This window comes from Lutra lutra, chromosome 9, assembly GCF_902655055.1.
Source record: "Lutra lutra chromosome 9, mLutLut1.2, whole genome shotgun sequence".
Taxonomy (NCBI): domain Eukaryota; kingdom Metazoa; phylum Chordata; class Mammalia; order Carnivora; family Mustelidae; genus Lutra; species Lutra lutra.
Window position 1 is genome coordinate 132,308,952 of NC_062286.1, and position 225,952 is coordinate 132,534,903.

A 225,952-nucleotide genomic window follows, 5' to 3' on the forward strand; every position below is an offset into this window, starting at 1 on the left:
AAATGGGTCAGAGGGCAGCCGGGAACCCAGGGATGAGGTGACTGTAGGGGAGCAAGCGAGGGAGGATGGTGGCTAGACTAGGGTGATGGAAGAGGGAATGACGGAAATCCTTCTCTTTTTCCCTTGCCACCACATCTGACCTTGCCTGGCTCATTTCCTGCGGACGTCAGTTTTCCGGAAGACCTTCCCGACTGCCCCTACTGGGTTCCAGCCACTTTGCCACATTCCTTGACTCTGTGAGGCCAATGTTATTATTCCCATTTTACAGAACGGGAACCCAAAACTCAAGAAGGCACAAAACTTGCCCAAGAGGGATGGCTGGTTGTAAATCACCTTATTTAGCTCTGACCATAACTGTATGGACACGTTCTAATACTATCCGGAGGCTGAGGCTCAGAAAGGTGTAGTGACTTGACCAGGACCAATCAGCTGTAAGAGGGAGAGCTGGAACCTGGGGTTTTCTGGACTCTCCTCACTGTAGGCTGCACCAAAAGAAGCACTATGCATGCTGGAAGAGAGGAGGGAAGGGAAATTGTGTATTAAGTGTGCTATGACAAAGACCAAACACAGTCACTGTGGCAACAGCAGGGAGGAGGGGGCTGGGATGCCCTGGTGTGGCCCTCATCTAGGTCACAAGCATTAATTCAATAGCAAATCTCTGATTCAGCTCCATCACTTGGGGAATGGGGAGAGGTAGGGATGTCCTTTGGCTTCTTTATTTTTCCGAGGAATCTCTGTTCTCTTCTGGACCGACTTCTTGTTCTTGTTCTCCTCTTCTTTGTTCTCTTGGAACAAGAGACTTGGAAGTTGGCCCAACAAAATGTTAATTATTTTATTAGTTATTAATTCATTTATTAATTCATTTATCCATTCATCCCTCTGTACCTCCTTGCTTCCATCTGTCCACACGTCTGTCCACCTTTTGGTCCATCTATTTCTTTTATCTGTTCATCCCTCCAACCACCTGTCAGCTCTCCGTCCATCCTTCTTTCCACTCATCAGCTCTTCCACCAATCATTTCTCTCTCTCTGCTTTTCTCAATCCTCCCCATCTCCCCATCTTTCTTTCTTTCTTTCTTTCTTTCTTTCTTTCTTTCTTTCTTTCTTTCTTTCTTTCTTTCTTCTTTCTTCTTCCTCAATTCACTCAGCTATGAAGTTTTATCCACTCTTTTTACTCACTTATTCATTCATCAAAATCATTCATTTGAGGGACACCTGGATGGCTCAGTTGGTTGAGCGTTTGACTTCTGATTTCAGTCCAGGTCATGATCTCTGGTAGTAAGACTGAGACCTGAGTTGGGTTTAACACTAATCAGGGAGTCTGCTTGAGGATTCTCTCCATTTCCCTCTGCCTGTCCCCTACTCACATGCTTGTGTTCTCTTTCTCTCAAACAAATAAATAAATAAAATCTTTATTTAAAAAAATTTTTTTTCAAAGATTTTATTTATTCATTTGACAGACAGAGATCACAAGCAGAGAGGCAGGCAGAGAGAAAGGAAAGGAAGCAGGCTCCCGGCTGAGCATAGAGCCCAATGCGGGGCTCGATCCCAGGACCCTGGGATCATGACCTGAGCTGAAGGCAGAGGCTTTAACCCACAGAGTCACCCAGGCACCCCAATAAATAAAATCTTTTAAAAAATAAATTATTCTGTTGAAAAACTTTTTTTGAGACCCACTGTGCAACCTCTGTGCTAGGCCCTGAGTGGCAGAGCTCGGTCTCACCCTGCCTTCCAGCATCACATAAAGGAGACTAGTGAGGACCCCTAGGGCAAGATCCCCATTCTCCTTTGGGCTGCCATATGAAGAGCTCGAACACCAGCAAGACCTAACCCTGTTTCCTGTGGTGTCATAGTCTAGAGGGTGCTGGGTCACCTAACTCTCTTTCCTCTTTGGTCCGCAGTCCCTGCTCTGATAACCACTGACAGCTATGGGAAGGAGCGGAAAAAGCGAGGTGTCCCCAAGAAGCAGGAGACAGCAGGGTAAGTTGATGCAAATGAACCTAAAGTCAAGCTAAAATTGGTGAACGTTTCTCCTTGGATTAAATTGCTGTCATGTGGGCGCCTGGGTGGCTCAGTGGGTTAAGCCGCTGCCTTCGGCTCAGGTCATGATCTCAGGGTCCTGGGATCGAGCCCTGCATCGGGCTCTCTGCTCAGCAGGGAGCCTGCTTCCTCCTCTCTCTCTCTGCCTGCCTCTCTGCCTGCTTGTGATCTCTGTCAAATAAATGAATAAAATCTTTAAAAAAAAATTTAAAAAAAATTGCTGTCATGTCTCTCTGTCTCTTACTTTGGTGGCATCAGTGTCTCCCACTTCTCGTCCTGTGACATTTGTAAGCTCATTAACGTGGAACTTGAAGCCCTTAATATTTGGTCTCTGTTCAACTCCATTCCTTCCTTCATTCATTCACTCATTCCTTCACTGCACGTTTATTGGACACCTGTTATATGTCAGGTACTGGGCTAGGCCTTGAGGCTGCGGCGAAGAACAGGAAAGGACAGAAATACCTGTAGGGTCCTAGGGTGAGGGCAGGAATTGCAGCTCAGAGAGGAAGGGGCTGGGGGCAGCTCAGGCTTGCCCTGGCAAGGGGTCGGCTCCGCGGGCCTCCCCGAGGCCGCAGCCACCAGGGGGCAGCAGCCCCACGCCGAGTCTCCCCGGAGTCCTTGACCGGCTGCGTCTCTTCCGGCAGGATGGGGGCGGGGGTGGCGTCGACTGCTAATTGTAGAAAAAGTTGGGTAGAAGTAAAATTGCAATTGGCTCTTATTTCAGATCCTCCCGAATGGGGAACTGCCCTTTTAAATACTTCTCACGACACATCTTTTCTGTAAAATCGGATCTGTTCTAGAATGCCGTGGCGCGCTTCGGAGTGTCACTTGGGGCTTTTTTGGGTTTAGGTGGTTCCATTTTAGGCACCGCCACTTAGTAGCTGTGTGACTCCAGGCGAGTTCTCTCTCTCTGATGCTTAGTTTCCTAATCTGTAAAGTGGGGCAACACCTACCTCTCCAGGTTTCTGTATTAAATGGTTCATTCAGTGCATTTTTATGAGCGGGAGACTATTCTAGGAGCTGGATGTGACCGTGACCAGAACAAACAGGAGTTCCTGCCCTTCTGGGGCTGGCATGAGACTGGGACACAGACTGAGAAATAAACCACCCAGTCTTTTGGATGGGATGCTTAGACGAGACTTGACGCAGGGAAGTTCTCAATGATGTTAGTTTTAAAGATTTGAGCCAAGTCTCTTGTCCTATGTGACCCGTTGATGAAGAGTGCCGCGCAAAAGGTTTCTATTCTCAGGCAGAAATTGTGCCAAGCTGGGCTTACAGAAGGCTAGGTATGCAGTAGGTGCTCCATAAATGCTCACAGTTGCTTCGGGTGGTGTCTCTCTGTGTGGCTGCAGGTACTATGTTCAGTTCCAGCTGGGACCCGTTCCAGGGAGCTGCCGACAGGTGAAGGCGCCTCACGCCCAGTGGACAAGGTGCCTGACCCAGGGCCACATGATCTGTGTGAGGTGTGAGTGGCCTGCCCAGGAGGCCAGGAGCCGGCGCTGCTACGGAGATGGCGCCGGGACAGGAGGGTAAGCCCTAGACCTTGGGCCTGCGGAAGTGGGATTGTAGAGCCCTGGGCTTCTCTGCTATCTGAGGGACAAAGGTGCCGTAGCAGTCAGATGTTGACTTCTGGCAGGAGTGGGGCCCACGAGGGTCCGGGCCCCAGTGTCCCAGAAGGAGCAGCTCCTGCCTCTCCTGCTGTGTGACCCTGGGCAATCTCATAGCTTCTCTGAACTCCAGTTGCTTCAACTGAAAATGCAGCTAACAAGAGGGCCTCCCGCTGGGGCAAGGGTGAAGGTTAGGGGAAATGGTGCAGATTGAAGAGATAGCATCGTTGTTGACATCCAGAAAGAACACATAGAAAAGGGAGCTGGTATTATTACTGAATCCTTAAAAGCCAGCTTTGGCTACCGTCACTTTATAGGTGGGGAAACCAAGGCTCAGGTAGGCAGTGTGATTTAGTCAAGATCACACAGCAGGATTTGACCCACATTTGCCTTATATCAGCTTCTTAGACCGCTTGCCTCAAGGGCAGGTGTCTCAGAAAATATACTGACGATCATGGTAGCCAGCATTTACTGAGTGCTTATGATGTGCTGAGCTTGGTTCTAAGTTCCTTTTTAAAAAAATCCATTCATTCAATAACTATTTGTCGAGCACTTACTATTGAGCACGTGCTAGGCAATGTTCTGGGCACTGGGGAGACGCAACGAACAAAGCAGATGTGGTCCCTCCTCTTATGGAAACAGCATCCTGCTGTATGGAGACAGACATTAGGCAAATAAATCTGTAATTTGTCAGAGGCGAGGAAAGTGTTAGGGAAAGAAGGCAAGATCGGGGGTGGGATTTTGTTTTTTGTTTTCAAGGAAAGTGACACGAAGAAGGTGACATTTGAACAGGAATCTGAAGGAAATGAGGGAGGTAGCCATGTGGATAACTGGGGGGAAGGCCTTTCAGGCAGAAGGAACGGCAAGTGCAAAGGCCCTGAGGTGGGAGTGGTCACCATTGTGACCAGAGTGGAGTGAGCAAGGGGGCATGCAGAAGCAAGTGGAGTGGCATCGTTAACACACATGATGCCATTGAAACATTCTAAGAACGCAAAGGGAATACTGTTAGGATCCTTTCTCTCCAGAGGCGGGGATGGAGAAGCAAAAAAGAGATGTCCAGGGTCACACACCCAGCAGGTGGCAGAAATGGGATTTTTCTTTCTTTTTAAATTACTCTTATTAACATATAATGTATTATTTGCCCCAGGGGTACAGGTCTGTGAATCTTCAGGCTTACACACTCCACAGCACTCACTATAGCCCATACCCTCCCCAATGTCCATAACCCAACCTCCCTATTCTTACCCCCTCAACCCCCAGCAACCCTCAGTTTGTTTTGTGAGATTAAGAGTCTCTTATGGTTTGTCTCCCTCCTGATCCCATCTTGTTTCATTTTTTCCTTCCCTACCCCCACAACCCCACACCCTCCCTCTCAAATTCCTCATATCAGAGAGATCATATGATAATTGTCTTTCTCTGATTGACTTATTTCGCTCAGCATAATACCCTCTAGTTCCATCCACATCGTTGCAAATGGCAAGATTTCACAGAAATGGGATTTGAACCTGAACTGACCAGACCCCCAAGCCAAGCTCTAGAGACTAGACTGTTCCCCACTGACAGTGCTTTCCCAGGGCAGGGATTATTACATGAGAGCTCTCTTCTGGGGTCTGTCCAGGGAGTTATTCTCACATTTACAAGGTTAGTAATTTCTTTCCACTTAAAAGGGAGCAGCCCTGCTCACTGCAAACCTAGAGCAGGGAATCCCAGTGCCAGATGGGGTTCTCGGGACAGACGTATCTGAACAAGAGGCATTGGGCCTGCACAGATCTGGGTTCAAACCCTGTCTTTGGCCCATAGAGCTGCTGGCTCTGGGGGAGCCTGCCTCCTGACCCTGATAGGCTCTGCCACTCAGACTGCTGGAAGGATCTGGAGACCTTTGCACAGCCCCTGACCCCTCATAGATGCTTAGTCGTGGAAGCTGCTATCGTCACATCTAACCTATGACATGGGTATAATGCTAAGTACTTTGTGAAAATGAGGTGTCATGGATTTGAGGACCCTGGCACACAGTAGGTATGCAAAAAGTAGATGGCAGTCAGTATTAGTACTCTCTAGGTAGGCCCTCTCTGTCCGCCCCCTCCAGCTTCTCTCCCACCTACCTGTCTCAGACCCCAAATTTTCCCATTACAGATTTATTTTTTATTATTTTATTAAGCTCACCAGCTAGAGCCTCCATCTTTGGCTAAGCCTTTCTGGCCTTAAAACTCTGCTGAATGTCCAGTTTCTCTTTTGGATGCAAATAGTCCACGATGAGAAGCATGGCGCTTTGTTGAAGCTGAGAGGAGGGTCACGGGAACCCCTGCCCCCCACCAGGGGCAGGTGGCATGGACGGCAAAGGCAAGACTGTTCCAGACAGAGGCATCTCTCCCCACCCCCACCCCGCCCGGGACCAGGCTCACAGAACAGGTGATGGAAGGCCTGACTGGGGCATGAGCTCACCAGGCAGGACTGGGCAGGAGGGGGATCAAAGCGAGGACGGAGACAAGCTGTCAGCCGGATTCTTTCCGTGGGCAGCTGGCGAGGGCGGGCATGCAAAGGGCACGGGCCTGGGGAAGGGTTAGCTTGTCAGTTGGGGATTTCAGGAGGGTTTATTTAGCCGGAGAAGTGTCTGTGAGTCTGGGACAAGCAGAAGGAACACCTGCCAACAGTCACACACCTACTGTGTGCTGGGTGCAAGGAGGTGGTTTACACGGGGGCGCGCGTTCAGACCTCACAAGCCCTTTGGAGACCAGGGGCGTTGACGCCATCGTATGTGATGAGGATGACAAAAATAGCGGTAGCTTTAAATACTCTCCTTTGTGAAGTGCCTACTGTGTGCCAAGCTCTGTGCTTAGACTCGGAGAATGTAACAGGCATGTAATAGGCATTAAATCAGTGTTTGCTATTATTGTTAGTTATTATGTTGCATTTTAAAAATTGTGCTATATTTTTTAGAGATTTGAATTATACCTATAGAGAACTGTCTAAAATATCTACAAACAGGTTAACAAATGTTTGGAGAAGAGACACCCCGAAATAGTCACCACCCAGGCAGGGAACAGAGCCCGGGCAGCGCCCCCAGGGCCCCCACACCCCTCCTAGCCACAACCCCTCCCTTCCCCAGAAAGGAAGCCACCTTCCTGACTTTTGTGGTAATCCATTCTAGAGCTTTACTCACCTCGGAGCCTATCTCTAAACCCTAGTTTAATTTGTTTTGTTTTGTTTTTTCAAACTGTACATCACTAAAATGATTCAGGATATGCCTTTTGGGATCCAACTTCTTTGGTTCTGCACGAGCAAAGGAATGCTCCTTGTAGCATTCGATCGTTCATTCCTGTTGCTGAAATGGTTCGCTCTTATGTCCTGATCGTTTTCATTTTCTCTGCACAAAGCAGCTCCTAGAGCCCTCCCAGTTCTTCAGAGAAGGGAAGAATATGGGTACCTCTGTTTTCCACTGTAGAAATGGAGGCTCCTCGGAGCTGGGTCACGCACATCCTTGGTTCTACAGTCTGTGTTCTTAATCACATCCACTGTGTTACCTTCCAGCAGGAGGAGAAGGGGACGCAGGGGATAAGCAACTTGCCCAGTTTGCCCAGCAAGGATGTGACGGCGGCACCTCCCCCGACATTAAGAGCTGGATCTGGGTCGCCCTTTGTTGGCCTCTGGAATCATGCTCGGCTGCCAGCTCAGGGTCAACTTCTCTATCAGGCTGCAGTGCCCACACACTTTTGGGTCCATGAAAATGATTTAATTTTAATTTCTTTTAAAATCAGGAGAAAAAAGATTGGTGATCATAATCATGATAATGAAGATCTAATTCTAAATCCAGTGTGGGTTATAGTCAACTTTATACAATACAGCCATGAACTGGGACTTGACAGCTTTTTCTGCACGGTGGAAGGGGCACACAGAGGCACACATCCCGGGAGCCCAAGAGAGTCCCAATGCCATTGAGCCAGCCCCATGTCTTTGCAGGAACCAGCGGCTGCAGTGGCAAGCGGCCGGCCACCCCCGGTGCCGAGGGACCTGGGAGAGGCTCAGGCAGCTCCGGGACTGTTCCTGCCCAGAGGTCCACAGCCTCGTCTTCATCTAGCTCCCGTGACCCTCTACCTGTCCAGATCCCCTCTTTCCAAAGCCTCCCTGGCAGGCAGGGAAACCCCCAGGGTTTGGGATCCCATAGGATGAGGCAGTGGGGAGAAGTATGCAAATGTCAGACTGGAGGAAGAAGCCTTGTTCTTCTGTTGACACTGAAGATAGCGCTATGCTTCCCCTCAGTGCCTGCCTGACATCTCCCGCTGGTTCAGGACTTCCCAAAGTTCATCTCCTAAACATACTCACATGGCTTTTACCCTATTCTCCTTACCTGCAGACTCCACCCACTTTTTTTTTTTTTTAACTCTCCATGCCTACTTTTTTTTTTTTTTAACATTTTATTTTTAAACAATCTCTACACCCAACATAGGGCTCGAACTCACAACCCCAAGATCAAGAGCCACATGCTCCTCTGACTGAGTCAGCCAGGAACCCCCACATCTACCTTTTTTTGCTTAAATAATTTACCTTAAAAGGAAGCTTGTACTTAAATACGTATGTTTAGGGAGGAATGTTCTATCACAACTAGAAATAAAGATAAATAATACTAGCCAGTTTTTATTAAGTACTTAACCATGTGCCAAGCCCTGTCCTGACCCTTTATACCCATTGACTCCCTGGATCCTGACTTAGGTGCAATGATTATCCCCATTTTACACGTGAGAACGTTGAGGCCCAGAGAGGTTAAGCCACTTGTCCAAGGTCACACAGTGGCAGAACCCAAGGGCAACATTCTGGGCTAAGATTCCCGGCAGGAGAAATACATCAGCTGCAGAAGGCAGGGTTTTTTTCTAGTTCCCTGCTTGTGACCCCCGTGTTTAGAACATGCAGTCATGCTTAGTATGTATTTGTTGAATAAATACTGACTGAATGAAAAGATGAATGATCGGTTGCCGTACTTCGAAGGCAATCAGAAAAATAAATATAACAGAAACCCAATAAGTCTGGGTAGATCTTTCCTGCCCAAGAAGCTGAACATGAAGCCTGCTCTCTTCTCCTTCAAACAAGGAATTAGCCTGTGTCTGAGAGACAGTAAGGCAGCATCTGAGTCTAATGGAGACTTGTTCTATGACAAATTGAAAGAATTATAAGGGACTTGAAAGAGGACTGATTTTCTCCATTTGGGAGTCGACTGTTATTAATTTATTTTTAAACACCTTCATTGAGGGGCGCCTGGGTGGCTCAGTGGGTTAGGCCGCTGCCTTCGGCTCAGGTCATGATCTCGGAGTCCTGGGATTGAGCCCCGCATCAGGCTCTCTGCCCTCTCGGGGAGCCTGCTTCCTCCTCTCTCTCTGCCTGCCTCTCTGCCTGCTTGTGATCTCTCTGTCAAAACAAAACAAAACAAAAAAAATCTTAAACACCTTCATTGAGATAAAATTCGCATACCAAACCAATCCCTCATTTAAAGTGTACCATTCACGGGGCACCTGGGTGGCTCAGTGGGTTAAAGCCTCTGCCTTGGGCTCAGGTCATGATCCCAGGGTCATGGGATCGAGCCCCGCATCGGGCTCTCTGCTCGGTGGGGAGCCTGCTTCCCCCCTTCTCTCTGCCTACTTGTGACCTCTCTCTGTCAAATAAATGAACAAAATCTAAAAAAAAAAAAAAAAAAGAGAGAGAAAAAAGAAGAAAGAAAAAGGAAAAAAAAAAGAATAAAGTGTACCTTTCAGTACATTCATAAGGACTGTATAAACATCCAACGGTCTGATTTTAGAGTATTTTTTTGTCCCTCCCTAAAACGGATCTCCTTCCAGGTGCAGGTGCCCCTCACTCATCAGACCCCTCCAGCCCTAAGCAACCGCTAATCTAATTTTGTTTCCATGACTTTGCCTATTCTGGACATTTCATATGAATAGAATTGTACAAACCGTCTTCTGTGTCTGATTTCTCTCACTTAGTATCCTGTTTTCAAGGTTCGTGCATTTTGGAGCACGTATCCATACTAGAACCAATCATTTAGTGCCCCACCCTGGGTTCGTGTAAAATCATTTCGACGATACTGCCACTTTGGGAAGCTGTCCTGCTATGGATAGTGAATTTGTGGGAGTTGGTGGCTTGTGGTCCCCCTCTCCCCGCCACACCAGCTTACTCTGTGCTTGGAGTGGTGCTGGTCCACAGTTCCAAGGATGGAGTTGGGGGAGGGGGTGTGTCTTTCAGCTGGCCTTGGGGCCGGCCAGGAACTGGCCCACATAATGCTGCTGCTGAGTCCTCCTTCCTAAATCAGGACTCTGGGCACTCCTGGGAATTACTGTCTGTTGCCCTCTCTGGGAGTGTGACTGAGTCACTGGGCAAGCTTTTGAGCAGCACCTGTGTGTGCCGGTCTGGGGCAGGAGCTAGGGCAGCAGAGGGGAGAGAGGTGCGGACTGGCCAGCAGGTGAGGAGGACACGGCTTGACTCACAACAAGGCCGGGCTCCCCAGAAGCAGGCTTTCGCTGCCTCTGCCCCTACACTTGTTTTGACTACAGGAGGCCGGGTTTTTTTTTTTTTTCTTTTCAGAAATCTTTTTATGAGTTTAGCTGCTATCTTCCCAGGCCAGCTCTAAGTGCCTGAATTGCCAGAGCTCTGAAGTCTGTACCTTTTGGAGTTCCCAATAGGTACCATTTTTGCAGCACCCTAAGAGTGATGCCTGTTTTAATCCCCTCAAAGGCGCTGTAAGTTAAGTGACCTTTTCCCCATTTTCAGAAGAGGAAACTGAGGCTCAGGAGAGTCAAGTGACAAGGTCTCATCAGAACAAGGTCTCATGATTAGGAAATGCTGGAGCTGGGATTCAAACTGGACTCAGAGCCTGTGCTCTTGACCAAATAGGGAGGCAGAAGCCCTCGTGGTGGGCAGCTTGCTTATGGGTACCCAGAAGGCAAAGCCATCTCTTGGGGGTCGTAAAATTGGACATTTGCCTACACCTCCCTCTGGAGTGTTGCAGGAGCTTCTGCAGAGTGAGGGAATCTGCTAGGGAGGGAGAGGGAATTTCCACCAGCCAATACTTTAAAAAGATCAGAAATGTGTTGAGGATGGAGGTGGGGGTCAAGCATGTGGTGCTCCTGGAACCTTGCCCCACAGCTAAGGACCTCAAGACAACAGCCTTTGGAGGACGAATGACCAAACTCACTGCAACCAACTTTAGCAAAAAAGGAAAATTATTGACTCATGCCATTAAAATATTGAGAATAGGGCTGCCTTCAGGTTTGGCTGGATCTAGGTTTTTTTTTTTTTTTTTTAAAGATTTTATTTATTTATTTGACAGAGAGAGATCACAAGCAGGCAGAGAGGCAGGCAGAGAGAGAGGAGGAAGCAGGCTCCCTGCCGAGCAGAGAGCCCGATGCGGGGCTCGATCCCAGGACCCTGAGATCATGACCTGAGCCGAAGGCAGCGGCTTAACCCACTGAGCCACGCAGGCGCCCCTGGATCTAGGGTTTTCAAGGTTGAAGCTCTCATATCATTTTCTTTTGGCCCTGCTCTTCTCTGTGTTGGGTTTATTCTTAGGCAGTCCTCTTGTGGGGTATGGATGACTACCAGGAGCTCTAGACTTTCTTCCTCCCAGTTTAGCATCACCAAGAGGACAAGCACTTCTCATTTCCAATGGCTTTATACTTAGCTCCTTAGCTAAAGTCCTGGGGTTGCTACTTATTTGCCTGGTTCATCTCACCTGCTCATCCCTGAACCAGTCAGGCAGTAGGGAATGGACTGCTCTGGGTCTGTGCCAGGGGCACATCCCTGGAACTAGGGGAGGGGCCAGTCCTTCTTGAACCATTTAGACCAAGAATGGGGAACGGATGAATGGCTCCCCCAAAGGAAATGCAGGGTGCTGGTAGCAGGAATGGGAGCTGGGCAGGTCCCAAGACAACAGATACCATTCTCACGGGAAGTACTGGCTATCTGGCTTTGTCACCAGCTCGCTGTGTGACCCTTTCTCCTCCTGGACCCCAATTTCCCCATCTATATAGTGATTATCTTCATGGATTCATCCGGCTCTGAACTTATAAAGCCCATAGGCTTCATTTAGCCAACGGCCCCGCATCCTAGCTTAACAGACGCAAGCTGTGGCTTAGGAATGCATGGCCTTCACAAACCCTGAGATTGAACTTGGGACAAGACACCCAGCCTCCTGTTCCTGCCCATCGCGGCAGGGTACAGCCTGTGATGGTGGGAGGGAAGGGCTCCAAGGAGTTTTCTTTGCACATCTCCAGTGTTCTCCGTCTATAATTGGCTCCGAATGAAATGATCTCATCCCTAAACAGTGAGGAAGAAGGGTGGTGGTTGGGGGGGGTGGGAACAGCTATCTGGCAGCATCTGACATAATTTGTGACTAACCCGTTTCCCTCCGGAAAGAGCGATGGTCCGCTCGCTTGAAGAAGTAGAAGTTTGAGAAAAATGTCTTGGTAATCCATTGAGGAGCCTCCAGCTTTTGGGGGCTTTTGAGAGGGCTGAGATATTTCTCCTCTCCATCTAAACCTGGTATCTTCTGACCGTTGCCCACAAGTCAGCTTGACCACCTGTCACGTCAGCCACTAGCCGGGGAGGAGGTGAGCGTGGCCAACCCATCAGGCAATTTGTCTTGTATGGATTCTCGATGGGGTTCTGTGGCCAGCTGAAACTCGTTTACATGCCCATACATTAATTTTGAAAGATGGGCTCCTAATCAACTCTGAGAAAGCTTGTCACAGCACCATCTGCTTGGCGCTTGTCACTATCGCATTACATAAGAGGAAAGACATTTTTAAAGAATGCGGCTGCATTTAGTAATTGGATCGCCGGAGAGGAGCCAAGCCGGGGCGGATGGCACCGTGATTCAGAAATGCCACAGGCCCTTCTCCAGGGCGGGGCGGCCTCCCCAGATTCCATGGGATGTCATCAGAGCCCCGAGTGCAGCCCAGCTTGGGGGACAGGCCCGAGATGGCGTCTGTTCTTCTTGTCTTTCTGTTCCTCTCTTATTCTTTCCTTCCTCCCGTTGGTTCTCCCTCACCTGCCATCTCAAATCAGTTCTACCACATAATAGCAATAACCAAATGACTTTGCTTCCTGAGCCCTGATTTCCTCATCCGGAAAACGGGGATGATGAGAGAGGGTGGCTGTGCCATTTAAATGCGGTAATACATCTGAGTTCACACCTTGGGACTAGACCCTCAGAGTTATCAACATCATTTTGAGGGAAGAGTCTTCTGTTTCTTCAATAGGCCAACATACCTCTGCCTCTGCCTCAGGGCCTTTGCATATGCTACTCTTTCTTTCCGGAATACTCTTTTCCTGTATCTTTGCATGGCTGTCTTCTGATTCTGGCCCAGCTCCAACGTCACCTGCTCAGATGGGCCCCCCCTAACCACCTTAAGCAGAGTATTCCCTGCCCTATTCCCTCCAGACATACACATTCATCTCTACTATTTTCTTCTCAGAACTTGTCATCTGTCTCCCAGAGGACCTGGTCTGTCTTGGTTGCTCTGTATCCCTAGCACCTAGACCATGGCCCGGCACGTGGTAGGTGCTCCATAATTATTTGTTGAATGAATGACTAAACTTGTTAACTCCTCATGACATTTCCCATAAAGCAGGGGCAGGTGGGGAAGTGACTGCCCAGGGTCACATAGCCCAGGGAAGGGAGGGAGGGGAAGGAGGGATGCAGGTGTCCTGCTTCCAAGTTTCCTGTGGCCCCCAGGTGGCAACAGGGCAGACATTTGGACCTTTGGGCCCGCCCCACCACCCAGAAGGATTCAAGCAAGGAGGAAGCCCAGGGAATGGTTAAGAGTGAGCCAGCCAGGCAGCTAGGAGGCAAGACTGTTTACAGGAGCTGGGGCCATCTCCATGACAACTGGTCAGCCTACAGCTTCCTGCCTCACCAGGGAGGAGGTTTATACTTGGCTGGGATGCAGTGAGACAATGGGCATGGGGACTGGCAGCGGAGAGGGGACCCTAAATCCCCAGTATGGGGGAAGTCTTGTTTTTGAGAGCTGTCTAAAGGCTGGAAGAGCCTGGTGATACTACATAAGTTTCATGTCTGTGTGCGTGTGCATGTGTGTGCGTGTGTATGTGTGTGTGTGTGCGTGTGTGTGTGTGTGGTGTGTGTGTCGGGGAGAGTCTGGGCTGTATGCAGCCAAGGTGCCTGCATTTGAAACCTTCTGCACTGTGACATTTTGTGCAAGAGAATTAACCTCTTGGTGTCTCAGTTCCATCCAGTGTAAAGTGAACAAGGACAGTAGTGCCTTCTAGGGTCATTACGATGATTAAATGAGAAGGGGCACCTGGCAGGCCCAGTCAGAAGAGCATGTGACCTTTGATCTCAGAGTTGTGAGTTTGAGCCCCATGTTGGGGGTAGAGATGACTTAATTTTTTTTTTTTTTTTTTTTTTTAAAGAGAATACTCTTAGAATGTACCTGGTATTTCTGGAAATCAACTTATATGTGGCTTTGGTTGCGTTCCTCCTATGGCTGTGGGGGGGTGTGGTCTTAGTCGTTCTCAGGAATCTCCACTTCCCTGGTTTTTTTCATTCATTTAACAAATATAGACCATCCCTTAGGGTACCAGGCAATGTTCTAGAGGCTGGGAACACAGCAGGGAACAAAGCAGGTGACAATCTCTGCTTGCGTAGAGCTGATATTCTAGCAGGGTAGATAGACATTAAATACTGTAAAAAGGAAGCCTACTATGTTAGATGGTTTTAAGTGTTAAGGAGAAAAATAAAGCAAGGTCAGGGGATGTGGACTGTAAAGTGGGGGTTGCAATTTCAGACAGTGGTACCCCTCACGGCACAAGCTGAAGGAGGCAAAAGATTAACTAGGACAAGAGCATCCTAAGCTCAGGGGAATAGCCAGTGCAAAGGCCCTGAGGCAGGAAAGTGAGCATGTATGAGAATGTATTGTGTCATTGTATCTCTTGGTAGGTCTGCATGTGTGTGGTGTTATGTGGTACCCATTTAGTGTATATGGGTCGTTATGGATGGAGATGTTTGTACATGTTTTTCGTACATGGGACTGCTGAGTTCAGCCACAGAGATTGTGCCTGAATAATTCAGGGGATGCCATCCCTGCAGATTGCAATGGAATGGGGCATCCTGGAGGTGTGCCGTGCAGTGGCCCTGTGCATATTTATAAGTAAATATTATACGAACATGCCTGTGAAAATGTCTGTATGTTCATGAGTCTGGACATTTGGGTATAAGTGATATGTAAATGTGTGTATATGGATATATCTTTATCTAAAATGCTAGTATTTTGTTTATCATGGACTTTTGTCTTAATATTGATTTTTTAAAATAAGATTTATCTTAATTGAGAGGGAGGCAAATCATACGAGATGCTAAACTCTAGGAAACAAACAAGGTTGCTGGAGGGGAGGTGGGGAGTGAGGAGAGATAATTGGGTGATGGGCATTAAGGAGGGCATTTGAGGGGCACCTGGGTGGCTCAGTCTGTTGAATGTCTGCCTTCAGCTTCGGTCATGATCTCAGGGTCCTGGGATCGAGTCCCGCATCAGGCTCCCTACTCAGCAGGGGGTCTGCCTCTTCCTCTGCCTCTGCTCCTTCCCTTGCCCATTCTCTCTTTCTCAAATAAATAAATAAAATCTTAAAAAAAAAAAAAAAGAAGGGCACTGGGTGTTATATGCAACTGATGAATTCTACCTCTGAAACTAACAAAAAATAGGATTTTTCTTGATTACTGAGTGTTTTGGGTGCACCCCTCCCCCCATTTTATGCCATGATGAGTGCCTCCCTCTCCTTACCCTGGTCCTGGACCTTCTCTGCCCCGGGGATGGAAAATGAATGTGAGGGAGGCCTAGCTGAGGCAACGGAAGCCTTTCCTTCCAGTTTCTTCCAATGTCTGTGCTTATCAGTACATAACCAGAATCCAAACCCAGTTCGGGCACCTCTTGTTCCTTGGAGATAAGATCTGCTGAGTCCTGACTGCATGAGAGGGACTTGCATAAATTATTTCATTTTATCCTTACAACCACCCTTTGGTGGAGATATTTGTTCATTTGATGGAATGTATCTTTATTTAGGGTCTACTATGTGGTAGGAGTCCCATCTGGCATTCCTGCTGGTCCAGCATTTATTCCTTGTCTTTCCAGTAACGGCACCCCCGGTTTTCTTTTAGGGTACCTCGCCTGTCCCCCTCATGGTCTGGTTGGTTCAACCTGGGCTTTCTGTACCCCTCCCCCTAGCTCAGAGGTGGCCCAATCAGCATAGTCCATCCATCTGGCCATAGTGATTGATTATGGGATGTGCACGTGACCACATTGTTCCAGAGTGAATTATGGTTCTTTGGCTGCCTTTTTGGGAAAAAAGAGCTCTCTCTCCACCAAAATGTTTAGCTGTAAGGAAGCTATAACCCTGGAGCTCCTAGTGAGGATCCACTACATGGAGAGAGATAAAAAACTGAGTCCTTGTGGCATTTTTAGGGCCCCTAGATCCAGCCATACCTGAAGCCATTACCCTAAGACTTTCTAGTTCTAAGGGTTTACTTTTTAAGAATTTTTAACTAAGCCAGTTTGGGAGGGCGTCTGAAATCCTGTGCTAGCATCTTTATATATTATCTCCTTTCATTCAGAGATGAACTCCCCGGGGAAGGGGCTATGCTGATAAAGAAACAGTCTCAGCCAGGTAAGTGGCTTGTCCAGAGTCACACAGCAGTTTGGTAGGTGGAGCTTGGACTTGAACCCAGGTCTTCCTGACTCCTGAGCCTTTCTTCCATTCCACATTTTCTGAGCCCTGGATGAGGGTCTATGGGGATAATAGACAAAAGGCCTGAGTCCCAAATTAGCTACCATTTTGCTCTGTGACCTTGATCAAGTCATTTCTTCAATATGAGCCTGTCTACCCAACTGTAAAATGGGGAAAATAGTAGTGCCCATCCCATTAGGTCGTCGGGAGGGTAAATGTGATGACCAGTGTGCGTAAAGTGCCTAGAACAGGGCTGGGCATGAAGCATTGAACGTGAGCTCTTACTCCTGTGGCTTTTTTTTTTTGAGGGAAGGAGGTGGGTCTGGGGGCTTCACCCCTTGCCTGCAGCCAACACGCGCCCTGCCCCCTGGCTGGTCAGAGACTCCCAGCAGCCCCCGGTGGTGCCTTCATCCACCTCCTGCCAGATGCGCAGACCTGGCTCGCTTAGCCGGGAAGTAGGCACTTAAGAAGCTACTTCCCCAGTTTCTCTTTTAATTTTCGTTACATAAATTTCGCATTTCCTGGAATAGAGATCTTGAACGGCTGGACTCGTTTGAAAATCGAGTCTGCAAAGGACCTCATTTAATATTAATGGCGCCTCGAGTCTAGCTTGCAGGGAGTCAGAAACAAGGATGGATGGTGGGGACTCCCGCGGGCTGAGCGGCTCCAGGCTGAACCCAGGCGCTGCCTTGGGTGAGCAGATGTCTGTAGATTCTGGCTGGGACCACTCCTATTACGTGGGGGGGCTCCTGGAGGCAAGGATTGTGTTGCTGCCGGGTTTAACCACCCCCCGGTGGCTGCCCACTGCTCAAAGTGACCCTGCTTGACAAGGTGCTGTGTGATGGGCCCCAGATGACCTCTTCCGCCTCCTTCCCACCCACCCTTCTTCTTGTATATCCCTCTCCAGCCAAGCTGACCTCCTGAGACTATTTCTGCCTCAGGAACTTTGTCCCTGCTGTGCCCTCTGCCTAAAACGCTGTTCTCCCAGCTCTTTGTGTGATTGGCTCTTTACTGTCAATCAGATCTTGCCTCACAGTCACCACCTCCCGGAGGCTTTCCCTGATTGCCCATCCCTCTAGAATAACAATCCTCAGTCACTCTGCATCTCACAGTCTACACTCTGGTGCAGAGAGGTCACAAACAGTAACAAACACGCAGTGCCAGACAGACAGGATTGACTCTGACAAGGCTTTCCAAGCTACAACACGTTAATTCACACCACAGTCCTCAGAACTAGCTCTTGTTAGTACCAGTTCATGAAGCGCGGAGAGTTGAAATACCTTACCCAGGGCTACACGGCCAGAAGGTAGAGGAGTCAGGATTTGAACCCAGGCCATCTTGCTCCCACATTTGCTGGGTTAAGCAGCTCACTGAAGTCACAGGAAGTTAGAGCTTCCTGTCACAAGGACTCCAAAGGTGTAGGCTCAGGAGGCTGTGGGAGGCCAGGAAAAAAAAAAAACCCACCTGATCCTGCCTTTGAAGGATCAACAAAACTCCCTAAAAGATGTAGTGCCTCAGCTGCGTCTAGAATTTATTTATATTTAACTTTACGTTATAGCTTAAGAATTTTTAACATTTCCACGCTGTCTGCAGTTACGTTTTTAAGTAATGGGTTTTATTCCAGGGACAAACAGTGCTATTCATCATTTTTGGGTAGTTGTGTGCTTGCATTTTTTATATTTTTCCAAATGCTGCAAAGGATCTGAACTTTGGAAGGTAATGAAGGGCTTAAGAGCTTGGGCTCTGGACCTGGGTTCAAACCGCAGCTCCTCTCCTTGGCTCCAAGGATTCTACATGCCTGGGGCAGGGGACACCTCCAAAGTGGTTAGACCAGTGATAACTGGAAGGCCCCGCCTCCTCACCACCATCTATGCCTTGGTGACAGGTGAGACCCAGGCTCCCCAGACCCAAAAGGGGCTGAACTGATCTTCTCTCCTGCTTAGCAGATCCTTGGAAATTAGGTTGGTTTAAGAAAATAAAGTAATGTGGGGTGCCTGGGTGGCTCAGTGGGTTAAAGCTTCTGCCTTCAGCTTGGGTCATGATCCTGGGGTCCTGGGATCGAGCCCCGTGTCGGGGGGTTGGGGGGGTCCTCTGCTCAGCAGGGAACCTGCTTCCCCCTCTCTCTCTCTGCCTGCCTCTCTGCCTACTTATGATTTCTGTCAGATAAACAAATAAAATCTTAAAAAAAAAAAAAAGAAAAGAAAGTAATGTGGGGTGCCTGGGTGGCTCAGTGGGTTAAAGCCTCTGCCTTCGGCTCAGGTCATGATCTCAGGGTCCTGGGATCGAACCCCGCGTTGGGCTCTCTGCTCAGCGGAGAGCCTGCTTCCCTCTCTCTCTCTGCCTGCTTCTCTGCCTACTTGTGATCTCTGTCAGTCAGATAAATAAATAAACTCTTAAAAAAAAAAAAAAAGGAAGGGAATTCTGCACACAGGCGAGACAACCTTGGGGACATGATGGTGAGTAAAATAAGTAAGTCGGCCACACAAAAAACCCAAATGCTCTATCATTCTACCTATAGGAGGTACCTAGAGGAGTCAAAGTCGTAAAGACAGAAATCGCACTGGTGGTTGCCAGGGGCTGGGGGAAGGAGAGTGGACAGTTACCGTCTAATGGGTTTAGAGCTTCAGTTCTGCGTGGAGGGACGGTGGTGATGGTTGCGCAAGAGTGGGAGTGGACTTAATGCCACAGAACTGTGCGCTTAAAATGGCTGGGAGGGCACCTGGCGGGCTCAGTTGGAGGAGCATGTGGCTCTCGATCTCAGGGTCATGAGTTTGAGCCCCACGTTGGGCATAGAGATCACTTAAAAATAAAGTCTTTTAAAAAAGTGGCTGGGGATGGTAAAATTTATGGGATGTGTGTTTTGTCACAATAAAACAGTTGGGGGGAAACACACCATAGCTTCTGTCTTTCTGTTGGATCGTTCACCCTGAGGAAGCCCTCAAGAGGGATGTGAAGACACTCAAGGAACCCTATGGACAAATTCAGGTGGGGAAGAACTGAGGCTTCCTGCCAACAGCTCTGCATCGACCTGCCAACCATGTGAGGGCGCCATCTTGGAAGTCAGCCTTTGGGCCCAGTCAAGCCTTCAGACAACGGTCCTGGCCGGGTCCTTCACGGCAACCTCATCAGAGAGTCCCTTCCAGAGCCACGCAGCTAAGCCACTCTCAAACCCCTGAACCACGGAAGCTGTGTGAGATAATAAATATTTATGGTTGTTTGGAGCCCCTAAGCATTGGGATAATTTGTTACTTTAGCAATAGAAAATTGACATAGTTCCTCGTCTGTAAAATAAGGATAATGATCATCTCGCGGGGTTGTTGGTGATGATAATTTTATGATGATACCCATGATGATAATTTCATAGGTTGTGTTTCATAGGGTTGTTGCTGAGAATTAATTAGCAAATCACGTAAAGGGCTTGGAACAGGGCCTGACGCGCAGTAAATGCTCGGTGAGTGTTAATGAGCGTGATTTCATGTTCTCTGTGATTTCTGGCATTGGTAGGAGCTCAGCTAGACAATAGCTCTCCATTAAAGAACGCATGTAGGCTGTAGGTTGCAGTGGCAGTAAAAATTGTAAGAACAGTGAGAGCTACCATTATGGAGTGCCCACTGGATGCCAAGCTTTGGGCTAAGCAATTTACTTCTTTTCCTCAAAGCCCTCCAGCAGCCCCTTGAAGTGGACATTATTATTTTCCCGTCTTACAGACTAGAAAACCAGGATCCAGAGAAGGAAAAGGACTGGCCCTAGGTCACAAAGCAAAGCAGTGCTGTAGTTAGAATTTGAGCTCAGATGCTTCAGACCCCAAGTTTTCTCTTTGCCATCACTTAGACTGAGCTGCGGCTTGATGAATCCCTGCCCCCCAAAGCCCATCTTTCTCCTCCAGCCAGTTCCTGCTCATTAGCACAGAAGGGAAATTGCCAACCCATTTGACAAGCGGGTCCTTTGTTCCTGAAACTTCCCTTCTGCCAGTGTCAGTCTCCCTTCCGCTCGGGAGACCAGAGAGTAGGTTCCCTTAGAAATTTTTCTTTTTCTGATTGCAGTGTCCTCTCCCAAACTCTCTCCTTCCAGATTCAGGATTGGCAATAGGAAGGACACACGCATCCAGAAAAAGCACAAAATGACCTGCCCAGCCTTCGTCCCCTGTAGTGTCTCCTCTCGGGCAGTTTATTCAGGCCCGAACCTTTGCAGCCTGGCACCTTCAGACATGCTACCAGCTGGCTTTTCACAAAAGCTCTCCTAATATTTGCTCCGGGGACATGTGGCCATCAGGAGGGGCATGTCCCCAGACAGGCGATGAGCTCAGGACATGGGCATCACCACACCTGCTCCTCTCCCCGAGGAGTGGGGGAAACAGTTGGGCGACTCCTGACAACGCAGCGTTTTTGGAGCCCGTGTGTGTTCTTGTGTGTGGGCAGGAGGGCAGATGGGGCCTGGCAGGAGGGGCAAGGATGTTTGCACCTGCAGTGTGGTAGTGGCTGTGCTGGGCCTGCTTTCTCCCATGTCATTGCTTCTCGGCTATTTCTGAATTGCAGGAAGAAGTACATTTTGCATCATGACCTGTAACACACACAATTGAAATGGAAATTGCATGAATCTGTACTTATATTATGAGCAATGCATTCTATTCTGTTCTGTTCTAGTCTATTTCTATTCCAGCCAAGTTGTTCTTTCATTAAAAAAGTAACAGTCATGACCCGTGAAATAAATTGCGAAGTCCCGTAACACAGGTTTGTAATCTGGGTCTGTGAGCTTGCAGGAGACAAAACTCCCTCTATTTATTTTCACTGACCTCCAGCTGACCTGTAACACTTTCCTCAGTTGCCAACGCAGGCAACAAATCATCTTAGTATTTGCAGTACTTCTGATGTTGTTACTGATACAAATCGTAGATGATTTTGTGTTCCATTTTAGTTGTTGCAGATGACTTAAAACAGTATTGACGTTCTTCCCCCTCTCAAGGGTTTTGGTCATTAGTAGACCCACTACGAGATCTGCTTGTTTGTTAATAAAGAAACACATGTATTACTGTATCACATCGTTAAAATATTTTAATAATTGCATTTCAGTAGAGTAGGTTTCTTTTGTAAACCTATGTGTCATATTTCATGCACTTAAAATTACTTTTCTGAGAGGGTGTGCATGGGGCTTATCAGACCGCCTGGGGTTCCTGGGCACGCAAAGTTTAAGAACCCCTGCAGGAGTGGTCCCGGCTGTTTATAAAATGCTGTCCCAAGCTGTAAACTTCAGGGGAGCAGTGCCCTATGGTCTCTAACACATGTGCGCCCCCTGAGCCAACACTGAAAACACACCAGTGGCCAACATTTGTGTAACACTTACCTGTGCCCACCTCTATACAAGGAACCTTATGGATCATTTGACTTAATCTTTATGCCAGCCTTATTAAGTGTGTGCTATTTTTTTTTTGCCCCATCTCTCTCTCTTTACCCAATTTCACTTTTCTTCACACCAGTGCATCAGACGTCTTAATCTGTTAATTGGTAGCCTTCCTCTTGAGGATGTGTTGTTCTTGTCACATTTCTTGTAAGACAGGTCAACTGGCAACAAATTCCTTCCATTTCTGTTCGAGAAAGTCCTTATTTCTCTTGCACTCTTGTGGGGTAATTTTGTAGGGTATAGAATTCTAGGTTGCTGGGTTTTTTCCTTTCTTTTCTCTCAACACTTGCCATCTCTCATTCCATTCTTTTCCTGCTTTCATGGTTTCTGAGACATCAGGTGTAATTCTTATCGTTGGTCTTTTACAGGTGAGGTGTTTTTTCCTCTGGATTCTTTCAGGATTTTTTTTTTTTTTTAAATCCTTGATTTTTCTCTAGTTTGAAAATGACATGCCTGGTGGAGTTATTTTGGGGAAATTTATGCTTCTTGGTGCTTCCTGGATCTGTGGTTTAGTCTGACATTAAGTTTTGGAAATTCTCAGTCATTTTCATTTCAAATATTTCTTCTGCTCCTTTTTCTCTTCTCTTTCTGGATTCCCGTTATGCAGATGTCACACCTTTTATAGTTGTCCCACAGTCCTTGGATCTTCTGTTTTTTTAGTCTTTGTTCTCAACGCTTATAAGTTTTTGAATTTATGCTCTACTGGAGGGAGGAATTTATCATCTATTAGAGGGAGGAAAACAATAAAATATAGTGTGTCAGAGATGGTGTTATGGAGAACAATAAAGCAGAAGGGGACAGACTATGAGAGGTATGTGTGTGTGGGTAGGGGATGTTGCCATTATAACCAGGATTGTCAGATCAAGGGGATGCCAAGAAGGTGACACCTGAAGGTGGTGAGGGAATGAGCCATGAGGCTAGCCTGGAAAAGATGTTCCAGGCATAGGGGACAGCCAGTGCAAAGGTCCTGTGGTGGAAGTATGCTTGGTGTATTGGAAAATTGAATGGTGGCCAATGTGTCTGAAGAGGACTGAGGGAAGGGAAGAGTAATCAGACAGGAGATCCAAGAGGATTGAGGGTTCAGGGGTGGGGACTGGAAAGGGGCAGGATCATCAGGTGAGTCCACTCTGGGCATGTCTGAGGAACAGTGAGGAGGCCAGTGATAATGGAGCCACACAGCCTCAGGAGAAAGCAGGGGGTAGTAAAATCAAAGAGACAGTGGGGCTAGGGGATGTATGGCCTTGCAGACAGCACCAAGGACTTTGGATATTATTCAGAATGCGATGAGAAGCCTCTGGAATGTTCTGACAACGAAGTGACATAATCATACTGACAGTTTGACAGGATCCCTCTGGCCACTGTGCTGAGAGGAGCTTGAACGTGATCAAAGGTAGAAGCAGGGAGCCTGGTCTGGAGGCCATCACAATCATGAGGCGGTAGACAGTGATGGGGTGGCCCCACATGGCGGCGATGCAGGGGTGAGCAGCACAGATTCCAAATCTATTTTGGAGGCAGAGCCCACAGGAACCGCTGACAGGCCATTCATTTCAGCACTGTTTGTTATCACAAAAGTTTGGAAGCAACCTTAATGCTCAGCTGTAGGAGACTAGCAATTACTGGGTACAACAGAACACAACACAGGCTCTCAAGAGAATGAGGAAGCTCTTCATGCATTAATACAGAAATACAGAATGATCTTCAAGATCTACGAAATGACAAAAGCAATCTGCAGAGCCGTGTTTATGGTATATTACTATTTGGGTGGGTAAAATAAAATAAAACACACACACACACACACACACACAGATACACACATGGTCCTTGGATATGCTGTTCTGGGTTTTTTTTTTTTTTTTTTCCCTAGTCTTTATTCTCTTTGCTTTCCAGTTTTTGAATTTATGTTCTGTTGAAGGGAGGTCAACAATAAACAAAATGTGTAAATAAAATACAGTGTGTCCGAGGCAGTGTTACAGAGAACAATAAAGAAGAGAAGGGGGATGGAGCGCCAGAGTCGGGTGTGTGACTCTTGTAGGCACCTGAGGCGTGTTGATAAGAGGTGGTGGGGCCAAGAATCCCCAGGTACAGTTAACACGAGAGCCAAATAACCAGAGTTTAGACTTTGGTCCATGCACATGGCACCCGGCGGTGGGGGGAACGTTGCCACTGCTTGCATATCGGGGTGACAAGCCTATTACATTTTCAGACCATCTCTATTTCAGGTGAAGAAGCTAGTGCTGCCCCCCGGGTCCCCGATTCAGCCTCTCCCACAGATCTCACATCCCCATCTCCCTATGCCCTCCCGAAAATAATACAAACTCCACCAAGCTTGTTTTCTCCATACCTTTTTATTGAACTGTGCATACTTCGTTAAAGGACCATTTGCCTAGAAATTCTTGAACATTTGGACATATTTTACAAGACAGGACAGCAGCTGGAGGTCACAATTTCATCTCATCACATGCATAAAAAGACACAAGTTTTTTGTTGTTTGGTTTCTGTGTGTGTCTGTGTATGTGTGCGTGTGTGTGCGTGTGCACAGGCACACACACACACAATGTTCATTTTCACTTTTACAGGAAGGACTAGAGACATCAACGGACCAGAGATGAACAGGACCCACAAATGTGACCCCAAGAAAAGAGTGGCTAAGGACATTGGTCATTTATGGCTAATGTGATTGGCTTGGCCCCCATCATGGGTGGGGTGATCAGAATGGCTTTGCTGGCAGAAAAGCCTCAACCTCACACCATGGTTCCTGGGAGGGACAGAGGGTCTTAGAGCTGATGGAATTGGGGCACATGCTACCTTTGGGGGCACTGGGGTTAGAAGAAAGGAAGACCCATTAGCTCTCATAGGTGGAGGGCAGGTTTGCCCTCCTTTCCAGCTGGACTCCCATGGCTCAGGGAATGCAATCCAGTTTCCAGATGTCAGCTCCCAAATTCCTGCCCCCAGCAAATCCCTTCCTTGTGAACTAGAATAGAACATGAGGCTGAAAATGCAAGATAGGGGAGTAGGAAGGAACATGGGGATGCCCTGTGGGGCCCCAGGAAGTGCTGCTCTGAGAAGACTGTGGACCTTAGGGCAGACAAATGTCAAATTTGGATAGCATCATGGCCCCCAGTTGAGTCAAAGGCCAAATGGCATTGGTGGGGCTTACAGGCTTTAATGGAAGGGGCCCCCCATTTCTCCTTCCTTCCCAGTTAGCAATACCCCAAGCCTGGCAGGAACTGATGAAATTCTGTATTCACTCACTCAGAAGTCAATCGTTTACACATTCACTCACTCCAAAGAACACCAGCTGGATGCCTGTATGTGTCACGGGCATACACTGGGGGGTAACCCCGAGTTTCTGGCACATAAAATGATGTTCCCAGCCCTTGGCCTTGGACTGAAGCTGGGATAGGTCTGGAGAGCAAACAGGTTGGCTGCCCCCCAGCCCAGCAGCTGCTGATCTTCCTCTTCCCCACCGTTAGGCACAGGGGGCTTTGATGTCAAGCTTATCTAAGGGAGAGCCCCAAACCCCAGTGAAGACCAGGGGGCCACAAGCCAAAGCCTCGGAGAAGTCTGAATCTCTTGGGCATCTTCTCCTGTGCTTCCCTCCTTGTTTTCCAAACCTGGATTAGCTCAGGGAGACAAGAAGTGTGGGATGATCCACGCAGGACCCCTGAGAGCATCTTAATGAGACAGAATTGGGAGTTTCCTTCATTTTCCAGAATTGTCATGCCATTGTAGCCACTGACTTGAGATATTTCTGCAGGACAGAGCTTCAAAGGGGGATCTTGGGAACTGGATTTTTGTTTCATTGTGTTTCCGGGGAAAGTGCAAGCTCAGTCTGTCCTTGCAATCCTACCGTCCAGTCTCACTTCATAATAAAACCGCCCACAGGTGCCTATACTTGGGGTCGCCTTGAGGATGAAGGCTCACCTCCTCCAAACCCACCATACACAATTGGGGGAGGGGGATTTTAAAACCTCTTGTGTCAAATGCTCTCCTTGGAGAATGCAGTTTCCAGACTGACTGGGGAAGGGGCTACGGATGTGGGAGCCTGGGCAGCGAAAGCCTTGTCTGGCTGCAAAATCAGATTACAGTGGCCTCTCTCTTTTGGTCCTTCTGGACTTACTTCATTGGGTGGAGATCTTCAGATGTCTTGAATGCGATTTTTCTGTTTTATTTGCCAGAACTAAAAAAAAAAGCCCTTTTGGAATGGTGCCATTAGCTGTTGCCTGGGCAGTTTGACGGCTGGCTAGTGGATAAAAGATAATTGCATCTTGTGTACAGAAAGCCTCAGGCCTAAGTGGGCACAGGGTCTGGGCAGAAGAGCCGAAGCACCATGAGACGGCCAGCCAGAGATGGGACTGCTCCTTGGCTGGTTTGAGGAGGGTAGCATAAGCCTCATCCCACCCAGTGTGGGGCCTGTTAGGGCACTGGGGACGGGTTAGATGAGTGATTGGTGAGGTCATTAAAATTGCCCAAGATAGGAAGCAGAAGGGAAGGAGGGTATCCTGCTGCCACTTCCCTCCCTGGCACCCCTCACGGAAAACTCCAAATCCTAGAATCTGAATTCCTGCTAATTATGCTCCCTGCTTTTGCCTCAATGCCTCGAGCCTGTGCCCAGATGTTCAAACCACATATACACCTCCCCTGGGGGAAAGGGGTGCAGATTTCCCCCGTTGTTCAATCCAGTGGCCGTGCAATGTGAGGGTCCCTCAGCAACATCCATTTTGTGCGTCATCTAGCCTCTTTCGAAGCAGCTCATTCCCCAACATGGCACCGAATTCCATGGTAAGGCAGCCCTGCCCATGAGAATCACTTTCTTAATCTGAGCTGAAATTGACCACTTCCTTCATTACAGGAAAGAGACTTTCAGAGACTCACTCACAGTCATCCTGCAGGCATATCTTTCCCTTTCAGGAGAACAGCCCCTTCCCCCATCCTGGCCAGGCTTTAGATCTTTTTAGGGTCTTTGGAGAGAGGAACGGAGAGTTAGAACCGGAGGGGAAGAAAAAGATGAGGGACTGCTGGATTCACCAGAGCCCCTTGCAAATCCATTTCTTGAAGTCGGCATTTGGGGACATTCAGGAGAAATTCCAGGTTAAGACAAAAGCAGGGGCAGTAGATAGAAACCCAAACCTCCCAATCTCTCTTTAGATGAAACCAGCCACGGGATAGAGTTATTTGCTCATCTGGGCATCAAAACTGGCAAACTACTGGGAGACAATTTGTTTTGTTCTTGTGCAAAAGTCTGTAAAAATCTAATCTGTTTTATTTGGCTCTGGTTCAAATCAGAGTACCAGGAATTTTGGGGGGGGGGGGTGGGAAAACTCTGATGAGGGGCAGAGTCCAAAGTAATACATTCGTCCTTGGTTTCCTCTTGGGGTTTATCCAAGGGGATGGTTCACTGCCATGGGGGTCCAGATTCGGCTCAGAACTCTCATCTGGGCGGAGGCCAGAGTCCTGAAGTTGATAGTGAGGCAGGTGGGGTATGAACATCTAGAAATGAATGCAAGTTGGAGATCATCTGGCCTTTCTTCATCTTCCTGAATGAGTTGAGGAGTGGAGAATCACTTTCTGCTGAAGATCCTGCTTTGTGAGATGTCCTCGGCCTGCCCAAGGCTGGAAGCTGCCTGGTGGAATTCATCAGGACAGTCCAGAAACTCCCCGGGGCCTGGATAGGTGGAAACTGGAAAAACACCACTGCCCTTGCCATAAGTCTCTGGTGGTATGGAGCCAGGCAGCTGGGAAGGGATGGGGAGATGAGACGGCAGGTTCTTGGGAACGCATCTTCTCATGGTTTGGCTGCAAGCTTGTTTACTGTGTTTGTTTGTTTTTTTGTTTTGTGTCTTGTGATTTTTTTTTTTTTTTTTTTTTGGTGAGGATGTTGCAAATGGATTAAAATGAGGAACCAGTAAGAAGTTGATGAGATCTGAGGCCCAGCATGTTCTCTGAGGTTTGCAAGAACCTGAAAATGCTCTGGCCTTCGGATCCAATTGATGTTACAGGGGAGTGGGTCGTTGAACATGGCAACAGGCCAGCCAAGAGGGGCTTGGGTGCGTTCTGGACCTCAGTGGGAAGTTTGCTTGAGTGAGATTTGTAGTCCTCAGATCTCCAGGGATGAGAAAATTCGGTCTTCAAAACGCCAGCTGGGTTGGGGAGGAGGAGCTGAGCCAGCCAACATGCCATCCCGATTTTGAGGGCCATCGGTAGCCTTGCTTCCCCTTGGTCTCCCTCCTGCTTCCATGCCCTGGAATCTTAAGAACAATAAATAGGAGAAACACACAGACAGAACGAGGAAAGTTACAGTGTCCACAGACTCTAGGCCTAGTGTCAGGAAACGCCTGCACGAGGAAGTCAGAGCCTGAAGTCTATCCCCCCTGCCAGAAAGGCAGGTCCAAAAGGAAGAAAGAGAGCCTGAGGGGCAATGGGAGGAGATGGAAAAAACAAACAAAAAAACCCGGAAAATACCAGCTATGATAATGACCAACCATAAAAATTCCTAAGATGTTACTCTATATTACAAAAGAAGCAATGGGACTGAATAGCCCTATTACAAATTTGCTAACCACACACATATGCGTACATACTTTTTATCTGAACCAAAAAATAGACTACTCTGGATATCCTACAATGTAGGCCCGCATCAGATACTTCTAGAGCCAGAAACGTGGCAACAGAAAATGCAGAGGTAAATTTCATTTTGGGGGCGTAGCCAGGCTGGTTTGGGTCTCCCTGGCTGAGTGAAAGGATTTGCATGTTGTCATATAAGCGGTGATAAACCAGAAGTGTATGTGTGGGGGCGGGGGGGCTTGAGCTCAGGGCTGGAGGCTCTCTCTTGTTCCCCTGGGGGGCCGCAGAGGTGACCCCTTCTTCCTCCAGCCACTGGAAAAGCCCTCTCACAAAGGATCATGCCCTAGAGGCATTTCACTACAATCTCACTGCATTCGAAATTACCTAATGGATGCTGAAGCCTGGGGTTATGTTACGAGTTCGTGGAACTCGTTGGCAGAGAAATAAGGAAAGGGTGGGGGGCAGGAGGAGACAGAGAGAAATAGAGGGGGAGAGAGAGAGAGACCTGGCTCTTGTGAACCCCTGTCCGTGGTGAAATTTCCATTTCCCCTTGTCCGTGGACTAGACACTCCAGCCGTGACTTGGAGCAAGACAGAAATGTACAATAGTAACACACATCAATACATCACAGTTTTACAGAAGAGAATACTGTTGTTGTTGCTGTTTTTCTCCTCAGCAGAGTGGGTCTCATTAGGAGAAAGGGCAGGGGCGAAGCTACAGTCACCAAGACGTGGAGGAGGAGAGCTGGGAATCAGTTTGGCAGTTTGTCGCCACCAGCCCTACTCGGGGGCAAGCCGGGTGAGTTGAAAGGGAGGGCCTCCTCGGGATTTGGCTGTTCCCCAGTCTTCTTCCTTCTTGATCCCCAGTGCTTTTAGAGAAAGGGACTTCACGGAGACAAATGTTCTGTCCTCTTTTTTTCTTTCCCCATTAAATGTGCTTAAGAGAAAATTCCTAAAGAAGGCACTGAGAAATCTACTGTAGCCAAGTCCTGTTGTTTTTCTTCCCAAAGATTAAAAAAAAAAAAGTGGAAAAGCCGACTCCTCCAGAGCTCGCCCTCCTCTCTCCGCGGGTCGCAGACGCCCCCGATCACACGGGGACCTGGTCCCTAGCCCTTACTGATAATGGTGGAAGTTGGAAGCCATGGTCCGCTGGGTTCTTGGTGAGTTTCACTGAATTCACCAAAGGGACCAGACATTCACCCGCTAGAGCCCCTAGTTTGGTTTCTTTGGGTTGACTTGGTTTTTTGTTTCCTTTTGTTTTGTCTTTTTCCCATTTTCATTGGTTCAGGAATGGCTGGGACACGGATCACTGAATGAAAGTGGTATTTGCCTCCAATCCATGCTTTCCTCTCCTCTATGAGGACCTGTCTGTCAAGGTCAGCTTCTCAGTGGAGACTCTCGGGTAGATTTCCCAGTGCATGGACACAGGTACAGGCAGGGGTAGACACATATTAAAAATCGGGGTTTGTTCCTTTTTTGGCAGGTGGGGCCTGGGAAAACTTACAATACTCTTATTTTGAGTTGGGCACAGGATAAAAGCTATATTCCCACAATACGTACACAAGAAAAGAAAAAAACCAAAACAAAATGCGATACTTTCTAAGCATAGTATATGCTGAGTTTCAGTTATTCTGTTTCTATAAGAACTCTATAGGACTCTGGCTTGTAAGCCTGAAAAGGTAGGTTCTTAATGATACTTCTGAAATCGTCCTTCAAAAGTGACTCAATAAAATGCTACTTTAAGGTCAGACAAACTACACGGGGAAGGGAGGGCCAGGTCCTGTGTGACCGCACAAGGCAGAAAGGGCCTTTGGTTACAAGGAGAGTTGCACCAATTGGTTATTAGTTTAGAAGAAAGAAACAAGAAGTCATATCCAATCTGTACACTTCTCATCTGCTTCAACCAACAAATGAAATGCCTCGATTTGAAGAAGGGGTGGTAAGTTCCTTCTCGCTATATATGGCTATATTTAAACATGTTCACTTTCCTGATATGTAAAATAGACTCTATTATTATTATTGTTATCGATTTTTACAGATAGCATCAGCTCTAAAAATATCTGAATCGGAAATCACAACTATTTACTTTTATCAAAAAGCATTTGTTTGTTTTCCCTGAATTTTCACGTTTGTGCTGACGGCCGACGGAAATGGTGATAAAAACAAGGAAGAGACGCATGAGCTGACATGGCTCGGGGACGACTGTCAGGCGGCCGCTCCTCAGGAGGCCCCCAGCCCCCAGTGTGCCCCGCAAAGCGCTCAGGCCGCTGCTGCCTCCTCTCCCGGGCGTGTCGCCAGCACAGGGCGCCCTCACCCTTTCCCTGCCCCTTTGCCGTTGCTGCCAGGGTGCTCTGAAGATTTCTCGGAGCGTCAAGATACTGCGGCATCGTTTTGTTGGGTAACACAGCAAAGAACAGGACTGCACCCTTCTGGAGGGATCCCTAGTCCTCGGAGACACTGCGAAGCAGTATGAACCAGGTACGGATTCAGCAGAGAACAGGTGTTTGTAAGGGCGGTGGAATGACTCCGTGTCATCATACCTGTGACAGGTGGTCCAACCTCATGCCACTGTACGGAGGGCAGGCGAAACGACTCCGTGACATTTGTGAACGGACAGACGGATCGTGCCATTATACTAACAGGCAGACCGGTAACACCTCGTGTGAAGGACAGGCGAACCCTGCCGTATTTGTTCCATCAGGAAGACGTACTCCTGTCACCAGATGGTGGATTGGCAGATCTACACTACTGTACTTGGGACATCGTCCATCAGTGCTGTATTAAGAGAACGACATCAGTACACTGTACCAAAGCCAGGCAGATCAAAGACATGTCATCTTTCCCAACAGCATGACATCATGCTACCCGGTGGCTCAACCCGATGTTTCTGAACCGAGGAATGGCCAACACCAGCATCCTGTGGGACCCCACTCAGGCAGGCCAATGCCAGGTCGTCAAAAGGGGACAGGAAGACCAACACCAAGAAATATGCCAGAACCGTTCACAACGCACACGAATACTTATTGCTTTTGTCTGTACTGGCCGCGATGACGGCTGCAGGAAGGAGAGCTGAGTTGGAGCACAGACAGGGAGACCGAAAACACACCAACAGCTGGTTGACAAGAAAGAGGACAGAGTAAACACCCAGTGCCCACCGTCCACTGTATTCTTCGGAGATGTGCCTGCTTCTGGTACACGTGACTCTGCGGGAGGCCCCACTCGAGGGGTCAGTACCCTTCCTTGCAAGGGGACTAACGGGAAGCGTCAGAGGGGCAGGGGAGGAGGCCACAGACTTTGACACAGCAGACAGCAGGACCAGCACAACACCCCCCCCACCCCAACCCTGTGGCTGGACACGGGCATGTACCAACAACCCAGCTATAGTCCCAGAAAGTGGCCCATGGGAAATAGTGCTTGTTTTAAAGTGCAAGACGTTGACACTGTCCCTGGTAAAACCTATTTTTGAAAAACATAAAGTGCTTTTTATTTTAACTTTTTTTTTTTTTTAAACTTGAATACCACAGGAAACAAAAAAGAATTTCTATTATAGTAGATGCTTTCCCTGCTGCCGCAGGAAGTATTCAAAAGTCTGAATTGGGCATTTCAATTGGGGATTTTGTTTTTTTCCCTTCATTTTTGCAGGTTAAAAAAAAAATCAGATTTTATTCTGTTCTTCAGTAACATACAGTCTCTTTGAATAAGCTATTTCTTTTGCATATTTGACACTTGCATATCTTTTGAGTCTATACTAGTGATGCACAGAAAGTGTTTTCCTTATGACAACCCTACAGCACTGCTCACAGTTCATACTGCCGGCTGAGTGCCTGCCGTCTGAACCCTTCCCGGATTGCCAGGGGGCAATTAGAATCAAGGACAAGTGGTGCAACTCACCCTGACGAAATCTCAGAATAAAATCTCAGGTACTATGGAACACTGAAGTCAATGAAGACATTTCAGTAAGGGTTTCGCGCTGGGATCGTGGCTGATGGCGCGGAAATTTCCCCATGACATGAGTATCCTCTGTAGCCTTCTTAACAGCGGGATCCATCCAGGAGGTGATGGACAGGAGTTCCTAGAGGTGGCCAGGGAACATCCAAAACCAAATTGGTCAGCCCAGCTGCTTGTTCCGGCGTCCTTCTCCAGCTGAAGCCAGGAGGGCTGGAGAGGCTGCGCGCCCCCCTCCCCACGAGGCTGTGATGGACAGCCATGACAGACAAGTGGGGAGTAGGTGGCCTTCGTTAGGTCCAGCATGTGGTAGTGGTGGCTGTGAGTTCTGCCCACGTCATCTCCCAAAGAGGGCAGTGGACTTGGTATAAAGAGATGCCACATCCTGTGGCTTGGCCGACTGCATTCTGTTGTACCTGTCGTGGCTCTCTAGGACCTAGGGAGCCTCCCCTAGAGTTTTGCTTCTGTCTGGAGGCTCTGCAGAGCCTTTCTGAGTTCGTGCGGAAAGGCTCTGCGGCAGGGAAGCTGGACGGCACGCCTCTCGGGTCTCGCCACGAGTCTCTGTTGCAGGGAGGCAGCTCAGATGCTCTGATCCCGTGTGCTCGCGTGGGCTCCTCCTCCCGGCAACACGCGGACGTCGGGGGAGATGTGGTTCTCGAGTTTGCACTTTTCCTGGCCACTGGGGCCTTTTCCAGTCAATGCTTCTGTTGAGTAAATGCAGTTCTGCCTTAAGAACTTAGGGGAGGTGGGTAAGGGGGAGCTTTCGAAGTGGTTCTTCTCTGATCTTGTCCCGACGCTGAACTTGGGACTGGTGCTCGCCTGGACGCTCTTGGGAGGGCTGGAATCTACACTGTAGAGCACCTGCCCCTCATCATCTGTGTCCGCGTCGATGTACTGGTGGACACCTGCTTCGAAGTTGAATGCTATTGCTGTGTGTTTCTCAGGTGATCGGGGGGGCGTCCTAGCACTTGCTGTGGTATAGACGGATGACTCCGGACTCAGTACAGGCCTGTCCAAGAGTGTGGCACACTCCAGTCCGGCGACAGCAGCAGCAGCGCCCCCCCGGTTCCTAAGAGGGTCATGGTACATCCCCAGAACGGGGACTAGTGGACTGGGGTCCCCCTCCATGAAGTTGACTTTAAGTGCTCGGAGCTTCAGGGGGTTGTTCGTCTTCAGAGAACTCTTGGGGCTCTCAATGAAGAAGGTAGAGCGATGGCTGGCATCAGGGGTGGGGTTGGCCTCCACAAATCTACCACCACTGGCAGCCAGAGCTCCCCGCCAGCCCACCTCTGGGGCCATATTGCCCCCAGTCTTGCTGGGAAGTGAGGCCAGAGGGCTGTGGGAGAATCTGGTGGCTTCCGGGAAGTCTGTGGCACAGCTAATGAAGCTATCAATGCTCGACATGCTTCGCATGTCGATGACCCCTTCTGTACGTGTGGGCAGAGGGGCTACAGGGCTGGGGACACTCTCCATTTCAAGTTCTTCCTTTGGTTTGCTCTGTGTTGTTGACTCCTTTGTATTGAGGATGGGTTGAGATTGGGTCTTGGCCATCTTATTGTACATGTCTTCCAACTGCTGGACGTTCAGGTGCTGAGGACTAGAAGATGATCTGGCCTTCTCAGGGGATCCCTGCTCCTTGGTTTCAAAGGACTTACTTGAGCTAGTTTCAGACAGTGTCCTCTTTGTCCATTTCCATTTGTTGGGAGACAAGTGATTATCTTGCACTTTGTCCTTCTTACCCATATTGTCTCCATTTTTCTCAACCACAATGTCCATCATCTCGATGCTCCGGGCAAAAGCATCTTTCATGTTCATGGAGACGATGCTGCCATTCCTCTTGGCTCTCTCCAGAGCCTCTCTCCGCTTGATCGCTTTCTCCTGCCTCTTCTGCTCCTTGTAGAACTCAGAGAAGTTATTGACAATGATGGGGATGGGAAGAGCAATCACCAGGACCCCTGCAATGCAGCAGAGCCCCCCGACAATCTTCCCCAGGAGAGTCTTGGGGTAGATGTCTCCATACCCAACGGTCGTCATGGTGATGGTGGCCCACCAGAAGGAGGCTGGGATGCTTTTGAACTTGGTGTCATCCTCATCCTTCTCAGCAAAGAAGACAAGGCTGGAGAAAATCATGATGCCCATGGCGAGGAAGAGGATGAGCAAGCCCAGCTCATTGTAGCTCCTCCGCAGGGTGAAGCCCAAGGACTGGAGCCCAGTGGAGTGGCGTGCGAGCTTAAGGATACGGAGGATACGCATGATGCGGAAGATCTGGACCACGCGGCGGACGTTCTGGAACTGCAGCACACTCTTGTTGGATTCGGTGAGGAAGATGGTGACATAGTATGGCAAGATGGCCAACAAGTCAATGGCATTGAGCGGGCCCTTGAAGAACTTCCATTTCTTAGGGGAGGAGAGGAACCGCAGCAGGTACTCCATGGTGAACCACGCAATGCACACGGCCTCCACGTGGGCCAGCTGGGGGTTGTCTGTGGTCTGGCCGAACTCGTCGAGGCTCTGCAGCTCAGGCAGCGTGTTGAGTGACAGGGCAATGGTGGAGAGGACGATGAACATGATGGAAATTATGGCAAGGATCTGCAAGGAGAACAGAGTGGAATTTTGTTACCAACTGCCAGAAGGATGACCATCTCAACACCCTGCATCTGCAGTTGCTCTCAACATGCCCGGATGTCTGAGCAAAAAGACCCCTTATTCGAATCCATTTATTCCAGATGTACAAACCAAGGCCCAGAGACGGCAATGATCTAAAGCTAATTATTCCAGCCAGGGGGCGGGGTCACCAGTGAGAACGCAGGAGATCTGAAAGAGGGTGTAGGATTGGCAATTGAGAGCTTGGGCTCTGGTGTCAGGCTGTTTTGGGTTCGAATCCCAGCTCTGCCACGTCCTTACCCTGGGCCAGTTGTTTACTTTAAGCCTCATTTTCCTCTCTGCAAAATGGGATGGTAAATAATGTCTACCTCGGAGAGCTACTGTGAGGTGTAAACGTGCTCACACGGGCAAGGCATCAGGACAGCTTCCAGCCGCGCGCAGAGTGTCTGATACACGCCAGCTATCCTCACAGGGGAGGTCTCTCAACCCATAGCACCCCATCAGCATATCCCACCCAGCCTCCGAGGGGTCCAGCTGGTTTTCGCTTCCTGCCCTGTCCCGAAATGGCCAGCTCTATCCCCTGTGGCTGGGGTAAGTATGAAAGGCTTCCGTTTTCTGCAGTGAATCCCCGCTCACCACACTGGGTCGCCAAGCCTGCGTTTTCACCCCAACCCCTCTCTTCGGGCCTCTCCTGACACAGGTTCCCAAATGTCACACTTCTCTGGCCACACGCTATTGGTCAATCCTGCACAGCTGTGTCTCTTTTTCTCTGTTCAGTGAAGGCCAGGCCATCTTTTAAAACCCCGCCCATGCGGCGCCTCCCTGCAGAGGTCATCCTTGGCGGGGCTGGCTGCTCCCTCCTTCAGGCTCCCTCGTCATCCTGTGGGTACTTTTAGACACGTCCCATTACAGAGGGGGCTCTGTGTGTGTGTGTTTATCGCTGCCCAGAATCTATGAGCTTTTGGGGACAGGGATGGGTTCTGAGCCTTATCTCTGCACCCACAACACCTAACCCGGGGCAGGGGCTCCCAAAGTGTTTGTTCACTGTTGCTCAAGTTCACAGAGCAACAAGTGGAAGGGATAGGACCAGAAATCAGTTTTAAAATATTTGGCTACTTTTTATTGATCATGTACTATTGGTGAGGCACTTTGTTAGGCAGTAGGGATGCCATTTGCAGCAGGAAAGCTCTGGTGTCTTTCTCGGCCAGCTCAGATGATGAAAGTGGGTGTCAAGTGGTTCCCCAACCTCAGCTGCTCTACCAACTTCCCAGGTTTGTTCGTTTTGTTTTTTTTGCTATGCTTGTATCCAACGTATTCTCTGTCTTTTAAGCAAAAGCTTTTGGGTTTTAATTCTTCATGTTCACTTATTGCAAAAGTAAAATTCCGTAACCACTTTATAAAAAGAAGTATCTGATACATACAAAAGTAGATCAAATTTATGTACATTTACAAACCATAATCAAGTGAACACTTGTGAACCTATGACCCAGGTGAAGAAACAGTATGTGACAGTAATGCTGACATCACCCTTCTCCACCCTGGGGGGAACCACAATTTCTTCTCATCCCTCTTCATTTCTGGAGAGTTTCTAATAGAGAGATCTATGTCCCTAACAAACTGCTATTTTGTTTCGCTCAGGACCAACATCCTATTGTATGTGTTCTTTTGTTGCTTGTACTACTCTTCCCTCAGTAGCAAAACAATACACACTGCTCACCTTTTCCGTTCTATTTTAGCCTTGTCCGAAGAAACGACATTAGCAAAGATGCTGGTTTTGTGTGCTAGGGAAAGGTGTGTTAAATCTTCATTAAAATAAATACATGTTTATTGGAATAAAGCATTCCGGCGGCATACTTTGGGAACTCCTGCACTGAGTTAGGAGTGTGGGTTCTTGAGGTAGAATCCAACTCTGTCATTTACTGGCCAGGTGGCCTTGGCATTGAAACTTTCCTTGCCTCAGTTTCCCTACTTCTGAAATGGCGGATATTCCAGTCATTCATAATTGGGGATGATTTGTCAAAATTTGACAAATGCCACAGGAATTTTTGGTATCAAAAATTTGATAACCAAATTTTATTTGGTTAAAATAAACCAAGAGCGGGGCGCCTGGGTGGCTCAGTGGGTTAACCCTGCCTTTGGCTCAGGTCATGATCCCAGGGTCCTGGGATTGAGCCCTGCATTGGGCTCTCTGCTCAGCAGGGAGCCTGCTTCCCCCTCTCTCTCTGCCTGCCTCTCTACCTACTTGTGATCTGTCAAATAAATAAGTAAAATCTTAAAAAAGTAAAATCTTAAAAATAAATAAGTAAAATCTTAAAAAACAACAACAACAACCACAACCAATAGGGGAGGGCTACTCCTGGCGGCCAGTGGGTGGAGGTCAGGGCTGCTACGGAATCCTACCGTGCACAGGAACAGTCCCTCAACAAGGAATGATCTGTCTCAAAATGCCAACAGTCCCAAGGTTGAGAAACCCTAGAGTATACCAGTAGTCAGCCCCTCATAAATTATAGAGTGGGGGACGAGGAGATTATGCACATGGGATTACCAGCACAGGGCTAGACAGACAGGGGGTCAGATTTTCTGAGGCAGCCAGCCAGGGCCTTAGGCTGAGCCCGGCAGCTTCCTGCTGTAGGTCGGCACTAATGCCCTCCCACCTGCCCAAGGGAAGCTGGCAGAAGAGCAGATTCCCTGGGAGCCTGTTCCTTTAAGAGCTGGGAGGTCCCACTTCCCCCAGAGGCTGGCCAGGGAAGCCTGCTCTAGTTTCTAACCCCTAGACAACTCCCGGGAAGGCCCACATAATTGATGTTCTGCTGACAGACGCATGAATTATGCACCGGGCATATTATGTGCATATTACATGCAGTCCTTAGGGCCTGTTATTCTAAGGCCTGAGTCAGCTTTGTACCTGAGCATGTGCCCTGCCCTCCCCTCCTTTCAGCCCCAGGATGCCTAGAAAAGAAGTAAAAGGGGCAGAAGCCTCATGGCTCCTGGGGGAAGGCTGTCAGCTGCTCAGGGTTGTGTTGGGAAGGTCAGAGCACCTCAGGTCTCCTTCCCAGCATGCAGGCACCCCTCTTCACCCGTCCTGGCCCTGCCCACAGACTGTTTTCTTTCCTAGGTCCACTGAAGCCTGACTTTAGAGTCAGGGCCTTACCTCCTGGCTGGGGAACTTCCAAATGGGTGTTAAACCCTCTGTGCCTCAGTTTCCTTATCTCTAAGATCTGATGGGGGTTGGGGGGTGGGTGTGGGTGGGGGGTGTCCAATGCAAGGGTGCAATGAGAGTCCAATGAATTCATAAGGCTCTTAGATCAGCTTTTATGGCTGTCACTACTCTAGCAGCCTTCTACTTATTTATGAGCTGGTTTGGGATCTAGGTTTGAGTCCTGACACTATTATCCCTGGCTGTGTGGCTTTGGACAAATCGTTACCCCTCTCTGAGCCTCCATGTCTCCGTTTGTATCTCTAGAATGGAGATGGAAGTAACTGAGCACTTACCACATAACAGCTACTTAATATATGCTACGATATGAAATTATGATCCGGGTAATTTATCTTCACTCCTGCTCCCAGCCCCTGGACTGGCTGCTGACGTCTGTGGGCCTGCTAAGGCCAGTGCCTGCTAAGGCAGCAGATATCCCGCAAATGGCCCGAAACCCAAATGAACAGTATCAACCTGGTCTCTGGGATGGACTGCAGGGGACCAGCCAGCACCGGAGTCCTCCCAGCCCTTCTTCAAATCCCTGTCTGGGCCTCTGCATTTCCAGCTTTGCTTTCCTGGGATCTGAGCCCAATCAGATTTGGGCAGGACTCCAGGAACCCAGCAGCAAAGGCAAAAGCCAGGACAGGGGACTTAGAGGCAGTTCTCAAATTCCCTCCCTATGAGGAGATTCCGGATCCTGGAACCCACCTGTCTGCACCAAATGGGGGCAGAAGCTTTGGTCCTCTGGGGGAAGTGAGCAGCAGGTGGGAGTCCCCAGGGTAGGGGTGCTAAAGCCAGGCCCTCCTCCTAAGTGTTGGCTCTGGTAGTTGATCACGGGGATGCCCACCTTTGGCTCTAGCAGCTATAAATACAAACTATTTATTATTGCCTCCACACACTCCCCTGCTCTTCCAGGAATGTGAACGAGGCACAGAATATCTGTGCATAAAAGGGCACAGGCTCCTGTCTGGAAAGATGGGGAGACATAAGCAGAGAAGGGAAGGGACTCATTCATGGGTACACAGCTCATTGGAGTCAAACCCCTTACATGGATGTTGGAAGCTCCAGCAAGCGGAGAGACATTCAGGGCTTGGAAACTGATTTTTTTTTTTAAGTGTCATAAATCATTTTTTAATTTTAATTCCAATAGAGTTAATCTACAGTGTTATGCTAGTTTCAGTGTACGGTATAGTAATTCAACAATTCTATGCATTATTGGGGGCTCATTGTGATACGTGTACTTTTATTTGGAAACCGCTCTTCATGCACAAGCATGTGTGTAGCAGCATTATCCATAAATGAAAAAGCGGAATCAACCCAAATGCGCATCAACTGATGACTGGGTAAACTGGTATATCCGTAGAATGGAATGTTAATTATCCATAAAAAGGGATGGAGGACAGAGCCAGGCTCTAACAACAGGGATGAACTTTGAAAACACGATGTGAAGTGAAAGAAGCCAGACGCCAAAGGCCGCCTACCGCAGGATCACATTTACATCGTGTCCAGATAAGGCAAATCTTTAGAGATAAAAAGCAGATTATGGCTGCCAGGATGGGAATATGGATTAACAGTTGTGTATGGTTATGCGGGATCTCTTTGGGGGTGAGCAAAGTGTTCTAAGACTGATATAAGGTGATGGTGGCACAACTGGGCAAATTTACTAAAAAATCAGCGAGCTGCACACCAGAAATGGGTGAATTAGATGGTATGTAAAATAAGCCTTAATAAAGTTGTAACATTTTTGCTTTCCATAATGAGTATCCCATTGCTTTTAATCCTCACAACTGTATTGCTAGGTCATAGGAGAGAAGCAAAAATCCAAGCAAGCCATAGATAGCCCTGCTGTGAACTCTGCGATGGCTCCATAAGCTCTTGGATAAAGTTCCAATCCTTGGCATTTATTTTTATTTTTATTTTTTTTAAAGATTTTATTTATTTATTTGACAGACAGAGATCACAAGTAGGCAGAGAGACAGGCGGGAGAGAGGAGGAAGCAGGCTCGCTGGCTGAGCAGAGAGCCCAACGTGGGGCTCGATCCCAGGACCCTGGGATCATGACCTGAGCCGAAGGCAGAGGCTTAACCCACTGAGCCACCCAGGCGCCCCTAATCCTTGGCATTTAGTTGGCATGTATTCCTTACCAAGTGCTGTGCTAGTTGCTGGGGATGCAGCATGGAGAAGACCATTTTTGTGGCCTCAAGGTGCTGGGAGAGAGAGGTGGACAAAATAACACAAAAACCCATAAAAGAGCAAGATGATGCCAGATAGTGTTAAGTTCTTTACGTTACTGAGAACAAACCAGTGGGATTGGTAGGGTAGTGGCGGGGGTGGGGGTGGGGTGTCCATATGAGACTGGGTAGTTAGGGCAGACCTATTTCAGGAGGTGCCCTGGTTGTTGAGACTTAAGGATGAGGAGTACATTGCTCAAAGATCTGAGCATTCTAGGCAGAAGGCATAGCATATGCAAAGGCCCTGAGGTGGGGATGAGTTTGGCTTAATCAAGCAACAGAAAGCAGCTCAGGGTAGGTGGGGCTGAGTAAGAGTGAGAACTGGAGGGGATGGAGGGAGTGGCAGGAGGAACTGATGAAGAATGATAAGGAGATTTGGATTTTTATATTAAGACTACCTTTCTTCTCTCTCTCCAGACTCTTTCCTGAATTTCCCACTGCATATTCCATCCTGAATCCTGGTAAAAACGCTTATAGTTCCCAAGCCGCACTGCCATGGTGGCTCACACCTCAAGATCCTCAGCATGCTGTTCCCTCTGCCTTTTAGTACCCCTCCTTCTCCACGTCTCCTGGCTGACTCCTACTGTGTCCCATCAGCCCCCAACTCAGAGGTCATTGCTCCAGTGAGCCTGCTCTGACCCTCCGGTCTGAGTCTTTTGGACTACCACTGCTCCTAAGCTTCTCCCATCAAAGCACGGATCTCGCTGAGCTGGAATGTGCTCCTCTGTGTCCTGCAAAGGAATGTCTGCTCGTGAGGACCCAGGCTGAGTCTGTTTAGGACTGCTCTGTCCTTAGCTCCTGAAAGAGTGCCTGGCACAGAGGAGGTATTCCCTAAATAGTTGATAAATCAGTGAACAGGCAAATGCATGAAAGGGAGGTTCAGAGAATGAAGTGAGTTTTCCAGGGCTACACAACTCAGAAGAGGTAGAGCTGGGACTTGATCTCAGGTCTGCAGGTGTCCACAAGACATTTTCAAGGACGTAGAAGGAGGCAGCTTCCGGACTGGTAACCCTTTCTCTCCTTTTATGGCCCTTCCGCTTCCCTGGCTTTAAACGGAGATTATAGCCGGGGAGTTTTAATTAGAAGGGTCACTGGCGCAGATCCGATTAAGGGGATTGGGAACAGGCTGATGGGAAGCAGGTGGGGGGTGGGCATCCATGGGGGATTGGTGATAAATTGGAGTCAGGAGCCTGCAGGTGGCGCTCCTGGGCACAAAGGGACAGGAATCCAGGGATAAGTACATTTGGACAACAAAGGATAAAGGCAGAGGCCTTGGGGTGAGCCAGCAACGGCCGCCTTCACCAACAGAGGGCAACCGAGTCACAAAGGTGGAAAGGGGGTGCCGTGGCATTGCTGGGGGTATCCTAGGCATTATATTTCAGAAGCCTTTGGGCTGAGAAATTTATTTTTACTTATTTGCCCAAGTTTCAAAATTGCAAGATTTCACATAAAAATCCAGATTTTCCCATTCATTTGGAAAATCGGATGATGTCTACATGCAACCTGGATTCCCAAGGGCAACCACTGCCTGGAGCTAAGGACAGCTGTCCCTTTAGACAGGCCCCTTTGCTCCTTTCGTTATCTGTCAGGTCGCTGTAGGTGCTGGGTTTGCAATGGACTCACTGACAGAATACTGAAGACTTCAACTGCTTACTGACTTGCTCCTGTATATGAAGAACTTTCTAGATGAGATCTGTATCTAATTGCACAAGCCAGAAACCTAGGGGTCATCCTTGTCCCCATATCCAACCCATCACCGAGTCTTGACAATTTTGGCTCACAAACATCTTTGGGTCTGTTCCATTCGCTCTCTGCAAGCTACCACCCTGCCCCCAAGCCACCATCACCTCCCATCCACCACTGCAAACAAACTTCTTCCTGGCTTCCCCAAAGACACTCTAGCCCCATGTGGCAAAGACCACTAGATGTCCCCAATACCTGTTCTTCTCTTCTTCCATTATAATAGAAATTTAGCTGGACATGGGATCACCCAGAATAAGGACTACATTTCCCAGCTTCCCTTGCAATTAGATGAGGCCATGTGATTAGGTCTGGCCAGATGAAATGTGAGCAGAAATGATGCTTTCCCATTGTTTCCTCTTTCTTGCTAGCTGGGAAGCGGATGTGATGGGTAGAGCTGAAGTAACTATCTTGGTTCTGAGATGGAAGTTAATCGCAGCCTTAGACTGGCCCTTTAGTGAAAAAGTTTGCCAACTCCTGGTCTGTCTTGTTTAAGCCACTGGATTTTGGGGTCTCATTGTTACAATCACTCGGTCTACACTTTGCTGAACTCTCCAGCCTCATCCTGTACCATGCTCCCCTTTGATCTTTCACTTCACGTGAATTAGTCTTCCTTTGGTCCCTCACAGTTCTCATGACCCTACTTGCCACAGGGCCTTTGCCCATGCTGTTCCTTCTGCCTGGAATGCCTTTTCCTCCACTCTGCCTGGTCAGTTTCTTCTCATCCTTCTTAGCTCAGCAGAGGTATCACCTCCTCAGGGAAACCAATCCTGACCCTGAGTTGATCAGGTCAAATCTGTAATTGCAGGCTTTCCGAGTACATGTCTTTCACTTCAGAATGCTGCCCAAGTTGCAATCTTGCAATAATGTCCACCTCTGTAGAATGTAAGCAACTTGAGGACAGAGGTTTGTGTCTGCTTTTTCTCAATCTTGAGTCCTCAGAGTGTATTTATGGAATGAAGAGTCAAATTTCATCCTGAAAACCACCTGCATGTTGTGCTGTACCCCTTGCCCTCACTTTGTAATCAGGGAAACTGAGGCTTAGAAAAACAATAACCAACGTGACAACAACAGAAGTGGCCAAGGCAGAGTTTGATCCTGTGTCTAGCAGGTGCTGAAGCCCTTCTTTGTTTTAACACCTGAGCACCATTTTTTATCCCAGGACTCTGGGGTCTGAACTATGGTTTTTAACATATGTCTTCACTTGAACCATCTCCCCCAGATGATCTGACTCTTTCCCACACAATCTGGGCTGGGCATCCTTCTCCTACTAGGTGAATTCAGTTCCCATGAGCTCTGTCAAAGCAGGGATTCTGAGAGCTGGTGAGATTACAACCTCCTGCCCATCTGAGGACAATGCCTCTGGTGGTGCTGATGGAGGCTTGACTCTGGTCCCTGCAGAGGGAGGAGGAACTAGAGGGAAACTTGATCAGAGCAGTGTTCTTCTTGCCTGAGTGACAGCCAATTCCCTGGATTTGCTGAGGGCATGTGGAACTGAGGCAGGGACTGTGGGTCTCAACAGTGATGAATGCTATCGGTCCATCCCTGCTCAGGGAGCAGTGTATTGAATAGAAACAAGGAGCACAGGAAATGTTAGGTAAGGACAGTGTCTATGGGTTCTACGGATCCACAAATCTGTCCATGTGCCCCTGAATCTGGTGGGATGGGGAGTGGGGAGGGTAGTATTTGAGAGCCCAGCCAGGGCAGCTGGAGGTGCTAAAGGAAGCTAACTATGTTGGTCTGGATGCTGGGGTTGGACGCCACTCTGGCTAATATCAAAATGATGGCTCCATGATTGGTCATTCTCGACAACAGCCAGATTTGCTGGCTAATGTCCAATATACATTTAGAAGAAGACATCTGGGGGACTTAACAATAGATCTTTTCCATGTAACATCTTAGTCTCACTAGAGATTCACGTTGAGGTGAAACGGATGCATGGGTTATCAAGAGACCTACCTTCCAATTCTGGCTGAGGATCTCTAGGACAGTGTCTTTCTCATGAACGGCCACTGAGAATCTGCTGGGTCTCCAGCGTAGTTCCTTTCCAAGCCATGACTCAGGGAACCAGTGGCTCTATCGTCTCAATGTGTGACTTGCATTCTTGCCAAGGCAGGGGCAGGAAGAGCGTTGGAGAAGTCACGCTTGCCTGTGCCCAGAAGTGATATGCGTCATTGCCTCCCCTGACAGTGAGGTCTGAGATCTACGCCCTCGTAGATCTCAGACCTCCCTCGTGGGGATGCAGTAAGTGCTCTGAAACCTAGAAAATGCTCACGGAGGCTGAGGAGATGGTCTCCAATGCGGGTGTATGCGAAGTGTGACGCACTGGGAAGAGCAGAAAGAAGTGACGGGCATTTGATGGGTCAGTCCTAGAGACCGGTCATCCAACGCTGTGCCCAGAATCAGTAATACGATAGAGCGCACCGAAAATGTGAACAGGGTCGGGGGCGCCTCCATGGCTCAGTCGGTTAAGCATCTGCCTTCCGCCAGGACCCTGGGATCAAACCCTGCATCGGGCTCCCTGCTCAGCAGGGAGGCTGCTTCTCCCTCTCCCACTGCTCATGCTGTCTCTCGTGAACGCGCGCTCTCTCTCAAATAAATAAATAAAATCTTTAAAAAAATGTGAAGAGGGTAGATATGTTAAGTGGTCTTACCATAATACAAAAATAAAAATAACTGCGATAGATAGAATAAAAAATAATAGCATTTGGGGCAGATCTTTAAAAAGAGAGAAATTACCGGCAAAAAAAAAAAAAAAAGGAAGAAGAAGAAGAAATCTTCTTTTCCTTTCATTTAAAAGTAGAAATCCAGTTTTACCGACACTGAGTCCATGAATCCACACTGGCATTCTGTTTGCCATGTGCATCAGACAGCCATGGGGGAAACGGAAGTGCCCCGAAGGAGGAGAGGGCCCCTCAGCTCAGTGGGTTGGCAAAGAAACCCTCACATCTTTGACCACAGCCCTGCAGTGTGTGTATGCCTGGCATGGAAGGGGTTTCTAGCACTCACTCCTCTCTGGTTCTTGTCTTCTTCCTGGGCACACTGGAGGCCTCTATATCCTTTGTGCACAACTGTGTGACTCTCTATGCCGTGGGAGGATGTAGATGGCTTCCAGGCGGAGGGTGAATGTGTATGAGCTCCCTTCTTCTCCTCAGCAACAATGGGGGTCTCGTGTTGAGAGGACAGTGGACCCTGAGTCACTGCGACTTGGATGAGGGCGTGCTGCACTCTTGCTGGGTCCTTAGTGGGAATCACACAAGTGAGAAATAAAACTTGGATGTGTCAAGTCACGAGATCGTGTGTTTCCTCACGACTGCAGCGAAATCTAGTGTATCCTGACTAATTCATCTAGTTGAGCTGGAGCGCAGGTTCTGTTCTCTGTTCTGAGCAAACTAGTCCTCGCAGATAAAGACAAAAGGCTTACAAAGATCTTTGTAAAGAAACAACAGCTTGGAGGTCGGGTTAGTAATGTCAGCCCAGGTGAGCTCCAAGATAACCGCTAAATGGATACTTCTCCTGGTGTGAGCCCCAAAGCCCAAGGCCCCGAGGTTCAAAACAACGATGAGCTCATCAGATCTGACTAAAATTAACTAAAAAGGTCCAAGTTATCAGGAAGACTCTGTTATATGAATTTTCACCCTTTTACAGTGAACCGTCTTTATTCATTCAAACACAGGAAGAAACATAATCGATGAACAGAAAAAATGAATGAATAAACTAGGTCCAGTGGGGGGGGGGGACCAGAATGTACTGGTTAAGAACCTAGGCCTGCATTTTATTTTATTTTAAAGATTTTATTTACTGGGATGCCTGGGTGCCTGGGTGTCTCAGTTGGGTAAGCATCTCTCTTTGGCTCAGGTCATGATCTCAGGGTTCTGGGATCGAATCCTATATCAAGGAGAGGCAGAGAGAGAGAGAGAGAGGGAGAGAGGGAATGATCTCAGGACTCTGAGATAAGGATGTGAGCTGAAATCAAGAGTTGTACGCTTCACTGACTGAGCCACCCAGGCGCCCCACAGACCTGCATTTTAATCCCAGCTTCCTGATTTTTCAGCTATGAGCCCTTGGAAAAGTTACTTAATTTCTCTGAGCCTCAGTTTCTTCACCTGTGCAATGGGGATCACCACAGTTCCTACTTCGTTGATGATTCCATGTGATCACACATATGGTGCCCAGCATACAGTCACGGCCCAGGGAATGTTTGTTGCTCATTTGTTTTCAACTGGAAGGAAGACGCGAGCTTCATATAAGACCATTTTAATGTGGAATCTGTTATCATGAGCTATTATTACTATTCACTGGCAGGGGACTGAAGAAAAGAGCAGAGTCTGTGAGACCTGGGTTCAAATCCTACCCCTAGACAATGAATGTTCCCTGTGTGGAACATCACCTCTCTGAGTCTCAGTTTCCTCATCTGTAAAATGGGAATAGTAATACATACACAGGCACTTTTTTTTGGATTAACCTCAGTCATTCATCCATCTGTCTGTCCATCCACCCGTCCATTCATCCATCCATTCAATGATGTACCAGGTGCCATCTTAGGCAGTGAACAAATCAGGCAGAACTCCCAGCTTGTGTGGAGCTGACCATCTTGTAGAGGGAAGGGGTATGCAGTGAACAAAAAATAGGTCAACAGGATAATTTCGGGTGATGGTGACTGCTTGGAAAAAATTAAGCCGGTTGGTAGGAAAGGGGACCAAGAGATGTGTTTACCTGAGATGGTCAGGCAGGGCCTCTCGGTGGAGGTGACCTTTGAGCTGAAACCTGAAGGATAAGGAGGAGCTGGCCATACAACCATCAGTGGGAAAAGCATTCCAGGTGGAGGAAACAGTAAGTGCAAAGGACCTGAGGTGGGAACATGTCGCCAGCATGGCTGAAGTAGGGAGACTGAAGGGAATAAGAGGGGATGAAGCAGGAGAGGGAACGGGGCGGAAGTTTATGGGTTTTCAAGCCACACATGCCAAGCGCAGAACCCGCTACAGTTCTTATGAATACTCTTAGCGGCCGTCTTCCACTGACTCCCTTCTTCGTGCCCCACTAAGGGCCTGCTCTGGAAAATAAGGGCAATCATTCTTGGGTCCCAGAAGAGTCCCTCAGATAGCCAGCCAGAATCCCCCAACCCACTGTTTCCTCTCAGTGGTTTTCCAACCCTGGAAGCCATGCTGCTCCTCAGTGGCAAATTCCCACTCGTCCAGGCCGTCCTGGGAGTCGAGCCCAGCCTCTCCCCGACTGTAAAACCCCACGGCAGCAGTCTCCACAATATCCTGAACGGAGTCCCCTTACCATCTATGACAAGGGTCATTACACACCTTTTCTTCAACACGCTCCTTCTCGGGACCCTCAAGAGCCTCCCGTCTTCCTGTTCTAAAAGGGAAGTCAGCAGAGCGCTCAGCACCTCTCCTTGGCTGACCCTTGGGCCTGGAGGGTCCCTTTCCCACCCCCTCCCGCACGGTTGGCTTTTTCACTTCTTTCAGGACTTGGCAGAAATGTCACCTCGGAGAGGCCTTTTCAACTTCTCCCAGACGGAAGCATGAGCCCTTCTATAAGGTAGGAACTACGTCTTGTCACCCCCCCCCCCTTCTTGAAGCCCTCCAGTGGCTTCCTACAGCCTTCAAAACAAGGTCCGCACTCTCACAGGGCTTACAAGGCCTTGCCTGATCTGGCCCCCATGTTGGCCTCTTAGATCTCCTTTCCTCCGCTCTTTCCTGGGGTGCCTGGCTGGCTCAGTCAGTAGAGCATTTGACTCTTGATCTTGGAGTTGTAAGTTCAAGCCCTATGTTGGGTGTAGAGATTACTTAAAAATAAATAAATCTTGTGAAAACCCCACAAAACTCCTCCTCATTCATTCCTTCCCCACTGTTCTACCTCCTTGGTGACTTGCCACAATCTGCAGTCATCTTGTTTGTTTATTTATTCACTCACTCATTTTCTGCTTCCCTGCCTACCCAATCAGCACTGTGAGGGCAGGGACTATGCCTGACTTGCAAAGCTGAACCCCATTCTCCAGCACAGCGCTGGATTGGTGTTGGCCCTCCACAAATTCTGGTACCTTAAATGAAAAGTGAATGGGTGGATGGATGGACGGTTGATTCGGGTTGGTTTGGGTTGGTTTGGGTTGGTGGGATAGTTGGGTTTAGAAGCCATGGCCCCAACTGGACCACCCAAAATGCAATGTTCATTGAGTTCTCACCCTGTGTCAGACACTACAGGGAAATACAACCTTAAATTAGCAGCTGAACTTCTAATAACAATGACATAATACTAACAGCCAAAATGTACTGATTACTCACCATGCCAAGCACTGTGTTAGCTGCTCTGCCTGCCTAGTCTCATTTACTCCTTATATCAACCCAAAGAGGTAGATACTCTCATAATCCCCATTTGTAGTTGGGAAAACCAAGGTTCACAGAAGTGAGGCTTCATGAAGGAGGAGTCATTTGGGCTGGGCCCCTGGTAAGCACAGGTGCAGAGGCTAGAAGTGGGGAATGACAGGCAGCCCCGTGTGGCTGGCGCAGGTGTGCACAGGCAGAGAAGGCTGGCAAGAGTAGACACCACCACTTATGGAGCACCTACTGTATGCCATGTCCAAGGCATTTATCACAACCATCCCGGAAGACAGGACCTTTCACCACTGCCGTCTTTAAGAGGAGAAATCTGAGGCCTGGAGCAACTAAATAACTTGCCCTGAGTCACACATCAGAATCAGGCTTGAACTCAGGCCCACCTGACCCTGGGGTGGGCACGCTGGGTCAGAGGGGTATTCAGGGGTCTAAGAGGGAGAAGACGAAGGCAAGCTGTTAATTGAGCAAGTACTAAGAACCAGGCACAGCGTATCATCTCGCTCAAGCCTCCCAAGCACTCAGGAGGTATGGTTGTGGAGGATATGATTTTGGACTGTTTGGTATTATTTTTTGAGAATCAACCCTCCTCCTCTCTCATGTACTCAGTGAAGCTGCCTCTGTTCTCCAGTCTCAGTGGGTAAGAACGACACCCACATTTACCATTAGAATAACCCATCCCCCTGGCCGCAGTGATCAGTTTAGTAGTGTGGACATGACTCACACTCACCAATCAAGTTTCATCTTGGGCTTTTTTCCCCTGGAATTATTGGAAAAGAAGTGTACTTTTTCATCAGGGGCTACAGAGTTATCATGATGTCAACTTGGAGAGGCCAGAGAGTCCTCTTTGGACCTTTGGAAAGAGTCTTCCCAAGAATATAGTCAGTACGGGGGGATTCTATGCCAACAGACATATAGGCAGGTTAAGCTCCTAGATACAGCCATTCCTGAAGCCAATATCCCTGGACTTTCCATTAATGTGAACTGATCAAAACCCTTTTTTGAATAGGCCACTTTGGGTTGGCTTTCTGACCCTTGCAAATCAAAAGTGACCTGGCCAACAAAATTCTCACCTTCATTTAGCAGGTGAGACAACAGATTCATACAGGTAAATTGACTTGCCCAGGATCACACAGCCAGGAAGTGGCTGAATCACACAGAGGTATCACACAGAAGGTACCTGGCATCTGACAGATCTTCAACAAACATTGATTTTTTTCCCTCTCCACTGATCAAGAAATGGTGGAGGAAAGGACCAGAAGAGATATACCACATGGAACTCCCTGTGCTCTAAGCTGCTGGGCTGATTCTGGTTTCCTTTTAAAATCCTTTAAACTGCCCTGGGGTCTGGCAGGAGTGGGAACCAAGTCTCAGGAATTGGCGAGTAAAGTGAACCAGCTGTCAGGATGTCTGCATTTGAATAAAATTCCTGAGGTTCCCCTTCCCTCCAGAAAATGCCCTCTGAGGGTCCTGGCTATAACTCAGGGCTTCCAGGGAAGGACCTGAAGTCTTAGCACTTACATATTTACTTATTTACTGATTTAAAATACAGTTGACCTTCCTCGTTTTTTTCTTAATTGACCTAATACTTCTTAGTGACTTATGCTTAGTAGGCTCTTGCACAGGTAACAGATTTGGTACCACTAAAGATTCTGAGGTCATTTGAACTTTTCAAAGCTCCTTCACACTGGGGCTGAACGGACAGTAGAGGGTTAGCCTGCCAACTCTAGTGTTGGACTTGCAGTTGGGCTGCAATCCCAGCCCTTGCCAGCCTGGTGACCTCTGGCACATTTCATAACCCCTCTGAGCCTTAGTTTCCCCTTGTGGGAGAGAGAGCAGATTTGGAAGAAGTAAGACATGGAAGATAAGACACCCTTAGTACAGAGGTTAGAACCTCTTTAGGTTTGGGCCATGCGAGGGTGTTCTGCATAGAGGCTGGGCCCTGGCATGGGTCGTTAAGTCAGTGCTTGGGCCTCAGCTTTCCCAACTGTAAACTGGCCACAGCACTGCAAACCGTGGGTGGAAAATGCACACCCCCTCTGTGCCAGGGCAGGGCGAGGGGCCCGAAGAGAGGCCGCTCTGTCAGCTGGAGGGCTCCACCTACCGGTGTGCAGGTGGCTTTGGCCCATTCACTGAATTCCTTGCCAACCTTTATCTCTTCTATGAATCCAGATTTCTAGCTTCTCAAAAAAAAAAGGAAAGAAAAGAAAAGAAAAAACCTAAAATCTGAGGCTCTGGCTATGCTGGACATGTCCTCCTCTGTGGCAATCAGGCTGGATCTGAGCGTCAGCTAGTCCAGGCCTGTGTTTTTAAAATCTTCTGCACAACCCGCGTAAATTGTTTATGAGGCCTGCTTGGCCTCTGCCGTGATCTCGGCTTGCGAGCCTAGGAGTAAATCATTGCAAGCGTGGCCGGCGATGAGGGGAAGGACTCAGCAGTGCCAGAGAAACAGTCATGGCCTCCTCAGAGTGCTGGGCCTGCAGCTGGGTGCACGCAGTGCTCTGACTCAGGGAGGGGTGGATGGGACACCTGTCTCCTTTAGCCTCTCACCCAACCGTACTGTGGCCTGACTGTCCTGGTCTGTAAGAAAGCCACACTGTTGCTTCCTTTTAGTCCCTGGCTACATTTTCTCCTGTTCCTCCTGCTTCCAGACTCCTTGAAGCTCCTTCCCATTCTCCATCACTTGCTTTGCCAAAAAAACAAAATGATGGGATAACAAACAATAGGGTGCCCCAGGAGGGCCTCTCTGAGGAGGTGACATTCGTGTGGCAATCTGAAGGATGCAGAGGAGCCAGACATGGCACCATCTGAGGACAGGGTGTTCCAGGAAGAGGCAGCAGCAAGTGCAAAGGCCCTGAGGCAGAGAAGAGACTGACACATATGAAAAAGAGAAAGGAGAACAGTGTACTGGACCGTGGAAGGAAGGCAGTGAGTGTCAGAGATGAGATCACAGAAAGAAGTGAGGAAGGCCTTAAAGACCAGATGAGCCATTTTATTCTGAGAACCACGGGAGCCACAGAGGGCTTCTTAGCAGGCCAGTGACATGGCCAAATGTGGGTTTAAAGAGCTTCCAGCTGTGTTTAGTAATGGCCTGTAGCTGGATTGGAACAGATTCAGGAATCTAAGTGAAGAGGATGGGCAGGTGTGCAGGTGAGGGATGGTGGCGGTTGAGAATAGAGAAAACTGATTCAAGGCATATTTTGGAGGTGGAACTATCCAATTTGCTGATGGCTCAGATGTGTGGGGTGAGGTAAAGAAAAGTCAAGGAAGAGTCCCTGGTGTGGTCCTGAGCAACCAGGAGGATGACAGTGGCTGTTCCTGAGCTAGGAGGACAGGGTGGGGCATCCTGGAGAGGCTGGAGGAGCACTGGGGTCAGATCACGATGGGCTGTGCACGCAGGCTGAGGGATCCAGATAAGACCCCATAGGTAATGGGGAGCTACGGAAGGCTTCAGAAAAATAGCAGAATATTCATTTGGTCATTCAGTCATTCGGTCATATTTTTGGAGATAGGTGGTCCACATTCTGCTCTCTTCCAGACAGCAACGCTCCCCCAACCAGCTGTGGGTTAGAGGGCACAAGCCACCTCCCTGGAGCCCGGGTGTGGATCAGGGATCTCACCTGCTGATCCCTGGGTTCTCTTCCTCTGCTCTTCCATCCCGATTAAGGAGCTGAAGTGCATTTTAAAAATCTTTAATTACTGACAGCCTGTCTCCCCTCTAAAAGCTCCACCAAGGCAGGGGCTGACTTCATCACTTCTGTATCCCCAGTAGTTGACCTGGGCCTGGCACATTGTTGGTGCTTGATTAACTGTTTACTGAGGAACTGAATTAAGAAGAAAAAGCCCCAGTCTGCCACCTTTAAGGATCAACTGAGATAACTATGAAGTGCCAGGCTCAGGGCCTGGTATACAGATGGCATCCAATAAATGGTAATGAAACTGCACAAAAAATATGGTCACACCGTCTGCAGTCCTGGCCCAGTTTCTGGTGTGTCTGGAGGCTTTTCCAGGCCAACATGGGCCTGAGGGGTGGGAGGGAGAGGAGGCCTGTGACCCACACTCCAGGGCCCCTGTCTTGGGCCTGGACAGGATAGGCGTGGTATCTGTACTAATCGGGCTAAGCAGCCGGATGTGTAAAGATGTGTAATCCAAGGCCTCAGCATCCTGTCCTGCTGGCTTCAGCCTGACCTTGGCTGGGGATGACCCAAGTCAAGGTGGATGTCCTGACCTCCCAAGGGTCTCCAGAGTTGAGATCTTTTACACAGCCAGGGACAGAGACCAAAGGGAGCCCTTCTCAGAGGGCAGAAGGGGGCAGGCTCACCCAGTGCTCTGTCACCCTCCACCCCTGCCAATCTGGGAAGTTCTATCTCTGTGCCCCTCTCCTATTCCTGCATCTCTGTCCTACAGTCCTCCCTGTTGGGGGTTAATGCTGTACAAAGACACTGTCTCACAGAAGAAAAGAGGAATCCATTCATTCATTCATTCATTCAGCAAATATTTATAGTGCCCAAACCATGTGCCAGGCCCTGTTCCAGATTCTCAGGACATAGCAGTGACCGAAGTGGATCTTGTCTTCACAGGACTGACATGGGGGTAGAGGCAGCAGATATTAAATGAGGAAACATGAATTAGCAAGATCACTTTAGGTGCTACAAAGATAGGCTACTGGGATAGAGAGTGACTGGGTGTAGGAGGACATCATTAGCTATGGTGGTCAGGGAGGGCTTTTTTGAGGAGGTGACATTTGAACTGAGACCTGAAGAAGAAGGATCCAGCTGTATGAAGATCCAGGAGAGGAACACCCAGGTAGAGGAAAGAGATTTTAATCCTCACAAATCCTAAGATTTGGCACTATTACCTCCATTTATTGGGCACTTACTATGTGCCAGGATCTGTTCTCAGAACACGCAATACATTGTCTGACATTTAAAAAATTGGCTGTAATTTTATAGCAGAGGAAACTGATCCACAGGAAAGTTAACCACTTTGTCCACGGCCACACAGATAGCAAGGAGCACAGCTGGGATTTGAACCCAGGCCTGCTCCATCCTCCAGCTGATATAGGTTATTCCCTCTCCTCACAGCACAGGGAGGAGAAAAATGCATTGTTGAGCACCTAGCAAGCACCAGGCTGTTCGACTTCTATCATCTTTTCCTGCCCCTACCTCTGAAGACCACCCACTGATCCCCAGCCACGTGACCCATTCTGATCCCACCCATGTGGTCCAACCCTCCTAGCCATAGTGATTCGCTGTGGGGTGGACATGTGATCACGATGGGCCAATGAGAGCGAATCCTGGGACTCTGGATGACCGGCTGGGGAGGAGCCGTTCTTTTTTTGAGGGGAACTGTCTTACTTGGAGATTTGGAAGCCGCAGAGACCAGAGACCTTGTCTGAGAGTGAAGCTCGCCCCGGGACAGGCGGAGACAAAAGATAGGGAGAGACTACTGCAGGACAAGTCCTGACGGTATGGCCCCAGGGCTGTGTATCTGGGGCCAGAAACCGGAGCTACTTCTGGACTTACCAGTTACTTGAGGCAATTACTCAGCTCTCTAGTTCCTAGCTGAAGCTATTAGAATTGGATTTCTGTTGTTTGCAACTGAAATTAGAACATTTCCCCCCTCCTGGAATGTCCTCCTTTGTCTTCTCCTGTGCCACCAGTAGTAGTATTCTTACTGCCACCAGGAAATAACCACCGCCGTCACTGAGACCGTTCCCCCTGGCATTCACACTGGCATTACCCATACCAGTATCGGCGCCACCACTGCCACTGGGAATGGGTTTTGTGCTGAGGCTATTCCCGCTCCCAAGGTCGACGCTGGCACCTCTTCCATTACCTCTGCTCAGGTCACACTCTCTGCCCGCAAAGCTCTCCCCTGCTCACGCGGCACTTTCACAATTTGCGCTGAGTTCCACTGCGGTTCCATCGCAGGAGCAAGAAAACCCAAGTTGGCAAAGAGGATGGAATCTGCCTCCAGCTACAGGCAATACTGCTCCGGCTGCTCAGACTCTCTCCTTCATCCACTCCCTCACCCGCTCATTCATTTATTACAGAAACGTCACTGATGGCCTTCCAGCAGGGAGCCACGCTCTGTAGGAAGCTAGGATGCAGTGGACACAGACCTGGCTCCTGCCCTTACTGAGCTGCCTGTAAGGTGGGCTCTAGGACATTCCAAGGAGCCTCCCTCCCAGGCCCCACAGAAAGCCTCCCCAGAATCATTCTCTCCTTCTCCAGGTGCTGAGACAACTATGGAGGAGCCCAGTTTGTAGGCAGAAAGGAAAGACTGCTGTGATTTTTACCTCTTACCCCAGCAGCCCTGGGCAATGGCCATTCTGAGTCTACCTTGCCGACGCCTGTGGGATTGGCCCACCTGTGGGGTCTCTACCGACTTCACTTGTCTTTGCACAGTGCTGGGCACACTAGACACTTGGTAACTGCTTATTCACGGATTGTTTCTCAGGGGAAGAGCCAGGCCTCCTTCCTTCCATCCATCCGCGCGCATCCTTCCACCTGCCAGCCCTTTCTTCCCCTTTCCTGCTCTCCTCTCCCTCCCTTCCTTCTGTCCTCCTGCTATTTCTTCATCTTTGGTTCGTCCACCTTCCATTTACTTAGCCAGCATCCAACATCCTTTAGTCTTCTACCATCCATTCACCCCTTCCCCCCTCCCTTCCTTTCCTGTGTTTGTCTTTTAAATAATCCATTATTTGAATCAATTCTTCATCCATCCCTCAAGAGCGTCAGGCCCTGCGTCAGCTGCCCCAGGGAAAATGGCCATCCCTCCATCCCTTCCTCAGAGACAGCATACGTGAACCATACCCTGTCCCTATAGTCTCTCTCCTGAGCTCTTCGAGGGGCCCCAGCTCTCATCCTGGCACACATAGCTCTTCAGCCACTTTTTTTTCTCTTGCCTGTGTTTGGAATCTTCCCTAGAGTTCCAGCTCGAAGACTGGGCAGAGGCTATAAACATAACCACTTTCTTTGGCTGTTCCAGGAGCTGATCTCAACCTTTGCCTTTGGAAAACGCGACCCTGGGCAGGGCCAAGTTGCTGCACTACTCTGCATACGAACAGTACAGGACTGCTTAAGTGCCTACGGTGTACTGGCATCATGAGGAGTGTAATGAAGAAGACAACCTTCAAAATTTCTAAGCCTAAGGGCCCCTTCCCAGATAACCTTTCCCTTTACTTTCATCCATTCTAGGCCTGGAGCCTCAGAAAGGGGTGACTAAGCAGGCTGGTCTGTGGCAGAACCAGGACTGGAGTAAGGGGCTCCTGACTTGGTGTTCTGTCCCTCACCTGACTGCCTCCCAGACCCCTGCCCATTCTCCTTGCGCAATGAAGGAGGATTCCAGCCTCCAGGTTTTTGTTCCCGCTAGGCTTCTTCCCAGCCTCCTTTCCTAGAATGTTAACATTTTCCTCACTCTTAGCAATTTTCGAGGAGGAGCTTGTGAGATAGAATAAACAAACAAAAACCCTGATTCTCTCAGCCACTTTCTGAGGCACTCTGAATTCCTACTGGACTTCTTATCTTTTGTGACAACTCAGCCCCAAGTCCATGCTTCCTTTTCAAAATCTTCCTTCCGGTTTCCTGAGTGGTGCTCTTCCCCTCGCCCTTGCAGCCAGCCCCGGGGGTCGAACACGCAGCCACCAGGAGCGGCCAGGCAGGAAGTACAAACAGCTGAAGTTGGCTGGATGTCAAATACCAGGAGGGGTGAGGGGCGCTGGGGCCACCTCTCAGCAGCTCCAGGAGGGGATAGAGATTGCGCCAAGGTGGCCTGATTTTCCAGCTTCTTAAGAGAAACAAAAAAACCCTGAGTTTTTCCCCATGTAATCTTCCAAATTGTTAATGCTGGCGACTAATTAAAATACGTAAATGCGGTTCAGTTCAAACAATACACATTAACAGGCTAGATCTGCTCCTTTCCCCTTGACAAGTCATCTGTGAGCTGCTTCCTCCTCCCCCACAAATTGCCACCAGAGAGCCTCCGCTCCAAGAGGAGCTTATCGCTTTGAATACAAACGACATAATAACCACAGTAGCAGCTACCACAAATTGGATATCCAAACACTTAAATCACCCCTAGGAGATACTGCTCTTGTAATTTTACAAATGAAGAAATCAAGAGGCTCAGAGGGGTTAAGGAACTTGCCCAAGGTCACACAGCTAAGTGATGACTTGGATTTGAGCCCCAGGCTGTGTTGACTCTAAGACAGTGACCCAGCCCAGCAGTGGTGGCACTGCCCCAGGTATTTTGGAAACATGGGGGTGGGGGCAGGCATTTCTGATTGTCACTGTGAGGGGACGGGGTGCTGGTTGTCAGTGCAGGGGAGGGGGGCAGGGAAGGGAGGTGCCCAAACAGCCCAGCGTCAGGAGGTCTTGTCCTGAACCTGTCCCCACACCAACAGCAAGCACTCTCAGCTTTCTCTTCTCTGATGATGGTGGCAGCCATTACTGAGCGCCAGCTGTATTGCAGAGATTTTTCGATCCAATAGCCTGATGAAGTAGGTACTCTTGGTATCCCAGCTTAAAAGAGAGGAAAACTGCAGTTTGAGGTGGGGTGACTGGACAGAACAGAGAGATTCCGTGGAAGGGGCAGCAGGGCTGAGACGAAGGTGAAGAAAGTTAAGGGAGTCGCCAAAACTCAGTCATCAAGGTGAGTCACCTTTTCATGCATTATTTTAGAAAATCAAACTTGATGAAAGGAGGCCCTAATGAACAAAATATCTAAATCTTCCATAAAGGCAGGCTCTGCCGTGTTGAGCTGTCCTGGAGTCTTGAGAGAAAAGGACAAATCCATCAAGGTGACCCTGGGTTTTTGTGCCCAAGGTGAGTGCCTCATCCTAGTTCCCACCCTGGGCAACAGAAGGAGGGTGGGAGCCCAGGGCCATAGGTACTAATGCTACCCAGGGGGCCTTTCTGTCACTAGCCTCAGGAAGATGGGGAGTGGGGAACCAACCAGTCTTCCACCCTCGACTCGACCAGCCTTGATTGCAACTGATTAAATTATAGGCCCCCAAAAGCCGTGATTTGTAAAGTAGAAGACAGACATGCCTTTAATTAGAGCCAGGCGGGTGGGTGGCTGGTTAATACTAAGGTCCGTAATAAGTGCTGTATTTTTGAATTTGTTGGCTTGATCACACACGTTCTGGAGGCCTCTCTGGAAACCTGTTCATAGAAAATAGGGTAAACAGCTATTTCCACCCTGAGAGATGGAAAATGACTGTGCAGCAGGATGACTGTCGCTGGGGGCAGCAGCTTGGGGACAAACCTCAGCCCAGCAGGTGACTGGCCTGGGGCAGGGGGCATTGGGCAGGCCCTCTCTGAGCTCCTGCCTCCTCCTGGGCAGCCTCAGAAGGGGAAGACCTTCCTTGAAGGTGGGAGGAGGATTAGAAAGGATGCCCAGTAGGGGCCCATGGCTCAGGGGCTTGGCCCCAAGGATAACCACTTAGGAGGAATATTTGCCGTTTACTCTTGAAATTCCCTTTCGGTTGTGAGGACCCCAAAACCTGGAAGTTCAAAAGGCAAGAAGTAAAATGAGCTTTATTTCAGATGTGGCCTTCTGAGGTGGAATGTTCGAGTCTGAGGTGGGGTCAGTTGGGGGAAGGGGAAGGAGGACATAAGGAATTTCTCAGTCTCACTTCCTTCCCTCTCAAATGAGAAAAACTCTGTCTCGTGCTGGGATAAGACACTGGGTTCTAGTTGAAAGTCTGGCATGTACAAAAGCTCACTATGGTTCCAGTTCTAAGAAATAATCGGCAGGGGTTCTGGACCCCGTAGCCCCGTTTCTGGCTATAAGCACAGATGGGAGCTGGCTAACGAGCAGAGTTCATCTAGTGCGGCCGAGAACGCATAGCGGATCCCGCGGGGGCGCTGCGGACTTCCCAGCGATCTTCAGCAGGAGAAGCAGCAAGGCGGGTGTGGACTGGTCAGGAAATAATGTGCGCTGGTTTGGCCTCCTGGACTTTCAAGGGTAATTACCAAGGATGTGCACAAATTGGATAAAACGGATAAGCCACTCTCAGTGTGCAAAAACTCAAATGCAGTGTAAATAAACAAACCATTAGGTTGAGAAAGGCTGGAACCACAGATAACAAACAGGGCCTGTACTCGGAGGTTGGCTGTTGGTGGGAGGTTGGCTCCAGCATACCGCCCACAGGGCATGTTCTGGAAATTTGGGAGGATGTCCCAAGGATGGGAGAGGCCGCCTCAGGAACTGAGTGTCGGGGGAGGCTGGCCTGCCGGGCGACCAGAGAGACAACAACCCTGCTTACAATTTCCTGAACTTAGACTCTGACTCCATTTTACATATAAACACTTCAAATATCCTTTGCCAAGGTTTTCATACACCCTGAATTTTCCAGAAACACAACCGCTGGATAAAGCAGGTGAAGAACTGTACTTTCTTCTGTTCAGAACTTGGCCAAGAGTTAGTCACCACCTCAGAAAAATCACGTGGCGGATGGCACCCCCAGTTGTGGTGTGTGAGCTGCCAACACACCTGGGTCTCTCTGTTTCTGTCACGGTCACACTCACAGTGCTGCTATGTATAGTGAAGGCACCTGACACTTTTGTGGTGCTTTCTGGTGTCTTTGTCGTGATCAGGCTCTGGTTTAATATAAATTATTTCCCTCATAGTTCTCCTTTCTGTTAAAGGCAGTGCGTCCCCTCGAGAAAGTTCTGGTTGTCACCCTGGGCGTGGAGTGGGGTTGGGGGTGGGTGATGGCTGCTGGCGTCTAGTGGGTAGAAGTCAGGGAGGCTGCTGAGCAAACCAGGACAAAGCACAGGACAGCCCCACAGCAAAGAATTTTCCTGACCTAAACATCAACAGTACTAAGGTTGAGGTGTCCTGCCTTAAAATCAAGTCCTTTTTCTGGGCCACATTGGCTCCTGGGAAGGTTCCATAGGATCTTACTATCGTTCCACTTAGCGCTTAATTGCCAGCCTTTCCTAGTGTAATCTGGAACTGCCCTCCACTGTTCTGTCACCCCGTTTGCTCCCTACTAGGCCTGGGCTCCCGAGCCCTGAGCTGGCCAGCTCATACTCTGACTTCTCTGGTTCAAATCTCAAAGCAGCTGGGACATAGGTGCCTGGCTGGTAAGACCCCTCTAGACATGGGCAGACAGAAACACAGAGAATGTCACTAGCCTGACCAAAGTCACACAGAGAAGGAAGTGCTGGGGCTGGGATTTGAACTCAGGTACCCTGATTGCCAGCCCATTCTCTGAAACTTTGAGAAGTGACCTCCTTTGGGGTTCAGGTTTTCCATGACCTCTCCGCTTACCACTTTCCATGCCTTTCTGGTTAGAAATGAGCCCTCAAGTTACAGTGGAAACACGAAGAGAAGCTGTCTCTGAATCCTCTCCCTTGGTGATGGGCTGAGGCTCCGAGCTAGATATTGGAAAGACTTCCTGATGATGACAGGTTCCCTGTGGTGGGATGGGAGAGTGGGATGGAGGTATGACATGGACGGCGGGGCCCAATGTGGCAGCACAACACGGGTGCCGAGAAAACAGGCTTTGGGTCCCAATTGGGGTCTAGTTTCTGGCTTCCACTCCAGACCTCGGACAAATTCCTTCACCTTCCTGAATCTCAGTCTCTCCATCTGGGAAATGGGGCCGTGATACTTCCTCAGTCATTGAATTGTGAGGATTCCATGAGAATATTTATGAGAAAGGCTGGCTCAGGGCTTGCTCAATGAGGGGAGCCAGGTGGCCATTAGCTCCAGGATCTGTGGAGGCAGGGGATACTCTGGAGAATTCTAGAAGGTGACAGTGTGTCCTCATCTCCAGTGGGTAGAGGAAGGAAAAGGAAAACAACTGCTTGGTTTTCTCCTTTAAGAATACTCTCCAGCACATCACTCTGCACACTTCCTGCACAAAGTTATCACTCCAGACCCTCAACCAGCAGCCCCCTGGGCACTGAGTGCTTAACCTAAAGAGGAGAGTCCAGAAGCTTGCCTTGTTTCTCCCATTTTTACATCCATTCAGTCACCATATACTGAGTACTTTCCGGGTGCCAGGCACTGTGCTAGGGTCTGGAGGCAGAGCAGGGAATGAGGCAGGAAGTCACTGTCCTAAGGAAGAATAAGAGACAACACACACACACACACACACACACACTCGCACACACACAAATAGCAGAGAGGGAGTTAATGGAGATGGGGGAAAAGTGGAAGGGAGGCAGCTGGTCAAGAAAGGGCCCCCTGAGGATGTCTGCTAAGCTGAAATCTAAGGATGAGCACAGTAAGATAGAGGAACAGCAAGTGCAAAGGCCCTGAGGCAGGAACAAGGTGTGTTTGAGGGCCAGAAAGAAGGCCAGTGTGGAAGCAGCAAGGGAAAGAGGACTCAAAGACAATGACGAAGAGGCAGGCAGGGGCCAGATCATGCAGGGCTTTGGAGGCTGGAATGCGGAACTTCCCATCTATTAAGCAGCCAGAGGAAGAGGAGATTCTGGGCCTGGAGTGGAAGAGCTGCCTTATCTCTCGGGAGTGCCAGGGCTCATAGGGGAACCTGTCACTCCCACCCCAGAAATCTGGCTTGCTCGTGTGCAGCCTGCCCCAGGGTACGGCCCCTCACTGCACATGCCGACCTCATTCCTGCCTCCTCACCTGTGCTCAGGCAGGCGCCCCTACTTGCAGTGCCCTTGCCTTTCCCCTAACTGGTCCAATTCCTCAGCCCACCCTTCCTGAAGAGGCCCTCCCTGACAGCTATAGCTCATGGGGACCTCTTCCTCCCCTCATCACCCCTCTGACACTGAAGTCCCTTGGAGGATTTTGCTAAATTCCTGGTCCTCCTGAGACTGATTCAGGAGGTTGTGGTAGGTCCCAGGAATCTGCACTTTAAACAGACTCTTCAATGTGACCCTATTTCGGGGCCTTGCAGAGACCCAGCTGTTGGCATGTCCCCAGAGCCCCCTCAGGCAGTAGGGTATGAAGTGTGTGAATAGACTTAGAAGAACCAAAAAGATCATGGGTTCAGATCTCAGTTCTGCCTCTTACCCAACTGGGTGACCTTGGACCAATGCCATCAGCTCTTGGAGCCTCAGTGTCCTCCTCTGTAAAATGGGGATAGTCATGTCTAAGTTGAAGTGCCGTGAGAAGATGACAGATGTGACACCCCCCACCCAGAGGGTGGTCCACTGGCTTAATGAACACAGTGTGGTCCCCACCCCATGGCTGCTTCCCAAGGACCTGAGTAAGAAGAGGTACCACACACTGAGGCTTGTTGTGTTCCCGGCAATGTTCTCTAGCCCAGGGGTCAGCGCGTTTTTCCTATAAAGGTCCAGGCGATGAATATTTCAGGCTGTGGGCCATGTGTCTGTCACAACCAGAGCACAAAGGCAGCCAGAGACAAACAGAAGCAAACGGGCGTGGCTGTGTTCCAGGAAACCTTTACGGACACTGAAATTTAAATTTCATGTCATTTTCGCTTGTCACGAAGCGGTATTCTTCTTTAGATAGTTTTCAATGCCTCGGAAATGTAAAAGCTGTTTTTTTTTTGCTTGCCAGCCAGACATACACAGGGAGTGGGCTAGATTTGGCCCCGCTGTAGACACTTTGCAAGTGTTTGATCCTGGGACCCTCAAGGGAGAACGTTCGTTCTGGATGGGGAAACAGGCTCGGAGAGACTGAGATCCACATGTGAGCTCCAGCTATGCTGCGAGAGACAGCCGTGAGGTCTGAAATTAGGCACAGCTGGCTGCAGAGCCCATGCTGTTCTCCACTTGCTGAGGTCCCAGGAGCCTCACATGTAGACCCCCTGTTTCAAGAACCAGTGACTTCTCCTTATTGAGAACGAACTTTGATATCATTTTAGCCGCTGCTATTTGAGTGTCTATCACAATAGCCAAATCTGTATCCTACGTGATTCTGAGAATGCCTGGGGGGCATACTAAGTGGGGTGGCCAACAGCCTTTCTGAAAGGAGAGGTTTGTACTAAGACCTGACTGTGAGGAGCTGATTATGAGAAGTGCCTGAGGCAAAGAGTCCCAGGCAGAAACCAGTAACTGCAAAGGCCCCGGGGTGGGAAGACCCCCTCTCCCAGGGCTACCATAGGTTCCAATGCACATCCCACCAACAGGCTGTATTATGATCATCCGTGGGGTTCTTCCTCCTGTGGCAGGTGGTTTGATTTCCCTGAGCCATAGTGTTCTCATCTAAGAACTGGGATAAACAGTACTCTCTTCATAGGACTTTTGTGAGGACTGACTGAGTTAATGCATATAAAGTTTATAATGGGTACATAGTGTCTGGTACATAATGCGTGCTCCATAAACAGTGGATCCCTTCCCTGTTTGAACAGAGATGAGTCCTAACAACATGCTTCCCAAGGTCGGAGAAGCCTCACTGATGACTTAATGTATAAGAACAGCTTTCCCAGATGGAAATGATCTCTCATACCTCTTTTATCTCTTTTTCTATTCCATCCATCCAACCATCCATCCATTTATCTACTTATCCACCATCTATCATTCATCTGTCCACCCATCCACATATCCAGCCACCCACCCATCCTGCCACCAGCCAGCCATCCAACAATCCATCCATCCATGAATCCACCCACCCACACATCCATCCACCCACCTATTCTTCCATCCATCCAGGAAACATTTATGGAGAGCCTGTGCCAGGTTCTGAGGATGCAGAAACCAAATAAACTCAGTCGGAGCCCAAAGGCCCTGAGGCACGATAAGCAGCTAAGTTGCCTTATAGAACATGAAAGAAAGTGTAGAGTTTGAACCCCACTCTGCCACTTCTCTCAACTGACCTCAAGATAGCGATTTCACCTCCCTCAACCTTAATTTTGACCAGTAAAACAGAGGTGATAATCTCTACCTCCAAAGACTAGGTGAGGTCAGCAAGAGTGTGGCACATAGTAGGCATTCAAAATATGGTTCCCGTTATTCGTGGCAACCAGGAAAGGTTTCTTGGGAGACTTCTAGGCATAAAAGGATGGAAAGAATTTGGATATGTGAGAGTAACAGAGGGAAAGGGGAAATCCGGGCAGAGGGCACAGAAGAGCAAAGACAAAAAGGCAGAGAAATTCAGGGTTCATAGAGGGGCCAGTGGAAGAGGAATGTTCTGGTTTCCCTCCTTCAGGGTTCTCAGGGGCAGCAGAGCCCCAGTACTGAAAAGGACAGGAGTGGGGTAGGATAAGCTCTGAGGGGTGAGGACCTGTAGTCCAGGTGACCCAGATAGCCACAGGCAGACAAAACTGGGTCATGGGAATTCATCTCTGCACAAGGCAGGCTCCCCTGCACTCACCATTTAGGCTCGTGGGGCCGGCCTGGGTGGGAGGGGATTTGTTTGGACACTTGGATGTCCCATGGGCTTGTCAAACTTAACAAGGTCAAGTGGAAGGGCACCTGGCTGGCACAGTGGGAGAAGCATGTGACTCTTGATCTCAGGGTCTTGAATTCGAGCCCCACACCGGGTGCGGAGCCTACTTAGAAAAAGACAAAACAAAACAAAAAGAACAAGGTCGAGTGGAGTTCTTGATCCCCTAATCACCCGCTCCTTACTGGGTCTTTCCTGTTTTGGCAAATGGCAGCTCCCTCCTCCCAGATCCTCAGGCCACAAACCCGAGAGCCTCCCCGACTGCTCCCTGTCCACCAGCACATCCTGTGAATTCCACCTTCAAAACAAATCCGGAGTCTGACAGCTTCTCGTCTCACCACCACGGGTCCAGGCCACGGACAGAGCCCACAAGGACTGCTGCACTGGCCTCCTCACTGGCATCCCTGCGTCCTGCCCCCGCCACCGTCCCGTCTCAGAATGATCTTTGTAAAAGTACGTGGACCTTGTCACTGCCCTGCTCAAAGTTCCTGATGGCATCCCCTGCACCTGGAAGAGCAGTCCAGGGGCCTCACCATGACCTCAAGGCCCTACCTGAGGTGGGCCTGACCACCTCTCCCACCCCACCCTGACCCCATCACTCACACCATTTTAGCCACACCAGCCTCCATGTTGATCCTCTCACTCCCCAAACTCGTTCCAGCCTCAGGGCCTTTGGACCTGTAGTTCTCATTGCCAGGACTGCTCCTCCCCTGGATCTCTGCGGGGCTCATGCCTTCTCTTCCTTCATGTATCAGCTCGGATGTCATCTCCCCAGAGAGGCCTTGGTGAAGTAACTCTCTCACTTGCTATCCTGAGACCATCTTTCGGGGTTTCATAGCACTTCGTCATGTAGGTTCCATGAGGGGGCAGGGACTATGTCTCTCTTGATCCCTTATGTATCCCCAGCTCTCTGGTATACAGTAAGTGCTCAATGAATGTTTGTTGGATGAATGAATACGTAAGGCTTTCCCCAGTGGGGAAGTTGAGGAGACTTCTCAGAACGAGAATCACGGATTCAGGGAACATTTTTGAGACATCTGAGTGTGAGGCTCCTAAAGACAGTCATAGCCAGCATGCCCATTGTACAGATGCAGAATCTGAAGCCCAGGAGGGGAGGGAACTGGCCCTCAGTCACACACCCCTGTTGGCAACAGAACACACCAGGTCTCCTGCCTCTCAGCCCTCAGCTAAGGGCTTGGTCTCAGTCATGGCCTTATAGAATCCTCCTGATAGTCCCTGCCGTCTACGGACCTGGCCACACTGGCTGCCCCTCCTCCCAGCCCTGCACCAGTCTTGCCATCTTTCCCTGCCCCTTATGGGGAACTCTTCCAGACCTGCTGGCTTCTGGAAAGCCCAGCAGGAAGCCGAAAAGCCACAGCCTTTTTCCCTCTGGGATTTTCCTCAGTAATTGTAGAGGCAAGATCACTGGGCAAGGGGTCTGTGCTACCTCTGGGGTTCAGCCAAGGGTGGCCTGGGGCCCAGAGGCATCTCCTCACCAGCCTCTGTTCTGAGTCCTGCCTCCAGAAGATTCTAGAGGAGAGGCTTGAGGATGGGGTCAGGCCAAGGGTCGCAGCTCAGCATGGTGGGGTGGCCTTGGGACAGCCTCTTCTTTCTCTGAGCCTCAGTTTCCCCACATAAAAAAGGGACAAAATCACCAACAGTGCAGTGAAATAAATGGAAAATCTTTCCTTGCTTCTGCAAGAAAATACTAGCTACCACAGTTTGAGCACCTACTATATGAACGTCTCTACGTAGTTTAATTGCAGCTTTCAAGCCTTCCAGAAGAGAAGCCACAGTAAGATACGCTCACAAAAGAACCCTGAGAGTACCCCTCCTTGACATAAACACTCCGTCCACAACGTGGATTCTTACTATGATAATGTACTTGGGCATTTCTTGTTCTTGTTTTTTCAATGGTGGTTGTGACTCACTAAATTGCTTCTTTGACCTTTGGTTTGAAAAGCACTACGTTAACCTTACACTTAAACCTCACAAAACCCTAATAGAGAAGGACCATTAATACCATTTTCTGGATTAGGAAAGGGCTTCAGAGGGTGGCAGCTGGTTCAAGAAAGTGACAGGTCTTAGTCGCCAAGCCAGACCCCAAACCAGGGATAGGACCCTATAAACCTTTCTGCCAACCTGGGCAACTTCTCTTCCTTGGCCCCAGCTACTCCTCTCTTGGTTTCTGTAAGCAAGATGTCAGGTTAGTAGAACAGATCCCAGGGATGAATTAAAATAACAAGCTGTGCCAGAGGAAGGGCGCCAGGGCCAGTAGGAGCAGGGAAGAGGTCGGGGGGGGGGGGGGGCGGAGAGAAGACAAAAAGGAAGGAGTGGGGAGAGAGAAAGAAGTTGGAGAGGGGAAGGGAAAAAGGGAGGGAGAGAGAGAGAGTCTGTCTGATTTGAGAAAGGCAACGATATTTTGACTGGCTCAGTTCCCACCGGGACCTCCTCTAACCCTGCCTGCCAGAGAATCCCAAGTGTCTTTCTATAAGATCTGATCCTGTCCCTCCTCTGCTTTAGAGTTCTCTATGGCTCCCCAATGCCTTCAGGATAAATCCATACTCCTGACTGTGGCTCTCCAGACCCTGCAGGATCTGGCTCCTATCTTCTTCCCCACCTTCCTAGCCCCCGACCTGTGTTCTGTTTTCCCCATCTCAGACGAGGCTGTTCCGAGGGGCCATGCATGGGCTCTGCTCTCTCCCTACTCCTCTTGCCCACGATAACTTCAGCTCCTCCTTCAAGGTCTCTTTAAAAATTAAAATTGGGGCACAGGGCCGAACCTGGCTGGCAATACCCACTTCCCCCGCGCTAACAATTGGGAGGGAAAGACTGACAAAGGTTTTTTTTGTTTTGTTTTTAAAGGATTGTATTTTTTTATGGGCACCTGGGTGGCTCAGTCAGTTAAGTGTATGCCTTTGGCTCAGGTCATGATCCCAGGGTCCTGGGATCAAGCTCTGCTTTGGACTCTGAACAGTAAGGACATGGGTGGGGTGGGTAGGTAGGCGAGAGCTAAGAGGGGAAGGTAACTTCATATTCAGTGGCTTGAGAAGGTGATCTTTGAGCTGAAACTGACAGGGGGCTGGTCACCAAAAGATGGAGCAAAGAGCGTTCTAGGGTGGCTAGAGCAGTGGGATATGCCCAGCTCCACTCCAGCCCCCAACAAGTTCTCATCCGTCTTAAAGTGTGTGTGGTCCAGGCCAGGGTGGGCAGTGGGTTAGACCAGAGCAAAGTCTACTAAGGCCTCCTTATCAGTTTATCAGTGGCAGAACACTGGGCTCTATCCTTTCTGTGGGTGACCTTGGGGAAAGGTGTAAGAGACCCAAGATGAAAGGACCAGCAGTCTCTCCAGTAACCAGATGTCAGGAGAGGGCCATGCCTATCACCTTGAACATGATGTCTTTTCCCTTGTCATAGATGTGGCTGCATTTACTCACTGACTCCCACCTCACCATGGCCCACTGGTATGCCCCTAAGACCCCTGTGGCTTCCTTAACTTCATCTCATGCTTCACCCCTCACCTGCTCCACTCCAGCCACAGTGGCTTTCTTGGTGATCTCCTACTGTATTGAGCTCATTTCTGCCCCAGGGCCTTTGCACTGCAGTCCCTCTTCCTGGGATGTTCTTCCCCCATTTTGTGATGCTATCCTTAATCAGACCTCAGCTTCTTGGAAGGAACTGGGATTGCAGAGTAGAGGGGCCATTCCCTAAGGGTCTTAAACAAGAGTTTTCATGATACGGACATAAGGTTGCTCACTGCACCACAGTTTTATCAGATCAGAAAGTTTGGAAACAACCTCAGTGTCCATCAACAGGGGGAACAGTTAAAACAACAGTGGGCCATCCATACAAAGGAATATGAAGCAGCTGTGAAAGAGAGCAAGGTGGGCCAATACGCAGAAATAGGGCATAATTCTCGAGGTACGTGGTTAGCAAACAAAGCGAGATGAGAACATTATGTATACTCAGCTCCCATTTCAATAAAACAAGGAAAAAAGTCTATACCTATAGAGGGATTCGGATTTGCTTATGTATGGATAAATTATTTCTGGAAGGGGTCAGAAGAAATTTGGAACAGTGGCTGCCTCTGAGGGGAGGACCGGGGACAGGGGCAGGAAAAGGAATTTTCCCTGTGTGCTCTTTTGAACTCTGTGCCTTTTATACTAGGAAAATATATCACCTATTCAAAAAACTGACATTCCAATATTTTTAGGATTTTGACCTTATCTCTAAATGGGTTACACACACAAACAGCAGGGACACGGTGACGGGCACGAAGTCTATCAAACCACGCCATCCTGACATCCTCCTACTGGCTTGCTCTGAGAGAACACCATGAATCTCAGATATCAATACACAGATAAGGGGCGCCTGGGTGGCTCGGTGGGTGAAGCATCTGCTTTCCGCTCGGGTTGTGATCCCAGGGTCATAGGATTGGGCCCCGTGTCAGGCTCCCTGCTCAGTGGGGAGCCTGCTTCTCCCTCTTCCTCTGCCCCTCCCCCTGTCCTTCTCTCGGTCTCTTTCTCACTCTCTCTTTCTCAAATAAATAAATAAAATCTTAAAAATTATACATACAGATAAAGAACACAAATCCTGTGGTAATCTTATGCACCTCATGCTTACACTGCATTGTAACGGTGGGTCAGAAGTATGTGTTTACTCAATTTAATATTTTAAGTGTACCATGATTTTAGGGATGTCTTCTTTTTTGGTTTTTGTTTGTTTTTAAACAAATTAATATTCCAGGAACCTCAGAAAACAGCAGTGTCCCAGGCTTCTCTTGGCCTGAGTGGAGCCTGTCGCAGTTCTCTTCAGGGAGGGAGCAGGGAGGCTCGGAGGAGAGGACGGTAAATCTACAGTTCCACATTTAGCTTCTCCTAGGGGACCATGGGGACTTCACCAGGGTGCAGGGGCAGGGCCAGGCCTGCCACTGGGAACATGGGTCCTGCTGAATGTGGGCAAGAGGGAATTCCCAGCTGCTAAGGCTGGTCTTGCTACAGACCGGGGCGGGTTGGGGGGGGGGACCACGTGTTGGTTTTTTAGCTGCCTCTTCTGGAAACAGCCCCTCACAGTATGGAGCCAGAAGCTCCACCCAGTTCTGTCCAAATCCAAGGCCCAGACTTTTGAGTCACGACATCAAAGTGAGAGAGGCTGATTTAGCCGTGGCCGTGGCCTGAACTGAACCCAGGTCCAAGTTTCCCAGTGGAAATGATCAAATGGCCCTACGAATCATGTAGAAGACTTTGACTCGACGTGAAGCTCACCCTCTGCTGCCTTCGAAGCTCATGTCCAATCTGCATTGCACTTGATTCTCACGACTATTCTAGAAGGCGGCACAGCCGGCTTCATTCTCCCATTTTCCAGAGAGGAAAGCTGAGATCCAGAGTGGGGAAGGGACTTGGCTAAGGTCACATGGGGGGGCAATGTCATATACGGTAGGGTTTTCAGTCCAGAGCTCTCTCGGAGACACTACCTGGAGGAAACCAGGGTAGGCCTTGCTTGGGGCCCTGGGCCCAGGGCATGGAGAGGTTCCTTCTCGCCAGGTGGGCAGAGGCCAGATGGTTTAGCCGGCTGTCCTGCTGAGCCTGGTGACGGGGGAAGCGTGACGAGCCACCAGCAACAAGGAATCACAGGATATCTACAGGCTCAGGGAGACCCATCAGATCCGCCTCCAGGCAGTATCTGACACACACATGCCCACATCTCACCTCAGATAGCCCGTGGGCCAGGCCACCACCCTTTCCTTCTGGAGGAATGTAATTACCTCCTTACTGTCTTCCTGCTTCTGTCCTGCACAGTAAACACACTCCACTTTCCACATTCCTCCAGAGGGGTCCTCTAGAACCTAAACCATATCATTTACTCTTCTTTGTTCAAAACACCCCCATGTTTCCCAATACACTCAGAACCAAAGCCGAAGCCATAACAATGGCTCACGAGGCCCTGTGTGCCCGGGCCCCTCATCTCTTTGACCTACTTCTCTGCACTTTTCCTTTCCCTCCCTCCATTCCAGCCACACTGGCATTCTTGCTGCTCCTGAAACATACCAGGCACTCGCCTGCCTCAGGGCCTTTGTACTTGCTATTCTCCTATGCCTCTCTCTTTTCTTTGCCTCTTTCAGGTCTCTGCTCAATGTCACATCCCCCAAACAGCTTTCTTTGACCCTTCTATTTTTTTTTTTTTAAGATTTTATTTACTTATTTGACTGAGAGATAGAGATCACAAGTAGGCAGAGAGGCAGGTGGAGGGGGGCAAGCAGGCTCCCCACTGAGCAGAGAGCCCAATGCAGGGCTTGATCCCAGGACCCTAAGATCATGACCTGAGCCGAAGGCAGAGGCTTAACCCACTGAGCCACCCAGGTGCCCCAGACCTGTCTATTTCAAATGGCACCGCCCCGATTAATACCTGTCCCCGTACTTCTGACATATTACATCTTTGGGTAGATATTATACATTTAATCATATCTTATTGTTTATTGTTCTTCCCTCCCTTCTAGATTGCAAGCTCAATCAACTGTGGGGTTCTTGGTCCTTTTCTCAACAGCTATAACTTCAGTGCCTAGCAAGGGGCTGGTGTACAGTAGATACTAAATACAGATTTGTCAGAAGAACAAATGTGTGGATTCCAGGTCTCCAGATGAACTCCACAGGGCTCTGAGTGGGCCAACAGGCTCTGAAATGCCTAATAGATCTTTCTCTCCAAGAAATGCAAACCCAGCTCCCCACTGGGGTTGGGCAGTTTACTTGCTGGGCACATGTCCGTGTCAGTACAGCAGTACTGGTCACTGTGTTTTTGTGATTGGAGGCAAAAATACACTCTGCTTTCTTACGACAGTCCAACAAACACAATGAGAACTTTCTGGAGCTCAGGGTAAAGTTTGTAGAGTGAAATCTACTTCCAAATGCGTGGTTTACAAGGAAGCAAAGAGGAACCAGGGATTATTTCTTTGTAAAAAGCCACCTTATGTAAAGGTGGTTTCCCTTGGGATGGCTCCCATTTCCAAAAACTCATTATTATGCAGAAAATAAGTCATTTGTGATGATAGTTACCATTAACTGAGCAGTTATTATGGGGTGAGGCAATGTGGACTGCATTAGGTACACTGTCTATTCAATCCTCAAGACATCCTTGAATACTATCCCTGCCGGCGAGAAAAGGAATCCAAGGCTCAGAAGGTGAGATGCCGGGGCACCTGGGTGGCTCAGTGGGTTAAAGCCTTTGCCTTCGGCTCGGGTCATGATCCCAGGGTCCTGGGATTGAGCCCCGCATCAGGCTCTCTGCTCCGCAGGGCGCCTGCTTCCCTTCCTCTCTCTCTGCCTGCCTCTCTGCCTACTTGTGATCTCTCTCTCTCTGTGTGTCAAATAAATAAATAAATAATCTTAAAAAGAAAGAAAGAAAGAAAGAAAGAAAGAAAGAAAGAAAGAAAGAGAGATGTCTTGCTCGATGTCCCGCAGCCACTAAAAGGAGACGTCGGGACTCAAACCCTGCTCTTCTTGCCCCAAATCCAAGACCAGATCTTCAAGGACCCTGGCACAGGCAACCTGCTGCTAAGATAGAGCCCATGCAGATGAGGACAGGCCTGCTCACCAAGCCTGAAAAAAATAAATCTAGGTCATCCAAATGGCAAACCCAGCCGGTCGTGCAGCACTCTGAGGTCGGGCTGGGGTTACGACTCACTGTTGGTGTGTTCCTGGAAGATATCCAGAGAGCTCTGGCCATTTTCTCCTAAAAGCTTTGGTGAAAGGCAAGAGAAATTGTGTTTGGAAAGCCTTCTCTGGATTCCCTTAAAGTAGGTGCTTGGGGGCCTAGAGCAGCTGCATGTGCAAGGTCCCAACTCATGTATGGGTCTGCCCTGTCTGAGAAGACATTGTGACTCACAGCTGGGCAAAAAAGCCTGGATTTCCAAGGGGTGTAGAACTGACAGGGTAGGGACTTGCTTCAGGCTTGTCCTCTGAGACAAAATGAAATTTGGCCCAAACCAACTTTGTTCCATATGAAATGGTAAGGAATGTCTTGTTCTGGGATGGGCCCTGATGGTTTAACAGTCCTGTGAAGCATTTTCTGCCAAAACCTCTTGACCCACTGATAGACCTTTCCAACCACGTGGGTCTTTTTTTTTTTTTTTTTGACAGACAGAGATCACAAGTAGGCAGAGGGACAAGCAGAGAGACAAAGGGAGAAGCAGGCTCCCCGCCGAGCAGAGAGCCCCACGTGGGGCTCCATCCCAGGACCCCAAGATCACCACCCAAGCTGAAGGCAGAGGCTTTAACCCACTGAGCCACCCCAGCTCCCCCAGCCACATGGGTCTTAAAGCACATTGCTCACCAATCCTCCATCAAGAAGCAAGCTCTATGTCCCTTCCTCTTGAATTTGGGCTCTGTAGTTGCCTGTTCAGTAGACTACGGCAGAAACAATGTGGTGCCAGTTTCAGGACCCAAACTTTGAGAATCTGGCATCTTTCACTTCCTGTACCCTTGGAACCCAGTCGCCATGCAGTGAGGAAGCTCAAGCTACTCCACGGAGAGGAACAGACAGCCAGGAATTACTCCATGTTGTGTGGGGGAACCCCGGGTGAGCCACCCCAGCGGACTTCCTGTGTGGAGCGGAAATGCACCAGACCCCGCCCCCTGCCCCCTGCCTTGCACATGCTGTATAAATGAATGCCTTTGTTTCAAGCCATTACATTTTGGGAGTGGCTTGTTACACAGTAATAAGTAACCAGGACACCTTCCCAAATATGAAGGACTTCCTGGGTCTTACAGGAACCCCAAATCCAGATGAAGGACTTTAGTTCCGGAGAAGCATGTCATTTGAAGGCAGGCTAATAAATCAGGCTGCAAAACTTCATCTGCTGACTGCGCGCCCCTCTGCCCCACGACTCCCCGGTCTCATCCACTGGAATAGTTAAGAGCAGTCTTGGGTAATCTTCCCTATTTGAGATAGAGTCCTCCGTCAAACACACCTTTAGATCCTCTGTGGTCGGGGTGAAGGGGACAAAGGTGGAGACTAGATGATTTCCCTCAATTCAGGATTTTGGATATTTTTCATGGAATTATCTGGTAGCTATAGTCCTGTTTGGAATATCAAAGGAAACAAGGCCACTATATAGGAAAGCACCAGAAACCTTTCCTTCTGCTCTTTTAATGATTGTGTGGGGCTGCCATGGAGATGAAACTGGGAAGAGGTGGAGGAAGGCAGCCTGTAAAATCTCAGTGAAGGCCTCTTTTTCTAGGGCCTGGCCTGGCTCCATGGAAGTGGGTTTGTCATGTGATTCAAAAAGTCTCTAAAACTCTGTCTGCCAAACTGTCCCTCTCTCTGACTTTAAGTTAGCTAGAACTCCCGAAAGGCCCATGACAAAAGGACAGTGCTCAGGAAGCATGAAGAGAGGGGTCTGAGGACAACAGGCATTGCCTGCCTCATACCTGACAGTGCCCCAGAAGCTTTCATCAACATTAGCTTGAAAAATTCTTTCAGGAACCCAATGAAGGTGACTGGATATAAACCGTGGTCTACACGGACAATACTACTTCATAATAAGAAGGAATGAACTACTGGCACATGCTATATAGCAAGGATGAACTTCCAGAACATGAAGAAACCAGACACAAAGGGCCGCATATTGTAGGACTCCACTTCTGTGAGATGTCCAGAAGAGTCAAATCCCTAGAGACAGAACATAGATTGGCGGGTGCTAGGGAGTGGGAATAGGGAGTGAATGGATACGGGCATGAGGTTTCTTTGGGAGGTGTTCTGAAATTGCATTATAGTGATGGCTCCATGACTATGTAAATTTACTAAAAAATATTGAATTGCATGCTTAAAAGGAATAGATTTTATGGTATATAAATTATTTCCCAATAAAGCCATGATAAAAAAGAAGAACCCAGGGAAGTCAGAGGTAGGATACAGGGGTGGGGGCTGGGGGGTGGGTAAGGCATCGTGGAGCATAGGAGATGAATGGTTACATACTGGTCAGAAGGGATAGAAACTGTGACCATCTTGTCACTAACTGGGGAAATCACAGAGCAGAAGACTTCTGACTTCCTACTAGTCAGAAAGAGATTATACCATGAGTGGGATAAAAGCTGAGAATACAAATGATAATGGCTAACACTTATTAAATCTGATTCTACATCAGACTATATAAAGCATTTTACACATGTGGACCCTTTTGCTCCTCCCACCAATCCTATACAGAGGTGTTGGGAGACAATTTTCCACGGGCCTCTCGAAGTTTGCATGTCTTCTGAGCAAGAGATATGGAGAGCTTTATTCTGGACTGTTTTCTCAAGACTGTCGTATAGCAAACAGCCTTAGAAGAGAAAAGCTGCATCTCACTCTGGAGCAGAGGGCAGGGTTGTTTCCTAACCAGTATAATAAAGAATGTCTCTCTCCAGGGCAAAGCCTGGGCAGGTCTGCCTGGAGCCTCCTTATAAGACTGGGGGTTCCCTAAGCTTGAGGATCCCCAGTTGTGGCAAATCCAGGTGGTATGGCATCTCTTTGGGCTGTTTTGCAGTGTCCCCATGGAATTTATTGGCAAAGAGAACTCATGGGAATGTGAACTCAGGCCACCTGACCCGCTGTGAGTAATAAAGCCCTTTGTCTCTGACCCAAGAGTCTCGTGTTTTCTCCCAGCACCCAAGAAACTGGTAGGCTCACCTGTTAGCTTGTAGGCAAAATAAAATCTCAGATCCTTTGCTTTTCTTGACAGTGGGCACTCACATCACCCCCATTTTACAGATGAGGACTCTGAGGCCTAGAGAACGGAATGTTCTTGTTCAAGGTCACAGAGCTAGGAAGTGACAGAGCTGGGATGGAAACCCAGACAGACTGGGAAAAGCAGGAGACCTGAGGAGGGGATTGGTGAAGGCATCAGCTGAGAGTGATGAGAGCTGAAAGCTCCAAAGATACACAGAAGGTCGCACCTCTCAGCCTCCCAACCCCACACCCCCCCAGATGCTGCCTGTCCCCACATCCGGCTGCTGGGGCTGAGCAGCCAATTTGGGACGGCCGCGATATATTTAACGGTGAGTCACGCTCTCCCCCAGCAATCAGCAGTGGCAGGCTTGGAGGATGCAGGGAGCATCTCTGGGAATCCATGCCCGAGGGTCGCCATGGCAACCCCACCCGACTTGCTTGCTGGCAGCTGGGATGCCAGCGCTTGAATTGAGGCAGAAAATAGTCTCATGGCCAAGTGTGGCCAAGGACAGTGGCAGGCCTGCCACACGCTATCACCGGTGGGTTCCCCAGCAGTTGCTGCGGGGGTCGTGAGGACTTGGTGATAAGGAAGTCTCATGGGCATGCTGGTGAACTCGGAGTCTGCCCGTGGAGGCCTGATGTCCCTGGGTTCCTGGGATGAGGTACTTGACTTGAGAATTATTTTAGTGAATGCCATCTCTTTTTGCCTTGCTTGGTTCCTCTTGGTTTGTCTGTTCTCTCTCCTACCCATCCACTCTCACAAAGACCCTCCTCCATCTGAGGCTTCTGACTGAGCTCCATTACAACACCTAAAGACTACAGGCAGCTTGGGTTGTTAACCACAGATCTATCTTCCAGAATGATTCTGAAAACTTCAGAACATGGCCAATCAGCCACTCTCACATCCCCACAGCAAATATGAATATTCCAGGGAAAACAGTCTGGAATTCATTCATTCATTCATTCATTCATTCATCAATTTGTCCTCTCAATTGTTCAATCTGAATTAAATTCAGGGTCCTCTGGGTCCTCTGGAGGAAGTGAACTTGGTTATCTCTCTATCCTCATCTCCTTCCACTCTCCCCTCTCTCACTCCATTCTAGCTCACCAGCCTTGCTGCTGTACCTTGAATGTACCAGGTACTTCCTGCCCCAGGGCTTCTGCACTTGTTGTATATGCCGGGTCAATTCCTCCCCCAGATAGCCGCAGCCTGGCTGCTTCACTCCCTTTAGGACTCCGCACACGTCTCAGAGAGATACCATCAGGACCAGCCTGGGAGAAAGCACCCAATCCAGCCCCAAGGATATGGCCAAATATATACACCTATATATACACACAGATCGTGACTTACTTTCTTCCGTTGGTAACAAGGAGAGGGAAATTGAAAGCTAGTGACTTGTAAACTGAATATGGCCCACAGATAGGTTTTGTTTTGTCCAAACAATGTTTTGAAAACTTTGAACTAATTGCTAACATTTATAAAATTTGGGAGACTGCATTTTAAAATCCCACTTTTCCACTTCTCTTGGAAAACCGGAAGATCAAACTCCCCATTCGTGCCTGTGTAACAGCGACTGGGTGGGGCCGAGGAGTGGTGGCCTCTTCCCACCAGGCCTGAGCGCTCCAGCCTGCCACAGGCCAACCTGGCCCTCTGCATTCATTCATGCGGCCACATACAGGCTCCAGGAGTTTGTGCTCGGAACCCGGGCCTCCAGCCTGACGTCTCTCAGGTCTTTCATTTGGGATGGAAGGAGCAGAGCATAGCAACTATTTTGCTTCAATCAGAAGAACTGCATTTCTGGACTAATCCAAGCATCCTAGGTGAAGGCAGTGGAGAAACAAAGGCCCACAGGGGTGAAAATGTTGGTAAGCTGAAGGACTGCCAGTAAGTAGTCTGGCGTGGGAGGAAGCCAACAAAGTCCTGAAGGGCCCTGATACCTTGATAAATCACTTCAGCTTCTGAGGGTAATGGGGAGCCACAGAAGATTCTGGAGCAAGGAAAAGAGACACGATCACAGTTAGCAGTGAGGAGGGGATGGGGGAGTGAGAATCACCCTTGATATCAAGTCTGGCTCAGGGCTCTCTCAGGACCTAACCCAGTGTGGAATGCATACAGGGATGAGAGGGCTGCTGTCTCCCCGCAGCACCCTCAGCTCCCAGCTCCCTCCTGGCTGTCTTATAATAACAGTGTTTTCAATACGGACGTTCTGGGTCCCCTGTGGTGGATCTCTCAGTCATCCTTCCAGAGAGAAAACAAAAAGCCCTGTTTTTTCCCGTCTATTTTAGGCTGCTGCCTACATCTTTGTTCTTCGGAAGGAACACACGTTCCTGGGGGCCCCTTTCTCTGCTGTGGCCCGGCAGCCAGGTCTGGATCACCAGGCTGGGTTCTGTATTGGGAAAGGACCAGCAGATGTAATCATGGAAGCATGCCAGTGAAGCTGGTGGCTGCGCGGGGATGGTGGTGTCGGAGTCGGTGTCATTGTCAATGCCGGTATCATTAAGGCTTGGAGATGTGGAGGTGAGGGGGAAGGTAGCTCACTCCCATCCAAGTGCTCACCCTAGATAGACTATCTTTGACTGTTCTGAGCAGCTAGGGAAAGCCCACCCTCATTGTCCCCCGAAGATACTGCCTGGAGTCAGGAAGTCTACCCTGTATGGTATGTTCATGCCCATTTTACTGAAAGGAGAAGCAGAGACTCGACAGTACCTGGACGGTTCCAGCTGACTTATTTTACAGAGGGTAAACTGAGGCCTAAAAAAGCAGCATTGTTTGCTTAAGACTGTAGAGCAGTTGGCCACAAGCTGAGACTAAAAAGACCAGAATGTAACATCTCGCAGAGCAGGTACTTTGTCTTGGTCATACCTCCATCCCCGTCACATAACATTAACATAACGTTTGCCAAAGAGTAGGCCCTCGATACATAACCTGTTGAATGAATAAACAACATTTCTGCAGCTCTATTCAGCTTTTACAAATAATCCTCACACCCATTCCCTGATTTTGACTGTCGTGATTATCTTCCAAGCCAGGAATAGCATTTGTCTTCACTTGGCAGGTGAGGTTCAGAGAGGTTTAGCTGCCTACCTGAGATCACACAGCCTGGAAGTGGCAATGGTGGGATCTGCATCCACAACATTTTACTGTGGGCTGGGCATCCCTTAGAATCTTTGGGGCAAGGAAGAGACCTTGGAAATCCCACCCAGGTGGTAAAAGCCTGGTCCCCAAGGATAACTCTGGCCTGAACTCTACTACACAATCTCAGGGCGGGGATGGGGGAGAGACTAAGAGAGCTATTTCTCAAAATGATTAACAGAGTTGTCCTCTGACCCAGCAGTTCCATTCCTGAGCATGTACCCAAGACAGCCACACAAAACTGTGTATCCACACAAAAACTTGTACATGACTGTTTGTAAGACCATACTCATTATCTCTGAGAAGGGGGACAATCCAAACATCCAACCACAGAAGAAGAGTAGACGAAGTGTGGTCTGCTCATACCACGGAGTGGGATCCTGGCATGAAAAGGGAGAGAGTGCTGACACCCGCCACAACATGGAGGAACCCTGATAACACGATGCAGAGGAAAAGCAGCCAGACCCAAGAGGCCACACAGTGCACAATTTCATTGATAGTAAATATCTGGAAAAAGCTAATCTATAGAGACAGAAAGGAAAACAGTGGTTGCCAGGGGCTGAGGCAAAGTGGAAATGGGGAATGACTGCTAATGGGTATGGGGTTTCTTTTTGGGGTGATAAAAATGTTCTAAAATTAGATTGTGGTAATGGCTGCACAACACTGTGACTACACTAAAAACAAATGAATTATACATTTTAAATGGGGGAATTCTATAACATGTGAATTATATCCCAACCAAACCAGTTTTTAAAGAGACCAAGAGGTGCATTTATTTCCATGATGACGGAGTTTTAGAAGGGGGAACGCGCAAACGAGCAAACGTCCCCAGCATGGGCGGTCCTGTGCTGTTGTCCTGCATGTCTCGGGAAGGATTCCAACCCCAAGCCCCAAGGATTCACCTGAGGGCTTCTTCCTAGAGAAATGATAATCTGCAGAGCACCTCTTCCAGGCAACCCTCCCAGATATCCAAACCAGGGATAAGAAAAGGAACCCAGTATGATGACTGGGCATTATTCCGTGTCTGGGTGCTCTGTTTGTGATATTTCACTAAAGCCATGCAACAGCCGTGCTGTGTGCAACGGAACATCATCACCCCTGTTAACCAGGCAAAGAAATGGAGGCTTAGAGAGGGGGAAATGACTTGTCCGAGATCTCCCTTGCTGTGACCTTCACTGTTCCGGTGACGGCTTCAGCCAGAGCATCCCCAACCACTGCTGACAGAATGATTCTCCACCTTTCATCAGATTTCATTTGAATGAAGCCAAACATCTTTCTCAGGGACCCACCTGTCAGGGATTCTAGGCTAGATCGGGGCTGTTTTTCTAGACTCCATCCTGCTAATGCCTCGTTTGCTGCTGTATACTGTGGACTCAGTAACCGCTTCTCAAATAACCCTGATGTTGGGGTTCAAAGAAGAAGACAAGGTTGCTGCCTTGTGAAGCATTCACATAAAGCAATTTCACAGACTTGCCCTCCTCAGCACTAAATGAAATGAAAGGCTCTCTCTTCTTCTGAAGCTTTAGGTTCAGTTTATAGGTCAGTGGAGAATTTCCCACCAAAGTGCACAGGCAGAGCTGCAAAGACACATCCTTTCATGTCTCCATCTGTCTGTCTGCCATCTGTCCATCCCTCCATCCTCTTCCCATATATTCCATTCACCATTAATTCAACAACTATCTATTGAGGGCCTACTATATGCCAGGCACTGGGTTTGTTGCTGGGTACAGTGGAAGAAAAGCTAAAACAAGCTCCTTGTCCTCATGGAGCTCACAGTCTGGTGGAGGAAGAGAGGTCTTAGTAGACACATAAAATGTCAACATATATTGGGATGAAATGTCACCAAAGAAAAGTTCAGAATAATAAGGGGAACCTAATTTCTTTTGGGGAACAGGAGAGGACTCTATGAGAAACTGGATAATGTGGGATAAGTATGATTTATGATGTATCAGTGAGGGATGCTCTTGGTTTAAGCAGAAAATGCTTACTAAAAGAGGTTCAAAGAAGCAGAGGATTTATTATCCCACATAACAAAAAGTCCTGAAATAGGGTTACCCCATCATCAAGGCACTCAACAATACCCTCAAGGGTCCAAGTTCTCTACCATCTATCTGCTCTCCCATACTCAGAGAACTGGTTCCATTCCCAGGCTGGTCACCTCATGGACTCAAGGTGGCTGTCATTGCTCTAACCATCACATGAAGACATGACCATACCCAAGAGGAGGAAAAAAGATCCACTCATTCTATCATTTCCTGAGATAGAGAAAACCTTCCCAGAAACTTCCTAGCAGACTTAGTGAGGTCAGATATCCATGCATAAACCATCACTGATAAAAGGGATGGGGCCACCATGATTATCTCAAACAAGAAATTCTTACCCAGGGGTAATTTTTCCCTCCAGGGGACACTGGGAGATATTTTTGGTTGTAATAAGTGTGAATTGTGTGTGTGTGTGTGTGTGTGTGTGTGTACGGTGTGGGGGGGGTGTTATTGGCATCTACCGGGTAGAGGTCAGGAATGCTGCTAAACATCTTATAATGCACAGGACAGCCCCCACAACACAGAACGATCCAGATGGTAACAGTGCCAAGGTTGAGAAAACCTGCCTTAGATCAATCAGAATGAAATTTGAGTCATGAAGGCACCGGGTGGAAGCTGGTGGAGGATTTGGTTGGGAAAGGCTTCCTTAGAGGGTATAATAGTTCAGCTGAGTCTAGAAAGATGGACGTTGGCTAAAGCGATCCAGGGAATGAGTCAAGCCTACCATCTGGCCATATGGATGAGCAGAAATGGAGACGACCTCCTCCATCTTGTCTGCCTCTTACAGTGGAATATTAGCCCACATGGCAGGGATCTTGCCTGCCCTACCCACTTTTTTATCCCCAGTCCCAGTTCAGTATCTGCCACAGTACCTGTTCAACACTCTAATGTTCAAGAATAAGTGAATGGGATGAAGGAGATCCACTCTCGACAGTGAAATCCCAACTCGGGAAATATCCTGGCTGTCACACAGAGTGGACACTGTGGACACATTCTGGGATAAGCATGGGGAGCAGTCGGTCAGCACCAGCAAGACCCCACCATTACAGAGAAGGAGAGACCAAGGCACACGGAAGGGGAGATCCTCGTCCAAGGTCACTCAGCAAGTTGGAGGCAGATGCAGGCCAGAATCCATGTGCCCCTTTCCTAAACCTGGATTAACACCAACTGGCAGATCCAGAATGATCATTTGGAGACACATGATTTGGCGGATCAGTTTCTAGTTGCTAAACCTATTTTGGGTCCCACATCCTTACAAAGCTGTCTTTCTGGACTGCCTCCCCTCATGACCCCGAAAGGATGTTGAGTGGGCCGCCACTTTGTCAGTGACATGCTACACTCAGATTGCAAAATGGCAGCCAAAATGGCCGGCCCATGAACATGTTTTGTTTGGCCCACTCAGTTCTTAAAAAAAAAGTATTATTTGCCTTCCTTGCCAACAATAAAAAAATTGGGACACGGTGCCTATTATCCAAATTTCCCACATCTCTTGGATAATCAGTAGGTTTGGCGACACTGTGCGCATTTTTCTGCATGGCAGCCATTCACCAGAGCTGGGTGGCGGCTGCCCCTTCAGTAGGGACACCACTGCTCCATTCCACCCCAGGGCCCTCCTGGCACATCACTCACTCACACACAGGCCTGCCTTACCCCAAAGGCATTCTGAGACTGTAACCCCAGCCCCAGATGATAGGGCATGAGGTGAGCAGGCAAGGACACATAGGAACCCAGGCAGGACACCCTCCCCCTCTCTCAGAAGGAAGCCCTTGGTGGCCATGGCAACACACTGCCATTTGTAAACAGATCTTCCACCTGAAATGCAGACATGACAAGTATATCTCCTTTCTCAGCTCAGGCAGCATCGGCTCCTGGCACCCCCAAAACCTAAGGCAAGAAGGGGGAGGAGTGTGATCTGCCTTCTCCAATCTGGCCCCCAAATGCAGATGCCCCAAACACCCCCATGTGTTCAACCAAACCAGAGATGGGGGCGTTGGGGGCGGGGGCTTGGTTTAGATTCCATCTTATGTAAAAAGACCAGAAAATGTTTGATTAGAGACAGAGGAAGGCGTGGGTGTCTGAGCGGGGCTCTGATTCTGGGCAAATGTACACATTCCCTAGCACCCGCCCTCCCCTTCACTTCCTCTGGGCAAAAGCAGCCTCTCGGTGCAGCTCACCGCCGCCAGCCTCCCCTCAGCCCTGACCCAGCCCTTTGTTGGCATCCTGGAGTCCCCAGCACAGCTGCAGGTTTCTAGGCTGCTTACACAATCCGGAGGAAATAAAGCAATGAAATGAGAATCAGCCAGAATAAGGAAATGCCCCACGCAGTATTTCCCTTTGAAACTGAGAGGCTAAAACCCAGAACAGCAGCAGAAACTGGAAGCCTCATTGAGAAAAGACACACAGAGAGGAGTGCCAATTAGCACCCAGGTCCCCTTCTGGGAGTGTCAACTATAAATGTTAATGGCCATAATCATCTGGTATTAGTCATAATGCCTTGTAAATTAAGGTCACTTTGCTGGGGGTAAACAGCCGCATTAATGGCAGTAGAAGGTAATCATGCTGCTGGCTGCTGGCCAGGTGTGGTCCTCTGAGGCAATGGCATAAATCAGAAGAGACAGGCTCAATCTGTGAAGTGGTGCAGGTTTGGGGTGGGGGGGGGGCACACTATCGGTGTCCGTAGCCCCCACAATGGGGCCCTGGGGCGGATCTGATCTGAGAGGGTGCAGCTTCACACAGGTGATGTTGGGAGAGATTGAGCTTCCAGGGAGGGGTGAGGCCGGGTGGGCAGGGAGAGGGGGCCCCAAGGGAGCAAAGGTTTGGACTAAGGGCAGAGGGTGGGAGTTGGAGCTGCAGCCCATCATTTTTCATGACAGCCCTGATGGCTTTGATATGTGATACAGCCCCTTGCCTTCCTCCTCTCCCTTCTTCCTCCCTCCCTGCCTCTGCCCTGCCAGCGCTGGAGACTCTGGAGTCTTCATTAGGCCCAGGAGACACTGAACTTAGAACTCAGATACCTGGGGTCCCCCTCCCCAATGTTTTCATTTCTTTTATAATTAGAAGGGGGAAAATGAACTTGTAGACTGCAGAAAATGTTTTAATAGATAGTATTAAAATATTTGTCTTTATACCAATGCAGCTATAAAATGTAAGCCTGGATATTTTTTATGGAGAAAGGCAAAAGTGCCCCAGGGCCCGGGAAACTCATCCCGTGGTCCTGCTTTCCAGGGCCCCCTCCTCTCCCATGACTCCATCCCTTCTCTCTTTCTCTCTCTCCTCCCCCTCCTCCCCTAACCATGGGATCGGAAGCAATCAGCCCTGCTTTGTGGAGTCTGTTTTATCCTGCGCAAGACAGGTGAACAATAATAATTAATAATACTGACAGTTAAGTGAAATAACATCAGTGGAACATTTGACACAAAGTGGTATTCAGGGGTGTTACTTCCCTTCCTTTCCAGGAGTTTCTGGGATCCTGGGAGTCAGAACATGCAGGGGAGACAGAGTAACACAACCCCCTCAGCTCCCCCTGCCAAATGCACCAACAGCCACCACCCCACTTGCTGGGCTCTCTCATTCCTCTAAAGGATAAATGCTTTTCTTGACCGGAGAAAACTCACGAGGCACATGATGAGGCTAATTAGATCAAATAATGTCCCTGAATTCCATCAGAAAGAAAGCATCCATCAGGGCTGGCTCCAGCCAGGGAGGGGGGCTGCCCAGCTTCTATCAGCCAGGACTGGATACATCGTTGGCAGAACCCCGTACAAAATGAAAATGCGGGGCTCCGTGCTCAGCAATTATGGAGTTTCAAGACAGTGACAGCAGGGTATTAAACAAAGCGTGGGGCCCTTCTGAGCAGGGAGCCTGGTTCTACTGCAGGAGTTGAACATCCTTGGCCAAGCCTGACAGTGGCTGTGGCAGTGGGAGGGGGAGGGGAACCACCCTGATCTGTGACCCTCTGGTCTACTATAGTCTGGCACGTAACAGGTGCCCATCAAGCCCACCCACGCATGGTTCACTCGCTCATTGCTCTAGTGTCTGGCTTGCAATGTCAGAGGACTCCTGGCCCTCCCACTGGACATCTGGGCCAGGCTAGGCCCCTGGGGGGTGGGCTAAGACTCCCTCCCCAGCAGGTGTGCCTTGGACCCTTTCCCTGCTCCCTCCTCCAACTTCCCCCAGACACAGTGGACCCTGTCTCCAAGTTATGCTAACCATCATCTTCCCCACCCCACAATTGCAAACATCCCAGGCCAAGAGTAAAAATAAAATGGAATCCTAACAGTCAAAATAATAAAACCCCAAACTTCTTAAGCACCTGCTAGGTGCTGGCCTAAGCATTTGATATATCCTGGCCTATTTTAATGCTCACACCAACCTTCTGAGGTGGGTCCCAGGATTATCTCCTCAGGCAGAGGAGGAGACTGAGGCACAGAAAGGTAAAGTCACTTGCTTAAGGCCACACGTAAGGCCACACAGCCAGGAAGTGGCAGCATGGGGCTTCAGTGAAGGCTGATATTGGACCAGAGTGGGGAAGAGAAAGGTGGATCCTATTGCCTCTTCCCAGCCTCTAGGCAGGAAGCCCAGAGACCCCTAGGATGTCTCCTCCTGGGAGTGGAGTAGAAACCATGGGTGACAGAAGAGGAGAGCATAGGCAAAGTAGAGTGCTAGGCTGAGTCCCGAGGCTTGTGTTAGAACCTGGGTACTGTCACTATTCGGCCTGGAAGGATCCACCCTGATCTGTGTTTCCTCCAACTTTGCTGACTTCACCTCCTACACCCTCCCTTCACTCACTCCAGGCCAACAGATTGGTTTCCCTAGTGTTCCTAGAATCTACCAAAGGCATTCCCACCTCAGGGCCTTTGCATGTGCTGCTTCTATTTCCAGAGCACCCTCATGCAGCTATTTACGTGGCTACTTACTTTTCTGGTTTAAATTCAAGGACCACAAAGCCTGTGTGCGTTGAGGGCATGATGTGTCTTCCCTGTAATGGAGAGGCCTTTCCTGACTGCCTCACCTGGGAAGATTTGGAAAGTGCTTTGAACAATGCCCAACACTCAGTAAATACTGCAGAAGTGACCAGCACTGTTACTACCTTCTAAATTTGTAGCCACTCCACATGTCACTTGGATCCCCTTTCCTTCTCTGTTTTCTTCATTGCATTCACCCCTTCCTGAAATTATCTTGCATTTTTGTCTGCTTGGTGCCTTCCATCTCTCCCACTAGAGGGTGAGCTACACTGTGCGGGCCCTTTGTCTCAGTCACTTTGGATCCAAGAGTTAGCACAGGGCTCAGCAGGGGTGCGGGGGCCAGGAGAGCACCTCTCCGAGCCTTGCTTTCCTCATTTGTGCAAAGGAAGAATGGCAGCCTCCTCAGAAGCAGGGGAACAGAAGGAAGGAGGGGAGACCCTGCCGAGGTTCCGTGATGCTGGTGAGGGAACCGCAGCGATGTTACAATTCCTAGGGCTTTACCCTGAAACGCAGGGCACAGCTGCCGGTCGTTGGCCTAGACCTGCCCAGGCTGTCAGGCTTGGTGCGCACCAGGGCTCTTCCCACCCAACTGGCCACCGGCCACCTGTGTCAGCACAGAGGGCTGACCTGGCCTGACCTAGGAGGCTGCCCAGCCTCAGACAACGGCCTGAGGGTCACCTGGGCTCCAGGTTTCAGGCCTCCCTTGGCCTGGAGGACAGCTGAGGGGGCAGACCCCTGTACGGAGTCCTCACCTTGCAGAACGTCATGGGATTCACAGGGAAATGCACATCAGAAGCACCAGGAACTACGGCTTCACACCCAGTAGGATGGCCAGAGTTAGAAACCGGACAACAGCAAGTGCTGGCCAGGATACCAAACTCCAAGATGGTGCAGCCGCTTTGGAAGAGTCTGGCAGTCCCTTAAAACGTCAGCACAGAGTTACAGTATGACCCAGCAATTCCACTCTGAGGGAGATACCCAAGAGAAATGAAAGCCTAGGTCTACACAAAAACTGGACACAAGTGTTCACAGCTACATTATAATGACCCAAAGTGGAAACCACCCAGATACCCACCAAGTGATGAAGGAGGAGTGAAAGGTGTGGAGCCATGCAGTGGAATATTATTCAGCCACAAAAAAGAAGCAAAGTACTGACACACGATGAACCCTGAGAACGTTATGCTAAGTGAAAGAAGCCAGACACACAAGGCTGTGTATTATATGACTCCTTTATATGAAATGTCCAGAAGAGGGAAATCCAAGAGACAGAAAATAGATTAGTGGTTGCCTAGGGCAGGGATATGTGGGGAAATGTGGAGTGATTACTACTGGGTATGGGGTTCCTTTTGGGGGGTGATAAAAATGTCCTAAACTCGATTATGGTGATGGCTGCACACTCTGTACATACTCAAAAGCATTGAATTATACATGTTAAATAGGTGAATTATACACCCTCCCCAGTAGTATCTCAACAAAGCTGTTGTATGTACTTATAGAGAAAATATGTTTGTGAAGTATCTATTATGAGCCAAGTGAGTCAAACAAAATAAAGCCTCCGCTTTGTCAGGAAGGAGGAGACAAGAGAACGTGTAAAAGTATAATTTGACTCGTGATGGCAAGAAAACTAAAGCAGGAAGGGAACAGTGTAAGTGGCTGGGGATGGAGCTGCTTTAGACGGCAGGGGAGAGACACTGTGGCCCAGGAAGGCCACTCTGAGGTGGCGACATCCGAACAGAGATCTGAACAGAGATAGAGGGAGCCACAGATTCTCAGTGGAAGAGCATCAAGAGAAGCAGCAAGTGCAAAGGCCCTGAGGTGAGGGCAGCAGGCCCATGGAGCTGGAGTGTAAGGAGCCTGAGGGAAGGTGGTAAGAGATAAGGTCAGTGAACTGTCAGGGGCTGGATCATGGAAGGCCTGGTAGAATGTGGTAGGAACTTTTACTCAATTCTGAGCAAGGTGGGAGCCACGGGAGGGTTTTAAGCAGAAGAGAGACATGTTCTCACTATAGTGTTCATGGGATCCCTCTGGCTGTAAATGGAGAATGGACTTTGGGGAGGATGGAAGACAGGAGACCAGGGAAAAGCTAACAGACCAGCTGAGAGACAATGGGGGCTTGGCCTAGGGGACAGAGGTAGAGATGGAGGTGTGGAGAAGCGGTCAGTAGACAATCCCATCTGTGGTCTAGCCTCCACCACCCCAAAGCCCTGATATTTGCAGGGACACTGACTGTCATGTAACATGAACTAGCTGTCAGATGGGAGCAGGGCTTCCTTGAACAGTCTGAACTCCTTACACTCTCCAAGGTCAATCCTGCAACCACCCGCCTAGAACTTTGAAAAGCCCCATAGCCTTATAGACTCTAGATCCTTGCTGCTTCGATCCCTTGCGGCCAACTGTCCTGACCCCATCTGGGCCCCGGTTCAGCCCCCCGCTATCAATTTCCATAAGAAACCCCACCCAACTCTTCATCGTTCTGGCAGACTTTAAGACTCAGTTTCTACATCTAGAAGATGGGGATAATAATAGGAGATGTGCCTCCAATGACTGTTGCCAGGATTAAATGAATTAATGTATGTAAAAGCACTTAAAAGAGTGCCTGGCACTCCGCACATGTTGGCTGTTACTATTACTGTGTGGCTGTATTCCAGTCAGTGGTGAGGGGTATTCGGTGGGTCCCTGGGGAGGGGTGTCACATCGGAAAGGACACCCACCCAGAGCTAACTCTCTTCCCTCACCCTACTCCCACCAATAAATTCCCCTCCTTGTCTCCTGTAGCACAATCTGACCCTCTTTCTAGGAAGCCCCGGCCCCAGCCCTCCACACTGCACAGGGGCTCACTCATTTCAGGAGGTCTTGAGAAGCCATCTCCCCAAAGGCACTGGGCTCCTGCGAGGAATTCTCCTGCCAGCCACTAAAAGAATATATTATCTGTATCTTCTTCAAGGAGATGGAAGCACAGAAAGAGGGAGAAATATGCCCAAAGTCACAAAACGTAGCTGCGACAGAGCTGGGAATGTAATCTATATCTGATGCGAAGTGATTAAAGATGGAAAGCTGGTTTTATTGCAGGCTTATTATGTGCCAGGCATTTTGTATGCATCGCCTTTTAAAAAATTGTATTTTTAACATGAATTATTTTTTTGAAAAGATAATACACGCATAGTTTGAAGATCAAAAAGGTACAAAGGGATATACAGTTACAAGGGGGATCTCTCTTCTGTCCCCATTCATTGTCATTCAGCTTCCCTCCCCATGCCCCCCAACCCCAACCCCCGCAATTACTATTCTCACCTTCTGATAGCTCCTCCCAGTGATAGACTATGAGTGGCGGACCCTGCTTGCCTACCCAATATCCATCCTCCACCTAGGAGAACCCTAATTTTGTTCAGGCAGCTATGTATGCAGATAAAAATACTCATGTTCCTGGACTCCCTTGCAACTAGGAGTAGCCATGGGACCCAGTTCTATACAATAAAATGTAGGTGGAAGTCCCTAGGCCGGGCATTCTTTTCCACTCCCTCCCGACCCCACAAGACAAGGCAACTGGAAGAGAAGACTTTTGTCTTTTTATTTTCCTTTTGCCCTTCCATTTTCTTCCTGCCTGGAATGTGGACTTGATGCCTGGAGACAGAGCAGCCATCTTGAGAGCAGGAGGATCAAAGCCACATGCTCAGAATGGGGGAGTGGGAAGAAGGAGGATACCCGAGTCCTTGAATACCTATGCCAACTCCGGTCCTCCCAGCTCTGGACTTGTATTTATTCAAGCCATCACTTGTTGAATTTTCTGTCTCTTGCAGCTTTCGGCCTTCCTAACTGATGTGCTATGGACACAGAAGCATTTATACTTATCTACATTCTCCCTTCCCCACAATCATGGTAGTGTACACTATGCTCGCCCTTTGGGATCTTACTTCTTCACTTAATGATGTATGTTGGCGGTTGTTATAATCAGTACACACAGAGCTGCCCAAGCTTTTTAATTCATGTGCCAAAACTGTAGAGATGCCCCAGAGAACCTTCAACTAGTCCCCTCCTGGGCCACATTTGGACTGTTCTCAAATCTGTAAAGATTATCCAGGTACATATTTCATTCTCCACGTGTGAAGGTGTACCTAAAGGAGTAGAATTGCTAAATGAAAGGGGTTTGGCCAATTTGCATTATACCAGTAACGTGCTAGTCTACCTACACACTGTCTCTAATCCCTTCAACAACAAAATATGATAATGCTCAGGGGATTTTACATGGCCTTTCCAAGGGCATTGCAGGTAACGTTCGAACTGGGATTCAAACCAGGGTCTGTCTGATATCGAAGCTGTGCTTAGAAATACTCCTATGAGGGGTGCCTGGGTGGCTCAGTGGGTTGAGCCGCTGCCTTCGGCTCGGGTCGTGATCTCAGGGTCCTGGGATCGAGCCCTGCATCAGGCTCTCTGCTCAGCGGGGAGCCTGCTTCCTCCTCTCTGTCTGCCTGCCTCTCTGCCTGCTTGTGAACTCTCTCTGTCAAATAAATAAATAAATAAATCGTTTTAAAAAAAAAAAAAAGAAATGCTCCTATGACACTGCTCTCCATGTAGGGTGGCTTCCAGGGCCTCTCGGCAGAGGAAAGAGTGAATATGACCAGGTACTGGTCATGCCTGAGAGGGACCTTTGCAGTGGGGCTGTGGAGAGACCCACATGAATCCAAGGCTGGCTTCCAGCTCACATCTGCCCCTCCCTTGCTGTGTGAGCAAGTCCTGCCTCTTTGCCGGGCTTCAGTTTCCCCATCTGTAAAATGGATAGCTTGGAGCTGTTGATCTCTAGGACCCTTTAGTAGGGCTCAGCTTCTGGAAAATGGCCATGTCTGAGGGTCTCCTGGGAACTGCTTTTCAGCCCCTAAAATGGAAACAGTCTTCTGAGCGGTTTTTCCTCCATTCCTGACCAATCAGAGGTCAAGCGCATCCAGGGGTTCTATTTCTATCTGTGGACTGTGGTCACAATCCCTGGGGGAGGCCACGCTGAGGGAACAGCCCAGCTGCCCTGCTTTCTCTGTGGATCGCGTCTTCCTCCAGCTCGCTGACACCCAGACTCTCAGGGCAATGATTCCAATTATGGTTCCATGTATTGAGAGCTTACGTTAGTCAGGCCCTTGACAAAGTGCTTTACAAATACAATATATACAAATCTGGAGGAGAGGGACTATTCTTATCCCCATTATACAGATAAGGTAAGAGAGGTTAAACAATTTGCCTAAGCAAACTGTTGAGCACCCAGCCAGTAAGTGGCAGGCCAGCGACTGGGCCCCGGCAAGTCTGGTGCTCTTCACACAGGATTTCTCCACCACGGCACTGCTGACATTCGGGGCCGGATCATTCTTCGTTGTGGGGTTGTCTCATGTACAACAGGATGATTAGCAGCGTTCCTATCTTCCACCTTCTAGATGCCAGTAATACCCAATCCCCTGATGTGACAACCAAAAACATCCCAGACATTGCCAAGTCTCCCCTGCGGGTCCCAAATCGCTCTTGGCTGAGAACAGCTGCCTTAACCACAGTTCTGGAGGAATGGATTCTGGCTCCATTTGGGGACTGCTAGTTTCTTGAGCCCAGCTTTAGCTCCTAGGAGGCACTGCCAAAGGCTGAGAGAGCCTCATGGGGGGACCATGCCTGTCATCTGATGTAAGTGTCGCAGGGCAACCTTCTCTGAGGTGAATGATGGGCAAACTCAGGTGAGGAAAAATGAAAACCAGAAACTGCCTCAGTGCAGGGTCTAGTTAAATTATGGTATGTCCACAGCATGGAAGGTTATGTTGCTATTAAAACGAATGGGCGTAATGTGTTTTTGCTGACGTGGAAAGATCTCTAAGATTTATTAACTTATTTATAGTTACAAAGCAAGGTACAGAGCAGTAAATATGACATAATCCCACTGGTATTAGGAAAAAAAAATGAACTTTCAAGATATCCTTATCGAAAACCTACTACTTGCCAGACACTGTTCTAAGCAGTGGGAGGACAGCGTGGACAAAACAGACACAAATCTCTATTTCTGTGGAGCTGGGGGATGTGCACAGAACATGCAAACACGTGAAGATTTTGTAAGAGTGTGCAGGAAAGGCTCGCTTTTGAACCTGGAGAGGTGGGGGTAAGATTTCTATCTTTCCACGGCAGACCCTTCGGTAGTGTTTAAATCAGTCTTCACTATCTGTATGCAACCATTTGAATTCTTAGTTTTTAAGACTGAACTAAAAAATTGGAGGGAAGGCCAAGTGCAGGGCCTGGTCCATTGTAAATAGACTGTTTCCTGAGCACCTACTATGTGCAGGTACTGTGCTGCGTGCTGAGGACACAGCAGTAAAGCAAGAAAGGTAAGAAACCACCCTCGGGGAGAGGACCCCCTCACTGATCGGGGGGAAGACAGTCATTAGAGAAGTAACTACAAGTGCTGTTACTGTTATAACGGAGGGGACCCTGGAGGCATCAGAACCTAATGGAGGGGTGCCCTACAGATCTGGGGAGCTGGAGTCTGGGCTCTCACCTGAGATCTCTCACCGATGTGACTTCTACTCTGGACTACTCACAGAGTGTGGCTCCCACGGGGCTCTGGAGCAGTAAGAACAGCTCAAACTGACTGAGAACTTAAAACCAACTGGGCGCTCTGTAGGGACTTGACATGCGTTAGTTTATTTAATCCTTACTGCAACTCTCTGAAATAAATACTACCTTGGTCCCCATTCTATAGAGAAGAATGAGAAGGCACAGGAGGGATGAGTGACTTGCTGAGGGTCACACAGGTAGTAAGTGGCAGACAGAACTGAAACCCAGGTGGTCTTCTCCAGACCCCACACTGTAACTACTTCCTTTCATGACTTTCTTCCCCTTTTCCTCCTCTTCCCTGCTCATCAGGAGCAGTCCTCAGCCTCCACACCCTCCTCTGGACATGAGGACAGCCTTCTGCTCCCAGCAGAACACACAAGGACTGGAGAAACAGCCCTTTGCACACTCTCCTATCCTTGCGGCTCACGAGGCATCTCAGCTGTGCCCTCAAAGCCGGTAGGGAAGAGGGATAAGGATGGGCAGCAGCATATTGGCCCCTCTGCCCTCCTGTCCTTTAGGATTAAGGACCTCAGCTGACTTACAGCCAAGGATCCAGACTGAGTATAATCTAAGCCCCTGAATGAGCCCTGAGCTGAATCTTTATTCTGGTCATACTGAACCCTGACTCTGGCCACAGATTCCCTCATGACCCCGGTCCTAGTCTAAACCCTGAGTGTCGCCACAACAGAGTCCTGACTTTGGTCACAGTCTGAGCTCTGGTCCAGGTCACACACCTGATCCTAGGCTGAGCCATGACCCAGGGCACATACACAGGACACTGACACTTCTCATTCATTAAGCCAGATCCTGGTTGCACACTGGGCTTTACCTTGACCTCAGATACACAGCCATCTCTGAATGCTGCTGTCCACTGTCCAGGGGCCTGGAGAACTCCCAGAATGCCCTCTTTCCACTTCCCCCAGATCTTGGACCAGTCATCCCCTCCACCTGTGCAACGAATGTCCAGTCTGCTGTCTCCAAAGGCCAAAATGGGAGACCCAGGGAGCCCTAAGAAAGACAGGAACATGATTTTAGGCAGAGCTAAATTCTTGGGAGGTCCCTTCCTGTCCAGAGGCTCTCAAACTCCTATTTCTCCCTGCCCATCTTCTTCTCCCATGTGCACGCACATATTTATCCCAAAATAAAATTCATCAGTGGAGTTCCGTCTTTAAGGAAGGGAGGGCAGACGGCAGCCCGCCCAGCAGCTGGGCAGAATTCTATCATCAGGGAGAAGTGCCCCCAGCAGGGAAGGACTATGCCTTCTCCCTCCCAGCAAAGCATTACTCACTCTGCCCTGGCTCAGCTTCATTCTGAGGGGCTGTGAAGTTCCTGATGCTGACACCATGCTGACCCAGGGAGCCTGTCTTCCCAGTGTGGCCATCTGCCCCCTGATCCTGAGAGTCAGTCCCAATGTCTGAACACAAGGGTATCAAGATTTGTAAAGGGTCCTGCAAGGCGCTTCCAAGGCTGGCAGGGTTTGACATGTCAGGAGAATGTCCTTGTGGCCTCCTTGACAAATGAAATTGGCTCCTTAAGATCAAGGGGGTTCCCTGAAAATGGGGCTGGGGGATGAGGTGAGAAACACACATTCATTATGCCTTCCTTACTCACAGAGTGCAAACATTTGAAGTCGAGGACACTGAGTGGATTCTAAGTTTTCTGCCCAGTTCTCCTCCCATCTCTGAAAAAGACTTTAGCTCCTCTGGGTTGAGAGTGGGGTGGAGGGAGCCAGAGAGGGAAGGAGAGAAGCATCATCCAAGCCCTACCATGACCTGCGACAGCCCATGAATTGCATCCTCCATGGAGAGTCAGGAGTCAAATACCCAGTGAGCCAATCAGGACAAAGAGGTAGAAAAACAGCTGATCAGCCTGTTGGCCATCTTGTCAGTCTGCTACAGAGAGAGGCAATGGTCAGCCACTCATCCACTTGATCAGACAATGGTCAGCCACTCATCCACTTGATCAGACACACGGTCGAGCAGTCAGACAGACAAGGAGATTGACAGACGTTCTGCTGTCATCTCTTAGATATAACAGACCCCTAGCAGACAGCCAGACTACCAGGCTGTCAGCCATCCTGTCAGACATGGAGACAGCTCGCAGGCAGTCAGACCAAGAAATGGAGAGACAGACTGAGTCATTCATCTAAGTACGGACAGACTGTCAGCCAGTCGGACAGACAGAGACCGGCAGATCATCTGTCAGTCATTCAATCATTGGGTCAGACACCTAAGCAGACAGGAAGGTGGCCAATGAGTTAGACATTCAGAAAGACGTTTAAGCAAGGAAATGGAGAGAGGAGGCAATTTGTTGTATGTCTAATTTGTTTGATACAACAACCAGTCAGACAGGCAGACAGACTGTCCGTCAGGCACCCGTGTGGGCAGAGTTCCCGCGACACAGGCAGACAGAGAGAGTGGCAGTTCTGCGCCCATTCGGTCAAAGACAGACGAACAGCCAATCACCCATTCAGATGCACGGCAGTCAGCCAGACACCTATGTGGACAGAAAGACACAGCCAGACAGCCATTTGTCCAGTCAACCAAACAGCCAGGCCAAAGGACAGACAGACAGACAGGGATCTAGATATGTGATCGGGTTGTTAGTCAGACCCGTGGCCGGGCAGGCAGGTGGCTGTATAGCCAGTCATCCGGACACGCAGCAAGGGGTGTGGGGACTGATCAGATGTCAGACACTGTCAGGCACCAACCCTGCCCCCAGGCCAGTAACCCAGCTTTTCATTATAGGGACATCCAGGCTGAGCAGAGCTGTCGCCAGACCCGTGAAGGATGCTGGGAAATAGGACAGGTGGTCCTGAGCTCACCAATAAGTGGAGGCAAAACACGTCTCTTAAGACCCTGACACAGCCCTGCAGGCAGTCAGGGACAGCATCCTAGAAGGGGAGGGAAGAGGACCAGGCTTGGCAGCCAAGAACACAGCATTCTGGGTGGGCTCGCTGCCCATCCCCCACTCGGGATGTGGGGCAGTTTTCTTGTTTGTGTGCTCCTTTCCTTAACCTAGGTGTTCGGTTAGCTATGGAGATAGGGTACACACACATTCCCCCACCTCTTTATCCATACTACACTGTGCCCCTCCCCAGGACCTCCCCTTCTCCCTCCGAAACACACTGAACACATTGCCAGGGCCTGGGAACACCCCCAAAGGCTTACTATTTTTATAGGCCTCAGGGCTAGAGAAGGGGCTGCAGTATGTGCATCTGTGTCTTTTAGGGGGCATGTGTGGAATCATTTCTTGGGCCCTCTCCTTCCTCCCTGCTCTGCCAAGTTCTCCCTTCCTCCCTCCTCCACTGGAGCTGGGGGTTGGGAGGCCCTCCCAGGCCGCTTCCCATTTTGGGAATTGGGCTGAGAACTATGCAAGGAGACCGAAATAATTCCTTTTTCGAGCCTGGCCAGGGCCATAGCAGCCCAAACATTGGCACAAAACCAGTGCGGGGGAGCTATCTAGGAGGAGGGGAGGATGGGGGGAGGGGGTGGGGCTGAGCCCTGGGGCCCAGGGAGACAAAGGCCTGGGTGTCTGCAGAAACTCTTCCTTACCCAGCCCCAAGGCTGGTTACCAGGAACCAGGAAGACTCAGAAGCTTAGTGGGGGAGTAGCCAAACTAGAGAAGGGTAGGGGGCTGGGGGCGGGGGGGAGGGAGGGGATGGAGAGCAGGAGACAGAAGGAGCAGAAAAGGAGTCACACAGGCCACACTGCCAAAGACAATTTGGAAAACAGACCATTTCTAGCAGTCAAGAAGGAAACTCTGGTATCTTCTGAGGACCCACCGCCCTCCTCGGGGCAGACGGGGCATCTGCAAAATGGGGCAGACCCACTGACCCTCTTACTCAAGTAAGAGATGGTGGCAGGAGAAGCACTTAGTACACAGGAGGTGCACACTAAACGCAAGTGGCCGGTCAGAATTCAAACACAGCCCACTTTGCACCCCAGCAGCACTGCCTCCTAGCCTGTAACCCAAGCCTTCTCCACCGCCTTGGTCTCTGTGTCTCCTGTCTGTAAAACCGAAACAATGACAGAAGACCTTCTCCAAGGTGGGTACAGGATTAAATGACAGGAAGGTGTAGAAAATCTAGCACGTGGTGGGTTTTAGTCTCTCCTCCTTCCTCAAAGCATCACTGCTATTTCAGTGGGGATTTACAGCAACTCGGCCGAGGGCAGATCTCAGTCTACATTTTCTAGGTGACACCACCTTGAGCCAGCCTCTTCTCTCTGAGCCTGTTTCCCCCTTGTGTTAAATGACACTGAAGGACAAGAGATGTCCCTGAGAGATCTTTCATCACTGTCATCACCAGACGTCATGTCTGATCATCTTAATTCCCAGCATGCATTTCCCCTTTCCAACGGTCTCCCAGGTCTGCGGGGATCCAGTCGTTCTTGGAAGCCAACTCCCTTCTGCCAAGGATAAGCCAATCAGTGCATTCCGTTTCCAGAATAAGCCAATCAGTGCACTGCATCCGCAGGCTATGCACATGACGCCCTCCTACCGTAGAGATTGGTCAGAGTGGAGCACGTGACTTCAACTAGTCCAATTTGATTGATTTCTGAGACTTCACAGGAATGCTGGAGTTCCCTTTTCTTCTGGACGATACGGTCTGCAAATGTGATTCCTGGATGTGCTTTTGGGGCTCCCAGGAGGGCACCCAGCCCCAGGAACAAAACTGACAAAAAAGGGCATAGCAGAGTGGACCATTGACACTGTGAAGTCATCCTGTACCCCTCCTCTACCTGGATCAAACCTCACTGGGCTTTTTTAGTTAGTCCATCTAATAAATGCCCTTTATTTTCTCAATCAGTTTGATTTGACTTTCTGTTTATTTGTCACACAAAGTCACCCCTGCAGACATATTTCCTTTGGCAAAGTGGTTTGGGTTTTTGTTTGTTTTGTTTTGGTTTTGGGGGGGGGGTGTTGGCCTATTTTAACCCTCATCACTGCCTTTCTAAATAGATGCTATTGTTCTTCCTATTTGAGCAATGAGGAAGCTAAGGCTCAGAGAAGTGAAGTGACTTGCCCCAAATATCAACCTGGAAATGTCTTATGCTCCTTTCATGACCTGCCATTTCTCATCCAACTCTGAACAAGTGAAAGGGAGAAAGACAGTAACAACCACCAAGAAACTCCAATAAAAATTGTTCCAAGAAAGAGAAATCTCCTAATGCCACGCCTGGAAGATGCTTAGAGATTATCTTAGATGATCTTAGAGGGTTGAACTGTCCTCAACCCTCCCATGTCAGAGATGGAGAGATTGAGGGAGGCAGACTGAGAGCTAGGGCCTTCGAGGGCAGAGGAGTCCCCTGCTATTTCAGGCCTGTCTGGTGGCTTCCTTCTGGGTAAAAATTCCTCACAGGCTTTTGGGAAACCATGCCTCCACTCTGGAGCCACCTGGCATACATGAGGCTGACCCATGCTCTGATTCCAGGCCTGGCCAATTAGAACTGTGCATTCTCCCTGGTAATGACTATTGGCTCAGTTTGGACACTGATTCAATTACACCAATCAGAGTGAGTCCTGGGGCTGGGACTATAGGCAAAGAGATGCTCCCAGTCCTAACCAAGCTGATTTTAGCAGAGAGAACAGGCCCTAGGTTAGGGCCTGTGGCAGGCTGCTATGGCCAGTTACAGTTTAATGATCTAGATCATTTTCATGATATTCATTTTTAAACTTGTCTTCCATTAGGCTGACCAACTCAACCTGATTTGGCAGGACCATCCTGATTTTAAAACAGAAAAGTTCCATGTCCAGGGAATAGCCTCAGTCCCAGGCAAATGGGGATACAGACAGTTGGAAACCCTACTTCACTTTATGGGTATCAGGTACTAGCTTTCCACTACTGGCAGGTTCTTTTTATAATAAAGTTCCATAAATTTAAAAATTGAGCCAGTTAAGGGAAAAACACTAACCAGTGTACCTTTATTGAAAAGAAATGACAGAAAATCATGCAAACTGCCTGTGGGTGTGAGTCATCTCTGGGAGATACAATGCCTGCAAACTTGGAAACCCACACTCAGTCCTTGGGTCAGTGGCCTACTGGCTGTTTGATCCCAGATGACTTGCTCAACCTCTCTGAGCCTTCGCAGAAGCAGGAATGGTGTGGGCAGGCAGGTTCTATTAACTCACTTGGCATGTGGGCTCCTCCCAGGGCAAAACCTGTAGCCAAGAGCAGCTCACAAATCCTTGGGGAGGCCCATCATCTCCCTACTGTGCTTGGCTGATAGGGGCCATATCTGCCAATTAGCCACCATTCAGCTGAGACGCCCTTTAGAGATGCTAATTGCCGGGTGCCCAGGAGTCCCCACTCCTTCCTGGCACAGGCGGCTGGCTGTCAGTTCCCTGCCATTACGGTCTGATAACAGGGCTTGATTTGTCTACATAGACCAGGGTGCAGACATGCCATTAGCATCTAACTATGGCACAGCGCACAGAGCATGGTTCACCGATGTGCGTGCGTGGAGCACACACGTGCTGGCAGGCATCTCTTCCTGTGGACAGATCTGCAGACACACGCACACCCTCAGGGTGCCTGCTGAGGCCGAGTGTAGAAGTGACTCAGTGTATATGTGTGCTCTGTGAGCCACTCATAAGCCTGCATAGCAAGAGCTCCAGCCAGGTAGACTCAGGACCACGCCCATGTGTGCGCACGTGGTCACGCTGGGTGGGGTTGCTGCCAGGATTATATGACAGGTGCCTGGAGGTACTGAGAATAGTGCCTGGCATGTGGTTAGTCAGCACGAAATAAATGAGATCTCTCACTGACCATTTTTTCCCCAATACTCTCTTACTTGTTGAGGTATGATTTAGACACAATAAAACATACAAGTTTTCTGCATTCAGTCCAATGCCTTTTGATAAATGAATACACCGCTGTAACTATCACCCCAATTAAAGTATAGAGCCTTTCCACCACCCAGAAAGTTCCTTCAGGCCCCTTCTGGTCAGTACCACAAAGGCAACACTGTTCTGATTTCTTGCACCATAGTTTAGTTTTGCCTCCTCTTGGAGCCCACATAAGTGGAATCATATTGTACGTTCTTGATGATAACTGTTACGCATGCTCAGGTGTGGGCAAACAAGCATGCATAGATGCATACACCTGCACATGTGTGCACAGGAGCTCACAGAGGCACCCAGGCACACACACAGGATTTCTAGGCTGTGAATCTCTTGGGCTCAGTCTGCAGCTCAGCCTGGTTTCACGAGGTCCAAGTGGCTAAGGGAGGAGAAGGAGCCCTTGGCACTGGGTCCAGACCTTGGGGAGGCTCCTTCAACATCTCCCTCAGCTCCTTCTTGCTGGATGACCTCAGGCAAGTACTTAAAAATCTCAGTTTTCTCCTTTATAAAATGAGATGCTTGACACCCACCTCATGATAACTCCCCTCAACTGACTGCTTACTATGTGCCAGGCAGTGTTTTAAGGGCTGTGCCAGTCCTAACCCAAGTCCATCCTTCCAGCCATCTGAGAACCTGTCTCACAGGTGAGGATGCTGGGGCACAGAGAGGTCCAGCAACTTGTCTGAGGTCACACAGCAAAGGAAATGGCACAGTTGGATTTGAACCCAAATCCAGAGCCTTCACTCGTTAGCATTATGGTACCACTCCAGAGCTTCCACTCGCCAGCATTACGGTACCACTCCTCATGAAGACCGTAGGACGTTGTCTTTGTCCCAGACACCTGGCCCAGGGTAGGTGCATAATAAATGTTTGACGTGGCTACTACCAAGAACATCTGCACCCACTAGCTCAGTAATGCCTCAGAACAACCCCACTTTGCAGATGAGGAAATGAAGGCTCAAATAAGTCCATTGAAAAAATCCCAGATCTTCTAATTCCGAATCCCACATTCTTTCTATTCTCCCCACTCGGGATGTTGTATACCATGAAGGAGGGACCTTGCCTGTTTTGCTTATTGCTATATTCCCAGCACCTAGAAGAGTGCCTGGCATATACTCAGTACTCCATAAATGTTCTTCCAATGAATGGGTACAGGAGGGAACCCAATAGCCTCCTTTACAGTGCAACTTCCTATACTCCAAACCTGGAGACAGGTGTCACTTGTCCAAGGTCACACCCTGCCTTAGAACCACTGAATCTATCATATTCTTCTGCCTCACTCACTCTCTCTACTTCCTGACCTGAGCAGGCCAAAAGATTGGAAGCCCCTGAGACACTCTCAAAGGCCACGTTAATGGGAAGCTGGCAGGGAGCCTCTCCCAACTTCATTACACTGGCCAAGGTCGGTGTGGAAGGCTGCCAGGCTAAACCTCAGAAAAGGCTGGCCAGAGGGACACAAAACCTCAGCTTGCCAGAGCTTCTGCTCTGGGGAAGGGGAGCATTCCTGGCAGAGGGGGTGGGGAGGGAGTGCCGGGCCAGCCTGTAAAAGCTCTCTACAAACAAATGCTTGGTCTGCAGCCCACTCTGACCATCATCCCCACCAAGTCAGCAGAAGCAGCAACATTCCTGAGCCCAGCAGGACACTGCGGCATGGCCTGGTGTCTGTGCTTGTGGGGACTGGGTCCATGAGAGCCCATCCTAAGATGCAGGGGAGATGGGGAAAAGGTGGGGTTTGCTGGGGAGGGGACAGGATGCCCTAGACCGAGGGTCACTCTCAGTTGTCAATCCCTAGCACTTGTCTGTGGATGGACGTTTTAAATACACTGATCACTTCCTCTCAGGACTTAGGTGGGCGTCTCCAGAAGTAGAACCGAGGGGAGGATTATTAGGTAGCAGAAGAATGGAGGCAGTGCCTTTAGGAGATGGTGAGAGTGAGAGCAGGGGACCTGGCAGGGTAGGAGCAGTGCTAGACTGTGGTCTCAGCAGGCATCTAGCCTCAGCCTGACCCCACGGGGAGCTCAGGAGTGTGAACAGCACCCGGAGTTTGTCCAGCCTTTGAGTAAGAAGGCCGAGCTTCTGCCCCTGACTCAGTGAGCCGTGGGCTACAGGTGTGTGAGCAGGGAGGTGCAGGGTTGTAGGCAATCCCAGGGAGCTGGGTAGGGTGTGGGGTGCGCCAGCCAGGAAAGGGGATGTGGGTGAGGCCGCTTCATTGCACGAACTCATCAGGACCTATACCTTCCCCATGGAGAGCCAACCCTCAGAAGAAAGAAGGATAGGCCTGAATAGAGAGGAGAGTGTTTCCACCACCCTCCACGGCAAGCCACGGCACCTAGTGTTTGATAAACAAAGATATCACCCCACCCCAACCCCCAAAATGGCTGACAGGGCCTCTCTTCTGTCTGTGGGACGCTAGGTCTGGGAGGCGCTGCAGACAACGCAGGGAAACGCCAGCACCCAGGTCCTCCGAGTGGATATGCCCGCCGGCCTGGCCCAAGACAGGATGGGGCCCGCTTCCAGCAGCAGGCAGGGCAGATGAAGTTACAAGGTGAAGAAAGACAAAGCTGCCCAGCTGCACCTCGGGGGGGAGGCCTTGGGACAGTCCCTGGGAGGGTGGTAGTGAGATCTGACCCTGTGGGGAGGCGGTATGAGGGAGGAATAGTGGGTGGAGGGTCCTTGGGAAGGTGAGGGCCTGGCCTGTGGCCCCCACCCCCACAGCAAAAGGCATCAGACCCTTTAGTCCTGAGTAGGGCCCCTCCTCACCTTCACCCCTGCCAAGCTAAACCCTCCTCCTCTGGGCACAGCACTCTACAGCAAGCATGTTGAGGTGGGCGAGCCTAAGGACTCCTTTATACAGGTGGGGAAACTGAGGCTTGGAGAGCCTCAATGCCCCTTCATTAAGCGCCTACTGTATACCAGGCACAAGGTCAGGTGTGCTTGTGATACACAGACTAGAAACCCTGCTCACGTAGAGCATATACTCAAGTGGGCCAGGAGTGTGGAAAGCAAGAAGGTAACAATTACCATGGAGAAGGGAGAAAGAAGGCCACTGGTGGAAGCTGTCATTTAAAAACGGACAGTGAGAAACAGGAGAACACCTGCTTTGGAGTCCAGCAGGTTTGGCATACAAATCCCAACCCCAGCTGAGTTTTGGGCACATGACTTGGCCTCTCTGAGCCTGTTTCCTCACCTGCAAAAGGGAGACTGCTGTGTGGAGGCTGAGGCTCATCCAGGCACACCTCTGGCCAAGGGGCTCGGACCCTAAGGCACAGGCAAGATGCTTTTAAAATGCGGTTTGAGGGCTGCCTACATCGGGATCGACAGAGATCCTTGTTAAAGATTGTAGATCCCGAGCTGCCACGAGAGACCTTGATTCTGTGGTCTGGGGACAGACCTGGTAATCTGATTTCTGCAGGCATTCGGGACCCAAGGCTTGGGTGTGGGGTTAGCCTGTGGCTGCCTCCCTGATGAAAACTCACAGGTGCCCAAAGGGGAGAAGCCTTTAAGGATCACAGGGCTCAGCAGTGTGCTCCCATTCTGCAGATGAGGAACCTGAAGACCAGAGAAGCTGAGTGACTTGCTCAAGGCCACACAGCTGATGAGCAGCAGAGCTGGGTCTGGGATGGTTGACAGATAGAGGCAGAGAGGTAGCAGCTGGTTCAGGTCACAAGCAGTGGGTGCCAGATAGCAGGGGTGGGCTCAGGAGGAGAGCTGAATTTTGTCCCAAGTATCTAATTCTTCTGGACTGGGAAAAGGATATGTGCTTCCTTCCCATTCGAGAGTGTTAAATGACCCTCCCTGGACTCCTGCTCAGTTCATTCCTTGCGGAAACAGGATTCTGCTACTCTCAGTCACACCCTGACCACCCCACGGTACCCCAGTCTCCCAGGAAGCCACTACCTGGAGCCCAGTGAACCCCATGCTCGCCAGTGTGGGACCTATACCACCGGAACTAGATGCACTGAAATCCAGATTTCTCAACCTCCCTGAACAGTGGAATCCCCTCGGGAGTTTTGAAAAATACCAGTGCCTGAGAGCCACACCTCGAAATTCTGATTTAATTGGTCTGGGGGTGACCTGGCATTGGGACTTCCCAAGATCCTCAGCCGATTCTCACATGTAGCCAAGACTAATGTAGCTGTTCAGGGACAAGACATCAAATCACACTGATTCAGCGTGAATAGTGCCAGCCTTTCCAATTCTCCTTCAGACCTTTGGACTCCCTGAAGGGGAAAGCCTAGTTTGAAGCTAATGGGATTTTAACACCTCTCTAACACGTGTACATCTTTCCTTTTAACCCAAAAAGAGCAGGTGTCAGGCTCCAGCATCTGGCTAGAATTTCCCAACATGATTTATGGTGAATGGTACCAGTTGTTCATAATACCTAATTTCCCCCTAAAACAACTTGATTTAAGTAAAATAAATGAATTAATTTAAAGAAGAGTATTTTATGTATATCCCCCAGGCCCAGTGATGGTCTATGATCCAAGCAGGTCCCCTCACGTGTGTTCCCTTCTGGCTTCAGGAATTGGTTCTGAGATGAGCACATCATTAAAGTGTGTCTGGTCAGAGCCCATTCTGGAACTTCTGCTGGAAGCACCAGGAAGAAGTCCTCTCTTTCTACTGCCTTGGTGCTCATAGGATGGACTTTGAGAGAAAATGTCAGTTCGGAGAGAGAAGTGACCAAGGCCAAAGGCACTAGTGGTGGAACTGAGATCTGAACCATGTTCACTTGCCCCAAAGGTAGTACAGCTTTCAAATAAACCACATTTCTGGCAAATTTACTGGGATCCCTCAGAACTTCTGTTTCCTGGGTTTAGAGTCTTTACATGCAGCATGTACTTAGGGAAAATTCAAAAGCATCCTTTAGAACCCAAGTAGGTATCTTTTTTTAAAAAATATTTTTTATTTATTTGACAGAGATCATAAGTAGGCAGAGAGGCAGGCAGAGAGAGAGAGGAAGCAGGTTTCCTGCTGAAAGAGAGCCGGATGCAGGGCTTGATCCCAGGACTCTGAGATCATGACCTGAGCCAAAGGCAGAGGCTTAACCCACTGAGCCATCCAGGCGCCCCCAAGTAGGTATCTTTAAAAAGCTCTTAAATAACACTGTAATTATTATTCTGGAGAAGATTTGGCACCCTTGTTCCTTCCAGTTTGGGACAGTAAGAAACTTCTGGTTGGAGTCTCAGCTAGACATATCAGACTATCTCACTCACTCCCCACTGAAAGGAGTGTGATATCTGCTTTCTGCCTATTGTGGTAACTTCTGAATTCATCCACCCATCCACCCAGCCACCCACCTATGCAACACAATTTTACAGAACGCTTACAAGGAGGGACACACAATGCCAGAAGCAGGAGAGACAGACGAACACAGCAGATAAATCCTGCCATCAGAGAGCTCACAGTCGACTCCAAGTGGGGGAGGGCAAGTAGTAATCAGATAATTGCTTACATGGATGTGAAATTACAATGGGAACAAGGCCCACCCAAGAGAGGTACATAGAACTCTGAAAACCATAAACTGGGAATTTGACCTATTAGGAGATAAGAGAAAGCCTCCTGGAAAATGGGACATTCGATCTGGGAGCTTCAGGATGAGCAGGCAATAACTGTGTGAAGAGAGGAAATGCATTCCAGGTAGAGGGAATAGCACATGCAAAGGCCCTGAGTCAGGAAGGAACTTAGTAAGTATGCTATCAGTGTGGCTGTGCATAGGAAGCCAGGAGATGAAGTCAGAGAGGTGGGGGTTCTGTCCACCTGGAGCTTTTCAGGCCCCTGGGAGGAGATGTGCTTCCTCTCTCCACCCCATCCTCCAGCAAATTAAATGGAAAACTCTCAGCTTTCCCCTCCTCTCTCCCTTACATCATAAAGATGGGAAAAAAACAAAACACTGCCATTATGAATTTCTGGAGTTTGAGGAATACAACAAAGCATCCATACAACAAGGGGAGTTTGGGTTACTTATTACTAATGACAAATTCTTAGAAGAAATGCCAGGGCCTATCATGAGGGAAATGACATCAAGTTTGGGAAGTCAAGAGAAATCTGCTTACATAGAGTCATAAAAGATGAATTAAGGAGGCCAAGGGGGCTAAGGTGGGAGGTGCAAGATTGTTCTAGTTAGCACAGCATGTGCACAGGTCCTGAGGTAAGACCCTGAGTGGAGTCCTAAGGATCTAAGAAAGGCGAGAGGGAGCCATATGATGTGTGTAATATGAAGGTGGGTAGTAGTTCTTATAGGTCTTTAGTGACCAGATAAGGGATTTGGAAATCATCCCAAGAGCAACGGGAAGCTATGGAAGACTTAATGCCCCTCCCTACTGCCACTCTCCCTGACCCCTGTCCAAAAACCCTGTATAGATAGAATGGATAAGAGTGGAGGTGGGCTCTGAGTGAAATGATTTGAGGCCTGAAAAACTCTCTAAGACCATATCGAAGGGGAAAATTCATTCGTTCATTCATTCACTCAACAATTTTATTTAGTAACTACTATTCTAGGCACAGATTTTTTAAAAGATCTTATTTGGTTATGTGACAGAGAGAGAGAGCGAGAGCAGAAGCATGTAGAGCGGCAGGCAGAGGAAGAGGGATAAGCAGACTCCTGGCTGAGCAGGGAGCCCCATGTGGACTTGAACCCAGAACCCCGGGATCATGACCTGAGCCGAAGGCAGACGCTTAACTGACTGAGCCACCCAGAAGCTCCCAGGTACAGATTAAACACTGAGAAAACAAGCAAAACCTGACCAAGTCCCTCTCTGATAGAGCTTATAATGTAGTGAGATGAGCCAGATAAACATATAATACACCAGATGGTGGAAAGGGTATGAAAAAAAACAAGCAAGGGGGCACCTGGGTGGCTCAGTGGGTTAAAGCCTCTGCCTTCGGCTCAGGTCATGATGCCAGGGTCTTGGGATCAATCCCCGCATCAGGCTCTCTGCTTGGCGGGGAGCCTGCTTCCCTTCCTCTCTCTCTACCTGCCTCTCTGCCTACTTGTGATCTCTGTCAAATAAATAAATAAAATCTTAAGAAAGAAAGAAAGAAAGAAAGAAAGAAAGAAAGAAAGAAAGAAACAAGGAGGGTAAACTATCAGAGCGTGAAGGTGGGGGAGGGGGGAGCGTGAGGGTGGGCGAGGGGAGCTATAGTCATTTACCAGGAAATGAGATCTAGCAACTGGTCCCTGCCAACCACCTTAGCACTGAATGCCTGTCATGTGCACATGCATGTGGTACGTAGAGTTGAAAGGTGGCCCTGCAGCACCTCCCCGTCCCACCATAGATGAAGCTCCCCCTCCAGCTGACGCTAACAGGGCATTTGTGGTGACCACAGTGACCAGCACACTCTTCCACTTCCCCACAAGCTGCTGCCAGCCACACATCTCCCAGGCCCAGGAAGCCACAAAGCCTTGGCATCTTTTCGGACCTTTACTTAACACCGTTTGCCTTTCTTTGGAGAACAAGGAGATGAGATCTGGGGGTTGGCAGGGCTGCCTCCCAGGGCCTGCTGCGGGTCAACCAGCAAGAAAAGGTAAATTAAATGGGGTTGACAACAGGGCAAGGGTCCCTGGTAGAGGTGGGGCCGCGGAGACACTGTTTAGCTGCCTTCCTGAGGACCAGGTCACCCCTCAGAACACCTCCTGAGTGGATGGGCATCAGAAACAGAAGGAGAAAGAGGCATAAATGACAGAATCCCACCAGCCAGATGGAGGTTTGGGGGTCTTCTGTGGTTTGCCTTTCTCCAGGAACTGCTGCAGAGGGGATGGACAATGAAGCTTTAATGACACACATAAGGGATGAGACCCACAAAATACTGAGTCAGGGACAAAAGTTCCGACGCCAAACACTGAGGTTCTGAATGTGCCTGCTAGAATTCCAATCATGACCACCACTGAGGTTTCCTGACCATGACCTTCAAAATTCAGTCTCTGAACATGACTTCCAGCCTGGAACATCCGCGTTGCGACCTTGCCCGCTAGAGTTTCCATCACGAGTAGCAGTACTCTGGTGCTTTACTCCTTGGGTCCAATTACAGATCTGAGGATTCTGACAATGGATGGCGGCCTTCTAACCTTGAACCCCAGAACTGTGAGCCTGAATGCCAGTGTCCCAACAACGAATATCACTGCGTTGATCTCAAGAAGCATAATTCCAACCTTGAACATGAGAATTCCCATCCTGGGCCCCCAATCTCTGCCCCAAATTTCTGAACACTCACGCTTCCCAGCCTGAATTTGTAGAGCTGATACCATTCTGCAAGGATCTAAAATTTAATTCTACACAATAAACTCTTCCATGGGCCCACAGCCCCTAGAAGTAGGCCAAATCTTTGGATGGGGAGGAAAGGAAGATGAAAATAAAAATAACACCAGCTTATAGTTTTTGCACATTAGACACTTTGCTGAGCACTTTACATGCTTCTTCTTATTACTCCTCCGGACAACCCCTGGGAACCTGCTATTCCCATTTTACAGATGAGGAACCTGAGGCTCAAAACCAGTCCAATTTGCTCACACAGTATACAGTGCTTTTTACAGCCTTACAGCAGCTTTTTCTTCCTGCTCTAGTTGGAGGTTGGGTTGGGGGACGTTGGTTCCTGTTAGCTAATTAGTTAAGGAGTTTCCTGACTTGTGTTGGCACCCGCTTGGGGTGCCCTGGGTTTTGAAGCCAAGTCCCAGCTGGGTAGGACAGTCATTCATTCAACAAACACCTGCTACCCTGTCTTGTGCTTGCTGCCAGAGCAAGGAGAGGGGAGGGGAACCTGCTGCTTCTGTCACCCAAGCCCTACCCTCAACTCCCCCTTCTAGATGGGAGGGCCTCAGAGACCAGAAACGGTCCCTCCTCCTATTTCTATCCATCAGAAGGCTCTGTGCCTCAAGGGTCAAAAAGTGGAGGCCTGAGGGCTGAAAGCGGTCCACAGAACTGTGTTTGGCCCACTCAGATCTGTTTAATTTTTAAAAAATTATTTGCCAACATTAATAACTTGGGATATCTCACATGAGAGAGAGATTAAAATCTTTGGAGGGGGCGCCTGGTTGGCTCAGTCAGTTCAATGTCTGACTCTTGATCTCGGCTCAGGTCATGAGACTGAACTGTGCGTTGGGCTCTGGGTTCAGCAGGATGTCTGCTTCTCTCCCTTTTTCTCTTCCTCTGCCCTTCCCAGCATTTGCACATGCTTTTCTCGCTGTCTCTCAAATAAATAATTCTTAAAAAAAAAAAAAAAGAAAGAAAGAAAAAAGAAAAAGAAAATCTCTGGCTGGGCCCAGAACCCAGCCTAGAGCTGAAGAGCGGCTGCCTCTTTCAATGGGTATATATTCTCCAGTCCCCACCGCTCCCTGCTGCCTCTCGGACACCAAGGCTGAGAGTTCACTGTCTTGCTCATTGAAATATCACAGTTCTTCCAGCCAGCTGCCTTGGTTTTTTTCTTCTTCTTCTTCTTTTTTTTTTTTTTTTTAACAATTTTATTTATTTATTTGACAGAGAGAGATTGATCACAAGGAGGCAGAGAGAGAGGGGGAAACAGGCTCCCCACTGAGCAGAGAGTCCCAGGCCGGGCTCAATCCCAGGACCCTTAGACCATAACCTGAGCTGAATGCAGAGGCTTAACCCACTGAGCCACCCAGGCGCCCCGCTGCTTTGCTTGTTAACACTACCTCCCTGGCCCCTGTGACCATTTGAGCTCAAGGTCCCCGAGGAGGCACTTTTTCCTTGGCAGGTTCTCGGGGACTGAGAGACCTCCTACGCCTCGCCGAGGACTTCTGAGTCTTTCTTCCTGGGCAGGGCTGGCTTCGTGGGAGTGCAGCCTGCACGGTCCCCGAGGGCCCTGTGACTTGAAAGGCCCCGAGCTTGGTTGCCGGCTCTGCTGTCACGGTCTTGAAATTCTTAAGAATTTTTGAACGAGGAGGACTGCATTTTCATTTGGTACTCTACCCCCTCAAATTCTATAGCCAGCCACCCCCTCCTCCCCAGAGCATCGCTCAGTAATTGGGGGCATCCAGGACGCACGCACCCACCACGGATCTCTCCAGTCCGTCTGGAAAATGACCTCTTTGGATTGGTCTATTCTCTCAGTCTTGAGGCCAGCAAGGGTCTAAAATGTTTATGTAGGGGTGGGGGGCTTGGGGGCAGCAGACTGGAGGGATGCGGAGCGGGACTGGCGGACGCGCCTTGGGCCGCATTTGCATAGCGCTTTATGTAAGAGAAGCTGCCTACCTTCCAGCCGCTCCTTGGCACAGTCATTGTCGGAAGAATCAAGCAGCCAAGGCGTCATAGTCGGAGGCCGCATTATGGCAAGATTTGAGGTAGACTTTCTTCTCTCCCTCTTGAGAAAAGGCGGGAGAAGGAAAACCCACAACGGGAACGAAGCACCGAACCTGGCCGGGCGCCATGTTGGCCGCAAGGGGCGCCGGTCCTTCCGGCTTCACGGGGTCCTTCCGGTTTGGCAGAGCTGCCGCACCCAGTTATCAGCCTGGGAAGCTGAGGCCGGGGAGCAGAAGGGTCTGTCTGCCCGGGTTCTCATAGCTCACTATATGGCAGTGTTGGGATTATGAACCCGAAGTCTCCAGAGTTCCAAACCAGACTTCTTTCCACTTATCCTACCAGATGTGACATCTGAGACAAGGGAAAGCATAAGTGACGAGGAGGGGGAAGGACGCCTGCCCCCCGTGGGCCTAACCTCAAAAGAAACCGGAAAGACATTTCATCGCGGAAAGAGCATAAAGGCCGCCACATCCAAATTGGTCATTCAAGGTCAGGGAGGGCCTTTCTGAACAGGTGACATATGAGCTGAGATCTGAAGGATGAGAAGAGGCAGCTGGCATTGCAAGGGCTGGAGCCAGGGGCCCAAAGAGGTTAAGAAATCTGCTCAAGATCACACAGCTAGCTTGTGCCTTCATAAGGGCCCTCCCTCTGGCCCTCCAACAAACCCCTTCTGACGAAACCCCTCCTCTGTTTTAGTCCCTGGGGCCACGTTAGAATACTGGTCAGCAAGCTTTTCCCGGAAATGCTATTGTAACTCAAAGCAGCCTCAGAGAATAGGTAAACACATGGCCAGTGGCAGGAGTTCCAGTAGAACTTCAGGAATGAAATGAGCAGCCCACCCACCATGCTTAAGAACACAGAAACGAAGAAGATACAGTCCTAGACTTTGAGAAATTCCTGCCTTACTTGGGGGAGATAAAACAAATTCAGAAGAATATAGAGTCCAAGAAGGAGCACACTAAAGGGCGCAAGAGAGAAAGACAGAACTTGCAGAAGAAAAGTCATTTCTGCAATTTGGGAAGGAGAGAAATCAAGTTCAGGTTCTCAGAAAGGACCACCTGCAGGGATAGGCCCTCTCTGACCACATCCGGTTGTTCTCTACCAAAAGATCTTGCTTCTCTCCTTCACAGCATACAGATTATGCTGTGTGATTACTGTTATTTATTTTTTTATTTCTTTAATGCCCATATCCCTCCAGGAGCCTAGAAGTTCCATGATGCCTGTGGATTATTTTTGCTGCTTACATTTATTCCCTGCCGCTGGCCCCCAGACCCCCACTCTTGGTAGTACCAACTCAATCTCTCCCTGCATCCCACCTCTTTTACTTCTATCTTTTGGTCTCTTCCCAGCTCCAGTCACTAAGATGTGATCCAGACCTGGTGAAGTGATTGACTTAGGGATGGGCCCATGAAAATCAGTCCTGGGGTTTTGCTGGCTCTTTTTTTAAAGAAACATGCTTTTCCGACAGGATGGAAGCCTGGAGTTGCTGGAGATATCTTTCCAGCCATGTTGGTAGAGCCTGCTGAGAAGGCAGAGCTTAGAGATATTAAACACCAAGGACTGATGACATATTTAAGCCCCTGGATCCAACCCTGCCTGAAGCCGTCCCTAACCCAGGACTTTTCACTTACATTTTCTGCTTAGGTCTGTTTGACCTGTATATTTGTTACCTGCAACCAAAAGAATCCTGACTAATAGATACTCAAGTGCCTCTCAAGCACCCAGAACGGTGCCTAGAATACAGTCATATGCAATGGATATTTGTCGCACAAACAACAGGTGGCATTGAAGCAGGAGCTCAAAATATGCACATGCACCCACGTAAAGTTATAAGGTCCAGAGGATTGCAGAATGGAAGCCAGCTTTGAAACCAAAAGGACTGTCCCAGGAAGAGGAGAGGATGACTGAATGAAATTGCAATCATTATTTCAAGGAATAATAAATGATATGTAAACATACCCATGGCATAGAAGATAAAGGAAAATTGATCCCTTCAAAGAGAGTGGGAATTCCAGGCACGATGAACAAATGGAAGGCAGGTTCAATATCATCGTCCTAGCTCTACCTTCATTTTGCTTCCCACACACCACTGGCAGGGCAATCATGGGCAGCCTCATCGGTACACTTGGGTCCACAGGGACTCTGAGAGGCAGCACTGACCAGGGTCAAGGGCCCCAAGGATCACACGGGCCTTGAAAGACTCAAGGATGGGCCCTGGGCAGCAATTAGTGAAATATGCTGGTCTATTTTTAGAAGCTGTTTCATTCCAGGCCCATTACCTGGTGGATGTGAGTGATTGTATGGAATTGTCGAATGGAACATGATTCTCTCAGACAGCATCCACCTGTCAGCCCACAGTGGGCAATTATAGTGGAGACCGGCCTTGTTGCAGAGCAAAAATGGAACAGTCAGGGCATGAGGAAAACACCTCAAGTGTCTAATTCAATTGTGTCTCTTTGCTGTGAATGGAAGGCCTGAGGTCACTTATTCCTGGCCCAGGAAGTGTGAGCATGGAGTGGGCAGGTAGAGACAAGGATGGTGGGAGGAAATGGGAGGGAGGGTTCACCTACCTGCAAGACCCTTGCTTTGCAGGGGAGAGCCCTCTGATCGATCATCTCTCAATCGTGCAAGTTTGCTCACTCATTCACTCAACAAACACTAACATTTAAGCAAAAATAACAACAACAATAGTTAACTTGTACTGAACACTTGCTGAGTGCCCGGGACTGCTCTGCGTGCTTCATATAGAACCATCACCCTGGCTGATGTCACCCTCCCCAAATTATGGATCAGGAAGTCAAAGCCCAGAGAAGTTAACTCATCCCACCGAGGACACACAGCTTGAATCATCCCTGAGCTGGGATCTGAATCTAGGCAGTCAGGCTGCTGACCCCGCATTTTAAAGCAACCCTGTCTCTCTGTGGGCCAGGCCTGGCATCCACAAAACAGCCCATAAGCTACTCTTCAGTGTTTTGTGCAAGGAAGGTAAGAACAGCAGGTTTTTGGAGCACAGAGGAGGGAGCAGCCAGTGCTGCCTGAAGAGAATGTGGGTGGGGAAGGGAGGAGAGACTGCAGGCAAACAAGTGGAAGAAGGGGGTGCAGGGCAGATCAAATCAGCCTGGGCAAAGGTGTAGAGCAGGACCAGGGAAGGACGGGGTAGTCTGGGAATGCCAGAGGCGGGTATGGAATGAGCAGAGGGGTCAGGGAGAAGGTATGGAAAGAAGTGAAGGTGGAGAGGTTGGCTGGAGCCTTGAAGGTCAAGCTAAGGAGTTTGGACTTTATCCTGGGAGTTGTGAGAACCTTGGAAGTGTTTCTGGAAGGGGATGATGTGAGCAGATTATACTTGAGAAAGATGGCTCTGGTTCTCTGAAAAGCATGGACTGGAGAAGGAAGGCTGGAGGCAGGGAGGCCAATGTGGAGGCTAAGTGGAAAGGCCACGGTCCAACAGTGACAGACAAGGTCAGCCCTCTGATCTTGTCTCCCCAACTCCTCTGCTGGCTTATTTTGGTCCGGTCTATTGCTATTGCTTGGCTGACCCAGACATGCTTCTGCCCCCAGGGCCTTAGCACATGCGGTCTTCTCCATTAGCAATACTTCCCTGCAAAGTCCACAAAGTTCCCCCTCTCCTTTTCTACATATCTTTGCTTAATTGGCACCTTCTTGGTGAGCCCTCTCCTGACCATCCTTGTAAAGGCCTCTACCCAAACATCACGCCTCCCCTTCCTGCTGACCTTTCTTCAATGGCTTCTGTCACCAACCAAAATATTACATTATTCGATCTTGCTATTTCATCCAAAATACTTCAGTGTGTATCTTTAAAAGATGAATATTTTAAAACACAACCACAGTAGCATTATCATACCTAAAAAAAGGCTTTAATTCCTCAGTAGCATCAAATATCCAGGCGGGCTTCATCTTTCCTGATTGTTTCAGGATTCTTCTTTCACAGTCGCCTCCAATTGGTATCTGTATTTGTTTATACTTTGAATGGTTTCACTCTCTCTCCTTCTGGAATATCAGTGCCATTAGGGCTGGGATCTTTGTTTTGTTCTCTGCTGTGTCCCCAGCACCTGGCACAGTGCCCAGCACACAGTAGGTACTCAACACATCTCATTGATTGAGGTCATTGAGCCGGTCATAATCAAGAACAGCTGATATGTGCGTTTCTCATTATTTACCATTTCACCTTATCTAACGCTCACAACATCTTCATGCAGTAGGGCTGTGACTGGGTCCGTTTTATAGACAGAGAAACGGCACCGTGGGGCTCAAGGACTCACAGCTAGAAAACGGTCAGAGGCTAAGACCCACAGCATGGACTGGGCATCTGTAGACCCTGGTGGAGGCTGAGGGTTTGTGGCTGCCCAGGAACTGCCCCCACATCCCACATATATCCCCAAACCCACCACTCTTCATGGACTCCCCTGCCCCTCCTCCCACCCCCCAGGCTGCCATCTTCTTTTGCCCGGAACATTGCCGTTTCCTCCTGGAAGCTGTTCATCCTTTATTTCTGTGGTGCCCACTTCTCATGCAACATCCAGCGGGTGGAGGCCAGGTTTGCGGCTAACATCCCACAATGCACAAGACAGCCCCTCACAGCAAAGAATTACCCGTCTCCAAATGTCAGTAGTGCTGAGCCTGAGGAACCGCGCTTGGGCAGAGAAACCGCAGGCGTTCAGCGTCCAGAGTGTGGCGGAAGTTGATGCAAGTCAGACTTCCAGAAATGTACTAGCTATAACAACGAAAGCCCCAAAGTTTGTAAATAAATTCCTTTTTTCATCGACAAGTACGTATTCTCAGTTATCTCTAGGATAACATCATTCATTCATTTGACAAACATTTATTCAGTGCCTCCTCGGTGGCAGACACTGTTCTAGGCACTGGGGTACAACAGTGAACAACACAGACAAAAACCCGACCCTTTGAAGCTTGGATCCAAGTTGGGGATAGAAAAGGTAATTGCATAATTAAGTAATTGTATGCCATGTCAGGTAGAGAAAAATAAAGCAGGAGAGGGGAATGGAGAGCACTGGGGTACTATTTTATAGGATGGTCAGGGATTGCCTCGCCGAGAAGATGACGTTTGAGCTGAGATCTGAACAATGTGGGCAGTGAGTCTTATGGATACCTGCAGGAAGCCTATGGGCAGAAGAAACAGCAAATGCAAAGGCCCTGAGGTGGTAGACTGGTATGCCACCAGAATAGCAAAGAGGCCGCTGGGGTTAGATTGCAGTGATGGAGAGAGGGAGAGTGGTAGGGAAGGAGGTTGGAAGGATATTGGAGGAGAGGGGAAAGATGTTAGACAAGGGCCCAGGAGGCATAGCGTAGGACTTGAGTGTTTTTTCTGAGGGAGATGGGAGCCATGGGAGGATTCTGAGCAGGGGAGTGATCTGACTCATAGACATCCCTTTGGTTGCATGTGGGGGACAGACTGTGGGGGTGGTGGGAAGATGGGAGCACAGACAGGAAGAGGCTCCTGCAGTTGTTCAGATGGGAGAGGATGGGGACACAGCAGTGGGGCGGTGACAACTGGCAACATTCTGGACAGGTGTCCCCCATGCTTGTGTTTTACTCTCTCTCACTTGCATTCCACAAAACTTTCATGAGTAGAAGTGGAATGATGGAGCCATGCTGGGTGTGTCAGGGACTGTCACTTATCTCTGTCAACAATTACCCAGACAGCACCTCCCCATGTTCCCAGCACTGTGCACAGAGCTCTATGTCTGTTAGGGCCTCTGACATGCTCTACCCCAGGGATCTACCCAAGATCAGTCATCCAGAGCAGCAAATGGTGCTAGGAAAACTTGGTCCCTTACCTCACACCACACACAAAAATTAGCACAAAATGTTTCAAAGCCCTCAATGTAAGACCTTAAAGTATATAACTCTTAGAAGAAAAGATAGGGGGAGAGCTTTATGACGTGGGATTAAGCAATAACTTCTTGGATATAACACCAAAAGCATAGGTAATGCAAGAAAAAATAGACAAATAGCACTTCATCAAAATTAAAAAACTTAGACGCATGAAAGACACAATCACCCAAGTGATAACACAACCTACAGAATGGGAAAAAATAGGTCCGCTCATAGATCTAATAAGGGGTTAATATCCAGAATATATAAAGAACTCTACAACGCAACAACAACAACAACAACAAAAAACCAAACAACCTGATTAGAAAACAGGGAAATTACTTGAATAGACATTTTTCTAAAGAATATGTACAAATGGCCAGCAAGCCCATGAAAAGATGTTCAACATCACTCGTCATTAGTGAAATGCAAATCAAGACCACAATGAGACTCCACTTCACACCCAGAAGAATGGCTATTATCAAAAGAACAGAAAATACCAAGTGCGGGTAACGATGTGCAGAAATTGGAACCTGTCCCCTGTTGGTGGGAATGTAAAATGGTGCAGCTGCTGGGGAAAATAATATGGCAGTTCCTCAAAAAAGCAAAAAAAAAAAAAAAAAAAAAAAGGAATTACCATGCAATCCAGCAATTCCACTGCTGGATATATACCCAAAAGAATGAAAAGAAGGTCTGGAGGAAATACGTGTATACCCGGGTTCATAGCAACGTTATTCACAGTGGCCAGAAGTAGAAGCAAGCCAACCATTCATGGATGGATGAATGGCTAAACAAGGCGTGTTAAACACATACAATGGAGTATTATTCAGCCTTAAAAAGGAAGGAAATCCCGACACAGGCTAGGACATGCATGAACCTTGAGGACATTACAGCAAGCGAAATAAACCAATCACAAAAAGACAAACATTATATGATTCCATTTCTGTGAGGCACCTAGAGCAGTCAAATTCATAGAGACAAAAAGCTGAATGGTGGTTGCCAGGGGCTGGGGTGGGGTGTGGAATGGGAATGCTATTGTTTAATAGATACAGAGTTTCAGTTTTGCAAGATGAATAATTTCTGGAGATTGGTTGCACAACAATGTGTGTATACTTAACACTCTTCAATTTATACTTAAACATGGTTAAGATGGTGAATTTTATGTTTTATGTATTTTGCTGGAAATAAAACAAGAAATCATCTGGGGGTTGTGTTCCAATTGTGGCGCTCAGGCATAAGTGTTTTTCAAAGCTCAAGGGATCTGAAGGTGCAGCCAGGGTTGAAGGCCACCACTCTGTGAAGTGTGCCCTGTTATACATCTACTTCCCAGTCTCACAGAGGTGAGGTGTCCCGTGGGCTTGCACCGCCAGGAAGTGATGGAGGTGGGATCTGAACCCAGGCAGGCCCTTAGGAATAGGTCTTGTGTGGCGACATTACGTTTTGTTATTTATGTCACCAGGGAAACATTTGAAGGAGAACTGTGCGCTGGACATTAGCATGTGAATTTCAGCTCCCTGGCTCCCCTTGGTCAGGCTCATCTTTACCAGAGACACCGAAACCAAGAATCTGTCTCTCCCTCAGGGAGAAAGTTGGGCCCTTATCTATTAAACTACCTCTTAAAATAATGCCTAATGCTAATCTGTGTCTGTAGTAGTCCCAGCCAGTAGCCTTTGGGGGCAGGTCATGAGGGATCGGGAGCCAGGAACCCTGCCAAGTCAGGTGGGAGACGCTGAACACATCCCTCCCCTCAAAGCATGGTCCCCCCCCACCCGGGGACGGGGCAAGGGCAAGGTAGGAATGGCTCCTGGAGCTCCCTTCTCACCTCCTGAAGGCTCTTCACACAGCCCTGAGGCCAGACCATGGGTTCAGTCAGAGAGCCCTCCCACTCCCTGTGTGACTGTGGGCCAGGCACTTCACCTCTCTGGGCCGTGGTATCCATGACTGTGAGAAGAGGATGATTGTTGCTCCCTCCCGGGGTGGCTCGGGAGTCAGATCCTTTGGGCCCATGACTCTCCTTGCGTCTGCACTGGCCGTTAAGTGCTGTTCGGTACCTACTGCTGCTGTTGGTTCTTATGTTATCCAGGAGATGGAGGTAAGGCTGACGGAACCCGCCAGCCCAGGATTCTCTTCTTTTAGGAGGATCTCTGATAGGGGTTTTGTTGTAAGATGCTTTCTTAAGCCCACAAGACAACCAGGATACTGAAGACGTGACATCTCCCACAGATCTGTGGTTCATTCCCCCCAGAACCAGATCCTAAGACCAGGATCCAAGCACAAGTGGCTTATGTGGAAAGTCATCCCAGAAAACACTGGTAGGGGAGAGGGGTCTGAGATGGGGAAGGGAAAGAAGCCAATCGGGGGTATTATCAAGCAAGGAACGACCGGGGGCACCAGGAACTCTGGGGCCCTTTGTAGACCGGGCACCTCTGAGATATACTCCCATCCAGGGGTGAGGGGGCCGGGGTGTTTATGCAGCTGTCCCCATCAGTCAGCAGGGGAGGGCTGCTCTGGGTGGGACATCAGGTCCCTGTCTTAACTGGACTCACTGGCCACAGGAGGCCTCTAAGGCAAACCACTACGGGAGCAGGATGGCTGGGAGTTGGGCTGGTGGCTCTGAAATGCTAAGAGCTAAACGGATCTGGGTGGGACACTGCCACTCCTCTCTTGGGGCTGAGTCCCTCTTCTGCCCCAACTGTCCCTGCGATGGTGAACAAGTGATACAACCTCACCTTACAATGAGCACGGATCATTTTAGAAGAAGGAGACTTTTTTTTTTTTTTAAAGGAGCTTATTTATCCGGCAGGATCATCAGGATTAAATGAGACAATGACAGTTAAAAACAAAAACAAAACCCTAAAAGTTACCGAAGGCTTTCTATGAGCCATTGCTTGTGTTTACTCATTTAATTTGGTAGCGACTCCATGAGACAGGCGTTGTCACTGCCCTCACTTGATGCGTGAAGGAACAGGACCATGGAGAGGTACGGCAGTCTGTCCACCCCAAATCATGCAGTAGGTGAGTAAAGGGAACCAGATTTTGAACTTGGGCCATCCAGCCCTAAAATCAGGGCTCTCATCCATGCCACTATCAAGTCTAGGAAGTACACAAAGTGCTGGGTATGGAGTTGGTATTTACTGCAGGCTTGTTCTCTTTCAGTTAATGTAGCTTTGGCCAAACTGCTCATTTGGCCAACACTTTTCCTCCCTAAGCATTTTCACATTAGTAGCCTTTTAAAACCCCTGGGAGACCAGCTGCCAAGGTATGACCCTGGTCAAGCATCCTAACAGAATGGAAAGATCTCTGAGCCTCGATGAGGGTCAGAAAGGCCTGGAAATGATCCCTGATCTTTCACCAACTCGTGACCCAGCCAAGTCCCTGGCATCCTCTGTGTTTCCTTACATCAAACACGGATCCAGGATTTCTGACGCCTGTCTTCAATGCCTTACACCCGCTATCATACTTAATCCCTTGGGCAGCCCCGTGAGGGAGGTTTTAATGTCATCCTCATCTACAGATTCGAAAATGGAAGCTAGGGGAGGTGAAGTGATTTGCCCAAAGTCGGGAGCTAGGAAATGGCAGGGCTGGGATTCCGACCCAGGACGGTGTGAACCCACAGCCAGGATTCCGGATTTCTGCAATACCGTCTCCGAGGAATAAACACAAACATCTAGGATGACCGACCTGGGCTGGCAAGAGCCTCGGCCACTGATGACTCATAGCGCTGAAAGGGTCCCATAGATTCCAGATTGGTTTCCCTCATTTTCTCGCCCCCACCCACCCCCTGCCCTTATTTTTTTCTTGATGATAATACAGGAATCCCCCTGGCTCAGGTTAAGGAAACAAAGCATCATTACATTAGAGGTATGAAATCCCAAAGGGGTGGGCAGTGATCGGGCAATCCACAACACTGGGACAGGAGATGTTGCCAAGCAGGGGTGTAGTTAGCAGAGGGGAATCCCCTGGTCATGCTGATCATCACTGTTGTCATTTATTGGATGTGCCCATGTGCCAGGCACTTCCTGCAGATTACCACCTCGTAGCCCTCTCAGGTGGGTTCCATTTTAATTCGCATTTCCTAGATGAGGAAACTAAGACTCAGAGAAGGGAAGGAATTTGCCCAAGGTCGTATTCCTCGCCAGCCATGGACCTGAGAACTAAACCACATCTGTTAGACCCTGGAAAGGATTCCTTTTTTTCTTTTTTAATATTTATTCCTAAGTAATCTCAATACCCAACATGGAGCTTGAACTCACAATCCTGAAATCAGGAGTCCCACAATCCACCAACGGAACCAGGAAGGTGCCCCACACCCACCCCACCCAGACAGGATTCTTTATCAAATCATGGTGGGCAAAATACTAACCACTATCTTGAAATAGAGACCGCTCCCACTTTTGAATATAAGAATATATAATTATTATGATTATTCACATTTATAAAGTACTTTCCATTTGCAAATTATATTCACATCAGAAATCTGAGTCATCGAAAACGCCCCAAGAGGTGGGCATTGCTCTAACTGCCATTTGGCTGATGAGCTCAGTACAGTGCAGACAGCTTAAAGAATCTGCCCAGGATTCCAGGATTCAGAAACATAGACTGGGAACCAGACTAGCCAGGGCTCAAGTCCTAGCTCTGCCATTTTCATTCCTTCAACAAATATTTATTGAGCGTTTAATTATGGGAGTTCCAGCAAGTGACTTCACCTCTCAGAACCTCAATTTTCTCTTTGTGAAAGAGTCTTAATACCACTCATCGAAGCCATTTCTTCCTGCATCTGAAAATGCTAGACTCTTGCCTTCCTTGGCTTCCCTGAAGGGAGAGCATGAGCATGTGACCTGATCCTGGCCAGTGGGATTTGAAAAGAAGTCTGAGGGGGCTCCTGGGAAAGGTTTGCCTCTCAGGGATGAAATGACCCTCTTCACTGGTTGGACCTCATGGGTTTGCACTAGCAGTCTTGTGACAAGAGGCAGCAAGCCTGGGGACCAAGCCACGTGCAGGAGCTGGAGGAGCAGAAAGACAGAAAGATTCTAGAATCCTGATGGCATCCTGGAGCCATTCACCCCAAACCAGCTACCTTGGAACTTTCTGTTACAGGAAATGATGCATCTTCCTCCTTGCAGAGGCCGCTTCCAGTTTTCTCTTCCATCACTTGCAGTCCAAACTGGCAGATTACCTGATAGGATAATCTATCCTTCAATGTTGAGGGGATTTCAACGAGATAGGGGTTTTCAAGTACCCCTAATTAGTGCCTAGCACACTCAACAGTAGCCAATCAGACTGAGATACACGCCCTGAGACTATTCCAGGGAGGGCAGATGCTCCTGGCCTGGCAAATTATACCCCTCTCTCTCCTGCTAAGAAAAGCCTGGAGGTTTTTCCAAGAAAGCGGAAACCCAGCGGTGGCCCAGGATCACAATCTTGTCACTCTGACAGGGCCGACCCCAGCTTCCAAACAAGAATCCATCACACTGCCTTTTGCCTAATGGATTTTGATTTTCACTCCCCTGATGGTGAAGGCAAGAGCCTGTACTTTGGTTTGTCTCTGTGTTGCCAGAACATCCCATCAATTATTAACAGCGTCAGCTCCGTCTCCTGGTACTGCTATCAGGAGGAAAGAGTTGGTTGCAACTCAGCCCACCCAGTCATCGAGAAGGACTCTGCTCCTACTTACAAAAACAAGCCGCACCTACTCCCATGTGCTAGGCACTGTGCTAAATCTTGAGAAACATGATTTCAGGATGACTCTGCAAGGAGGACCTTGTGTCTCCATCTTATAGGTGGAAGATGAGGGCTCACAGAGGTGAACCACCTACCTGATGCCAAAAACTGGGGAGGGGGTAGGACTGGACCTGGGATCCTGGTCTGTCCTTGCTCTAAACATAAAAGATATGCTTGTTCCTGCATCCCACAACCACCGAGAAATGATCCTCCATTTGACAATCTCATTCTGGGGCTTCTGAGAAGTGTCCACAGGCTTTGCTGTTCTGACAAGCAAAGCACCTAACTTGGGGAATGGATGGAGTGGGCAAAGCACAGATGATTGAAGGAGGCCAGGAAGCTGGGCTGCAGGCAGGCCGTGAGGAACAAGAGACAGATCCCCAAAACCCATGACACGCTGACTGACTGATGGCTTGATCCTTCATTCAGTCCACATGTTATTTGGAGCTCCTCTGGGCCAGCCACCTTGATGGGTGCTGGGAACAGAGCAGTGACTATAACTCATGGAACTCACACTCTGGGTTGAGCGGGGGGGGGGGGGGGGGGGGGGGGGGGGGGAGGAGAAGAAAAGGAAGAAAATACAACTTCAGATGGTGCTCAGAGCCTATGCAGGCAAGACACTGAATGTGGTTTCAGAGTAAGGGGAAGGAGGATGTTTTAGACAGGGGTCTCTCAGAGGAGGGCTTATGTGAACAGGGACTTGCTTAAATGAAGAATGAGGAGAAACAGCTGGCAACGAGACAAGGGGGTGAAGTATTCCAGGTGGCAGGAATAGCCAGTGCAAAAGTCCTGAGGTAGGCTGAAGCCTTCCCTGTATAGGAACAGCAAGGAAGCCAGTGGACTGGAGCCCAGTGAACCAGAGGAGAGTTGAGCAGATGAACTCAGAGAGAGGACATGGGGACCGATTCAGTGGGGTCTGATAAGCCATTGTGGAAGGTTTGGATTTTATTCTGAGTGTGGTGGGAAACCTCTCGAGGATTTTAAGAAGATGAAAAATGTGATCCAGCCTATATTTTGAAAAACTCACTCTGGCTGCATTGTGCACCATGAGTGCAGGGGGCAAAAGTGGAAGCAGGGAGACTGGAGAGAAGTCTGTGGCACTCAACCACTATGGAAAGAACAACATCTTCAAAATCACACTTGGGTTTGAATTTCTGTCTACTCCTGTTTGCCTGCTGTGTGACCTTAGGCAAGTTACTCAACCTCTCTGAACCTCCCTATTTGTAAAAGGCTGGATAATAACAGAGAGCTGGTATAAGGACCAATTGTGTTGTAACATTCCATACACAGTAAATGTTTGATCAATGGTGGTCGGGATTTCTATACTGAGGGACCAATGAGCCTGCCTGCCTGCCTCCCCATTTCAGCTCTGGCTGCAGAATGTCCTAGACCGTCCATCTGCCGGGAATGTGAGTGGACAGCCTGAGCCTGGGATCATGGAGAGGTCATGAAGCCCCTCCCCGTGAGCGGATTAACCCGAGGGCAAGACGAGGAGGCTGTTTATTCCCAAACAGCGCCTTTTGCAAGCCTGAACTCCCTCCCCTGTCTTGCTGCCAGACACCAATCCAAACACAGCCATTTGACGCCTTCTTCTCTGGAAGGGTGACTCGGGGCGACCCTCCCCAGCCCCTCATTCTCATGTCTTAGGGACAGGATAGGGTGGAGGGGTGGGGGGTGGGGGAAGAGTCATGTTTGGGCCTAACCAGGGTGTGTGTAGGAGGAACCCTTGTCAGGCCTGGAAATAGCAAAATAAATCTGCTGATCCTAAGCCGGTTAAGGGTGAGTGACTGTCTTAAGAGAGAGGCTTTCTGGACACAAACCCTAGGGCAGGATTATGGTCAGAGGCAGCCCACAGAAGAGGAAACCAGGCCTAGAAATCTCTACATCCTCTTGGGGTTTGCCAGGGAAGAGGGAAAATGTTCAGGCCTCCGTCCACCTTCCTTCCAGCCACCCCCTCCTGCCTCTATTCTCAGAGGCCTCTCCCCAAGCTGCCAGATCTGGGAAAGGGACCCCACAGTGTCCCCTTCAGACCCAGCCTTGCAGGTGGATCTTCAGTGAGGGGCCACCTAAGCCAGGGGGATCCCAGAAGGAGAGGCCAGCGGGGACACGAGGCAGCCCAAGCACATACATGATGTTGGTGTACACCCTTCCTCCTGCCTTTTTTCGTTTGCCACGAACACATTGACCTGCCCGTCCACCGCATCCCCACCCCTCCTGGCCCCACTCTTTCAGAGTGTTCAACATGTCTTTCCTGACATGGCAGTCCTGGATATGACACCAACACTTCTCTTTTCTGGCTCCCCCTGGGCCTCACACAACCTCTTTGAGAGCACCAAACACATGTGTTGCCATTTACTCCCAACACTCAGCACGCTGGCCACCTGAAGACAGGCCCCATCTCTCTGAACCATTCCCGGAACCCAGCCTCACACAACGGAGCCGCTCATCAACCACTGACCCCCTTCTCTGGTCTGGACCCCCCCACCCCAAGTCTGTCCCGGACCGGCATAGCCTCTGCCTTTCCCCACAGCACACTGGCCCCCTAGGTTTGATCTAAGCCTTTTGCCTCCTTCTGCTTCATTTTTTCATGTTGCCTCATTTTTCTGTCTTATTTCAGAATTTACATCCTCTTCCGACACCCAAAGCATCTTTACAAGCTGCACCAAATCATTCTTGGAATAAACTCACGAAAGAAAGAACGAACAAACCGGGGTGACCCTTCGCCCACAAGCATCCACAGCCAGCTGTGTGCGTCACATATGCACACATCCACCCCTCAGAGTCCCTTTGCCTCATTTTTCTTACTGATGTTGAAACTGCCTGACAGTATCTGTGTCCTCCAAGCCCATCTGTAAGCTGCTTTTATTCCTTCCTCGGGGCAAAGTAGGGTTAAAAATACAGGGATAAGTATTAGAATCGCAGATGACCCCCCTCCCACCTGGGTCTAGGACTCCACAAGGGAGCATTAGGTATACAGACCAAACTCAACTCCATCCCAGCAAGGCTTTACCGTCCCTCTGTGCCTTCTTACTCAGTCTACCCTCTTGCTGTGGGAGTTGACGTCTCCGCAAATCCTCTTCTCCAACAGAGTCGAGATATCGAGTATTGAATCATCAAGGGATGAGGTAACCGGTGCAAACAGAACAGTCTCAAGGGGTTGGTCCTCACCTCTGAGGTCTGGGCCAGAACCCCTCCCCCTTTCGGGTCTTCTTATTTGGGAACTAAGCCAGAGACCCCCAGCGGTGGTCCTCAAGCGGGGGACCCAGGCAGAGCCCCCAGTGCAATTGCCCGCAGATCCCAGACTCACCTTGGCAGCTACGGAAGAATTGGGCTTCTCCAGGAGGTCCCAGAGCTTTTTCCTCTTCTCTGCGCAGCACGTGTTATCGAACTCCTCCCCCTCCCGCTCCCGCAGGGTCTCGGCCTCCCGCTTGAGCTCCTCGTTCATCTGCTCCTTCTTCTGGTGGTAGCGGGCCTGGCAGCAGGACTCCAGGTAGATTTCGTCGATGCCCCAGTAGTCAAGCTCTTGGCTGAAGCTCAACGCACACATCTCCTCCATCATGTGCAGCCGCCCAGTGCGGTAGAAGTTGAGGATGGAGGTGAAGGCGCCTGGATGGCGGTCAAAGAAGTACTCGTTGTCGTCGAGGCTGTAGTCATCGCACACCTCGAGCAGCGAGTCGTGCGTGTTGCAGTCGCGTAGCTTGCCCAGCCGCGTGCGGGGCAGGCGGTCCAGGGTGCGCCAGAGCACCTCGTGTGCCAGACCCCCGACGTTGAGGCGGACACGCCTCGAGCACGCCTTGCTGCGCACGATCTCCATGGGCTCGGGCGGCAGCGAGCTGGTGGAGCGGGAGCCATGCTTCGTCATGCCCGCCGGCATCGCTGGTCCGGCCGCCCCCGCCCCCCCTGCCCCCCCAGGCCGCTGTCACTGGACGGCAAGGCCGGCCGCTGCGGGGGAGGGGGGCAGGGAGCGCTGTGGGCTGCTGGGGGTGCAGGGGACTGCACCTGCGCGCGTCACGGCCGTCTTCTCACCTCCATCCTGACCGCTGCAAGGCAGGAAGTGGACGCGGGTCAGCAAACAGGGAGCTGGGCGCGGCCCCTCCCCACCTCTCCACCGGGGCCCCAACTGGCCTTGACCTTCCCGGTACTTAAGCGGCTCAGGACTTGGGGGGCGGGGTAGGGGGGTGGGGGTTGCCGAACGCCTTGGCGCTGTCCCTCCCGCCGGTGCTGAAGTCCGCCCCCCCCATGGGTGGAGGGAGGGGCGGCTCTTCGGGGCGGGGAGAGGGCCCCCAAGAGGCGCTCCGGGGATCCCGGAGGCCCCACCCCGGGTTTCTTCCGCCCAGGACCGACCCAGCCGCCCGGGGCGCTGTCCTCCCCTTCGAGTGCTGAAACTCGCTTCTTTCTGGGTCGCCCCGTCGAGTCCCAAACCAGGCCCCACAGTGGGCAGAAAAGGGCGCTGTATGAAAAACTTTTTTTTTTTTTTTAAGATTTCTCATCTTTTCTTTCCCCCTGCTTCGAAATAATTAGAATTTGAGTTCTAGGGGGTGGCAGCGGGTTTGGTTTTTCTAAACCTTGAAAGACTTGGGGGGAATTCTCGGGGGGATTGCTGCTGCCCACCTGTCGGAGGTCACAACTGACAGGGTGGTCAAAGACAGCCTCGCTCGGGAGCGACCCCTCTCCCTAAAGCACGGGAGCATCTCCTGAGGTCGCTCCGGTATCTACGTGAGCCCTGAAAGATGCAAAGCCAAGATCTGCGCGGAGTCCTGACCCTCCCTCTGTGACCCCTACTCCACACCGGGAGGGGCGCGCAGAGTCCTACGGATCCACCTGCTCCATCCTTCCTTTTCTCTTTCCCCGCCCCCTCCCCCCTCCTTGCTCCTCTCCTGTGATGGCTTTTTATAACTCGGGGTTCTGCGCCTTTCCCGGTGCTTGGAAGGGAATGGGTGGGGGAGGTGGGAGGCGGGGAAAGGAGCTCAATTTTCTGGCCTTTTCAAAACGTGCCCTCCTCCCGCCGCGCGCTGGTGATTTCGGGGGCTGCCCTAAGCCCCCCAGCATGTGCTGACGCCCCCTCCCCTCGTGCCTCCCTAGGCCCCAACCCTTGCCCGAAGAATCCCCCCTACCATAATATCCCCCCACCCACTCCCCCACCCGCCGCCTGAAGCCGCGGAGCCCGGGTAGACCAACAGGCCGAACCGCGGCAACCGAGTCCCCTTCCTCTGTTCCTCTGCGTCCCCGCCGCTGGCCGCGCGCCTCAACACTCACCCCTTGGGCGGCCGCTTCCCGGGGCCAGGGAACGCGCATCGCCCCGGCCGCCCGGGCGCCCCCGCCCGCGGGCAGCGGCGGACCCGGGGCCAGGCTGGGCCCGGCCTACGCCGGCCGGGCAAGCGACGCGCTAGGGCTGCAGGGGCCGCGGAGCCCGGGCGCCCTCTCTGAGGCTGGGGGCGCGGGCGAGCGCTGCGGGCGCGGGTGGCAGGTCCGCGATCGGGCGGCGCCTCCTGCTCCACCTCCTCCTGCTCCTGCTCCTGCTCCCGCGGCGGCGGCGGCGGCGGCTGCTGCTTGAGCGAGATCAACAAGTCGGGGCTGAGCTTAGGCTCCGCGCTGGCTGCGATTCTGTCCCGCACTTCGGAGCGCCGGGGAGTCGGGTACTGAGGCGGGACGGCGCCACCTGCGGGTCGGAAGCGTGCGCGCCGCTTAACTCCTGCTTGCCCGGCCCAGCCTCCAGGTGAGGATGGGGGCGGGCTAGGGCTTTGAGAGAGGGAGCTGCACCTGGCGGCCCGGCCCTTCCCACCTGGGCTCCATTTCCTGGCTGCCTAGCAATCCGGCCTTCCTTTGTCAGGTGAGGAAGGTGGGGTGAGCGCCTACTCTGTGTGAGGCACTAGGATAAACGGCTGAGAAACAGCTGGGAATCAGACACAAATGTTTAGCCCTTGGAGAGCTGGCTGGAGACCGACAAAAACCAAGAAAGTCAAAAGATATGTCCTGAGGCACTAGGATAAACGGCTGAGAAACAGCTGGGAATCAGACACAAATGTTTAGCCCTTGGAGAGCTGGCTGGAGACCGACAAAAACCAAGAAAGTCAAAAGATATGTCCGACGATGATAAGCGCTGGGGGCATAAGGAAGCAGAAGAGAGGGATAGAGGCGGGGGTGCGGTGGGGGCAGATTGCAATTTTAAATAGCCTTTGCTTTCATGAGTTTCCTTGCTAGATTCTCAAATCGAATTGTAGGATGGAATTCTGGATTCTAGTGGAGGAAGGTGGACAATGAAGTCGATCAACAGAGAAATAGGCAATGTGGCAGTTGGTGGCAAGGGCTAAGACGAAAAATAAAGTAGGGTGAGGGGAAGAGAGAGTGAGGGGTCAGCTGGTTTACAGAGCCTGGTGATTTATTCATTCGTTCATGTTACCTTGAGCAGCTGGTTATTGAGAGTTTACTGTGTGTCTGGCCCTGTGCCAGGATCGGTAAAGGTACCATCCTCCCCTGGAGCTTCTGTCCAGTGGAGGAGACAGAATCCATCAAATAATCTCTAGAAATGAATACAGAACCAAAGGATTTACCTGAAGAGGTGAGCAAGGCTTCCCTAAGGATGCCATAGTTGGGCCTCATGTTCACTTATTTATTCTTTCAAATACATATTTACTGCTGACAAGTAAATAGGTGATAGGGATACACAGTAAGAACCCTGCTTTGGATGAGAAAGCTGTGGCTAAGCCACAGGGCCCCTTCCCCTTTCTGACCCTTTTCTTCATTTATAAAACAAAGAGATTCATTTCCATAGTGTTGCACATAATATTACTATACACACACACACACACACACACACACACACACGTAGTATAATATATACATATTATATACATAGTACTATGTGTATATATACAATTATATACATACTATTAACATAATATATAGGTACATATACGTATATTTTATTTTTTATATTTATATCTTTTATATTTAAATTTTTAAAATTTTTAAATTTTAAATTTTTTAAAATTACATTTAAAATATTAAAATATATTTAATAAAATATACAAAATACATATATATATATATATATTTTTTTTTTTTTTTAAGTAGGCTCCATGCCCAGCATGGAGCCCCCCAACACACGGCTTCAACTCATGACCCTGAGATCAAGACCTGAGCTGAAATCAAGAGTTGGGCCCTTAAAAGACTGAGCCACCAGGTGCCCCAATATTACTATATTTTTTGAAGTCTGTTCACTTTTCATTACCTCCATCATCATGGTCCTTGTCCAAGATGTCATCATCTTGTGGGTAGAAGCCAGAGATGCTGCTAAAAGTCCTCCAGGGCACAGGATGGACACTCACGATAAATAATCCTCCTGTTCTGAATGTCAATAGTGCCAAGGTTGAAAAACCCTAGATTAATTTAATAGAAGGCAAAAGCATTTGCTGGTCTGGAAATGTTATTCTCTCAACCACGACTTAGTGAGCACCTACTATATGCCAAATACTACTCTTAGACACTGGAGATACAGTGAGAAGAATAAAACAAGCAATCCCCATGCTCTTGGACTTACATTCTGGCGGGGAATACAGTTAGTAAACAAGTTAAATAAAGAAATCTGATCACTTAGGTTGTGATAAATGCCACGAAGAAAAGTAAACAAGAGGAAGTGCAGAGCATATCTGGGAGAGGCGCCAGCAACTTTAGATAGGGTTGTCAGACAGGAAGTCTTCCAGGAGGAGGTGATATATCTAAGCTCAGAACCTCAGGGCAAGGAGAGGAAAACCATGTGAAGTTCTGAGGAAGGGGTATAGGCAAGGGAGCCAATGAAAGCAAAGGCGGTAAGGTGGAAATGACCTTGGGAAGGGAGGTTAGAGAGGTAGACCGGACTAGGCCATGCAGAGCCTTGTTGGAATTTTATTCTCAAGGTTATAAGGAATGAGTTTGAGTTTTTTCTAATCCTGATGGGAAGCCATGACAGAGTTTTAAGCAGGGAAGTCCCACATGCTGATATATTCTGTGAGGTGAGCAGCTGTGTGCATTATGGAGTACTGGGGGGGGGGGACAAAGATGACAGCAGGAAGACCCCCTCATGAGGCATTTGCAGCTGTTGGGGCCAGAGGTGAAGGGCTGAGACTGGGATGGTGGTGGTGGAGATGGCTAGGCAAGGTCACAGTCACAAGGCTCGGGCAGGAGATTGATTCTTCCCCAAGCCCAAGGCTAGTGCTAGATATTCCTTGTCATTTGGATTCTTTCCTCTGGGTGGCCCAAGTCCTGCAAAGTTGGGTTCCAGATTTAGATAAAGAACATCTAGATACATCTGGATCTTGGAAGTACAGACAGTGGGAATAGCTCTGTCTCTCTCTGTTTCCCCAGGTTCTGCACAGCGTGCAGCTGAGAATTTTTACTTTCTGAATGAAAAGACTATAACTGTTTGAAAACATCTCGCCTTCATTTCCTAGAATTTTCTGCCATCATAAGAGGAGAGACTTAAAAGCAATTCAGGGGAAAGTACAGCCCAGAGGTTGAGATACTGAGTCCTGACAATGTCATTAGAGTTTCTGGATCCAGTTGTGCCTGAAGGCATTGCCCCTGGGTTTTCCAGCTGTGTGAGCTAGTAAATTCTCCCTTTTTATCTAACCCAGATTGAGTTGTGATGTTTTCCTTTATGTCCCAAAGAGTCCAACTGATACAATTCTTTCTCCACAAACCAAGTTTACCATCTCCTTATAATGTACTTACAAGAAACAGGGGAAAAGCAAATGAACTCCTAGGAAACAGGGCAAAAAGAATAATAAAATTCAGAATGTTTTACAGAGAAGCCCCCTCCCCCCACCCCGTAAGTGTTCAAGTATAACCAAGACATTTTATAGACGGGAAAAATTAACAGCTCATCAAGGAGAACAGTACCCCAAAAGTCAACCAGAGAGGGGGGCAGCTGAGGGCTGGTTCCAGGTCACAAATCATATCTATTCAGGCCCTCTCGGGAGACTTCCTGCCCAGAGGTGTTGAGATTTTTTTACCTGAGGCTGAGTGATACCAAGTTAACCCAATTCACCCCTATAAATACAAGTGAATCCCTTCTCAACTGTGGTAGCAAGAGATGTGTCCACTTGAAGTCAGTTTTTTCCTTCTTAAACTCCATAATACCAGCTATCACTTACTTAAAATCCCACTAAGTGTCCTCAAGTTTCTTGGCACTTCCAGGCACAGAACGAGAAGTTCCCCTCTAACCTCTCCCTCACAGACCCCTGAGAAGGAATAACTGCTTTATGAGGTAGTTACGGGGACACCCAAAGGCTCAAGGGAAATCATTGACATCTCTGAGGGGATGTCACTCAGGACAACTCCTCTTTGCTGTGGCCTTGCCCAAATTTCCAGCAGCCCCGGGGGATTCTCCATCAGCTTGGACTCCAGTCTTCTCGCCTGCTTCTCTTTTGTCACACCCAATAATAATAATCATAATCACAAATAAAATGGGGCTCATGGTAAAATCTACCCCCCAGAGTTGCTGGGGAGTCTAATGAGATAATATGTAGTGCTTAGCACCCATGCCTAACACTAGGAAGTGCACGCTCATATAACATAGTAGCAACAGCCACAATAGTAACAGTCAACACTGAGTGGCTACTCTATACCAGACACTGTACTAAGCGCTTTGCATATATCTGACCTCATTTAAGATTCTTTCAAGCTCTCTCACCCTTGGGCTGAATATTCTAATATAAAGACCTCTTTGCTGTTGGATGATCCTTGAGTGACCAGATGTCTGATTCTAGTATCCATCCCATTCTACTCTAACCTGATGGACTTCATCAAGCCCTGGGTTTCCTGGACCAGCTTCCTGGTAAAGGGTGAGCCCGGTTTTCTTACCAACTCAAATATTTATCCGTTCCTCTTCCATCTTTTTCCCAGCACCTACCCATCAATCCAGCCATCTATTCAACCACCATATACTATGCAACCATATAGCCATCAAATTATCCAACTGCACACCCAACCATTTATCTGCCCACTTATCTATCAATCTATGTACTCACATAACCATCTTTTTTTCCATTCATTCACATATTCTATCCACTACCCATCTTTCCACCCATTCATACACCCACCATTTATCCATCCGCTACCAATTCATTTATTTACCCATTCATCTACCCACTCACCCATATACCCAATTACCTACCCATCTAGTTACTCATCCATTTATCCATCCACCTATCCATGCATCTACTTACTTACTCATTCTTCCCCCCACACAGTTATCCAGACCAAATATTCATGCATCTGTCCACCGCTCACCCACGCCCTCATCTGTCCACCCATCCATCCACCCACCCACTCACTGGCCATCACTCTCTTGGCCATCACTCACTCATCTTCTACCTACCATTTTAAAGTTTGTTATTACATGTATTGCTCTGTGGTAAGCTCCAGCTCTCTTCCTGGGAGGAAATATGGGTGCCCCCGAGGGTCCCACAGAAGGAGATAGGCAAACCTGCACACAGTCCATCAAACCCTTTTGTAGCCTGGACTTTGCCAAAGCCATCGACTCCCAGGGTCTGCAGCCAAAAAATGATGAAATACAGGGCATGGATGGATTGAGGCATGAGCTTCCAGCAAAGCAATTAAAGGTAAAGTAATATTTCTTCCCCGCAGATGGCCTGGGAACTCCAAGATGTGATAGAAAATGAGCAAGTCAGCAAAAGGAGGAAATCAAAGCTACAGAGATCGGGAGCAAATGAACTGATTCCTATAACATTACATTTCATTGACATCTAGCTCCCTTGCCCTTTGGGAACTGATATGTTTTCTACCTTCTCTCCACTGCCCTTGTCCACCTCTTCCTGGTCTCTTCTGACTCCTCTCTGATCTTCCTCCCCTAGTTTTATCCTTCCTCTAACCCAACCTCCCCACAGCTACCAGGGTAGGCTTTAAACAGAAGTCTGGCCATGTCACTCCCTGCTGATAAACCTTCATGACTCCTTGCCATCCAGGATAAAAGACAAACTCGCCCACAATGAGGAAAAGACCACTTGTTCTCTTAGTGTGTATTTCCTGAGCACCTACTATGTGTCAAGCTTATGTTGCATGCTAGGAATGAGGAAGTGGTAAAGCTAACCTTCCCTCCTGAAGATCATATTCAACTGGGAGGCATAAACAGAGACATTTAAAAATAATCTGATATTGATCATTGCTGAGAAGGAAATAAGAAAAGTATGAATGTCAGAACAACAGAAAGGAGGGAGGAGGGATGCTACAGGTGAATGATGAATCAGAGTAATCAGCAAGCCATAAAAGAGCAAGGGGAAGGGCATTCCAAGCTAAAGGTAGAAGGGAGAGCAGGTTCAAAGGCCCTGGGGCAAGAGGGTTGAAGGAGATGGAAGGTGGTGGGTGTGGCCATAGCAGACTAAGTGAGGAGGGTAAGAGTGGTCCAAGAAGGAATAGGAGAGAAAAACAGAGAAGGAGAAAAATTACGTAGGTGAGGGCTGTGGAGAGGTGTTTGGATTTTATGTCAAGAGCCTTGGAGAGTCTTAAGCAGGGAGTAGCTGATTTGATTTTTACCTTTAGGATGTAAAAGGGTGTTTTAAAGACGTCTGAGTTCTCAGTTTCTGCTGTGGCCTCAGTCTTCAAATTGAGGACAATCGTGACAAGTCCCCTCCCTCAAGGGAGAGTGATGGCCCCTCTGACACAGGGCCAGCCCCAGATGGGCTTTGCGTCCCCTGCCCGTCATCCCCTCCGCAGAGATGGGGAGGCATCTCATGGCATTTTGGGTTTGGGGAGACAGTTGCCAGAATTCTGAGTATTCCCTTCTTTCTCACATAGAGCGGGTCCTAGGGGAGGTCCCAGGGCAAGAGGATAGCATGCCACCAACTCTCCCCACTTGGCACCATCTTTCACACACACACACACACGCAGATGCTGGAGCAACCAGAAGGGCGGGAAGCTGCCACACCACCTCTGGTCTCCCGCATCCGGATGGAAGGGCAAGAATTGTCTGCTACATTGAATGGAAACATTGTAAAAAAAATGTCAGTGTCTTACTTGAGAGCCAAGTTCAATCCCACCAGACCTGCCTCCCTGCCCCCTTATAAACGAGGAACCTGATGCGAGGGACATTTACCTTGGGAAATTACTTTTTCATCTAAGATTGGAGAGAAAAAAACAATTTTCTTTTTAACTTCCCCAAATCTAATTTATTTCACCTCTTCATTTTTGTATTAAAATAAATGTAGGGACACCTGGACGGCTCAGTTGGTTGAGTGTCTGCCTTCGGCTCAGGTCATGATCCCAGAGTTCTGGGACAGAGCCCTACCCCAAGCATGCCATGGTCGCCCGGTCCCCCATGCTGCCTTCTCAGCGGGGAGTCTGCTTCTCCCTCAGCCCCTCCCTCTGCTCATGCACTCTTTTAAACAAATAAAATCTTTAAACAAAACAAAACCCCAAATGCATATGTTATAGTGAAGGAAAGAGAACATCCAGTGAATTTTTCAGACGATTTTTTTCTGTTTGTCTTACTTTGGGTTGCGAGCCTCCTATCCCAAGGTCCTCTATGGGCATCTGGGCCCTCTTTTGTCTACAGGATTGTTGATAGAAAGATCCCTAACACAGTCTCAGGAGGCAGAGAGGGCTGCCCTCAGCTCTTGTGGCTACTAACTAGCCACGTGATCTCGGGCAAGCCACTTCACCTCTCCGACCATCAGTTTCTCCATCTGTAAAAATGGGTCATAATATACAGAGGAACGCTTGCCATGCAACTGGATTCGAAAGGCCCTGTCCCAAAGCAGGCACACAGTGGGTCCTCTGTGCTCCCTTCCCAGAAACCAGCCTTGCCGTCGCGGACATGGCCGACCGTCAACCTGAATCATACTCAGAGGCAGTTCCATAAACAAGGATGGTTTAATACATTTCAGCACTTTTCTGTTCATCGAGATTATATGAAAATAGAATTCTTTATTAAAACAGCAAGGCATAATCATGACTGCTACCCCCCCAAACACTGTGTTTATTAACACGCGCGCGCTCACACACACACACCACGCACACCAAGATCAAGGATTTTGGCAAGACGCTTGAACTCCCGGAGCCTGCTTCTCCATCCCGAGAACGGGCAGGTGGGCGGTTCCCAGCTCGCTGTGGGCGGGGCCAGCCGGCTGCCGGAGAAGGGGCGGAGCTCGCTTTACTCCTCTTCCAGCCGGGGATGGTCAGGGAGAAGGTCTGGGGTGGTGCCCACCTCGCTGTAACACGCCGGGCAATGCTTGCTTGTCTCATTTTACAACGGAGAAGAGCCAGAGCTCAGGCTCCGAGCCTCGGCGACAGGGGCCCAGAGGCCCTCCCACCGTTCCCCACCGCCTCCTCCCCTCCCGCCCCCGCAAATGTATTTTTCACAGCCACTTTCTATTTTTTGCAGCGAGTGATACATGTTGTCCTTTACTGGCTGCGGTGGAATAAAGTTCCCCCTTTTAAGCAAATTTAAAGTTGAAACAATGAGTCTGTTTTAAAGGAAAATATCTGGTAAACAACAATACGAAATAGAACACAAACAAAATAATAATGCCGATGGGAAGGAAACGCTTCATCGGGTCGGCCTAAGAGCATTTCTGACTTGCGTCCTGCACCTTTGTGGTTCTAAAGCGAAGTCTGAAGAAATACAACGATGTCCCGGTACCTTCCTACCAACCTGCAGCAAGGAGCTAACACATGCATCTTCCCCTCTTTACTCTATATATTGATTTTTTTTTTTTCTTGAAAAGAAGAAAAGGGTGGGTGGAGGGAAGAAAAAAGGAAAAAGGATTAAAACAAGGGAGGGCTTAAAGCATCGGCTCCCAAGCTCTGCTTCAGTATCTTTGGTACCAGCTGGGGCCGCCTGGTGGGAGAACCATCTCTTCCTAATGTCTGTGGCTCCAAGGAGGCACCACCTTTAAAAGGAATTGGCCTTTTTGGGAATGTGGGTGAGAACCTAGTCCCGGTGATAGGGCAGCCGGGACTTGGCGGTGGGGGCAGTCATAAGGGCTTTTCCCCAGCGCACCAGGGTACAGCCCCACACAGAGAGACCTTCCTGCATCTATTTCTGCCAGCCTTTTCCTTCCCTTCCAAGCCAGGAGGCGGCAGCTACGGTTGCCATGGAAACCGGCTCAGTCCTCCCACGGAAGGCTGCCAACCCTGATTTCCTGCAGAGTTAAGAAGCAGGCAGCAGCGGGGGTCACCCAGGCGTGAAGATGGGTTTCCCTGGGGATATCCTGCCTCCTGCCAATCACAGCGTCTGTCTGGGAATCCTGGAGGTGCCTGGAGGCTGAGGGCCAGGGAAGCCCCCAAGCCCTGGCGCGGCTCCGAGCAGAGACTGGCCCCTGGACCCTTCTGAGATCTCATGTCCTCTCCTCCCTCCAGCTAAAGCTACAGGGACCGAGCTATGCGTGCATATGCATGTCTGTGTCTCGTGAGACGCTGCCAGCCATGGGTGCCTCTGGCTCTGTCAGCTCTCCAATGCGAATCGGAACTGGCCCTCCACCACCCCCCTTGAGCCCAAGGAACGCAGAGCTGCCCATCTATCGTGTGCTACTGGGACAATAATTCTGTCAAATCCTACCAAGTCACATCACTTCCCTGAGCCCATTTCCTCATCTCTCAAGAAGGCCTAATCGTCCTCTCTTCACAGAGATGCTGCGAGAAGCAGAAATACTGCATCCACTGTGCCTGTCAGGGGCCTATAGAGGATTCTCAGTAAACAGGACCTAATGTTCATTATAATACTTAACATCAGAATAAATGTTTCCAGGCAGTTTTTCTCTTTGACCTGTTTTTCTCTAAAGCTGAGGCAAAGGCAAGTTTTCATCCTTAATCTGTCTGTTCAAACGGTGGTGCAGCCAGGATAGGGAGGGTCACTGGCCTGAGGACCAATGAGTAGGTTCCTACCACCTCCTCCAATATCACTTCTAAGAATCAGAACAGGGCTCTCAAACAGGAATGCCTTCAAGGGCCACGAGAGACTGTGAATGGAACAGAAAAAAATTTCCACCACGTGGAAACCCTCGTGAGCCAGAATGCCCATGGCCTGGGTAAGGGAGTAGGCTGTTGCTCAGCCTGGCCAACAGCTGCCCTTGGGAATACGGGCCCAGCGCAGCCCACTCTTCCAAGTTTTCAAGAGAAGCTGGACATTTTAAATGAACTCTCCCCCAGATGACATGGTAACAACTCATGTATTTTTTTCACAAGTGTAGGCCAAATGAAACAGGTCTGCCAATGGACCATACGCCGCGGCTGGAGCTCCCAAGCTAGAACGTAGAAAACCAACACCTCTTTTTTTTTTTTTTTTGCTTAACCATTCCCACAAGCCCTGGTTGGTTCCTTCCATCAGGACCATCCTGTTGGGCTGTCTTCCTTATTCCCTACTTGAGTCTCGACCCTGGGAAAGCTCTCCCATCTGGATGCTGTATGTCTAGAACAGAGAACTCTACTCCTCAGAGCCCAGCCTTTGCAGGGGGCTCATGATCTGTACCTTGACCTTTGGGAAAACCTTCCTGACTTTTCTCAAGCGTCAGTGTGATTGGAGAGATGAGGGATGTGTCTAGTGAATGGGGCACCTAGGGAAGGCATATTCTAAGGGATTTCTCTGGTGTTGGCTAGTTTAACAATAATTTGGGGACACAGCTTATTTCAATAGATACACCGTGAGGCCCTGGTTGGCCCTTTTAAAGCCAGGATCTGCTTTGACTAGCTAAGGCCTGGACCACAGCACTGTCAAGAACTTGGCCCTGTCGGGGAGCTGGGACACGGCAGAACTTCCGCTTCTGCCCTGTCTGCCCCAGCTTCTATGGCTATCCGACAGTGGCAGCGGGGCAGGCGGTGGGGGGGAACAAGGTGAGCTGGGAGCAGAGCCTCAGGTGGAACTCAGTCATAGCTGCAGACAATTCATAGAGCTTTTGGTGTCCTTTTCCATCCCCCTCCTCTCAGCGTACCTTCATTCCCCTCCCCGGACACAGCCTTCTAGGAAAAAATCAGGAAAGTGCTGGCCCCATTGGTCAAAGCTCCTGCACCCAGGGCGAACGTAGACCCAGGAAGTTGGGTGATGGGGGGCAGGCTGGGTGGAGGCATGTGTGCAGAGCCCCGTCTGGTCCTGGAGCTCACAGCCGGGCGCGGTAGCGGACAGGCACGTCGTGTTCCGGCTGCATCAGCCCGAAGCCGTACCTACTGAGATCAAACTCGGGGATCTCCACGTCGGGATTGATCAGCTCCAGGTCAAAGTGCACCAGCACGAGGAACACGAATCTGCAAAGAGATGGTGTTGAAGGTGTGCAGGATTGGGAGGCGAGGGGGTATCTCTGGAATAGGGCAGGAAGGCAATGGCTTCCTCCTGAGTCTGACCCCAGGTGGTTCCTGCCCAGCTGGAGTGCACGAGCCCCTCCCCATCCACCTGACCCGTGGCTAGGAGGCCCACCCACCAGTTCTGCCCCCGGGCCGGGAGCAGAAGTGACAAGGGTTGACTCTAAACCAAAGACACCAAAGACAGCGTGGTGAGCACGAGACTCCCGGTGTGCTCTCTGCCCGATGGCTGCATGTACCTCGAGATGGGGCGGTGGAGTGGGGAGATGGAAAGAGCTTGGTCCCTGAATCTGTGTGTGGAGGGCAGGGGCTCCCACACCCATAACCCACTTAGTGAGCGGGAACTAAACCCGTTGTCGCAGGCCACAGGGGCCCGGGGGTCATTTGTTACAGCAGCATCACCCAATGAGTCCTCCTGACTAAGTGACCCTTTCCGACTCCTGCAGACCAGAGTCCTCCTCACCCCTGGCGCCCCACCCAGCTCCTGGAACCCTTACTGTCTGCTCTGAAGATAGAGCAAAGTCCACGCTCTCCACAGCAGAGCTAGGCAAACGTGGCTCTGCCTCTTGACCCTCATCAAGTTTCTTTCCCACTCTGGGCCTCAGTTTCCCCACCTGGTCGAAGGAAGTTAAAGAGGTGGGATGGATCTGTCCCAACTCTGAAGCTATAGGACGCAGGAGAGTGAGTTTAGACAGGGTGGGGAGTTCTGTACCCGTAGCTGGATGGGGATCCCGGCACCTCCCCTCACCCAGGGGCACCGTCACACAGATGCAGGTGATCTGACCTCCAGAGTCAGTATTGGACTAACCCCTACCCAGCAGTGTTGCAGGACAGTGAGGGGAGAGCAAATAACAAATTGACTGATTCGTTGAAATGCTAGGTGCCAGGCGCTGGGCTAAGCATTTAGCATCCCAGGTCTCTTTTTATCTGTCCAAAAACTTGATGAAGTAGGACCTGCAGTCAGTTCTGCTACAACGCTTTTGAACACGTGGGTCTGTTTCAACGTGATGGATGTATTGGGGCCCCGAGGAGGCCTCAGGCAAATTTCCTATTTGCTCATGTGTTTCGTGTGCGAGAAGCACGAGGACAATGCAAAGCCGAACCCAGGGGGGCCCACTGAGTCAGCATCCACGCACCCACGCACGCACACACCTGACCTCCCCCAGAAAGCTTGGCTCCCGGGGCGGCTGGTGCGCCCCCACGGACACTGGGTGTCCGATTTCAGGGGACCCTCCTTCCACGCTTCACAGCACAGCCGCAACCTGCCCACCGCCCGCTTCCACCACCAAGCTTCAGGTGGTTTTCAAGGTCAAACACCATACTTAACGACAGCACCTACATATTGCTCAGCCCTGAAACACGTGTGAGCCTGTACGACCTTCTCCCCTCTGGGTTCTTAACTTGCACGTGGCACTTAGGTTTTTTTGTCTGTTGGGTCCCAGCCCCATTTCCACCCCCCGCAAATCCCTGTGGATTTTATCGTGTGGTTTCACATGGCCATGATTTTTAGGGACATAACCTGCAGCATCACGGCAGAACAGGCTATACTAGGAGCTCCGTTTCACTGCTGAGAAAATGGAGACCAAGAGGTTAATGTAACGTGCCCATTCACTTGGCACAATGCCGGCATATTGGTAATTACAGTAATAACTAGTCCTTATTAGATACCTACAAGGAGCCAGGCAGTGGGTTAAGTACTTCGCAAGACCCAATTCCTTTGTTCTGACACCCCCGGGGGTATAGTATGATCAGTACCCCCAGCTGGACAGTTGAGGACCCAGACACAGCAGGTCACCCAGCTTACAGTCACACGGGGGCGGCACAGGACAGGGCGAATGTCCTAACCCCGGCCTGATCTGTTTGTGGCCTGGGGGCCAAGGCTCTTGGGATCCAGGGAAGAGAATTTATAAGGCACTCGGGTCCACAGGCGTTAAAATAACCAAGAGGGAACAATGCCGTTTGGCCAGTTCCTGCCGAGGGGGTCTGACCGTGCAGGGCAGCTGCAGACAGACGGCGGCGGTCAGCTGCACAGAACGTCCCGAGTTTAGTATTCGGACACCACATTCGGAGGGAAGAGCTCACTGCCAGATCTGATTATTTCAAAAGAGACCAGAAATCTGGCTTTTTACGTGAGATCTTCTGATTCTTCAAAGTTAACAGGCATTTCGAGCACACAAATAAACAGATCTGTGGGCAGGAGATGGCTCACAGGCCCTCTGGAGCCTCTGCCCATTTTCCTGGCTGAGAAGCCACGATCTCAGAAGAGGAGGGCGTGTGCCAACGAGCTGGGGCAGGAACCTCCCCCACCAGGCCCGCTCCCCCTCCCCTGCCCCCACACTCACTGTTTGATGCTGTTAATGGCGTAAGCCTTCCCCAGGCACTGGTTGTGCCCAGCTCCCCACGGCATGCTATAATTTTTCAGTCGCTTCCCGTCCTTGTAAAAGTCTTTCTTCTCTGACCCATCAGAGCTCAGGAATCGGTTATATTTAAATACCTGGAAGAGGAAGGAGGTCCATTTTCCGACTCTGCCCCCACAACATGTGTCCCCGAAGAAAATCGTGTCAGGATGTTCCTCAAAGTGTTGTTTATAAGAGGAGTAGACTGAAAACATTGTAAAGGTCAATCGATAGTGGACTGGTTAAAGTAATTACGGTACCCGTTTAGGAGGCTGAGCTTGGTCTGTGTGTGCGCACAGAAATTTTTAGACCAGTTGCTGAAGTTTCGGAAGAGCACGTGTTGTGTGATCCTGTCCACACACCTATCTGTTCCTATGTGTGTGAGTGTGTTGTGTGTATGTCTGCAAAGACATAAAAATAACTTAAAGGCTGCACTCCAAACTGTTGTTAGGGAACTCTGTGGAACTGGAAAGAAAAGGAATAAAGGAAAATTTTTACTTTTAAACATACGTGCCTGTATATTTTACTTTATAAGCATATATGGCTTAGGCAGTTTAAAATTTAAAGATTAAAATGATTTTGAGAGGCGCCTGGCGGGCTCTGTCAGGGGAGCATGCAGCTCTTGATCTCGGGGTCATGAGTTCAAGCCCCGGGTAGGGGCACAGAGGTTATTTTTAAAATTTACTTTTAAAAAAGAGGATGCCAATTTCCTTTGGTTACATTGTAGAATGGTAAGGGGAGATTGTATCTGAGCACAGGACTTGGCACGGAGGAGGTCGTGAATGAAAGGAGGGTGGAAGGAAGGGGAATAGATCAGTGGACAGAGAGACGGAAGGGTGAGTTGATGGGTGGGTGGGTGGGTGGACAGATGGACAGATGGGTGAGTGGATGGCTGGAAAGGATGGCTGGATGGGTGGGTGGATGGGGTGGACAGATGTATGGGTGGGTGGATGGGGTGGACAGATGTATGGGTGGGTGGATGGGATGGATGCCTGAATAGGTGGGTGGGGGGATGGGAGGGTGGGTGGGTGGACGGATACACAGCACAGGGCCTGGCACACAGTAAGCACCCAAATCTGTTAGAAATTATGAAAATTTGACCCATCTCAAAGTCCAGGGAGAGAGAAAAGTGCTGAGAAGCTGACACTGTAACATTCTAAAAAAAGGAAAATTGCTCAGCTAGCGCTTACGGAGCACTGTGTGTGCCAGGTACTGTGAAGGCCTTTCTTACATGTTCTCATTTAATCTTCCGGACAACCCTGTGAGGCAGGTGCTATGATGAGGTCCATTTCACAGGTGAGAAAACAGGGACACAGAGAGGTGAAGTAATCTGGGCATGGTCACACAGCAAAGAGCAGAAGTGGGCTGCCACTCAGATTTGACTGGTCCCAAAGCCCCTGATTTCCCCCCCACGGTCTCGAGTATGTAACTTACCTCTGGGTCTGTGTAGATTTCCGGATCTTTCTGGGGACTCAGGAAGGGAAAGAGGAGGAGGCGGTCTCCACGTCGCAGGCTGAATTCCCGCCCGTCTGCCATGGGCAGGGCCAGGTCCACCACAACCTCCCGGGTAATGAAGGGCGCGGCGGTGAGCCTGAGGCTCTCACTCAGCACACTATCTGCACAGGCAAGTACCAGGAAGGGTCAGCAGCTGTCCCCTCACACACTCACATGCTACCCGCGGCCCTCATTTTACAGAGGAAGGTGGGCAGGCTCAGAGAGGGTGTGTAACTTGCCCACCGTCACACAGTGAGGCCACAAAAGGCCAAGTGATGAGATATGATTACTGTGGTCCTCAGAGGGATGTGAGGGTTTGGGTCTGACTCTAGGAGAATCTGTGAGGGACCAGGGGAGGCAGGGAGATATCAGAGCAGACTAGGGGAGAGCAAGGCCATCGATATTGGTTGTTTCTGTCTGCCCAGCTTATAGTCCCCATCTGGACGTAGTTCCCTGGTTTTCTTCTGGGGACCATGCCCTCTCCAGGTCTCAGAGGTTGGGCTGTTGACTTTACTCCCAATTCCAAGGGCTGTGTGTAATTGGCCAATCCAAGCAACCCCAATTTTTTAAAATTTGGGTTGGACTTGGTTCAGGTGGACATATAACTCAAAGATAAATTCCTGGGACTTTGGGTACCATTGTTGCAGAGAAGTGTACCCTCCCACCCTCCGCAGGCCCGAGACTGGAGCCAACCTAGCAGAGCAGGGCTGAGAGGGAGTACTGAGCTCTGTTAAAGTGCCTGGGTCCACCTGTGCCTGAAGCTAGCTATCTTCTGAACTTTCTAGTTAACGCCCTCAAAAAAAGTACTTCCTCTGCTTCAGCCAGTTTAAGTGAGGTTTTCTGCCAATAGCAACCACACAGATTGACTGAGTCCATGAGTCCTGAGCAGCTGAGAGAAGGGCACAGAGATGCCAGGTATAAGAAGATAGGAGGTCTAGGGGGACCCTAGGTCAGAGGACGCCAATGGACTCCGGACAGTGGGAGTCCGTGCTGGGAAGGGCTTAGCGTGCCCACAATGACCGAGTCTTTGGGGCTAATTTGGAGGGTCTGCTTCTCTCACCAAGCACAGGCATGCTGTCCAAAACCTTCTGGGGGAGGGTAGTCATCTGTGAAATGGGCTGCTCTGCTCTGGAGAGGAGCTGCTCGAGCTCTCCACGAACAGCCACCAGGGCCTCAGGATTCTTGAGGAGGAAGAGCAGAAGCCAGAAGGCAGCAGGACCCATATTCCCCTGCAATGAGAAGGAGCCCGTTATACCACCAAGAAGGCAGGCCTGGGGCGACAGCTGACCGGTCTGTGCCACAAACACAGCCCAGGCCAAGGCACGGAGATTCCCATGCCTGCCAAACATCTAGGCATGACTCATGTTTATCTTCGGCTCAGGCCGTGGCCCAAATATGCTCTGGGGCTTTGGTGTAGCCCAATGTCGACCTCAGGGCTATTCTTGGCATCCTTGACCTTGAGCAAACTCATTGATCTGAGCTCACACAGGTAATCTTCATAGCTAATTGGTGAACCAGTGTCAGAAGTAGGAACCAGGCGTATCCCCTAAGACTGTGGCTAACATCTGAGGATAACGGCATCCTCAGCCACAGTACTCTGCCCTTCCCTGTACCCATGCCCCTCGCCAGGGACTTAGCACTTCCTCCCAGTCACCGTGAATCAGTGACTCGCTTTGGCCAACAGAATGAAGCAGAATTGACAGAGCACCAGCAGGAAGTCTAGGTCTTGAGAGACCTTGTGTGTTTCCACCTGCCCGGCTGGCTTGCTGGTCCCGCAAGGAGGACGCGGGACTCACGGGGCAGAGCCGGCGGTCCAGCTGAGCCCAGTGGAGAACAGCTGACTCCCAGCAGACCCACAGACACAGGAGCTAAGTGAGTGCTCAGCGGCGTATGCCACTGGGTTTTTGTGGCTGGCTGGTACACACAACAGCCAAGTGACGTCACATCCGGACATCTACTTTCAAATATCTGAGTGTTGTGTGTGAAGCAAGGAAGCCATAATCAAGGGGGACAGCGAGAGCCCGTAATTTCTTGAACATAAAAATTCCCAATAGTTTAATAATCAGGAAAATGGATAAAATTTCTTGCTCCAAGACTTCAGCCTTAGCTGAATGTTTTAATATTCAGGTATTTAGCATGTGGCTACGATGTGTGTGGGGTTCCCGGAAACGAGCTCCAGGCACGGGTGGAACAGCAATTCACCTCGGCTGCGGGGGGGAAAGAGTGTGTCCACCGTCCCATCTCGATAACGTTAACAGTCATTACATACCATGTTTCCCTGGTGACTCTATTACACGCATAATCGCATGCAGACAAAAGGACATTTGCACGAGGATACTGATCACAGTGCTGACGTAACAACAAAAGATTGGAAGCAATCTCGATGTCTATCAATAGATCGATGAGATAAAGGATGATCGGTCCTCCTGATGGTGATACAGGACGTCGTTAAAAGGCAGCTGGCTTTGCATCGGTGTGTGTACTGACGGGACCGTAGCTGAGGTGCACAGAAGCGTGATGGGGAAGGCGGCTTCCCCGTGCTCCCACTTGTGGGTACGTTTCATGAGGGATCATATGAAGAAGCACAGACCAGCTCTTCAAGGAGCCTCTGGGACAGAAGTGGGAAGGATGGGGGGCAGGTACTGATTTCCACCGCATCTGTCTTTTTAAACTGTTTGACTTTTTTTTTAATGGATGCAGTACTTTTTTAAACTAAAAAAAAATTATTATTTTTTTTTTAGAGAAAGAAATGAGGGAGGGCCAGAGGGACAGAGAGAATCTCAAGCAAACTCCCCGCTGAGCACGGAACCCGCCATGGGGCTCAGTCTCACGATCCTGAGATCATGACCTGAGCCAGAATAGAGAGCCAGACGACACTTCACTACCTGAGTCACCCAGGTGCTCCTGGGTACAGCACTTTTAAGCAAAACAAAAATAAGTATTTTTATAGTGATCTGCAATGACCAGGAGGAAGGCTCATGACACCATATTAAGTAACATTAAAAATGTGGATTTTAAAAACTGGGTGATCTTCATCACAGAAGAAAACATTCAGAACAACGTAGTAAACAAGAGCGCCAGAGCATCGACAATGGGGACACAAATTCTGCTTTTTTTCTTTAGCTGTGAATTCCTTAACAAGGAGGTACCACGTTTCCTCACTCAGTCCTCCCTTCAAGCAGGGACCATTTTCACCCTTTGCCATGGAAAGGAAAACTACGCACTCCCTAGTCTCTGCTCATGGCCCAGCACATAGTAGGGGCTCAATGGCATCTGTCAAATAAATGTCTATGTCCCACAGCAGCCCAGGAGGTGGGCTGGCAGAACTCTGGGCTGGACCAGACAGAGCTGGGTTCAAATCCCAACTGCCCCCTTTCTATGATTCCGGATGAGTCTCTTCCCTCTCTGGGTCTCAGAACCTCCTTGAGGGGCACCTGGGTGGTGCAGTTGGCTAAGCATCCAACTCTTGATTTTGGCTCAGGTCATGATGACCCCAGGGTCATTAGATTGAGCCCCCCCACGTCGAGCTCTGCACTCAGTGTGGAGTCTGCTTAAGACTGTCTCCTGGGGCGCTGGGTGGCTCAGTGGGTTAAGCCTTTGCCTTTAGCTCAGGTCAGGATTGCAGGGTCCTGGGATCGAGCCCTGCATTAGGTTCTCTGCTCAGCGGGGAGCCTGCTTCTCCCTCTCTCTCTGCCTGCCTCTCTGCCTACTTGTGATCTCTCCCTGTCAAATAAATAAATAAAATCTTAAAAAACAAAAAACAAAAAACCTCTCTCTTGCTCTCCCTCTGTCCCTCCCCTCCCAGCTCTCTAAAATAAATGAATAAATAAATCTTAAAAACAAAACAAAAAACCCTCTCTCTTGGTAAAAAGGGGATAACATGCTCACTCCTGGGGTGTCCACAAGGGGCCTGAGACTGGATACAAGCAACTTTCACACGCCGGGCACAGACTAGGGGCTCAGAAGGGGTTTCTCCTCCCGGCACCCTTCTTCACCCTCCCCCACCCTGTTCGAGAGCAAGGGGGATCTCAGGTCCAGCAGACACAGGCAAGGTCACTTGCTGTCCATCACTTAAATAGCCAGGGGAGGGTAGATGATAAATAATTCAGCCTTGGGTTAACTCAGTGCAAAGGCCATTTTATCTCACCCAGACAGTCTGGTGGGGGCCCCTGCTGATTGATTACGAAGTAGGAGGGGAACAGGAGGCTGCTCAGTGATCTCTGCTTTCAGGAAGAAGCTGTGGCAACTTAGGGAGGTGGCGAAGGCTGCCTTCCTCCCGCTGCACAGACATGTGAATGTGCATGTGTGCGTGTGGTCACACTGCTACAAGAGATCTTGAATTCACTATCCTGGAAGCTGAGTCTCCCATAGGGCCTTGCCTCAGTTTCCCCAAGAGGACATGTCCATCTGGCCTCATCCCTTACCCCTGCAGCCAAAGTCCATTCACCCAGGAGCACCTGTCCTCCGCTCTACTTTTTCTGTGAATGGCGGTAGCTGGCCTCCAGGGGGCGCTCAAAGTGTGCAGAGCGCAGCTCCGGGAGACTCCCGAGTGCCACTTTGTGGCCACCTCATCAGTCAGTCGGAGTGGGGACACCTGCAGCCCTGCCTGCCCGGCATTCCCCCCTTGCCTGTGGGTAACAGCCCCATTTTCCTTCAAAGAACTACCTCTACTTCACTTTGGTCATCTGGGGCTGACCCACCTCCCTAGACCTCAGCTGTGGCCATGGGACCTGGGCTGGGCCACTGGGAGCGATGCCCTCAGAGGGGACATGTGACCCCGGCTGGGCCAGTGAGCACCACAGTTGGGATTTCTGCAAGAATCCCAGGGAAGGAGAGGCCCTCCTCCACAGGGGCTGCCCAACAGCCAGGAGCCACGGGGACCTTTGTTGCCACAGCTGGGGAAGCCCATCTGGGGTTGGAGCCGCTGCAGAAGAAAGCAGAGCTGAAGGCTGGGAGATCATAGACGATCTTTCTTTTCATTTTTTTATGATTAAAAAATATTTTTTTTAGGGTCAACAAGATTGCCCATTGCCCAAAGTCTCAGAGCTGGGAGGGGAGCCCGGACTGCCGTGGGCCTGGTGGGCAGACCTTCATGAACTCCTCTCTCTGCCCACCCGTTCCCTTAGAGTCCTGGACCTTGGATCTCAGTCCAGTATGTGGCCCTTTAGGGCCCTGGATGCTGGAAGCTTCCCTGGCCCCTCTATTATTCCTCCTGACTTCACTCTGATCGGACACCAGGAATCATAGTTATACCATTCTGCCACCTTGCGGAACTCTTTCTGCACCTGGCCTCTGGGTGGCCTCCCTCCTGGCTCCCCTCCCAGCCCCCTGCCTCTCCTCCTCAGCCTCCTGTGTGGGCTCCCCCACATCTTCCTGACCCCCACAGCTGGAGAGGCCCAGGGCCTCCTCCATCCACCCAAGCCCCCACTGTCTCCAGTCACCCCTACACTGCCAACTCCCAAATGCACATCTCCCTCCTGGACCTTAACCCTGAACTCCAGATTCTTCTTTACTCGAGGTGTACCTCCCTACCGCCCACTCAGTTCTCCGTTTCGAGCTCAGCACACCCAAAATCAACCCTCTGAATTTTCTACCCCCAGACTTGCCCCTTTCACAATCTTGCTCATCTGTTCACAGCATCTTCATCCTTCCTGTTAATCAGACCCAAACCTGGAGGAGTCCTCGTTGGTGCCCCCTCTCAATGTCCCGTCCAACAGCAAATCCTGTTGGCTCTACCCGGAAGGGAGTCCAGAATGCATGTACTCGTCCTCTGGGCCTACCCTGGTCCAGCACCATCATCTCTTGCCTGGATACTGCAGTGGCCTTATCTCTAGTCTCCCTGCTTCCCCTTCTCCACTACAGCCAATTCTTAGGAATGTAGCCAGAATGATCTCCCTAAAGCAGATGGCAGGCCATGTTGCTCCTCTTCCGAGCCCTCTAAGAATTCCTTTCTTAGAGTCAAAGCAGGGCCCTGCATGGGCTGGCACCTGCTATCTCTCTCATCATCTTCATCCCCGCCTCAGGGCCTTTGCACTTGCTGTGTCCCCAGCTCAGATACCCTCATCCTATGTATCTATATGGCTCCCTCACATCCCTCCCTTTGAGTTTCTGTTCAGATGTCATCTTCTTGGTGAGGCCTTCCTCGCCCACCCTATATAAAGCAGCCTTCCCTCACTCCCCTCTGCTAGTCCCTCCCCTGCTTTATCCTTTCTCTGCAGAACTTGACTGTATTTTAATATGCCTACTTGTTTATCAGTTGTTCTCTCCCCAGAATATCGGCTCCATAAGAGCAGGGATCTCTGGACTGCTTACTGCTCTATCCCCAGCTTCTAGAATTTCCCCACTGACACACAGTGGGACCTCACTAAGTATCTGTTGAATGTGTCTCCTGAGCTCTAGCTATCTCCAAGCACAGTTCCAGGCTTTGTATCATCCCTTCCTCTCCTCCTCACCATAGAGCCTTGAGGAAGGGACTACCATTTTTGTTTTACAGTTGAGTAAACTGAGGCACCAACAACTTAAGTGACTGGTTTGCCAGGGAGTGGCAAAGTCAGGATTCGAATCCAGGCAGGGTGCTCACAGAGCCTGTGCCTGAAACCACTGGGCTACTCAGCATCTTGGCCCTCTTGTCAAGACTCAGGCTCTCAAAGTGTCTTCCCACCTGCCTGGATTCTGCACGCTGCCAATGGCTCCGAGTCAGAGTATGTCCTGTCCCCAAGTCCTGCTCAGTTCTCCTGGCCCCGCCAAAGGCTCTTCCCCAGACTTTCTGCCACTCAAGCCCCCAAGCCAGTGTCCAGTTCTGCTGACAGAGGTCATTCGGCAAGGGATGCTGGGGGCACTTTGGAACTCCAAGTCTCTGCCCATCAATATGTTATTAGGCACTAATGGGGCCCCAACTGCTGATTAAACCCAGCCCTTGCCCCTTGCCAGCCTTTGCCTGCAAGGACAGTTAATGGCTCTGAGAGAAAACTAAAAATAAGTTGCAAGTCGATGGGAAGGGAATTACCCGGAAACGTCAGTCTGTGCAGCTGTCCCTGTGAGGAGGGGCCGAGAGAAGGAACGGGACTCCGGGGTCCAGGAGAGAGCAGGAACCAGGCCTCGAGATCCTGATCCCCACTCTCTCCCCAGTATCTGGTCCTTTACCACATCCATTGGCGCTGTCTTCTCTGTTTCCAGAATCCTCATCACCTTCACGACCACCACCTAGTCCTACCACCACTGTCTCCTTATTGGTGTCCCTGCTTCTGCCTTTGCTCTCAGATCCTGTCCCTCCTCTGCTTAGAACACTCCCAGGACTCCCAATCTCACCCAGAGAAATATCCCAAATCCTTACTTACTGGGACCCATAAGCCCTCCATGATCTCCTCCTTCACTCCCAGCACCACCCCTTCCTGCTCTGCTTCAGCTACACTCAACTCCTTGCTGTTGCTCAAACACTGGGTATGAGACAACCTCAGGGCCTTTGCACTTGTGGTTCCCCCACTGGAGGGCTCTACTCCCACCTCCCTCCCAAGCTCCCAACTTTAGCTCTTTCTTACCAGCCAGACATCTCCTCATTCAGAGAGTCCTCACCCACTCCCTTGGCTACAGGAGACTGCAGGATCTCTATTCATGACTCCATTTACACCCCGCATATTCACATCTAAAATCACCCTATATGTGTTTCCTTGACTGTCTGCCCCACCCCCACAGCCAGCAAAAACATAAGCAACAGAAGCAGGTCTTTGAGGCCTATGGGAAGTACTCAAAGGAATTTTACATAATTCTTCAAAATGACTGTTCTGCATACTCCAAAAATGTCAAGGTCATGAAAAACAATGAAAGGCACAGGAACTGTTCCATATTGAAAAAAACTCAAAAGACAGAATGACTAAATGTACCATGTGATCCCGCATTGGCCATCGGACCAAGATGAGCCATAAAGGACATTACTGGGACAACTAGCAAAACAGGAAGAGGGACTGTCTATTAACTAACGATCCTGAATCTGGGTTAATTGTCCTGAATGTGATCATTGTACTGGGTTCTGGAAGGAAAAATTCTTGCTCCCAGGAACGTGTGCTCAAGTAATGAGGGATAAAGAGCCATGATGTCTGCAACTTATTCGCAAATGGTTCAGTAAAATAATCACAGTAGGACGGGGGTGGGGGGAGAAGGAGGAGGGGGGGGAGAGAGAACACATGCGATAAAATGTTCAAAACGGGGAAATCAAGGTGAAGTGTATGTAAGTCTTTATTAAACTAGTCGCACAGCTTTTCTCCCAGTTTGACCAACTAAAACCCAAACTGAACACTGAATGACCCATCCTATTGGTGCTAACGGTCTGGCAGTCTAGAAAGTCAGGGAACTGACGGCTGGGTCTGTGGTCACACACCCACACCCACACTCATGTGGACAAACGTTCACAAATGCACACATATATGTATGCGCACGGGTACACACACACACACACACGTGTGCCTGACAGCACACACAGGTGCTCACAGGCGCAGCCACACCTGCGCGGCCCCGCTCACACGCCCACACCCACCTGTGTGGCCCAGAGCTGTAGCACCATGGCCCGGGCCTGCATGTCCTCGGACGCGCCTGTCTCCTCCAGGTACTGCAGGTAACTCTCCAGCCAGCTGCTCCGCTGGGCCCGTGTGGCCAGCCTGGCCGGGGACAGCAGCTTCCATAGGCGACCTTTGACTCGGCACGCGTGGTCCTTGTCCCCTATGGGGCCAGAGCACAGAGGCTGGAGGTTACGGATCTCCCCCCAGCCCAGTCCAGGGCTACCCAGCCTGATGTCCCATGAGGTCAAGGGTCTGCTGGGTGTCACTTCTCGGGGATGGGGGAAGAGGCGCCAGGGAAGGCCTTGAAATGCTGAGCTGTTATTCTCTGTCTCCCTGGCCCCGGTGGACAGGAGTGAAGGGCTTGGTCGGTACTACTCGTCTCTGTGTCTCTAGCACCGGGCCCGCAGTCGACGCCCCATCAGTATGCCTTAGGTGAATGGTGCTTCTTACGCCGCAGGGGAAGGAACAGGGAACACAGGCAGCATTCTCCCTTCCCAGGCTCCAACCCCAGAGCAACGCCAGCCTGTGCTCATGGGGGGGACCCTATGAGCAGACTCAGCACGGCGGCATTCAGGAGACACTGGGAAATAATCTTACTGCCATCAGGTGGGGACAGATGGGTTTGGGGTCTCACACTCAACTACCTCCAGGGAAGGCAGGGAAGATAGATAAATGAGAGAGGAGGGCCAAGAAGGGGCCATGGGGAACAGGAGAAGGCGGGGTGTCTCTTCTTGGCCCCACCGGCCTGATGGAGAAACCTGGCCCAGCATGGCCAGGGAGGCTAAGTTTTCAGAAGATGATAAAACTCCAGATGTTCATATGGAATCTTCCCATTTTTTCAGGTTACTGTCTGAGCAAGAACTGTGCATCACGACGCGGCCACAAAAGCATCTCGGAAGGTCAGCTTTGGCCTGCGGATCGCCAGTTGGCGGTGACCATGAAACAAACACGGGTGGGGCACGCTCTGGAGGGCCGTGGTGGTGGTGGAAACCATGAACAGATCCAGATGGGTCCACAAGGGCAGACTGCCAAGGGTGTGAAGCTGGGTGCTTACTACGCATACGCTGTGTGAACGCTACAAGACGATGCTGTATTTACATGTGTGTATGCAAATGAAAGACTGGGTTCTTCCGAAATCGCCCTTCGGAAAAGCGGATGTTGCTCTGGATTGTTATAGGATTCCCAGGCACTAGGAATTTCTCACTGGCTGTTTGGAACCACAAAGCAGTGTCTCAGGAAGACCCATCTACCCAATGGTTCTAAACTGGGCTGTGTGTTACAGGGCATTTGAAAGGGTAGAAAATGTAGGCTCAACTTATATTAAACTATGCACATATTTTAAGCATCTTAGTTACATTTTCAAATACTCTGCCCCGTAGGCTGTCCTTGAACCTCTAGACCCTTTCAGGAGATACACCTTACAAGTGATACACTTCTCACCTTTCAGGTGATATACTTCTCAATTTAAAGCAATGAGACCAACTGTTCACCAACTACATTATCTCTCTGTGTTTCTTAACTTTGGGGGTCCTGGAGAATCACCCCAGAGCTTTGAAATCTCTGGATGCCCAGGTCCCACCACAGAACAATCTTGCCAGAACCTCGGGGGGTGGGACCCGGGCACGCAGAGGGTTTCAGCAGGTGAATGGAGGGTATAGGAAGTGTTGAAGTGGCCCTAGTTGATGCTCAGTCTGGCTGCTTAGAAGAATTATCTGATGAAAAAGCTAAAGAAAGCAGAGAAATGTAACACAGATTTGGAAATGACTGGCATTCTTTAAGGTCTGACACGCACTCTACACACCTTGAATATCACTGTCAACACAGCTTTTAAGGATGACTTTAGAAAGCAATGCAGTATGAAAAGACAATCAGTAGAAGGAGGGAAAATATTTGCAGATCATGGATTTGATAAGGGTACAGTATCCAAAATATATAAAGAACTCTTACGATTCAACAACAACAAAAATCCACCCCACCTCTCAACTCAAGTAAACAGGGATAGCTTGAGTTCCCATGCAAAGGGTTATGCAGGAATTGAATGTGTTAACCTATAAAGCACAGAGAGCGATGCCAGGCATAGGCCTAGTAAACAGTAGCTATATTATTAAATGAACTAATGAACGTTAGCAAATTATTAGTCCATGGAAAATATATTCACATACTGTTTCTATAATTAGGAACTAGTAGCTTGTGAAATAAACAACACAGAGTTCACAGCCAGGGAGACCCAGATAGAAATCCTAGCGCTGTTCCTTCCTAGAAAGATGATGTCGTGTAAATAATTTGGATCTCTGAGGCTCAGTTTTCCCATCTATAAAATGGAAGCAACCTAGCTCATGGGATTATCAGGAGGATATAAAAACACAGAATAGGGCACCTGGGTGGCTCAGTTGGTTAAGCAACTGCCTTCGGCTCAGGTCATGATCCTGGAGTCCCAGGATCAAGTCCCACATCAGGCCCTCTGCTCATCAGGGAGCTGGCTTCTCCTTCTGCCCCTCACCCCTTTCATGCTCTCTCTCTCAAATAAATAAAAACTTTAAAAACAAAACAAAAAAAAAACCACAGAATACACTTGGTACTGGTAGTGGCTTCGTAGGTCATGCTTGCTTCATTCTTGCCGTTATTCTAAGGTATCATCAGCCCCAGTGTAATGACTCAGTGCTGTGATTCAGAACAGCCAGGCCCGTGTAACTAGAAATGGCACTAGTTTCAAATCCCAGACCTCCGAGGCTGCGTGGCCTTAGCCAAGGCCCTGTCTACCTCTGCACCTCAGTCTCCCCATCTGTAAAACGAGGGGCTCAGACTAGAGTACCTCTCAAGTTTTTCCTCAGAAGCCTATTTGTTCCCCAGGAACCTGGGGGCACAGTCCAGAGAGGGACGTATCTTTAAAGTCTTGTGTTTTCCCTTTGAGATATATTAGATTTTTGCATTAGACTCTGTGATTCTTTAAAATCTCTGTGACTCCCCCCCCCAAAGCAATATTCAAAGAAAACAGGCCCTTCCCAAATAATCCGGTAAATTGAATGTTCCAGAATATTTAGCTAAGCTAAATATTTAATTTAGCTCTGTTTAACTGCCCCCAATTCCCTCTTGTATGAGAAGCACCAGACTCAGAGATCTAAGGTCCCATGAAGGGTCACTTTTCTTTTAAAATGTGTTTTATTTTTAATAGTGGAGGGGGAATAATACATGCATCTGGTGAAAAAAAGAAAGAAAGAAAGAAAGTAAGCAAGCAAGCAAGCTTCTCCGAGAGTTCCAGTGGGCATTTTCATACCACCTCAGCCTCCTCAGAAGCAAAAATCTATACGTGTTCCTACATTCTTAAAAAACAGGGATGTTGGGGGACTCCTGGGTGGCTCAGTTGGTTAAGCCGCTGCCTTCGGCTCAGGTCATGATCCCAGCGTCCTGGGATCGAGTTCCACATCGGGCTCCTTGCTCTGTGGGGAGCCTGCTTCTCCCTCTGCCTCTGCCTGCCACTCTGTCTGCCTGTGCTCGCTCTCTCTCTCTGACAAATAAATAAAAATAAAATCTTTAAAAAACAAAACAAAACAGGGATGTTGGGGCGCCTGGGTGGCTCAGTGGGTTAAAGCCTCTGCCTTCAGCTCAGGTCATGATCCCGGGGTCCTGGGATGGAGCCCTGCATTGGGCTCTCTGCTCGGCGGGGAGCCTGCTTCCTCCTCTCTCTCTGCCTGCCTCTCTGCCTACTTGTGATCTCTGTCAAATAAATAAATAAAATCTTAAAAAAAAAACAAAAAGAACAGGGATGTTAACTAAACTTATTTTGGTGCTCATTTCACAATATAAGTAAGTCAAGTGATGATGCTGTAGGCCTTAAACTTGTACAATGTTGTATGTCAATCCTAGCTCAACAAAACAGGAAACAAACAAATTAAAAAACCTCACAATATACCCACCTTTTTCTACCCCTTTTCCATAAGAGATTTCATCCTATCACAGCATATTCCGTTCTGCTTTCCAGGTGCAGTTCTCCTTCATGTGAATGCATAATTTATTTCATCAGTTCCTACTGGGGAACCTTTAGGCTGTTTGCAACATTTGCTATTATGAGCAACGGGGCAAGGAATATCTTTGTATGTTTCTAGGCATGTGCAAGACTTCCATGTGTAGTGGAAGTAGTGTAGTAGTGGAAGTTCAGGATCAAAGGAATGGGCCTTTCTGTTTTGATAGATTCTGCCAAATCACTGTTCCAAAGAGGCCGCACTCTTCGCAAGCCCAACAAGGTCTGGGGGCAGCGTTCTCCAGCCTCCAACCCCAAGATGAGAAACCTTCCCCAACACTGCCACCTGCTGCCCATATTGGGAAATGCAGCATTCCTATACTGAGAGCAGGGCTGCTCCCTGAACCACCCAGGGTCCCTGGGATCCTTTGTATGGAGGAATGGGCAATGGAGAGAAACCATTCCTTCCTGGAGAAGCAATGGGGGCTGGGATGTTTCGGGTGCCTTGTCAGGTGCTTTACACACAGGATTTTGCAATCAGACCAACTTTTCATTTTGCTGGTTCTGCCATCTCCCAGCTGTGTGTCCCTGACAAATGACTTTACCTCTCTGAGCCTCGGTTTCCCTACTTGCAAAATGAGTATAATAATGCCAACCTTCTAGCCTTGATGGCAGGATTCAATGACACAAGGAGCTGTCTCTAAAAGGATGCGAAGAGGTAACTCAGAGCGGAGAAGCAAACGGCTGTTTCATCACCGTGGTTGGGGAAATGTCCATAGAGCCAGATGCCCTTTTTTTCGCCCAACAGATTGCCAAGGTTTTAAAGGCTGATAACTGCTTGTTGACAAGGTTGTGGGGAAATGCAAATTAAAACAAGTTACCCGTCTCTGCCCATCAGATTGGCAAGCAAATAGAAAGACTGATAACATCTGGTGGGGAATGACCAGACTCCCTCCCTTCAGGCAGGAGTATGAATTGCTCCATGGTTTTGGACATGATGTGGCAGCAGCTAAGAAGAATTTTAATGTGTCTGCCCTTTGACGTGGCAAACCCACTTCCGGGAAACTGTCAGAGAGGAATAAACTCACCAGATGGTAGAGAAGATACAAGTACAATGAAATACTGTAATAGCCACACACACACATACAAGGAAACAATTATAAATATCCACTGGAGGGGGATGGCTGTCTAAATGCTGGCATGCAAGAATGCAAAGATGTCTCAATTCTTCCGCATGTGATTTTATATCCTTCTACTTTGTTAGAGTCTTTTTTGATTTATTTTTATCATGGATTTCCTGGGGTTTTCCCAGCATAACGTGACATCTTCTGCAAACAGGGACAGTTGACCTCTTCTCTACCCATTCTTATACCAGTAATTGATTTCTCTAATCTAATTGCATTGGCTAACACCACTAGAAGATGTTTGTGTTGACAGGGAAGAATTCACAGCTACAGTATTAGGTTAAAAAAATTAAATTGCAAACCATAGATATAATCCTTTTCTAAAATACACGGTGAAACTCTAGATATGTATATTTGTCTCATCGTAAAATGCAGTATTCCTATAAAACAGTGTGAAGGGGTATATACCAGCACGTTAACACTGGTTTCCACAAGAAGCTAGGCTTGGAAGAGTATTGTTACTCTTACTGTCGACATCTTTGAATTGTTAACCCCAATAATATTTCTTTCTTTCTTTTTAAAAAGATTTTATTTATTTATTTGAAAAAGAGCATGAGCGGGGTGGGCAGGGAGGGAGAAGCAGACTCCCCACCGAGTAAGGAGCCTGACATAGGGCTCTATCCCAGGACCTGAGCTGCAATCAGATTCTGAACTGACCGAGCCACCCAGGTGCCCCAAGAATGTTTCTTTCTTAATTTAAACAATCTAATATTAATTTTTATTTTTAAAAAATACATAAAGGAAATGGGGTCACAAGCTGTTGAGAGCACTGAATGACACCACATTTAACCTAGTATCTGGCTTATAGAAAGTCCTCAACAGAAAAGTGCTTTTTTCTTATTACCTCAGCTATTCCTAACAGTCAGCCTATCGGAAGATCCTGTTGTTTTTCCCATTTTACAGATGAGATCGCTGAGGAACAGGGGCTATATATAGGATCCAGTAAATCATCTCAAGCCACCTGAGCTGAGAGCCTGTCTCAGTCACTCCCTTCAACGGCCCCTCCGGAGAAAGGACCTGGGGCAAAAAGAAGCAACTTGCCCAAAGTCATCAGTGCAGAAACCCAACAGCAGGGATCTGAATCCAGGTTTTGCTGCAAGTATCTGAGTCCAGGACACAAATTATTTCTCTAACCTCCTGTGCCACTTGTCATACATGCAGTTTCCTAGCCTCCCTGGAGAGCGGGATGGGGCTTGGGGACTTATACCATTAACAAGGGCGCCAGGGGATTCTTCTCACTAGGTAGTTGGAGACCCAGTGGCCAGAAGACAATGCAGTCCAGTGATTCCCATGGCCCCAGGTACTGAATCCTGCCGGAACCTCTTTACCAACATTGAGTCCCCTTGGGAGCCACAAAAATAAATGGGGTGGGTTTTCACAAACCCAAGTGGAAATATTTGAGATGTAGCATTTCATGAACATGCTAAATGGTTGAACAATCCCTTCGGTGTGCAAGATCAACGTTGTTAAGGGCAGAGGGTTGATAACTAAGAGATATGAAGGCCACGAGAGACACAGACAAGAACAGCCTAAGTCACAACAGCCCCAAACTGGGAACGACCCCACATCCATCAACCAGGGAATGGACAAATCATGGTACATCACCCTAACAAAACGCTACGCTGCCATGAAAACGGACTACTGACCCACAAGGCAATCTGGCCGAAGTTGACAGACAAGAAGTTGAGTGACAGAAGCCAGACACAGAGGGGCACACATGGCCTGATTCTATTTATGGGAAGCTCAAGAAAGGTAAAACTAATCCGAGGTGAAAGGAACCCGTCCAGTGGCTTCCTCTGTGGGGTGGATATTGACTGGGAAAGGCCATGAAGCATTTAGATTTACCTCTCAGCTGTGCATTTAGGACCTGTGTGCTCTCGTCTATGAAAATTGTATCTCAGGGGCGCCTGGGTGGCTCAGTGGGTTAAGCCTCTGCTTTCGGCTCAGGTCATGGTCTCAGGGTCCTGGGATCAAGCCCCGAGTCGGCCTCTCTGCTCAGCGGGAAGCCTGCTTCTCCCTCTCTCTGCCTGCCTCTCTGCCTACTTGTGATCTCTCTGTCAAATAAATAAATAAAATCTTTAAGAAAAAAAAAAAAGAAAAAGAAAATTGTATCTCAGTAAAAAAAAAAAGTAACAGAAACCTTTACAAATAGAATAAAAATAACACACAAATAGGTGTTCAGGCCCTACCGCAGGCGTGCTGTATCTGCCAGGAACCCCAGCTCTGGCCTGCACCCTGCCCCCCACCATATGCCCTTGCATATGCCCAGTGACAGGGATCTCACTGCTTCCCTGGGTGAGAGAATGTCCTTCCTCTTAGGTTGTCTGTGATGCTTCACCTGGAGCGTGGGCTCCCTGAGTCCCTCAGTCTGCCCCACCACCCACCACGGCTCCCGCGGTGCTTACCCACTGAAAGGGAGCCACGTGCCAGTTTGGGGAGCAGGAGATCGAGCTGGCGGAAGGTGTGGAAGACATCAGCTGAGTGGGCGCGGTCCTGGGCCTGGCTCTCATGGGTACGCGGCAGAGCTTCGACTCCGTACAGAGTCAGGTAGCCGGCTCTGTGGGCAGCAAACAGTGGGTGAGGGGGTCCTCCTTGGGCACACTGGCGAAACCTTCCCGCAGCGGCTTGCGTTTTTTCATGCATGTAGCTAACGAGCACCTGCTTTTCCTGCTTTACGCCGGACTCTTCTATACCAGGAAGTTAGCAATGGAGAAAACAGACAGAGCACTCCAGCCCTCAGGGGGTGACCCCCCATGCGGAACACAGACAGCTGGCAATAGAGTACGTGAACAAGTCCTACCTGCTGGTGCTCAGAGATGAGGACAAACGAAACTGGCTGGAATGCGGGGTGGGGGGGGCAGTGAAGAGTGAAGCGGGGGCGGCTCAGAGTATGAAGAGCAGAGAGGGGGGTTCAGGGCAACACCCCGAGCCAGGAAGCAGATGCAGGGTAGAAGAGCAGCGAGGAGGCTGGTGAGGCTGGAACGGAGGGACTGAGGGGGCAGCAGGACAAGATGGAGGCACCGATCAGGAAAAGAGGCTATTGACCCTACAGATGAAGTCAGGGCAGGCTTCCTGGAGGAGGCAAAGTCTGAGCTGAGTAGGGAGAAGGGTAGACGAAGGGGTGCGGGCCAAAAGCACAACCTGGGCCAAGGTTCAGAACTGAGGGGGCAAGCATGGTCTGGTCAGAGAGCTGCTAGGTGTCACTGGCCCAGGCACTGGAGCTGGGATGTGGGGGACAGCACGGGAGCACCAGGGGGGTGGCGGGGCTGGTGATGCAGGGCAGGGCAGGGGGCTGGGTGGCCACGGGGAGAAGTCTGGGCTGGACCTGAAGGGTGCTGGGGGTCTGAACAGGAAGGACAGGGCCTGGAGGGGTGTGGACAAAGGATGAGACCCAGGAGAGAGTATGAGCACACACGCTGACCACAGGAATGCTCTTAAAGAAAATGTTTTCTCCACCAGCCACTTGTAAATGTTCCAAAAGCCCAGCCCCGCTGGCTTCCGTCCTGGGAGAAAAGCCACAGGTTTTCACTTTTTCCATGCGGTAGGAGAGACTGGCCTTCTGCAGAGATGCCCTGACCTGTCCCCCCATTAGCTGCTGCTCATCCCTGATCTCCTAGGAGAGGGACTTCCCGAGGGTGGAAGCAGGAATGGGGGGGTGCCAGGGAGGCCGGTCTAGAACTCCGCTGTCCCTCATCTGTGCAGTGAGGGCTCCGAGCAGATCTTCTATCAATATTCAAAGGAGGGATAGACGGATGGGTCGGAGGCTGTGTGAATAGACGGGTGGGTGGCTGGCTGGCTGGATGGTTGGGAGACAGGGAGGGTGGGTGGTTGGATGGGTTAGAATTTGATCCTAAGAACATGATCTAGGGAGAAACTGTAGGGTCATCCTGATTCTGAGCTCAGTCACCCAGGCTACTCCTGTACCACCTTTCCTCTGCATCCGTCTCCCTCATCCGGCCTGGCTTCCATGCCCCACAGAGATGGAAAGCTCACAACCGACCCATCCCACTGTTCTAAGACAGCAACGCTTCCTTTGGAAGAGCGGATCCTCCCAGGCTCGCACCTCTGCATCCTACTCGTCCCAGGGCCCCTCCAGTCACATGAGGCCCCGGGACCCTGTTCTCCAGACCAGTGCCCCCAGTTTCCTTCCAGCAGAGTTGTAACGGTGCAACTCGCAAACTGGATTCAGCCCACTGACATGTTTGGTTTGGTGAATAGAGTTTTCCTACAAACAAACTGAACGACTGGGAAAACCTCACAAAATCTGGATGCCCTCTCTTATCTCATGTCGGAAGAGGACCCCCTCCAAAACCTGCAGTCCTGCCTGGTAACCCTGGGCAGCCATGGAGTCATGGCTGCTGCCCTTATCCTGGAGCTGGGTCAGCCAGCCCTGTGGTCTCTGGTTCCGTTTGCACCAGTGTTTTCCTTAAAACAGAGAACCATTTTCCTGTGTGTGTATATATACATATTTCTATCAAAAATAACCCCAGTAAAACCTAAGAAGGCCATGAGGTTTCCCACTGTGGAAGGGAGGGTCCCTCCTGTGGCACCTGCACATCAAAGGGACCAGGACAAGGCGGCCGACAGAATAAATCGTGGTGCGTAAACACACACGACCTGTAGGTGGTGCTAGAAGTCAGGAAGAAAAAACCGGCAGGGAGCTAGGTGAGGAGTGGGGGCCATCCTATGAATTGGGTGTCAGGGAGTGGCCTCTGCGAGGAGATATCACTTGGCACATGAATGAAGTGAGGTGAGAGCCATGCGGACGTGTAGGGAACAGCATTCTTTGCACAGAAAGTGCAAAGCCCTTGTGGCAGGACGTGTGCTGGGCTGCGGCTGATCACACAGGAAGATGGAGCCACGGTGAGAACTTTGGACAGGACTGACAGAGACAGGAGAGCCATAGGACGGGTTGGAAGGCCTAAGTGGTGGCAGCTCATGGTTTGGGGCCACACGAGCCTGCACCTCCTGTCATCCAACTCAGTCGTTCCCTTCCTATCTCAGGGGCTGCAGATGGCACCCAGAAGGCCAAGTCCACCAGGCCAAGAAACAGAAGCTCCAGGCCAGGCCTCAGATCCTGAAGACAGGGATCTGTCTACATGTGATTCCCTCTACTCCCCACCTCCACATGCACAGGGTGTTACCATGGGTGTAAACAGACTCGGCTGCCCCCACACTGCACCCACGTCCCCCAAGGGCACAGCCTCCCTGCCTTTTCTCAACCAAGGACATAGGGTGACAGGAGCCAGGAGCTGTGGGAGATGCCCTGCTGTGAACCTGCTGTGTGGTTTTAGCTGCTCCTCTCTGGGCCTCAGCCCCATTCCCCGCAATCCCACAATGACAAGGTGGACTGCACCAGCATCACCCAGACAAATTAAAGCCCTTGACGGTGCTCGCACCACTCCAGGGTGACAGGAGAAAGACACGGACCACTTATACAGCAAGGGTGTGCGTGAGAGTGGGGACCCTGCCGGGCTGCCTGGGTGGCTCTGTCGCCTGGGCGACTGGCTCTTGATTTCAGCTCATGATGATCTCAGGGTCGTGGGACCGAGCCCCGCATCAGGCTCCGTGCAGAGTGTGGAGTCTGCTGGAGATTCTCTCTCTCCCTTCAACCTTCCCCCCACTTGCTCTCTTTCTTAAATCAATCAATAAATAAAATCTTTATTTAAAAAAGTGCAGGCTCTATAGCCAGCCCCACCAGGACCCCAAATGATGGGACTCTGGGCAAATGTCTTAGGCTCTCCCGGCCTTAGTTTCTTCATCTGTCGAATGGGGTTTGTAAAGTTCCAGCCTCATGGAGCTGTTGTGAGGGTGAAAAGTGCTAACACACATTGAGCCTACATGTGAACACATACATAGGTGTCATAAATGTACCTGTGTGCTCAGATGTGTCAGCGAAGGCCTGTCCCTTATTCTGAAATCGTGTCTCTAATTTTTTTGCAGTAGTTGAAATGGTCTTTGGTTTCTGAAATGCTGGTCAGTTACTGGTACTACCAGAAATCCATGGACTATCCTTCCAGCTCTTTCCTGTTGCCTGTGCCCATGCTCCCCGACCCCCCTCCCATCAAATCCTCAGCAGGTCCTACCAAGTCCATCTGTCCCCCAGAACTACCACTTGTCGCCATTTCCTGGTCACCTCCAGGTCCAGACTCCTGTTCTCTCACCTAGCCAACATCAACAGCCTCCTAACATGAACCTTCTGCCTCTACAGCCACAACCACCACCCCCACCCCGCCCAACCAAGCTTGGTCTCCGTCCGCAGCCAAAGAGAGCTTTAAAACCCAAGCCCAATCATGTCACGCCCCTGCCCAAACCCCCAGTGTCACTCATCTTACTTAGAATAAATTCCCAAGCCCTTCCCCGCCTTGAAGCTCAGTGAGACCCGGTTTCCCAAAGCCAAGTGCCCTGACCTCTTCTTAACCGCATTGCCTCGGTCGCTGGGCTCAGCTGCACTGGCCCTCTGGCCAAGCATCCTCCTACCTCCACCACTCTGCACCTGCTGACTCCTTTGCCTACAATCTCAGCAGAGGTGGGTGGGGGGTGGGGGGTAGCACTTGTAGCAAGCCCCCAACTCTGAGGCCAGACGCTCGGAAAAGGCCTCCTTTCCAGTCTGGTCGAAAGAGCCCCCTAGGCACTCTCGCCCCATCTGCTGCTCTCTGCTGCCATGTTTCCCCTCTTGGACGCATCCGTCTTTATTTACTGGTTTGTGATCTGTCTCTCCAGCTCCTGTCAGCTGTATGAGTTTCAGGTGTTGTTTCCCCCCTGCTGTATGCCTGGAGCTTGGAATCGTGTCTGCCACTGCCGAAGGAAGGGACGTTGGATAGTGTGGTGTGTGATCTGAGTTTACAAGATCTGGTAAAAAAAATTCAAGTCCTGGGTTGGTCTCCAAAATACTGTTTTCCTGGTCTGTGAAGTCCAAGGTTTGGAAGCCACGGGACAAGACGGTCTCTAAAACCTTGATCTGCTATTCCCGCTCCGGACCGTTGGCAAGGTCCCTCTCCCTGACCCGGGTGAGCCTCCTTTTCAACTCATAGCCTGAGCCAGGTAAACTCCTGGGATCCCAGATACAACAGGTCATCTTACAGTCTTTGCTTTGCGTGTCCCAAACTGCTTCCTTACCCATAAAGTCTTCATGGCTCCTGTGGCCACTATCAGTGGCTGACCCAGGTCCGGGCAGCTGGGCTCCATTCCCGAGATGGGGAGCCACCCTGGCTCACCTGAGCAGGCAGCTGTAGGAGAAATCGAGGAGACCCATCTCGTGCCAGCCACTGGCCGCTTCTGAGGTGTCACCCAGCAGGATGGTGCGGAGGTTGCTATACATGGCGTCCGTGAGTGCCTGGAGGTCTCTGTGAAGGAGGGTCCTAAGGCAGGGAACAGAGTAAAGGTACAGCCTCTGAAGGGGAACGTGCACACAGGTGCCCCCCATCCTCAAACCTTAGGGTCCCAGGGCTCTGGTTCCTCATTGGCAATGGGGGCCTATGGACAATTGGCATAAATATATTATTATTATTATTATTATTATTATTACTACGATCATTGTCAATAACAATGACAGTGGCAGTTGCTTTTTATTGTGCCAAGTGTCATGATCTCATTTCATCTTTTGACAACTCTAGGGATCCCAGGTACTACCATGCCACCCATTTTACAGACAGAGAAACTCAGGGACAGAGAAGAATGCAACTTTCCTGAGGTCACACAGCCAGTAAGCGATGAAGCTGGGATTGAAACCCTGGTTTACCCGACCCCAGAGTCTGAACTCCTGACCATGACAGTCTGTCCCTCCTTAGGACACACAAGCTCAGATAAGGAACCCGCACACTTCTGGAGGAGAGAGAACTAGCCAGGGAACTCTTTTCTCCTTGAGATGTGAAGTTAGTGACACCTGTTTGAGTAAAGCATCCCCCTGGCCAAGGACTGCTAAGACATGACCCTGAATGAAGGCGACACGAGGAATCAGGTCGCCTGAGCTGGTGACCTGGTCTCACCACGTGTGCCTAGGAGCCTTGCAGGGTGTGCGGCTAAAGCAGAAGCCCCTCTGTACTGAGCCTCCACAGCCAAGGCTGAGCCTGTGATTAGAAGCCAACCGAAGGTAGGATCTTGTGTCTGAGGTGAAGGCCGCTTTGGAGCATGCGCAGGCATCTAGACCAGAAAAGGTCACCCCCCACCCCGCATCCTCCACACCCCCCCGCCAAGCCCACAGTGTCCACTTAACATGGCAGAAAGAACATTTCACAGAGACACCTCGAGGCAGCACCGAAATAGGCCCAGTGTGCTGACCCCACCTGCCCTCTGTCCCCACCTGCTGTTCGGAATCAGGGTGGACCCCTATAGATGGAGAAAGCCACTGGATTCTAGATTAACTCAAGAGGGGAAAGCCTCCCAAAGGGTTCCACAAACTCCCAGGAAATATAAGCTTTTGGATGTTCAAGTTGAAACGTTGTTGGAGACACGAGAGACATGACACAGGTGAGATAACGTGTGAAAGGGCTTACTGCCGTGCCTTGCACATGGTAAGTGCTGGATAAATGGGAGCTGACCTAGTGATTGACCTTGACCCACCGGTGACCCAGACCCCACACTAATGGAGACAGTAGCCCTTAACAGACGTGGGAACTATGCCCAGAAGACCACATGCTGGCTGATGGGGAATTCCCAGGAACACTCAGGGCAGACAGTGGAGGAAATTCCCAGGATCTCTTAGCACAGACACTGGAGGAAAGTGGAGGCCTCCCTGGGTAGGGGGGCAGAATGCAGAGAACTGGGGATTCTTACTGCCAATGGGACCTGATGGTCCCCCTAGAATGTCAGGACTGAGGACACTTGGGCTCAAAAATATTCTTAGCAGCCACCCCACAAAGCCAAGGTCAGACTGGGAATCGCCTCTCACTGAGGTTCACGTCACACTCTGGCTTTCCTCAGCTTTAGCAGTCCTGCAAAACCCATTCTAGATGCTTTTCCTAACCCCAGGAGGCTATCCTTCCTGGAGACAGACCACTACGAATCACCATCAGACTGCGTGAACTCTAGCAGACCCAGAGACTTCTTTCCTCAGTATGTCAGCTGGAGGGGACTAGGCTATGGAGTCTGCAAACCTGAGTTCAAATCTCGGGGGTGCCATCTGCTAATGGTGGACTGTGGGTAAGTCACTTTACTTCCCTGAGTCTGTTTCCTCAACTGTAAGATAGGGATGAAAGTACCTATCTCTTGAGGCAACGGCACAGAGAGTAAAGCGTTCCTAGCGAATACCAGCATATGGTAGGCAGGTCGACATCGTGGTGCAGCCCTGCCCCGCATCTAGACGGTGACTGGCGTACAGTAGGTCCTCAGATATTTGCAGACATAATGAATGCAGAATAAATGTGCTCACATATCCTCTTGTTGACAGAATGATTCCTGTGTTTTAGGACTGGCACCACTTTCTTGCTGTGTGACCTAGGGCAAGTCACTGCTCCTCTCTGGGTCTCAGTGTCCTCGTCCAAAAAGTGGGGGCTGTGAGTGACCTACCCTCCAGCATCGCTGGGAAAGCTAATGAGATCACAGAATATGGACTCAAAAATAATAATCACCTCACCCACTTCCCTTCCTTTTACAATGAGGAAACAGAGGCTCAGAGAGGGCAAGGGACTTGCTCAAAGTCACACAGTTAGGAAGTGATCAAGCTGGGATCTGAATCCAGGTCTGGCTGACCCAAACCCCGGTCTCCTCCTACTGAAATCAGTCCCGCCTCCGAAAAGGAATAAAGATGAAAGCAGCCTTTCTTCTGCCTAATTCTCTTGGGCTATTATTTGTTTTGTTTGTTTGTCTTCTCCGAACAAAATGCCATTACTGGATGCCTGTTGCAGAGATGAACTCGGGCCACACGGCACCTGGGCTACCCAGGCAGAAGCCCATCAGCCCCTCCACGGCCCCCCATAGGCCCCATCTCCAGCCACTCACGGTTTCATCTTGGCCTTTTCATCACTGGGGCTGTAATGTGGGAGTTGCACATCGAAAATCCTCTCCATGAGGAAGACAGCATAGGTGTGGAAGTCCAGCTTGCTACGAGGCTCCCACACCACCGCGTCATAGGAGTGGGGGTCCAGGAGGACGGTGACATACCTGCCCCCGACCAGCACCTGTGGGAGGTCAGCAGGGACAGAGTGAGGAGAGCCGCTATGAAGGACAGCAGCTCTCAGGGCCTGGGGCCCACCTTGTGCTAGACACTTAACACACAGCCACCCTTCATGATGACCCTATGAGGTTGGGACCACTGATGGCTGGAAACTGAGGCTTAGAGAAGGCACGGGATGTGCCTGAGACGTGGTAGAGTGAGGACAGCCACTGGCTTTTCTGCATCACAGGTTGTGCTCTTAACCACCTCGCTCTTAAGCACCTCTCATCATTATCTCGGTTACTGCCGGATCCCCAGCCCCCAGGGCAGAGTGTGCCCCCCAGAAGGCAGCAGATGGATGCTGTGTGCATCTTGGGTAGGCAGACGGACGGACGGATGAAGGGATGCTGTTGGGTTCAGGCTAGCGGACGTGCCAGCAGTACCTGCTTCTGTGGGAGGCTATGCTGCCCAAGAAGGGAAGGAGCCATGGAGAGCTGTAAGCCTGTAATTAACAAAGGAAACGGCATTCTTCCCTCAAACATCTGCTGGGGCGGGTGGGGGGGAGTCGGGGGGGTCACACAATCCTAACCACCCACTGCCTTGGCCCCTGTTTCCAAAGTGTGATCTGGGAGTCACGTTAATCAAACTCTTATAAAATACAGACCATCGGGTCATGAACTCAGGGTCATAAGATCAAGCCTCGCATTGGGCTTTGTGCTGATTCCCTCTCTCTCTGTCCCACCCCCACCCGCTAAAATAAGTAAATAAATCTTTGAAATATAGGCCAATATCCAAGAAAATATGCTGTTGAACAGATTGTTAGATGGGTGGGTAAACAGAAGGATGTCGTCAGTGAATGTATGTTGGATGGAAAGATGAATGCAGGAGTAGCTAAAGGTTAGCTGGAAACTAAAAGTCTGAATGTATGTTGGGTACACAATGGCAGGGTCCTCAGTGGATACTGGGTAAAAGGATTGAAGGATGAATGCTGGATGGGGGGAACTTGAAAGGACACATGGAAAGTAGATGGATGTGTTGGTTGTTTGGATGTTGAGGGGATGGATGGATGGATGGATGGATGGATGGATGGATGGAGATATAAATAGATGCACACAGAGTGTGCAGACATTGGATACTGGATGGATAGGTAACTAGATGTTAGGTTAATAGTGGCAGATGGACAGGAAGATGGGTAGATAAAAGGAAGTTGGTAGAAACTGAACATATGGAGGTTGAGTCAATTAACTGCCTGACTCTTGATCTTAGCTCAGGTCTTGATCTCACAGTTGTAAGTTCAAACCCCGCACTAGGCTCACCCAAAAAAAGATACTGAATGTCTAGATAAAAACTGGATAGATGTTAGGTACATGAATGGAAGGATGCTAGATACATTTGGGTAGACAGATTAAAGGTTGGATGATGGATAAGTGGATGGATAGACAGATGTTAGATAGATATATGGAAAGATGGGTGAATGGATAGAGGTTTGATGGAAACGGAGTACATGAATGAGGGTTTAGTGGATATTAGGATGGAAGGATGCTGCTTATATACTGAGTAGACAGGAAGATGGATAAATGTTGGATGGATGGATGGTTGTTGGGTAGATGGAAGCTGGGTGGATGGATAGGGGTTGGCTGGATGGACATACAAGAACTGGACATCGAATAACTCAATGATGGGAAGATGCTAAAGGGACAATGAAGGAACGGATGTTAGTTAAGTGCCAGCTGTACAGTTGGATGGAAAAATGGATAGAAAGTTGGTAGGACCAGTGGATGGGTGTGTTTAGTGTATGGAAGGATGTAGAAGGAATCTGCGAACACCAGGTATGGCCAGCCCAGCTGCTCATCTCCTTCCCTTCCTGCCCCTAGAGGCACAGGAGGCACTTACAGTAAAGATATCACCATGCTTCTTCTTCATCCTAGTGAGGAAGCTGGCAGCATCTTTTCCAAACTCCAACGCATGGCCCAACCAAGGGATACTGCCCAGGTCCAGGGGAGGCTCGCCAGGTCGCCTGCAGAAGCCACATTACTTATCACCATTTGATTAAGCAGGGAAGAAGACAAAGAGAGTGGGGCATGGGGTGTGATTTTTAAGTAGAGAGGGCAGAGCAGGGTTCCCTGAAATATTTGAGAAAGACCTGAAGGCGGTGAGGGAAGGAGCCACATAGATATCTGGAAGAAGAGCCTTCCGACAGAAGGAGCAAGTGCAAAGGCCCTGAGGCTCCATCATGCCTGGTGTGTTCCTAGAACAATAAGTAGACCAATGTGGCTGGATTGGAGGGAGCAAGGGTAAACAGCAGAAGCTGAGGCCAGATTGGTAATGGATGCCAGACCATGCAGGGGTCTGGATGCACTTGTGAGGACTTTAGCCTCTCCTCTTGAGTGAGGTGGGAGCCCCGGGAGTCTCGAGTAGCAAAGGGACATGATTTGACTTAGGCTTTTTTTTTTTCTCTTTCCAGAATCCTTTTGGCTACGAGTAGAAGATGGATTACAGGGGACCAAGAGCAAAAGCTGGGTGACCAGTAGACCTTGGTACATGTTAGGAAGTCCAATCACTTCCCTGTGGGTGCGAGAGCTTTCTAGAACTCAGTAGTACAAGGATCCAGAGCTCTCTGCCTGAACCATCCTGGACAGGGCTTTGGTCACCTCATACTCCCTGTCATGCCCACAGGGAAATGTCAAGACTGGGGAGTGGCAGAAGATAGTGGAAGGACTAGCCTGATCACTGACCCCCGGCCGCCCCTGGCCCACCATCCTCTGGGGGAGGGGCTGTTAGCTAGGGAGATCTACGTCACCACCATGACTGACCCAGACTAGAAGGAGTGTTCTCATCTTAGAATTATCAGGACCACAGGGATGCAGAGAGCTCCTGGTCTGCTGAATGACTGAGTCATCCCATCTCTGGTCACCGTGGAGTCATTTACTCACTCAGCAAATACTAACTAGGGAGCAGGCGCCGCTCTGCATGCTGGAGATACAGCCGCGAGCGGAGAGGCAAGGTGCCTGACTTCACGGAGCTTCCATACTCATAAGGAGAGGCAGACAGAAAGAAAAAAAAAAAAGCAAAAGCATTTCAGGGAGTGGGAAGTGTGATAAGATAAAGGACATATAACTCGGGGCGCCTGGGTGGCTCAGCGGGTTAAAGCCTCTGCCTTCAGCTCAGGTCATGATCCCAGGGTCCTGGGATCGAGTCCCACATCGGGCTCTCTGCTCAGCGGGGAGCCTGCTTCCTCCTCTCTCTCTGCCTTCCTCTCTGCCTACTTGTGATCTCTGTCTGTCAAATAAATAAATAAAATCTTTAAAAAAAAAAAGGACATATAACTCAACAGTAAAAAGACAAATAGCCACCATAGCTCCGAAAGGCGCCCCACTCTTGATTTAGGCTCAGGTCGTGATCTCAGGGTCATGAGATCGAGCCCTGTGTCAGGCTCCACACTGGGCGTGGAGTCTGCTTGGGATTTTCTCTCTCCCTCTCCCTCTGCCAATCCCCCAGCTCACTCTCACGCTCTCTTAAAAAAAAAAAAAAAAAAGGACAACCCAATTTTAAAATGCACAGAGGATCTAAATGGACAGTCCAGTCCCCCAAAGAAGAGGTACGATCGGCCAGCCAGCACACGAAAAGATGCTCAACGTCCTGAGGAACGGGGGAAATGCAAAACCACAGAGCGGGTCCCCTTCAAGCCAAGGTGGCTGTAATCCAAGGAAAAACGAGGAAAGTAACCACGGGCGAGGACAGGGAGAAATGGGGACACTCCCCTATTTCTGGTGGGATGTAAAATGGGGTGGCTGTTTCAGAAACTCGCCTGGCAGGTCCTCGAAAGGTTAAACAGAGTTACTGTACGAGTGCACCCCAAGGAGCTGAAAACGGAAGCTCAGGAACAACCTCAGATGCTAGTGTTCATGGACGCGTCATGCACAGCAGCCAAAAGAGGGAGCCAACGCGGGAGTCCCATCGGCTGATGAACGGAGAGACCAAATACGGGTGCCCGTGCCACGGACGGGTCCTTAGCCACAAAGAGGAACGAAGTACTGATTCACGCCACAGTTTGCAAGAACCTCTAAGCCACCATGCTAAGTGAAAGGAACCAGACACCAAAGGTCACGTACCGTATGATCTATTTCCATGGAATGTCCAGAAAGGTCACCTCCATAGAGATGGGAAGGAGATTAGTGGTTGCCGGGGATGGAGGGGAGGGGAGAATGCAGAGTGAGTGCTAATGGGGATAGAATTTCTTTTAGGGATGACAAAAAATATCCTGGAGTTAGGCGGTGGTGATCATGGCACAACCTTGTGGCTGTTCTAAAACCCACTGAGCTGTATACTTTAAGAGGCTGAATGGTAGAGTATGCAAATTATAGGTCCTTAAGAAAGAAGGGTGATAGGACACAATGAGGGGGACTGGTTTAGAGAAGGAGTCCGGGAAGGCCTCCCCACGGAGGTGCCACGTGAGCAAAGACCAGCAGGATGAGAAGGGAGTGCAGTGGAAGAGTGGGGAGAAGAGGCTTTCAGGCAGTGGGAACAGCAAGTGCAAAGGCCCTGGGGTGGGAGCATGCCTGTGAGGCTTTCAAGGAAGCAGGAATCAGTGTAGCTGTAATGGAGAGTGTGGGGGTTGAGAGGCAGGACATGACCCATGGCCAGAGTCAGGCTTCCACCAGGGTGCCATAGGGAGCCCCTAGAGGTTTGGAAGTGGGAGCTGGGAAGTGATGAAGTTATGCTTTAAAAAGTCTCAACACAAGGGCGCCTGGGTGGCTCAGTTGGTTAAAGTGGCTGCCTTCAGCTCAGGTCATGATCCTAGGGTCCTGGGTTCAAGCCCCACATCGGGTTCCTGCTCAGTGGAGAGCCTGCTTCTCCCTATTCCTCTGCCTGCTGCTCTGCCTACTCTCTATCTCTCTGTCAAATAAATAAAACCTTAAAAAAAAAAAAAAGTCTCAACACAGAGACTACTGTGATCAGCCAGGGGAGCAACAATGGAAGTGGAGGTGAGGCTAGCATCCGGCTCCCCTACTTCCAGGACGGGGGGCTTTTCTTCCCCCAAGACATCTTTGGGGGTAGGGGCAGGGCTAGAGCTTCCTTTCCTTGCTCTTTGTCCAGGCTGCTGCCAGAACTCTCCCACAAGTCAGGTGTTATTTCTGGCAACTTCCATTGTCCCCCCAGAAAAGTCCCAAGGAGGCTCAGACAAAGGCAGGAAGCTGGGAGCCCAGGCGTCTGACTCCTGATGTGGTCACTGGCTCTCAGAGGCTGGGCTCTGAGTCCAGCTCCAGCCCAGGCCACATTCCAGGGTGACTCAGCCGTCAGCTAGCAGAGATGAAGGAGGCTCTATTTTGGGGTCTGCGGTCTCTAGCCTCAACCACTGACACTCTCACTATTTTGAGGCACTGCCAGGCCCTGGGGAGTGCTGGACCCTCTCATCCCCAGCTCCTGCCCACACAGCCTGCCCTTCCTGTTTCAGATTCTGGGACACCTTTTCTGACCACCACCCCCCCTCCCGCCCCAGCTTTAATTCCCATCACATGGGTTCCTCCCAGACTGCCCACTCCTCACTCACAGACTCCATTGCCAGCCTCGCCACCTGTCCCATCTCTCTCCCACTCAACACTCTGCAAATAAGGGGAGGGAGTTAAGGATGCGTATCACCCCCGCTTTGTGCCCTCAAGTATTATACCTACACGGGACGGAAGTTCCACCAAAGTAGACACCTGTCGTTGACCCCAACACTTACATCAGTGCCTGGCACAGAGCAGGCGTCTACTACATATGTGTCAAATGCATGATTCATGTATACAGTTGGTGCTCAAAGAGCAGCACCTGCCCCCTAGAGTTGCTGAGGGAGTCAAGGGACTCCAGATTGCCCAGAGCAGAGGCTGTGTCACTCAGCTGTGCCGTGTGGGTAGACTTCCTCTCTATCCAGTAGTGTGCCTCCATTCAGAGCCTTGGGCTCTGGGACGATTTCCTGGGGGGGGCAGCGGGGGGCTGGTTTCCGCCACCTGAGCTTCCACTTAAAGTGCTGGACCCATCCTTTCCCAGGACTCACGCACAAGCTGTCTGCCGTTAACACCTTTCGGCTTCCCACCTCCTGCCCCTTGCCTCCCACTGTGTAGAAAAAGCATGTGGCCATTTTGCTCTAGTTTTTGTCTTCCCGTTTTTGTAACTGATAGAGAAGGTTCAGAGAATTCTCAACAAAGTAAGGAACAGTCAGAGCAAGGAGAGTGATAGAACAGATGGGCAAGAGAGGCAACAAGGAGTGGTGGGGACTGTGGCGAGGCTGGGAGAGGGCTCTTCTCTGGAGACCCCTCAGGTGCTGCTCCATTGTCCCATTTTGTGTGTGGAAACCCCCCAATTTTCTCCTCTTGCTCTCTGTGTGGCACATAGCAGTCCCTCATTGGTGCTGAATCTGGCCATGGACCTCCGTTTGGCGGACTCTGGTTAGTGCATGTTGGAATGAGATAGATCTAATTGTGCCTAGAAATTTCGTATCCTTCAAAGGCCTAGATCCTGGGCCACCAGGGGACCCTCACCTGATGCTAGGGTGCCCTCTGGTGCCCTGGAAGAGGGGCCTCCCACCCGGAGACCTCTTCCAATACTCCTAGAGCAAGCAGCAGACATGCGCCCAGAGAGCAAGAGAGGGCAATGTTCTCTGTCTGCAGAGTGGCTAAGGCACGAGCGGCAGCTCTGTGAGCCACCTCACAGATGGAGAAACCAAGGCCCGAAAGGAAAGCAGGAAGAAGGTTTCTGACACCTGTCTGCAGATCATGAGCCCCAGTGGTCACAGAAATCAGACTCCTAATTACCGACCCAAGACCTCCCAATTCCAGCTCACAACCTGTCCCAGCAGAAGACAGTCACAATTACCGAGCTGGGTTTTAATATCCTTGCCGTAACTGCAGAAGTCTGGACTGGAGACTAGAGGACATTAAGAATTTTTATATTCTCAGGCAGAATAATAGAACCGTAGTTTTTTTTTTTTTTAAAGATTTTATTTATTTATTCGTCAGAGAGAGAGAGGGAGAGAGAGCAAGCACAGGCAGACAGAATGGCAGGCAGAGGCAGAGGCAGAGGGAGAAGCAGGTTCCCGGACGAGCAAGGAGCCCGATGTGGGACTCGATCCCAGGACGCTGGGATCATGACCTGAGCCGAAGGCAGCTGCTTAACCAACTGAGCTACCCAGGCGTCCCAAACCGTAGTTGTTTTTGATGCGCATTCTGAAATATTCCCTGGAGAGATACTATACCATCTGTAATTTTTTTGTAAAAATACTGTCAGATCAAAAGGGGATCCATACGTGGGGGTTCTTACGCTATTATTTTTCTGGATAGTTGAGATTTTTCATAATTACAAATTTTAACTTAAAAAGCAAACGAGAGGTAAAGATAGCTGCTAATCGACTGAAGTCGTTCTTCTTTTCCTTTTTGCTTTTTACTGAGAAAAGCATGAATTTTTGGAACCAGCTAGATGTGGGATATAATTCCTGTGTGGCACTGAGGAGGTCACCGAGCCCTTGCAGGCCTCAGCCATAACGCAGGGTGGTGAGCAGTACCTCGAGGGTCAGCGAGCAGAGGGAAGGTGTTGGGCTTTCCTTGTTTGACTCACACTGGCTCACCCTCTACACAGCATTAGGGTCAGACGCCTCTTTTGCAACACTTATTTGTCCCTCCTTAAGAACCTTCTGGTTACAGCCACATCTTACCATCTTAACATCATACGGTTCTAAGACTTTTGAGTGTTCAGATTACAAATAAACTGTGTGGGGAGCATGGAAATTCGTTTTTCCGGGGAATTAATTCTTACAGCCCAGATTTGGAAACCAGGCAGGCCCTGGACAAGTAGCTTAGCCTCTCTGAGCCCAGTTCCCTCCTCTGTAAAATGGAAGGAACAAGAGTGCCCCCTACTGAGCTGGGAGAAGAAAATGAGATTGAGACCTGAATTGTGGAACCCCATGGAATCTCCCCAGGGTCCTCCCAGCTGCCCCTGAGCTGTCTGTGACCCCGACACCCACACTTCTCCCCAGTACCCACTTGCTGGCCCTCCTAAGCCACCAGGTATAAAAATCAACAACACACCCTCAAAGATAAATTTGCTCTCTGAATTAGAGCAAGAATTTTCCCAAACAACATTTAACTGGCATTTTTTCTAACCCAGCAATTCCACTCTCTCCTATTCCCATTATCCTCCCCATTTTAAAGATTGGGAAACTAAGGCAGAGAGAAGTCACTCAGGTTGTTCTTATTCCTAGAGGCTGAGAATTTCCATAGGCTGAGCACCCAGGGACTCTGCCTCCCAGAATCCATGTGGTTTATGGCTGCCCCATATACCCGGAGTAGAGCACAGAGGAGTGGGTCTCACGGGAAGACCACAACACTTTGTCCGAAACAGCAAAAATGCTGGAGACAACCTAAGAGTCCATCAATGGGGACAGGAATAAAAAGGGAAAAAAGAAACATTCCATTTATTCCTACTATGGAATACTACACAGGCAATCAAAAGAATGAATCAGATCTCCATGTAGCAATATGGACGGATATCAAACTAAAATCTGGAGAAAAAAAAAAAAAAAAGCAAATGCACAGACTGAAAACACCTCCAGAGTTTCCAAAAAGCCTGACCACTTCCGAAGAATAATTCATTTCTTCATAGAAAAAAACTACATTTTGCCTTTTTCCTTTTTTCCTCATTTATTTTTTCAGGCAAATGAATGAATACATAGTTTTAAATCTAACCTGAAAAGGTGTCCAGAGGTTAAAGAAAAATATCATGAGTTTATTGTTTGGAAATTAACATACATTGTTTAAAAATTAAAAGTTCCCAGAAATGTTCTGGAATTTTCAGGCACTCTCACTTCATGCTCACACACACACTGCCCTGTATTACCTACAGCCCTGTGGAAGAGGTATAATTAAGGCAGTGTGGTACTCTGAACTGGATCCTGGCACAGGAGGACATGATGGAAAAACTGACGAAATTCAAATTAAGTCTGGAGTTTGCTTGATCTTAACGGACCAGTCTTGGTTTTTAGTTTTGACGAACTTACCACCATAGTGTAAAGTGTTAACAATGGCGGAAACTGGATGAGGGGTATTTGGGCACTCTTTGTACAACCTTGGCAACTTTTCTGTAAATATAAAAGCAGTCTAAAATAAAAAGCGTACTTAAAAAAAAAAAATCTGGAAGTTTCCCCGCTAGCCCTGCTCTCAGGCAGCCCTATGAGGGAGCCCTGATCAACAAAGAAGTCTGGAATTGCCGGAAAGGAAGGGAAGGGCTTCAGTCTTATCTATAACAGCACAAATACTCAAGTCAAATGTACTCAGCTATTCCATGGGCGATCCAAATCAATTTTTTAAATATTTTATAAAAGAAAGACCTACTGCCATGTCCCTGATTTGAGATGTATGAGATTTGCATATCCTAAATAGCAGAGCAGGACAACCTCTGGGATGAGAAAGCTGTTAAGTTTGGTCCCTGGTCTACCCTGTCAGGCTGTGGGGTCTCAGGGGAGGGGAGACCCCTTTCTGGGTCCGAGCCTACCGAGCTCCCTCGTCCAGGAGGGGGTATCCCATGGAAAATGGTTCCAGGGCCGGTAAGAGGGCATCCTTCAGGGCCTCTGCCTTCCCCAGCCTCAACACTGGCATCTGTGCAATGGGGCGAGGAGCAAGGCTACCCGACAGAGGCTGGGGACTGGCTCGAATAGGGGGACCCAGGCAGAGGCTGAGGAGCAGGAGGGGGCTTCTCGCACCCGGAGCCGCTCGAGCCCGTCCACGTACCCACTCCCCACCGGGAGACCCCCGGCTCTCTCCCCCGAAAGCCCGGCGCAGGTGCCGGCCGAGCGCTGTGCACCGGGAGCCATCGGACGGGTCCCCCACCCCGTCCCCTACTTCCCGCGCCTCCTCCCCGCGGGGAGCCTCTCGCGGCGGCGGCCCCGCCGGGCGCCCTCCCCGGGGTGGGGCGGCGGACCGGCCCCGAGCCCCTTCGCCACTCGCGGGGGGCTCCGCCGGGGGAGCGGGGTCGGCGGGCCGGCGCGGCTCGGGACCCCACGAAAGCGCCCCTTTGTCCGGGCGGCGGGACGGGCGGGGACACTCACCGCGTGCGCCGGCGGCTCAGCAGCAGCAGCAGCAGCAGCGCAGCCAGGAGCCCGAGGAGCAGGGCCCAGGACATGGCGGGGCGGCGGGCGGGCGGGCGGGCGAGGTGCGGTGGCGCGCGGGCTCCGGGGCGCTCAGGTGCCTCTCGGCCCAGCCGCCCTCGCTCCCCGCGCTCCTGCAGCTGTTTTGGGTAGGGGGCGGGCCAGCCGACCGCGCCGGGGTCCCGGGGGGCGGGGCGCCCTCAGGGAGCCCCTCCCCCAGCTTGGCGGCGCGGCCCCCTGCCAGGGCCCGGAAAGGGGGGTGGAAAATGTGAGATGGAGCGGATGGCAGCTGGGGGGCGGGGGGGGGGGGCGGTATGGACGAGGTGGGACGAGAGGGGTGATGCAGGGAAGAGGAGGGGTTCCTGGGAGGGAGGGGTGGGAGAAGAGGAGGAGGAGATGGATTATGGGGAAACCCAGGGGTGATGGGGATAGGGAAGGGGGTACGAGGATGGGAGGTGATGTGGGGACACGGGTAGATATAGTGAGAGGCGTGGGAGAGGCCCACATTCTACCTACAGTCTCATCCCATCCTCACCCCGGACCTGGAGTTCTCTAGCCTGTTTGGACTAGGTGGGGTTGGCTGGATTACAGGGCGCTGTTACCTTCAATAGCTACAGTGAACGGAGCTACAACAGCTGCCCCGGATTAGCTCTGAGTCACCGAGTCCTCCCCTGCTGCAGGAGACCGGGTAAGGCACCCAGACCCGTACTGGAGCACAGTAGGGGCTCAGTGATGGAGGGTGCCAGTCTCCAGGTCTTGTAACTCTGCAAGAGACCACCCCTGGGTGCTAGGAGGAAATCCCCCGCCCCCACGCTCACCACTGACTCCTCAAATGATTTACACCCGCTCTGAGGCCAGCTCCTGGTCGGAACAGACATGTCGAAGTTGTGAGAAATTAATGTGAACTTGTCAGTGAAAAGAGGTTGCAAACAACTGTGCTTGGCACAGTTGACTGTTGTGAGTCAGTGGGTGGAGGTCTGATTCTAATCCCATGTCTGTTTCTTACTGCTTGGGTGCCTTTTTTTTTTTTTTTTTTAAGATTTATTTATTTATTCGAGAGGGGGGTGGACAGAGAGAGAAAGAGAGAATCGCAAGCGGACTCCGTGATGATCGTGAGTGATCTCTTGATGCTGGGTTTGACCTCCCCACGGATAACGTCCTGACTCATGAGATCATGGCCTGAGATGAAAGCAAGAGCCAGAGGTTTAACAGAGCTTTATCAGACTGAGCCCCCAGGCACCCCTGCTGGTGCCTTTAGGCAGGTTTCCTTTCTGTCTTTCCAGTAGCCCCCTGGAGGAGTTGTTCCTCCTCCCTGGTCTCCTGGTTTCAGCCTCCTGGCTCCAAAGATGAATCCTGTTAGAACCAAGTCAGATCCTGTAACTGAATCCTGCTCAGAACTTCCCATGGCTCCATCTCACTCAAAGCACAGCTCCAAGTCCTTACGAGGTCCTGCAAAGACTAGCATGACCTGTCCCCTCCCACTTTTCCCTCCCTAACCTCATGCCCTCCACTCTCTCCCTCCCCAACTCTGCTCCAACCACACTCATCTCTTGTCCTTCCCCAAGGAGGACCTTTGCACGCAATACTCCCTCTGTCTCGAACGATCTCTCAGAGACTTGCATAGCTGGCTCTTTCCATCACATCCTTCATCCCGCTCTCCCTATTCAACTGTCACCTCCTCCAAGAGGCCTTCCCTGACCACCTGGTCTAAAGTGGTCATGCCATCATTCTCTATTGCCTTAACCTGTTTCGGTTTTTTTCTTGACAGTACTTAACATTCCTGCTATGATGTTAAAGATTCATTTATTTGCCTGTTTAATGTTGGCTGTCAAGGCAGCTGGATGACCCTCATGTGTCCTCTGGATTCAGAACATCAAGAGGCAAAAGGAGTTGACTGAACCTCTTGTTTATTTATCTAGCTTATCCGCCTACAAAGCCAACAGTCCCAAAAAGGCCACAGAACAGGCCTGTAGGGTTTTATCCAAATTTGGGGAGCACGATGGGGCAGCCTTCTGGCAGTGGGGTTCACAGCCCAGCTTGGCCAGTGCTCAACTGTGTGACTCTGAGCAGTCTGCTTCACCTCCCTGAGGCAGGGTGCCTCGTCAGTGGAGCTGAGGAAATGACGTGATCTGGCGGACACGTCTTGGATGCCAGATGCACGAGGGAGCATTTGTGAAAGTGAACTGCTGTCAGCACTTAATCCAGTTCAGCCTCTCACCATATATGTGATCAGGGCTAGGTCTCAGTTTCACCATCTGAAAAATGGGCAGAATAATTCCTTCCTCATAGGTCTGTTGTGAGGACTGGTTTACATGATGAGAGACAGAAATCATCCAGCATGGGGACTGGTATACAGTAGGTGCTCAATAAATGTCAGTTCTTCCACCTCACTTCCCAGGCTTGAATGTAAACCAGCAGCTCCCCAGTCCAAATCACTCCCAAATAGTATGTCTCTCCTGCCTACTCAATCTAGGAACGACTCCCCCTCCCTCACCCCAGGGGGAAGGAGACCAGCTGTTCCCACATCAATAAGAGAAGAATGTATTGGGGCCCCTGGCCTCTACCTTTGCTAATGGAACCTGATTTTGTTCAGGAATGGGGCACATGTTTAGGAAGGTGGCCCCGCCTTCTTCCTATTGGTCTGACCCAAGCAGGGATATCCCTCTTTGCTAGGAATTGGTCTTGGCGAGGCCACGTGGGAGCCTTCTGGACCTCTGCTGGGGGATTCTGGGAGATTTTTTTCCCTTCCTATTTGCCTCCTCTTCTCTGGAGGCTGTAGTGTGAGGATGTGATGGTGGGGTGTCCTGAGGGGAGGACAGGAAAATTGCAGAACCCCAAACCCGAGCTAAAGAATAGCTATCCCAGGAACCACCTATCTCCAGGCTTTTGTTTAAGAATTTGTCTGTGTTGCCAAAGACACCATGAGTCAGATTTTTCTCTTACGTGCAGCCAAAAACATTCCTAGCTAAGACGACCTTTGCGGCATGGCTGTGTGAGGACCCCGTGAGGTAAATGCATCCAAAGCACCTCTCACAGTACCCGCCCATGTGAGCTTTCAAGGGTGTCCCTTCATCTAATTAGCCTCCCTTTTACTACAGGCCAGGCTTGCTAACTTGATTAAGCTAATAGGGTATCTTCTTCACAGACGGCCCAACTCTCCAGCTATGGTGTCTTGCCGAACAGGCAGGCTAGGGCAAGAAGCAGAGATTCCAAACTCCCCTGACAGGGCCCTGCTGAGGGCTGGTATGGCCTCAAGACTGAAGATGAGGGAGAACTTTCTCAAAGGCCATCCCTTCAGCCCGTGGTGGAAGGGCTGGGACATATGAGGCTTAAGAGCTAAATTCAAATCCCAAGCTCGCTCGCTGCACGACCCTAAGCAAATCACTTCATCTCACTGTGCCTCAACTACTTCATCTGTATAATGGGCACTTTGCCAGTAGTGGCGATGGCAGAGAGTTACCCAGCAGGGTTCCACCCTGGCATCCAAGTCTTCTTCTGGGAGGTGAAGCCCATATGTCAGGTGGAGTCTCAGGAAATTCCTTCTTCCCTCCACCTCTCCCAGGGGCTGTCACCCAGGGACAAGCATCCACACGTTCCCTGTAGGAGTCTTCTTGTGTCCAGATGTCTGCTGTTCAGCAGAGACAAGACATCTGGGTAACTCTCTCATCCCTCCTAACCTTCGCTCTCTTATCTGGCTGCCATAGGGTCATGAGGATAATGTCAAGACCCAACTCCAGAAAATGGGAGACTCGGCTGAGAAAGGACATCTTTCCTCCCACACCCCTGTTTTTTCCAGGGACCAGATCCTGTTCATGTCTATAGCTCAAAGACTACAAACAAATTATGTTTGGAAAGGAAAATAGTATGTGTGTTGCCTTCTTCAAAGCTAAAATACAGCCTCGTCAGACAAGGCGAGTTTTAAATATTTTTGTAATTATGACTCTAACTTTAGTTGGTAATTTAGACCATTCAAAATACTTTTTCAGGGGCACCTGGGTGGCTCAGTCCATTGAGCGTCCAACTTCAGCTCTGGCCATGATCTCGGGGTCCTGGGATTGAGCCCCATATCAGGCTCTCTGCTCAGTAGGGAGTCTGCTTCTCCCTCTCCCTCTGTTGCTCCCCCTGCTTGTGCTCTCTCCCTCTCTCTGTCAAATGGATGAATAAAATCTTAAAAAAAATTTTTTCATATTAACTTCTCTAACCCCCCATAAGAGCCTGCAAAGTGGGTACTATTTGTATTCCCAGTTTGCAAATGGTGAAACCAAGGCCCAGAGAGACTCAGTTAATTACCCAAGGTCACACAGCACTTCTTTTGCTAGGCTATAGCATGGGGATTTGATGTCTTCTTAGGACACATGTGGTGTGAGCACACCCTGGGCTTTGCTACCTCCACACCTTTATTCAAATTGTTTACCTGCCTGGAAGACCTCTCTCTTTCTTTTAGTTTACCCAAATCTATTATGGGAAGTGGTATTAGTCCAGGTCCTCTGAGATAGTCAAAAAGGGATGCACTATCCAAAAGATTTTTTGGGGGGAGAATGCCAGGGTTGGGGGGAGGAGTAGTGAGGAGGGAGCCAGAGGAGGCCAGGAGGGAGCGGGGAAGGAAGATTGGGCAGTTGTAGACTGCAGTGCCATACTGAGAAAATTCCATAATGCGACAAAGAGTTCTTGTGCTTCTGGAGGAGCCCCGTGTCTCCTGGGAGCCTCTCCTTTCAACCTGAAGCCTTCCTCCCTGCCTCGCTCACTGTTGAACCAAGAGATGCAGAAGTGTGGTCTTGGCTCGACTGTTAGGATGAGTCCATGGTCCATCTGTCCGTTAGGCCCCACACTGGAGACCTGACAGGTGCACGTCATGGCTGCCAAAGTAAGGAAGTACATCTAAAACAAGAACCAGAAAAATAATAATAATCAGCTGACTATATATGCTTCTATAGGCATGAATCATATCAGTGCAAGAATAGAATCTTCCGTTTAGAGACACCGGGCCAGTTTGAGAGGTGGGGGGCGGTCCGGGGGAAGGAGAGACCCAAGCTGCAAAGTTTCTATTGTTCCCATGCGGCTAAAGAGAGGGTGGCAAAGTCAAGTCTGCCAGCAAGTCCAGTAAACGAATGAAGTGAGCCTGTCCTATTAGGGAGGCGATAGGGAGGGGTGGAGACAGGGGAAAGTGGAGAGCCCTGTGCCATCCAAAAGGAAGCCACTTCTACTCAGTTGAATTAACTATGGCCATGTAGAACTACGTGTCCGGTGTGGCCAGGTCTTCTGATTCAAGAGAAGCCAGAAATGATAGCTCACATTATTTTAAAACACCACAGAGATCAGCAAGGCCCTTCTGCTCCCTGATTTTGGCCCTGGAGTTTAGCTGTGCCAAAGGCCAGTGGCTAAGCCCTTTGGGGCATGTAAAACAGATTTGGAGTTGGGATGTGGAACGGAACTGCTCTGTAGAATCAGAGAAGGATAGAAGGAAGGAGTTTTAGAAGGAAGCCTGAGAGCGAGGAGGTGAAGGCCAGGTTGACATGAAGGTAAGTTGAAGACTGGTTCAGAGCTGTGGCAGCCATCTTGGACCCGGAGGAGAGTCATGGCTAAGCCCCACTGCTAACTAACTGCCCTGGAATGGTCCTGTGGTAGAGTAGACCATGGTGTCCCGTTCTTACCCTTTCCCTGTATTGGAATTAAACATCCACAGCCTTTACCACATGCCCGCGGGGCCTCCCATGGTGGGCAGAGGATCTCTCCCTCACCAGTGATGCTGGACTCGGGCGTGTGATGTGCTCTTACCAGTGGGAGGTGAAGAAGTGATGGTGGACGGGCCAGTCCTGAGCACAGATTTTAAGAGGAACTGTGTATTTCCATTGAACTTTTTGGTTTCTGTCATTAGTCACGACACATGGAGAAATCGGAATTCAACCTAAAGCCCGAAGCAGAGATTTCTCAGCAGACCTGTGAGTAAGAAGATGAATATTTATGATTCTAAATCACGGAGATTCTGAGGTTTTTGGTTACCAGCAAAAACTGACTAATGCATGCCTTAATCTCTGAACTTTTCTGTGTCAGTTTGACTAGATGCCATTTGTATCAGCTACATACAGAGTAAGCTAAAAGAAAGGGTAAACTAAAAGAAAGAGAGAGGTCTTCCAGGCAGGTAAACAATTTGAATAAAGGTGTGGAGGTAGCAAAGCCCAGGGTGTGCTCACACCCTTTTTAATGCTTGGAATCTTGGTTTTCTCAAGGGTAATGACAGGGCCTCGTTCCCAGGATGGATGGAAAGAGTCAGGAAGATCGTGTGTCTAGCGCATACAGTAAGTGCTTAATAAAAATGACGTAGTGTAATTCTTTCGGCATACACTTGCTGAGTATTTCTTTGCCAGCACTGTGTAAGCCTCTTTATCGAGAATTTTAGAAGTAGGAAAGAAGGAAAACATTCCGTATTTGGTCATTTTCGTACAGGAGTAGAAAAAAACATATCTGGATTGGAGGCAAAGGAATGCTGCAGGAAATGACCTATTCTCTGACATCCAGGCTTTGCTGCTGATTGTCTCTATGATGGGGGCACACCCATGGGTTAGGAGACTGGAGGTTCTCTAAAGAACAAGGTTTTGAGCTGCCATGAAGCTATCCTCCAGCATCCTCCCCCAGGAGAGCCAGGATTATGCAGGGAATGCATTATGTAGTCGGCAAAGAGCCCAGAGGCTGGGGGCAGCTCTCCGGATGGACGCAAGAAGGCTGAGCTGGGCAGGCTTCTCTGTAGCTTTCTCAGGCTTCCCAGGGTGGGATATGATGCTCAGGAGGGGTCTCGTCCTGTCTCCGGGCTATCTGCCAAAGGGGAAGGGTGCTTGAGGAGAGGGGCTCCAGCAAGCCTCCCCTCCTTCGATTGCCCCCTGGACGGGGGTATGGGCGGTCCCATGGCTCCCAACCAGCTGCCTTGGCACTTTGGAGTGGAAAAACTGATGCCACCAGACCTCCGTCTCCTCCACTCATGCCTGAGCACAAGCCTGACAGGGAGGACAAGGAGAGAACAGACCCATGTGGATCCAATCTGCAAGGGCAGATCCTCGTGTCACCCTATACATTTCAATACAATACACCCAATACATTTCAATACAATAATACAGCACCCAGAGAACTTTCTAGAACCCCTATTTCCTCATGTAGAAACGTGGGGACAGCAATCATCATTGTTTGGTTATGTCTCAGAGTAGCTGAAGAGAACCCAGGAAGATAATGGGGGTAGGAAAAGTGGCCGCATATGGCAACATTTCCCCGTTCTCCTTCCTGAAATGATACCAAAGCATCAAGGAGAGTTAAAAAAAAAAAAAAAGAAGAAGAAGCCTCACAAACTCCATTTTTAGCAAAACCAGAAGAAGGATATAATCCATAAACTTCATAGTGTATGAGAAGTTTTCCAAAAGCAGATTTAAAATAGGGCAGAAGCCACACATGATGTAGTGAGTGGGTTCAGGGGTGGCAAATCTCAGAAAGCAGGAGCAAAAATACTTTCTGGGGATTAGCACTTGCCCCAGGGTAGAAAGCTATGAATGTAGACCCTGGGGAGAGTTGTGCTGGCAGCAGAAGCCCTCTTGGATCTGGTCTCGTTCAGAGAAACAGAGTAGAACAGAGGAGTACAGAGAGAAGACATTTACGGGAAACAGTCTGTCTCTCTGGCGGTAGAGGGGAGAACCATTCAGTTAGGAAGCCAGGCAACTATCCTTCTTCCCCACACCCACCGGAAAAATCAGCAAATAGTGGACCCAGGAAAAGCAAGCCCTTCCAATATTAAAAAATAAATGTAGGGGCAGCTGGTGGCTCAGTTGGTTAAGCATCTGCCTTCGGCTCAGGTCATGATCCTGGAGTACCTGGATCGAGTCCCACATTGGGCTCTCTGCTCGGCAGGAAGTCTGCTTCTCCTTCTGACCCCTCCCCTCTCATTCTCTCTCTCTCTCTCAAATATATAAATAAAATCTTTAAGAAAAAAATAAATAAAATAAAAAATTAAAAAAAAATAAATGTAGAAGCCTTGATACAAAGCTATTGTACTAAATCCTGCAGAAAAGAGCATTAAATTCTACCAACAGATGGAAAAGGTTAACACGAAGAGGATGAAAATTGCACCCAGATGATTTTGGAATGAATAAAAACTGACTGAGAAATTACCTCTATGAAGGAGAACAATAACTGAAGAACTCAGAAGATGGTCCAAGGAGATAATGACGATGAGTCAGCAGAGATCAGGAAAGAAACAGAAGGAAAAAAAAAAAGCACAGAAAGTAAGACCAACTTGGAAGAAACATGAAGAACAGACCTTGTGGAAAATACAGTGAGGAACACAGATGACGGAAATGAGGAAAGGGGGAGAAAATGACGTGGAGGAGAATGGTGAAAGAAAATGACAAGAAAAGGAGATGAGACAGCAGAGAGCCAATATGTGCATGATTGGAACCTACAAAGAAGAAATACAAAATAATTGAACAGCACATTTAAAGATATAATTCAAGAAAACTTGAAGTGAAAGAAGGTTTGAATCTACACAGTAGGGGGTCACATTCTGTGCCAGGGAAAATGACACGAAGCCACATGCCAGTACTCGTTGTACATTAAAGATAAAGAAAGAATCTTTGGACAACTGGGCAAAAGATGTCATTTGCAATACCTGGGAGTTGGAGCATACAATTCAAAACTGATCTATCACGTATAAGTGTAGAAGTAAACGATTATAGAAGTAAAATGCAATTTTATAAAAGAGAACTAATAGACACTGTCTAAAGAGATAAGGGACTATGGATATTATATGGTATATGCACAAAAGGAGCCATTAGAAAAAGACTCCAAACTTCACTAAATATTGGAAGAAGCGCCTGAAAAAAACAAAACAAATTTTGGAGAAGCAGAGTTCACAGTGAAATACTTTTAACTGCCCCCCTTCTCCCACCACAAAAATCCCAAAATGACAGAATTAAGGGGCACCCGGCTGGCTCAGTCAGTAGAGCGTGTGACTCTTGATCTCCAGGATGTGAGTTCAAGAGCCATGCTGGGCATAGAGATTACTTAAAAAATAAAATAAAATATAATCAGAAGGGGCATCCACACCCCAATGTTTATAGCAGCACTGTTCACAATAGCCAAACAATGGAAAGAACCTGGATGTCCATCAATAGATGAATGGATAAAGAAGATGTGGTGTACACACACACACACACACACACACACACACACACAATGGGATATTATGCAGCCATCAAAAATGAAATCTTGCCATTTGCAATGACGTGGATGGAACTGGAGGGTATTATACTAAGTGCAATAAGTCAATCAGAGAAAGACAATTATCATATGATCTCACTGATATGTGGAATTTGAGAAACAAGGCAGACGATCATAGGGGAAGAGAGGAAAAAAATGAAACAAGATGAAACCAAAGAGGGAGACAAACCATAAGAGACTCTTAATCTCAGGAAACAACCTGAGGGTTGCTGGAGTGGAGAGGGTTGGGAGGGATGGGGTGGTGGGGTGATGGACACTGGGGTGGGCATGTGCTATGGTGAGCACTGTGAATTGTGTAAGACTGATGAATCACAGACCTGTACCCCTGGAACAAATAATACATTTTATGTTAATAAAAATGAAATGATAAAAAAGGTAAAATATAAAATGTTTTATGAAAAGTAATTACAGAAGAAAACAAACTGAAGGAAAGTAAAAGTAATTAATATGAATACAGCAGAAATCAATCTTTATCATGTTAAAGAGGTAAATATCTATTTTTGTTTTAATGAGCAGCCATGTAAAACGGAGGGAAGAATAGAAGACTGATAAATAAATCCCCAAAGCTGGTTCTTTGGATGACGGCAGAGATCAATCACTAGTTAACACAATCCAGAAAAAACGGAGATTATGTAAGCATGTATCATAAGAAATAATAAGGGGAGAATTAGCCACAGAAAAAGAGAAAATTCAAAAGATCACAGGGGTCTATCTACTTTGTTCACCTCTCTGTAATGGAAATTGAAAATTTGGATGAAAAGAAGAATTCTCCAGGAAAATATAATTTACCATATTTGGCTTCAGAACAGAAGGAAAAAACCAGACTGATTCCCACAGAAATGCTGCTCTTAGAAGCACACAGACCACATGAAGATCTTGTTAAAATTGAGATTCTGGTTTTGGGGTTTTGCCCGAGACCCTCAATTTTGTAAAGCATCTCCCAGATGCTGCTGCTATGTCTGGATGAGGGTGAAGGTCATGGGAGAAATAGAGGAGGCTGTCGGAGATCTGCACCCCCAACACCAAAAATACCTACTTAGGTAGCCTCACAGGGAAATCCTCTGAAACTTTTAAAGAATAAACCATTCTAAGGCGTTTAAGTCCTTTTGGAGCATATGCAAAAAAAAAAAAACAAAAAACCCAAACTTTGACATTATTTTTGAGAAGCAAGTGTGAGGTTGAGATTGCAGCCTTGGCTGGCACAAAGAAAGTAACAACTTTCACTTGTAACTGTCCATGCAAAAATTCTCAATAACATGTTAGCAAACAGAACCGGAAGCACAATAAAAGAATATCACATCAGTGGCACCTGGCTGGCTTGGTCAGTAGAGCATGCGACTCTTGATCTTAAGGTTGTGAGTTCAAGTCCCATGTGGGGTGTAGAGCTTACTTAAAAGTAAAATCTAGGGAAAAAAAGCACAAGACATCATAACCAAGTGGGTTTTATTCTAGGAATGCAAAGCTAGTTCAATAATGGGAAATCTGCTAATATAATTTTTTAAAAGATTTATTTATTTATGAGAGAGAGAGAGAGAGAGAGAGAGAGTGTGTGTGTGTGTGTGTGTGTGTGTGTGTGCTCATGGGCTAGGGAGGGGCAGAGGGAAAGGGAGAGAGAGAATTCTCAAGCGGAGCAGGACACAGGGCTAGATCCCAGAACCCTGAGATGATGACCTGAGCCGAAATCAAGAGTCAGCCAATTAACCAACTGAGCCACCCAAGCACCCTTGTTAATGTAATTTATGATATTAATAGATGTGATTCTTTTTAGGTGCTAAAAAGGCATTAGAGAAAGTTCAACATCCATTCTTTTTTTTTTTTTTAAAGATTTTATTTATTTATTTGACAGAGAGATCACAAGCAGGCAGAGAGGCAGGCAGAGAGAGAGGAGGAAGCAGGCTTCCTGCTGAGCAGAGAGCCCCATGTGGGGCTCGATCCCAGGACTCTGAGATCATGACCTGAGCTGAAGGCAGCAGCTTAACCCACTGAGCCACCCAGGCGCCCCTCAACATCCATTCTTGATGAAAACACACTCATGCATTCAATAAATAAGAATCCATAGATACTCAGTAAAGTATAAATAGGTATTTGCCTCTTTAACATGATAAAATATATCTAAGTACATCGTGCATATTGGAGAATTCCTAGGGGCGTGTCCACTAAAGGACAAAGACAAAAATGTCCATTTTCAATACTATAATTTAACATAGAACTGGATATTTAAGATAGCATCAGTCAGTGCTAAATTAGGTGGCAAAGAAAGAGGTTACAGAGACATGAAGACTGAACAGGAGAAGGTAAAATTACCAGTATCGTATATATAAAATGATCCTGTCTGTGGGAAACCCAGGATAATGCGGTAAGATGTCAAGACACAAAATTAGCACACATCAATCCATAGCTTCCCTATATTCAAACGACTATCAAGTGGAAGATCTACCGAAAGATAATTTCCCACTTACAGTAACAAAATCAAGATTGAATACGTAAAAGATAAGTAAGACCTCCACGAAGAAATCTTGAAATCACTACTGAACGGCACACAAAAAAACCTTGAACAAATGTATTTATTACATGTTTCAAATACCTGAACAAAGATACATCATGATTTTGGGTGGCAAGTTTCGTCATTAAAGCAGTGTCTGTTTTCCTTACATGAATTTCTAAGTTCAATGTTATCCTAGTAAAATACCAACAGCTTTTTAACCAGATGAGCTAATTTAAAAATTAATCATACAAAAAATTAGTCAAGCAAAAATACCCAAGAGATCTCTGGGAGAGAGGAACAATGAGGGGAGAAGAGCTCTATCTGATATTAGGCCAAATTATAAAGTCTTGATAAATTAAAACATTGTGGTACTGGTGGATATTAACAGACAAATTAATGGAACAAAACCAGAAATAGATCCAAATCCACTCAGGAATCTAGTATATGACAAAGTTAATGTGGCAGGTTGTGTTTTCTAAAAACAGCCATGATGGTATTTCTGGTCCCACAAACTCTTCCAGACCTTGACCCTCCCTTGAACCTGGGCAGGCTTTTGTGACTACCTTAATTAATAAGGTACTGTTCGAGTGATGCTATTTAGCTCTGGAAGCTAGGTCATAACGACAATGCAGCCTCTGCCTGGCTCTCTCCCTCTGTATGGAGATGCTTGCCTTCAGATCCTAGCCGCCAGGTTGGGAGGAAGCCCGGGGCACCTAAAGAGGTCCGTGTGGAGACATATCAAGGTCCCCAAATCTCCATCCCAGCTGGACTCTTAGCCAACACCAGCACCAACTTGCCAGCGAGTCATCTTGAAAGTGGATCCTCTAGCCCTTGGTGGTCCCTGTCCAGTTGATGTTAAGTGGAACACAGTCTTCCCTACCGATCCCTACTCAGATTGAAGACCCATTAATGAAATTATTTTTTTAGCCACTTTTGAGGTAATTTTTCTGCACCCATAGGTAACAGGAATAGTTAACATCTCAAATCAGTGGTGAGTTAGGAAGTCTTTGGTGGCTGTTCAGTCATGCGTGTGGTCCACAGCTCCAAATTCTGATGCGCAGGTCATCACGGAGCCCAAATGTCTATGGTTCTGCTTCCACAGAGGTGTTATAAGTGTAAAAGCTTGTGCTCCAGAGCCAGGCTGAGTGGACTCAAAGCCTGGTACCTCCGCTTAAAAGCTGTGTGACCCCAGGCAATTTCTTAACCTCTCTGTGCTTCAGTTCTCCATGTAGCAAATGGGGATGGTCATAGATCCTATATCACAGGACTGCTGGGAGGATGAAAAAGTTAGTATCTGGAAGTATTGGAAACATTAGTTAAATGTAGCCTGGTAAGCATACTTATTACAGCCTTCTGACCTTACTAATTAAACACACACACACACACACACACACACACACACACACACACACACACACACACACGAGGAATAAAGGGAGCTCTATAGCTGTTTCCCTCATTTTGGTGAAGGAAGATGTCTCCTGCCTTGGTGATCAGAAGGATTTCTGAGCTGGTGGGATACTGGGGCCATGTGAGAGCCTGTCTGAACACGAAACCAACACATAGGGAAGCAGAGCCATGAGATGGGGAAAAACTAATTTCTTTAGGCATAATCTGAACCTCTGGATCCAGCCATGCCTGAAGCTGGGCCACTCCTGACTACAGGAACAATTAGATTATCTTTTTTGCTTGTGCTGGTTTGGGTTGGGTTTCTGTCACTTGTAATCATAAATAGTTGTCCATTCTGAGGCCTGAATAAAGTAAGAATAGCACACAAAAGTTTCTCTTCCATATTTGGTACTCAAGACAGGGGGTCCCAAGTAGCCCAAGGTCACACAGCAAGAAAGGGGTAAAACCGGGAGTCTCATTCTGATTCCAAGGCCCAAGTGAATAAGATCTACATGCAGTGTCTCGACAGTTCCTCATGTTTTTGTGGCACTTTACAGTTTACTTTAGTGCGTATGATGTGGCCATCATGCCAACTGTAGAAGCGACAGCTGTCACGCTGGCATTAGGCAGAGTTCCTGGGTGCCAAGCAGCAGAAGTCAACCCTGGCCAATTTAAGCAAAAAAAGCAGAAAGGAGGGTAATGGAAGGAGAAGTTGACCAGCTGGGACTTGGAAGGGACAGTCACTAGTCAGCTCCAAGGACACAGGAAGCAGGATCCAGGGTTGTGGGGAGTAGGAACCAAAGGGCCAGATCTTGGGAGCACCAAGTATTCCCCCTCTTAGCATTAATTTCTCCTTAGTGACTCTTCTCCCGAGAGAGAATCTGATTGGCTGAGTTTGGGTCATGTGACCCCCGATCGACCTTGATGGACAGCCAAACAAGGTGAGAGGAGTAGATCCCCCAAGGAGGACCAAACAGTGGGGTGGGGAGGTGGGATGTTGGGCAGGGATGACTGCATTCCCACCTTACAGAGGAGGAAAGGGAAGCCCAGAGAGGGACAGGAATCAGCAAGGCCACAGAGCCCTGGACGGTGGGGTCTGGGTTCTGACCAGAGACCCTTTGCTTTCATTCCCCTGCGGGCCTCCAGGCCGTCAGGGGAACAAGGAGGCATTGTGCTCCTGGCAGGAATGAATGGCTGGATCATGGGGATGTGCCTGACCCAGACAAGGTCTTCTGGGCACAGGAAACCACCTCAGACTGAGCTGTATTCAGGGGGCTAGGCCTCCTCTGCTTTCTCTTCCTGCAGTGAACAGACACCCCCTTCAAATCCAGGCTTGCCCCTCAGCTCCAGCCCTGTGTTTTTTAAGAGGCGCCAGGAAGGTTGGGGCAGGGTGGGTGGGAGGTTTAGTTATTCAAGATGCAAAACTCTTCATGGATAAACAAAATCTGTGCAGGTCGGAGGCAGCCTAAGGATGGCCCATGTAAGTTCTGGAAGGCTCCTTTGTGCACACAAAGATTAAGGCCCCACTACAAGGGCCTACACTGACAGGGTTGCACTAAGTTACAAATTTCCTTACTTTGAATTTGGATATGCAAAGAAAAACTAGCCTTTTATACCTTCCTTAGGTGTCATCTAGTGCAATGATTAAGAGTGCAATGGTTAAGGGATATTATGGAGCCAGAGGACCCGAGTTCAAATCCCAGCTCTGCCGCTTACTGTGTGACCTCAGGCGAGTCACTTAACCTCTCTGGGCCTCAGTTTCCCTTGGGACCCATGTGACCAGGGCCTGGCATAGAGTAAGTACCACAGAAGTTTCTGCTTGGGTCCCTAGCCTGATCTTGTCATGAGTCTTCGTGCGGGGACAAATGCAAAATCTTCAGCTAGGACGATAATTTAAACTGTTTGTTGAGGCAAGACGGGTTCCGCTTGGCTGTCCCTTGCAGGGACAAGGGGGCTTGTTTCGTTTTCTTTCCTCCCCTGCTTCTCTCCACGATGGCATCTGCCTGCACCCTGCCCTGGTCACAGCGAAGCAGAGCTCCGAGGAGAAAAGTTGAGGTTCCTGAGTGCCATTTAGTGAGGGTCCCCTCTGCACGAAGCAGGCCCAGGTGCATGAGGTCCTCAAATCCTCATAACGCCACCTCCCCCACCCCCCGGGCCCCCTCCCCCATGGCAGGACTCAAGACTCCCTTAACCAGGTTTAGAAGCTTGCAGGTAATGGGGGAGGCAGAGACTCCAGAATGTTGGACTGCAAAGCCTGGCTTTCCTCTGCTCCCATCAACTGTGTTCCGGTTCCAAGTGATGGGACCCGATTCAGAAGCTCCTATGCTCCTATTGGCCCATGTCACTTAATCCCTAAGGGAAGAACTCTCTGCCTTACTGACAAAGGGTTCGGTATGAGAACCATTTGTCTATGTAGAATAGTCGACATGTTTTTCGTTGTAGAGGGTAGAAACTCAACTCATCCTGGCTTAAGCAAAATAATAGTAATAATAATTATTATAGTTATTATTATTATTTCTTGGCCCTTCTGGTTCTCCAGCTCACTTCCTGAGCAGGAGGTGGGGACTGGGGCAGTTTCACTGCCTTGATGCCCTAATTCATGATCTCCTTGGACCCGAGCCCTCAGCAGCGTGGCCCTGAATCCGGGCTGACCGTGAGACTAGCTCCAGCCTGTGGAACAGAAATAAGGTGCATCTAGGACGTTGAACGTTGGAAGGCTGCCAGGGTTTAAATGTTGCTCTGGCCGTTTACTAGTTGTATTTGTTCCCTGTGGCTGCTGTAAGAAATTACCACAGGGACAACTGGGCGGCTCAATGGGTTAAGCATCTGCCTTCGGCTTGGGTCGTGATCTCAGGGTCCCAGGATTGAGCCCCGCATCGGGCTCTCTGCTCAGCAGGGAGCCTGCTTCCCCCTCTCTCTGCCTACTTGTGATCTCTCTCACTCTGTCAAATAAATAAATAAATAAATAAATAAATAAATAAATAAGAAATTACCACAAACTTGGTGGCTTAGGACAACAGAAACTTACTCTGGCTCAGTTCTGGGGGGCAGAAGGTCAACACCAGCTTCACCAGGTGGAAACCAAGGTTCTCCCTCCAGAGGCTCGGGGGCGGGTGGGGGGTACCATCTCTGGCCCCTTCCCACTTCCGGTCCTTCCCACTTCCGGCGGCTGCTGGCATCCCTTTGCTTGGTGACACATTAGCACAGTCTCTGACTCCCCATCACCTCTCCTCTGCTGTGTGTCTGTCTACTCTCCCCCTTATGATGACACGTTTGGTGGCACTGAGAGCCCATGTGGCTAATCCAGGTTCATCTCATCCCCAGATCCTTAACTTGGTCACATCTGCAAAGACTTCACCATATACGGTAACGTTCACCTGTGCCAGGGATTATGACCTGATATTTTGGAAGCCCACCATTTACCACACTAGCTGTGTGACCTCAGGCAAGTGTGTTAACTTCACTGTGCCTCAGTTTCCTTACTGTCAAATGACAGCAGCTACCTCAGTAGGCTAAGATGAGGGTTAAATCAGGTCATCACATAAAGCACACGATAAGAGCTTTGTATGTGTCAGCGTCTAATCCACTGGAGAGCCTTTGGCCATGGCTAAAATTCCCACAAGGACCGTTTCCTTCTCTGTCCTGTTCACCGCTGTCTTCCCAGCACCTGCCACAGAGATTTGCACATAGTAGGTACTCAGAAAATATTTAATGCATGCATGCTGCTGGCTGGCTGTGTGGCTTTAGGGAAGTTGGTTTCCCTCTCTGGGCCTCAGATTGCTCTTTCCACCATGAAGGGCTGCCGGCGGGAGGAAAGTACATTTCTCTGTGTGGAAGGGTGCGTCCTTGTTAATGGCGGAGGGCTCCAGGATCGGGGGCTGGCCAAAGCTGCTTTTTCTCTGAGTCACCAGATTTCTCAACTTAAGACCAAATGTCTAAATATTATGAGCAAGTAGGCTGGAGATAAGGTGGGGAAATACTGATTTGGCCAAAGCGGCTTTAGCCAAGACTCTGGGGCCGGACTTCCCAGTAACATAACTTAATGCTCAGCACCTGCCAGCACCTGCCAGGAAAGCAGGCTGCCGATCCACAGCCAAGTGCGACAGCCCAGATGCCTGCCTTTGGTGGTTAGATCCCGCTCTGGCCGACTGTTCCTGCAGCCATTATCTGGTCAGATCCTTGTGGCTCCAGTGGAGAAGCAGAGGCCCCCCAAGAGACATGCCCAAAGTTTTACTGTGTGACTGCTGCCGGATGAGGCTAAGACCCAGAAGTCCTCACTCCCAGCCCAGCAGCTGCAGGAACCACCCAGAGGGAGAGGGATGGCAGCAGGCAGGGCTGCCGCATGTGCAAAGGCCCAGGGGTGTGAGGCAGAACACAAACTCAAGAACTCAGAAATGAGAAAAGGAGGGCCCAGAACTTTAGACTCCATTCTGAGGGAAAACAGAGTCACTGAGGGTTTTAAGAGGAGGTACAGCAGGATCTGAGAGAGTCTTTTTTCCCAAGTGTGGTGCGTAGATGGTCAGCATCAGAATCACTGAGAACGGACTTAGGAGACAGTCACAGTGCAGATCCCTGGGTCCATGCTAGGTGGGCTCTCCATTTCAGCAGACCAGCCCCCTCCCTGCAGTGACTCTGAAGCCCACCCACTGTGCTTTAGTGATATGAGATGCTGGGTACCATTCCAGTGAAAAGAGCAGAACTCAGTCAAAATTGGTTTCAAATCCCAGCTCTGTCATTTACTTGTGTGACCCTGGCCTGGTTACTACAGGGAGCCTCAGTCTACCCTCCTCTAAAATGGAGACAATCTTAGTACTGGCCTGCCAGTTGTTCTAAGAATTAAGGAACATAATGCACATAAAGGCTCAGTGTAGGTCTAGAACATTTTTAGCACTCAGAACACGCTGGTTATTAGGGACTCGCCGTGGTGGGGGTATGGAGGAGGTGACAGAGCAGGGGCGGGCGTGGAGGCTGAGAGCCCAGGTGAGAGGCCTGGGCTGGGATGTGGAAACGGGGGTGGGGGTGGGGGGGAACAGGTACCTTCTGCTCCATGAGAGGTACCCGAGGTGTGGTGCTAGGAGACGGTCTGAGACTGGAGAGAGAAGGATGAGGTCCTCAGAGAGAAGAAAAATATTAACTAAACTCCCAGCCATGGATTGGATGTTTAGCACATGCCGGACCGCGTATCAGCAGCTTGGTGAACTTGATCCTCATAGCAAAACCCTACAATGTGGAGATCACCTTATCCAAGCGTTTCTCAACTTCAATGCTCTGGACATTTGTACTGGATAATTCTTTGTTGTGTGCAGCTGTGCTGTGCCCTGCAGGGTAGTTAGCAACATTCCTGGCCTCTGGCCACTAGAGGCCAACAGCTTCCCCTACCCCCTACCCCCCTGCCAAATTGTGACAACCAAAAACGTCTCCAGATTTTGCCCAATGTTTCCCAGGGGGCAAAATCACTCCCAGTTACTGACTTTACCCTCATTGTATTTTTAAAAAAATTTTATTTATTTACTTGAGGGTGAGTGAGAGTGAGAGAGAGCACAGAGGGAGAGGGAGAAGCAGACTCCCCACCAAGCAGGGATTACCCCCACTCGGGGTTTGATCTCAGGACCCTGAGATCATGACCTCAGGGGAAGGCAGAGGCTTAACCCACGGAGCCACCCAGGCACCCCCTTAATCCTCATTTTACAAGGAAGAAATGATAGGCTCAAAGAACCAAAGTACTTTACTCACCATCACCCTGCTAGGAAGTGGCAGATTTCAAACTCAGGTCTGGCTCAAAGCCCCGGATGTCAACTTCTGTTGTGAACGAGGTCAGATCTTTCCACGGTGGGCCCGGATTATCTGTACGAGGAGCTGGAGGCCAGGGGTCGAGCTGCCTTGCCCTAGATTGTATGTTCATTGGGGTGGCTTTGGGAGGGGTGATGGACATTGTGGGGGAGCCAGGCTCAAGCACCGCCCTCCCCAGCGTTCCCCCCAGGTGCTGCCAGTTGCCTTGGTTAGTGGGGCTGAGGGAGGTGTGCGTGGAGGGCAGACGGGGCCGTTGGAGGAGTTGTGGGGTCAGCTGTGCCAGAACCCCGCTACCAGGAGCCTCCCCAAAACACTCTCCAAGATCTTCAAGCTAAATATTTATACTGCAAACTCCGTTTTTCTTCCTGTGTGGACAGGTGGAGGCTTACAGATGGGTCCAGGTGATGTGGGGAGACAGAATGCAGAGAAATGGGAAAGCTCGAGGCTGGGGGCCAGAGGCCAGAGGTCAGGAGAGAGTCGTTGGAGGCCAGGAATAAATGTCTGTCCCCTCAGCTTGACACCCAGAGCCTTTTAGGGCCGGGCTCGAGGCCAACACAGTCACCTCCCTCAGGGAGGAGTGGAATTTGAATGTGTTTTTGTTTTCTTAAGAGATGTGGACTAAAATAATATGTTTCTTTTACTCAGTCTTGATTTTTTTAAGCATGGGAGTCGGAGGTGAGGGGACAATTAAGTCAAAAAGTCTTGCCCAGAGAAGAAACCACTCTTCTAGACCCAAAAATACTTTGTTTATACAGATGGCTGCTAGAAAAGGCCTGACTCTGAGCTGGTAAAGAAGGTGGTTTAGGACGAGGGACCCGCTGGGTGAGCCAAACGTCAGAACGAGGCCCTGACAGCCGCGCGGCACCACTCCTGTCCCAGAGGACAGGCCCCGACGGGTCCTTCTCCCCTCGATGGACGACGATAAGGCTGTCGTGCTGTCGCTTTTACTGCCGACTGTGGCTCAAGTGTCGCAGGGTCATCTCTGACATCCAGGCTGGGTGACCCCAGGACCCGCAGAGCCCGGTGGGAGGACTGCATGCACTGTGACCCGATTCCATAGGAAATGCCTCCGTGAGGAAGCACAGGCCCTTGGCCTGCACCGGAACGGCCAGTGACACCAGCAGCGTGTGCGCGCACACGTATGCACACGTGCCCAGGGGGTGGCCTTCTCTTTCCTTCTTTGTTCTTCCACCACCAAGAAAGCGGCTAGACGTGTCTGAACCAGAGAAGAGCAGCACTTCAGTCCAGCCTTCCCTCCTGGAGGAGAATGACGTCTCTCTGGATGTTTCTAGACTGAGGCCTGTGCATCGTCAATGTTCATACAGAACACGTGGGTCTTTTGTGGAAAAGCAAACTCTGACTCCATAGATCTGGGGTGGGGCCCGAGGTTCTGCTTTTCCAAGACACCCTCGGGTCTAGAGATCGCATTCGGAGCAGCCATGTCACTGGCTGTGTGTCACTTAGCACCGTGTCACTGTGGGAGGCTGTCGTCATGACTGTTGGCCCAGCCCGCCATGCATGACCCCGCCTCGAGACCTTTGCTCCTCTGCTCTGTCTCTGCCACCGGGCATGCCCTCCCCCTCTGCTAGGCCTCTCCGTGAGCTCCTTGCCTTCTCAGGCTGGGAGCCTTCTCAGCGGGGGACGGCTCCACGTGCAGTTTGAGGGAATGTCTGGGCCAGAAGGATCTCAGGGATAATCTCGTTCATCTCCCTTCAGAGTTCCCAGGGGCTTTTGTGACAAGAGCTGAATCCCCGCTCAGTCTGGCTGAAGCAAAAATAACAACAACAACAACAACAACTATTATTACTATTAACTGTTAATATTATTAACTAATAGTTATTAGTTATTATTAATAAATGATAACTATTATTATTATTACTTTGTGTAAATGAACACCCCCAAATATTGGCTGAAGCACCATCTGTGATCATCAAACACTGCAAGCAGTCTATATGCCAACCAGGAGGGACACGGCCAGGAAAACTATAGCTGCCTCATAGCCTGGAACATTCTGTAGCCATGAGATGTGGAGGTTTGCCTCTGCTAGCCAGAAGAGCCTCCAACATTTATCACCAAGGAGAAAAGCAAGCCCAGAATGACATACACAGTATGATTCCTTCCTTTAAAAACACACCTGAGGGGCACCTGGGTGGCTCAGGGGGTTAAAGCCTCTGGCTTTGTCTCAGGTCATGATCTCAGGGTCCTGGGATCAAGCCCCAAATCGGGCTCTCTGCTCAGCAGGGAGCCTGCTTTCCTCTCTCTCTCTCTGCCTGCTTATGATCTCTGTCTGTCAAATAAATAAATTTTTAAAAATCTTAAAAAAAATTTTTTTAAATAAATACACTTAACACACACACACACACAAACACACACACCTGAAAGATCCTTGTGTTTTTGACCAGCGCACCTTTGTGCCGCTGCACAGGCCGAGGCAGTGTCTCTTGTCCTCAGCACTGCTGACATTTGGGGCGGAATCAGTCTCTGTGCTTCATAGAACGTGGAGCGCCTGTGTGGCTCAGTCAGTGAAGCATCTGACTCTTGATTTCAGCTCTGGCTGCCATCTTGGGGTCATGGGATCAAACCCCACGTCGGGCTCTGCACTCAGCAGGGAGGCTGCATGAGATTCTCTCTCTCCCTCTCCCCCTGCCCTCCCATGCTCTCTCTCAAATCAATAAATCTTTAAAAAAATATTTAGGGGTATCAACCCTGGCCTCCAATCGTGAGGTGATGGTGGTACCTGTCTCCTGGTTTCAGCAACAAAAATGTCACCAGATGTTGCCACCTGTGCCCTGGGGACAAAATCAACCTGTTTTAGAACCAGTGGAATAAGATCTAGAAGGGACCATTGCACAGAGAGAAGAGCAGTTACCCCTGGGACCGAGGGTCAAGACTGGGATGGGGACAAGTGTCCGTTCATCCACCTCTTTCATGCACACTTGTTCCGCACCTACTGCGAACCAGACGGTGTGCGAAACACTGTGGATGCAGCAGGGAAGAAAACAAAAATCCCTGCCTTTGTGGGTCTGACATTCTTGTAGGAGAGACAGACCAGAAACAAATGAATAAGCCAACTGCTTGGGAGACAAATCAGCCAGGGAAGGGGCAGGGGAGGCCTCAGGCCAAGGTGGGTACGTCACAGTCTCCGGATAATATTTGAATTTCTTGGAAGGCTTTCCATGTCTTGAGTGGTTTTAAATTCTTTAAAGCCTGGGTGGGCCTGGCTCCCCACAGCTGTGACAGCCTTCAAGGGGTTGGACTCTGGTGTCTGGGAAGCAGCTGGCCCCAGCCGTCTGTCCTTCCCCAAATCCTCCCCGCTTCAGACAAGAAACCTGACGGATACCTTCAGATGTATACATATGGGAGCTGGCAGGCTGGCCATGCGCATGGAGACCTCATGGTGCCATAAAAATAATATGAAGGGCTCTTGGAGCCCTGGATATCTGGTCCCGTTACCCCTCTGATTTCATCTCCCACTTTCCCCCCAACTCAGTAGTAGGCTCCAGTCATGCTAACTTTCCTTCTGCTCCTTGAATCTTCAAGCTCGGTCCTGCCTCTGGGCCTTGGCACTGGCTGTTCCTATTGCCTAGAACACCTTCCCCGTGATCTCCCCATGACCTGCTGGTTCTTGTTAACCAGGTCTTGACTCCGCCATTACCTCCTGAGAGAAGACTACTCCGACCATCCCAGCCAGAGGCGACCCTTTCTCCAAATCTCGGCACATGCCCCTCTTCCCAGGCCTGTTGCCTCCATTGGACTTGTTACCCAATGACACGATTCTGTTTGATGATTTGCTGGATTGTTATTGTTGGTGTTACCCATGAGAATGTCTGCCACATAAGAAAAGAATCTTGGGCACCTGGGTGGCTCAGTGGGTTGAGTCTCTGTCTTCGGCTCAGGTCATGGTCTCGGGGTCCTGGGATTGAGTCCCACGTCGGGCTCTCTGCTTGGCGGGGAGCCTGCTTCCTCCTCTCTCTCTCTGCCTGCCTCTCTGCCTACTTGTGATCTCTCTCTGTCAATAAATAAATAATAAAAATCTTAAAAGAAAAAAAAAGAAAAGAAAAAAATCTTATCTCTTGATAAGGTACACAAACAAGGACTTGGCACATAGTAGGTGTTTAATAAATACTCATCGAGCATATAAGGGGATGAATGAATGAACAAATGAGAGTCATCACGAGTATGACGACCGACTATCAGCTGCTGAGTAAACCTTTCTTCATTAACTCTGGGTTCTTTCTGTTGTTGTTGGGTTGTTTTGCTGTATCTCTGTACTCTCTGTACTATATTGCTTAACGTTTTTCTTTAGATCAATTTCTTCATTTAAGGAAACTTATATAAAGGAATCTTTTTTCATTTTGTTTTTCTTTTTTCTTTTTTGTTAAAGATTTTATTTATTTATTTGACAGAGAGAGATCACAAGTAGGCAGAGAGGCAGGCAGAGAGAGAGAGAGAGGAGGAAGCAGGCTCCCCGCTGAGCAGAGAGCCTGATGCCGGGCTTGATCTCAGGACCCCGAGATCATGACCTGAGCCAAAGGCAGTGGCTTAACCTACTAAGCCACTCAGGCACCCTGCTTTTCTTTTTTTAAAAGATGTATTTATTTGAGAGAGAGAGAGAGAGAGAGAGAGCGAGAGCATGTGAGCAGGGGGAGGGACAGAGAGAGAGAATCTCAAGCAGACCTTCCACTAAGCACAGAGCCTAACTCGGGGCTTGATCTCATACCCTGAGATCATGACCTGAACCGAGATCAAGAGTTGGACCCTTAACTGATTGAACTGCCCAGACGCCCCTGTACACAGGAATCTTGACAATAACACCATATAGGGAGACTCACCAGATGCTTTCTATAAATAGCAGGAAAACTACATAAGTAAGTTCTGTGGAGATACAAGGACACTATCTGATGTCGGACACTGATGCTGTCACAGGTGCTAAGCCTGGGGGGGCTCTCTTTTGTTAGAAAGGAGATTGGCAGACATCAGAGAGCCATTGGAGACACGGTGGCTCCAATCTGAGATGTTCTCCCGGCCACAGTCTGTGGGATTAAAGGAGAACCGAAATCAGACTACAATCTCACCATCATGTAGAGCCAAACCCATAGTTGTCCTAAAGTCAGCCCGTGAACCACCATGGTGCCACCCAAACGCCAGGACATACCGTGTTGTCGCCTGTAACTGACACTCATGTGGTCACGTCGCACAGCTAGCAGGTGGTAAATCCAGGGTTCAAACCACTCGATTCACACCCTGAGTTCTTTCCCTATCCTAAGGAAAGCATGGTCTCTGATCTAAAACAGACTATGTGATTTCTGACCCGAGTCGGGCTGCCCCCTGCTTCCCTGGTATAGGATGAAGAAGGGCTGCCAACAGTAACTGCGAGGTGGTAAGAACTTAGGATCTGGGGGTGCCCAGCCCTGCTGTGAACCTGGTTCTTTCCCTACCAGCTGTGGGGCCAAGAGCTGGGTCACTTCCGCTCCACAAGCCTCAGTTTTCCCACCCTACATGGAAATATGACCACTTTCCCCCTGACTCACTAGGCTCCAGCCATGCTAACTTTCTCCCGCTCCTTGAAGTTTCAAGGTTGGTCCTGCCTCTGGGGCTTTGCACATGTGGTTCTTATTGCCTAGAATGCCTTCCCCTCCACAAGCCTCAGCTTTCCCACCCTACATGGAAGCATTATCAGTACCTGCCTTCTAGGCTTCTTGGGAGTTGGATGGTGGAGTTCTAGACTCGTGCCCAGTTCCTCAGTGAAACATGGGCACAGATGGGGCTGCCCTAAAGGTGTGTTGTAGATGTGATTAATAACTACAGTCATGGAATGTATGTAAAGGAGATTATCCCAGATCATCTGGGTGGGCCTGATCTAATCAGTTGAAGGGCCTTAAAGCAGAACAAGGTTTCCTTAAGGAAGAAGAAACTCCCCCTGTGGATGGAGTGTCTGTATCTGCTCCTCCTGAATCTCTAGCCTGCCCTTCCTAATGGCCTGCCCAGATGTGGACTTGCCTAACCAGACTCCCATCACATATGCCCCAAGTCCTTACGATCGATCTCTCTCCCTCCCTCTCTCTCCCACTCTTCTCCCCCACCCCACCGCCTCTCTGCTGGATCTGTTTCTTTGGCAGAACCTTGACCAATTCATAAAGGATAAATAAGCAGACGTAGCTGAAAAGACACTGACCTGGGAGTCTTAGGACATGGGCTCCGGCTCAGCGCCTCCCCCGTCCCTTCCTGGCAGTGACCTCCTCTGAACCTCAAGACCCTCCACCTGTAGACAATAAGCTTACCTCCCACAGGCTTGCTGTGGTTTGAGGCCCCCCTGACCGTGTACCGCCCGGGACGCCAGATACTTGAGTAAGCCATATGGGCCTTCACACGTGTTCGTGTCCTCCGCGTGTCACAGGCACAAACGCGTTGTGTGAAACATTGGGGGAGGGGGATTATAACCCTCCTGGAAGCCAGGGCATCCCATGGCCCATCTCTGAACATAGACACATGCGGAGTCTCTGCGCAAATACACAGCCTCTCCCTGGAGGGGCTTCCACTCGAGGAGGCCAGCAGGGAGGGAGGTGGAACTGGCCTGGGTGACTCGGAGGTTTGGATCATGACCGAGTAATTTTCCTTCAAGATCCGTGTTCTCAGGCCTAAATTCTAACCGCCCACCTAGGCAGCCAACCAGCCACCAGCCCAGCCCCATACTCCTGCCCTTTCATCAGACGCTCATCGAGGGTCTCCGGCGAGCTTGCACGGTGTAGACGAGGGATTGAAGAGGGACTAGACAGGCCTCTCCTGGCCCCAACCGCCCCTCATTCCTGCTTCCACCCTCTCCTTCCGGGGAAAATCCTTCTCCTGGGACATCCACGGACTAGGACATCAGGGACTAGGAGGAGCTCAAGGGGCATCTCTCTGCAGAGATCCAGGCCCCTCCCACCATGTGGAAAAAGTGAAAAGCTGTGGTTTCCCTCCGGGACCGAGGCCAGGCTGCCTGGGGCTGAGGCAGGGCCCCTGAGCATTCCCGACCCACCCACGCTGGTGGTGAACACATTTCCCCGGAAAGCTTTCAAGTGGGAGTAGGGAGACATGGGGGGCGGGGTAGACGGGAGTCAGGCAGGGACACTTGTGTCACCAGACTGGGGGGCAGGGGAGAGAGAGGATAATAGACACACAGGCAGAAAGATGGTCAGAGGGTGCCTGGGTGGCTCAGTGAGTTAAGCCTCTGCCTTCAGCTGAGGTCGTGATCTCAGGGTCCTGGGATAGAGCCCCGCATCGTATCGCATCGGGCTCTCTGCTCGGCAGGGAGCCTGCTTCCTCCTCTCTCTCTCTGCCTGCCTCTCTGCCTACTTCTAATCTGTCAAATAAAAAAAAAAAAAAAAAAAAAAGATGGTCAGAGAAAGACAGACTCAAACGGACAGACAGAGGGGCACCTGGGTGGCTCAGTGGGTTAAAGCCTCTGCCTTCAGCTCAGGTCATGATCCCAGGGTCCTGGGATCAAGCCCCACATCAGGCTCTCTGCTCAGCAGGGAGCCTGTTTCCCCTCCTTCTCTCTCTGCCTGCCTCTCTGCCTACTTGTGATCTCTGTCTGTCAAAGAAATAAATAAATATATTAAAAAAAAAAAAAGGACAGACAGACGTAGAAAAAGAAGTGGGAGAGTGGGGGACGGAGGAGGGGAGAGGAGGAGAGGTGAGCCTCCGTAGATTGTGAGGCAGGGGCACTGGCTCCTGTCCCTCCTGGTCTCAGGCCTCTCAGGACCCCATGGCCCTCAGGACAAGCCTGCCCTCCCCTCACCCCAGCTTGTGACTTGGCCCCTCCTAGACCTCCTCTCACCCCAATTCCCTCCCACTATGGCAGCTCACTGACCAGGCCCCCATCTCTCCCTGGCCTTCAGGGCTTTGTCCAGGCTGTACCCTCTGCCTGGACAACCCTCGGTCCCCTCCCCCGCTCCTCTTCCTCCCCCAGGAAGCTCACCTTTAATCCCTCTCCAGGGGTAGGTCCGGTCCCTGCCCTCCCCCCTGCCGTCCCCCGCTCACAGCCCCTGGACTTCCTTCCCCATCCCAGCCCTGGCTTCTCTGTGTGGGGATTGTCTGTGTCCCTGTTCATCTCCTCACCTGACCAGCTGCTCCAGAGGACGGCCCGGTGACCATCCTGTCCTCTGCTGTGCCTTAGGGTCAGGCACACCTCGGAAGTATAGGGCCTATGGTCAGTATTCTTAAATTTTGGTCAATTGTCAATTGGTCAGTCCACTGTGGCTCAGAGGCAGCCCCCCCTGGGGACTCCGGGACCCTGGCAAACCACGTCCCCTCCCAGAGCCCCCCTTCATTAGACGGTTTAGATCTTAGGTCCTACATGTGTGAACACTCAAAGACTAGTTTTGGTTTTTGTTTTGGGGGCTTGTTTTTTTAAGATTTTATTTATTTACTAGAGAGAGAGAGCACAAGCTGGGGAGGGGAGAGGCAGGCAGAGGGAGAGGGAGAAGCAGATTCCCTGCCAAGCTGGAAGCCCAATGTAGGGGTCGATCCCAGGACCCCTGAGATCCTGACCTCAGCCAAAGGCAGACACTCAACTGACTGAGCCCCCCAGGCGCCCCACAGACTAGCTTTTGGATGAATGAATGAACTCAGAGCCGGAGGGGCCGTGTGAGTCCAGGGCTGAGAACTCAGTCACCCTGACACGGCAGGATAAGAGTCAGAAATGGTCAAGTGGGCTGGGTGGGGACTGTGGTCGCCACTACCCAGCTCCAATCACTCACTGCCCAACCTTCTGATTCTCAAGAGTAGCCTTATAAATATAGCTTTACGGGAAGTTTCCCAACTTTTCAGTGGCAGCCGCTGATGTAAAACATTTAAACACATCTGTGAGCAGCATGTAGGTCTGTAGGTCTGTAGGTCTGAGACCCTCAAGAATCTAACCACTGTGGCACAGATTTGGAGACTGAGGCCCAGGGATGGGCGAGCCACCTGGCCCAGGTCATGGAGTGCAGGAACTGGAGGGGAAATGGCCATCTTTCTCCCTGCACCCAGGCCTGGCAGTTCCAGGACAAGAGGGAAGTTAAAAATCTCTGCCCACCCCACCTAGACCAGGCGGTATCAGGCACCAGAGATCCAGAGAATAATGCTAAGCAACGGGCTGGCCTGAGAAGCCAGGGGTGGGGTGGGGTGAGAGGTGGGCACATTCCTTCCTCACTTCGCCAGGCCTGGGCAGAGCTGGGAAAGGGACGGATCTTGGTTCAGTGCCTGCTTGGAGAAGCATGCTCTGCTTCTGAGACCTGGACCCTAGGCCCAGCACCACCTTCCAGATCTGGTTGAGTGTCTGTGTGCCAGGCCTCTCTCACCGGAGCCCATTTGACCCCCAAAACCACCCTGACCTCCTTCTCTCATCTCCCCTACCTCTGCCCCAGTCACAGTGGCTGTCCAGTCATGCCCCCACCTCAGGGCCTTTGCTCTTGCTGTTCCCGCCACCTGGTACACTTCCCGCCATTATCCATATGGCTCATGTCCTCACCACCTTCAGGCTTCTGTTAAATGTGACCGTCTCAGTGAGGCCCTCCCAGCCTGTTCACCCTGTTTGAAATAACAAACCAATCTAATCTCCCCATCCCCCATCTGGCTTTATGTTCCCCACAACACCTCTCACCACCTCACCTATTAATACATTACGCTTGTTGATTTGTATGTTAGTTTCCTGCTGCTGCTGCTGTAACAAATCCCTACAGCTCGGTAGCTTACAGCAATGCAAGCTTATCTCCTAGTTGTGGAGATCAGAAGTTCAACCTGGGTCTCATTAGGGGAAACTCTAGGGGTCAGGCTGAATTTCTTCTAAAGATTCAAAGACAGAATCTGTTTCTTTTCCTTGTCAGCGGCTACAGGCCACCTGCCTTCCTTGGCTCCAGCCTCCAGCCTCCAGAGGCGAGTCTGGTCTCTCTTGTGCTGCGTGCCTCTGGCTCTGCCCCTCCTGCCTCCCTCTTGCACTTAGTAGGAGCCTTGGGATTCCACTGGGCCCACTGGATAGTCTGCGATCGTCTCCCCAGCTCAAGGTCCGTTGAAGAGCATCCTTGATTCCCCCTTGCCATGTAAACTATTCGCAGATCCTAGGGATTAGGATGTGGACGTTGTGGGGTCAGAGTTCACATTATTCTGCCTCCCCTGCCCCAACAAAACCAGCTCAGGAATGCACAGATTATTATCCATCTGGTCTACTGTGAAGCCCAGTGCCTGGTGCTCCGTGGGTGCTCAATAAATGTTTGGTGTGGGGGCCCCTGGGGGGCTCAGTTGTTGGGCGGCTGCCATCAGCTCAGGTCATGGTTCCAGGGTCCTGGCATCGAGCCCTGGATCGGGCTCCCTGCTTGGTGGGAAGCCTGCGTCTCCCTCTCCCACTCCACTTGCTTCTGTTCCCTCTCTTGCTGTCTCTGTCTCTCTCTGTCAAATAAATAAATAAATAAAATCTTTAAAAAAATAAAAATAAAATATAAAAAATAAATAAATATTTGGTGAGGCACCGGTAGGTGGATACACTGTGGCAGCCGAAGGAAAGGGAGGCAAGAGGTGATTCGGACACCCCCAAAATCACCCCTATTGGATGCACATGCGGACCTTGACTCAGAAAGACCCAACAGGCCGAAGACTAGGGAGCTACAGCTTAGCCCCAACCTCGCTACACCTGCCAGAGCACGCCCAGGCCATCGAGCTGTGCCCGTCGAGGGTGGACGTGGGGTCTTTCACTCCCTCAGCGCATAGCTCTGCCCATTCCAGGGAGGAACTGAGCTTCTCGTCCTCCGACAGGCCACAGGCCGTGTGCGAGTGCCCCAGGGAGAAGCCTGAGGCTTGACAGCCCACAAGGTGGGGCCAGCAGGACCCAGCATCAGTCATGTAGCTGTTGGAAATCTCTCCTTCCCGGCCCTGCGTCTTTCTGACTTCGCAGGAGACGGGCTCGGGCCCAGGTTGGCTCATGCCAAAAAATTGTTCTGCCCCAAAGGACATGAACCAACGGCCCTCGGGAAAGGCAGCAGAAACATTCGGCTTCTCAGCGCGGTGGGAGCGGCTCAGCCACATCCGGCCACACGCGGCCATTGTGGAAACAGAATGTTGAGTGAAAGAATTAAGAAAGAGAAGGAGAACCTGTCTGTAAATTTAAAACACTCATGCATAAAATACTACTGCTTGTGGGGCACCTGGCTGGCTCAGCCAGTTAAAGGTCCGACTCTTGGTGTCAGCTCAGGTCATGATCTCAGGGTCACGAGATCAAGCCCCACGTCCGGCTCTGTGCTCAGCGCGGAGTCTGCTTGAGATTTTCCCTCTCCCTCTGCGGCTCCTCCTGCTTGTGCACTATTTTTCTCTCTCTCTCTCTCTCAGATAAATTAAAAAAAAAATACTACTACTTGTTTTACAAAAACACCTATACACCCAAGGCATATGTTGTGGGCCTGGGCATCAAGGATGAAGGGAAAAATAAAATAAAATAAACTTCAATTAAAAACAGTGGCGCAGGGGCACCTGGGTGGCTCAGTGGGTTAAAGCCTCTGCGTTCGGCTCAGGTCATGATTCCCTGGTCCTGGGATCGAGCCCCCCATCGGGCTCCCTACTCAGCAGGGAGTCTGCTTCCTCCTCTGTCTCTGCCTGCTTGTGATCTCTGCCTATGAAGTAAATAAATAAAATCATTAAAAAACAAACAAAACAGTGGCACACAGACCAATGAATGGCAGATTTGACACAAAAACCAAAAGGCGCTCTGCTTGGCTCTCAATTAAAGAACCAAAGTTTAGCCTGAGATCCCTGCTTCCACCTATAGAGCAACAAAAATCCAGAAGTTCATTGCACACTGTGTCACCAGGCTTCTGGGCAAACAGGCACGCTCACACGTTTGTGTCGGTGGGGGAAGAAATAGCTACAACGTCTCCAAAGTGCGGTTCGGTCCTATGGATCCAAAGGTAAAATGCACAAGTCCTTCGTAAGATCTGATCGCAGGGATTTTTTGCACAGATCTACTCACACACACAGCACAATGGTATTAAGAACGACGATGACTCTAACATTGCTTGCAAATGATGAAAAGCTGGAAATAACCTAATGGTCCAACAGCCAGGGAATGACTAAGGGGAACACGGGCCAGCCCCATGGTAGAATATTACACAGCTATGAAAAGGGATGATGGCAGCACTCACGAGCCAAATGAAGATCAACAAGATATGTCAAGTGAGAACAAGCAAGATATAAGACATTGCGTATGTCGTGCCTCTATCTGTGTAACTAAAGAGCGTCTGTGGTCACGTACACTTTCTCTGTGAGAGCCACGGGACACCAGGCATGGGGTTGCTGTGGGAAGGGGGGCCAGCAAAGCTGGGGGTCAGGGGTGGGGGAAAGATTTCATCCTCACTGCATACCTTTTTGTGCCATCTGAATTTTTTTTTCTTTGCCACTTAAATGTCTTGCCAAGATTTTGAGCAAAATTTTAAAAAATAGAAAAGCAAACTCATTTCTCCCCCAAATTTAATGAAATGCAAATAACAGGAAACCAACAGTCTCTCTCCCCTCCCCTGAAACCACTACTATCAACAGCTTTCCAGATTGCATAAATGATCTGAAATGTTGGCATGCATCTGTGCTGTTTGAACTTGGACAGGATGCATGATCTAAAATTACACATGAAACCTTTTTCTGGTTAATTCAGAACAAGCAAGAAGGTTGTTGTAGCTGCAAAGGTGAGCAGAGATGGTGGTCTGGACCAAGAAAGGGTGGGTTTTGGGAGACAAGCATCAGGGACAGGCAGGTGGAGGCAGAAGGGTCCAGGGTCTGCACTGGGCATGTGTCTCTGTCATGGTCAGGAGAGGGATGAGTGCAGGGAGCCCTGATAGGGGCCCAGACAGGGGAGATTGGAGTCTGGGCCAGAAACTCTGTGTTGGGGGCCCTGGGGGCACCAGGAAGAGGTACTAGAGTTCTGGATATTAGAGTCTGAGACTCTTAAGTTCAGAGCAAGATTAGTGGTTAATGTACTCAGTTACTCCAGACTGCCATGAGGTCTGGAGGGAGACAGTGCTGACATTAATATCACCAATAACAATAACGGTGGCCCACACTTTGTAGTGTCAACTAGAAGCCAAGTGCTTTAACCCCCACAACCATTCCCTAGATAGGTGCTGTCATCCCATTTCACAGATGAGAACACAGAGGCACAGAGAGGTAAAGCAACTTGTCTAAGGTCACACAGCTTAGGTGATGTGGACTCCACTCAGGGCACACCGCCGAGTGAAAAGGAGGTCCCTTCACCCCAGAGTCCCACATCCAACCTTCCTCACTCCCTCTCCCTCCCCTGGCCACCACACATGGACAATTGCAACAGCCCGGGCCTCGGTCTCAGCTGCCCCGCTTCTGTGCTCACCCCCCAACAGCCCCTTCTCAACTCAGCAACCAGAAAGATGGTTCTAAAGTTCACATCGCACCGTCCCTGGCACCTGGCAGGGCCAGGGACTCAGGTGAGGTAAAGTTCAGGGCACATAATGTTGGGAGACCCTCGTTCCCAGGTGAGACCCTGAGCCTGCCCAGCCCTGACGGCGAGTACAGTTCTCATCTGAGGCCTCTCACAGGCCCTGGGCCTTGACCTCGTCGGCCTGCGGTGGCTCCCCATGGCCTTCTAGAAATGTCCAAGGTCCTGAGCAGGTCTTGGAATTCCTGATCCAAACCTGCTGGCCTTAATCTCCGCTCCCCTGCCCCTCCTCTCTTCCGGCCACTGTACCCTGAATCTCCCACATTCTTCCCACCTCTGGGCCTTCACTCAGGCTGTCCCCCGCACCAGTCCACCTTTCGCCAGACAAAATGCCGTTCAGTGACCAAGTGTTCCTCATTGGACACCTCCCCCTTGAAGCCCCACTGGCTTTCCCAGCCAGAATTAATCTCAGGATTAATCTCATGCACCTCTCATTAATTAATATCATTAATCTCATGCACCTCTCAGGTGCATGGGATCTGTTCCCTGGGGACCTTGCAGAGCACGAGTCCCAAAGCCCTCTGAACTCTGTCTGCCTCCCTGGGTCCTGCACAGGGTCTGCTCACAGCAGGCTCATTCACCACGGCAGGAGAAACCCACAGGTGACTTTCTCTCTCAGCACAGAAAGGGCTTCTGGGGGCAGAGTCTTCAATTCAGCGGGGGATGGAGGTCAGGATAAAGTCAGGAGAAGCTTCTTTGTCTCTGCAGTGGTTGTCAGGCCCGTCCTCCCCACCACCACCCAACCTGCCTGCCTTAGCCCTCTCCTCTCCATCACTTAGCCCTGGGTTTTCTCTGTCCCCTTCTGACAGAAGCATCAGGAAGGAAAGAGCGGGCTTCCAAGGTTGTGCTGGTTGTGCTGAAACCTGAATGTCTTCTGCTGCTGTCACCCCTCCCCCAGGCTCCCTGAGAACCTGTGCTGTGCTGGGTAGAGGATGGGGTAGAGAGGAGGTGGAGGTGGCTCTCCAGACCTCCCCCTGTATTCACTGGGCACTCACCAGTAAGGAACACGCCCCCGTGTCCCACAGCGAGTCCCTGTTGTCTCTTGATCCAGGCACAAGGCTAGCAGCTCTCCCAAACTAAGGCAGGCTCTTCCTCTTCACCTAAAGAAGTCCCAGGAAAGAGACTCATTGGCTTGGCTTGGGTCATTTTCCAGGTGTTGCCAATTGCTAGGGCTACAGGATACTGAGTTCTGATTGGCCAGACCAGGCCAGGCCTGGACCTAGGGCTGGGCACCACCATCAACCTGGATCCCCTTTTCCTTACCTAGTTATAAATTAAAATTCAAAGCAAGTGAAAGCAGGCCTGAGGCTACATAGTATCAAGGGATACTTTTTCCAATCTAGAGCTCAACTTCTTACTTAGAAGTTAGATTCTTTTTTTTTTTTAAGATTTTATTTATTTATTTGACAGAGAGAGATCACAAGCAGGCAGAGAGGCAGGCAGAGAGACAGGAGGAAGCAGGCTCCCTGCTGAGCAGAGAGCCCGATGCAGGGCTCGATCCCAGGACTCCGAGATCCTGACCTGAGCCGAAGGCAGCGGCTTAACCCACAGAGCCACCCAGGCGCCCCAGATTCTTTTTTTTTTTTTCTAATTGCCCTTTAACTGAGACTGAGGCTCTCGAGGTTCCCAGTTCACGATTCTTAGCTCTAATTCCCTAAAGCTCAGTCTTCACTCCCTGCAGGAGATATGAAAATAGAGCCCCCACATAATGATTAATTACAAAGGGAAACAGTAAATTACAAGAAAAATTTTGCTTGGCTTAGCTGAGAGATCAACATGAACATCACCAGTAAATTATAGTAATAATCATCAATAATGATTACTAATAACTAGTATCCTGATAAGTTGCACCCAGAAGGTTACAACATCCTTTCTGTGGCTCCCAACAAAAGTATGCAACCTGAGTCATCAGGACACGTCAGGCTGACCCCAAAAGGAGGTATGTTCTAGAAACTGACCTGTACTCCTCAAAGAACATCAAGATCGAGAACGGAATCTCTCTGATTCAGAGACACAGGAGAGACATCATGACCCCATTAGATCCCGGATTGAGAAAAAAAAAAATTGCTATGAAGGACTTTACTGGGGCAGTTGGCAAAACATTTACGGATTTTAGATCGTATCTGCTGGATTTGGTAGCTATGTGGTTGTGCAAGAGAACATCATGACTCTCAGGAAATGCACATGAAAAATATTTAGGGGTAAAGGAGCATCACATCTGCAGTGTATTCCCAAATGATTCCGGGGCGGGGGGGGACGATATTTCCAGGAGGAGAGAGAGAAGGAATGATTGAAAAAACGCAACAAAGTGTGGACAACTAGTAAATCCAGGTAGAATTATGTTTTCTTGCAACTTTTACTTATTTCAGAATTAAAAGTCTCTTCGAAAGTCCCTAGGATCCCTCGCATGGCATTAGCCTGGGCTGCAATTTTCTGCTCTTCTTTGCTTGAACCCCTGCAGACTTCCCTTAAAGTCTGTGTCGTGCATTTACAAGGCTACTTACTTGCCATGTTTTACCCAGAATCCCTTGGTGTCCTGGCAGGAAGGTTTCCCAGTTCTCTGTCCTGTCCCAAAGCCCAGCCTCCGGGCTCCCTGAGGGCAGGAATGGGTCTCCCTTGTGCTGCTGTAGCCCTGGGGGTGGGGGGGCAGACCCCGGGCTCTGGAAATATTTGATGAATGAATAAACAAGCCACGGGGGTTGCAGGCTGGGTTCAAATTGTAGTTCTTTTTTTTTTTAAGATTTCATTTATTTATTCGACAGAGATCACAAGTAGGCAGAGCAGCAGGCAGAGAGAGAGGAGGAAGCAGGCTCCCCGCTGAGCAGAGAGCCCGACGTGGGGCTCGATCCCAGGACCCTGAGATCATGACCTGAGCAGAAAGCAGAGGCTTTAACCCACTAAGCCACCCAGGTATCCCTCAAATTGTAGTTCTGTGCTCACCCGTAGGAAAGCCTCTTTACTCAGCCGAGCCTCCCCTTCTCCAGCGGCATGGATGATACATCTGGTTTGTTTTTTTAATCTTTTTTCTTTTTAAAAATAAAACCCAGGTACAGAAAACCACATGGCACAAAGAGATATCTTAATAACTATGGTAAACACACACACACACACACACACACACACACACTGTCTTTTGACGCCCTCCAGGTGCCCAGTAGAACTCAGCCAGCTCCCCAGCTGCCTTGATTGCCAGGGCCATGGGTTATCGCTGCTGTTTTTTTCTCATTTTATCACCTCCACGGGGGTCCCTAGACTGGATGCTTGCCCATTGTTTTTATTTATTTTATTTTTTTTTAAGATTTTTAAAAATTTATTTGTTTGACAGACAGAGGTCACAAGTAGGCAGATGGACAGGCAGAGAGAGAGAGGAGGAAGCAGGCTCCCCACTGAGGAGAGAGCCCGATGTGGGGCTCCATCCCAGGACTCTGGGATCATGACCGGAGCCGAAGGCAGAGGCTTTAACCCACTGAGCCACCCAGGCGCCCCTGCCCATTGTTTTTTAATCTCCATTTCATTTAAGTCTCTTTCCCTTTCTGTTTCCTGCTGGATCTGCACTCTTCCTCTCTGTCTGTCTGCCGCAGACTCTGTGAGCTCTGACCTGCAGACTCCCTGGGGGTGCAGGGGGCAGGGGGGTCTGTTCTACGTGCCTAACTTCGGTCTTTCCTGCAAAATGGCAGCTGCCTCCAGAGGCCTGAGCCGGGTATTGGCAAGGAATGAGGATGTGTGGGGAGTGACTGGCTTGGGAGGGCAGCCCCCAGACACAGACGCCTCCGAGACCATCTGGGGTGCCCGCGTGGCTGGCCGCAGCTCGGCCAGGGGAGGCATCCAGTCTCAGGAGCCCCCCACACAGTCCTGCCCCCCCCACTGCTGGCCCATCCCAGGGGGAGCTGGTGGCAGAATGGCCCATAATTTTGGCTTTTCCTCTCCCCTAAAATTATTTCTCATCTGGAAATGGTTTCCAAACCCTTCCCAGGAAAGACTTAGTGGTACAGGGAACATTTTTTCTATTAAAAACAGAAAAATAAGCCCAACGACCAAACGCTGGGTCTCTGCAGCTCAGACCCTGGAGAGGTCCGGCGGAGCACCGGCTGTATAACCTGCCAGGGAGAAGCAGAAGGTGAGAGGGACGGTCAGGGCTCTGCCGCCAGGATCCCCCCCGCCCCACAACCCCGACCTGGGCACCGACTCAGGGTCTGTGGGAGCGAGGCCTGGGAGTGCCAGAAGGAGCTGAGGAGAAGCATCTGGCCTGGGGTGGGGTGGCTTGGTTCAGCTCCACTGAGAGACTCGGATTGTTCCAGATTGTTCTGGATTGCTCCAGCATCAGGTCCGGGAGAGGCAGTTTTCCCTATAGGGATTCTCTCGAAGCTGCTCTGAGCATCTCAAGGGAAAAGGCTCCCTTGCTGCCAGCATGTCCCTCAGCACCTGGCTGACTCTCTCTTGTGTCCGTTTGAAAGAAGCCACAACTGGGCTCTGCCTCCCGGCCTGGCCAGCAAGAGGATCTGGCAAGAATGGAATGACATTGTTTAGCTCTTTTTGTATTTATTTGCACCATCATCTTTGATTGGTGATAAATGACATGGGTTTTCCATTTCTGCTAATGGTATATAGTTTCCTTTGTATAGAAACAGATTCAGCTAAAAAAAAAAAAATGTGGGTGGGGAGTCCATTTAAAATCTACATTGGATGGGGCGCCTGGGTGGCTCAGTGGGTTAAAGCCTCTGCCTTCGGCTTGGGTCGTGGTTCTGGGGTCCTGAGATCGAGCCCCACGTCGGGCTCTTTCCTCAGTGGAAAGCCTGCTCCCCGCCCCCCCAACCCCCGCCTGCCTCTCTGCCTACTTGTGATCTCTGTCAAATAAATAAATAAAATCTTTAAAAAATCTTTTAAAAATCTTTAAAATCTACATTGGGAAGGCAGAGCACAGTTAGCACAAAACTCAGGGGACTGGAGATTGGAAGGCTCCGGTGCCATGGTTAAGACTCCAGAGCCTGAGGGCCTGGGCTTAAATTCTGCTCATCTGGGCAAGCTGCTCCCACCTCGCTGAGCCCCAGCTTCCCTGTCTGTAAAAAGGAGGGTGCTGCTAGCCCTTTGAGGGGGAGGGCGATTTTCTGCCCCCCTCCCCTGGCTCACTGTGTGTCCTGGGTCTGACCCAGGGATGTGCCCCTGCCTCTTGGTGTCAGAGAACTGAGCCCCACACCCCTCTGCCTTCATCTTGTCTTTCTCCATCTTTTTTTGTCATTTTTACAGACTTAGTTATTAGGGTTCCTTGAATTGCCCCAGGGCTTTTGTACTCACTGTCCCCTCAGCCTGGAATGTCCTACCACTTCCACATGGGGAACTACTGTTCCTTCCTGAAAAGTCCAGTGGGCCCCCTCCCCTTTCCCTGAAGCATCCCCATCTCCGACTTTCCTGATTCCCTGATAGGGAGGGTCCAACAAATGTTTTAAACAAAAGATTAGGCTCTGCTATTCTCCCTCCTGGGCACAGCTGTCTGCCTCCCTCCCCTTCGTCAGCAAGCCAACTCAGCCAGGAGAAGACCATGCAAATGTCTAAGGCAGTCATGGCGTTTATCCAACCAGAGGCGGGAGATCTGCCTCCGTACACCCTACGTGCAGTGTGGAAGAGCATTACCTCCGGCTAGTGACCTCACAAGCCCAGCCTCAGTTGGCCCCTCTGACTAATGGGGCAATAACCATGCCCCCATCGTTCTGGTTGTCCTGAAGGCTGCATGGGTTAATATATGCAGGAATCCCGGACCACAGCTCCTTGGAGAGCACAAGCGCTCGACGCAGAGCAGGAGAAAGGCATCTCCTGGTAGGACAGAGCCTCTGAGACCAGGGTCCGGACTATGGAGAGGCCAGTGACCTGCCAAGGGTGCAAAGGTTAAGGGAGGCGCTCCCTCCGGAGGCAGCTCTGGTCGCGGGAGCCACAGTTGTTCCAGGTCGCCGCTCGCCCCCTGCTGGCCGTTCTGTAGAATGACAGCTCTTCCTTCTGCTCCCCTGGGTCTCGGGCCCTCAACCCCACCAGCTTGGAGGGACAGGTCCTGCCTCTGCGCTGTGGGAGCCTCGGTTTCTTCCCCCATAAACTAGGAGAGCCTGCTTCAGGTGACTGACAAATACAAGGCACGCCTCAAACATTTATGTCCTTCCCTTCCCACAATGCCAGTATTTAATGAGCACCTACTCTTGTACCCTGGAGTAAAGAACACAACTGAGACACAAGCCTTCCCCTTTGGGGACTTAGGGCCTGGAAGAGAAGGAGGAAGAAGTCCAGGAGCGGTGACTGAAGTAAGGCACGGTCGGTGTTGAGCAGGCACTCAGTGCCACACGGGGTCCTAAACGCTAGCAGATACTGTCAGAAGACAATGAGGTAGGGATTATTTTTAGTGCTGTTAGGGAGCTGAGGGCCAGAGGCGCCAACTAGCTTGTCCCAGGTGGCACAGCCTTGGTGGTGGAAGCAAGACTAGAACCCACAAAGCTCTGTGCCAGGCTGGGGTGGGGGGTACGAGGACCCATCTGCCCATCCAATTCAGGACATGTTCGTTGAGCACCTGCTGCTCCCAAAGCCAGTGCTGGATGCCGGGCAGAGCGCAGTGACCCCGCGGACACACCCCCCAGGGAGTTGTTCTCCCCGGAAGAGATTAGCAGGAAGGGAGATAAATAAGTAAAACATGTCATTGGCGATTCCCGCTGTACATAAAAAATAGAGAGGGGCGGGGAGGAGGCAGGCTGGAGTGTGTTTCCATTTTAAATAGTGGAGCGGGGCCTTGTGGGCTCTTTGGGATTTTGGCTCTCCCATGAATGAGGTGGGATCCACAGTGGGAGAGGGTGTGGTTCTGAGCAGGGGGACACGGGGATGACAGAGAGGACTGGGACGACTCCCTGAGCATCAGCTCAAAGGAGCTGCCTTTGAGCGGGCAAAGGTGGAGGGTTCCATTTCAGACACACGTGTCCATTCGGCCGGTTAGTGTGCATGTGGTTGGGGCTAATCCGAAGAAAACACTTCGCATGAACCTAGCAGGCGCACCGTGAGCCAAGGGCCAGCCGGGATCGCTCCTACCCCTGCCGTGGGTATTAATATTACCGGAACCCTGGAGGGATGGCTTCTCCGTCTGGACTCTTCCCTGGGCTGCTGCATTGTCCCATGGGGCCACCAGGTGGCGCCAGCGCACAGCGGGCGGGCCCCGTCCCTCCCAGCTAGCTCGGTTTGGACAGTCCCTCTGTGGTGGCGGCTGTCCTGTGCACTGTGGGTCCTATCGCATCATCTCTGGCCTCCACTCACTCGAGGTCGGCGGCATGCACCCTCTTCCCCAGGGTGACAACCTAAACCATCTTCAGACACTGCCAAGTATCCCCTGCAGGGAAAAATTGCTCGGAAGCAGTCAGAGCCCCTGCCTTGGTCCCTGCTCCCCTGTGTTCATTTACTGTGTGTCCTCTGTGTGCTGGAGCCTGGGCTCAGCTGGGGCTCGGAGCCCAGAAGCCCTACTGCTAGCAGAGCTGATGCCCAGACACGGCTGGCCTCCAGGGGCCGGTTAAGCATTTAAGACAGTGGAACACCAAGGGTCATGTTCATCTCTGGCCCCCTCCATGGGCTAGAGGAGCCCTGGGTTCCATCCAGGTTTCACCAGTTATTAGCTCGGTGATTTGGGGCAAGTCCTGGTGGCTCTCTGAATTTCCCCACAGATAGAATGAAATGGGAGTCCATTTCAGAGCCAAGCCCCTTGCTGGAGTCTGGGATCCAGCCACGGGGAGACCACGGTCCCCCTGCGTGAGCTCACAGACTTGGATGCAGTGTGGAATCTGCACGTGCCAGCACGCTCCCCGACACTCTGGGATGCTTCCCGGCCTCCCCTTTCTCCACTCCATCACCTGACATACTAATCATTATACTCACTTCTCTGGTTTATCATCAGGCTTCCCTGTCGCATGGGAGCTCCCTGAGGGCAGAGGTTGGCTGCTGTATCTCTGGGGCCAGGCCTGGCACACAGTATGGGGCTCCAGCTGGTTGGACGAATGAGTTCCCTTCTTCCATTTTTGCCCCATCTAGTCCATTCTCAACAAGGCAGCTTAGGGGAGCCTGTGGAAACCCACCTCAGGTCATGTCCCTTGGAACTCTTCTCAGAGATAAAGGCAATTTCTCCCTGTGACCTGTATGGCCCCACAGGATCTACCCCCTCTCCCACCAAGCTCATCTCCCTGACCTCGTCTCCCACCATTCTCCTCTCAGTCACTCTGCACCAGACACACTGGCCTCCTTGCTGAACCTCACACACATCAGCGTACTCCTGCCTAGGACCTTTGTACTTGCTGTTCCTTCTGTCTGGAAATTTCTTCCCCCCAGATATTCAGGTGGCTTCTTCCTTTCATCCAAGTCTCTGCTCAAATGTCACTGCCTCAGAGCAGCCCCCTACCCAGATGTTTTCTATCCATCATCTGATTATTTTTACCATACAGATCACGAGCAGAAAGGATTTTATTGGACTGATAACTTCTTTATCATTAGTCTCCCCCCACCACACACACACAAAAGACAAACCCCTTTCCTCTTGGAGCTCAAGGTCAGGAGGAGCCTCTTTAAAATGGTGACATTTGAGTTGTGACTTCAAGAATGAGAAGGGACTGGTGGTGGGAAAAACTGAGCAAAGGTTTTTTCTGACAGACAGAATAGAAAGTGCAAAGGCCCAGGGGCTGTTCCATCCTGCCTGTGTAGGCAGGCCCTGCTCATTTGGGTAGTGGTTTTCCCAGGCCATGCCCAGCTGCTGGCTGAGTGCCCTGAAGTCATCAGGAAACTGTAGAGTGTGGCCGGGGGCTGGGCCAGACCTGGCCACACAAAGGCCCATTGACAGCCAGACAGGAAGGGCCGAGGTGGCCCAAGCAGTGGCTCCCTCTTGCCAGCTCCCAGGAAGCTCTGGCAGGAACAATTGAAAGCCTGGAACTTCTCAGAGACTCCTGTTTCCCAGGGTAGGGGAGAGAGATGCAGGCACCTGTGCATGCAGGACAGGGGTGTGAGGGCTCCGAGGTCCCACAGCCTCCTTCTAAATCTAGCCCCGCCCCTGGCTGGCTGAACTGTCCTTGGCCACATCAACTCACTGAGTTTCAGCTCACCCCTAAAACGGGGTGAAAAACAGGACCAACACTACAAGGATGGTGGAGGCCATGTCTGAGAGCAAGGGGGACCAGACGTGACCCGGCAAGTGGTGACAGCAGGCGGTCGGCTGTGGTGTCTGCTGGTACAAAGCATGAAGACCCGCAGGGGAGCACGGCTGGGGTTTCTGGTTCAGACAAACCTGGGTTTGGCTCAGGTTTCCTGCTTTCTGGCTGGAGGCAGGTGGGATCTCCCCAGGCCAGGCCTCAGTTTCCCCAACTGTAAGGCAGGGCTAACAAGAGCCTTCCAGGGGGAGAGGACTGTGAAGGAGCCAGCATGGCTGACAGGCTGAGGGTTCCGTCTGATGACTGAGAACAGAGAAGGCGTCAAGGGACACTGGAGCCGGGAGGGGAAGGAGGATGTGAGCAGGGCCTCGAGGCAGGTGGGTGACCCCTGTACTTTCGTGCGAGCACATTCACAAGCTCGACCACACGTTAGGGTGGTTGGGCACATTGCAGACTCAGGGGAACAGCTAGAGAAGAGACCCTGGGAATGGAAAGCCACACAGCAGCCACCGCGGCCACGGGCATCTTGAGAGATCCTGCTAGAAAAGCTGGCTGGCCCCAGACAGGGGACGGCAGGCCTGGGTGGTGCACTTAGGCCTGGGGTGATGGGGAGGTTTGTAAGGTTTGGGAATTGAGGGCCACGCCATCGTGCCCTCAAGCATTGGCGAAGCGAGGACACCACGCTCTGTGGCTTTGCCCCCAGCACCCAGCTCAGGGCGGCCACACAGCTGGTGAGAGTCGGTTTTGAATGAATCTGTGAATGAATGGGGGAGTGACAAACCAGCCACAGAAAGCTGGGCCTTGGGGTGCCGGGGTGGCTCAGTGGGTTAAAGCCTCTGCCTTTGGTTCAGGTCATGAGCCCAGGGTCCTGGGATCGAGCCCTGCATCGGGCTCTCTGCTCAGCAGAGAGCCTGCTTCTCCCTATTCCTCTGCCTGCCTCTCTGCCTGCTTGTGAACTCTATCTGTCAAATAAATAAATAAAATCTTAAAAAAAAGAAAGAAAGAAAGCTGGGCCTTCGCTGGCCCTTCTTCACCCATACAGCGCCGGGGACTCAGAAATAGCTACGATTTGTGAAGCCTTGTTCATTGTGCGTCTGCGATGTTCTAGGTAAGGGCTTGAGCCAGGAACGAAGCAGAGCTAGTCCCAGCTCACGTTTCAGAGACAGGTGAGGGCCAGGGAAACCAACAAACAGGATTCTTTCAGCTGTCGGTGCTAGGGAGGAAGCGGGATGGGAGTGTGAGGGAGCAAGGAGGGAGAGCTGAGGAGACGGTGGAAGGAACAGCCGGAGAAATAGCTGAGGGAAGGGCATACCAGGCAGAGGGCCTGGCACAGGCCAAGGTCCTGAGGTGGGAATGGGCTCCGTGAGACACAGGAGCGGCCAGGGGGCCAGGGAGGCCTGGGCAGAGAAAACTAGGGGAGAGGGGCCCAGGTCCTGCAAGGCCTGTGTGGGGAGAAGATAGGAGGGCACTTCTGGAAGGTTTTGAGAATGGCTTGGTCTTATTTGCGTCTTAAGTCCTCCTTTCAAAGGGCTTAATCACTGTTATCCCCATTTTACAGATGAAAAAGCCAAGGCTCCAGAGTTTTAATGATTTACCTTAGGCACCACAGCTACTAAGAAGCAAAGCTGGGATCCAGCCCCAGCCTGTCCGTCTCTGGGGTCTGCCAGGCTGGAAAGGATTGAGCCTGCCTGCTGGACCCAACACGGGTCTCCTGAGCCAGCAGGCTGGGCCTGGAGGCCACCTCTAGCAGCCAGCAAGTGCCCTGGGGAGGTGCCCCTCACCATGTCTCCGGGGACTGCCCCAGGGCGCATCCACACCTTTTAGTCTCTGGGCAGTTCTGGTCACCAGCACCTGGGCTGGCTGCCTTGTGGGAGACAGAGTACAAGCTGCCACCTGATGTGGCCTCCTGCTTTTGCTCTGTGGTCTTGAGGAAGTGCCCCACTGGGCACCTCCTCCGGGCCTGCTACTGGGTATCTGTTTCCTGGTCCGACTCCAGAGCACAGGGCCTGTCCCTTTGTCCTATGAGTCTGGCCCACTGCGGCTACTGGTACAGGCTCAGGGCAGAAGGGGGCAGAAAAAGGCAGCCCAGATGCCTGTGGGAGCAGCGGAGGCTCAGCCCCCCCAGATAACAAGACCCCAGAGGAAGGAGGCTTCTGTGCCAGAATCTGGCTGCCCCATCCCTCCCATCCTTCTCGCATCAGGTTTCTGGGGATCGGTGTCCACACGGCCTCACCCACTTTTCACTCTACCCCCTCCTCAGTGCTCTGCAAGCAGGTTTCCACCCTCTGTGCCACCAAATGGCTCTTGACGTCACAATTCTTGTTGCCAAGTCCAATGGTGGCATCCCCCGCTCATGGTCGCCTCTCAGCAACGTTCTTGTGGAGATCTGTCTTTGGGTGCTGTTACCACCGGCCCCCCATCCTGGCAGGTCCCTGTCCTCGGTGACCTCCCCCATCCTGCTGCTTTAAATAAACGTGTGTGTGTGTGCGCGCGCCTGGTGAATAACCTCGGATTCCCATCAGCACCTGATCTCTCTCCTGGGCTCTAGACTTGAAACCCTAAAAAGACATCTTCATTTCCCCAAACACGTACCCACTCCAAGCCCACCCAGAACCCTCAGTCTTGGCTTTTCTTTTACTTCTGTCCAGCTCCACTGCCACCACCCTCGTCCAAGCCACCTCCATGCTCGCCTGTGGCTTTCTTGCTGGTTTCTCTGCTGCCACATTTGTTCCCAAGGGCAGCCAAAACAGGTCACTCCCCTGCTGAAACTTTGCACTGGCCTCTGGCTGCTCTCCCCCAAGTTCCAAAGCTCTCCCCAGGGCCTCCGGGACCCTACTCTGGCCTCCTCCCCTCCCTTTCAGCCAGACTGGCTTCCTTTCACTTGCTCCAGCAAGCTGAATTCTTTGCTGCCTCCCGGCCTTTGCATTTTGCCCTTCCTCGTTCTGTAACTCTTATCCCTGTTCTCTTCATAACTGCCTTGTTTCTTTTAACCATCAGCTAAATCATGACCTCCCTAGAGGTCTCCTCCCTGGCCATCCAACAACCAAAAGAGCCTGACCCCGTCCCTGGTGACTCTCAGTGCCATTACCCTGTTCAATTCCTTTATTGCTCTTAGCGCGTCTGGAACCCACTTACTTATTTTGTGTTATGTCTCTACCTCTCTATCCTCTCTCTATCCTGCTAGCCTCCCCGGGATGTTGGTTTCGTGAAGGCAGGGATTTGGGTCTGTCTTGTTCACCGCCAGAGATGGAAACCGGGAATGCAGTGTCTGGCACATAGTAGACGCTCAGTAAATATCTGTGGGCTGACAGGACGGCTGCATGGATGGATGGCTGGGCAACCAGAAAAACGAACTCAAACTATGACTTCCATCATGCCACTCTCCCACTCCAGAACCTTCCTTGGCTCCCCACTGCCTGTAGAATAGACAGCAAGCTCTTTGGGCCTTCAGAGCATTCTGAACTGGTTCCAGATAGGATGGTGACAGCACTCCCGGCAGATACACACATCATTTGTGCTAAGCCATTAGGAAGTGGGCTGGCCAGTTAGCTGTCTGTCAGCAGCAGCAGAGAGGCTGGGCGAAGAAATACAAGGATTCGTGAGTCACTGAGTGAGCGAGGGAAAGCAGCCCGCTGTGGCCCGAGCAGCCAGTAAGCAGGAAGGCTTGGCAGCAAACATCACACCCAAACCGCGGACCTTTTCAAATTTAGAAGATGGGAGTCGTTCTGCTGTTTCAGGTGACTGCTCCTGCTCAGAGTTTCCAAGTGTATCAAGCTGGAAAGTGTGGCGACGGGGGAACTTTGAAGTCTGCCAGAAATGAGGCTGGCAGTGTCTCCGAGGAGGGGATGATTTGAATAACGACTCGGTTCTCTGATTAGAAGAGCCCTGTGGCGGCAAGTTAGTAAAAACACGCTCCTGTGCAATCTCAGCGAAAGCCTCAAAGACCCACAGCATCAGGAGCGAAGGTTCTCGGGGCTTCTAGAAGGTCTTGCGGGCCCACTTCCAGTCTAAGCCTTTCAAACTGGACTCTCTTGTTCCGCAGGTGGGATGGGAGCCACTCGGTGATGGAGGTGAGGTGGCTGTGTGACCATGGGTGGGGCCCACTCCTCAGTCACCGGCTCTGGAGAAGGGACCTGCCCCCGCAGAGCAGTACAGCCTGTTTCTACGGCTCTTCAGATCAGTCCCTACCCCTCGCTGGGGTCACTGGAAAGCAGACTCAGATAGGTTGTCACACAGGCCACTTAGTTGGGGCCTTACCGGCGAGAGAGTGAGGGCAGCAACAAGGGGCCCAGGGAGACACTGGGCTGTGATGTGGCCACAACAGAGGCTGCAGCCGAGCTCTGAAGCTGGGACAGCTCTTCTGCCCCCATCAGGGCAAGAGGATGGGGTCTTTGGATCTCTGCGTCAACCAGACATTGGTTACAGGTGCCCCTGTGGAGGGGACGTGGCTGCAGGCTGAGCGAGTCCTGGAGAGGGCTGACTTGGTCCTCCACGGGGAGCTGGGTGGCATTCCACAGTGTGGATGTGGACTGTGGTCCGCTTCTCTGCACCTTCACCACCTGGAGCCAACCACCATCTGCTGGACGGCTGTCATAGGCTCCCCACTGGTGTCCCAGCTCCCTCTCTTTTCCCTCCCCCAACACCAACTCCATCACCAGTGACCTGAAGCCAGAGGAGCTCTCCCAATGCATCCATCAGACCTCCTCACTCTGGTACTTAAAGCCCTCCAGCGGCCTCTGGAGACACTCAAACTAAAATCCCAATTCTTCTCCACAGTCCACAAGACCCTGCCTCTTGGGCCCCACCTCTGCCTATAACCCCTGTCTCCCTCCTCCATGTTGTGCCAACCCACAGCCTTCTCTTTTTCTGAAGGAAGCTGCTCTACCCCAGGACCTTTGCACTTGCTGTTCCCTCTGCCTAACACTCCTTCCTTCAAATCGCCCATGGCTGATTCTCTGTCCTTCACGTCTCATCTGAAATGTCCCCTCCCTACAGCCCTGAGCCACCCTTGATGCTACCACCAATCATCAGGAGAAGGAGGGCCTCCAGGCCTGCTATGAGGCTCCCACTATGTGGCAGACATAATTGCTCACTCCAAACCTGGCACCCATAATGCTACAGTAGAGTGGGGCTGCGCTGTCCCCCTAATAACCATGATCGCTGAATAATGATTCATACTCACCATCACATGCGAATTAGCTGTGAGGACAAACAGCTACCACTTATGCAATGATTTCTGCTTGTCCCTGGCAGAAAACTTGCTGGGGAGGGTATGAGCCAAGCAGCTCCCTTACGAGCACAGCTCTCCAGCCTTCTCTGTCACCCCCAAAGGCAGACCTTTCCTCTCAGTCCTCTCTGCCACCCGCCCAGGTCCCTCTGCGCCTCACCACTGCTCACCAGGGTGCGCACCACAGAAGTGGTGCGATTTATTTCCAGAACAATAGTGGGTGGCTGAAGGAGCCAAATAGGAAAGAGGTCCCTGCTTTGTGGGGAGCCTAGGGGTAAGGAGGAGAGGAATTCAGGGAGTAAATCTACTCTTAATTCTAGAAAGAGCGGGGACGTGGGAAGATGCTCAATGGCCGGATCCCACTTCTGCAACCAGGGCTCGGCCGCCTGGGGAAGTCACTTCCCTTCTCCGGACTCCACTTCCTTCGCTGTCAGATAAAGAGAAATTAGATGAAACCAGGGGTGACCCATAGAAGGACAAATCGAGAAGCCTAGAAGCCTGGGTAGATACACCTTCCCCCCTCCACACACTCACACACCCCTCCTGTCTCTCTCTGTTTCTCTTACTTTCAACAAATATCTTAACACCGTCTCCTGCCCCGGGCCACTGTGGACGGTGGAGAGTTGAGATTCTTTGCCTTCGGAAGTTTCCAGTGCTGAGGGGGAGGGGCAGACAGCTCACACACCAGGGAACAACTAAATGAACAAGGAGATCACCTACTGATCCGCTGTCAAGAAAAATCACACGGGACTGGGACAGTCGGCTGCTTCCGACTGGGTGTTCAGGGAAGACATGTACCCTCTGAAACCGAAGTGTCCCCAGCACAGGGAGAAGCAAGGGAACCCCCCCCCCCCCGAGGCTAATGTCCCCAGCGTCAGCTTTAAATGCATTCCAATTATTCACTTACTACACGAAGTGCCCAGGCCCAAAGACAAAATGTAACCTTCGGTACAGGAAATGAATTAGGGAGCCAGAGGCTGGCAAACATTTCCCGTCAAGGGCCGGAGAGTAAACAGTTTCGATCTGGGGAGCCACACGGAGTCTGTCACGACCGCTCAGCTCTGCCATGGGCCACATGTAAACAGATGGCATGGCCGTGTTTCAGTGAAATTTTATTTGCAGAGACGGGCAGCTGGCTGGCCACAGCTTGCTAAGCCTGGCGTTAGGCTAAAATATAAGAGAATTATGAATGGAGAAGGAGGGACCACAGAACAAGGAAGGAGTCCAGGAAAATGAAACCAACAAGGTGTACCGGCTGGTTCATCACCACGGAACACGGACTAGCAGTGACTTGGGAGGAACCTGAACGGGCCAGCGATGGAAGAAAAGACAATTGAGGCTCTGTCGGCTCAAAGGTGACATTACAGTGAGGAGTGACAGATTACACGGAAACACAGACGAGCCGGGCTGACAAGTGGAGGAAGGACACAACACTGAACCCTGTATTCTTGGATCCTTGTCGAGGCTGCAGAGAGAGTTCCTGGTGACGGAGGGCAACGCGGGACCTGAGGTTTTTGCGTCTGTCATTCTGCCCGAATGGGTGACCAAAGACAGCATACAGTCAAAACAGATTCTTAAAAAATTTACAGATTAATTCAACAGATATTTGATAAGGGCCTGCTATGTTGGGGGTACCAAGGCTTCAAGTGGAGAGCATGGACATTCCTACTGGATGAGGTTAATAAGTAGAATTCTTACTTTTTTAAAAGATTTTTTGTTTTAGAGAGAGAGAGTGCACGTGGGCACATGGGCGGGAGGGACAGAGAATCTCAAGCAGACTCCCCGCTGAGAGCAGGGCCCCACATGGGGCTCGATCTCATGACCCTGAGATCATGACCTGAGCTGAAATCAAGAGCCAGATGCTCAACTGACCAAGCCACCCACATGCCCTTCATAAGCAGAATTTTATTGTTTTTAAGATTGTGGTAAAAATATGCATCACGTGAAAGTGGAATCGTAACCATTCTTACATGCCCAGCTCCGGATCGCTGGGTATAGTCACAGAATTTTGCAACCCATCCCCAAAACTTCTTCGTCCTACAAAAATGGAACTGCACTATCGTTGGCCAGCACCACTCCACTCCCTGTCCCTTCTGAGACTCAAGTTGACCTAGTGACATCCGGGCCCACGGATTTACACACAGTGGTGTTCACTGTGGGGCATGTGATGGGATCGTGGAAAAAGGGGAAAACCGAGAAAACTTCCACGTCCATCAGGAGGGAAGGCGTTAAATAAACGCGACCGTTCAGAGGAAGAAGGCAGTTTTCGTTCAACAGAGATTCCTGAGGACCTACTACGTGCTGGGGCCAGTTCTTGGCACCGGGGAGAGAGCAAGGACAAAGCGGTCTCTGCCTTCATGGAGATGACATTTAAGTGGGGTTGACAGCCGACGAACAAAGAACCCGTAAAAATACAGGATTCAGAGTCGGAAATCTTGTGGAACAAAGTAAAGGAGGCCCGGGGATGCCGCATGTTAGCGTGCCGCTCTCGTGATGCCTCTCCGAGGGGACCCCAAGCTTGCTTTGAGAACCCTTTCCATCACAGGGAAGCCATCTCCGCGGAATATTAGGATAAAAAACCACAAGTAATTACAAGACGATTTCTGTTGTTCTTTAACGTAAACGTGTCTTCGTCTCCCCATACGCGTGTGCAGGTAGACGGGCATCAAGACGAACCCAATCCCACAATTCGAGGGTGAGGGATCTCGAACTTTCTCAGTGAGGCTGTTCTCATGTGTTTTTTTATCCATAAAAATACTTATCAACTGTCTGTAAACAGAAGGCATTTAAGAGCGCGTACACACGCACACACACGCGCGCACACACACACACACACACACACACACACACACACACACACACAGGAGCTTAGGGTTCCGAGCATTCATGTCGGGGCAGACCCCAGCTGTCTCTGTGCGCTGGTCTTGGGACCTCCAGCAGACAGTGGCTTTGGTGGCTTTCGCTCCCCAGCTCTCAAGCCGCGGCTGTCACCAGGGGATTTTGCTCTCCCCAGGGTCATTTGGCAATTGTCTGGTGACAATTTTGGTTGTCACGACTGGGGAGGGAGAGGCGCTGCTACTGGTCTGTAGAGGGTGGATGCCAAGGGTCCAGCTATCCATCCCCCATTCCCTGTACAGAGAATGATCCGGCCCCAGATGTTAAGAGCTGAGGGTTAAGCACCCTTGTTCTAGAAAGCGGGGCAATGTCTTCCTCACAGGGCTGAAGACTAATTGGCACAGCCTGTGGCACAAACCCCAACAAATGGGAACTACTATTTTTAGGACTGTACTTCCCCCAAATTAATTTTTTGTTTGTTTTTGTTTTTTTTTTTTTGAGTGGGGAGGAAGTGGTAATGCCAGGAATCAATTCTGGTGACTTCTTACTGAAAGGGATCCTTGATTCTTTAAACAGCCACACGGGTCTTCGCGGGCTGTTTGTGTCTGCCGATCAGAACTGACATGGGGGGGCGCCTGGGTGGTTCAGTAGGTTAAGCCTCTGCCTTCGGCTCAGGTCATGATCTCAGGGTCCTGGGATCAAGCCCCACATTGGGCTCTCTGCTTGTCAGGGAGCCTGCTTCTCTCTCTGTCTCTGCCTGCCACTCTGCCTGCTGGTGCGCTCGTGCTCTCTCTCTGACAAATAAATAAAATCTTTAAAAAAAAAAAAAATGAACTGACGTAGGAAGGGCTCCTAATTCCTCCCGGGTTTTGTTTAGTCTCATCCACTGCCAGTGGTTCAGGAACATTCCTGCTAAATTAGCCCCTGTCTCTTGGATATTCAGCTCTCCCTCTCTGGTCCCCAACTCCCTATGGCTCAAGCCACTCAGGTTTCTCTTGTAGGAAAATCGGGATCCAAACCCTCCCTGAGCTCCCAGCCTCCTCTTCTGGCCCCTTCACATGGGATTGGAGAGGCGGCTGCCCTCACCACGGCTTCACCGCCTCCCTGCTCAGCCCCCTCCCCTATGGCCTGCCCCACCACGTGGAGCCCTCTCCCATGCCCTCCTCCCCATGCCCCCATAGTTTCGAGCCTCACCTTCCTGTTTTCCCTGCACTCAGCACTGTGGACCCCTCCCTCCCCTCGAGCCCTTCCCTTCCCTTTCCTGTCCTGCCCACTGCTGCTTCCTCCAACCCCTCTGTCTGCCCTGCTCCTGCCCCCTCTGCTTCTCAGCTGTTACCAGTGGAGCTCTTCCAGCCTGGGGCCAAGGCCACCTTCTCTCTGGAGGGAGCTGCTCTACTCCGCTCCAGGGCGTCAGCATCCACTCCTGAATCTGGGCTCATCTCCCAGGCCATCAGACACCATCCACCCCGGTCCCCACTGTTTGGAGTCCCCAACTGGAGTACGTCCCAGTACTGTCTGTTTGCCCTCTCTGCTTGGTGGCCTCAGAACCCCCAAACTCAACACGCTCACAACCGATCTTGTGATCTTCCGCAGGAACCTGGTCCGATTCCAGGGCCCTCATCCCAGAATGGCCTTGCCATGAACCCAAGTGAGGAAGCCAGAAGCTAGGTGGGTTGCTCCATCCCAACAGCAACCTGTTCCCTCAGCATCCCCCCCAGCCCCGACTCCATACTTTGCCCACGTGACTGCGTGCCCTTAACCTGGTCCCCCTCCTTCTCCTTTGCTTCTCTGCAGCCCGAGCCATCCAGTAAGATTACGTTTAATGACATCACACAGCCCCTGCTGGTGGCAACTCTCGAGGTCACACTGTTCTAAGGATAAAACCCAACCTCCTTACCCTGGCACACAGGCCCCACCAGGCATTCTGCCTCATCCACCTTGCGGCCAGGGCAACCCTTCATCCCTTGCACTGGCCCAGCAGTGTTCTGTCCTGCAGCTCGCCTGGTAACCTGCTGGTCCCACAACCCCACTGTTCACTGACCTCCCGCCAGGGACCCCTTCCATGCCATATGCCTGTGGTCAGCAGCCATGTCCTTTGCAGCACTCTTTGTGGTTGTTAATTTAAAAAAAAAAAAAAGATTGTATTTTTCTTTTCTGGGGAGTGGGGAGGGACACTGGGGAGCCCAAGATGGAGGGCTTGATCCCAGAACCCTGAGACCATGACGCAAGGCAAAATTAAGAGTCGGACGCTTAACCAGCTGTGCCACCCAGGCGCCCCAGTTGTAATTTTAATCATACCCTTCACTGGGGCTGTGGGGAAAGAGGACAGTAAGTTCTATGAGGCCACTGACCCTGTCCTTTTTGCTAATTATAATATTCCTAGCACCTGGACACAAAACTTTACATTCAGTAAATACCAGTGAGTGGTAAACATTCAACAAACAGAAGCTTTGATCACAGTCTGCAAGTGGAACCAGGCAACAG

At 50.0% G+C, this 225,952-nt stretch overlaps 2 protein-coding genes across 7 annotated transcripts; both read right to left on the reverse strand.

Annotated features, from left to right (window-relative positions):
- Nucleotides 1-20,269: 20,269 nt before the first annotated feature.
- On the reverse strand, nucleotides 20,270-125,378 carry KCNB1 (potassium voltage-gated channel subfamily B member 1). 4 transcript variants are annotated; one of them, XR_007130174.1, is made up of 4 exons: nucleotides 125,049-125,378; nucleotides 123,100-123,832; nucleotides 32,215-34,857; nucleotides 20,270-20,923 (listed from the first exon to the last, which is right to left on the reverse strand). XR_007130174.1 is itself a non-coding variant. In XM_047746111.1 (3 exons), the coding sequence occupies exons 2-3, from the start codon at nucleotides 123,664-123,666 to the stop codon at nucleotides 32,848-32,850; spliced, it is 2,577 nt and encodes an 858-aa protein (XP_047602067.1). In that variant the 5' UTR covers nucleotides 123,667-123,832; nucleotides 125,049-125,378; the 3' UTR covers nucleotides 27,581-32,847. The 4 variants fall into 4 exon arrangements, 2 of the variants coding, with proteins under 2 accessions (XP_047602067.1, XP_047602068.1); XR_007130173.1 differs by lacking the exon at nucleotides 20,270-20,923 and adding an exon at nucleotides 21,457-22,483; XM_047746111.1 differs by lacking the exon at nucleotides 20,270-20,923 and having other exon boundaries at nucleotides 27,581-34,857.
- A 7,262-nt stretch (nucleotides 125,379-132,640) lies between these two features.
- Nucleotides 132,641-174,767, reverse strand: PTGIS (prostaglandin I2 synthase). 3 transcript variants are annotated; one of them, XM_047745755.1, is made up of 10 exons: nucleotides 174,692-174,767; nucleotides 165,650-165,773; nucleotides 163,603-163,781; nucleotides 160,881-161,024; nucleotides 156,069-156,220; nucleotides 148,500-148,681; nucleotides 141,030-141,198; nucleotides 139,910-140,091; nucleotides 138,422-138,573; nucleotides 132,641-136,025 (listed from the first exon to the last, which is right to left on the reverse strand). In XM_047745755.1, the coding sequence occupies exons 2-10, from the start codon at nucleotides 165,677-165,679 to the stop codon at nucleotides 135,881-135,883; spliced, it is 1,335 nt and encodes a 444-aa protein (XP_047601711.1). In that variant the 5' UTR covers nucleotides 165,680-165,773; nucleotides 174,692-174,767; the 3' UTR covers nucleotides 132,641-135,880. The 3 variants fall into 3 exon arrangements, with proteins under 3 accessions (XP_047601711.1, XP_047601712.1, XP_047601710.1); XM_047745756.1 differs by lacking the exon at nucleotides 174,692-174,767 and adding an exon at nucleotides 174,476-174,573; XM_047745754.1 differs by lacking the exon at nucleotides 174,692-174,767 and adding an exon at nucleotides 173,835-174,159.
- Between the last annotated feature and the right edge of the window lie 51,185 nt (nucleotides 174,768-225,952).

Coding starts and splice junctions, on each gene's coding strand:
- KCNB1 (XM_047746111.1), bottom strand. CDS start 123,666: ATGCCGGCGGGCATGACGAAGCATGGCTCCCGCTCCACCAGCTCGCTG. Junction 34,858..123,099: donor ATTCTTCCGTAGCTGCCAAG/GTGAGTCTGGGA, acceptor TTCTCCTTGCAG/ATCCTTGCCATAATTTCCAT.
- PTGIS (XM_047745754.1), bottom strand. CDS start 173,908: ATGTCCTGGGCCCTGCTCCTCGGGCTCCTGGCTGCGCTGCTGCTGCTG. Junction 165,774..173,834: donor CTGAGCCGCCGGCGCACGCG/GTGAGTGTCCCC, acceptor TGGCTTCTGCAG/GCGACCTGGCGAGCCTCCCC. Junction 140,092..141,029: donor GGACAGCATGCCTGTGCTTG/GTGAGAGAAGCA, acceptor TTGCCTGTGCAG/ATAGTGTGCTGAGTGAGAGC.